At 47.7% G+C, this 255731-nt stretch overlaps 2 protein-coding genes across 5 annotated transcripts; both read left to right on the top strand.

The window, feature by feature from the left end:
- Positions 1-60227: 60227 nt before the first annotated feature.
- Positions 60228-189847, top strand: RASGRF1 (Ras protein specific guanine nucleotide releasing factor 1). Of its 2 annotated transcripts, none has more exons than XM_031668439.1 (27): positions 60228-60940; positions 84888-84994; positions 91322-91469; positions 100182-100274; positions 103087-103340; positions 115158-115237; positions 118007-118200; positions 118824-118933; positions 122477-122595; positions 124847-125007; positions 129891-129954; positions 132082-132218; positions 134588-134670; positions 143793-144050; positions 146019-146392; positions 148376-148501; positions 150143-150313; positions 151205-151311; positions 151822-151934; positions 154233-154293; positions 159195-159298; positions 160735-160819; positions 165615-165812; positions 170052-170131; positions 177265-177382; positions 178740-178808; positions 188518-189847. In XM_031668439.1, exons 1-27 carry the CDS (start codon positions 60665-60667, stop codon positions 188608-188610), a joined length of 3783 nt encoding a protein of 1260 aa, XP_031524299.1. In that variant the 5' UTR covers positions 60228-60664; the 3' UTR covers positions 188611-189847. The 2 variants fall into 2 exon arrangements, with proteins under 2 accessions (XP_031524299.1, XP_021796501.2); XM_021940809.2 differs by having other exon boundaries at positions 60386-60940; positions 143793-144041.
- Positions 189848-209882: 20035 nt separating this feature from the next.
- Positions 209883-231120, top strand: CTSH (cathepsin H). Of its 3 annotated transcripts, none has more exons than XM_021940808.2 (12): positions 209883-210198; positions 214082-214113; positions 215882-215987; positions 217230-217300; positions 217890-217994; positions 220452-220538; positions 221404-221459; positions 223402-223483; positions 225062-225130; positions 227440-227546; positions 229750-229875; positions 230670-231108. In XM_021940808.2, the coding sequence occupies exons 2-12, from the start codon at positions 214105-214107 to the stop codon at positions 230743-230745; spliced, it is 894 nt and encodes a 297-aa protein (XP_021796500.1). In that variant the 5' UTR covers positions 209883-210198; positions 214082-214104; the 3' UTR covers positions 230746-231108. The 3 variants fall into 3 exon arrangements, with proteins under 3 accessions (XP_021796500.1, XP_003901328.1, XP_021796499.1); XM_003901279.4 differs by having other exon boundaries at positions 209885-210085; positions 230670-231120; XM_021940807.2 differs by lacking the exon at positions 230670-231108 and adding an exon at positions 230368-230663 and having other exon boundaries at positions 209885-210085.
- Positions 231121-255731: the final 24611 nt, after the last annotated feature.

Below are 255731 nucleotides of genomic sequence, written 5' to 3' on the forward strand. Positions count from 1 at the left end.
AGAGACTTATTGAATAGTTTTGATCAAAATGCTGATAGTGATATGGACAATGAAGTCCAGGCTGAAGTGGTCTCAGATGGAGATGAGGAACTTATTGGGAACTGGAGCAAAAGTGAATCTTGCTATGTTTTAGCAAAGAGACAGGTGTCATTTTGCCCTGCCCTAGAAATCTGTGGCATTTTGAACTTGAGAGAGATGATTTAGGGTATCTGGCGGAAGAAATTTCTAGGCAGCAAGGCATTCAAGAGGAAGCAGAACATAAGAGTTTGGAAAATTTGCAGCCTAACAATGCAATAGGAAAGAAAATCCCATTTTCTGGGGAGAAATTCAAGCCAGCTGCAGAAATTTGCATAAGTAACAAGGAACTGAATGGTAATGACTAAAACAATGGAGAAAATGTCTCCAGGGTATGCCAGAGATCTCCACAGTAGCCCCTCCCATCACAGGCCCAGAAGCCCAGGAGGGAAAAAAATGGTTTCAGAGGTTAGGTCCAAGCCACCCCCCTCCCCCACCACCCCTCCCCTCCCAGGGCATCCTCAGGACATGGTGCCCTGTGTCCCAGCTGCTTTAGCTCCAGCCATGGCTAAAAGAAGCCAAGGTATAGCTTGGGCTGTTGCTTCAGAGGGTGCAAGCCCCAAGCCTTGATGGCTTACACATGGTGTTGGGCCTGTGGGTGCACAGAAGTCAAGAATTGAAGTTTGGAAACCTCCACCTAGATTTCAGTGGATGTGTGGAAATGCCTGGATGTCCAGGCAGAAGTTTGCTGCAGGGGCGGAGCCCTCGTGGAGAACCTCTGCTAGGGCAGTGTGGGAGGGAAATGTGGGGTTGGAGCCCCCACATAGAGTCCCCACTGGGACACTGCTTGGTAGAGCTGTAAGAAGGGGGCCACCGTACTCCAGACCTCAGAATGGTAAATCCACTGACAGCTTGCACCATGCGCCCGGAAAAGCCACAGGCACTGAATGCCAGTCCATGAAAGCAGCCAGGAGGGAGGCTGTACCCTGCAAAGCCACAGGGGCGGAGCTGCCCAAGGCCATCAAAACCCATCTCTTGCATCAGCATGACCTGGATGTCAGACACGGCATCAAAGGAGATCATTCTGAAACTTTAAGGTTTGATGACTGCCTTATTGGATTTAGGACTTGTGTGAGGCCCGTAGCCCATATGTTTTGGCCAATTTCTCCCATTTGAAATGGGTGTATTTACCCAATGCCTGTATTTCCATTGTATCTAGATAGTAACTAACTTGATTTTGATTTTACAGGCTCATAGACAGAAGAGACTTGCCTTATCTCTGATGAGACTTTGAATATGAACTTTTGGGTTAATGCTGGAATGAATTAAGACTTTGGGGGACGGTTGAAAAGGCATAATTGTGTTTTGAAATGTGAGGACATGATATTTGTGAGAGGCCAGGGGAGAAATGGTATGGTTTGGCTCTGTGTCCCCATTCAAATCTCACCTTGAATTGTAATAATCCCCATGTGTCAATGGCTGGACAAGGTGGAGGTAATTGAATCATGGGGGTGGTATCCCCCATGCTGTTTCCATGATAGTGGATGAGTTCTCGTGAGATCTGATGGTTTTATAAGCATCCAGCATTTCCCCTGCTGGCACTGCATTTCTCTGTCCTACTGCCATGTGAAAAAGTACATGTTTGCTTCTCCTTCTACCATGATTGTAAGTTTCCTGAGGCCTCCCCAACCATGTGGAACTGTCAGTCAATTATACCTCTTTCCATTATAAATTATCCAGTCTTGGTATTTCTTCATAGCAGCATAAGAATTAACTAATACAATTTCCTAAAGTTAAAAAAAAAAATCATATGTTGAAATCCTCACCCCAAGATGATGGTATTAGGAGATTGGGTTTGGGGGAGATGATTAGGTCACAATGGCAGATCTTCTATAAGGGCACTTACAGAAGAGGCCCCAGAGAGATCCCTTACCCTTCCTCCATGTGAAGAAATGAGAAAGCGCTATCTATGAACCAGGAAACAGGACCTTACCAGACACTGAGTCTGTCACTGCCTTGATCTTCAACTTCCCATCCACCAGAACTGTGAGAAATAAATTTCTGCTGTTTAAAAGGTGCCCACAGCAATGGAAATAATCAACAGAGTGAAGAGACAACCTGTATAATTTGAAAACTATTCACACAACAAGGGATTAATATCCAGAATCTACAATAAATTTAAACAACTCAACAACAGCAAAAAAGTAATAACCCACAAATAGTCTTATTAAAAAGTGGGCAAATGATCTGAATAGATATTTCTCAAAAGAAGACATACAAATGACCAACAGGTATATGAAAAAATGTTCAACATCATTAGTCGCCAGGGAATGCAAATCAAAATCACAGTGAGGTATCATCTCACCTCAGTTAGGATGGCTATTATCAAAAAAGAAAAAACAAACACAAATGTTGGCAAGGACGCAGAGAAAACTCGTATACACTGTTGGTGGGAATGTAAATTAGTACAGCCATTATAGAAAACAGTATGGAGGCTTCTCAAAAAACTAAAAATAGAAGTACCATATGATCCAGCAATCCCACTATTGAGTATTTACCCAATGGAAAGGAAATCAGTATATCAAAGAGACACCAGCACCCCAGTGTTTATTACAGCACTATTCACAATAGTCAAGCCATAGAATCAGCCTAAGTGTCCACCAATGGGTAAATTGATGAAGTGTTGAATATACACAATGGAATACTGTTCAGCCATAAATAAGAATGAAATCCTGTTATTCACAGCAACATGGATGTAACTGGAAGTCATTATGTTAAGTAAAATAGCCAGGCACAAAAAGACAAACATCACATGTTCTCCTATATATGGGAGCTAAAAAAGTTGATCTCATGGAGGTAGACAGTAGAATGATAGTTACCAGAGGCTGGAAAGTGAGAAGAGAATGAAGAGAGTTTGGCTGATGGGTCCAAACATACAGTTAGATAGAAAAAAAAATAAGTTTTAGTGTTCAATAGCACAGTAGGGTGACTACAGTTAACAACAATATATTGTATATTTCAAAATAGCTAGAAGAGAAAATTTGAAATGTCTCAACACAAATAAATGACAAATGTTCAAGGTAATGGATATCCTAAATACCCTGATGTGATCATTACACATTCTATGCATGTATCAAAAATCTCACATGTACTCCATAATTTGTATGATTATTATGTATGAATTAACAAATGTTTGTGCTCTCAAGTCTATGGCACTTTGTTCTAGCAGCCTGAATAAACAAAGACAGTAATATAAGAATCTGAGGATAGCTCCAGCTGTAGCCTCTAAATCTGTGCTGTCTAATGCAGTACCCACTAGCCACATGTGCCTATTTAAATTCATTTTAATTCATTTAAATGAGATAAAACTAAAAATTATGTTCCCTATCAAATTAGGCATATTTTAATGATCTTATAGCCATAATAGTGGCTTGTGGCTACTGTATTGGACTACACAGATGTCAAACATTTTATTCTGTTAGACTCCAATGCTACAGAATATCATATATAGTTGTATTCATTCAAGTTTCTATAGTTACAAGCACAAAAACCCAACTGAAACTCAATTAAGTCCTAGAGGGAAACCATGAATTCAATGCCTGCAAATCCGTGGAGTACAGCTGGTTTAAGCATAGCTGGATTTACTGCTTCGTTTCTCTTCATCTTTTGGTTCTGCTTGTACTGGCTTCCTCAAATCATATCACCAGGGTTCTTTCTCCCTCTCCTTGTCTCAGTTATCCTTCTTTCTCTTTGACTTTTCTTTGCTCAGCTTACCAGTGTGTGGCATGGCAGTGAAACCCTTGAGCTACAAAGTCAGACTCTCTGACTATGAATCCTTGTTCCACCATAAATGTCAGCAATTTATTACTTAACCTCTGTATGTTTCAGTGTTCTCATTTGTAAAATTGAGATACAATAAAAACCTTATAGAGTTGTTATACATAGTAAATGAGATAAAGCATATACAACTGGCATATAGTAAGTGTTCAACAAAGACTAGCTGTTATATTAGTAAGGTATGTTCTCTCTATGTGGCAGGCTATTTGGCCACTGGCAGCTACAGTCTCACATTGTCCAAGCCTAGCATTCCCAGTAGAAAAGTGTCAGCCTTCTCCATTAGCTGAAGAATCTGTTAGAACTATAACCCAATGTGGGCCAAATACTCATCTTCAAAACAATCACTGTGGTCCAGATCATTGGTTACTCTTGACTGTCCAGGCCTGGGTCCCATGCCCCACTTCTGTGGTCAAAGTAAGATTAGTCATTGTAATAAACAACTACATCAAAACAGCAAAGTTTCAGACAGATATAGTTTTCCAAAGAAAAAGTGGGTTACTTTTGCCAGAGGAAGGATATGGAAAAGTGTGTTGAGTAGTCAGAAACTACAGCAAACAGTCTATTACATTCCACCCTTTGAATACCCAACATGTGCACACACACTGCTTCCCTGGCATATAATTTCTAAATGCCTGTTAACACAATGCAACTCTCTTACATACAGCAAAAATATGTAAACACTTGCCAACAGAAGACAACTCCAAAGTTACATCCAATTACTGTATCTATCTCCAAGTCCAGAATCCCTGAGTATTGTGTATTCCCAATGATCATGCACCCACCCTGACTAAATGATGCATTTAACCACCCCCAAGCACACCCAATATACAATGGCAAATAGATGATGCTATAAGTGCAAGTGAGTGCACACACACATGCACACACACACACCTTGTTGAGAAAATGGAAAATAAGAAAAGAGTAACTGTGGTCTTAAATCATTAGTGTAAGCCACATCTCACTATGCAAGAATAAAAAGGACTCCATTATCTGGCCATGGGTTGCGTTCCTTGGTCAGTCACTATGTGATATGGTTTTGTGGTATCCCCAGCCAAATCTCATTTTGAATTGTAGCTCCAACAATTCCCACATGTCATAGGAGGGACCTAGTGGGAGGTAATTGAATCATGGGGGTGTTTCTTTCCCATGCTGTTCTCATGATAGTGAATATGTGAAGAGTGATAGTGAAGACAGTGAATCATGAGGTCTGATGGTTTTATAAGGGGGAGTTTCCCCTGCACAAGTTCTCTCTTTCCTGTTGCCATGTAAGACATGCCTTTTGCCTTCCACCATAATTGTGAGGCCTCCCCAGCTACATGGAACTGTTAGCCCATTAAACCTCTCTTCTTTTATAAATTATCCAGTCTCAGATATGTCTTTATCAGAAGAGTGAGAACAGATTAATACAGAAAACTGGTACCGGTAGAGTGGGGTGCTGCTGTTAAGATACCCAAAAATATGGAAGTGAATTTGGAACTGGGTAACAGGAAGAGGTTGGAACAGTTTGGAGGGCTCAGAGAAGACAGGAAAATGTGGGAAAGTTTGGAACTTCCTAGAGACTTATTGAATGGTTTTGACCAAAATGCTGAAAATGATATGGACAATGACATCTAGGCTGAGGTGGTCTCAGATGGAGATGAGGAACTTGTTGGGAACTAAAGCAAAGGTGACTCTTGCTATGCTTTAGCAAACAGACTGGTTTTATCCCTGCCCTAGAGATTTGTAGAACTTTGAACTTGAGGAAGATGATTTAGGTTATCTAGTGGAAGAAATTTCTAGGCAGCAAAGCACTCAAGAGATGGCTTGGGTGCTATTAAAAGCATTCACCTTAAAAAGGGAAACAGATCATAAAGGTTTAGAAAATTTGCAGCCTGACAATGCAATAGAAAAGAAAAACCCATTTTCTGAGGAAACATTCAAGCTGGCTGCAGAAATTTGCATGAGTAATGAGGAGCCAAATGTCAATTGGCAAGATAATGGGGAAAATGTCTTCAGTACCTGTTAAAAACTTTTGTGGTAGTCTCTCTCATCACAGGCTTGGAGGCTGAGGAGGTAAAAATGGTTTCATAGGCTGGGCCTAGGGCTCCCCTGCTGCTTGCAGTCTAGGACTTGGTGCCCTGTGTCCATGGCTAAAATAGGCCAAGGTACAGCTTAGGCTGTGGCTTCAGAGGGTGCAAGCCCCAAGCCTTGGCAGCTTCCACATGGTGCTGAGGCTGTGGGTGCACAGAAGTCAAGAATTGAGGTTTGGAAACCTTCACCTAGATTTCAGATGATATATGGAAATGCCTGAATGTCCAGGCAGAAGTTTGATCCAGGGGTGGGGCCCTCATGGAGAACCTCTGCTAAGGGCAGTGCAGAAGGGAAATGTGGGGTTTAAGCCCCCACACAGAGTCCTCAATGGGGCACTGCCTAGTGGACCTGTGAGAAGAGGGCTACTGTCCTCCAGACCCCAGAATGGTAGATCCATCAATAGCTTGCACCATGCACCTGGAAAAGTTGCAGACACTCAATACCAGCCCATGAAAGCAGCTGGGAGGGAGGCTGTACCCTGCAAAACCACAGGTGTGGAGCTGTCCATGGAATCCTATCTTTTGCATCAGTGTGACCTGGATGTGAGACATGCAGTCAACAAGTCTCATGGAGACATTTTGGAGCTTTAAAATTTGGCAGCCCTGCTAGATTTTGAACTTGCATGAGGCCTTTAGCCCCTTCATTTTGGCCAATTTCTCCCATTTGGAATGGGCGTATTTACCCAATGCCTGTACCCCCATTGTATCTAGAAAGTAACTAACTTGTTTTTTATTTCACAGGTTCATAGGCAGAAGTAACTTGTCTTGTTTCAGATGAGGCTTTGGACTGTGGACTTTTGAGTTAATGCTGAAATGAGTTAAGACTTTGGGGGACTGTTGGGAAGACATGATTGGTTTTGAAATGTGAGGACATGAGATATGGGAGGGGCCAGGGGTGGAATGATATGGTCTGACTCTGTCCCCACCCAAATCTCATCTTGAATTGTAGCTCTCATAATTCCCACATGTTATGGGAGGGACCTGGTGGGAGGTAATTGAATCACTGGGGTGGGTCTTTTTTGTGCCATTCTCATGATAACAAATACATCTCATGAGGTCTGATGGTTTTATAAGGGGGGTTTCCCTGCATAAGTTCTCTCTTCCCTGCAACCACGTAACACATGTCTTTTGCCTTCTGCCATGACTGTGAGGCCTCCTCAGCCATGTGGAATTGTACTTCCATTAAATCTCTTTTCCTTTATAAATTACCCAATCTCAGGTATGTCTTTATCAGCAGCATGAGAACAGACTAATACACTATGGGTGCCCCAAATTCTGCACACTGAGGAAATCTCCCTTGATTAATGTTCTACATGCCCTTATATTAGATAGGTTTGGGGAGGAATTCCCCTTCTAGAGGATACACTGCCCTAGAATTCTATTTCCTGGTGGCATAGCTAAGGAGGTCTGGGGGTTGCCTTTTGGTTTGAGCAATCACAGATCCAATTTGCCAGTTTAGTTATATTAGGCCATCTAACTCCTTTAAAATTCTGGTCTTATACCTGAAAATTGTTTTCTGGTGTCTCCTTTGAGCTGAAATGCCCACAAGAGAAATACTGCTAAGCTATAGTCTTTGAATTTGAACACCTCTTTGTCATTTCTGTCATTCAGAAATAATCTTCTCAGAAAATCTGAACCAAATTGACTTTTGGTAAATAAAATTTTGGTGCATTTTTGTACTGAATCTGAATTTCCTCTAAAATTGTTTAAGAACAACCTGATTTAAGTGCACTTGAAAATAACACAATGAAAACATTTTCTAAGCTATCCAAACCTTAGTTCTGTTATAATCACATGCAGGCAGAAAAAACCCACCCACTCTCCAGAAGTTCAGTGGGGAATAAAGATCGACTTTTTGTATAATATAAGATGACTGACAGGCACAATCATAACTATATTGACAGGCATTTTTGCCACTATAATTCAGAGTCAAAGTTAGCTAGCCAAGTTAGCTTTGTCTGAAAACCAAATGAAATGTTAATCTATCAAACTTTTGGGGTCCTGTCTCTAAAGCTGGAGTTGAAACTCATTCATGTCTGTAGAACAATTTCCCCACTCTTCCTTAATCATATGGCAGTGTCTGTGCAAAATAAAAAAATAAGTTTGTGAGCACACAAATTAACCATCCTTCTTTTGGATGGTTATATTTTCATTTGACAAAGCAGTCTGGGAGTTATCTGATTATTTTTATTAGCACAGATCACTGCATTGATTAGGATTCTGGGCTGCAAGCAACAAAGACCAAGTCTAGCGGATGACACAGAAAATTAGTTCATTAAAGGAGAGTGCATTGCTCTCTAAACTGTTGGAAAAGCTGAGGCTTGAGTCTAAGATTTACAAATCAATGACCAAAACCACACCATAGAACTGTCCTACTGATGAGCCCTCTTTCACTTCTTCTACCACCACTGTCCCCCTGGTTCCACTCCACCTTGCCGATTGACATGATTTGGCTGTATCCCCACCCAAATTTCATATTGAATTGTAGTCTAAATTCTAATCCTCACATGTTGAGGAGGGACCTGGTGGGAGGTGATTGGGTGGTTTCCCCCATGCTATTCTCATGATAGTGAGGGAGTTCTCATGACAGCTGATGGTTTTTAAGTGTGGCACTTCCTTGCTCTCTCTCTCTCTCTCTCTCTCTCTGTCTATCTATCTCTCTCTCTCTCTCTCTCCTGCCACAATGTAAGATGTGCCTTGCCTCCCCTTCACTTTCCACTATGATTGTAATTTTCCTGAGGTCTCTCCCCAGCCATGCAGAACTGTGAATCAATTAAACCTCTTTCCTTTGTAAATTACTGAGTCTCAGGCATTATTTATAGTCGTATGAAAATGGACTAATACACAGACACTCCATCCCTGAAAGCTAGAAACCTCAGCAGCAACCACATTAGCAACATGATTCCACCCAGAGCCTCCTCCTCACGTTACTGTCATTCAAATTAACATCTCAAGTAGGTAAGACTGATTAGTAGAGATGAGGTCATATGCCTACACCCTAGACACCAGGAAAGCTAGGGAAAGTTTTCAAGGTTCTCCCTTAAGGAAGAAGATCTGACTTGTAAGGGTAGATGTTCTCTGAATGTAGCAATGTGGTTAAAAAATTCTAAACATCCATAAAATGTGGTCAATGCCCATTTCAATCGTCAAACTAGATTTTTCAGCCATGAAATCTACATTCAAACATTTGAATTGGATAATTGTCAAAATTCCGTACATTTAGGAGTTGTAAACAGCAACCTCCAGAAGCCTACAGACTATCACATGGAGAAATACAATTGGAACAATGAAATCTTTCTCTACCTTCTTTCCCAAATTCTTATTGAGTTGGCCCTAAATAAACCATTGTTGAGAAAGCTACATAATGAACAAATTTAGCTTACATGGATTCATGCTCTCTAAAAGGTGATAATGAGACATCTCTTCCAGGAAGATAATTATGAAACTTATCTCATCATTCCCCACTACTGGGCCTCCTGTGTATATCTGGCACACCTAGTTGTTTGTCTTCAGTGTTATCAGTCACCTGACTTAGGATCTGCCTCTTCTGGTTAGATGAAGTCTCTTAATGGCTGCCTTCTTTGTGCCTTTTTCCCCTTCTGAATGTCAGAAGCTGCAGCCAAATATCAGTTTTGATTCCCATGCTTGCTTTGATGAACTGACTTTTTTCTTTAGTATCTGGACTGATCTTCTAATGCATTCCCCAAAATGCACCAGGATGGTGGCAGGTGACAGATCAAGACTTTTCTAGGAGTCTCTCTAGGAGTTAGGGTCACCACTAAGGCTGCTGTAAAAGGGAACATTGTCTTCTATCCCATCCCACCCCTGACTACCAGCACACTCCATAGCCCTCCACTGAAAGTACATTAAGTCATGGTTGATAATAGAGAACATTTGTCAATCCTCCTACAGAGATAGGATTCAATATGAAAGAACCATGTTATTTGAAAAAGAGTGGGTCTTCATTTGCATACCATGATCCCTGAAGACTCTCCCGGAACATTTGGATCCACATTTGATATGTAGGTTGAAAAAGAACAGGCTAGATTCTGATTCCTACCTCTCAGTATCACAGACACAAGACAATGATGAACTAAGCGGATTCGATCATGTATACTGGTGGCCTAGACCCCACAAATCGATTTCTTTATTTTTATTTTACATTAATTAATTTTAAAACACCCAGCTAATAAAAACAGTAATCTACTGTCTTTCCTCTTCCCACCTCCATATTTTTAGCTAATACTGCATCTACGTCCCTACCACAAAATAAGAGGTTTCCACCACTACTTCTTGATTTATCAATTTATTGCAAGATTGACTTTTTGCTGTATTGGATGAGAATGTCGCTATCTAAAACTGTTCCCTTCCCTCTAACCTTCCCCAGTGTCCCAATACAATTATAGCACTAGGTAGAGCTCTTTTTTTGGTTACCTTTGTCAACATGAACAATAAACTAACAGTATTTTTTGTTCCATCGGTTTCCCCTTTCCAAAATGAGAAGCTTGTAATCCTGGCTTCCCTTCAGCTATTTCTCCTTCCTTCTATATTTCTATTTCTGTCAGCTGAACTCTTACTTTTGCATTTTTAACACTGATAAAATTTGCATTCTATTCTGTAACGAACATTAAGTTGTCTTTGCTTTGTCTAGAGGTTAAAACTAAATTCTAAAATTCAACAAGCAGCGTGTGCATGACTGTGATTATGAAACAATCATTCACTGCAGAGCCAAGTAGTGTAGGATTACTACTCTTTCTTTCTTGCATAGCTATTTACTTTTCTTGAAGTTTATAATTATATTCTATTTCTATTATCAGCATCTCCATTTTCCCCCCACATTCCACAATATCACCTATTCTCTCAAGTCCCTTTTATCCCCCAGAACCCCTTTCAAGGATTGTTTGGCCTGCACAAAAGTCCCTCTAGTTCTCACTGATTTTCAGAGTTGATTCCTCAGTTTCCTGAATCCCACATCTTCACTTTCCTTGGTTTACTCTTTTACTTTGCAGCACATTTTCAAACAGCTTCCCCAGCAAAGTGAATGTAGGAGGTAACATTTCAGAGTTCCAGCATGTCTGGAAACAAAGTACTCCTTCCTTCTAATTTCAGTTTGGCTGGGTATAGAACTCTAGGTTACTAATTTTTCCCTTGACAACAACAACAAATCACAACAGATTGATGCAGAAGCAGATATGGGACTCCAGCTGTCTTTTCCTAAGCCAAACATTTAAAAGGTTGCCAAAAATGTTATTTATGGCCAGGAATGGTGGCTCACGACTGTAATTTCAGCACTTTGGGAGACCAAGGCGGGAGGGTTGCTTGAGACCAGGAGCTGAAAACCAGGCTGGTCAACACAGGAAGACCCCGTCTCCACAAAATAAAAATTTAAAAATTGGCTGGGTGTGGTGGCATGTATCTGTAGTCCCAGCTACTCAGGAGGCTGAGGTGGAAGGATCACCTGATCCCAGGAGGTCAAGGCTTCAGTGAGCTGTGATCGCACCACTGCACTCTAGCCTGACAATGGAGCAAGACTCTGTCTCTAAAAAAAAAAAAAAAACTAATAAATAAATGTTATTTATGTTAACATGAAATGGGTTTACTATCTTTTAATGGATTCACACTTTTTTTATTTTTTAAGTAATTTTTTTCTTAAAACTTTGAAGACATTGCTCTATTACAATCTAGCATCCAGTTCTGCAGATGAGAAAACCATTGCTAATTGACCTTTGTTCTAGAGATGACCTATGTTATCTCTGGAGTCTTTTAAGCTCTTCCTGGTAACCTGACATTTCACAGCAAAAGGCCAGACGATGGTCTTCTTCATTCCTTATTCTCTGCATTTGGTGTACCCTCTTAATCAAAAGATTTGTGCCTATCAGGAAAATCGCCCTTTTTATATATTTACATAATTTCTTTCCCTCTGTTTTCCCTATTCTAGCTTTCTGGGCTTCCAATTATTTAGATGTTGACCCTCCTTAATGGATTTTCTGTGACTCTTTTTTTTCTCACATCTTTTCCTTTTATTGTATTTTCATTCAACGTCAGAAGATATTTCTTCACATTTGTCTTCCAATTCTTCCTTTGAACTTTCTTTGGCAATGTCATTCTCAATGTCTAAGCACTTTCTTGCCCCTAATTGCTACTTTTTCATGGCATTCTCTTGCTAGTTAATGAATATATCTTCTAGAATTTCTGTGGATACTAATTAGAGGTGCTTTGTGTTGTAAGTTCCCTTTTGTTGCCCCAAATCAATATATTTTAGGGCCTTTTTTCAGTTCCCTTGGTCTCTGTCTTTCATGCTGGAGGATTTCTTCAAATGTTTAGTGATCCTTGATTTCCCTTCATGTGCAAGAGTGAGACAACAAGAGAGCTGAGAGAGAGATTTGTGCATGCAGATGGCCTTGTTTTCTTAGGGTAATAAGCAGGGATCCAGCTGATGGGTCTAGCAGGGTGACTCCCAAATACCCAGGTGGGATGTTCTGGCTCAGGACCATGCTATTTCTTTAGAGAGAGCCCTCCAGTGTATTTCTTTTTCCCTGTAGGACAGACTCTTGGGTGTGTGTCTAGGGGGCTGAGGAATGGAGAGTCCATTACCGCAAATAAAACTGTTTGCCCAGGGAAGCCGAGGCCATCTCTCTCACAGTGCGTTTCCTGCCTTCCTCGGCTCCCTACAAGCTTGGTGTTTGCACCTCCTGCTCCAACAGGAGATTAGACCAGGAGGTGGCGCTCTAACCGGCGGCCATCTTCTCCAAGTAGAATATCTCTGCTCCCCTAAAAACCTAAATCTTCCGCCGGGCATGGCGGCTCACGCCTGTAATTCCAAAACTTTGGGAAGCAGAGGCTGGTGGATTATCTGAGGTCAGGAGTTCAAGACCAACCTGGTCAACATGGTGACACCTTCCCACCACTAAAAATACAAAAAAAATGCACACACACAAAAAATATAGCTGGGTACCGTGGTGGGTGCCTGTAATCCCAGCTACGTGGGAGACCGAGGCAGAAGAATCACTTGAACCTGGGAGACAGAGGTTGCAGTGAACCGAGATTGCGGCACTGCACTCCAGTCCTCCAGCCTGGGCGACAAGAGCAAAACTTCATCTCGAAAACAAAATAAAACAAAACAAACACCTAAGTCTTCGCTTTAAAGTTGCCTGTTATCAGTATAATGACTTATCAAAAGAAAAACTAGATTCTATTCTATTCCATCTGCATGTTATTTTCTTTTCTTTATTCCCTTCCTCCTCCTCTTTGTCCCCGTCATTCCTTTTTCTTTCTTGGGCAAGCCATAAGCTGGACAAGAGCACCTGTTGGCATTTTGCTTCATTCTTTCTTTCTCAGGCCTTCAGAGATTGTTAAAAATATTAAACTCCCAGCTCTTGTTGACTGTGGCACTTTCGTGTTCACAATCCATCAAGTGGCATCATTTAACACTGCAACAGCTTCGTCATGATTACCAAAACCAAGGATTTTATTGTACATTGAGTGTGCTCCTGCCATATGGTTTTGAAAGACACTTCATGTCTCAGAAGAAAGGCTAGTTTAGGAAATGTGAATATTTAAAATTCCCCACAGTATTACAGCTTTGTGAAGTCCTTTTGCTCCCTACTGTGAGTTTCTGACAATGGGCTTCTGCTCAGGGATGAATTTGGAATGTGATCCTTCATGTCCACAACACCTCTATGCCCTCTGCTCAGTCTTTGGGCAGGCAGTTCTGTAACTCGGGCTCTGGGCCCACCTCTGCTATCAGCCCAGGTGCATCATATTTCTGCTGGTATTTATTTTGCACTGAGGAGCTGTCGAATGCCTGTGGCTCTGGCTAGAGTTGTTTTTACATTCACCTTGATCCTGATGCTCACATTAGTGACAGTTAAATTTCAGCAGAATGGAGTCTGACCCCTGCTTCAGGGCCTCTTTGGCTTGAGTGTCTGATTCCCTGCAGAGGTGTGGGCCCTCCAGTGTCACACACATGATCATGCTTCCCAAAGACAGAGGAAAGATGATCCCACCACGAGACACTTGAAAAATGGGAAACTGGGAAACCTGAAACATGAGACTCTATTCTATCAGATTGTTTTTCAGAGATATAACTCAGTTCCTCGTATGTAAAAGACAGGATGGGCCAAAAGCTCATTGTGAAAAGGCTTCATCTGAAATATCTGAGGGGTGTTAAGGTCAGGCAGGAAGCTGTGCTTTGCAAGGTTAGAAACACGAAAGTCTCTTTCAAAACTTCGAGATGATAGCACCAAATCTCAGCCAAGGAATGAACTAAACAAGTGTACTAGCCTCCTCTGTTGAGGGCTGCATCCCAAGCACTTATGCATCTTGCATTCTAATGGGGGAGTTTGAGAAAAGGAAGGAAGGAAGTTAGGAAGTTGGAAGGAAGGAAGGGAGGGAGGGAGGGAGGGGAAGGGGAGAGTAGGGAAGAGAAGGGAAGAATGGATGAAGGGAAAGAGGAAAGGAAAGGAGGGAAGGAAAGAAATGTCAGCTGATGATAAAAAAAATGCGAAGAATTAAAATAGAGGGATTAAGCAGCAAATGGCTGGGAGCTACTTCATTTTGCATGTTCAAGGAAAGCCTCTCTGAGATGCAATTTGAATGACAAGAAGACAGTCATGTAGAAACATCTCTGTTGATCCTATGATATATTTGCTGTCACCAGTTCCTAGATGAACAGACAAGGGTATATAACGTTTAAAAATAACTTATTCATGGTCACCCAGCTACTAAGGAACAAAATCAGCCCAAGGCTCCTTCTGTTTCCATAGCTAGCTCTGATTCTGCAGTAGACATAAAGAAGTAGAAACAATTCTTAGGATATTCAAGAGCCTTCTGTCTGGACTTATCCCCAGATATTTTTCAGGCAGGAGCAGTAGGTGGTTATAGGTAAACTGAACACCAGTTTTCTGAAATAAGTTATTTTGGGGGCACAGAGCTAGGGCCATAATACGCAGAGGCACAGCTAGCACTGCACAACTCTAGGGGTGTCACCCACATAAGCTACAACGTGAATGGCACCCCTGCCCCCTGGGATTGTGACAGACACTGAGGTGTTCCCTAACCTGAGTGATGCACCACTGAATTAGAGCCTCAAGTCTAGCACAGAATTGAGTCTGCAAATATCCAGTGGTTTTTTCTGAAAAGACAAAGACAATTATTCTATGGCATTATCTGGTAAAGAATTACAGCATGTCCCAAGGCTAATGTTGGAGGACCACTTCCAGGGCTTATTCAGAATGAGAGCTCTATCACCTTCTTTGGCGATAGGAAATGGAGGGAAGTTGGATACAGTTTCCTTCTCCTTCTATAATTCCCTGGTGTACTTTCCTCCAGCTTTTTTCCACAAATTCATTATGATAACCTCTGTAAGTGCTGTTTCAAAATATTTGGTTCTGGTGGATGTTAGGGAAATACAATTAAAACAAAATATCCTTGCAACCCAGAAAACCTCTTCACAAAGCTAGAGGAAGAGAAAGAAAACAGTTTTATTACTGAATGAGCATTAAACCAGAATGTCATGCATGTCTTAGGCAATTCACAGAGAGACAGCAAAGACAGAAAGAACTCTCATCCTTTTACTTGGCCAAGCAGATACAGCACACTGCATACATGTTCTCAAGATGAACAATAACTAGTCCTCAAGTAGAAGAACTCAATAGTATAATATGTTGCATGTAATTCATCTCAAGTTCACTTGATAGTTTGGGTGACCACCTATGTTAACGAATTGGCTTTACCCAAAGGGAAAATTAACTTCTCTTTACCTTTTGACAGGGGTAGTTTTGCAACTTGGAGGCTCCTACCTTCCCACAGAAACTGGTAGATAAGGGCCCTATCTTCCTTGATCATTACAATTCAAAGCAATGGTTCTTAAGTCCTTAAAAAAGATGTTCCTGGATCTCTGGGTTGCAAAGCTGGCCATAGGCTTATTTCACTTTTTAAAAGGTTTACATATATATCAAAGAGACGAGAAAAAAACTTATAGTTTCAAGTTTTCTAAAGCAAATGCTCTGAGAAAAAGGGAGGAGGAAGTCTCTTCCCTTATTTTTGACAGGAAGAATTAAGCCTCTTATTTTTAATTTCTATTTGCTTTTTTATGGGCACGAGGAAACCATTGCAAAACTTTAAAATGGTTTTTAAAAATGGTTCTTTTAAAAAATAAATTATGAAATGCTTCTAGGTAGAAAAAAAAGTAAATTTGTAAAGATGAATCTTGAGGGGAAATGAAAGTCACTACTCTTGGTGATGTAAAGCCACCTTATGCAAAATGGTTTGCACATTTTTAAGTAGCTTCCAAAGTCAGTGATTGCACAATGAACAGCAGTTGCTATGGTAGCAAAAGTTAGTGTTATTCTAATCTAGTTGGTGATGAATTGTCTGGAGTTGCTGCTACTGGATGCAGGAAGCCATGTTCTTCATGTGGAGTTTTTAGTTTTTGTGCCATATCATGGGCACAAATAGGCTGAGCTTACTATATGGAAATCAGGGTGTGAAAGTAGGGCACAGACTCAACATGAGGTCTGAGCAGCCATGAGTCAGAAATTAGAGGAACATGGGAAATTAGAGGTCTTGGGTTGCTCCTTTCCAACCAATCCTCATGGGGGATTGGGCTAGGACTGGGATCAAGGAGGGCAACTGAGTGGTCACTGTGCTGCACAAAAATCTAGGGATTTTATATACATGATCCCCTCTAATCCCTCCAATAGCAGCAGGATAGACATCACTGTACCAATTTTACAGATGAGGAAGTGAAGGCTTATAAAAACAAAAGCAACATGTCCGAAGCCATAGAGTTGGTGGCAGTGTCAGGAGCAGAATTTAGGTTTTTCGTCTCAAAGTATGATGAGTTGGCAGTATTGATCTGAGCAGAAATTCAAGGAAATCATTTTCACAGTAAGAGGAAGTGTTTGGTCTCAGGGTTAGAGGAGGGAATGGAATAAGTGTCATCAGTGAATTTAGGTCCAAGTTATCTAGAAAGAGAAAGAGAAAACAAGGAGAGGAAGCTGATGATACAGATTAAAGCTTCACTAGGATGTAAGGCCCAGGAGGGTGAGGATGTTTGTCTATTTCATTTACTGCAGTATCTCCAGACCCAAGAATAGCATTGGGTACACAGAAAGTCCTCAAAAAAAATGTTGAATGATTGTTGAATGAATTCTTGCAATAACACAGGCTGAGGGAAGAACATAGCTCAACCAAGTAGCTTTAGAATTTCAGCAAAGACTAAAATAGTACATATCAATAACTGTGAAGAGCCTGAGGTTTTATCACTTTTACAAGCTGATGAGTTAAGCTGCCAGTTTCATGAATGCTGGCAGAAGACACAAGACTCTTGGGTCAGAGAAAAAGGACTGTGTGACTCACTGTAATAACAACAATCAGAGTATCAGCAGACTTTTTGTCCCACAGGATAATGTAAAGAGGGCCAGATGACACCTGCATATGCAGTGAATTGCATTTCAAGAGAGGAACTCTGAAGTTAGGGAACTTATATATTTTCCAGTGGGCAGTAAGAAAGCCTGCCCTTTGTTCCAGAGGGAGACACTATCTCCATCTTCCATGGCTGTTTGGATATATACACCATTGAAAGAAGTAGTCTGGAACAAAGGCCTCTATTTCTAAGGCATGCAGAAATATGACAGTCCCATGGAGAGTTAGGTCCCAATAAACTAGTACTGTGTTCCCTGGCCAGAGGATCACCCCTCAATAGCAATGCATTGAGAAAACCAAATGCAGATGAAGTAAAGAGTAAAAAGTGATAGATCCTCAAAGCAGACAGCAACAGCCTCCCTGAGGTCTGGGGAGATGTTCAGAAAGATGTTGACTTTTGATATTACAAAGCTTCAGCAATCAGATTTACAGGGAATAAAAGGAAGTGACACTGAAGTGACCTAACAGAAGCTTAATTCCATGAACACATGAGCCTTAAGTACCTTAGTCTAAATTCCCCCCAAAGCTTGCATGAAGTCAGTCTATTCGAAAAGTAATCCCAAGAAGCAGAAGTGAGGAACAGGGGGAGTAAGACACTCAAGAAGGAAAAGGTGATCCAAGGATGTGTTCACAAATTGGCCACCTCTGTGGACAACAGTGCTTCATCCCATGGCTTCTGAGGAACCAAAGGAAATGTATCCAGAACTGCCTTCCCCAGAGATAAAAGAAAAAGCATGTATCTGCTGAGTGCATATTGATCAGCTGGATGTGGAGAAACAGGATTTTTACATTCTTGGGTTACTAACTTGTTTCTAATGAAGAACCAAAGACATTTAAATGCCCCCACAGTGTTAGTAAAGACCCCAGGGTTTGCTGCTGACAAGAAAGAAAAGAAAAGAAAAGAGAAAAGAGAAGAGAAGAGGAAAAGAAAAGAAAAGAAAAGAAAAGAAAAGAAAAGGCATGTATCCATCAGTTCTGTCCCCCACTTCCATCCACTGGTCATAGGATTGAACTTGGCTTGAACATCGAGGCTGCACATGTGTGAGTTGCAAGCAGGTTTCTGGGGTTCTGCGTGCTTGGGGAAGGAAATGAGAGTCACTGGCACAGGCCTGAGAAAAGGAGATATCATGCTGCCCCCGCATGAAGCTGGTCAAAGCCTGTGTGGAACTGGTCACCACAAGGAGAGTGGGATAGAAAGTGAGGCTGAAAGGATATGAAGATACACAATGGGCATTGTATACAGTTCACCCCTTGCGCCACTCAGTTCTACACATGTCCTTCATTACGGTCAGTGCACACAGTGTTCCCTACAAGGTGGTGGTCAAGGTGATGGTCAAGGTGATGGTCAGCCACAATATCTTCAAAGATAGAATGCAGTTGGCCCCGAAGCCATGATTAACCACTATCCTTCTCCTCTACCACTCACCCTAGCTTTGCCTCACCCACAGCCAGTGTAGGAGACAAGGGAAAACTTCCAGTTTATCCTCTGAAGGTTTGCTGAAGAGTCAACTGACAAAAGTCAGATTAATTGGAGAAAAGGCATACAAATGAATTAATGTGCAGACAGAGGAGAAACACAGAGTAATTATTCCAACCCCCCAGTGGAATTCATAAGTTTATATACCATCTTAAGGCTATGGAAAGAATAGGGGCTGGGATCATGGCAAAACAGATTTGGTGGTAAATCAGGTTATAGTGGCAAGACAGGTTATGGGAGAGAAAGAAGAGGCCTGGCTGGCAAATGTAGTCTTGTTATGTAGATGAAATCTCAAAGGTAGCAGCCCTCAGAGAGAATAGATGGTAAATGTTTCTTTAAAGGTGTCAGACTCAGTTCATCTTTCCTAGATCCAGAAAAAGGGAGGCTTCAGAAAACGCCTGGCAGCATCAATGCAGATTTTCTACAGATGCAAATCTCCTCCTACAAAAGACAGCTTCTGTTTGTAGACCCTCTGAACAGCCATCTCAAAATATGCCAAGGCATATTTTGGGACAAAATATTTTGGTTTCCTGATCTCTGTTGCTCACTGGGCAAGGTGACCCAGTTCTTTTACACTGAAGGGTGTGAGCCCTTAATCACCTTGCTGGTTGTGGGATTGTGGTTGCCGAAACAGCCCACTCACCATGATCACCAGGCATGGAAATGCCATAAAACTCCAGTAAATCCTCTGGGCTCCAGACCTGCTCCTTTCTGACCCCATTGTATACCATGGCCCCAGCACCTTGTGGTCATTAGGGTAAATTGTACGCCCCACCCCTCAAGTTAAAGCTGTCAGTGCTCCATTCATATCCCCTTGACAATCACTGTCACACGCACATGAGCTTTGTACCTCAAACTCTAGAGACTCCTTGCTGAAGCCTCCCTCTGGCTGTGGAAACACACTCAGCCTGCCCTCAGAGCTGGTCAGAGGTGCTGAGAAGGGGACACTTTGGGGACAGTCTCAACTAATGATGACTAGGAGTTGGTAGATAAATACCCCAGCTATGTGGCCCCTTTCATGGGACTGGGACAACTCTGAGGCAGTCCACATGATCTTTTGGAGATGCTTAGCAGGACTGAACCCCAGTTACCCAAGGTGGTGACCTGCTCCTTAAGAAAAAGCATGTATCCTTTGACTCTGCCGCCCACTCCCATCCACTGGTCATAGAATTGAACGTGGCTTGAACATCCAGGTTGCACATGTGTGAGTTGAAAGCAGGTCATCAGGCTTTGATTCTGGAATTGAATGTCTCACTGGCCAGGAGGCAAGAAGAATTGAAATTCTGGTGGTAAGTGCAGTGGTCATCACCCCCACCATGCTGCAGCATCACTCATGTACAGTGGGTTGGGAGGGGCATGGGGGAAGGAGATGTATAGGCTTGAACAATAGCTCCGACATCTGGAAAAATCAGGGGATGATGGTGATCATAAGGATTATGGCACTGACTAGCTGTTGTTAATGGCCATAGGAACAATGAAGAAAGAAAATAACAACCATAGGCCAGCCAGATATCAACTCAAGGCACAGTGTAAAAGCCAGAGGGGTCCATGAGGCATTTAAAAAGCCCCTTATCTTGAAAAGTTGGAGGGATGACTGTACTGAAAATCATGCTCCAACACGGAGCCCACCCATATCACTTAAGTATTTGCTGTGGTTGGGCATTCAGCAGCTTCCTGCTGTGAACACCACTGCTCCCTGACTGCGGGCTTTCTCCAGCTTTCAGAGCATGCCCAGCTCCCATTCAGCGCAGGACAGGGTGCCCTGGAGTTGAAGCTTCTGGGAACAGCAGAAATTAGTGTTTAAATACCCATTTCTCTGCCTTTCTGATGAGACAACTCTAAGGCATGTTCCACATTTCTCCCAGATGTTCTCAGCAGAGTCGAGTCCCTGTTTCCTCAACAGCAATCCTATGTTGGCTTCTTTCTTCAATCCGTCTTACTTCTCTACTCCCCTTCTGGTATTTCCTGCAATCATCTTCCAAATAAACTATTTGCACTCAAATCCTGATTCCAGGACCTGCCTCTGGGAGAATCTATTCTAAGAATCCACTATAACTTTCTTTACCTCCTGGACCATAGGCATAAGGAGTCAAAGTGACCAACTAGATGACAGTCATAGCTTCCAGTTGAAAGGAATTCCTGATAGAAGCATTCCCCACTTGGGAAATAGGACCCCTAATACAACAGAATCTAAGGGTTCAGGACAAGGAAATACAGCTTTCCTAAGTGTCACTGGGAGCAATAGTGAAGGGGGCCAAACTTGCTTCCCCTTTTTTTTTTTTTTTTTTTTGCCAGACCTGTGTATTCTAGCTTCTGGTGACACAGTTTGCTCACTAGCTCAGTGTGCATATGGCATCCTGGAGCTCAGCATGCCAACCCTGAAGATTGTTGTCCCAGAGCCAGTCCCTTAGCTAAGCCAACAGGTCGTGTCATTGTTGCATTAGGCTTGCTCCTTCCAGCTGATGGGTATACCAAGGGAACCCTTTGCAGTGTGCCATTGTCAGCCCTCCCTTTTCCATAAAATAGGTCCCTCAAGCTGGGGCCATGTTATTCAGAATACCATGCCAGTTCTGTCTGTCCACAGATAGTAGTGTTGGCAGAAACACTATTGATAGGGAATGCAAACTTATATCTACAGTAGGTAAAAATCTAAAAGAAACAAATTGCTGCCCCATTAGAAGAAGGGTCTGATGTAATTAACCTGTCATCAAGTAGTTGGCAGCCTTCCTTGAGCAATAATGCCTTAACATAGGTCTCAACATCAATCTCAACTTTATGCTTATTGATTGGTAGCAAGTCTTAATAAACTAATTATATTAATAATTTGCTATCTATGCTATATTTTGCCCCATTTTATTTTACCTTTAAGTCTTTATTATGATGGGTTTATAGATATAGAAGTGCCTAGCTTTTGTTTTTAGTGAAATCTACTGACATTCCTGTATGGTTTTTTGCCTCTGTTCCTGTACTTTTAGAAGGCTTTTCTCATTCTCAGGTTGTATATATATTCACCAATATTCTCTAGTATACCGATGACTTCTTTCTCTCATTCTTCTAACATTTAGATGTTTTACCTACCTGGTGTGAGGTAGGGATCTAACTCTTTTTTTCCCCCAATGATTGACCAGTACTCCCAGCATTGTATATTGTATCACACAACCTTTCATCACTGATTTGAGATGCTGTCATCTCCATATGCTGAATCCTTCTAGTTTCTTGGTCTGTGTTGAGATTTTCTCCTCTTTTCCATTTATGTATCAATTCATGTGGCAATCTTAAACTGTATCAGTTATCATAGCTCAAGGCACTTTCACATCTGGTTGGGAAAGCTCCCTTTATTAACCATCCCTAAAAGTTTTCCAGCTGTTGTTGCACATATTTTTTAAAGGAAGCTTCTATATGAATTGGGGATAGCTATTCCAAAGCATAAGAGATGGAAGAAAGGGGGAAATGTTGCAAGGCTTCAGATTTAGTAGGAAGGATATGAGGGGTAAGGCCAGAGAAACTGTGATCCAAGTGTACCCAGATGGTCCTTGTTGTGGTGGGGGCTTAGCCAGCTCTAGGAAAACTCCCTCCATGTGCACATTGAGGTGCAGAGGTTGGCCAAACCGAAGCTCAGATGATTCACTCTCCCAACAATTTGGGAGGGCTCAGGAATCTCTGGAAAAACTCTTTTTTCCTACATCTATAATGGCAAGAGTCAAAATGGAGGTTTACATGTCAAAATGGATACTGGAGAAGGAGTCATTCAAAGAGAGAGATTCAAAATATGAAAGTCTCTTGCCCCACTTGAATCCTTTGAGAGTGCTAGAGCTAAGTCACAAAAGAAATAAAGACCTGGTAAACTTAAGGGGAAAGACTTTGCTGAGACGACCATGGAATGGCCACAGACTCCCAAGCAAACAGGTCTCTAGTTTGAGCTGGGAGCTTAACAGGGAGCTGTCGGATGCAAAAGGCAATATGAACTAAGAATGTCAGATCCTGGAAAAAAAAATAAAAGAATACATCGAAAAATACATCTTTTGAATCTGTTGGACATTTTGACAAGCAAGAGCGATTCACTCCATAAAATTGTAACCTCCCATGGGGAAAGAAGGCAGGTTAAGAGCTACCCTATGTCTATAGTTGTATCTGACTTTTTCAAGTAGGAGCTAAAACTGAAAAGAAAAAGAAGAATGCTGTTGTTTTAGAAGCAGGCTGTGTGAACAGGGACCATATACTAGCAAATATGGGCACATGTGATCCATTTGCTCAGTGGCTTTGCAGCCCCCTCCAACAAATCATAATATTGCTCAACTGGGAAAATGCACTGTAATTGTACAAACCTAAGGAAATGTTTACTGTGAATGCATGTTTGTTTTGAATGAATACAATATATTTAGGTTTTTTTAACATTTTTTTCTCTCGCAGGGTATGTACTGATTAATTCAGAGACAATTTTTTTCTAAAATTATTATCTGCATTTTCGAAGTCACAATGTTAACTCTTTGAGCTGTTTGAACATTTTCATTATGACAATGAAGACAGAATTTAAGAAATCTAAATTCAGCTTTATAAATCAGTGTGTTCACCAGATTTTTTTGGTGCCACATAAAGGCATGTGAACCTACACTATGATCCATGAATAAATGCATGGACATTTATTTTATTGGGTTTGTCAGGGAACCTGAACAAGGATGTTCAGTATAATGTTTCTTAATGTGGCCAGGGTTGAAAGCCATTAGAGTGTCCATCCCTGGCAGAATTAATAGGTGAAATGTGGAGAATGGATTTCCTGGAGTTCCCTATAGCAGTTACAATCAGTAGATTAAATGTTCATATAGTAACATAGATAGATCTTAGAAACACAGTGCAGAATTTTTAAAAAAGGAAGAAACAATGGGATCTGTAACATAGTACTAATAACAACAATTTAAAATACATGCCCACAAAACAACAGTGCACATTTACAGGAAGACATAGAAACAAAATAATACTGATTAAATATATTAGAATGGTCTTCTACAGGGAGGAGAATAATGAGAGTAGGGAATGGAGATAAAAAGAGAATAAAAAAAGAACATTTTATAATACCTTTTCAATTCTTTTATGTGTACTTCATATTTAAATTGTGATTTTTTTTCCCCTTCTAAATCAGGAAAAAAAGCCTCCCACCCACAATATTCTAGGGAGAGAGATGAATATTCACCATCTAACTTTTGAAATTGACATTTATTTTGTGATTCAAGAATAAAAGGTGGTAGGAATAAATAACACAACTAGGGAATCTAATCCATAAAACTGGGAAAACAAATTAGATTTTATTAATAAAATCTGAACTTGGTACAATCATCAGCTTGGGAGATTTACTCACTTGGTGATCTTAATGTGGATGGGGAAAATTTTTAATTAGTAACTTTGCATATTTTTATGGGAATTAAAACTTTTCCTTTGTAGTTTGGGTACACATTCACCACTGGATGCAAAACTCAGTGCTCAGATGTGACATTTTCATTCAGTAATGCTTGTTGTACACAAATAGCAATGGAACTCACTGAGAAACCCTACAGGATGGTTAGTCCCTAATACTGTTTTCGGCTTTTGTTTTTATGTAGCCCTGGGATTTCAGCTATATCTGTGTCTTCTCAGCTGATTTTTAGCAGCCAAGTCAAGATTGTCAGCAGCACCTGGGTCCAACTGAGCCCCCTGATGAGGCAGGTCTTCCAGCTCTGACCAGTTGGTAAAGGGATCTTAAGCTGGCCTATTACTCAGAGTACCTTGTGGCCTTCCTAGGCCATGCCTAGGGTTGAGCATTCAATTCTTGCTTTTGAGTGAGAAGTCAGAACCCCACAGTGAGGCAGAGAACTCACCACACTCCTTGTTGAGAATGTCAGTGGCATTGGTGGGCACCTCTGCTGGGTAGCACCATCAAACACGTGCAATTACCTCTCTACCACTCCCATCTTGCCCAGAACCAAAGAATTCCCTGCTTCCTCAAACTGGGTGTTGTGTATCTTTCAATAAGCACTTTCTCAACCTACAGAGGAAAGAAGTGTGGTGTCAGTAAACTTAGGAAGCAGAAGCTACAAAGATGCATATGGGTAGCAAGGCCTGCAGTTCTGTTTCAGTTATCTATTTCTAGAAAACACAGTGGCCTAAAACAAGAACCATCTTGTTTGCTGGAGATTCTGAAGGTCAGAAATGCAGACAAGACCCAGCTGTGCGATTCTTCTGTATTGCTCTGTATTGTAGTTCATGTATTGTCTCTTCACTGCATTTGACTGGTGACTGGGCTGGGTTGGAAGATACAGATCGCATGTCTGATGGCTCAGGGCTCCTCCCTGTGGCATATGTCTCTCACCATATATTTTCTTCATATGATCTCTCTTTCCAGCAGGATGGCCTGGACTTCCTCACAGAATGGTGGCTGGGGTGCAAGAGGAAAAGGCCCAGTGTGCAAGCACTTATCCAGCCTCTGCCTGCATCACATTTACTAATGTCCCATTGGCTAAAGCAAATCACATGGCCAAGCTCAAGTCTATGTGGAAGGAGACTACACAAGAACATAAATACTGGGAGGCATAATTCTTCAGCAGCTACACAATTTCTAATTCCAGTTCTTGCAGCCAGAAGACACTGTTGGGTTCGTAGAGGCAGGGACAGCCCAGAGATCCAAGCAGAGGAAATACGTTTGGCTCTGGGAGAGTCTTATTAGCAGCTAAAGAGCCTGACTGGGTTGTTGCATGTGACTCCACGGTGCAATACAGGCTCTCCAGCCCAGGGGCCATAAAAGTCAGAAGCCTCCATAACTGGGAGCCAGCGAATGAAGGTATCCTGAACAAGCCTGAAAAGGAGTATCAGCTCAAACAGAAGTTCTATGGGCCTAGGATGGGATCTTGGCCCCAGAGTGGGAAGCAGAAGAATAAACACCCCAGCTTCCTGGCCCCTCAGAGGTGTTCTGGACCACCTCCCAGAATCCCAGCAAGATTGAGGTCCAGGTGCCTACAACATAGCCTTCTCATTGACATCCTTTAATGGTTTCCATCCCTCCATCCCTGTCATAATTCTTCCCTATCAGGGCTTCCTGGGGTCACCATTCAAATAAACCACTTATACTCAAATTGGGCCTCAAGTCCTGCTTCTAAGAAAATTCAGGGCCGGGCGCGGTGGCTCAAGCCTGTAATCCCAGCACTTTGGGAGGCCGAGACGGGCGGATCACGAGGTCAGGAGATCGAGACCATCCTGGCTAACACGGTGAAACCCCATCTCTACTAAAAATTACAAAAAACTAGCCGGGCGAGGTGGCGGGTGCCTGTAGTCCCAGCTACTCGGGAGGCTGAGGCAGGAGAATGGCATGAACCCGGGAGGCGGAGCTTGCAGTGAGCCGAGATCCGGCCACTGCACTCCAGCCTGGGTGACAGAGCAAGACTCCGTCTCAAAAAAAAAAAAAAAAAAGAAAATTCAGGTTAAGACAATGATGGATTTGGACCACTGGATGATCTCAAGTTATTCAGTGGTCCAAATCCAAAGCTTGAGAAGTCCATGATCTGATCAGTGGCGTGGTGGTGTGCAGTTGGCACTAGACAGGCATGGGCTGGAGCCTCAACTTTGCAGCTCACCAGTTTTGTGGCACTTTTGTTTCCAGAGAGGGCCACCAACTATCCTTCTCATTCTTGGTTACACCTGCCACTCCTCTCCTCAAGAGATGGAGTCTATTTCCCTTCTCCTTGATTCTGGCTAGCCTTTGGCTTGCCCAGTCACATGCCTTGCTTTGACCAGAAAACTAAAAGTGATATTTTAGGACTTCTCAGTCCAGGCTTTGAAAAGCTTGCAGCTTCCACTCTTTTGCCCTCTTGGAACCCAGCCACCTTGTAAAAATCCCTGACACCCTGCTGAAGAGATACCATGGGCATAAAGAGTCTCCAGCCAGTCCCCAGTTGTTCTAGCCATCCTGGCTGAGAGGCATGGGCTCTGAGAGCTTTTGAGATGTCCAAGTGAAGATGTCAAGAGGTCAGTTAAATACAAATAATTCCCCTATATGTCTCTGAATAACAACCAGGGCCTTTCCTCTGTTGCTTGGGCAAAGAGCTGCATTGTGCCATCTGAGGAGTTTACCATTGTAAATGGCAAGGCTGCATGTGTAAGAGTATGCAAGTGTGTGGTTTGTGGGCGGAGTGTTTGAAACAGGCTGTGCAGTCTCCTGCCCCTCACAGCCTCCCTCCTACAGACCAAGTCTCAGCCACACCTGTCCCCTCAAGGCCTAGCCCAGGCTGCTAAGTCATCAAGCCCCCAGCATGACTGCAGGACCTCACTCCCAGCCAGCACATAACATAGCACTTGAGGCTGACGGGAAAGCCTTTCTCACACACCTTTGGGACCATCCTAGCATGCTAGCCTCTCCTCTAATGCTTGCCTCCCAGCCTCCCCATCTCACCCATTCGCCCTCTGCAACTTCCCTCCCCACCCTTCCCATCAGCCACCCCCCTAAATCCCTGTGCCCTGACAAACAAACTCCCTCCCTCTCCCCTTCCACCTGAGTGGTGGCTCTGCTGAGGACGTCCTTCCCCTGCACCCCCTGGAGGGGTTCACTGCTCATCCTCATGCACATACTCCCAGCTCAGGGTCTAGAAGTTGGGTCAGGGTCCTCTGCAGCTCAGCATCCTCTCTTCTGCCAGGCCACACCAATTACTATAGGGAAAGGCAGCCCCAGGCCTGGCACCTGACTAGTCTAAGTCAATCATGAGACTCTTAGTAGTAATTGGTGCAAGAGTGAACATGTGACCCAGCTCTGGCCAATGAGATGTCAGGGGAGGTCTGTCAGGGAACTTCTGGGAAAAGATTTCTTGCTCTTAGGAAGGAGACAGCGGAAGGAGTAACTCTTAAACCACTGGACATTGATGGATCTGGGTGTGATTCCTGGAGCAGCTGCCACCATCTTGCAATGAAGCTGAAAATGAAGTCACAAGGCAGGGAGATGGAGAGAACCTCCATGAGATTATTATACTGTTGAGCCCTGTTCGCCTGAAAACTTTCCTACCTCTGAACTTCGTATCAGGTGAGATAACACAAGGCATTACTGTCTGTCATCTGTAGTCAAAGATGCCCTGGTCACGACAGCCCTGTGCTTCTCCCATCTTTTGAGGTATCCTCCCTGGACTCTGCTCTGTGCACTGAGGCACCTGCATGACCCAGAGGGTCACAGGCTTGTGCATCTTACAGCTGGGATCTGCCTTCCAGATTGAATGCCCTGCTACCTTGACATCCTCCACCCCAAACTTTTTATGCCAAGAATCCCTTGCATGGCATTACAAGACCCAGAATTCCTCTCCAGGTTGGCTTCCAAACTGGCTTTGCTACACTCTGCTTCAAGCACACTGATCATTTATTCATATAAGTCATTTTCTATCCCTTGACATGTGACTGGCACTGTGTGAGAAAAGAAGGACACAAAGGTGAGCTTGGGGCTGCCCCAGCCCTCAAGGAGCTCAGGCTCTAGTGAGAGCCCAGAGGAGTAAATGACAATAGTATGCGGTGTCAGGTGCTATGAGGTATGCACCACGGAGACTGAGGGGAAGGGGCCTGGGAGAGCAAAGGAAGGCGTCACAGAAGAGCTAACGTTAGACCTCTTTGGGTGGATAGGAGTTGGGTGTGTGGGCAGAGGACATTCGTGCATCTTGGGCAGCCTTTGTTCCCAGACCTAACCAGACCTCAGAGCTCTGAGCCTTTGTACTTGTTGTTTCTCCTGCCTAGAATGCGTTTTCCTTTACTGATTGGCCTGGGAACTCCTCTAAGGACCCAAGTCATAAAGCATGTCATCTGTCATCTAAGAAGACATACATGACTCCTGAGGCAGGCTGCTCCTCTCTCCATTCCTGTATCTTTTCACTCATTTACTTGTGAGAATTTGTTTCCACTTTATTTGCGTATCTATCCTTTCATCAGACAGTGAGAAAAAGACCAGGTCATACTTACCGCTATATGCCCAGCACTTGGCCTAGTGCTAGACACCTGACAAATGCTGCTCTCTCTCCAACCCCCTTGTCCTCTCCCAGCCATATTTTCCAAAGGGTTGAGCAGACTCTGACATGATTGAGGGAAGTAATGACTGACGATAGGAAGCCCTGTCTGCTGGGCAGCCCCTACAGAGAGGGCTCCAAATACCAAGCCAAGTAGGGTCCTCCCCAGCCTTAGAGACCTTTCCACTCAAGACCACCATGTACAGGGGTTCAGGTTGTTTACTTCACAAAGATATCCAGCCAAGGCAGCAAGGAGGGACCAAAATCCAGCCAACACCCCGTTTCCCAAATCTTTTGCTTTTGCATAGTGCTATAACTACCCATAGGGGCACCTTTTTCTAATTTGCACAAAAGTTTTATGTAGAATAGCTGTGGCCCTTGCCCACTTGTGGCAGAACCCTCACCCATCACAGGGCTCCCCTGGCAGGCCTGAACCCCAAAGGTACCAGGGCCTAGCCAAAGAATTATTGCTAAAGACCGTCCTGATGAAGAGAAAACATTATTGGTCATAGTTCTGTTGCACCTATTTACACTGTTCTGTTTTATGGAAAGTACAAAAAAAATGTCTCTGGCCTGCACTGTACATCACATTTGCTTGAGATCATGAGGGAAAGTGTGATTCTTACCATAAATTATAAGCATCAGTTACATAGGCCAATTAAAACAAGGTCCACTGCGCAAGGAAAGTCAGATAAAAGGTCAGCACTCAGAAATGCCCATCTTAATGACCCAGACAGTTATTAAAGCTGCATTAAAATTTTAACTCTGAATTTCTAGGCAGCCAAAGTTCAAAGGGAATCTTGATCAGTTACATAATTCTTCATTCAATCAATCAAACATCCTGCCAAGGCTGATGGCTGCCTGCTCTTCCAGGCACTGTTAGACCCAGGGAATCAATGGTGACAAAATAGACATAGTCCTGACCTCATGGAGTTTACATTCTGGTGGGGAAAATAGATTTTTAAGTATACAAGTAAACAGAAATAGGTAAAATGATTACAAATTCTAATATGTGTAATGAAAGCAACAAATAAAAGACTAAGAAAGAGAATAAGAGAAATTGGGAGATCTATTTATAATACAGTAGTCAGAAAAGTCTCCTCTGAGGAACAAAAAATAGGCTGAGGCCTGTAGGACAAAAAGGAGCTAGTCTTGCAAAGGGGTGAAAGGGTGGCTAAAAATTGGGAATAACACATGCAAAGGTCCTGTGGCAGGAAAGGAGCTGGATACAAATATACGACAGAACCATGCATACTTTATTGCACTGATTCACCTCATCTCTGTCCTTACCATCAGTAAGTGTCTGCTTCCCCTGCTGCCCACACCTTAAGGCATCCTGCCCTAACAGGTTGTGTACAAGAAGCCTTATGTAGGTCTATTCAGCCCAGTCCCCTACTGCCTAGGTGCTGGACCAATTCAGGTTTGAGGCAAAGGAGTTCCAAGTCGCCAGGAACCCTGCAGGGTGAGGTTAGACATCCAATCACCATTCCCATCAGTCTAACCCGGTATCTAATCTTTAACCCCTGGATTCCCAAGTGACCCACTATTATAAGCCCAGAAGGTTCTTCCCATTATCCTGTAGGATTACTTCATTATCCTATTCTTAGGATAATGAAACATGTATATAAAACATACGATGCCTGAGAGCCCCCTATAAGTTCCCTGCATTCTTGCCCCTTGAGCCATGTATGCTTCAGTCAATAGCACTCAAACCAGCCATGCAAAGAAACTAATAGGAACGGAGAAACCTGACAGAATTTGCTTCTTATTTTTATTCAATCATTAAATCAATCAATCTTTTTTTGTCACCTACTATGTGTCAGGCCTTGCACTTTCCATACTGAGAGGATGTGGACAAAGTAGACGTTCAGCTGGGGCTTTTCTCCCAATCAGGCCTGCCCCTCCATCTGGAGTGGCCAACACCCATCTCTTCTGGACCAAATACTACTCTTCCGCCAAGGGAAAGCTGTCATCATTTGCTTAGCAGCTACTATGTGCCAGGGATCATTTTAAGCTCTGGGGTAAAGCAGAAAGATATGATTGTCTTCAGGGAGCTTAAAGTATAGTGAGGAAGACACTAAACAAATCAGGCCACAAGGGCTTAAGTAATTCCACCTGTGATATGGGCTTCAAAAGAGACGCACACGGGATTATGTGAGAATATAATGAGGGGCCTCAACCCATCTGGGTGGGGCAAGGAAGGCTGTGGAGAGTTTTCAGTAGGAGCCAGCACACTCTGGTCTAATATTCCCATATGGAATCAAAAGTAGAAAATACAACAAATAGAAATAAATCAGAGAGGGGAAACCCAGACCTGAACCATTAGCTTTGCTCCCTACGGCTTGCCTTTAGCAAGACACAGGACTTGTAGTGTGCCTGTGCAGAAATTATCCTGCTGTTGGGATCAGATTCCTGGGTTCCAGTCCAGGCATCACCCTTTCCTCAGTGTATTATTACCCTGGTCTAGTCTATTATCCTCTTGGAGCCTCAGTTTCTCTGCCTGTAGAACGGGGGCAGCATCTCCCCCATGGGATTGTTGGAAGATCAAACAAGAGATGCTTATTAAATGGTACAGTGTACAGAACTGTGGTTAATTCCTCCCACACTGTGACAGCCACATGTTCCTGTCTTGTCATCAACGGTACTCTATTTCTGAAACTCCCAGAGCTTCTCAGCCCGATCATCCCATGGACATGCTGATACACATCGGGTTTTTTTAATATGCCCCTCACAAAGGTATGAGATTCTTGCCTAAGCTGGAATCTCCTGTCCTTTCTGTCCAATTCCAATTTGACAGCATGTTGCAAGTATCTGTTTGACACTGTCGACAACCAAAATAGAAATCCCATCTCCAGCTACCCTGGATACAGCTTGTCACTGTCTTTAGAAGATAAATTTGGTGATGGGCTCACTTAGAATTCTTTCTAGTAAAGGAAGGAGCCACAGAAGCTAGACATCAAGTCCATTCATCCAGATGTGTGGCAGAAGGTGGCATTTTAATAAACTGAGGGGCAGGTGGAACATCCCTTTTCACTGCGCTAGAAAGCTGTTCCCTATTCATGCCTGTACTACACTCTAGCTGACTTTTGTTCAGATTGGCAGAAGCTATTATTTATTAAAGTCTACCATGAGCCAGGCCCTGTGGTGGGACTCCATATACAAACACCATTAATGCTCACAACCACTTTTCAAAGCAAAGGTTTTTTTAGTCCATTTTATTGATGAGAAAACTGAGACTTCAGAGAGGGTAACTGGTTCCCAGTCACCCAGCTGGACAGTGCTAGGGCCAAGCTTTAAGCTCAGGTGCCCCACCGCAAGCTCTGTCCAGGGCGCTACAATGTCTCTGCCTCACTCATGGACATTTTCCATCTCTGCCTCTTGCTCTTGGCCTCTGCCTTCCTCGGCTCCTCTTAGCTGGTGGGTTCACAGCATTCCTCATCTGTGGGCCCCCAAGCTGGGATCTGGGTTCCTGGTAGACACAGCTGGTGCCTGACGCCTTTACCCATTGTTGTTAAAGAGACCCAGGAAAGGCTGTGCCAGTGTCCCCAGACCCCTGTGTTCCACCCGCTATGCCTCTGCTTGATGCCTACTTGTGAGTCTGACCTTCGCCCTGATGAACAATCTAAAAGAGGCTGGAAACCACAAGCGGGAGTCTCCCCTAGGCCCCCTGCTGATCTCTGTATGCCAATCACCACTTCCTAGGCCTTCCAATCGGCCTACACTTCCTACAGCCTTGCCCACCAGAATGGTCTCCAGCATTGGCCCAACTCTGCCTTTTGGGCAGTGGAGCGCAGGTCACCCTTCTGTCCTGATAAAAATCCTGGACATTTTACCTGAGGTCCCCTCATTAGAATATCCTTCCTTTACTGATATTTCTCTCTGCTCATACCAGCCTCCCAAGTACAAAGGCAGGAAGCATCACCCATAGAGCATTCTGCAAGAAGCAAACTCACCTGGACTACTGGTGCAGGAAGGGCCTTCATACCCATCTTGCTGATCCCCACAGTGCACAGGGGAGACTGAAACCCCAAGAAAGGAAGAGGCACGGGGACTCACTGGCAGAGCAAAGTCTAGAGCTCAAATCAGGTGGCTGCTGTTGATGATCAGGCTATCCATTTGTGATTAGGATTTTGAATGGTTTACAGGAGATAATGCTATAAAAATCTAGGGCTAGTGTTCTTTGGACAGTCCAGAAATCCCCCATACAGGTTTTTTACCACTAGAAAAATGTGCCCCTTCCTCAGGGGGTCCCAACTCCACACCAGGGCAAAGTCTCAGCCAGCAGGGCAAGGGCTAGATTTCTAGCATGCCCCTTCCACCTGCCTCTTCAGCAGAGCACCCTTGTGCAGTAGAGCACCTGAACAACTGCACATGGTAGCCCTGCACATGTAACAGTGAAATTCTTGGCTTAAGTGTGTCTGCTTCTTCCACCAGACTTTGGGCTCTTTGTGAGTGGGCAGCCTGTTTCATTAATTCTTGTGTCTGTCCCCCATACACAAGGCATGCTGGCAAAGAGCTGAATCAATGTGTGTATAAATGAAAGAGTATCTCTTTGCAACCTCACTACTTCCCTTGGCATACATTCACTTAAACAACCTTTACCTATATTTAATTTTTGTAATTTTCCTGCACCTCAGTGTACCCATCTGCAACAGGAAAACACTAACATCTGCTTGTTATCTTCCTCCCAGGAGTGTTGAGAAGGTGGATGGAAGCAACAATAGTTTTCTTATCTCCTTGGAGAAAGATACAAGCCATTACCAAGGTTTTATAGATGAGATCCCCACTGTTCTCCCTAAATTCATGTGTCTGAGATCCTGTCTCCCTGGTTATGCATTGCTGGCTGGCTGGAGTTATTCTGGGCATTTCTTCAAGTGTCATTGGTAACTTAGAACTCACCAGTGATAAGCTGGCAAATTCACTTACAGAATGCAGCTCCTGAAAACTACTAATGATGCCGTGAGAAGACAGGAGACAAGAACCAGCAGTATTTGGTCTTCAGTTGAAGGCAAAAATATCTGAAAATGAGAAATTCCTTGGAGCCAGCCTCCCAGATGGAACATTTAGTGCTCAGTTACATAAAGAGCTACAGAAGCCAGGAGGTCAGGGCAGAGCTACAGCAAGGCCTGGCAATGGGCCAGGGCGGCAGGCGTGGGGGGCAGTAAGAGTGTGTTTGGGAGAGGGGAGCATTGAGAGTATCACCCAGTTCACAGGGAGTGGTGAATGTCCAGCTTCCCTTTATCCATCTATCCAACTGTTCTACTGAAATAAGAGCATAATGCCAGACGCTGCCGGGAGGAATTTGAATGTGGCAGGATTGCCCAATGGGCAAACTGATTGTGCTTTATGATATTATAGACTCATTTGAAAGAGAAAGTTTCAGAAAACAGAATTAAAGGAACCTCATCTTTCTCCTCTGAAGAGAAACAGGAGATCTCTGTGTCCTGAGATCTGTTCCACAGGAGAAATGAAAGGCTTTTATTTTCTGAAGTCTAGGCACTGGGCACAAAGAGCTGGCTTGTCTTGGATGAGCAGGGTCTCTGGGATGGGCAGGAAGAGGCTGAACCCACGGGGAGACCCAGGTTTTCCAGAGACAGGAAGCAAAGCCATGGTGGGATATATGTTGGTGTACTGGTGAAAGCTAACACGTGTTCTCAGGGTGGTGGGCTGGAGGGCATGGGCTCCTGATTTATAGTGTTTACCAGTTTCTGTGGTGTAAATATTTCCACCATGGTCAATTTCAAGCTACCAACTTTATGTCATTGAGCAGGAAGTTGGGAAGAGACACACACAGTCGGCTCTCCTGAGTCAGTACAAGCCTGCTCCAGCACACCACTGACATGGAAACGCGCACCCAGCTAAATGCAGCACCTCAGGAGGTGGCAGGACCTTTGATGGGGAGGCCCTTGGGTGCCAGGGACTGACAGTCAAGCTCTAAGACCTTGTGAGCTGCTGAAAAAGATCTCAGAGCCTGGCTTGGCATGGAGAGAGAAGAGCCACCCTTCTTTGGAATGAACCATTTGGACTCGAGCATGAGGCTCCAGCAGTGACCATATGGGGCTGAAGAACACAAGCTTTGCTGAAGTTTCTGGACTATGTAAACCATCCTTGCCCACCCTAAGGAGGGGGTGCTCCAGGCAATGACTCAACTATGGTGACTGGGAGCTCACAGCCAGATTTAATTTGGTTTACAAAAATAAAATACTGCCATGGTTCTTGCATGTGACTGTTGGGATGCAAATTCATACCTGCTGCAGAGATTGCTGGGTTCCTCTGATTTATGGGGACATATGTTTCTCAGTCTAGGAGAGGAAAATGAAACAGGCATTCAAATAACCATTATGCCCAACAGAATGTGGTATGGACCATAAGAAGGTTTACCAATATAGTAAAAAAAAAAAAAAAAAAAAGGCTGTCACCCATTTATATGTTACCACATTTGCAAGGAGCTTTCATGTACAAGATCTCCTGCCAGGCCAGGCGCGGTGGCTCACACTTGTAATCCCCGCACTCTGGGAAGCTGAGGTGGGTGGATCACCTGAGGTCAGGATTTCAAGACCAGTCTGGCCAACATGGCGAAGCCCCATCTCTACTAAAAATACAAAAATTAGTCGGGCATGGTGGTGCTTGCCTGTAATCCTAGCTAATCGGGAGGCTGAGGCAGGAGAATTGCTTGAACCCAGGAGGCAGAGCCAAGATCGTGCCACTGCACTCTATCCTGGGTGACAGAGCAAGACTCCATCTCAAAAATAAAAAATAAAAGGATCTCCTGCCATCTTCCTCACAACCCTGAAAAGCTGATAATAGTACCATTTCACAGATTTGGATGCTGAGAGTCAGGGAGGCCCAAAACTATATATGGTCCATTGGTGCAGCATCAGCACTCTCCTTCCTGTCTTCTGACTGCCACGCTCAGTGTTCTGACCCCTGTGAAGTTACCAACTCATCCTGGCTTGCCCAGAACCTTCCCAGTTTGGGCACTGAAAGTCCTGTATCCTGGAAAACCCCTCAGTCCCAAGCAAACCAGGATGATTTGTCCAGAACAGGTTTCAATACAAAAGTCCTTTGTCCCTTGAACCTCTTCAACTTGAGCAAACAGGAACAGTTAGTCACTCTAATCCCTCATCCTACTATGGAACTCAGAGGAGAAAAAGGAGGAACTTTTGGCTGGGCAGTTGAAATCAAGGAATTCTGGAGGAAGTTTCCATTGGCTAGGTCTCTAAGGCTGAATTTGAACATATGGGAAGGCGGAGGATGTGCTAGGGTGAGGAGATGAACACTTTTCAGGCAGAAATAAAAATGACATAAACACAGAGAGGGGGTCTCCAAGGGCATGAGGGCATTGGCAGTTGTGGTTCTGCCCGGGGCATCAGGAAAACCGAAGTGCCACCTCACCTGTGCTTTCTGGAAGGAACAAGGTCTCAGCAGTTAGAGTAGTTAAGAGTACAGAACATGGTCACAGAGACTGCTAGTCCCTTACCAGTATTCATTCTCCCTTTCTCCCTTGTTAACAGAAACCCACTCTGGCCAGCAATATCTCCAGCTAAAAGAATATATTTCCAGCCTCCCTTGCACAATGGCCAATAAGATACAAGTAGAAGTTGTTGGATAAACGTCCAGAAAGGCTCCTTAAGAGAAATCAGCCAGCCAGAGAATGCCCCTTTGCCTCTTCCTATTTTTCTTCTTGCCTGGAACCTGAGTGTGATGACTAGAATGCCAGCAGCCATCTTGTGCCCTTGAAGATGAAAACAACATGCTAATGAAGTTGGAGCAAAAAGGTAGAAAGAGGTTGTGTCCCTCATGACCATGGAGCCACCAAACCACCCAGGACCACCTACTTCTAGACTTCCTTTACATGAGAGCATGAACCCGCATATATTTAGACCACTGGAATGAATTCTCTGTTGATGGCAGCTAATTATAATTCCAGCTAGGGCACAGCTCAAGCAAAGGCACTGAAGCAAGAATGCACACAGCTTTGGGGGATGCTTGATTACTCCCTAGGGTGGGATAATCCCTTGGTGTGGTTTCTCTGGATTTTAATTTTCATTAGGATCTCTTTCCCTACTCTCACCCATGGGCCTCTTCCTGGCAACTCATAGTAGTGTGTAATGGATTCCTGGGACCCAGGATCACATCTTCCTTTGTCCCTTGGTACCTCCAACGACTCGCCAGCTTTTCACCTAGTCAGCCAATGGCATTAATGACCTCAGGGAATGAGTGTGCACGGAAAAAAGCAGGAAATAAAAGAGCTAATGCTTGGCTTTTGAGTTACAAAATCGACTGTTGGAACTCACAGCAAAGACGTTAGTTTGAGAAAGGTTTTTCTAATTTCAAAAGCCTGGATACTGTACATCTCTGTGAAATTTCAAAATACCAGCAACAAAAGACCCCACAAGCTTCCAGGGAGTAAAAACAGATGACATACAAGAAGGAAGAAGAACCAGAATGGCTTCTGAGTTCTCAGCAGCCAGTTGCTGGAAAACAGGGAGCAGTACCTTCAAATTTTCAAGAGAAAATCATTTTCAACCTAAAAGCCTATTCCCAGCCAAAGTATCAATCAAGAGGGATAACAGATCCAAGAGACTCTCAGACATCCAAAGACTCAAATATTCTGTCTCCCACACACCCTTTCTTTAGGTAGCAAATGTAAAACAAGAAAGAGAAAGACACAGCTTCCAAGAAGCCACGGTTCCAACACAGGACCGCCCTGAAGGGGAATCTCAGGAAAATGTATACAGTTGGCCTAAAGAGTAACCAGGAAGGGAGCATATGGGAAAACGTGTAGCCACACGTGCAGAGAAAAGCAGAAAAATGAAAGGCAAGGCAGCTATGAACTCCAGGACAAAGAGTTAAACAGCGTAGAGACATTGTAAGAGTGGACTCTTCATTTATCACGAAGCAATATTTGAACACATATAATACTGTATATGCCAGCTAATAAAATGACCAAAATGTGAGAAAATTATGGTAGATAGGAGTTAGCAAAGGGAAAGTTGTGGGAGAGTTAAGTTCATATCTACCATGACAAAATATAAACCAATAATATCAATTGTTGATGAATAAAACGATATCCATATAAATATATCGTTTAGGGGCATAGTAAATACAGGGAAGAAAATTCAGAGGAATTGAGGGTAGTTGCCTCTAGTGAATGGATTTCAGGACATAGGAAGAGGTGGGATACCAACTTTTTAAACTATGTACATTTATTATATCACTAAATATAAATAATAGCTTTGAAAACTATCATTTCAAAATAATGAAGTTTTTTCATACCTGTATCGCAATATCTCACGTACCCCATTAAATATATACAGCTACTATGTACCCATGAAAATTAAAACGTTTCAAACTAAATAAATAAATAAAAATAAAACAACTTTTTAAAATTTATAAAATAAAAATTTAATCATCTTTTAAAGCCAAGGCCCTAAAGGCACAAACAGTAGATTACAAAACATTTGTGATAGATCAGAATAGTTTTTTGTAATACACATGTATATTTTTAACTTTTTATTTTAAAATAATTATAGATTCACAGGAAGTTGCAATAAGAGTATAAAGGGGTCAGTATATCCTTCATCCAACTTCCCCCAAGGGTCTCATTTACATGACTGCAGTACAATAACAAAACCAGGAAACTGGCCGGGCGGGCGCGGTGGCTCACGTCTGTAATCCCAGCACAGGAGGTCGAGGCAGGCGGATCATGACAAGAGCTCGAAACCAGCCTGGCCAACACGGTGAAACCCCGTCTCTACTAAAAATAAAAAATAAAAATAAAAAAATTACAGCGTGGTGGTGGGTGCCTGTAATCCCAGCTACTCGGGAGGCTGAGGCAGGAGAACCACTTGAACCCGGAAGGCGGAGGTTGCAGTGAGCCGAGATCACTCCACTGTACTCCAGCCTGGGCGACAGAGCAAGATTCCATCTCAAAAACAAAAAACAAACAAACAAACAAAAAAACCCAGGAAACTGGCCTTGGTACAATGTGTGTGTACAATTCTATACCCTCCTGGCATGTGTGTACATTCGTGTGATCCCCTCTGCAATCAACTGTTTCATCACTACAAAGATTTCTATCCTGCTGTTCCCCCAGTTTCTAAACCCTGACAATCACTAATCTGTTTTTCACCTCTAAATTTTGTAATGTTTAGAGTGTTATGTAAATGGAATCATATCTACAAGATTGGCTTTTGAGACTGGCTTCTTTCACTCAGCATAGTACCCGTGAAGTCTATGCAGGGTGCCATGTGTCTCAGTAGTCCATTCCTATTGATTGCCAACTATGATTCCATAGTATGGCTGTATCACAGTTAGTTTAGCCACTCACCTATTGAAGGACATCCTGGTTGTTTCTGCTTATTGGCTGCTGCAATAAAGCTGCTGTAAGCATTTCTGTACAGGTTTTTGTGTGGACGTACATTTTTATTTTTCTGGGATAAATGTCCAGGAGTGGGATTTCTGGATTGTATGGCAAGTTCATGTTTAGTTTTGTAAGAAACTGCCAATCTCTTTTCCAGGGTGGTCATCCCTTTTTACATTTCACTAGCAATGCATGAGAGACCCAGGTTCTCCATATCCTCACCAGCATTTGGTGTTGTGACTGTTTTTTATTTTAGCTCTTCTAGTAGGTGTGAAGTGATAGCTATCATGGTCTTAATTTGCATTTCCCTAACACCTCATGACTCTGAACATCTTTTCATGTACATATTTGCCATCCATGTGTCCTCTTCAGTAAATTGTCTCCTCGTGGTTTTTTGCTCATTTTCTAATTGTATTGTTTGTTGTTTTGCTGTTGAGTTTTGAGAGTTTTAAAATATATTCTACATATGAATCTTTTGTCAAATATTTGTAGTTTGCAAATATTTTCTCCCAGTTTGTAGCTTACCCCCTTTTTATCCTCTTGGCAGGGTAATTTTAAATCTTTTTGGTTACTTTATTTTATTTTCTTGTAAACTGACAATTTATAATTGTACATATTTATGGGGTACGAATTGATGTTATGATTTATGAATACACTAGGGAATAATTACATCAAGCTAATTAACATATCCATCACCCAAAATACTTATCATTTTTTATGGTGAGAACATTTGAAATTTACTGTCTTAGCAGTTTTGAAATGTTCAAAACTCTATTATTAACTACACGCACCATGCTATGCTATGCAATAGATATTTAAAAAAAAAAACCTTACTCCTCCCATCTAAAATGTTGTACTCTTTGACCAGTATCTCTCCACTCCCCACAACCCCTGGCCTCTGTAAACACCATTCCACTCTCTGCTTCTGTGAGTTTAGTTGTCTTACGTTCCACATACAGAGGAGAATGTGCAGTATTTGTCTTTCTATGCCTGGCTTATTTCACTTATCATGATGTTCTCCAGTTTCATCCATATGGTTGCTAATGACAGAATTGTCTTCTTTTTTAAGACTGAATTGTATTTCATTGTGTGTATATACCACATTTTCCTTATCCATTCATCTGGTTGATTGACATGTAGGTTGATCCTGGAGCTTGGCTATTGTAAATAGTGCTACAATGAACATGGGAATGCAGACATCTCTTTGACTAACCAGGTTTAAATCTTTTGGGTAAACGCCCAGAAATGGGGTTGCTGGATCTCATTTCTAATTTTGATTAGGTCAAATTTATGATATTTTTCTTTAATAAATCATCTTTGTTGTTATATCAAATTAATCTCACCAACTCCTATGTCCTGATGATTTTTTTCTATATTTTCTTCTAAAAGTTTTATAGTTTATGTGTTATATTTATATTTATGATCCATTCTGAGTTAAATTTTTTTTTTGTATACAGTGTAAGGCTTAAGTTGAGGCCCACAGTTTTGCCTATGGATATCTGATTATTCCAGCACCTTTCTTGAAGAATTATTCTTCTTCCATTGAATTGCTTTTGCACCTTTGTCAAAAATCAGTTGGTCATAATTGTTTGGGTCTATTTCTGGATCTTTTCTTCAGTTCCATTGATCTATGTGGCTACCCCTCTGCCAATACCACACAGTTATATAATATCTTGAAATCAGATAAACTGATTCTTCCCACTTTCTTCTACTTCTTGATTATTGTTTTAGTTATTTTAGGTTCTTCATATTTCTATATAAATTTTAGAATTATCCTGCCTATACTACAAAAAAAATGTTGCTTGAACTTTGATAGGAGTTGCATGAAGTCGGCATATCAATTTGGGGAGAATTGGCATTTTAGCTATGTTGAAACTTCCAATCCATGAATATCATATATCTCCATTTATTTAGATATTTTTTATTTCTTTCATCAGCTTCTTCAGTTTTAAGTATACAAGTCCTACACATATTTTGTTACAATTATACCTAAGAATTTCTTTTTTAGCAGTGATGAATGGCATTGTATTTTTAGTTTTGGTTTCTGTGTGATTATTGCTATCATATAGAAATACAATTTATTTTCATGTGTTGCTCCTATATCTCACAATCTTGCTGAACTCACTTATAGTTCTAGGACTTTTTTTCTTTGTTGATTCTTTGGAATTTTCTATATAGACTATCATGTCATCCGAAAATAGATAGTTTCATTCTTTCCTTTCTGATTGGTATGCTTTTTATTTCCTTTTCTTGCCTTATTGAGCTATCTAGGACTTCCAGCACTATATTGAATTGTTTAAAGAAGAATTAACACTACTTGTACATAATCTCTCTCAGAAAATATTAATAGAATAAAGAACACTTCCCAATTCATTTTATGAAATCAATATTACCCTGATAGCAAAATCAGATAAACACACTTCAAAATGTGAAAACTACAGACCATATCCTACATGAATACAGATACAAAAATTCCTTAATAAAATCTTAGCAAATAGAATTCAGCAATATATAAAAGGGTCCAGGACCTTTTACACACCAGGACCAAATGGAGTTTCTTCCAGCAATACAAGGTTGGTTCAATATTTAAAAGTCAATCAACCATATTAACAATCTACCATATTAAAAAGCTAAGAAAAAATCACATCTTAATATCAACTGATGCAGAAAAAGCATTTGACAAAATTCAACACTTTATCACTTCATGATAAAACCTCTTGGAAAACCTCAAATAGAGAATAACTTCCTCAGTTTGATAAAGAACATCTATATTTAAAAACCTGAAGCTAACGTACTTAAAAGTGAAAACTTAAATGCTTTCTCCCTAAGATAAGAATAAGGCAAGAACAAGTACTCTTGCCACTATTATTCAAGTGACTATATATTTTTTGATTTTTTTCCTATTATATAATCCCTGCACTGGAAGATGGAAAAAAGTCAGATGGCAATGAAGAGAGTTGAAAGATAGAGTGGGTCCCCAAGAAGGGGCCCTGTACCACCACTCCTGGATTCAGCCCTATGGAAATGGAACAGCAGAAACCCTCTCTCTATGTAGGGATCACACAGCAGAAAAGCCCTGTGCATCATCTCCCAGTTTCACTCACACCCAGCTTGGTGCTAGGGCAGTAGAGCAGAGCTGGCTTCTTAGGGTGTCTGGGCAATGGCCCAAGTTAGCTTCAGAGTCTCCACTCCTCAGTGAACAGGATGGGGGAACCAAACGTTCCTTGCCCCAAGGTGCTACTGAAACAGCTGAGAAAGGGTGGTACCTAGAAAATTCTGCAAGTCAGGGATGAGGCATAGCAGTGACCTTATGTATTGTGTGTGACCAAGGTCCAAATAGAATAAAGAGCATCTCCGTAGATGCTCCAGTGGCCCCTGTCAGTGATCACACACACACCCCAAAAGCTCACCACTCCTGGGTGTTTGCTCTTCTACAGTCTACTGCCACCCCGAATTTAGACAGAACACCAAAGAAAAGGGAAGTGAATCCCTGACTAAATGGAAAATGTGAACCGACTGGATTTACTGTCTGCCTCCTATCAGAATCAGGCACAAAATAGAAATGAATCTCAATTATAGAAAAATATATGACTTGCACATATAAGTTTATGGCCCGAGTGGCTGCTGCACTCATTTGAATGCAGATTTGCCATTATCACTTGGCAACCTGATGTAAAATGACCAATAAAAGAAAACCTAGAGAGCTCAATTTTGAAACATTGGAATCCTCTGGCCCACTTAGGTGCCCCTGGGGGTGGGTGGAAGGAGGACAGAAGGGTAGACCCTGTGGCTGAAAGAAGGATCATAATGGTGGAAAGAGCTTTACATTCCATTTTAACAAAATACGTACAACTTGAATCACAGGGTTCCATAATGCTTGGAAGAAAGTGTTGGTCCCTAAAGGAAATGCAACACTCCCATCTGGCCACCCTTTCCTCACTCAGCACTCAGAAATGCTGGAATTCAGTCCTCTGAAAGAGAAAGTCCATGCTTTCACTGAAAAGGCCATGCACCAAAATTCTTACCAGGAAACCTCAACAGGATTGAAAGCAAAAGCCTCTCATTTCCTACACCAGCCTGTGACTGATGGCATAACTAGCTAAAGATCAGGAGGTCCCCAGGCATCAGCTCACCTCTGTTAATAAAAATTCCCTGGCAGATTCAAACTTCCTCCATGACAGATAGCAGATAGCAACAAGTGACCCAGAAAAAATACAGAGATGGCCAAAGCTTAGACTTTGTTTAACACAACTCTAGGTTCCACACACAGGTTTCTACACACCATGACCCCTCACATACCTCTGTCATCTCTGTCATCAAACAGCAGAACAAAGCACCACTTTGAAACTGTGAAATCCCTCCCCAGGGACCAACAGCATTTTTCCCCACGAGATGCCACACCCACCAGAGGTGGAGAAGGACTTCAGCAGGACAGCCATCAGCATCTGGCACAGATGCTGTGTGGACATCCTGAAGCTGCCGTGTTTGGACATGACCTGCCACAGAGTGGCACGTGGGCCACTCCAGTGGGACATTTTCCCCTTCCTGAGCCTCCATTTCTTTACCTGTCAAGTGAGGTTGTTCTCAGGGAGAGGGCCCTCCAAAGGAGCTTACAACCTCAGCGCTTGGTGGCTCCAGTTTGAACACACACAGCAAATTCAGAAGGCAAAGTCATTCAGTTCATTTCCCTTTTAGCTGTACTAGCAAGGATTCTGTAGGATGCAAATGATAGAAAACCCAACTGGCTTAGGCAGAAAAGGGGAATGCACTGACTAATTTAACTGAAAAGTAGATTCAGGCACAGCTGGATTCAGTTAAACAAAACCATCAAGAACCAGTCTCCTTCATTCATTATCTCTGCTTTTCTCATGCTGGCTTCAGTCTCACTGATACTGGCAAGACTGGCTGCCAACAGCTCTAGGCTCATATCATATTCTTTTCAGCATCCCCAGCAAAAGAGAAAATGCATATTCCCTGAGAGCTTCAGAATGCCCCTAGAATTTAATTTCTTTGGCTCTGATTGGCCTGGCTTGGGTCACATGACCATCCCTAAGCCATTCACCAAAGTCAGGAGGTGTCATGAAGATTGGTCAGGCCTGGAGCTGCAGGTAGAGTCACTTTTCATCTCAGCCATATGGCTGAGAAGTGGGAAAGAGGAGCCCCAGAGGAAACCAGGGTACTGTTACCAGAAGAGGGAATGAATGTTGAGCAGCAAAAAAAAAAAAAAGACATGTCCACTTCATTGGTTCTTGCTCTTCTATGAGATGCAGTCCCCATTCTAGAATTCTAGCACCTGAAATTTTTGTAGCCCTGTGGGCAACACTGTATTTAGCCTGCCCTGGAGGTGTCCATTCCAGGGTGTGAAGTTCAAGGCAGAGAAGATGAGGTGGTAAGTCCTGCTGTCCCTATCTATAAAGAGGACGCAAGTGTCTGGTGATGCCTCCCCATCAGATAGCTGGCAAGTACCCACCTGTCTCCCTGCCTACCACAGCAGCCCCAAGGCAAGGCCACAAGAGGTGATGATCCACAGAGTGAACACAAAGCAGCATCAGAGAGTCCAGAATCTCAGCACCCTTTTGAGCCCCTCTGCAAATCAGGATGCCTACACCTGGCAGTTTTATCCCTGAGCTCTGGCCAGAGGGACATCACCACTGTGCACCTCAAACTCCATTCCACTGGGTGCATGGCTTCCCCTGGGCTCCAAAACCAAACCCACACAGAGCCTGAGCTCCCTGTGCAGTAGGGGTCTCACCAGCAAGATTTGTTTCCAATGGGTCTGCTTATGGATGATGCTGGATCTCTTCCAGATCCACCTCTCCTGATTCACTCTCCACCTTGATCCATGTCCTAAGAAGCTTATCTTTATGAGACTTCATTGACAGGCTCTTTGGCCCTCTGCCTTCTGGTTAGGTTTGTTCAATGGGAAGCATCCATAGGAGATCCAGGGCAGGGAAAAGTTGGAATATCGATTCCTTCCAGGTCACCATAGGTTGTCTCTATCCCTTAATGAAGGTCATGGCTCCTGTTGCATGATCCTCCCTACATGGCTCTCCCTTTGGGACTAGCGACTACCCCTTCAAGTCTGGTTTAGTGACAGCTCCCCATTGTTACTGGCCCTGGGCTACTGCACCGTCCGTTGTGGTTTTCATAAACCCTGACACACCATTTCAAATAATTCTGCTAATAACTGTCCTCTTACTCAGAGTGTGTCATCTGATTCCTGCCAACTCCCTGTCTAATCCATGGCCCATTCCATGTGACCCTTTGGCTTTCCCAAGGCAGAGCCCAGTTCTTTTCCAGAGCATCAAAACTGAAAGGAACCTGCTCTTGTGGCTTTAGAGCTTGCAGCGGAGGAGCATCAGCTTAGGTGGCAACCCTTACAATGAGGCTTTGTCATAAGAAAGTAGAGGTGGTAATAGTACAGATGAGAATCAAAGAGAGATTAAGCGAACTGCAGGTGGAAGACTTTACATTGACTGCTAAGAGGGAAGAGTATTGCAGGCCAAGAGAAGAAGGAACGGCATGTGCAAACACCAGAGGCATGAAGCAGCCTGGGAGGACTAGGGAACCTCATGCAACTCATCATGACGTCAGCAGAGGATGCAGGGCAGAAAAAGGGAAGCCTTGAATGGCATGCTGGTGAGCTTACATTTTACTCTAACAGTAACAGAGAGCAAATCATGGGCTTTAAGCAGGGGCTTCTTATTCTCAGATCTAGAGAGCAGACTGCAGGGAGGGAGGCCAGTGAAGAGTCTGTTTGGGATTGAGAATCTGGCAGTAGGGATGGAGAAAAAAGGAGAAAGAGAGAACTCAAGAGATTGTATATCTGAGACTTGGTAACCATCTGGCAGTGGATGAAGGAGGCATTTTACTGAGACACAGAGAAGTGGAGCAACTTGCCCAAGGCCATCTAGAAAATCAGCAGTCTTGTGGTTCGCCGAACCAAGGTCTTTTGACCCCAGTCAGGACTAAATGCATTTCTCAGCAACTTGTAAATTAAAGTTGATCTGATGTTCGATGTAATCAATTTTGCAGACTCAGTTCCTGCTTGCTGAACTGCCCACCTAAGGACCTCAAAATCCATAACTCCCTTGCCTTCACATACGCAAGATGATTTGGAACATACTTCCTTATCTCCCGTGTGTACACACTCCTCCTCAGCACAAAGACTGGATTTAAGCAGTTGGTCCCCTTGGATAAGAAGAAAGCTGCCTGTTCCTCACCCTAGAAATAAGGCAACGTCTTTGGCACACACCGCCCTGGATTCCTCTGACATCTTAGGTATCAGGAGCTTTTCAGAGGAAAATTCTGCAATGAGACAAGGGCAGGACCCAAAACAGTTTTTGAAGCGGCAAAACATCACAGAAAGGGGCTAAATAAATTGGCCTTCCAGTTGTGCTGTGCCTCTAGCTAACCTGTTAACCTCAGGTTTTCTTCCTTCCTACAGGTTGGGATGAATGAAGGGCATGTAGAGTGGTTAGACTAAGTGATTTCCATAGTCCCTTTCAAATATAACTCCCTGTGCTACTGTGAACAATTCCAGGATTAAGAGACTCGGTTTCAAGTCTTGGTTGTGTCACTGGGGAAATCACTTAACATTTTGAGCCATCTTTTCCTCACCAGTAAAAATAGGAGCGATGACAACAATCTCATTGTATTGTTCATGCCTATCTCAAAAGGCTATTGCATCTCAGAGCTCAACAGGCACTAACTCACAGCAGATTAAAGGCAAACAGGTTAGAATCAGGCCAGGTGACCTGCAGAAGGGTAACATAGGTCACAGAGATCTCCACATTCTCAGCACCAGAGTTCCCCAGGAGGTGATGGAGTCCCCATCATGGGATCCAGCCAGAGACAAGGAATCTGGAAAGAAAGATATTCCCTGGTTCCAGTCCTAGGAGAAGGAGCTTGTTATCCTCAAGGGTACAGAGTACAGTTCAAGGCTGTACTGTGAGCCTCCAAAGGTATCAAAGTCCTAGGCATTCTTCGAGGAGAGGAACTTGGAACTGGGATCAAGATGGGGGCACCTAGGCAGGGGTTGCAAGGAGGACACAAGCTCAGAATCCGGGGGGAAAGCCCTGTCACAGGATCAGAACTGTTAGTGGGTAAAGCAGGCAGTCACTTGAGGAACTGTGCAAGGGACCAAATTAGGCTAAATGAGAAGCAGGCTCAACACCCGTTTCCTTAGAGTCAGAACCTAACATGTTTGGGAATCACTCAGGAACTAGAGAAGAGCAACACCTGAAGGTGGCGCATCTGTGTGCCCAGCTACGGAGAGCTGGGGATGGTAGAGACCAGGAAGGTGAAGCGGAAGAGAAGAGAAGTTAACAGCTATGAGAAGCAGCTGAAATGGTGACTTCGAAGACACTTTGAAAACTATAAAACACTCTGCAGACAGAAGGCCGCAGTCTTCTCCCTTTTGGTTATCTGGGTTCTTGGGAGGCAGTGTGACATTGTGAAAAGTGCGTGGGATGTGAATCCCATAAATTAAACCCTGCCACATACGAGTTTTGTGACTCTGGGCGGTTTCTTTAATCTCTCTGAGATTTCGTTTCCATCCAAACCTGTTATCCCCTTCCTCCCAGGCACATGGCTAGTCTACATTTCCCAACTTCCTTTGCAGTTAATGAGTGGCCAAATGACTAGTTTTCACCAATGGAATGTGAACGGAAGTGAGATATGCCACTTCTGAGATGGAGCTTTAAGAAAGAGGCTGTGCCTCTACCCCACTATTTTCCCCTCCCACGATTAGAATCTGGCTAAGTAACATGCTGACTAGAACAAGGCCCTAGGGAGTAGCAGAACCACAAGATGAAAGAAGCCTGGATCCCTGAATTGCCATGTGGAGAGACACTCACCCAAATACCCTGCACTATTAATAAATCAGAGGAATAAACTTCCACTGGGTTTAAGCCATAAACTTTTGGATTCATTTGTAAAGTCTAGCCTGTGTCAGCTAAGACCCAGAAACAGACCTGGGAGTTCATTTACAGTGTATTTAGGCTATGAAAAAAAGGGCCTTCCTTCTTCCCCATGTGTCTCAAGGAGTTGTGCAAAGTATAAGAGCTCGAAAGGTGGGATATTGCTATGGTTTGAGTGTCCCCACCAAAACTCATGATGAAATGTAATTGCCAGCCAGATGCAGTGGCTCACGCCTGTAATCCCAGCACTTTGGGAGGCTGAGGCAGGAGGATCACTTGAGGTCAGGAGTTCGAGACCAGCCTGGCCAACATGGCGAAACCCTGTCTATACTAAAAATACAAAAATTAGCCAGGTGCAATGGTGCACACCTGAGGTCCCAGCTACTCGGGAGGCTGAGGCATGATAATCGTTTGAACCTGGGAGGCAGAGGTTGCAGTGAGCCTAGATTACACCACTGCACTCCAGCCTGGGTGATCAAGCGAGACTCCATTTCAAAAAAAAAAAAAAGAAAGAAAAAATAAAGAGAAAAAGATTAACTGCCAATGTAATGGTGTTGGGAGGTGATGCCTTTAAAAAGTGATTAAAAGTTTGTTATGATAGATTGTCTTAGTTCTCACAGGAATGGCTTAGTTCTCATGGGACTGGATTAATCCCTGTGAGCATGAGTTGTTATAATGTGAGGACACTCTTGTGTTTTCTCCCTTCACATGTGTTTGATCCCCCTTGACCTTCCACCACGTTATGATACAGCATGCAAGCCCTTGCCGGAACCAAGCAGATGCCAGTAACAGGCTCTAGGACCTTCCAGCAACAGAATCATAAACTACCTAACCTCCTCTCATTACAAATTATCCAGCCTCGGGTATTCTGTTACAGCAACACAAAATAAGCTAAGACATGAAAAGTTATTCATGAAGTGATTCTCCATTTTGGGCACCTCAGTTGCAACAAGAAACCCCTCATTGATTTTTTCTTTTTTTTCTACTTGAAATATTGAAATAATCCCAATGATAATATATTTTTTAAACTCTCTGAATTCCATTTTTTAAAAATCCTCTCCTATTTTGGACTCTGCAACAAACCTACTCCAAAGAATCCGTATGGGACTTTGGACCAACGATTCCTCATTTAGTAAGGCAGTAAAAATCTCTTCTCCAGAACACTCTAGAAACTCTCCAGAACTGTACCATGTGGATAGATGAACACTCTAAATAGCTGAAGATTTGCCTACTCTCTTAAGCACCAGAAGTTTTTGACTGAAAACATTTCTTAAAGTGTTTTATTTCTTTACTATCGTAACTTTTTATTACAAAAAGTAGAAAATATAGATCAGAGACAAAAGAATATTGAATCTAAATGAGAAACTGAGCACATATGCCTACCTCCCCTCCCACTCCCCTAAAATGATTCAAAAGATCAGATTAGCGAGGCCTGATTCCAATGAAGGGGGTGGTAAATCTTTGACTTATTTTTCATATTCTTCTGTGTTTATAAGTCAATTCTAGCTCTCTGTATTTAACAAAATTGAATTGAAAGACAGAATGCTGGAGAGGCAAGAATAGCAAACTAAGACCCCAGGGTCCAGAATTCTAGTTCTAGCCATAAACTTGTGACCTTTAGCATGGCTTTTTCCCAATCAAAAGATGAGGAACTTGGGCTGAATTATTCCTAAGTTTCCTACCAACTGTGTATCATTTAGGGTCCAGCAGGAAACAGATGAAACATTCAGATTGGGTAATTTGAGAGGTGGGTGTAATAAAGGGACTATCTGCAAAGGTTTGAGCTGGGAGTAGGGAAACCACAGGAGCCGGTGCACTGCCCTGGAGTAAATACCATCCCTAGTCCTGAAGCAGTAAAGGCAGGGAGCAGTTACAGGAACCTAGGGACAGGGCTGGTAGGAGAGATGCAACACCAACCTCATTCTCCTCTCTCCCTCCAGGAAAACAATTCTCTTGGTCCAAACCACACCAGAAGCCCTTGATGCAGTTAAGACCCAGAACTAATAACAGCCTCCTGGGACACAGCAGGGTGGAGAAGAGTGGAGAGCAGGTCTGGAGTGGCAAATGGGAGCTGTCCAGCACAAACTTGTACTAGTGATTGCACTAGTGCATGATACTCTATCCTCTGGGCTCATTGAAGACTTACATATGTTTCTCTTCACTTACTGTCAACCACATGTTTGGCTCACTCATCTAGGAGTTTTCCATGCCCAGTCCTCAAAGTGCTAGGAAGCCACATCACCAGGTTCACTAAAAGGCATTATTGTATAATATAAATGCAGAGGCGATGAGCTATGACCTAGGGGGCTTAACTCTGGTAACATTGGAGCTTGGGAGTACATGGACACTAGTGGTGTTCCTTTTGGCTACTCAGGGCCCCTTTATGTTGGTTTTCTGGCCTGCTGCTGAGTTCTAGACTTTAGCAAATCCTTGAGCCTCAGGGACACTGGACACTGTTAGAAGCGAAAAATATCAGTTTTCTCCAGCCCTGGTGCTCTTAACAGTATAAACATCTGCAACTTCTGTGCACAGCTGCACCTACTCTAAACAGAGACCAGTATCAGAGATTTGTTCCTGAATAATATAATTTATTAAACTGATATGTGCCTAGATATGTGTCCAACTCTATGCTCTGTGAAAAGAGTATGTGTTTCCTTTCCCAAAGTCCATGGAACAATCACAAAATTGACCATACAGGACAAAAAAAAAAACTGCAATAAATTTTGAACTGTAGAAATAACACAGACCATTTTTCTGAGCACAATGCAATATAGCTAGAAATAAGTAAAAGCAAGCAAAAAAATCTACTTGGAAATTCAGAAAGTACTCAGTTAAACTTTGATAAATATCTACCTAAAGAATAAATTAGTTTCATACTATTTTAATATAGTGGTAATCAGAAATTTATATAGCAATCCTGGTGGATCTGGAAGAAATCTGCAATTACAAGAAAAGGCGTAGTCTTAAATGCTATTATTATTAAGCAAGAAATAATAAAAATAAACTAAGCATTCAAGAAGTTGGGGGGGTAACAAAACAAATCTAAAGAAAGCAGGACAAATAATTTAATAAATAAACATACAGGTACATATTAATGAGCTAGAAGAACAATAGAATTGACAAATAAATTGGAAGTCTTAATAATATAATTTAAACTCTTGTAAGAAAAGACAAGTAGTATAAAAACACAAAATCAGCGCTTTAAAAGGGGAAGTAACACGTGGAGAAAATTAGAAAAACTGTAAGATAATACTTGGTAAGGTTATTTAATAAATTGGGAAATGTAAATAAATTATCTTGGAAATTATAAATTACCAAGATTGACTCAAAAAGAGACAGGAAAAACTAAATAAATCAATGATCATGTAAAAATTATCCATGGCTAAGTGGGGTTTATCTATGAAATACAAGCATGCCTAAATATTGGAAAATATATTAACGTACTTCAGTTGTCTAACTGGCAAATCCAAACAGATGAATTAAAATTTTAGAAACAAGAATGATCCAGGACAATAACAGCTTAAAAATAAATATATGAATAGCAATCGTTTTCTTATGTACTAAGACTGCCCCGTTTTTAAAAAAATAGGAAAGAGATCATATTTCCAACAGTAACTGCAAAACATATATAGAAATAAATTAGACATGAAATATGCAAGACATGTATAAAGAAAAGTGTAAAATTCCACCAAAAGATTTTTAAAAACAAAGAATTGGCATGATACCTTTTTTTCTGAGTAAGAAGACAAAACATTTATGAAAGTATTCATTCTTCCTAAACTAATAAATATTTTCAATGTAATTCCAGTTGAAACCTCAATGAGACTTTTTTGAAACTAGACAAACTGAGTATGAATTAATCTTGAAAAGTAAATACAAAAGAATATTCAGGAACAGTATAAAAAGGAAAAGTGATGAAGATGTATCTGTACTTGCAGCTTTCAAAATGAATAATAAAGCAATAAGAAATAAAATCATTTGTCACTGGCATAAGAACAGAGGGACACAACAATGGGACAAAAAGTAAAATCTGAAAATAGTCCCAAGTATAGACAAGAATTTGGTATATGATAAAAACGCTACTTCTTATCAGTAGTAGAGTTTGGATTATTCAAACAAGTGGTGGTAGACAACTTGCCAGCCATTTGAGGAAATTAATAATAAAGCCAGACTCTAACCTTAATCCTTTCTCAAAAATAAATCCAAATGAATTAAATGATAAATGCAAAAAATAAAACTACAAAAGAAAATACAGCAAATATGTTTCAATCTTGAGCTAGCACGGTAGGGGGGCAATCTAAAATCAGAAACTATTAAAAAAAAGATCTGTCAACATTCAAATTTAAAATTTGTTACAATATACACAACATATAGATATGGATATACAGGATTAAAATACCAACAACAAAGTAAAATAAGCCAGTCCCAAAAAGACAAATACTGTTGTATGATTCAGTTACCAGAAAAAGGGATCTCACTCCAGACCCCAAGGGAGCATTCTTGGATCTGAGGTGGGAAAGAATTCAAGGTGGGTCACAGAGTATAGTGAGAAGAGATAGTTTATTGAAAGCAATTGCATTACAGAGTGGGGCGTCCTCGGAAAGCAAGCAGAGAAATGCACCATCTTTAAGATTTTGTTTTATAGGGTCTTATCTATGCAAAGACTAAACTAAGTTGTGCCTACATGCGGGTGAACAGGCAGCATGACAAAATTTATTATTCTATTGATTTAAAGAAAACTAACCTTGACATTTTAGTGTGAGAGTACACGGAAGCCTAACTATTATTATCTTGAAAGCACATGTTGTTATGGGTATTAAGACATCTGGGCCTTCTGCTGTTGTAGGTGTGCGTCCTTGTGGGTTTTCCTCAACTATAAACATCTCTGGACCCTGGGTTGCAACTGGCAAGGAGCGTGCCTTGCTAGTTCTAAGATGGAGCTGAACTTAAAATGGCTTTACTCTGGCTGTCCTAGGCTTCTGCTTCCCTAACAATTCCACTTATGTGGTACTTAGAATAGCTAAATTCATAGAGATGTAAAGTGAAACGGTGGTTGCCAGGGACTGGGGAGAAGGGGGAATGGGGAGTTGTTGTTTAATGGGTAGAGTGTTGCAGTTTTACAAGATAAAAAGAGTTCTGGAGATGGATGGTGGTGGTGGTCACACAACACGGTGAGTGTATTTAATACCACTGAACTGTATGCCTAAAAATGACTAACATGTAAACATTATGTGTATTTTACCACAATGAGAAAAAGACAGCACTATTTCCAGCATGTATGATAGCCAGTAGTTAATATCCCTAATATATAAAACACTGTGATAAATCTACGAGAAAAATATAAACACATCTGCCAAAATAAAGATATAAAACAAAAATTCAAAAAGAAGAAATCGAATGACTGTAAACATGTTAAAATGTCTAACCTCACAATTTTAAAAAGAAATTAAAATTAATGTGAGAAGGAATATAATTTTTTTTGCCCTTTCAAAATGGGCAAATATTTACGAGATTGACAATATTAATATCCAGGATTGACAAGTGGATGAAGAAATGGACTGTTTCATCCACTGCTGGTAGCCATGTAAGGAGTAAAAGCTTTCTGGAAATCAAGTAATACAAACCAATGTTGTAAATGTACATCATTTTAACCCTGAAGTGCCACTTTCAGAAATTCAGCCTAAGAGAGGGAAGTGTATATATAAAGATACCAATTGCATTATTTCCAAAAACTGTGAGTTGAAAACAACTTAAATCCCCAATCAGAAAGAATCCATTAATTAAATGTGTAGTAATATTTAAAGTGTCCCCACATACTGTGACGTAAAGAGACAACAAGAGATTGAGATCATAAAATAGCATAGCATAGTGGCTGTATTCCAGAAACACACTTTGGTAAATATATTTACTTAGGAAAAGAGGATTGTATAGAAAAAAAAGATCATTGGAGAAATTATCTATTTATTTTCTATATTATCTTAACTTTTTACAAAGAGCCTGCAGTAATTTTAATCAAATGGAATACTATGGCTATTTCCATTGGCTAGAAAGTAAAAGCGTAAATCGCCGTTGTCTACGGTTGCATGTCTGGGCAAAGCTGACCAACTGAGCCCAAAGTTGGAGTAGTAAACTCCCATGGGCAAAGCCTCCATTGCCAAGTCACTTCTGACCCCTTGTGCTTAAGTCTTCATTTCTTTAAATGACATGGAAACTACATTTTTCTTTTGGAATATGTTGCCAAAGGAGCAAAGGTTCTCTAGATATTCCATCCACACACACGCCGCATGCCCCACACACATACACAACATACCACTCAGAACCTTCCACACATGCAATAGACAACACACATCACACACACACACGCGCACACACACAGACACTAGAAATCCTCACTAGCGGGCACCTCCCATCCAGTCAGACCCACAGAACACCCACCTCAACAAATGCCTAAGTTGAGCTCCAGTCCAAAGTCTAATTGAAGTCCCACGTGAAGACTTAGCAGGATTTCGAACTGGGCAATGTCCCTGTCATTAGCTAGCCATTTCTAAATACAGAGATCAAACCCACCAAAATATTCATTATTTCTCCTTCTTGATTCCTTATCTACAGAGACCTCAGTCCACAGGGCTGGGAGGTGGGAAATCCAATAAGACAGTTCTGGGATGAGACCTGGATGAGCAGTCAGAACACCTCATCCCAGCTCCTCCCTGTAAGACTCTGTGCATGTTGTTTCCACTATCTGGGCCTCAGTTTTTCCATCTGTGAAATGGGGTTATTAACCCTTATGCAAACCCTTCTTGGGAGAATGGAACGAAGCATGGCAAAGCCCAGGTGCACCTACAGTGCTCCTGCAGACATCCTCTCCACCTTTGAGGCAGGGTTGGCCTTAAGCCTAGTGGACAGCACACATGAGAGCTAGGTGTGCCCACTTCCACCAGCTATGGCAGGGAATGCCTACCCCCTTCTTGGCATTCTCCACCCCCGCCCAAGCTGGGGCCAGCCTGGTAAACGGTGTCTTCTTAGCCAGCTACCTTAAGCACCTTCCAGGGGCTCTGCACTCTGACTAGCATTGAGGCAAACGACCACAGAGGGGCCAATCAGGAGCTCTTCTTTGGTTTCCGCCTGTGGAGACTGGAGATAAATTAATATGCACACAGCTCAGATGGGAGTCATCAAAGCGCCAGGGCTGATGCCACCCCCCTCTTTCTCACACAGAGGTTTTAAGCCAAGCCCAGCCCTCCAACATGGACTGGCCCACCAGGAATTCCTGTAACTCCAAGACCAGCAAAAGGAGGTGGCTCAGACTCCCCAATGCCAGCAAGGGGAAGGAGGGAGTTGAGAGCAGATTTTCTTGGCCCAGGCTTTAGACCAGTGTTTCTCAACCCCAGCTGTGCATTGGAATCACCTGGGGAGGTTTTAAAAGCACAGATGCCCAGGGCCCACCCTCAAAGGTTCTGACTTAATTGGCCTGGGGTGCAGCCTGAGCACAGAGATTTTTAAAACCTCTCCAGGTGGTTCCAAAGTGCACCAGGACTGAGATCCACTGAAGTGGGTTAATTTTTTTTTTTTTTTTTTTTTGAGACAGAGTCTCGCTCTGTCACCCAGGCTGGAGTGTAGTGGTGCGATCTCAGCTCACTGCAACCCCTGCCTTCCAGGTTCAAGCAATTCTCCTGCCTCAGCCTCCTGAGTACCTGGGACTACAGGTGCGTGCCACCACGCCTGACTAATTTTTTTGTATTTTAGTAGAGGCAGGGTTTTACTGTGTTGCCCAGGCTGGTCTCGAACTCCTGAGCTCAGGCAATCCGCCTGCCACCTCTGATAGGAATCTTTCCCCCAGATCCAGGGGAAGATGGTTTTCTTCCTGCTACACTAAGGGTCAGGCAGAGAAGGCATGCCTGGGCATCCCTTGCAAGACAGGGACTGTATTTTGTTTATCACTGTATCCCCAGTGGCCCACCCATGCCTGGCACAGATGAAGGGCTAAATGAACACTAGTGGAATGAAATGTGTGTGAATGAATGAATGAATGAATGAATGAATGAATCCCATCACCTCCCACCTCTCAAGTGCCCTAGATCTTTCTGTGGTCTGCAAACCAGCAGCTTTTCATTACCAGGGAACTTGTTAGAAATCCAGATTATCAGGTCCTGTCCCAGATCCACTGAAAGAGAATCTGCATTTTCACAAGATCCCCAGGTGATTCATGTGCACATGACCATATCATTAGTTCTCCCGTATATGAGTGGTTCTCCACCTTCACTGCACATTACAATTAACCATGAAAGTATAGCTAGCCCACCCATGATCTCTGGGAAGTGCTTGTTAAGTGCTCCCAGGTGATTCTGATGTGCAGCCCAGGTTCAGAACCTATGTTCCTAAGTCTCTCTGCCACAGCAGCCTCTGTGCAGGCTCAGCCTTGGCTCCAGCCTACCTGGGAGACCCTCTCTTGACCGTCCTACCCTCTCTTGGGATAAAAGCCAACCTCCCTGCAACCCAGGGACCACCCACTTAGCTCTACAAAGACCTCTGGGACAGACTGCCCAGTTCAAATCCAACCTCCACTACCTCCTAGCTGAGCAGCCCTGAGCAAGTCATTCAACTCTCCCATGCCTCAGTTTCCCCCGTCTGTACAATGGAGCTCACTGGGGAAAAAAATAAACCTACTACATTGGGTTGCATGAAGATTCAATGGCTTCATTGATCTAAAGCACTTAGAACAGTGCCCCTTCCCTGAAGTTTTCTTGGCTTCTGTAACAGACTTCTGAATAAAAGAGTTTAGATAAAGAAAAGCCAGATTAAGACCCTCAATTCTGCAAACTCTGCTTCCATGAAGAGAGCAAATGAAAAGAAGAGATGCTCACAGTGCAGGGAAAATTAAGACGGAATGAAAAGCCTTAGCCATCTAGTCTATTTGCATTATTTGTGAAGAAAAATCAGCACCACTGAGTCCTTGGGGTCCCTAGGACTGGAGCGATGGCACTAAAGGGAGGACTAAGGTTAACAAGGCCAGTCCCTCCCCCAAAATGCTCCCACTCCAGGAACACAGGCCTGCCTCATTGTGCTCAGGACAGGGGCAGCTCCGTTCCTCCACAGCAGAGCTTCTCCGTCGATTCTTCCGTGACCTACACAGGGCTGCCTGGTTTCCAAGCCCTTCCCTAGGGCTCCAAACTAGGGTGTGTGTGTGTTGTGTGTGTGGTGTGTGTGTGGTGTGCTGCATGTGTTGTGTGTGGGGTGTGTGTGTGTGCAGCCCAGGTTTGGTGTGTGGGGTGTGTGTGTGTTTGGGGTGTGTGTGTGTAGTGTGGTGTGTGTGGTGTGGAGGTGTGTGTGTGGTATGTGTGGTGTGTGGTCTGGTGTGTGGTGTATGTGCTGTGGTGTACATTGTGGGTGAGGTGTGAATTAGGTGTAGTGTGTGATGTGTGTGGTATGTGGTGGTGTGTGTGTGTGGTGTGTGTGTGGTGTGTGGGAGTGTGGGGGTGGAGTGTATGAGTAGTATTGGTATTCGTATAAGTGGAGTGTGATGTGTGGCGTCAATATGGTATGTGGGTATGGCAATGTGGCATGTGTCTGGTGTGTCAATATGAGTGTGTGCCTTGGCTGTGTGGTGTGTGATGTGTGGTGTGTGTATGGTGTATGTGTATGTGTGGTGTGTAAGTGTGCTAGAAGAGTGTAATGAAATTGTTATGTATGAAAAATTGTTTGCATGATGTATGCGATGTGGGGTATGTGGTGTGTGTGTGTGGTGTGTGGTGTGGGGAGTGTAGGGGGTGGTGTGTGTGTAGTGTGTGTGGTATTTGTATGGTGTGTTGATGTGTGGGGTGTGTGTGTGTGAATTGTGTAGTGTAGTATGGTGTATGAGTGTATGTGTATGTGTGGTGTGTGGTGTGGGGAGTGTGGGGGTGGTGTGTAAGTGTGTGGGTATTTGCTGATGTGATGTAGTAGGTGTGTGTGATGTGTGTGGTGTGTGTGTGGTGCTGTAGTGTGTGTGGTGTGGGGAGTGTGGGGGGTGGGTGTGTGTGTAGTGTGTGTGGTGTTTGTATGGTGTGTGTGATGTGGTGTGTGTGATGTGTGTGGTGTGTGTGTGGTATGTATGTGTGGTGTGTGGTGTGGGGAGTGTGGGGGGTGGTGTGTGTAGTGTGTGTGGTGTTTATGGTGTGTGTGATGTGTGGGGTGTGTGTGTGGGTGTGTGTGACATGGTGTGTGTGTGGTGTATGTGTATGTGTGTTTGAAAGGTGTGTGGTGTGGGGAGTATGGGGGGTGGTGTATGTGTAGTGTGTGTAGTGTTTGTATGGTGTGTGTGATGTGTGGGGTGTGTGTGTGGGGTGTGGTGTGTGTGAGTGCAGAGTGTAGGGGATGTAGGAGTCTTGAGATGTGGTGTATGGTGTGTGTGAGTGTGGGTGTGGTGCGTGTAGTGTTTGTGATGTGTGTGTGTGGTGTGTGTGGTATGTGTGGTGTGTGAGTGTGGGGGGTGGTGTGTGTAGTGTATGTGGTGTTTAATATGGTGTATGTGACAAGTTAATAATGTCTGAACATGTGGTATGTGTGTGTGGTATATGTATGTGGCAGATTAATGTGGTGTGAGGAGCCAGAGTGGTGTGTAGTGTGTGTGATATTTGTATGAATTATTATTGTGACATGGGGTGTATGTAGGTGTGTGTATGTGTGGTGGGGGTGTGGGGGGTGTGTGGGGGAGTGTGAGGGATGTGTGTGGTGTATGGTGTGTGTGGTGTGGCATGTGTGTGGTGTGTGGTGTGTGGCATGTGTATGGTAATGTAAATTATTAATGTGAATTAATGTATGGTGTGGTGGTGTGGCAGTGTGGTATGTAGTGTGGAGTGTATGAGTGTGTAGTGAGTGAGGGGTGTGGGGGTGTGGCAGGGAGTAAGTGTATTAATAAGAGCTGTGCTGTTATTAATGTGGTGTATGGGCATGTGATGTAATGTGTGGAGTGTGTCAGTTAATGTAGTCATATAGGTAGTAGTAATAATAGTGTTTGTAATATCTGGTATATTATGACATTAATGAAGTCGTATGTAATGAGAGACATGTGGCCTTGTTGTGAGTGTGTGGTGTATAGTGTGTGTGGTGTTTGTATGTGAGTCTATGCAGCGTGTGTAGTGTGTATCATGTGCATTGTGTGTACATGGGTATCATGCTGTATGTAAGATATGGGTAGTAATATGTGTGTGTGTGTGTGTGTGTGTCGGGGGAGGGGCGTCCGCAGTTTCCGTGCCGAAAGATGGTGTCTTGCCTTCGGAGGGCTAAGCGGGCACCCATCCCCGTTGCAAAGCGCCCGGGCCAGGCGCGGCTTGCTTTGGGTCGGGGCGAGCCCGCTGCCCTCTGCGGCAGACGGCGATGCGCGCTCCCCGCTCCAGCTCCCGGCTCGCCCCGCAGCCCGCGCGCCCTCCCGGTTGCAGCATGCGGGCGCTGTGACGTTCTCGGATAAATGCCGTGTAACTGTGTAGGCGAATGAGAGCTAAAAATAAGAACGGAAAATCTATCATTAAGGTATCATTGCGCCAGCGCAGCTATTTGAAGGCTCCCATGGTCCCCGGCGCCTGCGTTTGAAGCCCGCCTTCAGGCTTTGGGGGGTATTTGCAGAAAACTCCCAGCAGCGGCTCGCCAACCAGACCTCAGGGTGCAGGGCGGGTGGCGCCAGTAATTATGGCAACTCTCAAAATAAAATAATACAAAATAAAGTAACCAACGTTCACCAACCACCACCCCATCTCACCCCCTGTACTGTCCTCAGGTAGCTGGGGAAGCCGCAGGGAGTGCGGCCGGATGCTGGAATTCAGTGTGACCCGGCTGACTATGCAAAGACTAGGACTGGACGCTTTTGCAGCTCTATTTCACCACCCACCTTCTTCCTTCCACCTTGTATTAGAAATAAAGCAGGGGATGGGGGAGCCTTTGGAGGAGAAAATGACAACTGGCACTTAACCCCAGGTCTACAGTGAGCCGCGGTGGGGCGCAAAGACGCAAACTCCCTGGTTGGCTAGCCTCCGGGGTCTCATTGGGTTAAACGAAAATTGATCTATTTGCTTTTTAACATCCGAAGGAGAGAAGGGGAGATGAGGGGAGGGAGGACAGGGTTTGTGTGTGTGCGTGTGCGCGTGTGTGTCTGGGGAGGGGGAGGACGCGCCAAGGTGCAGCCTGCGCGCGGCTCTGCGCCTTGGCGGGGCTGCGTGCGTGTGTCTCTGTCCGCGCTGCTGAAACGGGCTCTTCGAGGGATCGGCGTCACATGACTCCGCCTGCCCCTCGCCAGCGCGCAGATCGCCAGTCCCTCAGTTTGCCCGGCGCCGGAGGAGGGTCGGGCGGGATCTTCCGGGCACTGGGGCTGTGCGGAGCGGAGAAGAGGTTCCAGCGGGGAATAGTATATCTGGTTCAAGAAGCCGTGGCTCAGCGCCAGATCCTGGAGTGTAGATATTTGGGGGGAGGGGAGAGCGAGGGAGCGAGCGAGCGAGCGCCAGAGAGAGGCAGCGCGCAGCGCGCACGGACGGGGAGCTGCTGCGCGGAGAAGATGTAAGCGCGTGGGGTCTCGCTGGCCTCTGAGCACCATGCAGAAGGGGATCCGGCTGAACGATGGCCACGTCGCGTCCCTGGGACTGCTGGCGCGCAAAGACGGCACGCGCAAAGGCTACCTGAGTAAGCGGAGTTCAGACAACACAAAATGGCAAACCAAGTGGTTCGCGCTGCTGCAGAACCTGCTCTTCTACTTCGAGAGCGACTCGAGCTCGCGGCCCTCGGGGCTTTACCTGCTGGAGGGCTGCGTCTGCGACCGCGCGCCCTCCCCCAAGCCGGCGCTGTCGGCCAAGGAGCCTCTGGAGAAACAGGTGAGGCGAGCGTCGCGTCCTGACCTCCCCGCGTCCCGGCTGCGGCCCTGGGGACTCAGGGCCTTCAGCTGGCTGATGGCGCTCGAACTTTGGTCCCTCTACTCTTGGCACCCTAGGCGCTCTCTGCACCCTCAGCGAGAGGGGAGGCTTGCTCCTAGCCGGGCGAGTGACTGCGGCGGGCAGAGGGGGCAGGGACTGAGGGCGGGGAGTAGATGTGGGCTGCGGCTGCCCTTCGCCGGACGAGCCCCGTGGGAGGCAGGTACAGAGGGGCCGACACCTGGAGATGCAGAGGAAGATGAGGTCCTAAGGACCAGACAGAGACGCTGAATCTGGACACACGTCCACCAAAAATGGTGCTCCCAACCCCCACTCCCACCACCCAGCCCTAATAGCCCCGATCGTCTGCTTCACATCGGGAACGTGTAATTCCCCGCGCTTAGGCATGGGAAGGGCAAGACGGAGGCGTCCAAGCGCTGCCAGCCCTTGCCTCGCCGCAGCTGAGGGCGAAGAGCAGCCTGCGCTAGCTCCGCGGAGTTGGGCGGGGGTTGTGGGGCTACTCGGGTTGGTTCGGTACCATCGAACGGTGGTGGGCTACCAGCTGGCGGCCGCTGGAGCAACAAGCCCAAAGATTCCCAAGGACAGCTCTGATGCGCCGGGGCTAGGGCCAGGGCTGCTGCGGAGGCAGCGGGACAAGTGGGAGCTTCTCTCCTCCCCCCGCCCCCTGTGCCGCCGCCGCCGCCGCCGCCGCAGTAGCGGCTATAGCGCTGCGCTCCAGTTTCCTGAGCTGCAAGGCTAAAGAGCCAGGCCTGGATCTGACAGGGAGCCCGGGCCGGGTGGGGGTGAGCCTCTGGCCTGAAGGGAGGAGGGGCACCTGCAGAGAGAGCCACCTTTAAGCTTGGTGCGCTTTCCAAAAGCATCTGGTTCAGCCCCTTGCCTCTAGGAAGATAAAGCAGATGATAGTGTATCCCAAAATGCCGCTGCCGGCAGGAACCTGACATCCATAGGGCCCAACGGCTGGTGATTACCTAGATGGGGACATTGAGGCCCAGAGAGAGAAATTCACTTGCCAAACGTCATGCAAGTAGTTGAGGCCGTCCCAATGTTCTGAAAAGACAACCGAGATCTCAAAAACCACTGCTGCATGAAGACGCAGACTGGTGGTGATTGAATTGAATTGGTTGAAATAAAAGCATCGCTTGAAGTCTTCCTCCCAATCGTCAGGACAGAGATCTGAGCTCAGTCTCTCTAGCACATCTCTTCCTTCCCTGCCCTCAGCCAGTGAGTGTTAGGAGATGGTTTCTGAAGACTGGAAAGTGTGGACAGGAATTTTTGAGGGTGGGTCCCTGGAGATGACAAGCCATGTGGTGAGCAGGGACTCCCAGATGGAAAGAAGAGCAAAGGGCAGGCCGCTCCTTAAGCTTAAAGCTCACATGGAGCCTGGGGAACTCATGTGGAGGAGCCAGACCCAGGCCAGGCTAGAGACTTTGCTCTCAGCCCTTCAGAACTTGCCCCTCTCCAGCCAGTGTCCACCGATACCTACTGGGGGACTGCAGGCCAAGCCCCAGCCCCAGCCAGAACCCCCCTCCATCCCTCAACCCACTACACTAGACCCTAGAGCTGAGCTCCTGGGTAGGCAGGAAGGGATGGGTGGGGGAAGCCAAGTTGGTATGGGCTCATATTATCTGTTCTCAGCCCCCTGGACCTGAAGACAGACAGGCCTGAGACTGAATCTCAGTTCTACGACTTCCTGGCTGTGTGACTTCAGTTAACTTACTGAACTTCTCTGAGTTTCCATTTTGTAATCTACAAAATGAAGATAATAACACCTACCTTTCTGGGGTTTTGAGAGCCCTACATTAAATAATGTATTTGAAAGTATGCTCCCAATACGTTTTAGTTAGATCTAGACGAATCATAGTTGAATGTGAATTATACCCACCTGGACAGAGCTATTTAGGTCACCAGATGTTAAACTTGAACAGGATCTCAGAGATACAGCCTTCCCATTTTACAGACCAAGAAACTGAGAGGCAAAGAAAGGGAGTTACCCAACAACGGAGTAAATCAGTGGCAGAATCAGACCTAGAATTCATCCAGTGCCTAAGAATTCCTGAAAATGAGACCCCACATTGATTTCAAATCATGCAACTCTTGGCCCAGGTATTGAATTATCCTAGCAGTAGATCATGGGACGAACATCAGTGCAAAACTAATTAATGAGATGCACTCATGCTCAGAGCCGTTTCCCCGGAACACTATTAGTCAGAGATCCTCAGGTGTGTTCACAAGAGCAGCCCTCCTGACACGAGAGAACAGAACATGATTAAAAGTAGCAGATGATGGTTTGGCGCAAATTTTTGTTAGAGACTCATACTTTAATCACATATGTTTGTATAGGTTCCATTTGCCTCTAGAACAACTTTGGCTCCTGTGGAAAACTAGATCCTGCTCCTTCGGGCTACACATGTGTACAAAAATTCATCACTGTTTCTTTTCTCAATCTTGGAGTAAAATTGATGGTGCCAGCAGCTGCTCCATGTTTCTCTTTGACTGGGTGCCCCATGGCATAAGCCACAGAGCCTAGCGTGATAGGCCTAACTCCAGGCCATTCTGTGACCAGGTTTGAGCCTACGAGAAGCTTTGGCTCAGTCTGCTGGGCATGTACAGAATGCCTGAGTTGAGAGGCCTCTACGAAGCCATCTGTTTAACTAGACTAGCTGGTATCTAATGAAGAATTGGTTTCAGCACGAAGCCATTTTACCAATGTCTAAGCAGACAGCTTCCTCTCTGAAGGGTCAAGGATGTTTTTTTAAGGAATAGAAACCAACTCTTGGCTGGGAACCCCTAAGTGGCTGGGACAGAGTCAGGGACCGTGCACATAGTAGATGCACAGGAAATGCACATTGAGCTGGACTTGTTAGCCTATCATATGTTAATTCCATATTTTATGTCCTCAGCCTAGAAGCTGATTGTCACAGGCCGTGAGCCCCTGAGGAAGACAGACATAGATAAGGGTGAGCTCCTCACCCTGTGAAGATGCTCTAATAGTGGGATATGCAAGGTGCTCTGGGAGCCCTGGCACCGAGCCTCAGGCCCATCCTAACATTGTGCAGTCTCGTCTGACTGTATCCAGACCAGTCTGACTGCCTCTGGTGCAGCCCCAGTGTCCAGGAGCTCTATCCTGGGATCTTAAGGCCTCATGAAGACAGACTGGCACATCCATGCCCCCCATTCCATCTGGCAGCTGCAAGCCGCGTCCCTGGCCTGGACCCTTTGCTCAGCCCTGACCTCCTCTGCTCCCAGCCCTGTAGCCCACACACTGAAAGCCCAGGTGCTGTTGACTTAGCACTTGGGTTCAGCTTCCCTAGAAGTTGGCCCTTGTTGTTCCATACCCTTCTTTGGCATGGAGTCCCCCGATCCTGGCTTTTCCCACTCTCATTCCAAACTCCCTGAAATAGAATGTCCAACCCCAGCTTCTCAGTAGGGTGCCCAGCCAAACCACCTCCAGCACTCCTTTCACCCTTCCCAACCAGGAAGGGTCAAAATGTGGGCACCAGGCTCTTCCTGATTCTCTTAGGACAGAAGAGACTCAGACAAATCCTTGCAGCCAGAACCTCAGAACGTGATGTTGGTGGAGGTCCCAGAAGCAGCTCTTAGTACCTATTATGTACCCACTTTGTGCCCTTCCCTAGAGACAAGACAAAGCCCCACTCCTGGTCCTCATGCACAGGACATATTACTGGTTGGCCTGGCAGATTCAGATCAACAACAGCCCTGAGGTTGATGGGTACACTTATTTTACAGATGAGGAAACAATTTCATCTGTGGCCGCCCAGCAAGGCAATGGCAGAAATGAGACACGTTCTCTGGCTTTCTCACTCTGTAGCTATTCTGTTGTCACCACAAAGCACACCCTCCTTGGAATTATAGCACATTCAACCTCTCAGCCAATCAGAAAAATGAAAAGCTGAATGTAGAAAAATAAGGTTGCTCTAAAAGCAGCAGCCCTTAGACACAGAACCCTGGGACGCTCCGAAAGCATCAGTGGCTCCCATTGCCTTTAGAAAAATATTCAAACTCCCGACCATGACCTGGAGTACCCAGTGAGATCCACCCTTTGCTGGCCCCTCTAACCCAGAGCCACCCATCCCACTCCCCTCCTTCCTCATCCTAATCAGGCCACCACTTTTCAGAGCTGCGTATGCCTCCCTTTCCTATCTCAAGGCTGTGGCAGAAGCCGTTCCCTCCACCTGGAATGATCTCCCACCAACCATGCCCTTAGAATGAACAGCTGCTTCTTCTCCTGCAGGTCTTAGCCTAAACGTCGCCTCCATCATCACGTGCATTTACAGCACTGGACTCTTCATTCATACAGTTGATCACAGTCTGTGATTACTTCATGTATTTGGCCAGTTGCAAACCATCCTTCTTCCCACTAGAACATAAGCACCAGGAGCGCAGGAGGCAGGCAGAGGCAGGAGACTAATCAGGGGCTGCTGAAACCCAGAGTCCAGGTGAGAGAGGTGGAAACCCTGAGAGGATGAAGGAACAGGGTCTTTACGATTAAAAAGAAAAAAAAAACTTTACCGAGAGAGACTCAGGTGGAAAATTAGCAAGACCTGCCATCCCATTAGTTGTAACAGAAAAGAAGACAGGATCAAACATGATGTCCATGGTTCTGCCTGAGGCCACCAGGCAGATGCATGTCACCTGTAGAGAGGGGAGAGCTGAAGACAAGCAGGTTTATGGGCAATGGAAGATGATGAGTAGCAGTGATCTCATCACATTTAATCTCAGGGAGGTCACATTTGAGATGCCCAATGGCAGAAAAGGGCTTTAGTGGCCCCCACTCTCCAGTATGGTAAGGACACTTATTCAGAAACCAGTGGAGCCCCATAAGGAGGACAGTGGGTGGTGTGTGCTGAGGGTGGTGGACCGAACAAAAGGGCACGTGCAGAGGCTCAGCAGGTGGCAGCCCTGTTGTCCAGAGCCCAGGGAATGAAGTGATGTGGCTGCCACGTGCACCGCAGGGGATGTGCAGGCTGGCTGAGGATAGTGGCAGCTGGGCAGAGCTTCATGAGGTCACTTTGGGGTATGGCTGCACTCAACGCTTTCACAGCCCGGCCTGGCTGGTCAGCCTTTTCTTGCACTTCTTCAAGGGCAACTAGCCAGCAGTGGGAAGTTGAATTTGGTGGCTTGTCCACACTAGGATTTCAGTTTTCAACACTGCCAGGCAGGTGCCATCACTCCTCCTTCATAGGATTTGCCAAAGCTGCACAGAAGAAGTAGGGTTTGAACCTTCTCTCCCACTGGGTCACTGTGGACAAATCCTCAACTTCCCTTCATCGATGCCTTTCTGCCTCATTCTGAGGAGCCCTGGAGGCCACACTCCCACATCAATCAGAGCAGTCCAATTTTTAACTGTTTTATATATTAGGTTTCCACATGAGATTTTATCTTTCCCAATGCTTTAAAAAGCTTGCCCTTCACCATGAGTTATTACTAAATGCCCTTCAACTCTGCCATGCTATGAATGCAGATTTAAATGTACATAATTTTGTAGCAGGATGTTTCAAAACCCCAGATTGAAAATACTGAATGACAATAAATACCATTTATTGAGCATCTGCTGTGTGCCAGGCACCAGAGTGCATGTTTTACATATAGCTCTTCCCTTAATTATTCCAACAGCCCTGTGAGGTTCTCACTATTTGCCCATTTTCTAGATGACAAAACTGAGGCTCAGAGATGTTAAGTAAGTTGTTCAAAGTTACAGAGCAAGTACATGCAGAAGCTGGCCCATGAACCCAGAAGGTCTTCCTGATTCTAAAACCTGAGCTCTTCATCCACAAACAGCATGAAGACTGGCTGGGGACTGTTATTCCTTGCTGTCTATTACCAAAATACATGGAGAAAGAAAGAGAATTAACAGCAGGTGAAAATATGTCACAGTCGCGCCAGTGATTTTTGTGAAGGCGGCTTTTGTTTCTGCTTGGGTGGGAACTTTGCAACTCTGAATCCCCTGAGCATTGATGGGAAGCGCACCAAGGCAGGCATCCACGCCCCACAATCCGGTTTCCCTGGAATCTGTGGGAGCGTGGAGCCAGTGCCCGTGTGCGTGCAGCCAAGAACAGAACTCAGCCCCCTGATGTTTATGCAGGAGCACTAGTGACGCGTGGACTTGAGAGAGGTCCAGAACACTGCCAACGCCCAAACACTTCCGTGAGGGCGACTGTCGTGCAGGGAGCAGCTGGGAGGTGTGGGCACCCCCACTCTCTGTCCCCGACTCAGAGAGGAGAATACAGCCCCTCACACACACAGCCTTCATTTCCAGCCTCCAGTCTCCTTCACTGAGGAGTGATTTTGCCCCTGATAGTGAGGCAGCATAGAGAATTTCCAGCCATTGAGACCCAACGTTAGATCCTGGCTCTAAATCTCGGCTCTGCCACCTCCTAGCTTGGGAAGGCTTTTAAGTTCTCTGAGTCTCAGTTTCTCCATCTCTGTGTTAAACTACATGCTGTTTGGAAAGCCCTAGCACAGAACAGTAGGTGTTATCAGTAAATTGTAGCAGCTGGGGCTTCGGCTTCCACCTTTATGGCAAGACTGTTCCTCACTATAGCAGTGACCTAGGTCCCTGGGGTCTCTCGCAAGCTGGAAGCAAGTCAACACTGAGCCCTGACCCTGCATATGAAAATAAGATGGAAATCTTAGCTCAAAGAACCTGCGAGTTCCTGAAAAGGTCTGAGCAAGCAAGCCCCTACCAAAGGACAGGTGATTGCTGTGGGAGCTTCCTTTATCCCTGTGGACAAACTATCACCAAGCCCTGTTAGTTTTTCCTCCTGGGTATGTCTCTCAGAGCTGTGCCATCTGTCCCTCTCTTCCTCCACCACTCTGGTCCAGATTGGGATCACCTCTCACTTGGACTCATCTTACGCAGTGGCCTCCTGACTGGTATGTTGGTCAGGGTAGGTTGGGTTGTGCTATAATACCAACCAACCCCCAGATCTCCATCAGCACAACTAAGACTCATCTCTTGCTTGTGCTTTACGTCCCATGCAGCTGGCAGGAGGCCACTGCTCATGATGATCACTCAGGGACCTGGACTGGTAGAGACTTGGTCCTGATGCCAGCCTCCATGGTCCCCTCCACTGAGGAGAGGGAGTGTGACAGATCTCTCATTGGCTTTTCCCAGAAGGGATCCACTCTGAGCGCAGTTTACTAGACAGGGTGAGCCACCTGGCTTCATTTCAGAAGAGGTGCAGAAGTGCAGACCTACTGTGTTCCTGGACACAGAGCGCCAGAGAGGATATGGTGCTAATGGTATCCACTGTCCCCGCACATGCGCTGTGCCCGCTCCCCCAGTCCACTGGCCTCTCTGCAGCCAGAACCACCTTTCTAAAATGCAAATCTGATCATCAGGAACACACACAGTAGCTGAAGAGAGGTTTTATGGTGGTTTCATGAGGACACGGATAGTGTGTGGTGTGAGTGTAAGCTCGGAGCTTACAGGGGCAGGATCCTTGCCTGGCCTCCCCTCCTTTCATTAAGCTCAGTGACTCTGTCATTCTTGACCAAGCGTCACAGAAGCATTTTGGCCACAAGGCTTCCCTAGAATTAACAAGGGAGAGGATTTTAAAGGTTAAAGTGTCCTCCTGAGATGTTAACACTCCATTGACAGCCTTCACTCAACAGAGATCTACCAGTACCTCCAAGGAGCCAGGCCTATGCCTCCTTGGCGCTGGGAGGATGGGACAAACAGCAGGGACCCTCCCTGGAGGGGCTTGCCATTCAGTGAGGGGACAGTCTGTGAACAGACAGTGACAATGCAGTGTGATCCTTGCTGGCACACCAGAGAGCCAAGGAGGGGTGGCAGCTATGGGACTCCAGTGAGGGCACTTCCCCCAGCCCCAGGGTGTGGGGGGGTGATTAGGGACATATAGGCTGCAGGGGACACCAAAGCGGCCCTAAAAGCCTGTGTGCTATGTCACAAAGCTCAGGTCTTCCCAGGCCCAGTGTGGAGCCAGTGCAGGGCTCTGAGTGAGAAAGGGGCGGCTCTGATCTGTGTGTTAGGAAGATACTGCAGAGTGAGAATGAACAGGAGAAAACCCATCTGGAGGCAGGAAGCCAGTTCAGAGGGAGCTGCAGAACTGAGCAGTAGCAAAGGCCTGAATTTGGGAAGTGCCATGAGCACTAAAGATCTCCCCTCCACTCCCATCCCAGCCTGTGACTCAGCCACTGAAGCCTGTGCTGTAGTAGTGGGCCACTAAAACCATCCAGAGCTCAAGAACCTGAGACTCCGCAGCCCCATGCCCTCTGCCCCATGCCCTCTGGGGCTTCCCACATACTGGGTTTGGGGCGGCAGTGGGAATGTCAAATTCTCATCCCATGAAAACTTCAAGTGTTGTCTCCACACCTTCCAAGCCAGCCACCCACTCAGATAAAGCACCTTTTCAGATTACAGAGTCTTTTTCATGATTAGCATTTCATTTAACCACCATAGTAACCCTGCAGTTACTGTGGTTCTACATAAGAGAGGCACATCCTCATTTGACAGAGGAGGCTTGAATAGACAGAGTTCATTCTCTTCACAAATACCTATTGAGTGTCTATTTTGTGCCAGGCACTGAGCTCTCACTACTAAATGTCAGAATCTTCACCAGGCCTCCCGGTTCTAGGTCAATAAGGTCAGTGGACATGAGGCCGGTTGTTAAATGAGGTAATTTATACCCTAAAGACTAGATTTTACTAATCCATCAAGGCTAATGCAATTTCTTTCCCCTGAAACATGAGATAATTATTTTCCAAAAGATACTTCCTAGTGGAGCTTTTTTTTTCGAACTGGAAAATCCAACTCAGATCTTAAAATAAAGTCCTTTCAAAATCAGTTTTAGAAGAATGAATGAATTCTTGGTAACCTTAGCTGGTGTTCCAAAACTCCATATAGAAATTTAGGGAAACTTGATCAAGATGAACTTTTCTTGCTAGACTATATGAGTGAAATATAATCAACTTTGTTTAGATGCCTCTTGGGCTTTTAGCCAAACTCAAGAAATTAGTGAAATCATTTGGAAGAACCTGTTCACATGTAGTTCTCAGCCTGCCCAGTTTCCCTGTGCCCTAAGCCTGCTGCTGCCCTCCCACCCCCTTTCCTCCTCAATGGGCCTTCCTGCCCCCTCACTGCACTAGTAGCCACCCCAGCTCCCTTCACTTCTGGTCACATCTGCAGGCAGCAAGGAATTGGGGTTAGGGGGAAGGGCTGGTGTTTCAGAAGGAAAGCCAATATTGGGTGGGCATCAGTGAGGAGAAGCAAGTAATTACATCTTAGTTTCCTGGTAGCCTGAGCAAGGAGGGAAACAGGCTGGTTATGAGATAGTCATTGCCACATGGAAAGACAAAGTCCAGTTGCTCAGACAAGAGTACTTGTGTCCCCGGAGCTTGCATATGGGGGACCAGCAGGGAAATGATGATGACCTTAAGGGTAGAGGCACTGCCAGTATAGGGCCTGCCCCCATGAGCAGCATCTGCTGTCTCTTAGGGGTGGCTGAGCATGCTCAGTGAAGACCACACTACAGGAAGCTTAAATGGTGGGGTCCCAGGGAGGAGTGTCCTGGTGTCCAGATAAGACAGTGTGCAGCTTGGAGAAGCCTGGGGAATGGATGGGCAATTTGAGCCTCTTAAATAGCCATTGCCTTCTTTTATTTTAAATTTTAGGATTGGTAATGCATTTCAATAGCTCAACATTCAAAGAGACAAAAAAGTATACAGTGACAATGCTCCTTTAATGACTCTGTTCACTTCCCTAGTGGCCATTATACCAGTTTCTCATACATTCTCCCGGAGGGATTATATATACATACACACACACACGCACATATATATGCAAACATATGTCTGTCTATATGCATGTGTGTATAATTATATAAATTGTAACACAGTCTGCACCATGTTTTTCTATTTTGTGGAGAGGATTCTCTGTGAGTACATTGATCACCATTCTTTTTTATGGCTCTATAGTATTCCATAGTGTGGATATGCTATCATTTTTTTGACCAGTCTCTTCTTGAGGGATATTTAGGTAATTTAAAGTCTTTTGCTTATTAAAGTAAATATCCCTGCACATGGGCCATTTCCAACCAAGTTTTTGACAGAAGCTGAAGGGCAGATACATCCATACTGAAGTTCGTACCTTCATTCAGCAACTATGAGAAAGGGGGCTGTTGAAAAGGGGAGGGCAGGCTGGCTAAGGCATCATCACAGATTGAAAGATGTTTGTGCAGGACCAGCCAAGTGTAACAGCCACCAGGACCCTGTTTCATCTGTAGCCATGGCGCCCAGGTCCTGAAGCAATTTACATTAAAACAGAGACCCTTCCGCAGGCAGAGACCCTACACTGACATGGGCCCCCAGGCCTTGGGTCAGGCACAGCCTCGTCCAAGGTTGATTCTGAAAGAGGGGGGCTTTCACGGGCTTCTAAGCCCTGAGGCTGCAGTCACTTCCTGAATCTCCTCCCACTTACTTCCTCTCAACTCCCAGTGAGGCCACGCAGGGAGGATGAGTGAACACGTTGCATGGCACCCAGGAGGTCAGTCTCTGGCCGCAGGCCTCTTCCTGGGCTGGTTTGGGGCCCAGAATGACGTATGGCTCAGGCCCTAAAGACTGGGAACCTAGACAAAGACCTGAGACAGGCACTGAGAACAGGGACAAAGCAGAGGTTCTAGTGCAGCCACCAGGGCCCAGGAAGACTCAGACTTGAGAACTCAGAGTCAGAGTTTGGGCAGAAAGAAGCCAGTTGGAGCTAGGAAGGAGGTCACGAAGTGGGGTCCTGACCCTGTGTAAAACCACAGCTCTGGTTAGCTGGCCCTAACCGGAGCAGCAGAGTGGGACCTGGTAAGGGTCCAAGAGTAGTGGCATCTATCCCCGAGCCCCCCCCCCCCACCCCTTCTCTCAGAGGAGGCAACAAGCAGAGGCCCAGGCAGCAGGTCTGAACTCCCGAAAGCAGGATGAATTGGAGGGGCAAGGAGATCAGAGGGGACTGTTTGATGGTCCAGGTGGGTAATGATGAACCCCTGAAGCAGGCATGGCAGTGAGGATGGGGGAAGGCACAGATTCCAGAAATACTAGAGAGGAAAAACAGATACGACTGGCAGCCAGTGACACAGCGGGAATAGGAGACAAGCAGGAACTGAAGATGATGTGCAGGATGCCACAAACGCCGACTCCCTATAACCCACTGATCTTGCATGGCTGTGGCCGTTCTGGTTATGAGCCCCTCCCCACCACGTCCTCAGGATGGCCGCTGGATCCTACATTGTGTGTGTGTGTGCAGGCATATGAATGCTCATGCATGTGTGTTTTCTAGTAATGTGCCACTGCTAGGTTGATTACACCCATCATTTGACCTTGTAAATGAATCCAGTGGTTTACAAAACACTATTTCAGCCTTTTCATGAATGAGGAGCTCCCACAATGTTGTCCTAAACAACCCCGTGAGGTGGGCAATATTGTCCCCATTTTGTGAAAGAGGAAACTGTCCACAGAAGTGAAGAGGTGTGTTGAAGACCCCAAGGCTAAATGATAAATAATAAATTTGAACCCAGGTCTGATGACTCCAAACCCTGGCAGACCCCACAACCCCAGGGCCCCCAAGTGGACTCCCTGGAACACTGGTTGTATGGAATATTGATAGCTCTTCCCAAAAAATGAAAACAAAAATATTCCATGGGGGTTCCAGAAAAGGCTCCTTATGGAAGGACTGCTCTGTGCCCTGTCAGCTCTCCCTGAAGAGGCACAGATGACTTTGATGAAAAACAAGTCCCCCCAACCCCTTCCAGCCAGCTCCATTGCCCATGCCTGAGGGGTATATTCAACACCACCCACTTTGTGGCTTTTGCTATTAACCAATTAATAAGCTGGGCTCCTGGGCAGTAGTGACAAATGCATTCAGTCACCCATTCAGTCAACCAGGGCTACCCTGTGCCCTGGCCAAGGCATGGTGCCAGGCTCCAGGGAGAGTTCTTGGTCAGGAATCATTTCTTTGAAAGGAACAGGAGTCTTTTGCTCAAAGCAGCTTAAGCAAGAGAGGACCATCCTGGAAGAAACACAGCGGTAATTGATGGAACCCAGGGAGAAAATAAATGTCTGGGTCTCCATGGCCTGAACACCTCCACCTGGCCTTGCCCGCACCACTTGAGTTCCATCACCTCCTCTTGCCACTTTCTCTGAGACCCTTCTGCTTCCTTCTTGGTTTCTTACTTGCACTTAGAGCTCAGCACACGCAGCTCATCAGCCTGGTCTCTCTGTGCCACTATGCCACATTCCCAGGAGCCCCAGATGGGTGACCCCTGGTACACGTCCACTGCTGCTCCAGGCAGTTGCATCCAGGACCACGGGCCTCTGAGAGGGCATGAGGGGCAGGGGAGAAGTCCTGCATTTCTAGTATGACAACAACTACGTTGCTCCTCCCTCAGGGATTCCAAGCTCTGGGTGATTATAACCAGCTGGGGGGTTTTCAAAAAGACCAATGCCTGCAACCTCCCCTCCCCTCCCCACCCAGCACTCTGTTTTAATGGATCTGAGAAGAGACTTGAGCGACGGTACTTCTTTAAGTTCCCAGACATCACTAATGTGTAGCCTGGATTGAGACTATGGGCTGTAGCTGGAAAGATAATCAGAACATCATTATGAGTTGAGAATGGCCTTGATGGCGCAGGATGGGGTGCTATCTGAGAGCCCCTGGCAGCTCGCCCATTAGGAAGAACCACCATGCCTTTCTGAAAGCACGTATACAGCTGGCATGCGTGTTGTCATTGATGGCTGCAAAGTGGAGGCTAAATGTCTGGCTTCTAGTGGAGGCTAAATACTGGTTGAATTAATGAACAAGAAATGACTTGGAGAGTTTGGCATGGGAAATTTTCACTCTAATACCACGTGTATAGAATTGACCAAGGCAAGTGTTGTTGGGCCTGTTTGTCAGAAAGGAACCAGGGCTTGGAGAGATGAAAAGGCTGCCTAGAGTGCCCAGCTCTAAGCAGCACTGCCAGACCCAGACTCAGCTATGGAGGCTTCCACCTGCTCCTCTGGCTGTAGGGGAACCAAACATCCCAGTTTGCTCAGGACTGTCTTGGTTTTAGTACTGAAAGTGCCATGCCCCCGGGAATCTCCTTAGTGTCAGGCAAACCCAGGACAGTTGGTCACCCTACTGTCAGTGGTTGTCCAATGTTCCATGTTCAGTGCAGGGGCTGCAGGGGCTGCTGGTGAGTTGGGAGAGGCAGGAGGCAAAAGAGAGGCTAAGTAGATGGGGCTTCAAACCCCCAGCCCCAGCTTCCAGAGGGGAATTAGATCCAGCTCCAGACTGACCTCGGGTAGCAGGGGCCATTTTGCAACTTGGTTTGGGCAGGAGAGGCATACTGGGGCCAGGAAGCACATACTGGACAGGAAGGGCATACTTGGGCCAGGTATGAGCTGGAGCTCATGCACCTCCAGGCCAGCTGAGGCCACAGGTGTGGTTCCAGAACATTTCCTCCAGCAAAGACAAGGGCCCGCAAGTGAGTCTAGTCGTGGCACAACCCCAGATGTGATTTCTGGGTACATCACAGGTATAGTTTGTGGATCAATCCCTTTTTTCCTACTAAGGCCCCAGGCGAAAGTCTAGACTAGCGAGTAGTTCTCAACCTTGACTGCGCATTGGAATCAGCCGGGGATGCTATGTAAAACTCCAATGTGCAGCCATGGTTGAGACTCGCAGGTCTAGGGATACTCAGCAACCCAGGTCAAGCCTCAGGAGGTCCAGGCTCCATCCCTGCACCTGGGAAGGCCTTGGAATCATTGTGGATCTGTTACAGTGATTTTGATACCACCAGTATTTCTCGCTCAATCTTAGGACTCCTGGTGGAATCCCAAATCAGGTTATCCATCTCTTACTTCAGGTCTAGGGAAGCTCTAGGTCCATCTTTGATTTTTGTGGAGGCCCCAGGTGGAACTCTGGGCCCATCTCTGCAGCCCTGCAGGAGCCTTAGAAGTGGTTCACCAAGTCTTACCTCTTCTCTAGCAAAATCGGGTGTGGCCCATTGGTGGTTTCTTCCTCTGTTGCATTTCTGGGGAATCCCTGAATGAGGCTGTGTTCTGTTCATACAACTGCGGTTGGACCCCAGCGATGGTTCTGTGAATCCCTGGATGCATTATGAGGCCTGGGTGTGGCTCTGAGTTGGCCCCTGCAGGCTAGTGAGGCTCATGATAAGGGTCTTTCTATACAGCCCATGGCACCTTCCAGGTGTGGTAGTGGACCTGGGCCTCCCGCCCAGGTGAAGCTCCACATAGGATACTGGCCCTGCCCTCACAACCTGGTGAGTGCTCTGGTAATGCTGAGGCTGTCCTTGCAGTCCTAGGCTAAGCCAGCTTCAGATGTATCTCCGGACTATAAGACTCCCTATCACTGACCCTCACATCAGCTGCCTACCCCACCCTAACCTGGCTCCAGTCCAGTTCAGGGAAGAGCCTCAGCCCAATTTCCCCACAGGTGCCAGCTTCCCTTAGAAGGAGCCATGGGCTTATCAGTTCTCCTTCAAGCATGAGCATGTAAGGAATCACCTAGGGTGCTCTTCAAAATAAATCCCAGTCGTACCCCTAGGGATCCTGATTCAGAAGGCCTGCTAGTACTTGGAGATCTACATTTTTAGCAAGCGCCCCAAGGGATATGGAGTGGGCAACTGGGATACTAAAGTAGGAGAAATGCATTTTTACATCTGCTTACCTCTGAGGCAACTGTAGATCCGAGCCTGATCCTGGAAAACTGGTGACACCCAGCAAGACTGAAGACAGTCCTGGCCCCGCATGTAGTTTTATCTCAAGTGATGGTGGCTTGTCTTAAGCAATGCTTCTCATACCTCAGGGTGCAGCAGGATCACCTGGGGGGCTTGTTTCAAAACAGAGGTCTGGGGTGGAGCCCAAGAACTTACATTCCTAACAAATTTTGAGGTGATTTGGGTGCTGCTGCTGCTCCAGTGACTTTAAGGATTCTCATGGCAATAAGGGTGGTGGGACATTCTTGGAAGAAAAAGAACCACAGTACAGGCAGCATTCCCAGCACACATAACTGAGAAGAGGTGGAGTCCAGGTGTTCCAGGGCAGCCAGTCTTGTCCCCATGCCACCCCCAACCACCTGCAGCCAGAGCCTGAGATGCCACCTCTAGCTTTCCACCCTCAGTGCAACTCAGCGGCACCCCATGTCTGCTCGTGCCATCCTCCGTGCTCTGCCATCTCTGCTTGGCCTCACACCTCCTGCTCACCTGCCCTTCATGGCTTCTGCTTGTTCATAGCCCTTCTTGTCTCTCACAACCCCAACTCCTAGTGGTCTCCTTGCAGCTTCTGATGATACTGCCAACCAACTGCCTCTCCTCCTATTTCCTAAGGCAAACTCCCAGCCTCACTTCCCTGTTGGGGCAGTTTGGAGAGCCCTTGCTCTACCTGGTCCCAGTCCAGCTTCCCCACAGGAACCAGCTGCCCTTAGAAAGAGCCATGGGCTTATCAGGCATCATGACTCCCCTGTCCGGGCAGTCTGGTGAAGGGCTGCGGGGGATGCTGGATCTGCTCCAGCAACTCTAGTGGGCCTGTGAAGATCTGTTATTGAAACTTGGATGCGGGTCCTATATCTGAATGTATCCTATATCCTTGATCACATATAGTGAGTCTTGATCACATCCAGGGCCCGGGGAAGGTGGGCATGAGGCTCTCTGTTGCATTGGAGAGTCCTAGGGTGTCCCTGGGACTGACTCCAGAACAATGCTGTTGTTCTGCAGAGGAATCCAACTGGGATCCAGGCAAGCCTATGTGGTCACATTGGTGTGTCAGGTGTGACTCGGGTCCTATCCTGTGGTCACACTGAGGCTCTCGTGTTGTGACTCTGAGAAGCTTTGGGTAGCTCTGGTTGGTCTCAGCATCATTCTGGGGATGTCCAAGTTGTGATTCTGGCCTCATTACAGCAGCTCCAGTGTTGCCCCCAGTGAGAGTCTGGTTTTCACTCTGCAGCTTTGGAGGGATCCGTCTCTGGCCTCTGCCCAATCTTATAACTCTGAGGAAGGCCAGGTGGGAGTTCAGCTTTCAAAGGTGACTCGGGTCAGCCTGAGCTCTGAACCGATACCAGCTGAGGTTATGAGACTGTCTCAAGAGCTCTGGTGCTATGCAGGGTCATTGTTTTTCCATGGAAGAAATTGATATTAAGATGATTTATCAAGAACTGCCAGAAACCCCCTAACTGCTCCAGACCACCACCCTCATGAGGTCCTCAGGCAGTTGCTGGCAATATAATGCTCTTCAGTTCTCTGCAGCTATCTCAGAGCTCCAGGGAGCTGGGCTGGCCTGACTGAGGCTTTGGAGCTTGGGCCTTGAACCAAAGCAGGCCAGTGGCTCCTCCTTCCTCCCTAAGCTCATTTCCCAATAGCAGATGGTACTGCTCCAGAATCCAGAAAGCCTCTCCCAAAATACACCCAAACCAGCCAGAAAAGATCATAGGGACAGGAGAGTGAGTCTTAGGGCCAGAAGATATGTGTTCAGACTTCTAGGACAGGGGGAAGGAGTGGGAGCCCCTGCCCCTGGTACACTCAGTCACAGCCTGGAGAAGAGGAAGGAGCCAAGAAAGGGGAAACTAGGGGGCCCCAATATGGGGTGCCGCTTTGCAGCTGGTACCACCCTGACCAGTTAACTTCACCTGCCATGTGGAAAGAAGCTGGGAAGAGTGGGGAGGGAAGACTTGGAAAGGGGACACAGAGAAGAAAGGCAGGAACAGAAACACAAAGAAAGGAGGAGACAGCTGCAGAGGGCCAGGCGCAGTGGCTCACAACTATGATCCCAGCAATTTGGGAGGTCAAGGCGGATGGATCACTTGAAGGCAGGTGTTCAAGACCAGCCTGGCCAACACGGCGAAACCCCATCTCTACTAAAAATACAAAAAAAAAAAAAAAAAATTAGCCAGGCATGGTGGCACACACCTGTAGTCCCAGCAACTTGGGAGGCTGAGGCAGGAGAATCACTGGAACCCAGAAGGTGGAGGTTGCAGTAAGCAGAGATTGTGCCACTGTACTCCAGCCTGGGCAACAGAGTGAGACTCTGACTCAAAAAGAAAGAAAGAGAGAAAGAGAGAAAGAAAGAATATAAAAGCTTCAGAGAATGCAAAGGAGAGAGACAGAGAGAGATGGAAAGAACAGAGAGGAAAGGAAATGATCCCTTTCCAGGCTCAAAGATCCAAGAGGTAGGGTTTTCCTAGAACTTTGGTCTATCCATGCCAGAGGCAGCCCTGCTCCTTGTTGAAAGTGCAGTAATGGGAGATAGCCTTGCAGTGGGTCCTGAGACCCACCATGAAAACAAGGCTTCAGGCTCAGGCATGTCCAAACCACCATCCATCTCCCTTGCATATTTGCTCCTTGGGAACACAGCAAGAGCATCGGCAGCCCAGCCTGAGGGTGCAGCTGCTCTCCCGGGGCTGGAGACCAGCAGAGGATAAGAGGTCCGAGTGTCCCTTGGGGAAGGTTGCCCTGAGCCTTGACATGCTCCTGTACAGCCACCAGTCACGCACAAGATGGGCAATTCAGATCCTCAACAACTTTGTGTCTATTTCCCTGAAGTTGCCCTTAACTTCTAAAATGGAATGGGGCCTAGAAGATCATCATATTTTTACCCCAAGCCCATACCAGCCAAGAAATCACCTGTGCTTTAAAGTGGCACCCAAGCTTGCCAAGGAGAAAGTTATAAAAATATTAATAAAATAAGAAGCATAGTGAACATGCATTGGATGCTTGCTTGCAGGCACCAGAATTATCACACTTGACTCTCACAACAACCATGCAAGGAAGGAACTCTTCTTATGCCCATTTTGTAGATGAAGAAACTGAGGTGAGAGCCATCCAGTGACTGGCCCCAGGTTACACACCTAGCAAATAGTACCAACAATAGCATTTCCCAGATAACACAATGCCACCTACACCTGTCATTTGTTGTCATCTGAAACATGAAGGAATATTAACCTCCACCTGCTTAGTCCGCCTCCAATTATTAAGGCCACTTCTTTATCTGAAAAGGAAATCAAGTTTCCCAAATAGAGTCTCCCTTTTTTAAAAAACCCCAGACAGAAACTAAGGCTGAACGGAAGCATTTGTCTCCCTTTTTCCCCAGTTATATGCTCTGTCCCAGTCAGGGGAGCTGCCCAGATAGGGGCTGGGTGGAGAGTGGGCTCCTTGACCCAAACTGGACCACAAAGCTGGACTATTGCAACCCTGAGACTCCCATGTGCTCTCCATCTCCAAAGTCCCAGAAGATCAGTGGGACACACAAGCATATCCCAGACCCAACCTCACACCTGTGGAACCAAATGCGTCCTGAGCAGAATGCTAGCACCTGAGCATTTCCCAGGCAGAAGCAAGGCACCCCGAACATTACTCCCCAGCCCCTGCTGCCACCATCCATGGACCTCGTGGGGACATCCGGGGTTGGGGGCTTCCACTGTCTTCAGGTGTCTGTGTCAGCTCATGGCAGGGAATCTTCCATTTGGGTGAATGGCGCATAAGAGCCTCATAAGGGCCAGGGTTTTCTGCAAGTGCCGTAAAGTGTAATGGTGAAAGCTAGGTGGTGGGATATGAGTTTTTACTGTAAAATAATTGTAATGTCTGGGAATGTTTAAAATTTTCATAATAAAACGTTGGCAGTGGGTGAGGAAGGTAGACAAAGATCAAGGCCTTTTCAGCCCAGGCACCTCAAGGACCCAATAAAAAGCAATAGGAAGTCCCTTCTTCCACCCATTTCCCCCAAATCTTTGCCTTCCCTTACTTAAGAAACACCAGCATTGATAGTCTTTACTTTTCTGATGCCATCACCAAAAAATCTCTTTCTGTCCAACTGCTGCAGCAAGACCTGCTTCCCCTGGAGAAGTCTGCCCAGTCCCTCTATCCTGGCTGGAAAGCAAGATAAAGATGGGAAATTGGTTGGCACAGAGAAAATTCTATCACTTATATTCCTCACTCCCAGGGCTCCGCTTATTTGGGGTGAGCCTACATTGGGACAAAAACAGTGGTTACAGATCCTCACTAACCAAAGACAGCAAACAGGGTCTTGTCATCCCCATATGGGCCTGTGTCCCTGAGAGATGCCGCAGTGTGGCTGGGATGTCACAAGTGCCCAGAAAGGTTGCTTGCAAAATCATTAACAAGTGCAAGAGGGGTGAGGACCATCATGAGGTCCTGGGTGCCTCATCAGGACATCATCAGAACCCCAAGGTGAAGTATTCATGTGTCTGTTCATTCATTCATTCTTCAGCTATTCATCAGCATCCACTCAGTACTAGGCTCTGTCCAGGGTTCTAGAGTTTCCAAATAAGCAGGTACAAGCCCTGGCCCTGAGCAGTCCAAGACCAAAGGGTCAGCCAGGCTGTGAGGCTCCAAGGAAGGAGGGGCCTCAGGGCCCTCCCCACCCTTGTAGGTGAGGGGAAGGATGGAGTGCAGACACCCCCCCGTCCCCAGCCTAAGCCTGGCCAGGCCTGAAGTCCAGGAAAACTCCTTTCCGAGACCTGAATCTCTGGCCTGTGTGTTCCCTGGGGCCCAGGGAGGGGTCCTTGCCTGGCCTCTGCTGGGGTTCAGCCTGCCAGGCTGACCCCAGGACACAGTGCCATGCCTAGACCCTCAGACCACACTTAGGCCACACACCTGACCTGACAGAGAAGAGGGATGGGCCAGAAACATACACAGCCTCTGAGAGTTACAGGAGAGATTGGGAACAACCCAAGGCCTATTCAGAAGTGCAGGGAAAGACCCAAAACACATCCACACACATCCACGCATGCACACTCTCATTCACGTTCTCCAGACAGATATATTCATAGATGGATAGATATAAAAGCATGTGTATGTATGTATGTGTGTGTAGATATATATACACACAGATCTATATATTAATATATATTTTTATATTTATATATGTGTGTCTCTGTGTGTGTGTGTGTGTGTATATATATATATTTATATATATGAGCTCAAAAAGACCTTGAGCCCAGCTCATCTAACTCCCCATTTCATAGATGAGGAAGCTAAGAATGACAAGGAGGAAGAGACTTAGTTGCCCCCGAGCCACACTGTCTCAACTGTAGAACTGACACCAGATAAGACCCCCTTTCCAGTGCTCTTTCTGCACCCAGAAAGCCACTTGCCCCCTATTAAGTTTCGTCCATTACAGTGAAGAGAACAAACAGGGTGAACAGAAGGGCCCTGGGCTAAGAGTCAAGCCATTGTCGCCCTAGACAGCAATCCCAGAGACACCTCACACCCACCTCCAAGCCTCAGCCCCCTCTGTGAAGTGGGGTCATGCCACCTACCTCCACCGTGGTTGGGCTCCCTCAGGAACACAGTGACAGTACCTGCAGGGTGACAGGCACACAGCAGAGCCTCACAAAAACAGTCACCTTCCCTTTTTTTCCCCACACCACTGGTTGTGTTTTAGGTTTTCCTGCACATAGCTTTGGAGATCTGCATTCTCACTGAGTCCCTTTCAACTCTCTAAGCTCCCATTTTCATAGCATCTTCCAGGAGCCTAGAGCTCATCGTCTCTCTCTGGATGTGGTCTTTGGTCTTTCCCAGTGGATTATACTCTGTCTCTGTAGGCTTCTCCCTCTCCCACCGCCCCCCCGCCACCCATCTATCTCTATCATATCTGTCTCTGTCTCTATCTCTGTCCCTACCAGTTCCCACGTAGAGCAAAGTCTCATTTACTTGCTACCCAAAGTCCGGATTTGTGCTGATTCAGAAACTCTGGGTGGAAGCTGACTTTCCCTTAGCAAACAATTTCTACAAGTCAGTCGGGCAATGTGGTTGCATAAAACAGATGTCAGGGGGCAGGTTTACAAGCACAAAGGGAACAAACTGCTCTCAATTCATTCGAGGCACTTATATTCCAGCTCAGGCCTCCTGCAGCAGCAAAAGCACCATTGGGCAAAGGCAGCCCAGGGTTCTGGCTTCAGTGATGCTGTTTCTAGCCTGGTGACCTTGGACAAATCAATGTGTCTTGCCTCAAAACATCCCCAACTAAATGGGAATAACAGACTTAATTTCTAGGGCAGTTGTATCTCTAGTCAGCTGATGTGTGCAAAGAACCTAGTACTATGCCTGAGGTGTGGTAGGGCCTCCAGTTTCCCTTCTCCTTAAGGTGGAGGTCCTCACAGCTGCCTGAACTGCAGTTCCTCTGGCCAGGAGCCTGAAGTGGCTCTGGACTCTCCCAGAGCTCACCCTGGACCCTGGAGCCTGTTTGTTATGCCTCACAGGGAAGCTTCTGGGTCACACCTGTCCTGAAAGCCATCCCTCCATAAACTGGCCACTACACTTGAACTCCAGGCTCGTCAGTCACTCAGGGTCTAGGCAGTATCTCCCATCCCAGGAGGACAGCAGATGCAGGATGCTTGTTAGGAGACTGTGGCAGTAGCCCTGGAGAAAGGTGGTGGGGCCTAAGCTAGGGCAGCAGTGATGGGGTCAGAGCGAGGTCACACAGATGGAGTAGACAGGCAGATGAACTAGCAACTATTGGAGTGACAGGAAGGGAGTGGGGAAAGCCTCTGGGTAGCCTGCGGCCAGCTTTCTGAAGCCTCCAGGAGCCCCGTGCCTGGTCTGCAGGACAGAGTTGGGCATCATCACCTGTCAGAAGCTCAGGGTCTCTGATGACTGGGTTCAGGCCTGGAGGGTCTTCCTGGCATCCTTCCTCACAGTTAGGTTTCCAGCAGGGGTGAAGCTGCAGGGGATTCCAGTACACACGGGTAGCAGGGAGCCATCTGCTTCCCCACTCAGGAGGGCCAATTGGGAAGACTCTGCGAGGAGTGAAAGCCCTCAGCCAAGCCCATCACGCCATGCAGCTCTGAGTCCCCTGGTGACCCAGTGGGGAAGGAGAACACTCCTGCTCTGCTCCCAGCAATGGGCCCCTATAGCTCTGGGACATTCCCCTTGGGGCTCTAAGGAGACCCAGCAACCCCACCGTGCCTATATGTAGCTGAGTGCCTTGTTTCTGATTTGGGACTCTGAGTCTCACCTGCCTACAGGCTCCTCGAGGTGGGGACTTTGCCTTTTTGTCTTTACATCCCAGGGCCAAGCCCAGGGCCTAAGCAGGCGGCAGTTGCCCCGTGCAGGTGTGTCATCCTGGCTCCTCTGCTTTCCCGCTATTTGACCTTAGGCAAGCAGCTCAAGTTCTCTGAGCTTCAGGTTCATCAGCTGTAACACAGAGAATACCTGTTCCGCTTGGTGACTGTGGAAATAATGAGATCATGGGAGACAAGCATTTGTGTGTTCATCATCTCTCGAGAGATGGCGAAAGTGCTAGGTAGCCGCCTGCCACTATGTGTCACCTGCTTCCTCCTCGAGGGGGGCGGGTTGCCCACTGGAGCCTTTCAGATTCAGTTATTTGAGGCTATAGCTGACATTTCATTCTATAGCCCCAGTTATCTGTTTCCTAGGAAACAAGAGACAGACATTGACTCTGTAACAACTCTCTCTCTCTCTCCCTCCCTCCCTCTCCCTCTCTCTCCCCCCCACCGCACTCATTTCCCCCGCCCCCTGCTTCACATACACCCGGCTGCCACCTAGACTGACAATTAACAAAAATACATAAATGTCAGCAGAAGCTAAAATTAGTTTACACACTGCACCTTGTGCTGCTGCTCCCTGCCACCTAGACACCGAGGGATGGAGGGACGGGCACCCTCTCTGGCTCAGTACCACACCATGGCTGGCCCGTGGTGCATCCTCTGAATGGCAGACCTAAGGACCCCTCTCTGCACCTCACCCCCTGCCTCTCTCCTCCCCGTTTCACCAGGACTAGGCCCAGGCTGGTCCCCCAGCACTTCGTTTGTCTGTCTGCTCTCTTCAACGAATCCCTCTGCATGCGGAACTGGCCCCTCAGAGCCCCTGCCCCTTCCTCCTGCCAATGTCCCAGCCCAGTCTGACTCTCCCAACATGCCCAGTTGCTCAAACCAGAAACCTGGGCTTTGTTCCTGCTGCCCTCTCCTCCCACGGCTCCTCCTCTCAGCTGCACCCCAGCCCCTGCCCACCTGCCCACTGGCATCCCTGTACAGCCCCCTCCCCCTCCCAAATATGCTGTGAGCTCTGGACACCAAGCTGTCCCCATGCTCTTCCATTCAGCTGAAATAAAACCAGAACCAATGTCCCATCCTCTGGGAAGCCCTCCTGATCTCCCTGGGATAAGTCAGTGGGTGACTTGCTCTGTGCCTCCACAGCCCTTTGTTCTTACCTCCATGACAGTAGTGATTGCACCACATTAATTATAGCAATTACAGTGCTTACTAGGTGCCAAGCATTCTTCTAGGAGCTTTACATGTATTTAACTCATATAACAGTATTGCAGATGGGTGTCTATAGTCTGACTCTTCTGCTTCCCTGAGTCCTTAAGGGGCAGGGCCCATGGTTGACATGGTTCTAAGTTAGTCACCTACACCCAACACAGAGGTGGCTTCCAGTGGGCTCTAATAGGGACCGTGTCTGTTTACTCATCGCTCTAACCCCAGGACCTAGAAGGGCACTTAGTCCATTTTTGTGCTGTGAGTTAAATACATGCTGCATTGAATTAGTACCCAGTTCCCAAAAGGATGTTCTAATGGTGTGCTTTCCCTGCCTTCCCATCAGCGTGCCTGATGGTTTCAAACTGGCTTTTTTGCAATTTGTTGTCGCACAGGGCTTTGTGTGTTTTGTTTCCTTCTTACAATATCCTAAGCATAGGTTCTGTTACATGGTACAAAAGCCCTTTTAATCGAGAATTGGAAACTGCTAAACAGAATGGCATTCTGATTATCACAAACAAGGAATCTGTGCCTAGCTGATGTGGCAGCAGGCACTTTGCAAAACAGCTAGATTGATTGCAGGAGTCTCTGTTGGTCCCATGGACACTGGTAATTGGAGATGTCTTCTTCTTGGTACAGCATTACTTCACGGTGAACTTCAGCCATGAGAACCAGAAAGCCTTGGAGCTGAGGACAGAGGACGCAAAAGATTGTGATGAATGGGTGGCAGCCATTGCACATGCCAGGTATGTCTCCTTGCCCAGGGCAGGAAGCCCCCACCCCATCATCCAGGCAGAAGAGACCAGACTCAAGGGCCCTTGAACAAAGCCAAGCCCCATGAAGAGGAGGGCAGGGGAAAGGAGGAGAAGAAGCATCTCTTGGCAGGGTCCACACCCTTACAGCCTGCACCTCTGAGATGAGCCTCTCAGTGCCACAGGGAATGAGAGGCCATGAGTATTGTAGCTCCTACCCTGTTCCCACACTAGTTACCACTTTTATATTAGTGGAACCAAGTATTTGGTTTGGTTAAAGGATTTTTTGGTTCCTGAAGCCTAAGTCCTCCAACATTCTGACCCAAATGCAGCCATTCATTCGCTGCATGACCATGAACCAGTCCTCTCTGCTCTCTGGACCTTGCTTTTCTCATCCAGAGACTGACATTCTAAACCTCTCTGAACTTTGACACTCAGGGATTCTAGGCCTGCTCCTTGCCTCTGCTCCAGCAGTAAGTGCCCCCTGGAGGGAGACTCCCTGGGCCAGGAGAGGGGAAAGACAAAGGACAATAGGTACCACAGAGACAACAGGGGCTCCAAGCTGAACAGAGTCCCTTTTGGGTCCTAGGGAAATGATGGGTTTGTGAGCCAGGATGTGATTCCAGAGCTGACAATCGCCTGGCAGAGCTGAGCATGGTTAGGGGCAGCAGCACCCAGACTTTCCCTTCTGGGCAGTGGATCTTTCTACCTTAGTGAGTAATGGTGTTTCTGTATCTGCTGCCTAAAAAAATGGAAGCTCCTGAGGGCAGGGATCAGATGTGATTCTTTGCATTACCGAGGCCTGATAAATGCATAGACAGAGTGCCCAGTAAATATGGGTTAGAGGAATGCAAGAATGGATGAATGGTTGGAGGATAGATGCAAAACTGGTTGTTGACTTTATATATGGAAGATGAATGGTGAATTAATGGAGGATACATGGATGATGCATGGACGAGTTGAAAGTATGTGTGGATGATGGATGTATGCTTGGATAGATGGATCCTAGGGCCCCTCCTTGAGCCTTGGGTCAGACTAGTTAACCAGAAGCCCTTATTATGACTATAGCAATGACCTTGGCCCTGAGATAAGGCCATCTCTAGTTCTTTCCTCAAGGGGTATCCATTCTAGCTACAGAGACCAGGTTGTCACATATGAACCAGTAGTCAGGCCCAGTGCGCAGTGCTGGGAGACAGATGGATGCAACATAAGTATTCCCTCAGGTAGACATTAGATGTATGCACAGATAGCTCTGGTGCATGAGGCTGGGTTAAATACAAAACAACATGAGAGAGAGACATTACTTCCATCTGCAGGGAAATGGGAGAATATGGGGAAGCTGGAAATAGGGTAAGATTTGGCCTGAGTAAGGGGATTGGGAGTCAGACTTACTGGGTTAGATTGGTAGCATTGAATGCTCATTTCTCCCCACCCCCCACAAAAAAAGCTTTAAATAAAGGCACTGATACAGGAAAGATAATTCCAAGAATAATGAAGAGGCAAAGTCTGGGTGTCATAAAGTGATGAGGTTGGCCAGGTGCAGTGGTTCACACCTGTAATCCCAGCACTTCAGGAGACCAAAGTGGGCAAATCACTTGAGGTCAGGAGTTTGAGATCAGCCTGGCCAACATGGTGAAGCCGCATCTCTACTAAAAATACAAAAATTAGCTGGGCATAGCGGGGGATGGTAGGGGAGCCTGTAGTCCCAACTACTCAGGAGGCTCAGACAGGAGAATTGCTTGAACCGAGGAGGCAGAAGTTGCTTGAACCGAGGAGGCGGAAGTTGCAGTGAGCCGAGATCGCGCCATTGCACTCCAGCCTGGGCAACGGAACAAGGCTTGGTCTCAAAAAGAAAAAAAAAAAAAAAAAAGAGAGAGAGAAAGTAGATGAGGTTGGACCGTGGACCGTGGGCTGGAACCAGACCATAACTGGATCTTGAATACTGCTGAGATGTTTGACCTTTCCCCTGTGAACAGTGGGAAGCCATCGAGGGTGTTATACAAGGGGAGTAGCATGATCAGAACTATGATCTGAATTGGAAATTGCTCATGATGTGGAGGATAAAACTGAGTGAGGAAGAACCCAGATGCAGGGGGAGCAATTGGACCTCAGTCTCCTAAGCACTAAAGTAGAACCAAGAGCACAGTTATTTTAAGGAGCAAATGAAATTATTTATGTGAAGGGGCTTTGTAAATGTAGAAGTATTATAGAATTCTAACTTTTACATGCTGATAACCAGGATTACATTGATTTAGAATCTCAATCAATACAAAAAGTTTCTAAAGGCAATGAAATACCAATACTTATATAGTAGAGTGGCTAAAATTGTTAAGACAGAAAATATTGAATGTTGAAGATGAGTGGAACAAACATGACTCTCATCTAGTGCTGGCAGGAGGATAAAATGGCACAACCACTTTGGAAAATTGCAAGGCTGTTGCTTAAAAAGTTAAACATACATCTGCTCTGTGACCCAGCAGTTCCACTTCTTGGTACTTATCCAAGAGAAATGAAAAAATGTCCATAAGAAGTCGTATGCAAATATCCCTTAGCAGCTTTATGCATGATAGTCCAAAACTAAGAATAGCCAATGTGTCCATCAACAGGCAAATGTCTAAAGTCACCTTGGTACATGCATGCAATGGGATGCTGCTCAGCAGTAAAAGGAACCAGTTACAAATGCGTGCAACCTGGTGGATGAATCTCAAAATCAATTTGCTGAGTGAAGAGTCAGACACAAAATAATACATGATATTTGGTTCCAGTTACATGAAATTCTAAAATAGGCAAAATGAGCCTGTGGTGATAGAAATCAGAACAGTAGTTGCTTCTGGTATAGGGATTGACAGGGAAGGGCATGAGGGAACTTCCTGGGGTGATGGAAATTTCATCTGGATTTGAGTGCATTCATTTATCAAAACTGATCAAACTGCACTTAAGACCTGTGCTTTCTACAATATGTATGTTAAACCTCAAATTTTAAAAATGAATGATATATATATTTTTTAATTTTAAAGAGAGTGTTTTAATTTTCTATTGCTGCATGAGAAATTACCACCAACTCAGCAGCATGAAACAACACCCATTATTTTACCTCCCTGTTCTTTGGGTCAGAAGTCCATACTTGACTGAGGTCTCTCTCTGCCCAGAGTCTCATAGGCTAAAATCAAAGAGTCATAATCCCAGCACTTCAGGAGGCTGAGGCAGGCAGATCACGAGGTCAGGAGATTGAGACCATCCTGGCTAACACGGTGAAACCACATCTCTACTAAAAATACAAAAAATTAGCCAGGCGTGGTGGCGGGTGCCTGTAGTCCCAGCTACTCGAGAGGCTGCGGCAGGAGAATGGCTTGAACCCGGGAGGCAGAGCTTGCAGTGAGCAGAGATTGCACCACTGCACTCAGCCTGGGAGACAGAACAAGACACTGTCTCAAACACAACAACAACAAAAAAAGAGTCAGTGGGCTGGGCTCCTCTCTGAAGGCTCTGAGAAATCATCGCTTCCAGGCTCGTTCTTGTTGTTGGCAGAATTCAGCTCCTTGTAGCCATGGGACTGAAGTCCCTGTTTCCTTGCTGGCAGCTGAGAAGGGGAGTAGGGGGCACTTCCTAGAGGCTGCATACTCCTTGCCACGTGGCCTCCTCCATCCTCAAGCTAGTAACTCTCCAGCCTCAGATTTCTCACTGTCCCTTCTACAACCAGCAGAGAAAACGCCCCGCTTTTATTTTATTTTATTTTATTTTATATTTTTTTTTTTTTTTTTTTTGAGACGGAGTCTCGCTCTGTAGCCCAGGCTGGAGTGCAGTGGCCGGATCTCAGCTCACTGCAAGCTCCGCCTCCCAGGTTCCCGCCATTTCCTGCCTCAGCCTCCCGAGTAGCTGGGACTACAGGCGCCCGCCACCTCGCCCGGCTAGTTTTTTATGTATTTTTAGTAGAGACGGGGTTTCATCGTGTTCGCCAGGATGGTCTCGATCTCCTGACCTTGTGATCCGCCCGTCTCGGCCTCCCAAAGTGCTGGGATTACAGGCTTGAGCCACCGCGCCCAGCCTAACGCCCCGCTTTTAAAGGCTCATGCAATTGGATCACAGCCACCTAGACAATCTCCCTGCTTTAAGGTCAACTGAGCCACATTGACACAAGCTGGTGACAGGAGAAGAAGCCCTGCGGGGCAACTGTGCAACGGTGCATGCCACGCAGGCAAAGCACTCCTCTCCTGCCTACCATGGACAGGATAATTTTTCAAGCAATTCACTAAATTAAAGACTGGCTCTAAGAAGCCAATAAAATAATAATAATCCAATTGACATCAATGCTGCCAAGCCTGTCTGGGCCTCCAGAGCCTGACAGAATGTTCTGCATCTGAGAGTGTCTGTCTGCTCTGCAGTCTGTCCAGCTCTCACAGTTCATCATGTGCTTACGATAACCCAGGGAGGGGTCCCTTCAGCCCATTTGACAGACGTATGACCCAATGTCACACAGGACATGGGTGCCTAAGTGAGGGTTGTAGAGTCCCAGATCCTGGCTCCCAGTAAGCTGGGAGCTCTGCAACTGCCAGGTAATGCAGATTCAACACAAACTAGAAGCCTTCCTCCCCAGTAAAGGAGCCGCTGGTGATGGAGACCACAGACCTGTGAACAAAAACCTCTCCATATGCATCATCCTTTTGGAAGCCAGGGGCACATGTCAATGGGACAGTGATGGAATGATGGGACAGGTTGATTGTTTGCCTTCTTCCTTTGTCAAGCCCTGGGGCCAGCCCACTGGCCTCCCAGGAATGTCTCCCATTCAAAATGGGGGCCAGGGGAGTGACATGGTGATGGTCGCAGAAAGGGAAATCGAGGCACCTTCCTTAGAATAGTCACCATCAACATCAGCCATCCTGGCTGAGCTGAGGCTCGTTGAGCAGTGCCTGGGACAATAGGAGCTATCGTGCTCTTATCTATGGAGTTGGCCATAAGACCAGAGGGGGACACTGTAACTGTAAGCATCACTGAACCCTCAGACACTGTGTGTGTGTGTGTATGTGTGTGTGTGTATCAAGGGAGACACTGGCTGTCTTCCACAACCATATTAAGTATTTTTACATATTCCCAACTTAGTTTTTATTTACATATATATAATAGATACTTCCTATGTACGAAAAAAGGCACTGGAGTATATTAATATCATGTAGAGACACAATGTTCTCTCGCGCTGTATGTATAATATTCTGGTATTATGGGATGCCTCTGTGGGGGGTGTGTGTTTATGTACAGCAAGGTACAAAATGCAACATCAAGTGCATTTTACAGTGTATGTTTCAGTGGAGAGAACTGTATGCCAAACCAGAAGATGAAACCACTAAAGGAGGCACAAATGCACTGTCAGGGGCTGGAGCCCAACTCTAGCTCCAGCTTTGACACTCATGGACTGTGATTTGGACCTCAGTTTCTTCATTTATGAAATGAGACAGCTGGTCTTTTGTGATCCCCAAGTTCCCTTCTCTGAGAGTCTGTGAGTCTGTAAAGATCACGCCTGCACAAGGGAGGATAGAAGGATTAGAAGGATAGGAAGGAGTGGAAGGATAGGAAAGATAGGAAGGAAAGGAAGGATAGGAAGGAAGGGAGGGAGGGAAGGAAGGAAGGGAGGGAAGGATAGGAAAGGGAAGGATAGGAAAGGAAAGGGAAGGGAGGAAGGAGAGGAAAGGAGAGAAGGATGGAGGGAGGGTTGGAACGAGGGACAAAAGGAGGGAGGGAGGCTAGCAGAGCAGCCTGCAGATGAGGTGGACGCCTGTTTTACAGCACTCTGACGGGGTCCATTAGTAAGAACAGACTAATGAGGCAGCTGAATTTTCACACCCGTGGGGTGAGGGGAGGTGTGGTGGTACAAAACAGACTCCTTCAGGCTCTCAGCTGAATTTCCTTTGCAAGGAAAAACAATTAAGTCTCTTGAGAAGTTGGAAAAACTTAAAAACGTGATATTCATTTTCATAACAGAAGCACAAAATCTTATTACACTTTAATAGGACAGCATTACAAACTAAAGGATTCTCTCTTCTAACCCTGTTATTTATCTTTAAAAGTGGGTGGGAACAAGAACGCAGATGTGCTTTCTAGAGCAGACTCGCACTCGGGCCCACCGCCCCACCTTTCTCCAGCTGTCTCCCTGCCTGGACTGCCCCCAGCTCCACCCTGCCAAGCCCTCTCACTCTGCAGGGTGCTGGGAGTCAGGGCCTTCTGCTAAGTGCAGGTGGGTGGGTGAGCCCCTCTCCCGGTCAGTGCCCTGCTTGGTTCGCCAGAGGACAAGAAGTCAGCATCTTACCTGCCATGTCCATCTGTCCACAGCTACAGGACCCTGGCCACAGAGCATGAGGCATTAATGCAGAAGTACCTGCACCTGCTGCAGATCGTGGAGACGGAAAAGACCGTAGCCAAGCAGCTTCGGCAGCAGATCGAGGATGGGGAGATCGAGATCGAGCGGCTGAAGGCAGAGGTGACTGCGGGCTGGCGGGTGGAGAAGGCTGGCCAGGGGCCCAGGCCCTAGGCACAACATCTTAAATCCTGGGCTCCTGCAGGATTGGGGAGCCACATGACGGGCAGGGGAATCAGCTCCCAGATGCAGTTCTTCCAGGCTCCAAACTTAAGATGTGGTAGTACTGGCAGAATGAGAAGGTCCTGTGGTCAGACTGGGTTTAACTCTCACCTCTGCCACTTACTGACTGCAACCTGGAACAAGTCCCTCAACGTGCCTGTGCCTCAGTTTCTGCAGCTGTAAAACAGGGCTTTCTATAAACACCTGACAAGGTTGTGAGGCTTGAGTGAGATTACCTATGGGTAAGCTCCTAGTTACTGCGTCAGCAACTGTATTGACTGAGCATTCTGCGTTAATAGCCCAAGACTCTGGAGGGCGCAGGGTCACTGGTAGGTCACTAGAGTGTGGGCTTCTGCTCAACTCCAAGGCAGCCCCTTCCCTCCACCCATCTTGATGAAAGCTCCTGCAGGGGCCCACCAGCCAGCATTCTGGAGGCGGCATTGTTGCCAGACTAAGCTTCTTGGCACCTGGCTTCCCCAAGTGCGGGCCATGAAGCAGCAGCATTGGTTTCACCTGGAACAGAATCTCAGGCCAGGCCCCAGATCTTCTAAATTAGAATCTACATTTTCACAACAGCCCAGGTGATTCCATTTACATTAAACCTTGGGAAGCACCAGCTCTTAGTCCCTTAGATGCCCCTCACTAGCTATCAACCCCGACACAGAATGATCTAATCATCTCTTCCCCCATCACCTCACCAGCATGCTCAGAACCATCTGGCCATATCACACAAGGACCATGGACTCTGCACTGAGGAGGGGAAAATGAAAACACAGACCCCTGAAGTCAGCTGGGTATCCAATTTGCAGGGTCTGATGCAAGGTGAAAATGCAAGGCCCAGGCCAGGGAAGTCATTCTCCTGTCCCACAGCCTCCTGACCTAACTTATGGCAGACAGGCAGCACCCAACCTCAACCTCCAGCCTGCCCTGCCCCGACTGCCAGGATGTGCTCAGTAGCTGGACTTGGGTGGGCAAGGAGCTCCCTCTGAGTCACCCATCTAATGCACCCTAGCACTGCCAGCCTGTAGCACCGTGGGGCGCACACTGGCCCCCAGCCTGCACCTATGCCCAGTCACCTGCTGAGGGCCAGGGGCGATGGTAGACTGTGAGTCTCCTCAGCTGACTCAACCAGTTGCTCCCTGAGCAGATGGTAGCAGAGGTCTTGGGGCCTGGGATGCCAGAGTGTGAGGAATAAGCAGTCAATAACCCATCCAAGTTGCTGAGAAAGCAGTGGGAGGTAGGAACATGCATGAGCCAAGGCTCCAAGACCCTGTGGTGTGCTCATGGTCCCATCAGAGTTCACTCACTGAACACAATTCAAAGAGAAAACTATTTTAAGAATTTCAACAAAAGAGCTTGAAGTCCCAAGTGCAGGGCCTTCTGAACATAGGACCCCATCACACCTGCTAATCCAGCTCTGCCTGGAATGTTCAAAGATCTAAAGCCAACAATTCCACCTTGTTCCGCAGCAGCCAAGCCCAAAGTAACATCAACTTGCAACCTCAAGGTCAACAAAAATTCCAGATTCTACACACCTCTGCTAGCCTGATAACAGGCACCTTCAAGACATACTTTCTTTCATTCCCCACAACCGTCCTGATAGGATCAGTCACCTACATTTCACAGGAGGAACCAGACTCAAAAAGCCCAAGTCACTTGCCCAAGCTCACACAGCTGGGAAGTGGCAGAGGGCTGGAACCCAGGTCTCCTGTCTGCTTGCCAATCTTTCCACTCTATTCTGGTAGCCTCTTCCCACAGGGCTACCAGAGCTCAATTCAGGGATGTCCCCTCTCCAGCCCACCCAGTTCATTGTGGGATCAATCCTTGCCCAACACAGATTCCTAAATCCAAACTGAACTCCTATATGTGATCAGGGAAGGAGCCCAGCCCCAGTACCAGATTATTAGCTTCATGATCAAGGGTGTCCAGGTGTCATTCATTCATTCACTTACTCACTGAAGATCACCTACCACTGACCTCATCCTTGTCCTCAAGCACTCACCTCTTCACTGTGGGCACCAGTGCACTACCCGTCTCCTGGCCTTTGCACATGCTGGTGCTTCTGTTTGAAATGCCCTTTCATCCCCAAGCGTCCTACCTGGTGACATCCTACCAAACTCAAATGCCTCACCCTGGGGGACCCCTGGACCGGAGGGTGCTCCCTGCTGTCTGCTCCCATGGCTTTCCCACACTCAGCTCACCATGTGAGAGCAGGCTCCATGCGTGCCTGTCGCCCCAACAGGCCCGGCAGGAACTCTATAAGGACAGGGCTGTGTCGCTTATCACTCCTTCTTTTGGCCTGGCACATAGTAGGTACTCAATAAGGGCTTGATGAATGAATGGTTGTCAGACTTTGTGGGAAGCATTAGAGATATGAAAGTTTCTGCCTTTGGATCTGATTTTGGTAGAGTGTCATCAGTACCGTAGCAGGGTTTGCGGTGTGAACCCAAGTCAGGAAGTCAGTTGTTTTACAGCCCGGGAGGTGTGGGTTCATGTTGCACATGGCCTTAAAAGGTGTCAGGGCACTTTAGGTCAGAGAAGGGGTGTAGGTGCAAAGGGCAGAGCCCCCTGTGGTGTTGGGGAGCAGAAAGCAGGTCAGTCATGACTGAGTGAGAGAGTGTGTGTGTGTGTGTGTGTGTGTCTCAAAGTGGCAGTAGAGACCCACTTGATGGGAATTTTCGGAGCGATGCTTCCAACTGAGTGTATTACCCTTCAGGGCAAAAGATTTTTTAAAGAAGACTTTGAAAGAAGGACCATCTTAGGAAAGCTTTCTGGCCATAGTATCTCTCTTGGTCTCTCTCTCTCTCTCTGTCCCCCTGATATATACAAACACGCATACACATATGCAAAAATATGTCCTGCAGGTCAGAGGGTACCTGCTGGCTCTGAGTGGGCTCTAGGAGAGTGGAAACAGAGCTCATTCCTGAGGAGTGGCCATCAGGTGGGCAGGACAGAGTGACACCAGTGAGGAAGGCCCGGGGTCTTAGACTGTCGGAGCCAGGAGGACTCTGAAGACACCAAGTCCATGGGGAGGAAGCAACTTACCCAAAGTCTCTCGCCTCCACCACTGGATCTCCTGGCTGAAATCCTTGGCCTGAGCCTGCCCCACCACAGCCTTCCCTCCCTGCTGAGGAGAGGGCCTTGATAACAAAGTACGTATTCAGGAATGACAGTGTTGCCTGGATGGCCCCACACTCTCATGGTCCACCTCTCTTCTGATGGCCAAATAAACTTCCTCAGGCCCCATCCCACATATTCCTGAGGATTCCCAGGGGCTTACATTCCCCTGGCCACCTCTTGCTTTCAAACTCCACTCTCCTGACCTGTCACTGCACTTCTCATGGCAGCTGCCTCCACTCAGTCTTCACTGCTTCTTTCCCCTTGAGTAGTCACTACCTGTGTCTGTCAGAATGGGCTAGATTATGCTGCAGTAACAACCTCCAAATCCGAATGTCTTAAAACAACAGAGGTTGATTACTGACTCTTGTGTGTCCATTGAGAGTTCTGCTGAAGACTCTGCTCCCCAAAACCCTCCAGTGATCGAGAGACAAGCCAAGGAGGCTTCTGCCATCAAGAAATTCACCAGTCATGTGGCTGGGCTGGGGAAAGGCACATGGCACAGTGCTCACGTCACATTGGACAGAGCAAGTCACGTGACTGTACCCAACTTCAGAGGATCTGGGAAATACAACGCACCATTTCCAAGAAGAGAGAGAACCAGAGTATCTGCAAAAGTCCCAACAACGACTCAGAGGAGGCTCCTCCTTCAGTCCCTAAACCCGTAACACAGGCTGTTGTATGTAACAGAATGGAGGGGCACTCCACTATTAAAACAGAAAACAGCTCAAAAATGAATAGAAAACACCTCTGCCCTCATGTCACCCAGCCTTTCCTGCCACAACCATCCTTCACCAACCTCCCCTTTACACACTGACTTCTCTCCTCACACTCCCACGTGCCACTTTTGTTGTTGTCCATAACCTCTTTCCCTAACAAGATCTTCCCCCTGCATCCAGTGATGTGCCAGAGCCTGCTTCTACCATTGGCCATTGGCCATCCACACAACACTCTATAACACCAGCTTGCAAGAGCCAACTGTTAGATTTTCAAGAATTTCGCTAGCTGCGTATTTGACCTTTGGTAGCTTGAAATAGGCTGAGCTAGAAATGGGCTGACATCATGGGAACTGGCAAATGCTACAAGTCAGTTTTCCTTTCAGAGAGCTTTACCATTTATAATTTACCATTATATTATTGTCTGTAACTTTTTTCATGACCAGCTCTGTAATTTGCAGGGCTCAGCATGAAAGAAAATGTGGGGCCCTTAAAAACTTCAAGACAGCAACTGCAGAAGCTTAAACCAACCATTGGGCCCTTGTAAGCCTGGGGCTCTGTGCAAATGCACAGGCCACACATCCATGAAGCCAGCCTGTCTCTTCTCCCTTTGTACCCTCCATCCTGTGGCACCCACCCCAGCCATCTCTGTAACAGGAGATCATGCTGACACACCTGTAACGTTACTAAGTTAAACAATCAATCCCCTGCTGACTTAGTCTCTTCTCTCCCTTCTAAACAATCCTATCAGGACTTCTCTTTCATTACCAGAAAACCCCATCAAGGAACCATCTAAATAAGGGAACATCTGCCTCTGAGAAGACTCCTCCCCTCCTCTAGAATGCTCAGTTTGGCATGATTTCATTTTCTTAATAGCTATTTCTCTCCCATTTGCAATTGGAAGTAAATTTGGAGAGCTAAGACAGGCCCTAAAGGGCAGCATAGGAGTTTGCAGATGGCTGTAATATTTTATTGGCATGGGAACACACATATCCCAGAAGGCTGACAGTGGAGGGAACTGCAGAGATCTTTACCCTAAGGTTCAAAATGAAGACTTAGCCTTGGAATCAGTTTTAGGTTTTTTTATTTTTTTATTTTTGGAGATGGAGTTTCAATCTTGTCGCCCAGGTTGAAATACAATGGCACGATCTTGGGTCACTGCAAACTCCACCTCCCAGGTTCAAGCAATTCTCCTGCCTCAGCCTCCCAAGTAGCTCGTGTTACAGGCACCACACCCAGCTAATTTTTGTATTATTAGTAGAGATGGGGTTTCACCATGTTGGCCAGGCTGGTCTTGAACTCCTGACCTCAGGTGATCACCTGCCTCAGCCTCCCAAAGTGCTGGGATTATAGGTGTGAGCCATTGCAACTGGCCTAGAATCAGTTTTGCAAACACACTTTGATGTGGAACCCCAATATATAAAATAGGTAGAAGACTGCTCTGGGGAAAGGAGGAGAGGGTGGCCTTGGTCCTTCCCCACCAGCACCCCCTCTCCATGGCCACTCTCCCTGCTGTGGCCCTGCTGCCCATCTCCTGCCATCCCCCATTCCCAAGACTTGCTGCCCTGGCACACAACACTCTATCACACCCATGCCTTTGTTCATATCATTCCCTCTATTTGAATTCTCTCCCCTACATATACCAACTGTTGGACTCCTGTTTGCCCTTCAAAACCTTTCCTGGGGAGCCTTGCCACTTCCTGGCTGAGGCCCTCCCATGGCAGTGGGTACACAGCTCTGTTCTGGCCTGGCCTTGTTGGATGGCAAGTCATCTCTATGAATGCCTGACCTCCTTCTTAGGCTGGGAGCTCCTCCAGGGAAGGGGCACTTGGCACGGTGCCCAAACAGACACCATCAGAACATGCTGATAAGGTTGGCACAAAGGGAAACAGAGATGGGGGCACCTGTTGGGCTTGGATGGGGGCAGAGGGAGGCAGGGAGGCAGGAGAGACAGCTGAGTTGTGTGGCACCTGCTTGAAAAGCAAGCAATGCAGCAATCTTTAGTAAACCCTTGGCTGCTAACAAAGAGCAAAAGACCTGGATTAATTCCATCACCCGTTACTGCACTGACTAAACACATTCCGGGTTAAAGAAAGTGTCTCCAGAGAGGGGAGTAGGGTGGAGCAGGAGCCAATGCACCATGCCCAAAGCAGGTGTAGCAAGTAAGAGTTTGCCTCTAGGGGCAAAGAAAGCCAGTCTGAGGGTGGTGGGTGGGCAGGAGCCAGCCAAGACACCAGGCATGGAGCCAGGTGTGGAGTCAGCCAGTCAGAGACAGGGCGTGACTCAGAGGTCCACTTCCCCATGGCTGTAATTCACCAGGGTCAACTAAGTAGGGGCAGGATGTAACCAAACAAAGCAGGGTGCAAAGCAAAATCTACTTCCAGGAGGCACCTGCCAGTGTCAGGGAAAGGCTGCCTCCATGAGCCCTCCATGAGCCCTTTAGGCCTGGGGCTCCCACCACCATCCCGATATTGGCTCCTAGTTGCAATCGGCCAAGACTAGACATAGTTCAAGGCTCTTGCAGGGTCCCCAGGCTTGCAACCCTCCAGAGCTTTGCCCACTTAGCCTGATCCTTAAATAAAGACTCCAAAGCTGCCATTGTTGCCTGTGCATGTAGCATGGTGCCTGACCTAATTGCATCTGTTTTCTGCCCTGGTCCCTGTTGAGTAGATGTCCCGGCATGCCTCTCTCTGAGAAGAGCACCATCAGTTTTAAACACAGACCACTTCCCCCACCCCAGCACACATACACACACATATCACCATCCTAAAGTGAAAAGAGTTGCTATGTGCAAATCCCAAAACTGGCAAAGAAAGCATCCTGGCACAGAGGTGAGAAGCTGAAGGTTAAGGTGTTGACTGAGCAGGCTCCAAAGGCGTGTGTGTGTGTTTGTGTGTACACACACTTGTGTGTTTCTTAGCCCTTTAGAGTCTAGATCAAAGAATCAGTCATCATTTCAATGTGCAAATGTTCTCAAAGGATCAAAAAGGGGGAGGGGGAGGGGGAGGGGAGAAAAGCCCATCTCCATGCTGACTATTTCTCAGTTAGATATTTTCGGCCACTCTTCAATCACAGGGGTAATTTTAGCAACCAAGGAGTGGAGAGCGGGTAACTGTTCCATTTTGCTTTCAAAGTGCTTGATTTGCTCAATTATGAGCACCCATTCATCCTGTGGTTCAGCAAGTGGCCTTGAGGGGACAAAAGCCATGTGTTCCCAAGAGAGAGCAGCACCGGGCTTTGTGGCTGTGTTCATAGAATCCCCCAAGCTACTATCTTTAGACATGCGGGGCTTCATTACTGCAGTGTTTTCCCTTGGTTAATGTTTTTGTTGCTGCTGTTGCTCTGAATTTTTTTTTAATTCACTTATTTGTATAGACAACAAGAATGTGCTGAGTGCCCAATGTCGCGCTAGGCACCAGGAGCACAATGAATGAAACAGCTGCAATCCCTTCTCCCTTAGAGCTCACAGCAAAGATAGAAGAGTAGACAGGCAATTCCAGCATTTTCACAGGAAAGTCCATGGTGCAGTGGGAACCCTGCTACAGGACACAAAACAAGGACTTACAGAACTGGAGTGGTTGGGTGAGCCCTGCGCAGGAGGATACACCACTGGCCTGTCTATGGGATGAGTCCCAGAGGCCCCTGGCCACAGTGCAGCTTAAGGTGCACCTTCTTCTAGGCACCATGCCTTGGTTTTGTTCTTGCAGCTATGTCGACATCTGTGATCCCCAAATTATGCAAATGGAGATGTTTAGAGCAGCTAGATATTCGAAGAGCTATTCCACTTTTCTAGGCCAGCAGTTTCCAGGTTATGATTAAAATAGGCCTCTGATTCTAAGAGGTGCTTTGGGGCTGCCCAGGAAGGAAAGTGCCAAGCCAGCAGGGCTTCACCCGGAGCCACCTGCTCTATCTGATTTATATCCAGATACAATTTTGTTTGAAAAATAAAGGGATTACCTAGATGCCCATCAAAGGGGGAATGGATAAATAAAATGTGGTCTACACACACGAGGGAATATTGCTCAGGCCTTGAAAGGGAAGGAGACTCTGACCCATGCTGCAACATGGGAAGAAACTTGAGGACATTATGCACCATGAAATAAGCCAGTCACAGAAAGACAAATAGCGCATGATTCTACTTAGATGAGCTATCTAGAGGAGTCCAATTCAGAGGCACAGAAGGTGGAATGTGGTTGCCAGGGACTGGGAGGCAGGGGAATGGAAAGTTATTGTTTGATGAGTACAGAGTTTCAGTTTTACAAAATGAAGAGTTCTGGAGGTAGATGGTGGTGATGGTTGCACAACACTGTGAATGTCCTTAATACTACTGAACCATACCCTTAAAAATGGTAAAAATGGTAAATATTATGTTACATGTGTTCTATCACAGCAAAAATTATAAAATAAAGGGACTAGTGGTTTGGGGAGTACGGAGGAGAATCACAGATTTAGGTCAAATTCTGAGATTACAAATGAGGTGGCTACAGCCCCGAGAGCAGAAGGGCTTCATCCAAGGTCACTCTGGTTGGGCAGCCCAGCTGGCCTGGAACCCAGGTGTCTACCCATCCTCCATGCAGCGCTTGCTTCTCACAGATGTCTGGGGCCTGTCTGGTTCCATGACCTGGATGCACAGAGTCAGAATCACAAGCTGTGGCATCATGGTTCTTGGGGAAGAAGAGGCAGGGCCGGCTGCCACCCTGTGCCTGCCACCCACCGCCCAAAGACCTGGGGCCTCCATGAACCAGTGCCCCTTGCAGGCTGACCTGTGTTTCTGTTGCAGATCGCATCCCTGCTCAAGGACAATGAGCGCATCCAGTCCACCCAGACTGTTGCTCCCAACGATGAAGACAGCGACATCAAGAAAATTAAGAAGGTCTGTACTATCCCTCTGGGTGGCCCTCTTTGGAGCTCTCTCTTTAGAGAGCCAGGCCAGGGTTGGCAGTATCCACCCACAGTCCCACTGTCCTCAGGGAGTGCCCCCATCCCCCAACCTCAGCTTCAAAGACAGAGCCCACAACCCCTTATCTCTGACGGGTACCTTGTCATATCTTCTGGTTATCCCTGTGGGGTAGAGTGCTTCAGCCCCATTTTATAGATAAGAAAACTGAGGGCCGGGCGCGATAGCTCACACCTGTAATCCCAGCACTTTGGGAGGCCGAGGCAGGTGGATCACGAGGTCAGGAGATCGAGACCATCCTGGCTAACATGGTGAAACCCCGTCTCTACTAAAAATACAAAGAATTAGCCAGGCGTGGTGGCGGGTGCCGGTAGTCCCAGCTACTCGGGAGGCTGAGGAAGGAGAGTGGTGTGAACCCGGGAGGTGGAGCTTGCAGTGAGCCAAGATCATGCCACTGCACTCCAGCCTGGGTGACAGTGAGACTCCGTCTCAAAAAAAAAGAAAACCAAGGTTCCACAAGAGGAAGGAGTGGGGAAAGCCAGGACAGAAGCCCAGGCCTGGGACTCTCAGCTGACCGCTTTCCTCACATTGTCATTCACCTTGCCAAGACCCCCAGGGCCACCTCTCTGCTGCCACTCCCTGGCATGCGACCCCCACTGCCATGTACACGCCACCTCTCACAAGTACCTCCTGAGTCCCCAGCAGACCCAGCACAGTAGTCCAGCCTTTTTCGGACCTCACTGCTTTTACCCTATGAGAGTTCAGGAAGAACAGACATCTCAGAAGCTACCAGGGATCTGCCCAGTGGCCAGGTAGTGACATACCATGGGCCACCCTGTGGTGGTGTGGCAGAGGGAAGGGGCATGGGCTGTGCTTGTAGCTTGCCAGACTCAAGGCAAGGGAGCCTGACTCACCCTAAGAAAAACAGGTGAAACCACAGAATCCTATTTGTTGAGTGTATAAAAGGACCCCAATGCCATCCCTAGAAACTGCAAACTGGCATCCCATGGGCCAAGTTCAGCTTACCAGTGTGTTTGAGATTTTGAGATTTTCATCCCACTGGGCTTTTTTTTGGTTTACATTTTTAAAAATTTGTTGCCAGTGCTTTAAAAGCTAAACACATCACACAAAAAATCTGGATTTCTGGTTTCTTAAGACTAGAAATAGCTAACATTAATTAACTACTTTCTATGTGCCAGACATTATTTTAAGAGCTTTATGCAGATTAATTCTATCCTCACTAAAATCCTCTGAGGTTTATTTATTATTTTCATTTTACATATGGGGAAGCTGAGACACAGAGAGGCAAAGGAACTTGCCCAAGGTCACACAGCTAAGTATATACAGAGTAACATTCAAACCCTGGCGGCCAAGCTCCAGAGGCTATGCTGCTGGGACACGACATCTCCTTAAAAAGCAGAAAGTCCAGCAGCCCCAGGCCACCTCCTGCACATGACAGCAGCTGGCCCAGGCAAGAGGTGCCACCTTATGATATACCCCCCTGCCCCACCCAGCCAGCTTCACGTACCTCTAGGAACTGCCAGGGCCCCACAGACACTGGGACTTGCCACCCGGGTCTGAGTCAAGTCCCATCTGGGCAGAGATGCCCTGACCCATGTTCTCTGCTACAGTCCCAGTGAGCTTCCCAGTCCACCCCTGTATTTGGAGCATTCTGGTTGGAACATTTTGTTAAAGGCTAGCTGAAATCCACCTCCCATCGCTCTATTTTCACCCTCCTGGAACCTCAGAGTAAGCCCCTCCCTCTTTGAGAAAGCCCTTCCTATCTTCAGAGAGAGCTCCTGGGGCTTAGGCAGGCCTCTTCTCTCCACAGCACCCATCTCTAGCCAGCAGGTCTGCCCCTGGACAACTGTACCTGCTGTTTGGAGACAGTGGTCCTTTCAGTGGAGAATATTGTATGAGCACCTCTGCCTGGTCCCCAGTGGCTCATCCCAGCACCCTTCCTCCCAGTGTGGACTGTGAGCTTGCACAGTCCTTGTGCAAGAAGCCCTTGATTGGAAGCCTGTACAGCTTAAGACAACTCTCTGTGTGTATGTCAATCAAGGCCCTTTCCCGAGTTCTTGCCAACACAAGGCCACTCCAAGCAGCCCAGCACCAAGGCAACTGAGTTAAGTGTCTCTGTTCATTTCCCTACTGAGTCAGGAGGAGAAGCTCCAGGCAGGCCCCAGCACTCAGAAGCCGCTGATGAGGGCTGAGTATGAGTTAACTAATTTTCCATGTTCTGTTCAATTTGATAATCACCCTTCTATCCAGAAGAGCTTTAATTGAAACTTCTGGGCTTTCAGGCAAGTCATTAGACAAGGCAAGGTATGACCCATGCCCAGCACAGCCCTGCAACCCTTTATCCTCAGGCGACCTCCCATTATGGAGACATGGAGCCACATTTGCCCTCCTCCAGCGAGTGCTTCCAAAGCAACCCAAGGGGTCTTGTTAAACTGCAGAGGTCTGGGGTGGGGCTTGAGAATCTGCATTTCCAATAAGCTCTTCAGAGATGCTAGTCCAATTTGTGGACCAGACTTTCAGTCTAGCCATCATCTCTTTAGCCCCATTTTACAGATGGGAAAATTGGCTCAGAGCAACCAAACAACTTGCCCTGCATCATGTGGGCAACAGAGCCAGGCCTGATCTACATCTGAGCTCTTTTTGCTACATGGCCGGCATAGGAATAACAAAGCCTTGGTCCCTGCCCTTGGGGAGCTCACAGCCTCGAAGGACAGCAGTGGTCCAGACTCCCTGACAGGAGCCTCTCCCCACTGGTCTTGCTGCCCAGGTGCAGAGCTTCCTGCGGGGCTGGCTGTGCCGGCGGAAGTGGAAGACCATCATCCAGGACTACATCCGGTCACCCCATGCCGACAGCATGCGCAAGAGGAACCAGGTGGTGTTCAGCATGCTGGAGGCTGAGGCTGAGTACGTGCAGCAGCTGCACATCCTTGTCAACAATTTCCTGCGCCCACTGCGGATGGCCGCCAGCTCCAAGAAGCCTCCCATCACACATGACGATGTCAGCAGCATCTTCCTGAACAGGTGAGCACCCCTAAAGGTTGACCAAGGCAGGAAGGAGACTAGTGAGCATTGGCCGCAGCTAAGCTTTGATACACTCTCTCATGTGTTTCCCACCAAGTGCAGATGAGGCCCAGAGAGGATGGAAGTGCCCAAGATCACGTGGCTAGAAACCACCAACCCCAACAATTGTGGGATCTGGGGCAGGGGCACAAATGTAGGCTCACAAAGTATAGGTCTAAACCAGTGGGCCTCAACTGGGGCAGTTTTGCTCCCCAGGGAACACTTAGGAATGTTTGGAAACATTGTTGATTGTCACCACTTGAGGGAGGTTGCTGTTGGCATCTAATGATCTAACAGTCAGAGGTGCTGTTAAATATCCTACAATATGCAGAACAGTCCCCCACCAACAAAGAATTAGTCCAACTAAAATGTCAGTAGCGCCACAGTTAAGGAACCCTGGTTTAAATGTTTAAGAGTTATAAATCAAGCTACAAAAGTAAAATAAAATATTCTTCGACCTTGATGCCATCATAATGACCTGGAGGCCAGGTTGAAGCTTACAATTCTCAGGTGCCTTAGCGTTCTGCTGTGGACCACGCTACCCACATGCCTTACAAAGAAGTCACTTCTCCCAGATGGTGACCCTGGCATTAGTATGAGGCTTATGGTTCTTCAGAAGGCTGTGCTGATGGCTGCTCTTCTGCTGTCAACTTCTTTTTAAAAGGAAATGGTTTAAATGAGCTTTCTGGTGGGTGATAAAATTGTATAAACTAGATAAAAGCAACAAAAATGAAGACATACAAACAGCGTGCTATTTACAATGGAATGTCATCTACTAATTAAAGTAAATCATTATGTTCCCCTAGATGTTCATTCAACTACATTTCTTTTCAAATATTCAGCATTCAGTCCTTTCACTAATCTCAACCAGCCTTTTCTTCAAGCCCTCTGCATGATTATTTGGGACCCAGGGCCACCTTCCCTGTGTCCTCCTCTTCCCCTTTCCCTAACAGTGTGATGTGCCGAGTTTGAGGGGACTGTGGAACACCCCAGGGTGGGGGTGTATGAGGTTGTGAGTCAGACATGAGTCTGAGGCTCAGTTGAGAGATTGGGCTGAAGAAACTGAAAGTCATTGGAGTGGGACAGGTAACACCACAGATGTGGACAAGGCATCAGAATATGGGGGACAGAGAGAGAAGCAGGCAGGAGGAGGAAAATAGCTTTTGGCCTCATGAGACCTTTTCCAGACTGAATCACAGGGCCCCACAAGGTTGCTTTTTAATAGACATGTTGATCACAGTTCTTAGACATTCAATAAATGCTTTTTATGCATTGACTAAAACAACAACAAAAAAAGAATTATGTGTGTGTGAAAACAGGTAACATTTAACCCAGAAACTCCAAGTGGGTTGTTTAGATTCAGTGACCTGGAATTTGAATGAAAAATGTGAAGAACATGTTCCTTGCTGAGCAAACCCTTGATAACTCAGCTGACTTCACAGATTCTCAAACACAAGCCCATCTGTAGGTCTGGGTGGAGCCCAGGGGACTGCATTTCCAACAGACTTGCAGGTGCTGCTGATGCTACTGGTCCCAGATGGCACCAAAATGGGAGGCTTGAGATAAACAGATGTGGCTGCCTGTGTTTATCTCCACCATGACTCCTTATTTGAGGTTTACTTCAGGAGGCAGTGGTGTAGTTCTATGTCGTTTGTACTTTGTTCACATATTAGGCCACCAATGCAAACTTTTGGTGACGATTTATCATCATCGCTAAGAGGCGTCCTTTTGTGTTTGTTACCTTTTCATAATTTTATTATACTTCATTGATTCATCTGAAATAGAATTCTTTTGACCTGGAATCTTTGATAGAGAATATTCATGCCAGCTCACAGCATTTGTTCAAAAGTTGTTCGGAAAAAAAAAGAAATCACAACATGGTTTTATATTTTTATCTTCAAAGAACTGAATGGATCAGGTCAGATACCTTTAATGGAGAACAAATAAGAACGAGGAAAGGGGGGGATTTTGCCTTCTCATGAAGCTGATATTTTCAACAATGACCTTAAAAGGAAACATGATAGACTTCAAGATAGACCCAGAAACAAAACAGGGCAAGTGCCCTTCAGCAGGGCAAGTGGAAAGGTTTACCCAAATCTGTTTTTCCCTTTCTCTTGTCAATACAAGGCAGTCCATAGGATGGGGCCCCAGCAATGATTAGGGATGGAAGGAATGGGTTGGTAGCCAGCAGCCCCACCAAAGGCAAGGACACTCATCCACTCGCTCATTCAACAAACAAGCAACACAGAGTGCCTGGCTGCATGCTGGCTTCACATATATAGAGTGAGCCATGTAAACCCCACCATCAAGTCAAATGATCCAGCAGATGTTTACCATGAAATGTGAGAACCACCAGAGTCTTCCTGGAGGAGGTGGTGTCTGAGCTTAGTCTTTAAGGACATGAGAAAGTTTACAGGAGAAGGAGGAGGAAAGAACTTTCCAGGTAGAGAAAACAGCATGTGCGAAGGCCCAAAGGTGAGAGTGGGACTTGATTCTGGAGGCAGGAAGGAGCCATCAGACATTTCAGGCAGAGAATGTCATGGTCAGGTCTGTTGCAGGAAGCTCAGCCCCTCTGCCATGTGGGGGGGCACTCCTTGGGGAGAGTGGAAGATGGGAGGCTGGTAGAGAGGCTAAGTGAGCATGGAGGGACTCCAGGGCCTGAGCAGGCATGACTGCCCAGCACATGTTTGCATCCTGCCAGCAGAGGCAAATGTGCATCTGAGCACACTTCCCTGGTGCCTTGTAGGGGGCTGGATAACTGAAGGCTGGTGGACCCAGAGGCAAAAGTTTGGAAGAGTAATGAGCTCCCCATCACAGTAAGAATCCAGAAGAGTAACCTTTTGTCAGAAACATCAAATAGGTTTAGAAGTTTAATTAGATGCCCTTTACGATCCTCCAGCTCTGAATAGTGACACTATGAATGTGATGCTTTCAGGGCCTCCTGGGCAGTGTGCATGCCTGCCTAGAACAAAGACAAGTGGCATCCTCCACAGGCTTCAGACTGAGAAGCTCCTTTACCCATCCCCATCTCCCCAGGTAGCCGCTTCTTCATCACAAGGATGCTGCCCATTTCACTTTCTTTACGATGGGCCCAAGGCCAACTGTTGCCTACCTTAGCAATTTTATTGATCTCAGGAAAAATAGCAGCAGCCTGATCAATTCTCAAGACCTCTAGAATATGGACTCTAGAGGTCATCAGAAAAGGCTGCCCCAGGAATGGTACCTGTCTCTTACAGGCACTAAAGGATCAAAGAAGAGACTTGGTGTAAAGTGTTTAGCACAGAGCCCATCATAGCCCAGGTGCTCCATAATAATGCACCGTGCAAGAAATCAAAATCAAATATAACATGGAAGGAACACTTCTGACTCATTTTACAAGTCAGCATTACCCTCATATCACAACCAAATACATCACAAGAAAACTACAGCCCAATATCCCTCATGTGCATATATACAAAATAGCAAAGTGAATCTAGCAATATATAAAAAGAGTAATACATCCTGACCAAGTGGGATCCATCCCAGAAATGCAAGGCTGGTTCAACATTGAAAATCAGTCAATGTAATTTACTCTATTGTCTTCCTAGATTAAGTGAGAAGACCTGGTGGTTATATCAATAGCTGCAAGTCTGAGGCTGGTTCCTCTCCTCTACCCTGGTCCCTGTTCTCAAACATGTGCAAGCCAGAAATCTTTCCTTCCCCAGGGGTCAGGGTGGGAAGGAAGAGCTGGAACATGATGGTCTCCAGATCATCCTTGCCTTATACATGGTCACTTGGGCACAGCACAAGCTTCACTATCTTAAACTCTATGATTTTTTGCAAATGTAAGGAACAGCTGGAATTATTATTTTTTTGTGACCTTAAAACAGCCCCCACTCAGCGCTTTGCAGGATTGAAGTTTCTGGACTGCACTTCCCATACTACGGCAGTGCTTTATAGGACCTGCACTGTGCTGGGCTCTCTGCCAGCACTTGACCTGCATGCTTTCTGATCCTCAGAGGCACCCATGAGGCTGGAGCCAGGATCAGAGAGGTGGCAGGAGATGCTCAATAGCACACAGCGAGTGGGGCAGGCTGGGATTGTAACCTAGATCTGTTTAATGGTAAGGCCCCAGCTTCCCGCTGCTGCCTTGTTAAATAATGGGCTGGAATCCTCTCCAGGAATCCATTTTCCTTGCCCCCACTGCTAATGAGTGTGGGTCATTACAGCACAGGTCTGGGCATGCACCCTCTGTTGGAGAACTCCCCCTTGTGTGTGAGACCCACCTTTTCACTTGCTGTCCACGCTGTGGGGGCCGATCCAGGACGTGAACCTTGCTGCTCTCCTTGCCTCAGACCACGGCACAAAGGTCTGTGTGTCATAAGCCACAGTGGAGCTGCCAGCTCACTTGCTGCAAAGCTTTTCCATATGTAGCTCTCTCCTAGATTTGCTTTTAGGCTGAAATATACAGCCACATTAGAAACCTGATGCTAATTTGGTGATTTACTGAAGCTCATTTTAAAAGGTCCTTGGGAAGACAGAAGCCTCTCTCCAGCTTGGCAGATTCATCGAGGATGTTGCAGAGCTGGGGAGGGTGTTAACTGTGTACTTCTCAAATAGGGGGGAAAACATCTTTGAACTAAACATTTGCAGCAGGCTTTGTTCAGTCAAGACAATAAGCTTAGAGACTGGCTATTTCCCTTTAATAAAAACCATGCCCAGCGCCGTATGCTGGGAACCACAGGTGTTGCCCATGACAAGAGGCATCCTGTCCTGGTGGCAGATGGTTTATATCTTGCTTCCTGTGCTGACTGATTGGCAGTGGCTGCCTGGAGCCCTGAGTTGAGGGAATGATGAGGCTCAGCAGGAGAGCATGCCACAATCAATTCATCCTGTCTGCATGGGCTGGAGGGTGACGAGGGGCAGGCCCGGAACCCATGATGAGTGACTGGTGCAATGCAACAGGCAGGGTGTGGGGGCAAGAGTGATTTTGTCCTGCTCCTGCCCAGCCCTATCTGCCTTGGACTGGCCTTGGGTACGTCATGCCCCTTTCTGGGCTCAGGAAGTGAACCAGGCAAAATGAACATGTCCTGCAGTTAGGCCACTTCTCTTGCTGGAACGTTCTTCCCACCCTACTCTCCTTCTGACAGCAATCCTACTCTTTCTTCATGTCTTTCCTTGGTTGCCATGTCCCTGACCACCCCCATGCCCCTTGCCACCATTGGTTTATGTGCTTTGGTCGTGCTGTCCCAGAGCCCCTATGCTTCTCTTTGTTGCATGCATCACACTTAAATAAAGATTTCTTTTTGTGTTTAGGTCTCTCACTATATTAACTGTTCAATGTGAATGGGGACAGGGCCATAGGTTACAGCTGCACCAGCTGTGCACTGAACAGTTCTGGGGGCACCATTCACGTTGCATAGGGGTGGGTGGACTTTCTTCTGTAAAGAGTCAGTTAGCAAATGTTTTAGACTTTGTGAGACATACCATTTCTGTTACAACTAAGCAGTCACAGATAATCCAAAACAAATGAGTGTGGCTATATTACAGTAAAACTTTTCTTTTGTTTTCAACCATTTAAAAATGTAAAAATTATTCTGAGCTCTCAGGCCATACAGAAACAGCAGCTATGCTAGATTTGGCCCATGGGCTATAGTTTGCCAACCCCTGACATACACTAGGCTGTGAATAGTGCCCATTAGAACTGTGCATCCAGCAGCCTTGATGGGGACTATTTCTGTTTTTATGATTGCTGAAGTTAGACACAGGGAGACCATTGTCTGAGCAAGTGCCTGACACCTAGTAGGTACTCAATAACTATATATTGAATGAGTGAATGAAACACTAGTTCTGCAAGATGTTATTAGGTATTCCACCATCAAGGGGTCATGTAGATTTGAGAAAAATGCATGGTATAATCCCCTTAGAGAGTCACAATGAACTTGACATTTTAAAAGAATCAATCATTTTTATTTAAACTGTTATAGAACATTGGATAAAAGTAGAAAACTTCCCAATTTTTTTTTACCAAAACTTAGTCTTAAAAATAGTACATTTATGTGTGTACAGACTCTCTCTCTCTTTCTCTCGCTCGCTCGCTCTCGCTCTGATAAATAGAAGCCTATGCCAACAAAGGGGGTGGTGAGAGCAAAGGGAATGGCCTGTGCAAAGGCCTTAAGGCAGAAGAAAGCAAATCCAGGGAACAGAAGGCCAGAGTGGTGAGAGGGCATAGGGAAGAGGGAGTAGCCCATGGACAGACAGAGGCAGTTCCTACAGGGAGCTGAAGGCCAAGTTAAGGCCACTCCCCCGATTGGATTCAATTTTTAAGAGATGAATCCACTGTGTGGAGAATGGGTGGACCAGGAGCAAGAGTGGAAGCAAAAGACCAGTTAGGGGCCCACTGACAATGGTCTAGGCAGAGGTGACAGGAGTGGCAGATGCAACAGACAGGAGACAGCAGAATCAGCAACTTTGATGGAGTAGATATAGGGGTGAAGGGGAAAGAGGTGATAGGTGATTCCTAGGTTCTGTCTGAGAGCCTGGTGGGAAGGGCTGCTATTTAATGAGAAGAGAAGGAGGAGAAGCAGCTCTGTGGGGCAGACCCAAGGTCAGGGTCAATGGGAAAAAAAAAAAAAAAAAAAAAAAAAAACCTCCTAAAAACTATTAGGAGTTCATGTTGTTAAAATATAAGCAAAATCAGGCTGGACACAGTGCCTCGTGCCTCTAATCCCAGCACTTTCGAGGCAGAAGGATTGCTTTAACCAGGAATTCAAGACCAGCCCAGGCAACATAGGGAGATCTCATCTCTACAGAAAACTTAAAATTAGAAGGTCATGGTGGCACACACCTGTAGTCCCAGCTTCTCAGGAAGCTAAGATGGGAAGATCGCTTGAGCCCAGGACACCGAGGCTACAGTGAGCTGAGATCACACCACCATACCCTAGTCTGGGGGCAGAGCAAGACCCTGTCTCAAAAAAAAAGAAAAATCAGTAACTTTTCCCTATATCTACAGAAACCACTTAGAAAATATACTATGAGAAATAGCAACAAGAACATAAAATGTCTAGGAATAAACACAGTATCTATGTGATGAGGCATCAACAAAGACATAGTAAAGTAGAGAGACACACCAGCATCCTGGACAAAAAGATGTGTGTCGTGCCAGGCGCAGTGGCTCACGCCTGTAATCCCAACACTTTGGGAGGCTGAGGTGGGTGGATCACGAGGTCAGGAGATCGAGACTATCCTGGCTAACATGGTGAAACCACATTTCTACTAAAAAATACAAAAATTAGCCAGGCGTGGTGGTACGTGCCTGTAGTTCCAGCTACTAGGGAGACTGAGGCAGGAGAATGGCGTGAACCTGGGAGGTGGAGCTTGTAGTGAGCCGAGATCACACCAGTGCACTCCAGCCTGGGCAACAGAGTGAGACTCTGTCTCGAAAAAAAAAGAAAGGATGTGTGTCACAAAGATGTCATTTCACCCAGAATATTCTGTAAATTTAATGTGATGCCAATCAAAGTGCAGCCTAGCAAAATGATTTTAACATTCAGTTGGAGGAATAAATGCATACAGACAGATAATATTCTTAAAAAACAATGAAAGAATTTCCTACCTGTAATTAAAATATATTATAAAGGCTTATAAATATATTAAGTAATAAAAACAACCTAAGACTAATACAAGATCAAGAAAATAAAATAGAAAGTCCAGAAAGAGACTTACGCATATATTAGAATTTTTTTTTTTTTTTTTTTTTGAGAAGGGTCTCACTCTGTTGCCCAGGCTGGAGTGCAGTGATATGATCTTGGCTCACTGCCAACCTCTGCCTCCTGGGCTCAAGCCATCCTCTCAACCTCCTGAGTAGCCAGGACCACCAGTGTGCACCACCATGCCTGGCTAAGTTTTTTATTTTTTGTAGAGATGGGGTCTCCCTATAGTGCCCAGACTCAAGAGATCCACCTGCCTCAGCCTCCCAAAGTGCTGAGATTACAGGCGTGAGCCACCTCACCTGGCAAGAATCTGGTAACTATGAAAAACCAGCCTAGTAAATAGCTGGTATATTTGATTAACAGAATTGACAATTGGCTAACCAAATTGAGGGAAAGGCTATGTCTATCTCCCTTATTCATATCATACACCAAAGCAAACAATAATTAAGTATTTACCTGTAAAAATGAAACAATAAAATAATATATACCATGAGTATGTAAGCAGTCTGGGAGTGGGGAAAGATATGATTCCCCAAGCCAACCAGAAAGAAAATGGTCCACCTTACAAGGAAAAATGGAAAAACTTCAGAATAACACCAGACACAAAATTAACAGGCAAATAGCTGAGCAAAGATGTCTACAACATAGATGTCAGACTATACACTTAATATAGTTATTTAAAATTAATAAGAGAGAAAAGATTAATAAGAGAAAAAATAGCAATGACCATGACTAGGCAATTTTTTTAAAAAGAAATACAAATGGCCAATATATAAGAAAAACGTTCAAACAACCCATTAATAATTTGATTTTTTTAAGCAAATCAAGTCAAAATGAGATAATATTTTTAGTTGGCTGGGCAATGATAGTAATTTCTGAGTGGTAGGATTACAAGTTAAATTCTTTAAATTTAACCTTAGAAATGGAGGCTTCATTAACTGTATTTTTATAATTCTAGCTTATGATGTTCCTGATATGCTGCTGCACAGGCATGTGCAGTATTGGGATATAAGAAGGTTCATTTTCTCCCTGGTCCATCCTGAACAGTTGTCTGCTGTGCTGAAGCTGTCTGAGAATGGCAATCCTAAGTCTTGCCATGGCAGTACTCAGGGTTATCTGAAAGGATCTAGACATATGTCAAGATCCTATATATCAGGGGTCCCCAACCCCCAGGCCACAGACTAACACTGGTCTGTAGCCTGTTAGAATCTGGACCCCACAGCAGGAGGTGAACAGTGGGTGAGCGAGCAAAGATTCATCTGTATTTATAGCCACTCCCCATTGCTCACATTACCACCTGAGCTCCACGTCCTGTCAGATCAGTGGCAGCATTAGATTCTCATAGGAGCACAAACCCTATCATGAACTGCACATGTGAGGGATCTAGGTTGCATGCTCCTTATGACAATCTAATGCCTGATGATCTGTCACTGTCTCCCATTACCCCCAGATGGGACCGTCTAGTTGCAGGAAAACAAACTCAGGGCTCCCATTGATTCTACATTATGGTGACTTGCATAATTATTTCATTATATATTACAATGTAATAATAAAAGAAATAAGCCAGGCATGGTGGCTCACGCCTGTAATCCCAGCACATTGGGAGGCCAAGGCAGGTGGATCACCTGAGGTCAGGAGTTTGAGACCAGCCTGGCCAATATGGTGAAACCCCATCTCTACTAAAAATACAAAAATTAACCCAGCGTGTTGGTGCGCACCTGTAATCCCAGCCACTCGGGAGACTGAGACAGGAGAATCACTTGAACCCGGAAGGAGGAGATTGCAGTGAGCCGAGATCACGCCATTGCACTGCAGCCTGGGCAATAGAGCAAGACTCTGCCTCAAAAATATAATAATAATAATAATAGAAATAAAGTGCACAATAAATGTAATGCACTTGAATCACCCTGAAACCATCCCTCCACCACACTGCCCCCACCCCACCATCTGTCTGTGAAAAGATTGTCTTCCACAAAACCAGTCCCTGGTACCAAAAAGATTGGGGATGGCTGCCAAATATGGCTCCCTCGAGAACCCCTGAAAGTCCCCTGACCTGACCTCCTTGCCTCCCACCTCAAGTCAGACATTCTTCCCTCTCTGCACTCTCATGCAACCCTAGGTCGGTCTCTTGCTATTGGCCATTTTCACATGTGGACTCCCAAAGTTCTTAAAATTGGAACATTTATCCATTCAACAAACTCATTTGAGGGTCAGAGCCAGACAGAAACCAGGCTTACCAAGGATCATAAGATGTCGCCATACCTGGAGGGACCCTTTCTCTGGGAACTTGAGGGAGATGACAGACAATTTACAATACTTAGTGGGATCCACACTCAGAAGTGAGAGCTCAAAGTCTTCTCTGCTTGGATTTTTAAGTTCGCATTGGTTTCAGTCTTGCTCAGTTTTCCTTTCCTTCTACATATTCTGTGGAATGCAGTTGCTAGTTTCACCCTTTAGCCTGGAGGTGTTGTGTTCTGTTCTGTTCTCTCTCCCTGCCTTTCTTCCTCTCTCCCTCTCTTATCTCCCTCACCCCTTCCTCTCTCTTGCTATCTCTCTCACATCCTCTTTCTCCCCACCCTACCTGTTTATCTGCAAAGCAGGCATGCGCAGGACATTTCACATCCCTCTGGGGTCCTGAGCCTCTAACCTCTGAGCCCCCTCCATCCACTGGCCCCTGTGCCCTGCCCCACACCGCCTCGAAGCTGGAGCATCTCTGTGCTCACCAGATGTCTTCCACCCTCTGCTCTCATTGTTCTAAGACAGTGAGATGGAGGAGGGCTGCCTCAGAGCACAAACCGCTGGGAGAAGGGCCAGCATCCCAAGGTGGGAAACACCAGGTACCTCAAACAGCCAAACAAAGCCCTGGAGAAACAGAGGCGGGAGGGAGCCCAGAGCACACTGTGGAGAATGCTGCCAAAGACAGACAGGAGAACATTCCAGGGAGAGAGGGGGGCCTGCCCAAAGGCTCAGGGCTCTCCCTGACTCCTGAGGTACTCACTTTCTCTCTCTGGGCCTCAGTTTTCCTATCCATAAATGGAGTGTACCGCAAAGAGCCTAGAGGGAATCTGGGGGAAACCCCCAGGTCTCCAAGGTGGTAGGAGCTAAGGAGTAGGGGAGAAATGGTTGGGCAGAAAGGAATGGGGGTACCTTCAGGAAGCAGCAGAAGCCGCCTCTCTCTGGTGTTCTCTCAGTCCTCACAGCTTGTCCTGGGAGAGGAGACGCCCGGACTGTGTTCTGGGACCAGCTGCTTTGGGAGCAGTGGGTGGAAAACGGGTTGCGCGGAAGGCCCAGCAAATGTGGCTATCTGTATCGAGCCCGCTAAGCCGCCAATGAGAATACGAGTTCAGCACGTTATGTGGCAACAAAACAGAGGCTTTGCAAGCAGCAAGACTCTGGGTCTTTTGGCTTCTCTGACTTTGATTCCAAAAAGCGGGGGCGGTTACTGGGTGTTGGGGACCTAGCGTTTGCTGAGCGTCTCCTGTGCACTGGGCACTCAAATTGTCCCATGGCTTCCAGGAGCTTCCTCATTTCACCTTCGTATTTTACACAGAAAGACTCAAGGCTGGGAGACCTTAGGTAACTTATTCATGGTCTCACAGCTGGGAAGGGACATTGGGCAGATTTCAGCCCCTCTCTGTGCTAATCTCAAACTCTAGCTCTTCTGTTGATCCGTGGCTTTTACCTGTGTTTGCCAGAGCCCTGGTTTCCTCCAAGATACCTTGGGGGAGGGGGTGTGGAGCCCAGCAGGCCAGGACTTGAGGAGACAGAGGCCACTGGCCAGAGCAGCTCCCTGCCCTCTGCTGGCCCATGGATATGCCACTCCATGCATAGATGAGCCTGGCCTTGATTTAATGCTCTGCTGTCACCATCTGGAAATGCTTAGTAATTCTTTAACCAGGGGCCTGCATTCTCATTTAGCACCAGGCCCCCCAGATTATATCATCCATCCTGCCGATGCAGTTTTCACGTAAGGTCTCACATGAGAAAAGGGTTTGCTGCTGAAGTCGCGCAGGAGGTTTGAGGACAGTCACCTCTGGAGGAGCAGGAAGTCCCTGGGGCAGAGGTGACCCTGTGCTTTCTCTTTCAGTGAAACCATCATGTTTTTACATCAGATCTTTTACCAAGGCCTGAAGGCCCGCATCTCCAGCTGGCCCACGCTAGTCCTGGGTGAGTAGTCAACCCTCACTGAGGCCCCCAGAGAAATCTCCCTCCAGGGGCCACCCCAAAAGGCTGCAGCAGTTTTGTCCTTCTAGAGCATAATAGAGTGTCACTTTTTAAAACCCACAGAATCCCTCAGAGGGGGCAGAAGAGAAAAGACAAGTTGGCAAATCCTGTATTTCTAAGAGGAAATGATATATTTTTAGTTTCCTATCCACTTTCCCCTTTTATAAAGAATGTATACACATCCATTTCAGAAAAATTGAGAACCCATAAAAGTAGAAAATGTTTAAAAATATCAAGCATAGTTCTGCTTCCCAAAGATAACCACTATAAACACTTTGGTGTGTTTTCTTCCAATTTTTTTCTATGCATAGATCTTGGGTTTTTTTCCGCTTTACATAATTGCAAACATACTGAATATAGAATTTGTATCTTGCTGTGTGTTGTTTTTTTTTCTTTTACTTAGCATTATCCCATAAGCATTTTCTCATGCCCAAAGCATGCTTTTTGATCACTGTGTAATACTCCAGTACCCATGAAGGCACTGTCATTTATCAAACTGTCTGCTATGGCTGGCTCTTAGAGTTGTTCCAATTTTTTGTTATTAGAAATAATCATCTCTTCATAAGAAATTTTCTCCATATTAGAGATCATTTCCTTGGGATAGGTTTCCAATTAGCAGAATTGCTAAAACAAAGAACCCAAAAATGTGAAAGGCTCTTGCTTCATACATATTGTCCCATTGTTCTCCAAGATGGCAGCACTGCCCTAAGTTCCACAAGCAACAGACAGAAGAACCTCCTGCATCTCACCCTCAACCTGCACCAAGTGTCTTTCTTTTTTTTCACTTTCTTAATGTGGTAGATAAAGGTGAGTGTTGGTGTCACCTCCACGATGGAGGCAAAGAAAATGGCTTAGGGAAGTAAAGGGATAGCAAAGGCTGCATAGGTGGAGGGCACAGAGCAGGCCCAGGCCTGGCTCTCCAGAGCTCCTCTGCCCTCAGCTTCCCAGGGGGAAGTAGACACTATTATTTTTCTCAAGTCAAAGACCCGTGCTTTTCTCTAAGGTCAAAATAAGAAGTGTCCTTAGAAAGATGGGGTCCTTATCTTCTGCAATTGCATTGTTGAAGATATTGTCCATCAGGTGGTCGGGCACCCATCACATGAGCTACCATTTAGAGTTGATTACAAGGAAACCATGTTTCCTTTCTTAAATGGGACTTATAAGGAGATGTTTTGGCCAGGTGTGGTGACTCATGCCTTTAATCCCAGCACTGTGGGAGGCTGAGGCAGGCAGATCGCCTGAGGTCAGGAGGTGAAGACCAGCCTGGCCAATATGGTGAAACCCTGTCTCTACTAGCATTACAAAAATTAGCCAGGTATGGTGGCGTACACCTGTAGTCCCAGCTACGTGGGAGGCTGAGGCAGGAAAATTGCTTGAACCCAGGAGGCAGAGGTTACGGTGAGCCAAGATCTCACCATGGCACTCCACTCCAGCCTGGGCGACAGAACGAGACTCTTATCTCAAAAAAATGAAGAGGAAGAAGAAGATGTTTCAAGGCCAGGCGCAGTGGCTCACGCCTGTAATCTCACCACTTTGGGAGGCCAGGGCAGGCAGATCACTTGAGTTCAGGAGTTCAAGACTATCCTGGTCAATGTGATAAAAATTCTATCTCTACAAAAAACACAAAAATTCAAAAATTATCTGGGCATGGTGGTGCACACCAGTAGTCCCAGCTACTTGGGAGGCTGAGGTGGGAGAATCACTTGAACATGGGAGGCAGAGATTACAGTGAACCGAGACTGCACCACTGCACTCCAGCCTGGGCAACAGAGCAAGATTCCATCAAATAAATAAATAAATAAATAAATAAATAGAAGATGTTTCACATGACTCCATCCCAGTCTATCAAATGTTGAAGGACAGATTTGGGGAAATTGGTTGGGACTTAGGGGCACTGAAAGGAAAGTTATATACCCAGGAAGCTGGAGACAGAACTATAGCCAGAAAGGGCCCCACCTGGTGAACTAGATAGTGCCAAGCCTGGAAGGCCTGCTGGGACAATGACAGATGAACGAAGGAGCAGGGACTCATGTGTCATATGGTAGGAAAACCCCTGGAAACAGGGGGTCAGGAGACCCAGCTCCAGGCCGGCTGCTGACTTGCCCTGTGACCTCAGATAGGCCACTTCTGTCCCAGGACGGAGACTCCAGGAGGGAGGGAAGCCTCTTGGGGAGTGTCCTAGGCCATAGCACCATAGGGCATGGGAGCAGGCAGAGGGAGGATCTGGGCAGCATTCCAGCTACAACAGAACCTCAGCCAACCCCACAGGAAGCTATGGAGAAGGGTGACCTCACACTAATGTCCTGAATTGAAGCGGGAGGACAGACCAGGCAAGGCAGCTTCCTCCAGCTGAGAGCAATGCCTGGAGAGGGACCCAGCTGAGAGTCATTGGCCACCAGCACTGCTGGCAGCTGGGGGGGATCCAGGTGGCACCCCAAAGTGCCCACTCTACCTCCTCTCTCTGACACTCCCATCACAAGTGTCTCTAAGAGTCTGTGATTCTAATGTGGTCCCAATGACGGAGGCCCACCTACTGGCAACTGGACAGGGCAGTGGTCCTGGAGTCATCCCCAAGAGCAGAGATGTCTCTGGGGTGAGGAACTTGAACCTGGCCCCTGGCCTCTCTGGGTGTAGCTGGGGGAGCCAAGGGCCTAGGGGATTCTGTCCCCACCAAGCTGCCCTGGCCACCCACTGACTGCCTCATCCTTCCAGCTGACCTGTTTGACATCCTGCTGCCCATGCTCAACATCTACCAAGAGTTTGTCCGCAACCACCAGTATAGCCTGCAGATCCTGGCCCACTGCAAGCAGAACCGTGACTTTGACAAGCTGCTGAAGCACTACGAGGCCAAGCCTGACTGCGAGGAGAGGACGCTGGAGACCTTCCTCACCTACCCCATGTTCCAGGTGGCGTCTGGCCCTGCCTGGGTGGGGGAGAGTCAGGGAGGCAGGCATGGGGGAGGGACCATGGCAGGCAGAGGGGCTCAGTGTTTAACGTGCCCCAGCTCTGGGTTGCCAGAGGGGGTGGGGGAGGTGGTTAGGGCCAGCAGCAGACAATGCTGGGTGCAGGGCAAGCTGACTGTGGGCCTGTCCACCCCACCTTTCTCTCCTGGCTCCTGAGCACCCCACACCACCCTCAACCAGAGCAGAGCCCTAGACAAGACCCTGGAAGAGCCTCCAAGTTAGAGTCTGTGACCAAAGGGCAGCCTATCTCCTTCCTCAGTTCTGCTCATGGAAGTAGTCCTCTGGGCTAAAAACCATTCTCTCTCTCTCCCACCACCCCCCTTCATGCTCTCTCTCTCTCCCCGCACCTGTACCCTATGCTCATGTGCTCTCTCTCTCTCTCCCTCTCTCCCCCGCCCTCGCCACCTCTTTCCCTCTCTCCCTCTCCCTCTCCCTCTTTCTTTTTCTCTCTTGCTCACTCCCTGTCTGACCCTGCCTTGCTCCCTGGCCCTACTTCCCTGGCCCTACTTCCCCGGCCCTACTTCCCTGACTCTTTCTCCACCCTCACCTCTCCCACCTGCCCGCAGATCCCCAGGTACATATTGACCCTCCACGAGCTCCTGGCCCACACACCTCATGAGCACGTTGAGCGCAACAGCCTGGATTACGCCAAGTCCAAACTGGAGGAGCTGTCCAGGTGAGGCCTGGCTCTTCGTGCACCAGACTGGCAGATGGGGCAGGGCTGAGAACGCCCCTCACCAGGAGTTCGCTGAACCCCTGACAAAGCTCGAGTTCAGATGGGGATTGTAAGGGAGGGGCACAGCTTGCCACAGCTCAAAGCAGAGTCCCCTGGAGTGGTCCTGAGGGGGTTACAACTCAAGCCCTGGTGGGCAGGAATAGCGGGTGCCATGCTATCCCTGGCACAGATGGGGCCCGAGGAAGGCCCCTGAGCACTCAACATCTCCCAGGAGAGGGAGCTGTCCGGGACTCCCAGGCACTCTCTGCCTGTTTCCTCTGTTCTCCAGTGTCAATGTGTCAAAACCTGTGGCCATAAGAGGCCCAGAGGGGGTCCTGGGTGACAGGCCCTCATGCGCCCAAGGCTCTAGTCAACCAGAGGCAGGTAGTGGCAGTGGGTGGATAAGCACATGGCTTGTCCAATCTAGTGCCCCAGTCCTCTGGTCAAGGCCCCTCACCTGGCCCTCTTTCAGCCCCTGAAGCCCAGAGGGAAGCTTCCTCTGCAAGAGCAGACATGGGGGAGCACGGAGGGGCTCTTGCAGCACCCCAGGCAGCAGACGACTGTGGTCATCCAGGAAGAGGTTCAGATCCTGGATGCAATGGGATTTTCTGATGGATTTGATGTGGAAAGAGAAAGAGTAGAGTCAAGGGTGATTGCAGGATGTGGGGCTGAGCCACAAGAGGGCAGAGGTGCCGTCAACCGAGCTGGAGAAAACTGCAGGAGGGACAAGTCTGGAGGGGAGTTCAGGAGCTTTCTTGGGAGCATGTTGAACCTGAAATGCCAATTCAATGTCCAAGTGGAGATGACAAGAAGGGACTAGGGAATTTGAGTCTGGAGCGGAGGGGAGAGAGAAATCCGGTAATCATCAGCTTGCAGATGGTGTTTAAAGCGACAGCACTGGTGAGATTGCCAAGGGAATTAGCTTGGGCAGGAAAAAGATGAGAACCAGAGGCTGAGCCCGGGGTTATCTACCCTGTGAAGACCAAGAGATGAGGAAGGGCCTTGTGGTCAGAACTGGGCTGCCAAGGGCTACAAAGAAGGATCAGTCTTCAGGGTCTGGGATCCAGCCCCGGCCCCTACCCAGGGCACTGCCAAACACTCAGTGCGCTAAAAGTCTTCCTGAGGCTGGCAAGGGGCAGCCAACCAGGCCACAGCTCCCAGCTGGGTGGAGGGAGGACCAGGCTGGACCAGCACAAGGTATAGGGTGCCCCCTGATCCTTCCACGACCCAGCCAAGTTGCACACCTGAGTGGAGAATCAGGGCAAGGATGCCATCAGGGTGTGATTGCAGAGTTGCAGAGTAACGAAACCACCGATCACGAGGGTGGAGGGACTCCAGTCCTCCCATGCCCAGGGATCCAAATCCTGTACACTCTTCCCCAAGGAAAAAGGTTTGGGACTCCTGTAAGGCAGCAGGGCTCCTCCTTGCTGAGGGATATCCTACCCTGTTGCAAACAGAGCTGCAGGTGGCACATGGTGCCGAGGTATTTGACGTAAGACCCTGATCCCTTATCCCCGGGATCCTCGGTATGTGGCCTACTCTTCCTTCCTCCCACCCAACTACCTGTACCTGGCCCTGAACCCAGCTCCAGTGGCACAAAAGGTTTTCCTATCATCATGACAGTATCCCTTTCATTCTCCTCTCACGTTCCCCCAGGGAGGAAGCCATTAGATAGCCAAACTTCTCCTAGGCTGCGCTCAGAAACACTCCCCACCTCCAGGGACTGGGCCTTCATCCCACCTTTTTATCCTGACCCTTATATTCTCTGCTCACTGATAACCCAAGTCATCATTTCCAGGGCTCCCAGGAGCCTGGCAGCCTGGAAACTCCCACCGCCTTCCCAGAGCTCCCACATGTGTGCATGTGGGTCCCGAACACAAATCCCACTTGGGGCTGGAACTTAGAATGTGTAAACTGCAGCTGCTCAGGAAAACTAGTTTTGCTACCTTGGAATTACCCCCCTTGTGTTTTACCAAACACAGGCTTCCCCCACAAAATCCCACCCTCATCAAGAGAAGTGGTTTTAATTACCATTGGCTACTTCCACAATGAATCCATCTCTAGGGAACTAGCATGTGCCCAGAGGTGCCTCCCTCTCAAACATCAAGCAGGGGCCTGGGCTTCCAAGAAGAGCATTGCTGGGGAAGAAAGGGGGAAACTGAGGCTCCCAAAGAAGAGACTCCAGCTAAGGGCCCCGGTCCATTTATTAAAGTGCTAGTCTAGTGACTTTAAGCCTAAAATGCATGTCCTTAACCAGGAAAGATAATAACAACTCTTTTGCAACCAATGATAATATCATCAACAATGACTACTACCCTTTATTTAAGCAGCTGTCATGTGCCAGGCATGGCATGGCATGGGCGAGTACCTGAAATCCCTTTTATTCCACCTTCACCCCAGCATTCTGTAGATGAGGAAACTAAGGATCAGAGGGATTGAGGAATCTGCTCAATGTCATGCTGATTCAGTTAAGCACAGATCCAGCTCCGGAAGAAGCAGTGTCATCTTTATTTTGGGGTTTAAATTGGATAATGTCTATGAGAGAAGTTTGTAAGCCACACATATTAACCAGCCCTTTTGTTGGTCTTAGCTATAGAAATTCAGGCATCAGCAGCAGATAAAAGGTTTTGTACTTTGCTTGGAGTAGGTGGGGTACTTTTGCCAGAAGCCCCCCTTCCCCACTCCCCAGACCCTGCCCCTGCCAAATTCCTCACTACCTTCCCAAGACTCCTGGAAACCCACCAAGGCAAAATTGGCGGCTCACACCCACCTTTTCCCACCAACGCCATTTTTTAAAAGCTATTGGATGGCGCCACCTCTCGGAGAGGAGGGGTATTACAGCAGTCGGAGAGCAATAAATAGGGCAGTTGTCTATATTCAGGCTAAGGTCAGCCAGAGCTTACAGAAGTAGGCTAAGGTCAGTCATCCCCTGAGCCAGTGGGATTGCCAGGTGCTCCAAAAGGTAAGCCATTTCAGAACCCAAGCAATATTAAGGACACAACTATGCAAATATTTGGAGAAAGAGCATTCAAGAAGAGGAGACAGCGAGTGCAAAGGCCCTGAGGGAGCAATGAGCTTTGTTCTTGGGATGGGAATAAGGCTGGTAGAAGGATGAGGGTCAGGGTCATGAACACAGGATGTCTCCTGTACTCCCATATCCTTCCCAGTGCTGAGCTGCCCCTGCTGTCTGTTCTACATAGTTCGGACTCTAAAATCTGACAGAGCTGCTTCGTAGATGCTGACTTCTGTTTTCTTTTTTCTGAAATAAGAACAGTTGCCTCCTTGAGCTGTCAGAAGGATAAAATGAGGTCGTGCCAATGAAGTGCCCAGCATGCAACAGGCACTCAGTAAATACACACTCCCATCCCCTCCATGACCACAGACCCCACCTGAGAATCCGCGTACCAGGCTTTCTTCCTAGGTCTGGCCAGAAGCCTGGCATTCTCACCGCCCTGGGAAGTGGGGGCAGCCTGTCTCTGACTGTGCAGCTTCCCATCCCCACAGGATAATGCACGATGAAGTAAGTGAGACAGAGAACATCCGGAAAAACCTGGCCATCGAGCGCATGATCATCGAAGGCTGTGAGATCCTCCTGGACACCAGCCAGACCTTTGTGAGACAAGGTATGGCCTCTCCACCCTGTCTCCCCCAGGTGGGCCCCAGCAGCAGGAGGGAGGCGGCACTCGGGGACGCCACCAGTTGGTTTGGCTGCCACATGCCAAGACCTGCCAATGTGATTGCAGAATATTCCCAGGCTGCTGGCGGAATGCAACAGCTATATGTAGATGTCAGTATCTATACATATAGATGCAGATATTATTGGTTTTCACAGTTTCCTTCTCTCCAGATGTAAACAGAATTCTACCCAGATGGCCTTGGTTTGTCTATTGTGTGTCATAGTAAACATCGACATGTCCTTTTTGGGGAGAAAGTATGGGGCGGGGGATGAGGACAGCTAACAGTTGTCTCTGTGAATCAGAAGCATTTTCAGTGTCTGGGAGGAGGTCAGTGTTGGGTCCATTCCCCTGTCCTTTCCTCATCATCCTCTGCTGCTTTAGAGAGACCATTTTCACAGTGATTCTCATGGGTAAAAGGTCTTTCCCACACTTTAGCCTTGCTTCCCTTGAGAGCAGTGATTAAGAGGCACAGCCCGGTTGAGAGAGGCGGGTGAAGGCTCTCTGTGGCTCAGGGGACTGACATCAGAACTGCAATGCATTTGAAATTCATCACATTCAACTTCCATGTTTTGTGGGAGACTAAGCTCCTGCTGGCATGCCTCACAAGTGACCTCTACCTCAAACGGACCTCCAGAGTCTCTTCTCTGTAGCGCTGGGATGCTCTGCCTAATGAAATACTTGCCAGCGCCTCCCGCTGGCCTATGCAGCTGCCTTGGACAAGGGTATCACCTTTTCAGAGTTTTGTCCCAGCCCCTGTGTGTGGTGGCCCCTATGTCCTTCCGCAGGCCCACCCTGTGACCTGCTGAGCTCAGAGCCAGCCCTGCCTGTTTCTCAGCTCCCCTCGGGCTGTGTTGGGCGTTCTCTATGCCAGAAGTATTCTCACATAGTATTTTAGGCCCCCTCTGAAGGAACCCCAAGTGGACCTGGCTTGGAAGTAGCCCAAGAAATGACCCCTCCTGGGGTGGCCAGTATCCCCACAGACCAGAAATCTGCTCCATCACCCTGAGCCAAGGCATTTTCTCCCTCTCCAGCTGGGCTGGACCTGAAGACAAAATGAGTGGATTCTGCAAGGTGTTTCTCACTTGTCAGTCATGCAGCCAACACTGATACCTGCCCTGCTCATGCCAGACCTACAGCGCGTTCTGGGGACACTCAGAGAATAGCCCCGGCCCTGCCCTCCAGAAGCCTATTGTACAGAGGGAGAGAGTCATGAGGGGACAAATGCAGGAACGTGTGCCAGGTGGATCTCCCTGATGCAGGAGGCAGAGCAGTGGCCTGGAGCAGGACCAAGAGAGTCACGAGGGCTTTCCCAAGGATAAGCAGGAATTCACAGGGAAGACAGAGTGAAGGAAGGGCTTTTCAGAACTAAGAGTGACACTCAGGCTAACTTGACCCGGAACTACATGTGAGGCAGAAGAAGGGGACAATTGTAAGAGGGCAGGCTGGGAGGTGTGCCCAAACCAGACCGGTGGGAGGCCTCGAGTGCCTGAATCCTGGGGACAGTGAGTAGCTGTGGATGTCAGTGGGGAGGGTCCCATGGGGTATGTATTAGGGTGGGGAGACCAGAGTAGGGCAGCAATGGCTTTCATGACAGGCACCTACTCTGCTCAGTAATGGCTTCCTAGAGTGCTGTGCTGAGGACTGAGAGGCTCTGTCTGAGCTCTGCAGTATGGTGCAGTGATTGATTGGTGATGTCTACCATGGCTGTGGACAACAGGAGTGCAATGTATCTTTTTTTTTTTTTTTTAAATCTTAGTAGCTATCTTTTTTACAAATAGGATGGGAGGCAGGTTTTGCCCTAAGCAGTTCCCAGGAGTGCAATGTATCTTGTTAACCCCTCGGGGCCTGCAGCCGGTTCCCCACTTATTCAGCCCCCTGCCATCCCCAGACCTCAGCCCAGCCCTTCATTCTCACCACATGGGCCACGCCCTTTGGGGTTTCCTTTACTTGCTGAGTCCCTAGCCCCTGGCTGGGACATCAGTGGGCACTGCATGGAGCTTCTGTGGTCACCTCTCATCCCCCAACCATCTGACCCTGCAGAGAGGCCTAAAGGAGCATCCCAGGAACACATTTGCCACTGGGAACCAGAATGGACTTGTCCCACTGCTGCTGCCCCAGTATCTCAACCTTCAAAGCTGGGTCAGAGGCAAAGGTCACCCCAGAAAATGGGCTCAGGGTCTCTCTCCTCCACCCACAGGTTCCCTCATCCAGGTGCCCATGTCTGAAAAGGGCAAGATCACCAGAGGGCGCCTGGGTTCTCTCTCCCTAAAGAAAGAGGGTGAGCGACAGTGCTTCCTGTTTTCTAAGCATCTGATTATCTGTACCAGAGGCTCTGGAGGGAAGCTTCACCTGACCAAGGTAAGGGCTGCGGAAGAGGGGCTCGGGGGCTGCCCAGTGAGGGTCACACAGGTGCTGTCCTGGCCATAGGGTCTATGGGCCCAGGTGGTGGGCAGGGGTGTTGGAGACATATGCATGCACACACGCACAGATATACACACACCCCGTAGTTTGGCCAGTTGGAGCGAGCAGAACTTGACCAATTTTCCACTAGCGAAATCCTGGGAGATGGGAAGGTGAGAACCGAGGGCCTCAGATTCCCCACGCTGGGCACCTGGGCAGAGGAACCAGAGGGCCTGGACAAACCCCTAAAAGGCATGTGTGTGTGCATGTGTGTGTGTCTGTGTGTGTTTGTGTGTATGTATGTGTGGTGTTTTTGTGTCTGTGTGTTTGTATATGTGGTGTGTGTGTGTATGTGTATATGCATGTGTGTGTATGTGTGCGTGGTGTGTATGTACGTGTGCGTCTGTATGTGTTTATATCTCTCTGTGTGTATTAGTCCACTTTCTTACTGCTATGAAAAAATACCTGAGACTGGGTAATTTACAAAGAAAGAGAGGTTTAATGGATTCACAGTTCCACATGGCTGAGGAGGCCTCACAGTCGTGGTGGAAGGCGAAGGAGGAGCAAAGGCACGTCTTTCATGGCAGCAGGCAAGAGAGCATGTGCAGGGGAACTGCCCTTTATAAAACCAGCAGATCTTGTGATACTTATTCACTATCACAAGAATAGCTTGGGAAAAACCTACCCCCATGATTCGATCCCCTCCCACTGGGTCCCTCCCATGACAGGTGGGGATTGTGGGAGCTACAATTCAAGATGAGATTTGGGTGGGGACACAGCCAAACCATATCAGTATGGATATATGTGTATATGTCTTTGTGTCTGTGTGTGTGGTGTGTGTATGTATGTATGTGTATATATGTGTGTCTGTATTTGTGTATATGATATGTGTATTTGTGTGTAGTGTGTGTAGGTGTTTGTATGTGTGTTGTGTCTCTGTGCATTTGTGTGTGTTCAGTGTGTGTGTGTGTGTCTACAGTATATGGCATATGTATGTGTGTATATGTGTTGTCTTTCTGTGTACAGGTGTGGTGGGTATGTGTGTGGTATATGTCTGTGTACCTATGTGTATATCTGTGTATGTTTATATGTATGTATGTTGTGGGTGGGTGTGGTATATGTGTATATGTGTGTGTGTCTGTGTGTGGTGTGTGCATGTTTCTGTGTACATGTGTGTATGTATGTGTGATGTGTGTGTGGTGTGTATATGTGTGTGTGTTTGTATGTGTGATATGTGTATGTGTGTATCTGTGTGTGTCTATGTGTGAGATATGTGTTGTGTGTGTGGGGTATGTGTTTTTGTGTCTGTGTGTGGTGTGTGTGTGTGTGTGTGTCTGTGTGTGGTGTGTGTGAGGGGCAGGGTGGAGGGCCTCCACTGGCTGAGGGCCAAAGCATCACTCAGAGCCTTTCTTTCATCTCCACCCCAAGGGAGCTCTGACAGAGCCCCTCCCAGTGACCTTCTCAAGCATTCCCTCCCCAGCACAGGAGCCCTGGAGGCTGCTGAGCTTCTCCACACGGAGCTTCTAGACCTTGCAGCCCTGTGTGAGGCCCCCAATGCTCAGCTAACCAGCTCATCCCTCAAGGTGGAGGGAATGAGCATCTCAGACCTGCTCCTGCCTCCTCATAGGCCCAGGGCCTTTTCTCATGCTGTCTGTTCAGCCACACAGCCTCCTCTCCCCTGGCAGACCACCTTCACATCCCTCAAGGCCTGTTCAAGTGCCACCTCTGCTGTAAAGCCTGTGACCTGGGCAGGATCTCCTATCCCCCGACACAGCCCACTGCTTATCTCATTGCTCTGAGCTCCACATCAGTCACAGCTCCATCCCTTACACACATGTGACCCTGGAAAAGACCCCTGCCCCTGTCCACACTTCTTCTATCAAATAGAGACATTGGCCCTCACAGAGACATTGCACAGATAAGTTAGCGCTGAGCTCACAGTGGGTGTGGATTTGCTGTCAATTAGAAAGCACTTGCCTCTGTGAGCTACAGTCCCCGCAGCCCTGCATTCATCACCTTGGAAGCCTGAACACATTGTGGCCTGGAAAGGGCCAGAGGGTGCTCTTAATTAAGCCACAGCATCAGAGAAGCCATTCTTCCAGACCCTGGATGCCTGGCCCGTAACCTCCTGCAGAGCTAACAGACCCAACAATGGCTTCAGGGAATATACTGCTTATGTTCACATAGCCACAAATTAGCTGGCTGGCTGCACAAGGGGAAATTAATTTACAAATATTGAATACTTCTGTTTTAACCAAATTATGTATCAAGGAAAGCTTTCATTATTTATTAGCTCTGGAGTTTCTACTGAGAAGATCTGTGTCTAGGCTGGGGGTGTGGCAGGGGTCAGTGGGGACAGGTTAAACTGAAGACACGAAGGTTCTGAAAATCCAAAAGCATGTTTTTATGTTTGTTTTATTTTATCTGGAGTTTTTTGTTTGTTTGCTTGTTTGTGTTTAGTTTTTTGGGGGGGTTTTGGGGGATTTTTGTTTGTTTTTGAGATAGAGTTTCGTTCTTGTTGCCTAGGCTGGAGTGCAATGGTGCAATCTCTTCTCACTGCAATCTCCGCCTCCCAGGTTCAAGAAATTCTCCTGCCTCAGCCTCCCAAGTAGCTGGGATTATAGGCACCTGCTACCATGCCTGGCTAATTTTTGTATTTTTAGTGGAGACAGGGTTTCACCATATTGGCCAGGCTGGTCTCGAACTCCTGACCGCAGGTGATCCACCAGCCTCGGCCTCCCAAAGTGCTGGGATTACAGGCATGAGCCACCGTACCCAGCTGTTTTTAGTTTTAAAAGTCTGTTAGCACATTGATGAAGAACATGGACTCAGAAATCAGCTCAAATCCCAGCACTGCCATTTACCAGTAGGTGACCTCAGACAAGTCACAAGGCCTCATCAGGCTTCAGTTTCCTTATCTGCATAAAGAGTGTAGAAATACCTTCTTCATAGGAGTGCTGTGAGGAGTAAGTGAGGGAGTTCTCATGTCAGGTACACACTGCATGCTCACTGGATAACAGACATTGTCACTCTTAATTATGTAATAATGAACTTGTATTTCTAATATCAAGCCCTTACATAATGCTTACTATGGGGCAAGAACTCACTCAAATACGTTATGTATATTTAATTCCCAGAACAGCCCACTGAGATGGATACTATCATTTTCCCCATTTTATATAGATAAGGGAAGCAAGACAGAAGAAGCCAGCACATGGCAGGGCTGGGATTTGAACTGAGCCAGTCTGGCTCCAGAGTCTGTGTTCTTAATCACTGTGCTCTACTCTCCAATAGCCGTAAGCTAAAATTCAAATCACTTCTCTTGAAATATCACAAGTGGCAATAGAATGCCTTAAGTCCTTTCTGAAGGGGGCAGACTACAGATCTGCAAGATTTAAAACGACTGTAAGAATTTTTGAGACCCTGAAGTAAGAGAATGTCAGAGCTAGATGGGGCTTTCCGTATGATGAAGCCCAGTGATGTCACTGGGCAGGCTTGAGGCCCAGTGGGTTAGTCCTGGGGGCTAACCCAAGGCCACCAAAGAGCAAAGCAAGAAGTCAAATCCATGGTTTGGCAGTCCACTTTGCCTCCCAAGGGGCAGCCTGCTCTGCAAGCGTTTTCATATATAAATTAGTCACATGGCCAGGTCTCCTTATCATTCATTGCTATTTCACTTCAGTCTGTTGCTATATAATAAATTACCCCCAAATGTAGTAGCTTAAAACAAACATTTATTACCTCACAGTTTCCCTGTGGGTCAGGAAATCAGGAGCGACTTATCTGGGTGGTCTTGGCTCAGGGCATCTCAGGGGTTTGCAGTCAAGATGTCAGTTGGGGCTGCAGTGTTCTGAAGGCTCAACTGGGGCCGGAGTATCCTATCCTTTTCCAAGATGGCACACCTCCATGGCTATTGGCTGGAGGCCTCAGTTCCTCATTCATAGACCTCTCCCCACAACATGCCAGTTGGTGTCCCCCAGAACAGGTGATGCAAGAGACAGCAAGAGAGCAAGCAGGAGGCTGTGGTCTCCAAAGTGGCACACCATTACTTCTGATTTATTCTTTTAATTAGATGTAAGCCACTAAGTCAAGCCCACACTCAAGAAGAAGGGAATTAGGCTTTGCTTTTTGAAAAGAAAAATGTGAAAGAATTTGTGAGCATGTCTTACAACCACTACAGCTGTGGCCACTCTTATTTCTCACTACAATATCAAAGGACCTCCTACCCAAGAGATGCTCACACACTCATGGATGGGAGGCATTTTTCCAGGTATTCCTAATAATTAAAAATAAGTAACTGACCAGGACTAGGATCAGGCCCTTGAGGCTCTCTCCAGACTCACTGCTAACTTGCCAGGGGACCTTGAACAAGGCATGCAACTTCTCTGTCTTCATTTCTTCACCTGTAAAATGAGAATTACAATACCCATAAGATCAGCCTCTGTCTTCCTGTGGGTAACCTGATAGCTTTGGCCCAAAATGGGGGATTTCAAACCTCTGCAAACTTAGGGCTGTGAAGCGATGCCCTGGAACTGCTGTGGAAGCAAGAAAGGGTCGAGCAGGCCAGGTTCTGGCCGCTCCACCCGTGACCTGAACTCAAGCTTGGTTTGGGGAAGGCCTCTCTGAGACAATCCCCTTTGACTCACTTCACTGAGCTTCTTATATGAAGATAAAGTTCTTCCACTGAAAAAGCAAAATATCCACTTGGCATATAATATATCCATACATCTGTGTGTGCACATGGATGCTCCTTGTTAAAGTCCCTTCCAGCCCTATCATCCAGGGACTCCTAAACCAGCACATCTACCCCTCGATCCAAAGTAGCCCCTGCTGCTCTTTTTCAGAACGGAGTCATATCCCTCATTGACTGCACTTTATTGGAGGAGCCAGAAAGCACGGAGGAGGAAGGTGAGTGTGAAGGCTGCATGGGCGCATGTGTGTGCTTGCACAGACACACACATGCTCACTCCTAAAGGTTGGGCCAGGCATTGGTTTCTTTAGGAGGAAGGGAGGATGCTGAAGTGCAGAGGGGAGGTCCACACATGCCCTCATGCACGCACTCTATTCAGTCCCTGCTACAGCTGGGCTCTGCTCCCCTCGTACTTCCAATAAGGTGTGGAGAGACCAGAGCCTGAGGCTTTAAAGAAAGAGCTCCCAGCCCAGCAGGTGATGACCCTGATCCACCTTCCTGGTTCCTTCCAAGCTCCTTGGGCTGCTGGGCCAGTTGGCACTGTTAGGTTTTGGGGTCATGGCATCTCGGTGAGCACGCCTCATTCATGCACCTGCATGTGACATGCACAAGGACTCTCAGGGCCACATGCTGGGAGCCAGGGAGACACCCAGCCCTATCTCTGTCCTGCAGTGGAAAAGGAAAGAATGTGCAGGGGGCACTGACAGAGGGATTGCAGGGCTGAGGGTCCTAAGAGAGGGAACTATCCCCTAGCAGGGACCAGGAGGGGAGGCAAGACCTCAGTGAGAAGGGACTGAACAACTCAAATGGAGCTGAATGGGGAAGTGCACGGAGGGCAGAGTCCTTGGTGCTGTGATGTTTGATGGGATTTACCTCCCAAGGCATCAGAATTGGAGGTGGGGTCATTATTCAGATTAGGGGGAGTGATCACTACTGTTGGGCTAAAGTTGGCACTCATCTCCCTTCTTCACTGACCCCAAGCCAAGACCCTCAGAGATGCCTCTGGATGCCCTGCTCTGTGGGGACACCAGCAGGACCCGTGCTCTTTTCCCTCCTCAGACTGGGCCTCCTGGGGTGGGCTGTGTCTGAAGCACCTCAGCCTCACAGGCCCAGCATGGCATGGGGATGGGCATGGGCCTGGGGGTTGCCACACACACACTTGGCAAACACAAACACACACACACATGCCCTCATGCATGCACCCTGTTCAGCCCCTGCTACCACTGGGTTCTGCTCCCCTCATGCCCTTCCAATAAGGGCCAAACCAAGTGGTTCCCCAAGGGAAGAATAAACGAGGAGGCAGCTGACCTGGAGCCTTCCTACCAGTGCAGCCTTCTTTCATCTTGGCCACAGCAGGTCCGCAGGAAAGCCCAGACTCAAGTGGCACTGTCAGGCCCCAAGGCTCTTTACCCTCCCAGGCCCAGGGAGGTGGGAGCATGGCCACAAGCGTCCCCCACCTGAAACACACTCACACACAGGCACCCACTTCTCAGAGACTCCAGCACAGTCCCAGGACAATGGGCTCCCCCCTGCCCAGCAAGGACTCCTAAAATTCTCAGGTGTCAGAACTGGAAGGGACAGGAACCTCAGAAATCAAGTCCCACTCCTGTTGTACAGGAGGACATCTGAAGCCCAGAGGGGGAAGGAAACCACCTCAACATCACACAGCCATAGAGCTTCAGAGCAAAGCAGAGCCAAAGCACGCCCTTGACACCATTAACCCATTCAGTGCATCCCCAATTAATGTGAGTGCATTGAAAAGAATCTTGAAGCCGTGGTCTTAGTTTTTCCAAATAAACAGCTTTCAAGACTTCAAGGAATTTTCAGGTTAAGAGCAGTAATAAAAATACCTTGGATTCACTTTTGCTTTGGGGAGCTCTAAACTGAACTAAATGTCCAGTCCAATCCATAAAAGTTTAAGATCTTGAAGTTCCTCATTTGGCCCCAGAACCACCTTGGGGGTAGCAGGAGGGCCTGGCTGTGAGGCCCATTCTAGCCCTGCCCTGGCTTGGCCACCACCCTGCTGGGAGCCTTGGACAAGTCCTCGCCTGGGACCTCACCTCCATTGGTGTAAGGAGGGCAGAGGGCAGACTGATTCCTAAAGGCGCTCCTGCTCTGAATCCGGAACTGCCCCTGAGTGATCGCAAGCTACGTCTTACTTTTTCCATCTTTGAAATGGAGATTCCCCACTTAGAAAAATAATATTCTGAAAGTAGCAGCAATTGGCCTGGTGCCTTACCAATGCAGAGCCTCCACCGGTACTTATGACAGGGACCAATAAAACATTTTCCAACTGAAAAAGTGTCCACATTCATGCTGCTAACTTTATGTTTTACAACTGGAAGCCAAAGGATCCAGCCAAGACATAGATCACTTGGATTTTAAAATCGGGGTGGAGCCAAAGGATTCCCCGCCCTTTACGGTCATCCTAGTGGCCTCGTCCAGACAGGAGAAGGCGGCGTGGACCAGTGACATCAGCCAGGTGAGTAGCGTCACCTGTTCCTGAAAGTGAACAGTGGTCCCTTCATGCTTAACCAGGTCAGGGGCTTGGCTGGTGGGGGGATGGGGAGGGGCGGTGGAGTAGCTGCACTGTTCTGCAGAGAAAGATGCAAGAATCTTCCAAGTCCACAGCCCTACCCAAAGCTGAGCTCAGCTAGTCCATCCCATTTACAGTCCCCTGGGTCACCTTGAAAGTGTGGTCTGGAAACCCCTCTTGCATCTGTACCACCTAGCAAGGTGATTTTAAAAACTTCAGTTTCCTGGACCCTTCTCCCCTTTCCCCACTACCCTGCCGACCTACAAATCTAAATTGTTGGCATATGACCTGCAAATCCACATTTTAGTACATGCCCGAGGTAATTGATATGCACAGAAAAGTCTGAGCATATTAGATGTAATAATGTCCACAGTGAGAGAACGGTCTCCCTGAAAGCCGAGGGTAGCTTCTTCAGTGAGTCGGGGCAGCCACCTAAGATCAAGCCTAGCCTCAACTATGCACATGGAAGATTGAGTTTTGCTTTGGCCTGCTGCAAGCATTAGGGTCATTCGCCCTATTTGGAGCATTAACCAGGAAGCACAGACTTTCCCAGGTACCAGTGAGCAGACCCAGAGTGCCCATGGGTACCTAAAGTACAAGGGGTGAGACTTGAGTCCAAAAAGAGGTTGTCAGCAGCACCGGGGTTCAAGCCCCAGGACAAGCCCCTCCCTGAGCCCAGCAGGGGCCTGTGATGGATCAGGGATGTGCCATCCCAGCAGCTGGGAGCCTTGGTCATCCTCTCTGTGGGGTAGGGTGTAGGAGAGTAGCCAACAGCAGGAGAAGGGGAGGGAGGTTGGTGCCCCCCCCCGCCCCCCATGGTCCAGAGGGTTGCAGGAGGCCTGTGCCTGTAGGAACTGAAAGGGCAGGGCAGCATCTTCATGGGATCTAGGACGGCTGCCCTTGCTCGCTCCCCACCTTCTTGGTTTTGTGCCCCTTCCAGGCTCCCGTGACTGCCTCTCCCAGCCTTCCTTCTGGCCCACCTGCCCATCTCGCAGTCCCAGAGGAGTAAGGCGGGTGGGATGATGCATAGCACATGCCTGTTCTGAGTCTTCCCACATGTCTTCAAAACACCCAGGAAGCCCTGGAGAAAACTGCAGACCCTGAGCTTGGCCCTTTCACATCCCCAGTGAGCTGCAGCCGTCAAAGGCCCAGGGCTACTTGCCCGGAGGGTGCCCACTAGTCCTCTGCCCTCCTTGCAGCTGTTGTGGATGCCAGTGAATGGGTCAAGGTGGGAGTCCTCTGGCCCCTACACCAAGCCCTCCTGCCTCCATAACACTCTGAGCCCCTGGCCAAGTCTTTGTTCTGCAGTCGCTGGTAGAACCAAAGCTAGAGAGATTGTCAGGTGGGTGAGAGAAGTGGGACTGAGAAACGCAAATGACAGAAGCCTCCCTCATTGGGGTCCTGGCCCTGCCCAGAAGTCTGGGCCTGGGAGCTCCACCACCCACTGTGCCAGCTCTCAGTTGCTACTTCCCAATGACTTTGACACCCTCCTCCCTGCAACACACACATTCTCAAAACCAGAAGCTTCTGTAATGTGCCACCAAGGCTTCCCCATCGCTATGCCAAGAAGAAACCCTCTCATGGCAGAAATGTGAAGACCCAGGGCAGGGGACAGTGCAGGGGAAAAGAGGCAGCCCCCCCAAGAGATGCAGCTTTTATTTTTGTTTGGGCGGGTACTTTTTATTCTAAGCAAAATTTGCATTTTGAATATTTTTGGAGGTCAAGTGAAATGTACAATCATCTGTGGCCCTCCTGCCAGTAGCCTTGCCTTCCCCAGGACCCCACACCCATGCATTCTTCATATAGAAAACCATCCACAGCATCCAAGTGTTGGCACTGTGATGGTCAGAGCACAGAGAGAACAGTTCAACACCCCCGTGCAGGGGGGCAGAGGCCCTGCTGGGCTGGCCTCCCAGGAGAGAGATCCCACATCATCTTGGACCTGATCTTGTCCTTGACACTGGACCCCAGAGATCAGCAACAGAATGGTCAGTGGCAGATGCATTCATTTTGCATCCCAGTGGTTGTTTGCAGTCAACCCAGTGAGGTAGAAGTCATTATCCCCACTTTGCGTATAAGGAAACCAAGACTTGAGATCAAGTAAGTTCCCCAAGGTCACTCAACTGAGACTTGACTTCTGGCCAAAGTCTAAAGGATGCTCCACACTGACCCTGCCTTTGCCAGGACAATGCCCTTGAAGCTTGAGGACCCTGTGTCAAGCCAAGGCATGTGAACTTTACAGTTGGCAGAGCTCCTGATGGGCCTGGGTCCAGCAATGGAGAGCTCTCACGCTGGGGTCCTCTCTCTGATTCCAGTGTGTGGATAACATCCGATGCAATGGGCTCATGATGAACGCGTTTGAAGAAAATTCCAAGGTCACTGTGCCACAGATGATCAAGTAAGTGCCCTAAACCCCTTTTGACCAGGCAGCATTCCAGAGACTGAGTACCACAAGGCGACAGCCAGGACACTGGGATGAGCCAGCTACTGGGGTTCAGAGATGCTGGGCTTTGTCTTCGGGGGTGTTTTGGATGTTTTCTTGTTTGTTTGTTTTGAGTTGGGTGATTGCTATTTGGATGATTGCTTTGGCTTAGTTTTTTTTTTTTTTTTTTCTTTGTTTGTTTTAATTTTTTATTTCCATAGGTTTTGGGAGAACAGGTGGTATTTGGTTATATGAGTAAGTTCTTTAGTCGTGGTTTGTGAGATTTTGGTGCAGCCATCTCCCCAGCAGTATACACTAAACCCAATCTGTAGTCTTTATTTTTATTTTTTTATTTTTATTTTTATTTTTATTTTTTTTTTTGAGACGGAGTCTCCCTGTGTCACCCAGGCTGGAGTGCAGTGGCGCGATCTCGGCTCACGGAAACCTCCGCCTCCCGGGTTCAAGTCATTCTTCTGCCTCAGCCTCCTGAGTAGCTGGGACTACAGGCGCCTGCCACCACGCCCGGCTAATGTTTTGTATTTATAGTAGAGACAGGGTTTCACTGTGTTAGCCAGGATGGTCTCCATCTCCTAACCATCTCGTGATCCGCCCACCTCAGCCTCCCAAAGTGCTGGGATTACAGGCGTGAGCCATTGCCCCTGGCCCCAATTTGTAGTCTTTTATCCCTCACCCTCTTCCTACCCTTTCGCCCTGAGTCCCCAAAGTCCATTGTGTCATTCTTATGTCTTTGCATCCTCATAGCTTAGCTCCCACTTATGAGTGAGAACATATAATGTTTGGTTTTCCATTCCTGAGTTATTTCACTTAGAATAATAGTCTCCAGTCCTATCCAGGTTTCTGTGAATGCCATTAATTCCTTCATTTTTTTGGCTAAGTAGTATTCCATCTTTTATATATATATATATATATATATATATATACACACATATATATGTATATATATATATATATATATATATATATGTATACCACAATTTCTTTATCCACTCATTGATTGATGGACATTTGGGTTGGTTCCACATTTTTGCGAATTGTGCTGTTATAAACATGCTTGAGCAAGGATCTTTTTTGTGTAATGACTTCTTTTACTCTGGGCAGATACCCAGTAGTGGGATTGCTAGATCAAATGGTGGTTCCACTTTTTGTTCTTTAAAGAATCTCCACACTGATTTCCATTGTGGCTGTACTAGTTTTCATTCCCACCAGCAGTGAAGAAGTGTTACCTTTTCACCACACCCACGCCAACATCTCTTTTTTTTTTTTTAGTTTTCTATTATGGTGCTTTGACTTAGTTTTGTTATGGTTCATCTGTTTTGTACATGTGGATTATTTTTGTATTTGGCTCTTTAAAATATAACATTAGGAATGAAACTTTATCTACTCTTTTTTAACAACTGTTTTTCTTTTCCTAATTAAAAATTAATACATAGAACATTTCAAAAACCAGAAAAACCAAAACACAGGCTCCAGGACCACTGTGTTTGTTTGAACAATCCCCAGAGACAAGAGGGATTTAGCAGGTGTCCTACTAAATGCAGCTCTCCAAGCCCTGGGTAATGCAGCCCCCCTCACCTGCACCAGGCACAATTATCTTGCAGTCACCTGCGTGCCTAACCCCCCCACCATACCCTCCTTCTGCCCCAACCCTGGAGCCCAGCGGCTCTCTGACCTCAATTCCCATCTCTGAGTTCTGAGTCTGCCTTGCGCACCTGGTGCATGCTAGGACTCTGTTCCCACCTGGGCCATGTTGCTGTTGCCAGAACAATCATCTGGGTAACCCAGGCCTCTTTGCTACTTCACATACATGCTCTGGGGAACCGAAGAGTTAATGCATTTAATGCAGAACATGATTTAATGTGTGAAATCCTTTGTTTCCACTCGCCACCAATCTGAAGTCAAGTGTGATGAAGCGAGCCCTTTATGAACCTACTGTGTGCCAGGAGCTAGCCGAGGCAGTTTCAGGTCCACCAGGCCTTTAAGCCTCTGCACAAGTTGATAAGGAATTATTCCCCTCATGACTACATCGCTGAACAGGTGGTGGGGTACAGCAGGAAAGTCTGGCCTCGAAAGCAACAGCCCTGGTCACCAGCCCTAGCTTTGTGTGTGACTATAGACAAGTCGCTTAACCTTTCTGAGCTTGGGTTTCTCACATTGTAAATGGGGGACATGATAGTACCTACCTACTTCCTAGATCTGTTTCAATAATCCAATAAAACTCACAGCTGGAATTACCATTATATGTTTAGCGAGTACCCACTCAATTACCATTATATGTTTAGCGAGTACCCACTCATGCTCTGGAAAGGGTGCACATTGAGACAGCCAAAGGAGCAGATGAACTTTGGGAGGCCGAGGCAGGTGGATCACTTCAGGTCAGGAGTCCAAGACCAGCCTGAGCAACATGGTGAAACCCCATCTCTACTAAAAATACAAAAATTAGTCAGGCCTGGTGGCACATGCCTGTAATCCCAGCTACTCAGAAGGCTGAGATGGGAGAGTCACTTGAACCTAGGAGGCAGAGGTGGCATTGAGTCGAGACCTCACCACATGTATATATGTGTATATGTTTTATATATATGTATATTACATATTTGTATATATAATATATTATAATAAAACATATTAATATAAAATATATATTAACATATAATATATAATTTTATATAAAATTTATTAAAATGTTATTAATTTTAATAAAATTAAAATCACCTACGAAAGAAAAAATAACAAAATTTTGAACTATGATAGTGATAAAGTGAATGGAATGTCCAGATTAAAATGACAACTTTAAGGACCCATCTGCTACCAATCTAAAGCCTGGCTTCCTTCACAGGAGGACCAGTGAGGGGACCAGGGAAGCAGAAATGAGCAGGTGGGGTCTCTGTCCTCGGGAAATTCATCGTTTAGTGAGAGAGAGACACATAGAGAGATTATTAGAAAGCAGTGTAGCGCATGCTGCAGAATGGAATCTGTGTAATCCAGGTGAGGTCCAGAGGATGAGTGACAGATCTACCTGGCACAGTTAAGGATGGTTTCTTATGGAACGGGACATCAGAGCTGGCCTCGAAGGATCAGTTGGACTTTGCTAAATGACTGAGGGGGAAGGGCATTCTGGGAAGAGGGCACAGCATGAACATAGGTTCAGAGGCAAAAAAGTGCATGGTGTTTGGGGAGAGTGCAGGGTTGGGGAGAGTGACATGTCATGAAGGCAATGACCTTGATGCAGTTGTGGTCTCCAAGTACACTACCAGACAAACTATTCTAGAGGCTTTGGAACAGATTCATAGGCTAAGTTAAGATGCTTCATTTTGGGGCCTAGAGTATTGATTTTGTTTTTGAGACAGGGTCTCACTCTGTCACCCAGGCTGGAGTGCAGTGGTGTGATCTCGGCTCACTGCAGCCTCAACCTCCTGGGCTCAAGTGTTCCTCCCACCTCAGCCTCCCAATAGCTAGGACTACCGGTGTGCACCACCACACCTGGCTAATGGTGTATCAATTACAAACACATAGCAAGACACCAGGGAAAGGAAATGGGATAGCTGCTGATGGAGTGAAGTTTGAACCAAGGAGCCCATGCGATGGAAAACACTTGGGCCAGTGGCACAGACTTGCCCTCTCCCCGGTGTAGGGGCAAGTGCCTGGCCACAGCTGCAGCCATCAGTTCACCTGGAGAACAGCTACACCTTTCTCTGCATTTCTTGGGCAGGGGACACAGAGGGTCAGAATAGCCATCACCAATAGGTAGCTGACTTAAGACCTAATAAATATTGAATGTCCCATATGCCTCATGAATATTAAGCATAGCATCAATATTTGGCACCTTGTGGCTATTTAGTGCCTTTGGTCCCTCTGTCCCTTCCTATGTTCAGCATGCAGGTGCTCTCCTTGGTATACTATGTCTAGTGTAAGTCTTCTGTACTTAGCTTCGTCTGTCTTCCTTATTTATTTCTCTTACTTTTATGGCCCAATTTGACTTTCTTAAATAATATAGCGATCCATACGACGTAGTGAAAGATGGGGCTGGAGCAGTGGGCAAGGGTCAGATCACAGTAATGTGACAGGCGAGGAGTGGGGCTTTGTTCTGTAGGTGATAGAGGCAAACCAGGGGAGTGGCAGGCTCCCCGCTGCTGGCCACTCTGATGGGGAGAGTAGGGAGTGGAGAGCCTAGCTGGAGAAAGGTGTAGGGATGATAGGCGGGGAGTTGGGGGTATTCCTCCCATATGTCTCCCAAAACATGCTGAGTTTCTAGCACAGTTCCCTGCTCTCAGACTGTGAGTCAAGAGCATCCTGATTTTGGGTTTGCAAGACAAAGGCATACACCGCACGTGTCCCAAGTACTCCCACTAGCCCCTAACATGATGCATCCAGGCCTTACCACAGCAGCTCTGTGGGTGGATGTAGTGGTCAGGGTCTCAGGTCAGCCACCAGCAACCCAAAACTGAAAAGTCTCCTTCCACCTGCCAGGCTCCTGGGGCTGAGGCCCTGCCCCAACATGTGACCTCAAGGGCAGGTAGACTCAAGGTGGGGGCACTGTCCCTGGGAAAAAAAAGAAAGAGAAAGTCCTTTTCCCTTCAGTCAAGGCCTGTCATTGATGCCTGGGAGACAGGAATACCACTTGGAGCATTCATCAAGAAGTGTTGGAAGATCAGAGAGAAGCAGATCTGAATTTCCAATGAGAAAATGTTCACATTCTAAGGCACTGAATACACTTTCTAGCAGGGATAGCAAGTATCTGGCACTCAAGCCAGTCATCTCCCATCCAAAGCCCCTGGCAGACATTGCTAATGGATCACAGCACTCTCTTGTGTTGAGTCTGAAAGCATAGCCCTGGGCCACTGCCACCAGTCTGCCTACTTTAATGCACCCTCCCATTTTACAGACAGGGAAGCTGAAGTCCAGGATAGTTCTACAGAATATTGGGGATATTGCCGGGTGTGGTGACTCTTGCCTGTAATCCTGGCACTTTGGGAGGCTGAGGCAGGCAGATCAATTGAGGTCAGGAGGTCGAGACCAGCCTGGCCAACACAGTGAAACCCCATCTCTACTAAAAATACAAAAAATTAGACAGTCATTGTGGTGCATGCCTGTAATCCCAGCTACTCAGGAGTCTGAGGCAGGAGAGTCGCTTGAGCCCCAGAGGTGGAGGTTGCAATGAGCCGAGATTACACCACTGCCCTCCAACCTGGGCGACAGAGTGAGTGAGACTCTGTCTCAAAAAAACAAAAAAGAGGCCGGGTGCGGTGGCTCACTCTGTAATCCCAGCACTTTGGGCGGCTAAGGTGCGCAGATCACAAGGTCAGGAGTTCCAGACCAGCCTGGGCAACACAGTGAAACCCTGTCTCCACTAAAATACAAAAAATTAGCTGGGTGTGGTGGTGGGCGCCTGTAATCCCAGCTACTCAGGAGGCTGAGGCAGGAGAATCACTTGAACCCAGGAGGCAGAGGTTGCAGTGAGCCAAGGTTGCACCACTGCACTCCGGCCTGGGCGACAGAGCAGGGATCCACCTCAATTTAAAAAAAAAAAAAAAGAGTATTGGAGTTACCAGAGGCACTGGAACCAACAGTGATTGTGAGGTTTAAAACAGAAAAGGGGCTGGGCATGGTGGCTCACGCCTGTAATCCCAGCACTTTGGGAGCCCGAGGCGGGTGGATCACGAGGTCAGAAGATGGAGACCATCCTGGCTAACACATGGTGAAACCCCATCTCTACTAAAAATACAAAAAAAAAAAAAAAAATTAGCCGGGCATGGTGGCGCGCGCCTGTAGTCCTAGCTACTCAGGAGGCTGAGGCAGGAGAATGGCGTGAACCCGGGAGGCAGCAGAGCTTGCAGTGAGCAGAGATGGCGCCACTGCACTCCAGCCTGAGTGACAGAGTGACAGAGAGAGACTCCGTCTTAAAAAAAAAAGGAGTAAAGAATGCGGGGGCTTTTCTTCACTTTCTCTTCCCCCTCCAGTAGCAGGAGCCCACAGAAAAGGTGCTAGAAGCAAACCCTTGCCAGAGGGGTCAGATGATCCCTATTTGGATGCCAGGCCTGGGCTGGATGCTTTGGGATCGTGATGTGGGAGTGGCTGTCCTCTCCCTCTGAAACATGCAGCCCAGTGGGAATGACTTGGCTTCATCTGAGAGACAGTTCCTGAACCCCTTCAGCCTCCAGGGCTGGACGTCGCCCTTACTCGATGTTGCTGTCCCAGGCACTTCCTCCAGCCCAGTATTTCTTTTATTAGTGCTTCTTCACAGTTTCTCGCCTTCCTTTTGAGACTTTTAGTGTTGACTAAAGGAAAAATGATCAAGCTTTTAAAGAACTCAGGTTTATTTTCTTTAGAAGCCTTCCTGAGGACTGTCGACGGAGGCCGGCAGCCTGGGAGCCGCCCTTCAGGGAGGTCCTATCAAATCCCAGCACAGTGTTTCAGCCAGCTTAAATGCAGGTGGGGGGTTCAGCACCTGCAGAATCACATCAGACTTGCTGAGAAGAGACATTGAAGCAGAATCACATAAAGGTTTGGGCATGAGAATACATCTGGTTAGAGATGACAGAGGCGTCCTCACTAACCCCATCAGACGTCATCTTATGTTTGGGAAAGGCAAGGACAAGGGTCATTTATCTTGTAGGGAGAATAGAGACTCAGGCAAGAGACCTGGGAGGCCATATGCTCTGGCCTGCTTTGTCCTCAAAGCATCTTTCCAGAGAGCTGCACATCATCACAGAGTCGGGGGCCTTGTGGAGTTATGCCGTCGAGCAGAAATGAGCAGGCGTGGCTTCTCTCGTTTGCTACTTTGTCTCACAGTAGTGAGAGGTCCTCTGTCCACTCTGTGTTGCTTCCATTTTCTCTCATTTCAACCTCTTTGTCCTTCTCTGATTTCTAGGGCACTTCCACAAATGTGTTTAATAGACCACTCTGATTTTCTGATTGTCCGATCTGCCATTTCCTGAATTCATCCCAGCCTTCAATTCAGCACTCTTGTTTTTCACATCCAGGAAATCCTTCTGACATCGGATTACTCCCTCTTCATGGTTGCTTCTCGAGGTCCCATAGATGCAGTGTATATTTTCCTGAATCTTGGTGGAAACCAAATCAGGAGTTTTCTAAAACGTTTTGTGTCTTGCAGCAAAGCTAACTTAGAAGGCAGCATTTCCTCGGTTTCTTTGGAATGGTCTCTTTTTGAACTGCAGTATCCTTTCAGGCCCTGTGCTTTTCCCATATTGTTCTCATCCTAAAAAGAAATCCCCCCACCCTGCTCATTGAAGGTGCTCAATAAAAGTTGTTTGTTTATTTCAAATCCCAAGAATGCTTCCAAAGAAAAGCATTTAAGAAAGACAGTGTGAAAGGGAGGCTATGTCCATTTGCTCGCTTCCTCTGAGCACTATCTACACTCCTAGGTAGAAGATACCCTCGAAAGAACAGGTGAGCCAGGTGCAGTGGCTCACGCCTGTAATCCCGGCACTTTAGGAGGCCGAGGCAGGTGGATCAAGAGGTCAAGAGTTTGAGACCAGCCTGGCCAAGATGGTGAAACCCCGTCTCTACGAAGAATACAAAAATTAGCCAGGCATGGTGGTGCGTGCCTGTAATCCCAGCTACTTGGGAGACTGAGGCAGGAGAATCACTTGAATCGTGGAGGCAGAGGCACTCCAGCCTGGGTGACAGGGCAAGGCTCCATTTCCAAAAAAAAAGAAAAGAAAAAACTAGATAGTCTGGGCACAGTGGCTCACACCTGACATCTCAACACTTTGGGAGGCCAAGATGGGAGGATCACTTGAGCCCAGGAATTCAAGACCAACCTGGGCAACATGGTGAAACCATGTCTCTACCAAAAAATACAAAAATTAGCCAGGCATAGTGGCATGCACCTGTAATCCCAGCTACTGGGAAGGGTAAGGCAGGAGGATCGCTTGAGCCCAGGAGGGCAAGGCTGCAGTGAGCCACGATTGCACCACCGCACTGCACTCCAGCCTGGGCAAATGAGACCTTGCCTCATTAAAAAAAAAAAAAAAACTAGATACAGCCATCAGTATGTAATAAGGACAAACAAAAAATAAAGAAGTAAATAAAAAGAAATGAGCACTATATTTGATTCTAAGATTCTTGGTAGTCAAAACAAAAAGTAAAACATGATGACAAAGACTCACAATGTCCAAAAAAATGAAAACCCACAGTTGCTGAAGAGTCCTGATAGCTCCCGTTGGATGACCAATAAAACACGAGTCCAGTGGTTTAACCACCAGAGGGCGCTGTGTGGTACAGCAACCTTCAGGGCCACTGGTTCCCACTATGCCCTGTAAAGGCTGCTGACCTCAACTTAAGTTCACAAGCAGCTGAAACAAGACCCCTGCAAGTTCACACCCATCTCAGACCCTTTGTCCTCACATCTTGGCAGCTGCTAGCAGATCCAGATCGAATAGACCACATTTTGTTTTTCCACATATCAGCTGATGGACACCTGGGTGGTTCCCACTTTGGGGCTATTATGAATAATGCTGCTAAGAACATTCATGCACACATTTTTTTTTGAGGCAGAGTCTTGCTGTGTCACCCAGGCTGGAGGGCAGTGTCACAGTCTCAGCTCACTGCAACCTCCATCTCCCGGGTTCAAGCGATTCTTGTGCCTCAGCCTCCTGAGTAACTGGTATTACAGGCATGCGCCACCACACCCAGCTAACTTTTGTATTTTTACCAGACAGGGTTTTGCCATGTTGACCAGGCTGGTCTCGAACTCCTGACCTCAAGTGATCCTCCCACCTCAACCTCCCAAAGTGCTGGGATTACAGGCGTGAGCCACTGCACCCCATCCATGTACACGTTTGTGTGAACAGAGTTCCTTGTATCTTGTGAACTCAACAACACGTTTTTAAGTTTGTAATATTTCTCCTGTACTTCTAGGGGTTTTATAATGGAGGGTTTTTAGGATATTGGGAAAACGAAGTTGTACCCTCCTTCAATGTCATCCTTCCCAAGCTTGTTCTCTTAATAAGACCATCCTGGGCTGTCAGTGTGTGGGGGAAGCAGTGATGAGTAGGCCTGGTGGGTACCATTCAGATGCCTTTAGACCCACGTCACCTGCATCCTTCCTCCCCTCTCAGGTCTGACGCCTCCTTATATTGTGATGATGTTGACATTCGCTTCAGCAAAACCATGAACTCCTGCAAAGTGCTTCAGATCCGCTACGCCAGCGTGGAGCGGCTGCTGGAGAGGCTGACAGACCTGCGCTTCCTGAGCATCGACTTCCTCAACACCTTCCTGCACTCCTACCGGGTCTTCACCACCGCCGTCGTGGTCCTGGACAAGCTCATTACCATCTACAAGAAGCCCATCAGTGCCATCCCTGCCAGGTGGCTGAGGTGCCCTATCCTCCTATGCCCACAGAGCTTCCAAGTCTTGGAGGAAAACTGAGCATGCACGGGGTCGGGGGGGTGACCCGGAAGGTCCCTGGGGGAGCAGCAGTAACACGTGCTGGGGAGCTGTGTGACGCTCATCACCACTGCCCCCTCTCCCCTGGAACCAAGCTTCCTTCTGCAGAGAGGTAGGGATAGCTCACCTGTCTGGTGCTACTGCTCGGTCTCAGCTTCTTCCATCTCCACCTGCAGGGATCCTGGGGTGTGGAGGGTGCTCTCACCTCCTAGCCCCACTCCTGGAAGCATAGGGTCCCACCCTCATCAAAGGACAGTGCTTCCTTTGGTGAAAAAAGAGAAAGGAAATGAGGGGAGGGAGGACAGAAGGAGAGAGGGAGAGGGAGAAAGAAAAATAAAGGGAGAGAGGGAGGAAGGAAGAAAGGAAGAGAGAAAGGAATCTTACCTCTGCTCTGCTTGGACCACCTCCTACTCTGAGAAACGATGGAGCCCTTTTTGGCCTAATTGGGGTGAGTCAACATAAGGAATGCAGGCCACCTTAGCCCTGGCTTCCCAAGAGACATGGAGCAATGAAGGACTTGGTCAAGGCTGCCGAGCAGTAGGTCAAGTTCAGGGATTGGTTCAGGCCCCTGATGGGCCTCACTGCTCCAGGAGGAGCCCGTCCAGGAATGGTAGGTGGTTATCTTTTCCGAGAGGCCACTTACCCAGATTCCAGTTGTGGACAGCCCATCCCAGCCCTCAGAGGCTCAGAGGCTCTCTGAGTGCCCCAGCCCAAAACACCCTAGGCAAGACATGAGGCCAGAGCCTCAGCTCTAGGGCTGCCTGGAGCAGAGCTCCTGAATCATACTGGCTCCCCAGGGCTCCCCAGGAACCTCACCATTCATCCCCCAACCCACACCTCTGCTGCCAGAGCAATGCAACGACCCAGAATACACCCATTCACCCTTCTGTTCCCTCCTCCTGCCCCCACCTCAGGACTCACTGGGGCAGGGCACATCTTGCCTCTCTGCCCTGAACTTCTGAAACCTCAATGATCCGCTTCCCAGGGCTCTGAGAAAGCAGAAGAAAACATCCTATGCAGGATGGATTTACCCCCTAAAAGTCACTGAGATCATTCCCAGGGGCCCAGCAGCAGTGCCCTGCAGAACAGAGAGGCTGGTTCAGAGACTGCTCTCAGCCCTGTGGCCTTGGCTGAGTCCCTTAACCTCTCTGAGCCTCAGTTTCCTGCCTATGACATTCCTACAGTTATCCTGTAGACTAAAAGTGCCTACGTTCTGAGGCAACAGTGAGGGTTAAGAGAGAAATCCTGTCTTGTGCGCAACGTGGAGCAGACAGCCTTGATGAAACAAGCTATGGTTGTTCTGGATGTGTAACCTGTTTCCAGCCTGGCCTGAGGTGGGACCCTGTCATGAAGATAGCAGGGGACACTTTCAGCTTCCCATCCCCCTAAGTTTGCATATAGGGCCACTCAAGCCTCATGGCAGCTGGAAAGGACCCTGAGTTTAGAGTAGGAGGCATCAGATGAGTCATTTCCTGTCTCTGAGCCTCAGCTTCCTCATTCCACAAACCACGCCTGAGGACCTCTCTAAAGATGAAGCCAGAGCGTGTAGGCGGGAGCAGGCCCTGTGTGGGACGGAGGGGGGTTTGACACAGCCTGCAGGTCAGGGGACCCTTAGCACTTCAGGTCAGATGCTGCAGCTGCTGCCCTGAGGGGGTGGGGGGCGGAGCATAGAAGCCCCATATCCTCTGACCAAACCATCCAAAGCAGGACCCTTGGCCCCAGGCCATTTAATCACATTGTCCCTGCTCAGAAGATCAGCTCAGGCTTGGGTTTCAGGGATTATGAGAATGATGGAGCCATTGCTGCCACTCTGAACCCCGCTGGAGATGGCCCCCAGGCCTAGGAGGGCAGGCAGGCCTACACTGTCATTTTCACCCCCACCCCCGCCCTCCCAACAGGTCGCTGGAGCTTCTGTTTGCCAGTGGCCAGAACAACAAGCTTCTGTACGGTGACCCCCCCAAGTCCCCGCGCGCCACCCGCAAGTTCTCCTCGCCACCACCTCTGTCCATCACCAAGACATCTTCGCCAAGCCGCCGGCGGAAGCTCTCCCTGAACATCCCCATTATCACCGGCGGCAAGGCCCTGGACCTGGCTGCCCTCAGCTGCAACTCCAATGGCTACACCAGCATGTACTCGGCCATGTCGCCCTTCAGCAAGGCCACACTGGACACCAGCAAGCTCTATGTGTCCAGCAGCTTCACCAACAAGATTCCAGATGAGGGCGATACGACCCCGGAGAAGCCCGAAGACCCTTCGGTGCTCAGCAAGCAGAGTGAGTGGCCATGCCGTCGGAGCTGCCCCCCAGCCTCCCAGCCCCACTGAGGCTCAGCCTGGCCCAGCAAGGCCTCGGGGCTGCTCTTCCTGCTCCCATGGGGAAGGAAGGCAGAGGCTGGGGGTCCCACCAGGCAGACTGTGGAGGCAGCACAGAGTCTGGGCGGTGCAGAGAGGTAGCCGTATGTGGGAGCCTAGGCTGCGGGGGGAGGCAGGCAGAAATTCCCAGGGCATCACCACACTTTAGATGAGTGTCAGTTCCCATCATGAGCAATTTAGGCATCCCTCTGCCCTGACCACAGCATCCTGCGGCATCCCTGTGTTTGTCCATGTCTGCAGAGGACGGGGCCTGGGCCAGGACCATTCAGGGCCCGGGAGAGAAGAGGTTGTCAGCAGCTCCTGCCCCCTGGGATTCAGTCTGGCTGAGGACTCAGACCAGACACTGAAGTGTGGACACCTGATATGAATGGCGTGTGTTAGGGGGATGCTCGAGGGACACAGAGGTTGGGGTGGGAACACCATTGGGGGTGTCATAGAAGGCTTCCTGGAAGAACTGTTCAATCTTGATTTTTACCAAGAGGAAAGAACATTCTAGACCGTGGGAACAGGATGGGAATGACTGAGGAGCAAGAAAAGAAAGGCCTTGTGTGTTTCGGGGACAGCTGAACGCCAGGCAGACCTGAAATGCTGGGTATGAGACAGAGGCTGGAGATAATTCCAGGACAGGCTGGAGCCTCCCTACTCTCACGGTTTTTCCTGACCATTCTAAAAGTGTCAGGCCTGATTCTGTTTTAGATCTGATCAGGCCACATCTTGGGTGCCACCAGCGTTGTCTTGGTTAGCACATGAGAGCATGTGCACACACCCACGTGCAAACCAGGGCTGGTCAGATGCCCCAGGCTTTGAGGAGAAGGCCTTTGAAGAGGGAAGGATTTCTCTCCTCTCAGCTGTCAAGAGGGAAGGCAGAGGGCACCCCTAGCAGAGGGCACAGCTGGGGTGAGATAAATCCTCCACCATGCTCCTTACCAAGTAACATTCACTGTGGCACATGTAGTTAATGGGTGATGCGTGCAACTGAAAGTCAGTAACCAAGGAAATGGCCTACCAGAAATTTTATAATTTCACATTCTGAAATGTAACGCAAGACAGTCCTGAGAAATTATCTTGTACCAGGCTTCTTGATTGGTGATCCAGGAGCCCATGAACCTAATTGTGTGCCAAACTGTGTGTGTGTGTGTGTGTGTGTGTATATGTGTATTTGTGTATGTATAAATATGTGTGTGCATGTGTGTGTGCATGTGGACATTATTGTCTAAAGAGAAGACCTGTGGCTTTTTTGGGGTTCTCAAGGTCAGATGCAACTACATCCACTCTCTATGTGGGAAAACTGAGGCCCAGAGCAGTTAAGAGTTTCTGACCAAGACGTCACTGTGCCAGACCTACGCTTTTAATATAATTCATCAGCTTCCCCAGGGTGTGTGGACCATGAGTGTCCCAAGATTAGGAAGCCTCTATAATTAATTGTCCGAGACAGGACATTTTTTAAGAGTGACCAGGGGCATGGGGCAATAGGTAAAAAGCAGAGGAAAACTGCAGCAGTTGGTGACCTTAACTAAGAAGCTTCGCCAAAAAAAAAAAAGAGGCCATCACCTGGAACTTGTTAGAAATGCAGACCCTCAGGCCCCACCTGAGACCCCTGATCTTGTCAGAATTTGCATTCTGACAAGATCCCCTGGTGTGTCTGGTAAGGTTGGAGAAGCCCTGGTAGAGCAAAAGCCATCTTGGAGATTGACAGTGCTCATTAGCAAGAGAAAGGTTCTGATAAGTCCTGTGGGAAACAAAGCTGTGAAACTTTCTTCAGCAGCTGTATCGCAAGCTTACTCTGTTTTGCCTCAGTAAATTATAGACATAATTTTAAAAACAGATATTTAAATTTTAAAATTAAAATTGAGAAAAGTAAAATTATTTATTTCTTTTCTCCCAGGCTCAGAAGTCTCCGTGAGAGAGGAGTCAGATACTGATCAAAACCAGAGTGATGATGGTGATACTGAAACATCACCAACTAAATCTCCAACAACACCCAAATCAGTCAAAAGCAAAAATTCTTCAGGTACAATGCACCGATTCAAAACCACAAATAGATTTCCAGTTTGGGAGAGGGCAGCAGGTCAAGTCGAGTCCAGGCAAGTGGGTGTCATCCCTTATGCTTTATGAGTGGCTCCTAAGAGCAGTAACTTTTCTGATGTCTCATGACCCACCCGCCCCGCCCTGGGGGAAGGGGCTGTGGGCACTGGAACATTGGCTGGGTAGATCCTGCTCTTCAACTCAACCAAGTCACTCTCCCAACTTCAAACAAGACTGCCTTGAGCCCACCCAGCACAGGTGGGCAGGGAAGCTCAGCATCTAGGGCTCATGCATGGAAGATCCTGATTCAGAAGGTGCTTCCTGAACTGCGTGTCAGGCTCTGCGCAGGCCCCTTTCATCATCTTGACAACCTTGCAGAAAGGCCAGGTTTTTCAAATAAGGGGAAAGACTCCAAGAGGCGGTGACATTGCTCACCCGCAGTCTCAGACTCCTGATCCTGAAGGGTCCTTGAGAAGCAGTCTTGGTCTCTGGTTTTCATAAAGCCCTTTCCCCTATACAAGGGGGCTGTGAGATACCCAATGGTGAGAGAGAGCTCCCAGGGGACCCACCTCCCAGGCAGCCCCTCCTCACACAGCTTTCTCCAATGCCCCTGCTCTCACATGCAAAGGGCAGCCTGCAGCCTGAACTCCCCACTATCCAGGCCTTCAAAAGAAACCCAATAGGTAACAGGGTCATCGAACTTGAGAGAGAAACTGCCCAAACGCACTGCAGCCCTGCCACAGCTACTCAGACACACAGAACAGAGCTTAGGAGAGCCAAATTTCAGAAATAAGCTGTGAGTCCTTAAAATAAATCATCTGTGCCTCACAGCATAAATACTGCTATTTTGTCTTAGTCTGGATTGCTTTCCAGAGACAAGATGAAACCAAAGGTTTCAGGAGTAGGCTTCTCCTGTCATTACTACTAAAAATTATTATTGTTATTACTAATAGCAATGATATTCCATAGCATTTATATAGCTTTTCACCTAATACAAAGTACTTTCATCTATGTTATCGCCTTTAATCTTTATATCCACCTTTTGAAGCTTTATCCCTGTTATTCAAAGGAGATTGCTGAAACCCAGAGAGGTTACATAACTTACCCAAGGTCACACAGCTAGTAGGGAATAAGGGAGAATTTCAACTTAGGTGACTGGACTCCAGGAGCCATCCTCTCTCCATCCCACTGTGCCCACGAGCCCATCAGTATGAATTGTTATGGATGTCAGACATTGAACAGGTTATGTGTTAATCCCAAGTAGACTGAGAGAGTAAGAAAACTCATGACGCTGCCCTCAGGCAGGCCCGTGCCCAGCTGGACCTGAGAAGTGAAGGGGTTGAGAGCTGCAGAAAGATGGAAGGGGTGACTGGAGACCTTCTTCCGAAGCAGGAGGGTGCTCCCCATCCTGGGGCAGCCCTAAGGGTGTTGTGGTGTGACTCTCCCCAGAGATTCTAACACAGAGAGACCCACACACATAAACCAGCACCACCCGACATGCCCTTGTACCCTGAAGACACAGCCTGCTGGCTCTTGACGCTGGTCTAGCCTCGGGACCCCTGGTTTTCTAACAGCCTGAGGAGTTGGGACTGGGGACAGCTGAGGGTTGGTTCCCTCCTCTCTGCAGAGTTCCCGCTCTTTTCCTATAACAACGGAGTCGTCATGACCTCCTGTCGCGAACTGGACAATAACCGCAGTGCCTTGTCGGCTGCCTCCGCCTTTGCCATAGCAACCGCGGGGGCCAACGAGGGCACCCCAAACAAGGAGAAGTACCGGAGGATGTCCTTAGCCAGTGCAGGTATGTGGGGTGGTCTCCGCTCACAGGGTCCTCCCCACGGTCAACCCCAGTGGCAGGTGATAACTGGCATGGTCCTGGGGACTTGTTCTACTGTGGGTGTTTAAGGTGTGCTGCTGAAGGCACAAGTGGGTCCTGTTAAATTGCTTCAATTGATTTCACTCACTCACTGGACACGAAGCTTCCTGAATCATTATTTTGACTTGGGCACCGCCTTCCACTTATGGAGGTGTGGGGTCACAATCCCCACCTCTCTGCACTGGTTGGGGCTCTGCACACACCCAGGGCCTGAACCCCACACCTAGAGCCAGGGCCACTGCACATCTAGGGCACAGGCTGCCCTGCACCCTCCTCTTCCAGCGCCCAACTGAATGCCATCCATCCCACCCCCGAACTTCCACCCTGCAGGCATTTGCTAGTGCTGACCCTCCTGCCTGGAGGCCCCTTCCTTCCCACCTGTCGCCCTTTGCTACTTGGCCAACTTCTACTCAACATAAAGCCCATTGCCCATGGGAACCTCTGTTCCCCCATGCTCCCACCTCCCACTTCTGCAGCCTTGGTCCTGCAGCAGAGACTGGAATAGGGGCCCCCGTGAGCTCTGGTCCCTGGGGAGGGCCTGCATGGCTCTGTCTTGGGAGGCTGCCTGAACCTTCCAGCAGCTCTTGAAAGATGGAGAGGTCTAGAAGAGGCTGGGCATGCATGGACCACGTCCACTGAGAAGCCATGACATCTGTGCTATTGGTCAGACACTAGTTGTTAAATATGTTATTATCCCTCTGCCCATGAGCCTCTCAGCCCAGCTCAGCCAGATCCCAGAGGCAAATCCAGGCTAGTGTCAAGCTCTGTTTCTTGTCCTCACCTGTCCTCTCTCCCCTCTGCCACGCATGCTGCCAGGGTTTCCCCCAGACCAGAGGAATGGAGACAAGGAGTTTGTGATCCGCAGAGCAGCCACCAATCGTGTCTTGAACGTGCTCCGCCACTGGGTGTCCAAGCACTCTCAGGTGGGTGGGAGCCCTCCCTGGGCAGGCTGCTGGGGACCACCAGGCAATGGCCCCAGGAACCAGCTGCCTTCCAAAAGCAACTGCGGGCAGAATGAGCTGATGGCTGGCAGTGGGGCAGCAGGAGGGAGGGAGATCAAGTGTGCCACCCTGATGTTCCCAGAGGACTGCTCAGATTCCCTAGGAGGGAACCAAGGACAAGGAAGGGACAATGGGCCTCTGTCTATCCACCCTGCCTGTAGCAGGGGTACAGGTAGGTTTGTGCCTCCCTGGCCCACGGGTGCAGCCAGCTGAAGGATGGGCTTTGGTCTGGCCCCAGTGCTTTTATCTAAGATTCTCTAGGCCTGGAGAGCCTCTCATGCCCTGCCAGGAAGCCAGCAGAAAGGAAATGAGGCAGGTCAGCCTGCCCTGGGCAGAATAGAAACTGGAGCTCCCTCCTCTGGCCTGGGCCCAAACCACTTCAGGGCAGCTCAAAAACAGTAACCAGAGCCACCCATCACGCCTTCCCGGCAGGACTTTGAAACCAATGATGAGCTCAAATGCAAGGTGATCGGCTTCCTGGAAGAAGTCATGCACGACCCGGAGCTCCTGACCCAGGAGCGGAAGGCTGCAGCCAACATCATCAGGTAAAGGCAGTACCTGGTTCCTGGCTCAGGACTGCCTGCTGGGACAGGAGCCCTGCCTTCTGCCTCTATGTGGGCTGGTCAGAGGCCAGGGAGGTGAAGAGCGCCCTTGTCAAGGATAGCCCCAAGTAGGAGTGCTGGGGTAGAGGTGAGCTCTTGGGGACAGGCTCGAGCCTGGGTAGTCCATTTGTCCTTCCTTCCTCTCTCCCCACCCTGTGCCAGACCTTGATGTCTTCGAAGCAAGAACCCAGCACACTTCTGCATGTGTGTCCACAGCTGCTACCCCCTGTCTAGCCTGTGCCATCCAATATGGTAGGCGCTAGCTACACAAGGCTATTTAACTCTTTTTTTTTTTTTTTTTTTTTTTTTTCCAGGCTGGAATGCAGTGGCGCGATCTTGGCTCACTGCAACCTCCACCTCCCAGGTTCAAGCAATTCTCCTGCCTCAGCCTCCCCAGTAGCTGGGATTATAGGCACCTGTCATCACGCCCAGCTAATTTTATTATTATTATTTTTAGTAGAGACGGGGTTTTACCATGTTGGCCAGGCTGGTCTCGATCTCCCGACCTCAGGCAATCCGTCCGCCTCGGCCTCCCAAAGTGCTGGGATTACAGGCATGAGCCACCGTGCCCAGCTTTGGCTATTTAAATCTTAATGAAAGTTAAATAAAATTTAAAGTTCAGCTCCTCAGTGACATGAGCCCAGCAGCCTCAGTTTCACCCCTGACATGTGGCTAGCAGCCCCTACATTGGACAGTACAGGGTGTAGATCGCTGCCATCACTGCAGAGATTTATTAAACAGTGCTGGCAAGGCCTGATTTGTAGGTGCTCAGGGAGTGCCTGTTGAATTGAATTCAGTTAAGTTGTTTATCCTCAGACCCGTGCTTGTCCTTTCCTGGCGGAGGTCAGGGTCAGGCAGCCCCATGTCTGAGCTGGCTCAGCCAGTGACTTATGTGAACTGGGCAAGGCCCCTCTCTGAGCCTCATCCATAAAATGGGTGAATAACACCCACTTCAAGGCTGGGGTGAGATCACAGGTGTCACTTCTACAAGCTGTTCAGTGGGTGGCGGGCACCTACCGACTCAGCCTGTCTGCTCCCGGCCCAGCCCAGGTGTGAGGGCTTGGGCCCTGGCCTTTCCTCCTCACCTCTTGCCTGGCCCCAGCTTCCCCAGACTTTCCACCAAGTCCTGCCTGTGACCAGAGTGCCCAGTCTTCCTCCCCAGCCAGGCCGTTGAGGCCCCATGCTGGGGCCCATTCTTCCCTCAGGCTCACAGTCCTAAAGTCTCTTTCAGACCTCCCCATCTTCAGTACAGAGGCCAGAGTGTGTGCACACATACACACACACACACACACACACACACACACGCGCGCGTGCATGCACACAACCACCGCTCACATCCTCCCAGGAGGCCTTAGGAGTGTGTGGAGCCCCCCACCGAGCATATTGATCAAAGCCACCCTCGGAGGGGAGCCTGTTCCCTGGGTGCGATGAAAGAGCAAGCTCTGGAGTTGGCTGCCCTGGTTGGGAGCATGGGCCCACCGTGCTCCAGCTGCGGGACCCCAGGTGAGGCAGTTCCCTGAGGGGCCATTTCCTCAGCTGTAAGATATACACGACAATGCCTTCTGCCAGGCTGATCCAGAGAGCTACTCCCTGCAGCTCCGGCAGGCCTGCAGACCTGACTGTCCCCATGCAGCCCAGACCTGGTTCTCCAGTGTCCGCAGCCTCCGTTGGCACTCACCAGCTGTGACTCTGAGCCCATCACCGGGAGCGTGAGGCACTTTGGCCTGACTTTGAGGCTGCACCCTCATTCCCCACCATGGGTATCACTCTCCTCTGCAATCCCAACTCCATCCTTGCAGTCCTTCCTCTGGGCCTGTGGCTGCCGTACTGCCTCCCTGCTCCCTATGCTTCCTTCCTCTCATGCATCCCGTCATCCATGTGCTCGCAGGAGCGCCTGCTGAATGTCCAGTCCTATGCTGGCACCAGAGCTATGGGGCTGAATCAGACACAGTCCCTCCCTCAAGGGCTCCCTACCTGAGGTGGCAGAAAGGTCATTCCCACCCAATCAGATGCAGGAAGCCCAGGGACTGAGAGGGCCCCAGAAGGGGACCTCCCACAGCCAGGAGGGTCAGAACCATCAGGAAGAAGAGAGTGAAGGACGAAGAGGAAAGGGTGCTCCTGGCAATGGGGATGGCGAGGACAGAGGGGCGTAAGAGCAGAGGCCATGTGGGGCTGCCCGAGCTGGGGAGGGGCTGCAGAGGAGTGAAGTGGGGCTCACTATGCCTTCTCGTTCCTGCCTAGGACTCTGACCCAGGAGGACCCAGGTGACAACCAGATCACGCTGGAGGAGATCACGCAGATGGTGAGCCGGGCCCACCCTCTTGCTTTCCAAGGCTTTCCTCCCCGTCCTCCTACCCAGGACCCCTGACCCAGTATAGGCATCACCCGTATTCATTTTCTGTGGCTGTTGTGAAAAAATACCACAAACTGGGTGGCTTAAAAAAACAGGAATGGGCTGAGCACGGTGGCTCACACCTGTAATCCTGGCACTTTGGGAGGCCAAGGTGGGCAGATCACCTGAGGTCAGGAGGTGGAGACCAGCCTGGCCAACATGGTGAAACCCCATTAATACTAAAAATACAAAAATTAGCCAGGTGTGGTGGCAGGTGCCTGTAACCCCAGCTACTCAGGAGACTGAGGCGGGAGAATCGCTTAAACCCAGGAGGCGGAGGTTGCAGTGAGCCGAGATCACCCACTGCACACTCCAGCCTAGGGAACAGAGGGAGACTCTGTCTCATTTAAAAAAAAAAAAAAAAAATTATTCTCTCGTAGTTCTGGAGTCTGAAATTAAGATGTGAGAGGGAGGCCAGGCGCGGTGGCTCATACCTGTAATCCTAGCACTTTGGGAGGCCGAGGTGGGCAGATCACTTAAGGTCAGGAGTTCAAGATCAGCCTGGGCAACATGGTGAAACCCCATCTCTACCAAAAATACAAAAAATTACCCAGGCATGGTGGCGCATACCTGTGATCCCAGCTACTTGGGAGGTTGAAGTGGGAAGACTGCTTGAGCGTAGAAGGCAGAGGTTGCAGTGAACTGAGATCGAGCCACTGCACTCCAGCCTGGGTGACAGAGTGAGACCCCCATCTAAAAAAAAAAAAAAAAAAAAAAGGTGTTGGAAGGGTCATGCTCCCTCTGAAGGCTCAAGGGGAGGCCCTAGTGGCAGTGTAAGAGCTGGTCTTCACCCCAGGTCTGGCTGACTCCAGAGTGACAACTCTCCCTCATTCCATCTACCACACTGCCTCATCCTCAGAAGTCGGGCTGCAGCTCACCACCTGCCCAGAAATGATGGGACCCCAGAGAGAGAGCTGTGCTTACCACAAACAAAGCCAAGCTCATCGTGGCATTCCACAAGGAGTAAGGGAATGATGGTCTTGTGCACTTCCAGTGTCCTGCTACAGCCCACTTTTTTCCAAGTCAGTGCTATGCACCCCAGAATACCATCACAAGCCACCCCAGAGCCCTTGGCCCCTGCATCACAGCAGCCAGGGATGCTCAAGACAGACTCACTCTGACCACACCACCCCCACCAGAGGCAGAGATTGCGCCATGCTGGCTCAGCCCCTTGCTGGCTGAGTGACCTTCAGTCTGTTGGAAGTAGCCAGCGTGAGGACCTGGGACTCTAGGCTCTGGGCCCCTGCTGCCCCCACTCCTCCCATGTTGCCCTCCTGGTTCCTGGAAGTGGTGAGGGCACCTATGAAGCTGTAAGCACTCTGCCCACACTCTGCCCCCAGAGCAGCGCTGCAGGGCTGGGCCCCCAGGAACCCACACGTGCTCCTTAGGCAGGGAGGTTGACGGTGCCCAGACCCTACTTCCTCCAGACTGACCCTTTGGGGCCAGAATGCTGGGTAAACCCCAGGACAGAAGTGCTCCTCTTAGCAGCTGAAGGGAAGCTGACTGCACTCTGCTCCTGTTTCCCAGAAGAGGCCCACCTGGAATGTTTACCCCTCAAGAGCATGAGGGCCCCTTGTTCCTTCGTGAACAGCCTGAGGTTCTTCCAGAACAAACAGCCGCTGAGCTGCCCGCTCTTGTCCCCAGAGCGCGTGTGGGGCAGATCTGGGTTGAGAGGACCCCGCGGCCTCACTAGAGACAGCGAGGATTTTCAAAAGCCTATAAAAGGTGGAGGAAGTTGTCAGTTTTGACCTCTGCTTCCAGGGTCACCCTCTTTCCCAGGCCACCCCAGGGAAAGGAGCCAACTACCCCACCTTGGCCAGAACGCGTCTTCTGGCCACTGGTTCTGGTGCAGGCCTCTGGGCCCCACAGTGCCTGGGCCTCTGGGCCATAAGCCACCCAGCTCCTTGAGCTTACCCTTGGCCCTGTCAGTTCAGCCCAACCCCAGGGCACCAGATGGGAAGGTACCCTCAGATGGGAAAGTGGCTGGGCTGCCCACCTGTATTCACTCAGCTGCTTCAGAAGCTGAGGGTCCCTTCCCTGTAAGCACACAGGGGATCCCCTGCCTGGGTCCTCTCACTACAACCAGGCATCCCAGTGGCCCTGCCACTCTCCTCTCCACATCCCCAAAGGCTTCATGTCCTCCAACATCCATACTCCTGCACCTTGGTTTCTGTACACACCCCTCCCTGCCCAGGGCAGCTCTGCCAGGAAAAACTCACCGACAGCCACCACACACACACACACCACACACAAGCACACACCACACACACCAAACACACACCACACACACCCAGCAAACACACATACCACACACACCACACATACACTACACACACCACACCACCACACACACACACTACACACACCACACACACCCAGCAAACACACATACCACACACACCACACACATACACTACACACACCAAACACACACCACACACACACTACACACACCACACACACCCAGCAAAACACACCAATAATTGACACCACACATACACTACCACACACCAAACACACACCACACACACACCACACACACCACACACACCCAGCAAACACACATACCACACACACCACACATACACTACACACACCAAACACACACACACACTCACACACACCACACACACCAGCAAACACACATACCACTACTACACACCACACATTCACTACTCACACACACCAAACACACACCACACACACTACACACACCACACACACCCAGCAAACACACATACCACACCACACACAACCAGCAAACACACATACCACACCACACACAACCAGCAAACACACATACCACACCACACACACAACACACTACACACACAACACACATCACACCACACACACACACATACTACACACACTTCACGAACACAGTGCTCACACACCACATACATACACACATACCACACACACCACACATACACCACACCACATACACACCACAGATACCACACCACATACCACACATACACACACACACATCACCCACACAGGTGCACACCACACACAACCACATACACACACATACCACAGATACCACACACACCACAGATACCATGCACACACACACCACATATACCACATACATCACTCACAGGCACACACCACACACACACACACCACACCACACGCCACACCACACACTCCACGCACACAACACTCACATACCACATACACACATACCACACCACACATATGCATACACATACACACACACACACCACATGCACATCGCATTATACCACACACACCACTTACACACACATCAACACAGGCGCACAACACACACACACATACAATAAACACAGATACCACACACCCACACCACACACACACCACATATACACACCACAGATACCACACCACACACACATCACACACACACATACCACATACACACCACACCACACACCACATACACACATCACCCACAGGCACACCACACACACACACACATACACATACACATACACATACCCACACCACAAACACCCCATACACACCACACACACACACATACACATACACATACACATACACATACCCACACCACAAACACCCCATACACACCACACACACAGCACCCACACGGCACACACAGAGGCTATTTTCCTCCACGGTCCTCGCTCCGTTCACATGACTTGGAACCACTTAGGCTGGAGCTCCCTGAGGTCAGGGCCCGTGTTTCCTGCCTTTCTGTCTCGGCATGTGGCAGACCTCAGTGCTCATCTGAGGAGGAAATGGGAGGAAGGGAGACACTTAGTTTAGGAGGGATGGCCCCACTTCCTTTGGGACCCAGCAGATGGGCTGCTTGTGGGTGCTCAGCCCAGCCCACTAGGATTTCTGAACAGAGTGAAGTGAGCATGAGAAAGCGAAGGCATGAGGCACACGAGACAGTCATCTGTTGGAGCACCTGCTGCCCGAGGAGTTGACCCCTCTCCTCTCCTCCTGTGTGGCCCAGTTGGTCCTGAGGTGGTGATGGGGGAGGATTCTTGTTCCTAACAGGCTCCTCCCAAGACCAACATAGTTGTCCCTTTACCCATCGCCTTCCAGCACCCCTCACTCAGATCCAGCAGACCTTCCACGAGGCCTTTGTGCCCAATACACTGGCCTCCCCATGTCCACCTCTCATCCATCTCCTGCCGTGGGCACCACTGTCCCCTGGCTAATGTCTCCCTGAAGATCTCTGATCATAGGGCCCAAGTAGTGGACACCCTTAATGACAGTATCCAAGGGCGGCCCCTGGGGACCAGAGACATTGACTAAGGCCCAGGACTAAGGTGGGTCAGCTGTCTTCTAAGCACAGGACCATCCCAGGAGCTAATCACGCCTGGGAGTCCACACCTGCTAGTTTCAAAAGGAAATTGTATAGAGCCAGTTGTTGGCTCAGGCGGACCCTAAAGGGAGTGGCCAGGCACAGCCTGGAGTCAGATGACCTGGGCTCCAGTCCTAGTCAGCCCACTTCCAGCTTAGCAACTTGGGCCAGTGGTTCACATCTGGAAACCTCGGTTGTCTCATGCATGTGCTGGGAGCTCCCTGGCAGGGTGGGTGAGGGCGGTCCGAGCACTGGGCTGCACACACCGGCACAACAGGGCGGGGCCCATCTCCCTCCATTCCCTTCCCTCCACCTTCCCTCATCATACTCCATCCACCCGCCCACCAGATTTGAGGTGGCATCATACCCCATCCACCTGCGCACCAAATTCGAGGGGGAGAAACCCCCAGAGAGGCAGCTGAGAATCCAGGAGGTGTTCGTCGTGGGCCTAACTCAAAACCTTGCTCCCCTAACTCAAAACCAGGCTGAAGGCGTGAAGGCTGAGCCCTTTGAAAACCACTCGGCCCTAGAAATTGCGGAGCAGCTGACCCTGCTAGACCACCTCGTCTTCAAGAAGATTCCTTATGAGTAAGTGTTGCAGGCAGCACCTGCCTCCCCCCGCTTCCTCAGGCACTGTCTTGGACAGCACCCCAGAAGCATATGCAGTGAACTTCCAGAGCTGTGCGGACCCTCCACAGCTTAAAACAATAGTGCCTGGGTCCGCAGAATGACGGAGAAGCCTGTTTCTGTTCCTGCCCACCAAGTTCTCTCCTTACCTGTCGGCTGCACATACACACTTTTCTGGAATCATCTCTAACTCAGAGCTCCTAGAAAGACAGTATCTAGAAAAGAGCATGTGTTCATGTGTGTGTGCACACGTACCTGTGAGAAACTGTGCACACAGGTATGAGCGTGGGTGCGTGTGTGGGTCCAGTGACCTCCAGGAGCTGATTTAGGGGACAGATGTGGACTTTGAAGAAGCCCCAAGGCCTGCTGTTACCTGCTGTGGCCTCAGTCATCCCTGGTGTTCATTGCAGTTATTCTACTTTTATAATTTTGTATCCTTCTTCCTTCCTCTGACACTATGCCAAAATGGCATTTGTAAACATTATTTTTAATGAGTACACAGCATTCTCTAACAGTGTGTTACTAAACCACGAGGGTGTTTTCAGTCTCCACTTTTATATTTATCGCTGCAGTAAGCATCCTTGTAACAAATATGTCTCAGTTCCTAACAATGGTCCCAGAATGGTTTCCCAAAATTGAGCTTGCCGGATTTGAATGATTGAGGGGCTTTTGGCCTCAGCTCCACCTGGCACTCTCGCAGCCCTCCCCAGCGCGGGTGCTGCCTCGTGTAAATAGAGAGCGTCGGCACTTTGGAAACCTGTCACATCTCCTGGACATAGAAGCAGCTGATATTCCTGATATGTCCCTGTAGGAGGAGAAGCGGGATATGTTTTCAAACACAGATCACCTCCCCTGGCCCCTTCTGCCCATAGGGCTCTGCCAAGGTCCCCTCTTCCTGTCACTTTATGATGTCAGGAGCCTGTGGCTTGGCTTGCAGGCATTTTAAGCCTTTTATCTGCCCCCTTTTAGGGTCTTCTATTCCGTCATCCTACAGACCAGCTGCTGCAATGACTAAAATGTGAATTCTCCCTGTCAGAAAACAAGATTCATAACAAATTATTTCCACTGTACCTCACAATAAGGTGTGTGCCTTCCCACACCTTATTTCAGCCTCCCAGTAACCCTGTGAGGAAAGGATCATCTTTATTCCCATTTTACAGATGAGGAAATTGAAGCCCTGCTCTATAAAGGGTTTGTCTGAGGCCACACAGCTGCGACAAGGCAGAGCTGGACTTCAGCCCAGGGTTCCTTCCTTCCAGGGTTCTGCAGAAAGTCATTCCCCCAAAATGACAGCCTCAAAAAGCCAAAAAATAAAAATAAAATAAAAAGCATGGAGCAATGAAATCAGCAAGGCAAACCTCACCTCCTCCACCTGGGTCTCCCCTTACTTCCCACAGGGAGTTCTTCGGACAAGGATGGATGAAACTGGAAAAGAATGAAAGGACCCCTTATATCATGAAAACCACCAAGCACTTCAATGATGTGAGTATGGATGGGACCGCTTCTCTCGCTGAGGTTTTTCTTTGGCAAGATGCTCAAGAGGCTGGGTAGAGAATGGGCTATACACCTGGCTGGAACCAGACTGCTGGGTCCTCTCCAGCCCTGCCACCCCTTGCCATGTGGCCTTGGGCTGGTTGCCTCACCTCGGTCTCGGTCTCTTTTCCTATTAAGTGGGGCTGACCATAGAATGGTCGTAGGATGATTAACTGGGCAGTCATCTAAAGACATTCAGCCCAGCATTGGCTCACCACGAGCCCTCACCCAGGACTTGTGATTCCTAAGAGGGGTCACTCCTCGGAGCAGGGTGTTTGGGGAGTCTGCGGCAAAGAGAACAGAAAGGAATGAAGGATTAGAAGGAAAGCAATGAAGACCTTGCTATGCTTCCTATTTTTTAACCTCATCAAATGACAGACAGCTTCCCTCTAATTCATACATTATCCAGAACCCTCAGAATCTCCTAATGTTTTGGCTGTTTCGGCTACCCTGAAGGTGAATGTTTAATTCTCTTTAATGTTAGGAGGCCACAGTGCTGAGCGAGACTAAGGCTCCTGAATGTCCCCAGCTAGGATCAAGATGATCCAATATCCAGCTCCTCCAGCTCCCTCCTCTAGACCTCCCAGCCCCAGCTTTCCAGGGGAAGAACTGTTGAGATGGGACCAAGCACTGGGCCTGCAAACTGGCCTGGCATAAGCGACTCAAAGCGTCTGGACTGACTGATTAGCACACTAAGTTCAGATGGGTGCATCACACACCCCCAGCTCCCAGAATCCCTTCTGAGAGAAACATGGGAGCGGCAGAGAACTGGGGGCCAGACAGGTCCCAGAGCCTTCTGAGGCTCAATTCATGTCCACAGGGAGCATTTGCAATGTTCTTTAATAAGAATATCCACTGCCCCCTAACCGGGTGCCTACCTCATGCCTAGCACTGAGCATTTTGTGCATAGTAATCTCATTGAAAGCTCACATCAACTAAAAGATGGGGGCTGTCCTCACATTTTTAGATACAAAGAAACCAAGGCTCTGGAGGGGCAAATGCTGAGGTCTCCTAACTGGTGCATGGTGGCTCATGACTTTCATTGCTGCACAGTGCAAATCAGCTGTGTGAGAAAAAAAAAAGAAAGAAAAAAATCCCTCCCAGCAACTTCCCCACATTTGCGCAAGTTCCAGCCCCTGAACCACAGAGATGGGTCACTCCCAGCCTCGTAACAGCCCTGAGAACAGTTGCACTCAGCATCCTCATTCTTCTGAGTTTAATCATCAACACGAGGAAAGAGCCTTTGAGGGCCGGTGGTGGGAGCACATGATTCCACTTGCCCTGGCCACCTTGGCCAGGGCCACATCCCACCAGCCCCAGCCCCCAGCACACCATATCCTGGGAGGATCCTCAGCAGCCTGGAAGAAACCAGAAAGACCCAGGGATTGCAGCTCAAGGGAGAAGCCCTCTGGGGCCTCCTAGGCCCGGGCACCCAGTGGCTCCTGCAGTAGGCACAGCAGCAGAAAGGAGACTTGTGTGCCTCTCAGGAGAGAAAGAGGGACAGAGACCAAGCCTCAGGAAACATCCTGACAGAGGCCTGATCTGACCACACCTTACAGCACCAGGCAACAAATCACCATCCCCTCCCTTCCCCTGTCCCACTGTGTGCCCAGGAGTCAAGCAAGTGAAAGACAAGAATATGAAGTGAGCATTCATTGAGTGTTCAGCGCATGCTAGACGCTGTGCTTCAAAAGCATCATCTCATTTAATCCTGCCATTCCCACTTTGCGGATGAAGAAACTGAGGCTCGAGGAGGGGAAATTTCATCCCCAACATTACACAGCAGAGTACAATTTTGAACGCACACGGTCTACCTGAGAAGCTGCCCTTGTAACGACCTGGCATTTGGCCATCTCTCTTCAAATCCACCATTTGGTTCTGACACACAGGACATGTGCTGGCACAATAGCGATTTACCTCGTCTCTCCCTGGCACAGTTCTGTTTGCTGTTTTCTGGTCCTTTTGCCTTTAATGTCTTTGTCCTCTTAGCTGGTACTGGCCAGGATCTTCAGGACCATGGCCAAGCTGGGGTACTAGGGTAAGACAAGCAAGGTCCCCAGAGAGCAAAATCTAAGGCGCTACTTACCCTTCTGCACTTGTACCCCATACCTCGCCTGCCTCACCCAAGTCCCGTCTCTCTCCAGGACAGCGTGGAATGGACATGGTGATCATGTGTCTCCTTCTTGGGTTTTTTGTGGGGTTTTTTGGGTTTTTTTTTTTTGTTTGGTTTTTTTTTGGGTTTTTTTGACAGAGTCTCACTCTGCTGCCCAGGCTGGAGTGCAGTGGTATAATCTCGGCTCACTGCAACCTCCACCTCCCAGGTTCAAGCGATTATCATGCCTCAGCCTCCCGAGTAGCTGGGATTACAGGTGCACGCCACTGCACCCAGGTAATCTTTGTATTTTTAGTAGAGACAGGGTTTCACCATGTTGCACAGGCTGGTCTTGAACTGACCTCAGGTGATCCACCCACCTCGGCCTCCCAAAGTGCTGGGATTACAGGAGTGAGCCACTGCACTTGGCCACCTTCTTGGTTTTAAAGGAGATGCTTCTAATATTTCCCTATGTGGAATGATGTTTGTTTCTTTACCAGGTTTTTTTTTAAATTAGCTTTTGTTCCTTGGGTGCTAATGGATTTAACCATGAACAAATACAGAATTTTATCAAATATTTCTTTCTGCATCCGTGGAGATGGTCATATGGTTTTCCTCCCTTAATCTGTTGATATAGTAAATGACAATTATACTTTTTTTCTAATATTCAATCATCCTTGCATTCCAGGGATAAACCCAATGTGGTCATGGTATATTAAACAAAAGGGTGTGTAGCTTTCCTTTCTTTTGTTATCCATTTCTGGTCTCAGTATCAAGGTAATACTGGCTTCATAGAATGAACTGGCAGATACTCCTTTTATCCTTCTTCTCTGGAAGATTTGACTGATCTATTTATTTCAAAAATTAGTATCACTTTTATATAAAACTGTTTTTAAGTTCCATGTTCTCTCGATGGAAAAACATTTAACTACAACTTCAATTTAATTAAGAAATATAATACATGTACTACTGTGCGTTATTATCCTTCCTGATAATAAGTAGTAGTTCTTAAGTAGTAGTTCCATTCTTAAGTAGTTTTACAATTCATTCTTCTTGATGAGCATCCTTTAGAAATTATTTTTGAGGTTTCTTAGCAATAAAGCCCTATAATATTTAATTCATCTGTAAATGTCCTTTTATTGCCTTTTTTTAAAGTAGTAGTCTTTTTTTAAATTTTTTATTTTAAAATAATTAAACAGTCACAAAGGCCAGGTGCAGTGGCTCACACCTGTAATCCCAACACTTTGGGAGGCCGAGGTGGGCAGATCACTTGAGGTCAGGAGTTCGAAACCAGACTGGCCAACATAGTAAAACCCCATCTCTACTAAAAATACAAAAATTAGTCAGGCATGGTGGTGTGTGCCTGTAATCCCAGCTACTTGGGAGGTTGTGGTAGGAGAGTCACTTGAACCCAGGAAGCGGAGGTTGAAGTGAGCCGAGATGACACCACTGCACTCAACCTGGGCGACAGAACAAGACTCTGTCTCAAAAAACAAAACAAAACAAAAAAAGTCTTAGGAAGTGACAAAAGAATGTACCAGAAAGCCCACTGCTTCCTGCTGTTCCAGCTTCTTGCAATTCTAATTCCCTGATGTTCTAGCCCCAGCTTCCCACCCCCGCCCCCAGCTGCTCCAGGTCCAACCTGCCCTTGATTGGTTCATGTGCATGTCATGTTTGGAGATGGAGTCCTAGAAGATATCTTCTACTGTGTATGTGAGACCAGCAGTGCTTCAAAGTGTGTCCTGTCCAAGCTCTAGTTGTGTGATGGGGGATTCCCTCAGAATTTGGCCCCTTCTAACTATTTGTTCTTCCAGATGAACTTTAGAATTACTTTGTCTATAATTACTTTTCTAGAGAAAGCTCTCATTGGTATTTGGTTTTTTGTTTGTTTTCAGGGTTGTTGTTTTGTTTTGTTTTTTGTTTTTCTTTTTGAGATGGAGTCTCGCTCTGTCACCCAGGCTGGAGTGCAGTGGCGTGATCTCAGCTCACTAAAACATCCACCTCCTGGGTTCGAGTAATTCTCCTGCCCCAGCTTTTTGAGTAGCTGGGATTATAGACATGCACCATCACACCCATCTAATTTGTGTGTGTGTGTGTGTGTTTTGTAGAGACAGGGTCTCACCATGTTTGTCAGGCTGGTCTCGATCTCCTAACCTCAAATGATTCGCCCGCCTCGGCCTCCCAAAGTGCTGGGATTACAGGTGTGAGCCACTGCACCAGGCCTGAGTGTTTTATTGGATTACATTAAACACATGTATCAGCTTTCAGAAAAATGACATATTTACATTCCCATTTGGGAATTTGATCTCTTTCTCTGTTATTCAAGCCTTTTATATCCTTTGGTGACCTGTTTTTCCCATCCTACATAGTTCTCATTAAGTTCCTAGGTATTTACAAATTCCCATTGTTATTTGGAAGGTTGTATTTTTGTTGCATTTTCTAATTGATTATTGCTAATGTATATATAAACTTTTCATTTTTCTATATTGAACCTTTAGCCAGCAACCCTAGCAAGCTCTGTTCATTGTTCTCACAGTTGTCCAATTCCTTCTTGTATTTTCAAACGGGCAATTATATCTGCAAATAGTGATTATTTATCATCTTTGCAATACTTACTCCTCTTTTTCCCTGTCTTATTGCATTGGCTTAAAGATCAGTAACTTGATTGCTTCAGAAATCATCCGCAATGAGGACATCAATGCCAGGGTGAGCGCCATCGAGAAGTGGGTGGCCGTGGCTGACATCTGCCGCTGCCTCCACAACTACAATGCTGTGCTGGAGATCACCTCATCTATGAACCGCAGTGCAATCTTCCGGCTCAAAAAGACATGGCTCAAAGTCTCTAAGCAGGTGCGGGCAGGAGGCTGGCACCACTGCCTCCCTGGGGCTGGATTGGGGATGGGGCAGGAAGACCCGTGGGCTGGCCACTGGGCATCTACAAGTGGGCAAAGGACTGGGCTGAGGTCTAACACTCCCAGGTAAAACAGAGAATCACTTCCCGTATATCACCTGGGACCAGATAGCAGGCCCACAGATGTGGCAGTGAGACTGTGGGACTGTAATTCCCACTTGAGTAATTAAAACCTCAAAGTGGAAAGAATATGTTGGTGATTATTGGTCCCAACACTTTTCTTCTGGAGTTGGGGCGAGAGTGGTGGCTTTATGGGGATCTGCAGGGCAGCTGAGACCGTGGTCAGGTGAGCCTTCCATCAGAGGACCCTTCCGTCAGATGATCCTGCAAGCCCTTCCCAGGATTCTGATTTCACCTGCCCTTCTGGCCACAGAGAATTAGCTGCTCCCTGGAGCCTGTCAGCTAGTTGATCACCTTAAATGTGGGCTCGATCCCTCTTCACTCAGAACATGAATCTGAAAAGTCATAAACATAAAACATGAACATAAAACCATAAGATAGATTCTTCCTCAGGAATAAAGTTGCAGGCATTGGGGTCAGGAGGGACCAGTGCTCCTTATAGGAGAGCACAATGAGGCACTTGGACCACTTCCTTAGTGCACTTGGTGGATGCCCCCACCCCAGCCTGCATGTGTGCAGGAGGCCAGACAAGCACCCCCAGTAGACAGGGCAAGCCCCCAAGCACGATCCCTTGGCAGCAGTGTCTGTCATCCTACCGCTGGGTGGGCTGTGTGGGATCCAGTGGCTCCAAGGGCCCTGTCTCATCTGGGCCACTCTGGACTTGCATACTGTGTCACCCTCATTGTTCTCTTTATCACCTGCTCCTCACTACCCTCCTCATGTCAATGGCAGGTCTTGATTCCACCCACCAAGCAGGCGGCATGTCCATAATCCTCCCTACTTAGCAGCCAAACTCAGGAAAGTCTTGGGACATCTCTGCTACCCTTCCCCCACCTTCTGGTCACTCCAGCCCCTGATGACAGCAGGACTACAGAACATGCAGGGACACCCCATTACAATCCAGTGGGATTGGGCCTTTTGCTTCTTGGCACACAGAGATGCCAGGCTTGGGGTCAAGGACCGTAAAAGATGCTACTCTTGTTTGCGGGCTCCAGGAAAGAGCAGAGCTCAGGAGCACAGGAGCTCAGAGCTGCAGGCACATCCAGCCAAACATGGTACATACTGTCATGAACTCCTAGAGGCAGGTGTTGAGCAAGGCTCTGCGGAACCTCCAAGTCACCCAACCTCATTTGGCTTGTCAAGGTTCAGGCAGGGCCCTTGCCACAATCTGGGGGCCCATCCCAGGTAAATCTCTCTCTCCTTCTCCCCTGTACTATGGGAATGACATCATCTTTTCCAGAGGCCCTGGAGACCAGGCTTCAGTTTCCCACCCCACTTAGGCTTCCTGGAACCCACACTCCTTGCATTTCTTGGTCTCGATCTCCAGCATCACCTTCCTCATGGATTTGGGAGGGAATGAGCTTGGCCATCCTGAAATCTTCTGTTCTCTGCAGAGAGTGCAAATCAAGGACACTCAGTGGTCAGGGCATGTGATTCAGCCTGTGTTCTAGGATGTCTTTCTGGACTTAGGGTCAGCTGGCCTGGTTCAAAAATCAAAAGTGCCTTTGGCACCGCATGAGGTCTCCACCCTCTATGGCAGTCTGGACCCAGCTGTCTTCTGCAGCCCCCAGCCGTGTAAGGGTTGTGTGTCTGCACAGCACCTGGCCCCAGGAGCTTCTGGGAGTTCCTGGTCATGGCCTGCTCAGCATCTGCCAGGGGCAGTTCATTATCTCTCTACAGGCGTCCCATGGACATTGGAGACCCTCCGAAATGGCCACGTTTCTTAGATGGCCTGAACTGTAACCTCAGCAGCCAGTTCTTATTGCTCGCTTAAATGTGCTCACCATAGCAGAAAAGCATTATGTCCAAGTCTGGTTCAGCCCCTGGCAAGAGTCAGGCAGCTGGGTTTCATTTGGGACTTTTCATTTCCCCTTTCTTCTTTTAACCCCTCTCCCCATCCTCTTTGAAAAAACAAACAACAAAAAAAACCCCTCAAGACAGGATCTGATGATGCTGCTCTTCCATAGGACAGTACAATGACTAACATGGATTTGTGTGTCGCCTCTCCTGGAGACAAAAGCCTCGCCTTGGCTAACAGTAGATTTTGGCCTCTCTGGGAGGGAACATTCTTGGCCAGCCAGAAGTCTTCCGCTTGGTGAACAGGAAGTGATGGAATTTTGGAGACCACAAAATCATCTTTCTTCCTGACATTGACTCCAAGGCTCCTTGCTTGGTCCCTGCTCTCAATCACATATTCCAAGGGCCCCTCATTTCTACCTGCTGGTGTCCACACTCTAACAGAGACACCCAAGATCCCAGAGGCTTGGTATCCCATGGAGCATCAAAGGATAGAAGCTCCTGGCCCAGCTAGAAGATAGATACTTGAACTGCTTCAACTTGGAACATACTTTTTAAGCAGCAGCTGAGAAAATTCTGTGGCTTCCCAGGCCATAGAGCTCCTTCCTGGAGAGAGCATGACAACCCAAAGAGGAGCAGCCATACACAGCAAGCATGGGGATGTGGAGGAAGTTAAAAATGTGACCAGTTCAGAGCCACAAATTGGTCCCGGAATATCTTCTGCACATTTTCACGGCCTCAGAGCACGGTGACACTTCATCTAGAGCTACATGGCCACCGGGACCTCCTGATCAAGCTTCTGTGTCTCCCACAATTCTAGAATATCTGAGCTAGTATTGCCCTAGGGAATACCTGGATTTACCCTCCCATTTTCCATATGGGGACCCTGAGGGCCAGACAGGCAAGAGGAGTGGTGATTTGCCAGTCGGCATGCCAAGGGTAGGTGACAGAGGCTGGGGAGGCCCTAGGTTTCCTGACTCAGCCCCCGCCTCTGACCTCAAGCCATATCAGATCATTCCTCTGCAGGTGGATGGAGAGGAAGAGGAAGGAGGGTGCAGCTCTGGAAAGGGGCAAGTGCAGGAGGGAAGCTGAGATCTAGAACAGAGGTGGGCCAGGGCATCCAGCCTTCGCCAGTCATTGGAGAGCAGACATCTCAAGTGAAAGCAGAATCATCTGCCTTGACTCTGTGTGCTGTGTGCTATTCTGTTGCGTGTCAGATCCGGAACACAGTTGTGCTCTGAACAGGATTAGTCCACACCAGGTGGCTAGGCTTTTTCTGCTCGTTGATAAGGCACGGAACTGAATGGTACGTTCAGCCCTTCTTTCCCCTTGAAGAGCACACACAGATCTCCTCCTGTCAGAATGGAGACTTAGATTGTCCTTTTCAGTAGACAAGTTTCTCAGCAGAAATCTGACCCCAAGATTGGGCGTGTGCTTGGCCTCCAGGGCCTGTCTCCCCTTCAGGCTGACTAGGGCTCTGGCTGTGCTCCGGTGGTTTCTCAGCCACATTCTGAATCTTGAGGAACAGAGCTGCAAAGGAAGTCTCTAACCTATCTCACCATTTTATCAGTGAGGGAGCTGAGGACCCCTGAGGGAAAGGACCTTCCCTCAGGCTCCACAGTGCACAAAGCCAGGCTTGACCCAGGGCGCTCCGTGGGTCAGACAGACTCCAGCCACTGAAACTCGGCTGCAGCCTGATGTGTGTGCTGGGCCTGGCGGGGTCGCTTGGCAAAGCCCTTTGCTCTGGGGCTTCCTCTCTCCAGCCAGGCCTTTTCTTTTCTGATGATCAGTTCGTCTCCCATCTTTTTTCTTGATCCTTAAATTTGGGTGGTGTTTCTGATGTGAAAAAGGGAACATGTGAGATGAGGGTCACATCCTTTGGGTGTAGTTCATGAGAAAGATCAGGAAAATCAAAAATCTGCCATTTCCTGCTCTCAGCGTAGGCTCCTGGGAGTCACCCAGCAAGTCCTAAACTGCCCAGGTGTCGGGCTCCTGCAACATTTCCCAGGGCCAAATCCACACTCAGGTCCCTCACATCCACTTCCTTGCTTCTGAGAGATGTGTGAGCACAGGCACACTCAACAAGGACCCATGCCCAACTCCTGAGGAGTTCAGGAGCAAGGTGCCCAAACACGGGAGGCCCCCAGATCCCAAGGGAATGCAATTCTGGAACCCTGGCGGGCAGCATGCTGGAGTGTGGGCCTGAGGTCCCGGGCCTTGGTGTGTGCTGTGTGTTAGTAAATGCTTCTGATTCCTTCTAGACTAAAGCTTTGATTGATAAGCTCCAAAAGCTTGTGTCATCTGAGGGCAGATTTAAGAATCTCAGAGAAGCTCTGAAAAAGTAAGTGTCTGTCGTTTTGTCACTGTTATTTGTAAAATCATAGACCCGCATTGCAGAGGCATTCACGTGCCACCCCCAGCCAGAGCAGGAGGTCGGTCTGTCTGTCTGTTCATCTGTCTACCCACAAGACCCCTACATTTCCTGGACCCCAATGGTGGAGTCCTCCATGGTCTGCCAGAGAAACTCCAGAGTTTGCTGGCATTTCCTGGGAGAAGCACAGGAATCATGCTGGGATCCCTGAAAGCATAGTAGCTGTGATGATAATAACAGTGGTGCCAAATGTCTCGATTCTAAAATGTACGTTTTCTTTTTACATTTTAATAATTCTGACATCAGGAGATGTCTTAAAGTCAGTGTTGTTTATTTAACATGATTGTGTTTCCTTTTTCACTTGAGAATTCATCATCAAAATATGTTTTCATTTTATAGACAGTGGCATCTTGGAATCAAAAAAATACTGTTTTACAATAATCATACTTAAAGTTTGTAAAGGACTTGCCTAGACATTGTGTGTTTAACGCCATCAACATTGCCCATAAGGCGGGGTCCTCAGCCTCAGCACCCTTGCTATTTTGACTACCATGATCCTCTGTTGAGGGGGACTGTCTTGTGCACTGTGGAATCTTTAGCAGCATCTCTGGCCTCTACCTGTGAGATGCTAATGGCACCCCCTTCAGTTGTGACGACCAAAACTGTCTCCAGACATTACCAAATGTCCACTAGGGGGCAAAATCCTCCCCCCTTGAGAACCACCAGGATAAGGCTGCTTCCCACATCCTGTTCTTGCAGACAAAGAAACTGAAGCGCTAGTGACTGGTCCAAGGCCATGTGGCCATGGCCTAGCACCAGGACTGGCCCAGGCTGGCCTCCAGGGCTTGGCAAGGTTTGCCCTGGGCTCCAGACAAGCTCTCCCAGGGAAGCACTGATTCAGCCCATCTGCACACACTGTGGCCGCACACTCACATGAAATGGGGGGTTTGCTTCTGTCACTCTCATTAGGTGCTTACTCAGGCTTCTGCACTAGTCTCAACCCTCCTTTCATTGAGTGAGTGTCCGTTCCTCTCCTTGCCTGACTGGCTACTTGCCACACTTTGGAGAGACCCGGCGAGACCCCTGGGGTCCCGGTTCCCTGTATAGCTTAGGAAGCCTCTCCTCCCTTCCTGGTGTTCCCATGATCATGGCTGATGCAGGGACCACCAGAGTTTACTACCCCCAGACCCTGAGGATGGGGCCAGCCAAAACCTCCAGCCCTTCACAGTGGCTTTGACGGACTACTCACCCCCTCTGCCAGCCTCGTCTGCCTCCTCGTTTTCTTCCTGCCATACTTGGTCTGTCCTTCGCCAGCTCTGTGTGCCATCGCCTTGACCATCTCCACTTTATTTGTGTTCTCAGACAGATGTTGCACCCATCTGTGCTGTCCGGCCGTCTCTCTTCTGCCTGGGCTCCCCAGAGCCCCTGTGGACTGTGCTTGTGGGGAGCTGCCCCTCCGTGCATTCACCAACTTGTCCGTCCGCCCCCGGGGCACCACTCCATCCACCTCCTCACATGGCTGGCTTCCTGGTCTGCTGCCGCCACCACCGCTGCCTCCACTGCCTCTGGGGCCCCCCTTTCTGTCTGAGTCCCCATCCTGACCGTCTTCCCTCTTTCAGGTGGCCTGCGGGCCCGTGTAAGTGTCTCTCCCACATTCTCCTAGTCCCTGCAGCACAGGGCAGAGGTGGCCTGCGGGCCTCTGGGAGCTAAGAGCTTTATGCAAACCAGGTTCTGGACTTACAGAGACATAGGCAAAGCACGCAGAGGAGGGAGGGACTGGGGAAACCTGGGGAAAATGCTTCCCGCACCCCCTCTCCTGAGGCTCTAAGGTTTTCACAAAGAGCGATGTTGCATGAATACTGAGCGTCTGTTTCACTAGGCGGGGGATGGGGGCAAGAGTAGCAAGGTGGTAGTCCATGGGCATAGCCAATGACCTCCCCAGACAAGCAGCCATGCTATAGGCCTCACCATGTTGGTCTGCAGCCCATTCACATGTCCCAGGCATCTTTTTCAGCTTTTCATTAAAATATCCAATATCAGGCTAGGCACAGTGGCTCACGCCTGTAATCCCAGCACTTTAGGAGGCTGAGGCGGGCAGATCACTTAAGGTCAGGAGCTAGAAACCAACCTGGTCAACATGGCAAAACGCTGTCTCTACTAAAAATACAAAAATTAGCCAGGCGTGGTGGTGCATGCCTATAATCCCAGCTACTTGGGAGGCTGAGGCAGAGAATCGCTTGAGCCCGGGAGGCATAAGTTGCAGTGAGCCGAGATCGCGCCACTGCACTCCAGCCTGGGTGACACAGCAAGACTCTGTCTCAAAAAGAAAGAAAAAGGAAAAAAGAAAAAATACCCAATTTCTACCAGCATCCAGGCTGGAAAATGGCCTTATTGCCTTTCCCAGCCAAGACTTCACCACCAAACCCTAAATCAACACCCCGCCAGCCATTCTCTTAAATGTCCCTTGCCCCACCTACAACAGCCCTAACTGTGTGTGCCCCTTCAGTCCCTGCCGGGTGCCCTGAGAGTGGCCTCATCTCCCCTTTTCATTCCCCAAGCCTACATCCTGGCGAAGTCCCATGACTGTTCCCTCCTCCCAACCTCCCAGCAGTCAGAACCTTTCCACAGCTCCAGGCAACAAGAATTTGGTTGAGAACTGAATTTAGCAGTAAAATGTGGTCACCAGCTCTTTTGGGGCCGATTCCAGTTTTGACTACCCTGTCTAATCTCAACCGAGCACACACTTTCATATCTGCACATTTTGTGTTTAATTTGAATAGGAAGTCCTTGAGTTAGAGGAACATGTGGGACACACTGTTACTGTAGGCTGCTGCAGTGAAAGCTTTTCCCCTTTGTTCCCCTGAATTAAGGATGGGAACAGCCATGGAGGAGTGTGTCGGCTAGCTGACTGCCAGGCCATCCCCTATACCCTTTAATCAGGGTGAGAATCAATTTATCTGTATGGATATGATGAGCCCAAAGGCTGAGCTCTAGAATTTCAGGGGTTCCAGCAAAGCCAAATATCTATCTCTATCTTTATTTTCTGCCTGTGACCACAGAGCAGAGTAGCAACCCAGTGGTAAAATGGGACTTTCCACCCCCACCCCATCGCAGTGTTTTTTTCAAAGACTACCTACCTAATCACCCTGTACCTTGTGCCAGAACCTTGGACCCTGGCCCCAGGGGATTCAGCCCACACAGCCCAGCCTCAAGGGCCCTCACGCCCTCCCTGAATGCCCATCCCAGGCCTCAAGATAGAAGAGAAGAGATCCCCAACTACAGTCGGCAGAAACTTGTAAGAGAGAGTGGCCCATCCCACAGCCAGGGCAGTACAGGGAAGAGAAAAGTCGGAGAGGAGGAGGAAGGAGAGATGGACTCAGTGCTTGTCACGGGTCGGTTTCCTGGAGTTTGGTGTAGAGCGTGGGCAGCTGCCTCATGTCAGCAGTAGCTTGTCCCCCATAATTTCCCTTATTCCATTTAACATCATCAGGAGCATCTTGGTGGAAAGAAACATCCAGTCTGGGGGCTCCAAACAACCACAGGCAAGGTCAGGTGTCACCAGGCATGGGAGTGCCACAACAAGGCCTTGCCCAGAAACCAGAAACAGCTTTCAGGCTAGGGGTGGGACACTTTCCCCTCTGCTCCCTAAAATGCTAGCTGCAGACCTGTGAGGGCTCTGCCAGCAGAGGAAGCCACCCCTGTATCAGCTCTGCTCAATAGGCAAGAGCTGGACCTCACCCGAGAGAGGCCAAAAGGCCCATATGGAAGGTTCAGGACTGGCCTGTTGTTGGGTATCTTGCCTACAGGAAGCCCCAACATGCTTCCCTGTTCATTCAGAGGCTCGGTGTGGCTCAGTCCCCATGCCATGTCTCCCTGCGGGGCCCTCCAGCAGTCCTCTGTCCCACTCTGGCAACTCCATACATTTGCCCACACGGCTGTGAATTTCAGATGGCGGTGTGTGTGTGTGTGTGTGTGTGATTCAGTGTGCTCTCATCCCCTCTTTCATGGCCCCTCACTACAGAGCAAGCCTGTCCAACCTGTGGCCCAAGGGCCGCCTGTGGTCCAGGATGGTTTTAAATGTAGCCCAACACAAATTGGTAAACTTCCTTAAAACATTAAGAGATTTTTTTGTGATTTTTTTTTTTCAGCTCATTAGCTATCGTTAGTGTGTTAGTGTATTTTATATGTGGCCCAAGACAATTCTTCCAGTGTGGCCCAGGGAAGCGAAAAGATTGGACATCCCTGCCATAGAGGTAGTAAATAGGGACAGAGGTTAGTACTGGGGCTGGGCATGCTACTTGCAAGTGATTCGATTGCAAATCCACCACCTTCCCACAACTGGACCATGACTCCCCATAAGTACCAGGGGAAGTCGACCCTCAGTGATCAGAGGACCTCGGATCCTTTTCACTGGTCTGGGTGTTCAGAAACCCCCGAAAGCCTTGAGAAACACTCTGAGTCCTTTGATCATTTGCTGTCAGCTCGCAGTCACCAGGCCTCCCATTCTCCCTTCTATCCTTAGAGCACTCCATGGCTACCTGGCTACTGTCACACGTGCAGGTGGCAGGGTGAAGGGGGAGAGCACCTCTCAGAACCCACTAGTCTACACTGCCACAGCCTTACAACCCCAGAGTTACTTCTCCGATCTTTGGATTATTTCTCCATCAGACTCATAATCCTGGGCTTCAGACTTGGAGAATGATGGAAAGGAAATGAAGAGCTGGCTGGGCACAGTGGCTCACATCTATAATCTGAGCACTTTGGGAGGCTGAGGCGGGCAGATCACTTGAGCTCAGGAGTTCCAGACCAGCCTGGCAACATGGCAAAACCCTGTCCCTACCAAAAATACAAAAATTAGCTGGGTATGGTGGTGCGTGCATGTAGTCCAGCTACTTAGGAGGCTAAGGCAGGAGTACCATTGGAGCCCAAGAAGTCAAGGCAGCAGTGAGCTGTGATTGTGCCACTGCACTCCGGTCTAGGTAACAGTGAGACCCTGACAAAAAAAAAAAAAAAAGAAAGGAAATGAAGACCTGAGCATGTAATAATCATGGACTAGAAGGAATGGAAGGATGCAGAGCAGCCCCTCCAGTGGCTGGATGATCCTTGCTCTTTTTTAATCACAAACCACAGTAAATATATATATTTGAAATTACAAGTCTGTATACAAATGCATATATGCATTACAGGAGAAAAAATTCCACAAAACAATATATACCTTTGTTCCATTTGATGAAGTCAGATATTTTCTTTTTCACTTGTTATTTTTATTTGTTTTCAATTAAATAGAGATGGGGTCTCACTATGTTGCTTAGGCTGGTCTTGAACTCTTGGATGCAAGTGATCCTCCCAACTCAACCTCTCAAATCCCACTCCCTGGGATTACAGGAGTGAGCCACCACACCCGGCCCTTTTTCACTTTTTAAAAATTCTAGTCTACACCCTCTAAATTGATTTCAACACCCATGACAGGGTCAGCCCTACATTTGGAAAAACACTTTTGCCTGCTGTGTCCCTAACGCCAGGCATCTGCCTCCTTCACGACTTTGCCATACTGTGCCAACTGTACTTGTGTTTACCTAACAGCCTCTTTACATTAATTCACTTTTTCCCAAAAATAAATAAGCAGGAAATTTTTATATCATGACAAATGGAAAACCAGCATACTTGCTGTAAATACGAGAATGCCATTAAAAAATATATGGTAAAAACAAAATAATGTTATTGAATTCTGGCCAAACACTGATGCTTGCCAACACTCTGATTCTGACACCTGTCACTATTTGTTTAAAAAGATAAAATGTGAAAGGAGAATGGCAAGTGTCAAAAGTGTCAAAGTCACACTATCACCAAATGAGGCACTCTCCCTGAGCAGAAGGGGGAAAAGTAAAAATCCAATGTTTCTTACCATGTGAATTCATGTTATTTAATATTGTGCCTGTAAGTCACCTAAAATCAGCTGTCAGACCACCTAAAATTGTCTTAGCTGGCATCATTGCTTTATACATGAGGAGCCTGAGGACCAGAGAGGGAAAGGCCTGGCACGGGGTCACACAGTAGGCAGGTGAGGGACAAGGCCCAGGTTTCTACTCTTGCTCTATCATCCTCCCGGCCTCCCCTTCCTCCAGGTTAGCAGGGTTGCCAGGCGGCCATAAGGAGACAAAGGTGAGATGGGCTGGGAATGAGGGTCACTGCACTGTGCTCGATGATGCCACCGCATCTGTGTGCTGAGCTGAGAGGAGGTGGCAGAGCACTGGGGAGGAGGCCCCAGAAGGAGCTAAAGGGAGCCCTGCCGGCACATAACAGCTGCCAGGCTCCATCACAGCCTCCATCAACCCTTACCCAGCATCCAGCCAGGGGCACCAGAACATGCTGGGAAGGAGCAGTAACAGGAGCCCCTGCTTTGGACCAAAAATCAGAGAGGCATGGTCCATCACTCCAGGGGCCCCGCTCCCAAAGATGCAGTCCCCCAAGAGTCACCAACTATGGAAACTATCACCCAACCTCCTGCCCCGAAGCTACGATCACTTTCAGGAAAGTGATCTCAGAGAGCAAGGGTTCCCTGCCCTGGCACCCAAGCCCAGTGCTTAGGTGGGCGGGAGATGCCAGCGGAGACAGAGGTCTCAGGGAGCAGAGACAAGGGAGTCAGATAGGGTACTGGCAGGAGTGGGGTGGCTGGGGCTGCAGAGCCCTCCGGGAGGTGATTCATGGGGCAGATCTGGATGGGAGAGGCCCAAGGAGAGACAGGAAAGGTGAGTCTAGAGGGGCTGGTGACAGAGCCCAAGGACTGACTGGGACAGAAGGCAGAGAGGTAGGGGAGAACCTTCTGGCTCGGGAAGGAAAGAGACAATTTGAGATGCCCCAGTGGGTATAAGAGGCCCCAGTCAGTACCATGTCACCCTCACCACCCCAGAGGACTGGCCCTGAGACCCAGCTGACAGTCCTAGGCTTGTAGAATAGTCAGTCCTAGAGTATAGTGTGATTCTTGGTGACTGCAAGTCCCTTTGCCTCTAGCAAAGCAAAAGGTGTATGCGGGATGTTCTGTTCTTGGTAGACGTTACCTTTTTTTAAATGAAAAACTTTTGTTAATTCCGTTTGCTTCCAAGTTGTGACCCACCCTGTGTCCCTTACCTGGGGATGTACCTCACCGACCTGGCCTTCATCGAGGAGGGGACGCCCAATTACACGGAAGACGGCCTGGTCAACTTCTCCAAGATGAGGATGGTGCGTTCCCCCCAACCAGGCAGGGGAAGGGGGGTGTCGAAGCCCAGATGACTCAACCTGGGGCCCACCCACATTCTGCCCTCCAAGGCTCAACCCGCTGCATAGGGTGCCGCCATTTGGGAGCCTGGGTCCAGCTTCCCAATGAGAGCCATCACTATCATTGATGAGCAGTTAGAATCTGGCAGGCCCTGAACCATGCTTTCACAGGCATTTCCTCCTCTAGTCCTGACAGTCTGAGAGGTAGCTGCTCTTATTCTGCACCATTCAGATGAGCAGACTGAGCCTGGGTGAGGTCAAGTGAGCAGCCCAAGGTCACCCCACAAGTAAAAGGCAGAGCTAGGTCTGGAGCCCAGGTCCAGGTGACTCCAGAGCCCCACACTGTTATTCACACCCATCTGTATTGTTCATACTGACGCTTGATGTGGACAAAGTAAAACCACTTACACAGCACCTCCTAAAAGAATAAGTTTCCAATTTTCCCAGAAAAATCAAGAACCTGGGATAAGGGATGAGGAGACTTCTGCCATCAGAAACAGGATTCTAACCGTCCCCTTCTGCCCTCTCACTTCAACTGGAAAGCCTCTACTTGCACCAGTTTTATATAATGGGCCTCTACATTCAATTTTGGTTGGATGGAAAGGGTTTCTTCAGACACCATCCTGAAGAGCGAAAGCCCCTTTTCATCATGTCTTGTGCACAGCAGGCACTAAGGAAGTGGCAGATGCCTTTAACTTTTGCTGGAGTCGTAGGGTTTTGTTTTAGTGATGTTAGGTAGCTTATGCCACTAATTAAAGGAGATTTTTTTCTTCTCTCAGTCACATAGTGTAATTCACCTACAGAATCTTGACAAGTCTTGGAAGCAGATTTCTGATTTAAGAAAAAAGAAAAAAACATGAGGCTGGGTGTGGTCACTCACACCTATAATCCCAGCACTTTGGGAGCTGAGGCGGGTGGATCACTTGAGGTCAGGAGTTCGAGACCAGCCTGGCCAATATGGTGAAACCCCATCTCTACTAAAAATACAAAAATTAGCTGGGTGTGGTGGCATGCACCTGTAATCCCAGCTACTCAGGAGGGTGAGGCAGGAGGATCGCTTGAACCCAGGAGACAGAGGTTGCACTGAGGCGAGATCATGCCACGGCACTCCAGCCTGGGTGACAGAGCAAGACTCCATCTCAAAAAATAAAACTAAAAACAAACACACATGATGCCTCCGTGGGACCTTCCAGGAGGCAACACGTATGGAATGAAGAGGCTGACTTCAGATTTTGCTGTTGATGCCCCTTTAGTTCTGCAACGTGGGGGGGTAGAACTAGGAGAGCAAACTGTGTTCTGAAACTCTCCTTCCTTCCCACAGATATCCCATATTATCCGAGAGATTCGCCAGTTTCAACAAACTGCCTACAAAATAGAGCACCAAGCAAAGGTAAGCTGGTGCCTTTTCCTGGTCACTTGCATGCTTTCACAGTGGCTCTGTCTAGGCCACCTTCCACCCTATCCCCTCCATACCCATCCACTTTCCCTTCCAGAATTCTCCTGGGCCCAGCTCAAACACTATCCCTGTAAGGAAGCCTTCCCAAGTCCCTATTTCTTCAAATTGGGCCTGTGTTCATCTTGTGACTCTTGTCTGGTTTTACCTACCATAGGATGGTTTGTTTTCATGTCTAATCTCCCCCAGGGCAAGAGAGGCAGAGTTGATAACCTCTGTTTCTGAAAGGTACTATGCTCACAAGTTACAAAATCCACAGATACAAGGAGTGCACAGTGAAATGTTCCCCAGCCACCTAGTTCCCCTTCCAAAGGCAACATTTCCACCCATTTCTTGTGTCTAGGTCCACAGGCAGTCCATAAACACAAGCAGACTTTGCATACTATTCTCCAGCATACTATATACTGCTCAGTATCATTCTTTTTTCTCCTTCATAATATATCTTGGAGATCATTCTCTATTAAAACAGAAGCATCCTCATTCTTGCTTACAGCTGCAGAGGAATTTATTTATTTAGCCAATCCTCTGTATTGATGGTCGTTTAGGTTGTTTTGATATTTTGCTGCTACAGACAAGGCACAAAGAAATACTTTGTACATCCAGAAACAGGCAGGGAGGGCCATAGGGTATGGATCCCAGGGTCTGTGCTGCTCTGAGGGCCTAGAGAGCCTTACTGGAGGAGGAGAATCTTGGAAGAGTTTTCCTGGTTGGGGTGGACATGTCTTTCTTGCAGAGAGACAAGCTTGTGTAAGGCTAAGTACAGTGACCCACCACCACCACCAAATGGCTGGCTGCAGAGAGCAGCATCAGACCTGGGACTTTGTCCTTAGGACCATAGGAATCCCTGAAAGGAGGTTATATAATTGGACTAGTTTGCATTTTTAAAAGATTGCAAGGCCATGTAAGAGAATGGTTGGTCTGGGGAAAAAAAAAAAAAAAAAAGTCTCAGCTCACCAAAAAGAAAAAAAATTGTTTAATAAAAAAGAATGGTTGTCATTTTAGTCTCATTTTATTATTCAAAGCCTGTGCTGTTAGCCCCATTTTACAGATAAAATAACTGAGATTTGCTAACCCAGACTCTTGGGCTATGACTTTTCTTTTCTTTTATTATTATTATTATTATTATTGTTAGTTTGTTTGTTTGTTTGTTTGTTTTGAGACAGAGTCTCACTCTGTTGCCAGGCTGGAGTGCAGTGGTACAATCTTGGCTCACTGCAGCCTCCACCTCCCGGGTTCAAGCAATTCTTCTGTCTCAGCCTCCCAAGTAGCTGGGATTTGGGACTTTGTCCTTAGGACCACGGGAAGCCCTGAGAGGAGGTTGTATAATTGGACTAGTTTGCATTTTTTAAAGATTGCAAGGCCATGTAAGAGAATGACTGGTCTGGCACGCCACTATGCCCCAGTAATTTTTGTGTTTTTAGTAGAGACGGAGTTTCACCATATTGATCAGGCTGGTCTCAAACTCCTGACCTCAGGTGATTCACTCACCTCAGCCTCCCAAAGTGTTGGAATTACAGGCATGAGCCTCCGCACCCAGCCTCCAATCCTATGACCTTTCTTCTCTGCCCAGAGATATAGCATCTTAACCTCCTAGTGTGCAGTTCACAAAAACATCCAACTCCAGACACACCCTCAAGCACACCAGAAAATCAAGCTTTTATTGTTTTTCCCTTCTAATGTCCTTTGTGATTGATGTGTTGTTTGAGAATGTGTCTATTTTTTGCCATGTTCTGAGAACTCATGATCTGCTTTATAACCGATAACCATATCGAAGGAGAAAAATCGGTGGAGCAACTACAATTAGTTAAACTGGCCACTTTTGCTTTGCTTTCCATTCATTCTCTCACTCTACAAATATTCACTGAGCAAGTCCTACATGCCAAGCACTCTAGTAGGCTCTTGGCTTAGCGGTGAACAAAACAGATAAACTCTTGGCCGTCATGAGCTTGCGTTCTAGAGGGAGATAGACTAAGAGGCAAAAAATATAATATGACAGATGATTATTACAACCATGGAAGAAATGAAGCAGGGGAGAGGAATGGGAGGTTGGGAAAGGAATAGGGGGCTGTGGGGTCCTAGAATTTTCTTTTCTTTTCTTTCTTTCTTTATTTTATTTAATTTTATTTTATTTTTTATTTTTTTTTTGAGACGGAGGTCTTGCTCTGTCACCCAGGCTGGAGTGCCGTGGCGTGATCCCAGCTAGTTTTTGTACTTTTAGTAGAGACAGGCTTTCACCATGTTGGTTAGTCTGGTCTCGAACTCCTGACCTCATGATCCACCCGCCTCAGCCTCCCAAAGTGCTGGGATTACAGGCGTGACCTAGGATTTTCAGTGTTGGACAAAACAGAAATAAAGGGCATCATGAGCCACAACATCACCTATGTTATGCAACAAAGTGCTTGAATCTAATCAGGAGGAACCAACAGACAATTTCAGAATATGGGACATTCTGTGAGACAACTGGTCTGTAACTCAGTGGTATGCTAGTAAATGTTAAACTGGTTTTGGGGGTGGGGGATTGAGTCCTGATGTGTAGCATTTGCTGTTGAAGAGAAAAACAATTGGAATACTTGTTAAAAATGGTAAAATTGGAACACTTGTTTAAAATAGTAGGTTTGTTCAAACCTAATGCAATAGAGGCCAAGACTGTTTCTTGGGGGAGAGAGATTGAACTCAGCTGCAAATACAACAGGGACAGGTGGGGATTTGTAGTCAATGGGTCAAGGAAGGGGGTCAGTGGATGGAAAATTACTAAGAGGAGATATCAAGAGTAGGGGAATTCTTGCTAAACTGGCCTAACGAGGTTTATATTAAAGTCAGGCCAAGGACTTCGGATATCAGGGTTGGAGAATGAAGAATTTGATCAGATATCAAGGTGGGGGAATTCTTGCTAAAGGCAAGCCAAATTTGAAGCCTACGTATGAAGAGGTCTCAGAGGAGCCTGGTAGGTGATGCTGGCAGGGCCACTTTCAAACCACCACCTGGACATCAGTGAAGCAGAGTTGGGAACAGAGGCTAACAATTGGCACGTGCAGGCTGGCATGAGCCAGCTCCAACACACTACTGCATATACTCTTCAAAAATATCAATGTCTTTTAGCAATAAAATATTTTCAATTAAAAATATATATATCGGCTGGGAGTAGTAGCTCACACCTATAATCCCAGCACTTCAGGAGACTGAGGCAGGAGGATCACTTGAGCCTAGGAGTTTGAAGCGAGCCTGGGCAACATAGGGAGATCAGAGATCCTGTCTCTAGCAAAAATCATAGTCATAATTAGCTGGGCATGGTGGTGCGCGCCTGTAGTCCCATCTACTCAGGAGTCTGAGGCAGGAGGATCACTTGAGCCCAGGAGTTCAAGGCTGTAGTAAGCTATAATTGCACCACTGCACACTAGCCTGGGCAACAGCGTGAGACTTTGTGTCTAAAAACCAAACACACACACACGCACACACACACACACATATCAATGTCATGAAAAATAAAATAAAAAAGACTAAAACACACAGGCTGGGCTCATGGTGAGCTTTCAATCCTAGCGCTGTGAGAGGCAGAGGCAGGAGGTACTTGAGTTCAGGAGTTCAAGATCAGCAACATAGTGAGACCCTGTCTCTATAATGAAAAAAAATTTTTTTTCAAAAAAAAAAAATACTAAATCATATGACATCCAAATGCAATGTGTGAATGTTGATTGGATCTGGGATTTAAAAAAAAAAAAAACAAAACAGCTGTAAAGATTATTTTATTCATTAAAACTTGAAGAAATTTGAATATGATCTGTGCATCAGCTAATTTTATTTTATTGATGTTAAATGTCCTAGGTGTAATGATGTTACGGTTATGTAAGAGAATGTCCGTGTTCTTAGGAGATGCATGACTGAAGTATTTAGTGGGGGAAGCATTACACTATTTACCTTCAAATGGTTCAGCCCTCAGAAAAAGGATTATACATATATGTTGTATGCATAGTTTTTATATTTTTTAAATAAAAAGTTGGCAGGAAAACAGACAACAGTAAAAGCATTTACCATGGAAAAACAGATATAAATACTGGAACTAGAAATATAATGTAAGCTACATATGTAACTTTAAGTATCCTACAGGGCCACATTTTTTAAACTTTATTTATTTATTTATTTATTTATTTATTTTAATTTTTTGAGACGGGATCTCACCCTGTCACCCAGGCTTGAGTGCTGTGGTGTGATCTTGGCTCACTGTAGCCTCGACCTCTCCTGACTAGCTGGGACTGCAGGCATTCACCATTACACCCAACTAATTCTTTCATATTTTTTGTAGAAACAGGGTTTTTCCGTGTTGTCCAGGCTGGTCTCCAACTCCTGCCTCAAGTGATCTGCCTGCCTCGGCCTCCCAAAGTGCTGGGATTACAGATACGAGCCACTGCACCTGGCCTGTTTTTTGTTTGTTTGTTTGAGACAGGGTCTCACTCTGTCACCCAGGCTGGAATGCAGTGACACAATCATAGCTCACTGCAACCTTGACTTCCCCAGCTTAAGGTATGACCACACCCAGCTAATTTTTTATTTTTTTATAGACAGGGTCTGCCAATGTTGAACTCCTGGGCTCAAGTGATCCTCTCGTCTTGGCCTCCCAAAGAGCTGGGATTACAGGTGTGAGCCACCATTCCCAGCTTCATTTTTTTTTAAAGCAAAAAGAAATAGGTAAAATTAACAATAATATATTTTATTTAATACAATATATCCAAAAAATTGTCAGTTCAGCATGTAATCAATATAAAAATTGACTGAAATATTTTACTTTATTTTATTCATACTAAATTTTCAAAAATCCAGTGTGTATTTTACACGTCACATCTTAATTCAGATGAGCCCTGTTTCAAGTGCTCAGTAGCTACATGTGGCTAATGGCTGCTGCACTGGATTTAGGGGCTAAGAACTGAAAATGGCTATCTCTAGAGAGCCAGGCCTGGCGGCTGAGAAGGGGCAACAGAGAATTGCTAGTTTTCGTTATGAACTGTTTAATGCTACTTGGCTTTTTTAATTACATAAAATAAGATATAAATCAACTTTAAAATAAAAAGAAATAAAAATACAATTTAAAATAAATAGTCCCGGGCCTGGCATGGTAGCTCCCAACCAAAATCCCACACTTTGGGAGGCCAAGGCAGGAGAATTGCTTGACGCCAAGAGTTTGAGACCAGCCTAGGCAACACAGTAAAGGCTCCCAACTCTACAAAAACAAAAAAACCTTAGCCAGGCATGGTGTCTCATGCCTGTAGTCCCAGCTACTCAGGAGGCTAAGGCAGAAAGATCACTTGAGCCCAGGAGGTCGAGGCTACAGTAAGCCGTGATCGTGCCACTGCACTGCAGCCTGGGCAACAGAGTGAGAGCCTGACTCTATTTAAAAAAATAAATAAATAAGTGCTCATGGTCTGGTAGGGAAGCTTTGAGTTTGGGGGCATGGCTCTTAGATGATAAAAACACGGTGATTTGAATAACAAGATCAAACATTGAATCCATCAGCTTAAAGCACTAAGGGAATCAGGCCCAAGCCGCCAGGGTTCAGAATGGCTCTTCCGCCAATTAACAGCAGCAAGCCAGAGCCTGCTCAGCATCTCCAAGGCTCCTCCCTCTGCCTTATTCAACACCAACCAGCCCCCACCCACATCCCATGAGCTTCTCTCAGTCGACCAGGGAACACCTGGGTTCAAATCCTGGCAAAGCCACTCACCAGCTGTGTTACCTTCTGCCTCAACTGTAACATGAGATCCTTTTATTTTTGAGACAGAGTTTCACTCTGTCACCCAGGCTGGAGTGCAGTGGCACGATCTCGGCTCACTGCAACTTCTGCCTCCCGGGTTCAAGTGATTCTCCTGCCTCATCCTCCCAACTAGCTGTGATTACAGGTGCCCGCCACCATGCCTGACTAATTTTTGTATTTTTAGTAGAGACGGAGTTTCACCACATTGGCCAGGCTGGTCTCAAACTCCTGACCTCAAGTGATCCACCTGCTTTGGCCTCCCAAAGTGCTGGGATTATAGAGCCACTACACCTGGTAACATGAGATTCTTATACCAGCCTGGGATGGGTTGTTTTTGATGATTAAATATGACAACCTTTGTGAAAGGACTTTATAAAAAGCATTGCTGTCTGATGCAAGAACTCGTGCATACATGAGTAACAGTTGGTTTCTGGTCTCCGTGGATGGGTGAGGGGATTTTGAGGGCCTGGTGAGGGGATCTAATGTGGCTAAAGAGGGAGGTTGTTGGCAACTGCATGGCTAGAGCCCCTGCTTTGGAGGCAAGAACTTCAGGGAAAGAGCAGAGGTGTTTAAAGGCAGTGGGTCTCCAGTGTCCATGTGCATCCAAATCACACCCACCAAAAAGAGTGAGTTGTACTGTATGTACCTTTTTTAAAGTAAAACAATACTCAATGCTTGACAAGCCTACTCTGCTGACAGTGTTGGCCATTGATAAACACTGTCTTGAAAGAAATATGAAAAAATGCAGTAAGGAACCCATGATCCTTCTCCTAGGGATTTACACTTTAAAAACTTAGTTAAGGCAAAAGGCTATATTCTAGAAGATCTTCATTGCAACATTTATTTTATATATAAAATAGCAAAAAAGCCTGAAAACAACTGGTCAGGAGTTCTCGACCAGCCTGGCCAACCTGGTGAAACCTGTCTCTACTAAAAATGCCAGGCGTGGTGGTGCACACCTGTAATCCCAGTTATTTGGGAGGCTGAGGTGGGAGAATTGCATGAACCCAAGACACAGAGGTTGCAGTGAGCCGAGGTCGCGCCACTGCACTCCAGCTTAGGTGACAGAGCGAGACCTCGTCTCAAAAAAAAAAAAAAAACCTGAAAACATATCCAACATATCTTACATACCCAATAGTAGGGAAAGAGGTTAGTAAATATAGTGCAAGATGATGCAGTCTTACAGCCACTAAAAAGTGTAACTTTGGAGATTTTGTTATGGAAACATGGACATTTTTCCTAATAGTATAAGTGAAAGCATACCAAGTGCTATCCATTCCGTAGGTACAACTATGGAAAAGTACTTTTGTATTTTAAGAACTAGACGATCACACACACAAAAAATGAAAACAGTTATTTTAGAGTGGTGAGATTACGGGCTTCTGTTTTTCTCCAAAAATGTATTTTATATTGTTACATCCTTTCTTCTACAATAAAAAATATTAAGACAAAAGTATCAACATAACTCAGCAGTATTTGAGGGTCTGTGTTTGTGTGTTCATCCAGCCTGGGAACCACAGAGTTGCCATGTGGATCACACAGGGCTTATCCAGAAGGTACCATGGTTACAGTGGGCCCTGGAAAAGTCTCAGAAGTTACCAAAAAAATTTCAGGGTTTTCTTCCATCTCCTGCTTTTGTCTCCTTAAACTTTCCCTCAAGCTCTGATGTGCAATACAAATAGATATTACTGACCAGGGCCAGTGGCTCACGCCTGTGATCCCAGCGCTTTGGGAGGCCAAAGCAAGCAGACCACGTGAGGTCAGGAGTTCGAGACCAGCCTTGCCAACATGGTGGAACCCTGTCTCTACTAATAATACAAAAATTAGCCAGGCATGGTGACACATGCCTGTAATCCCAGCTACTTGGGAGGCTGAGGCAGAAAAATCGCTTGAACTCTGGAGGCGGAGGTTGCAATGAGCCAACATCACATTGCGCCACTGTACTCCAGCCTGTGTGACAAGAGTGAAACTCCCCCTCAAAAAATAAATAAATAAATATTACTGCTCTTCAGTCTTCTTTCATTAACAGCTTTGCAATGGTGGTATATGCTGCCAGTCTCCCTCGAAAGTACAATGTCTTAGGAAAATTAGCCTGACTTAGCCAAGTCAGGTCAAGAGTTCGACACCAGCCTGGCCAACATGACAAAACCCTGTCTCTACTAAAATTGATCCTGCACATGCTCACTATGGAGGAAACTGATCAGTTTGCTGATCCCCAGGGGGCTTGGGAGGTAGAGATTCATGCGTTCTAGAAAGGACTGTTCACATGACGCTACTATCTAGACATAAAAGACTATTTCACACAGTCATAAAATCACCATGTCTTTATCAGTGGGTGTAGGTTAAACCAGACTGTGATATCTAAAGTCATCTTCCTAGAAGTGCTGGGTATGAGCTGCTAATCGGACATAGTAATCACTTTATCTGCTATCAGCATAGCAGACAGCTGGTTCCATCCTTTATAGTAGCAGAGTCAATTAGCCAAGACAAAAGCAGCAGACTTTATTTTTCTCAAGCAGCTATCAAAAGATTCCCAAACATATAATAAGAAAATTTGGCTAGGCACGGTGGCTCGCACCTGTAATCCCAGCACTTCGGGAAGCCGAGGCAGGTGAATCACTTGAGGTCAGGAATTCAAGACCAGCCTGGCCAACATGGCAAAACCCTGTCTCAACTAAAAATACAAAAATTAGCCAGGCATGGTGGTGCATGCCTGGGATCCCAGCTACCCAGGAGACTGAGACAGGAGAATCGCTTGAACCCGGGAGGCAGAAGTTGCCATGAGCGCAGACTGTACCACTGCACTCCAGACTGCGCGACAGAGCAAGATGCTGTCTCAAAAAACATTTTTTTTTTTTCTTTCTGCTCTGGATTTATGTAGGGGTGAGAAATGTGCCTTTAGTTCCAAACAACTGACAAATAAATAAGTCTTGGAAAGACACTTTATGGAGCAGGGGGCTGCCTGTGAGGTTAGAGCTCAGATCTCTCATTGCACATTTAATGCACAGGCATTCAGCAAAATGCTTCAGAGCAGGAGTGGGGTGGGGAGAGAGGGGAAGACAGGATAACCTAACTCATATGATGCATCTTTCTGATTTTCCACTCTTAAGATTTCTCCCCAGGGTAAGAAAAAGGGAGGCTCTTCTCTCACACAGCCTCCATTTCTACTTGCCTCTCTTGGAGTGAATCTCTCACAGTACCATGTAATCCTAGTGCTTAAATATATTTTATCCCAACATTTTATTATAAAACATTTTATTTTATTTTAAGACAAGGTCTGTACCCGAACTGGGGTACAGTGGTGTGAACACAGCTCACTGCTGCCTTGACCTCCTGGGCTCAAGTGATCCTGCTGCCTCAGCCTCCCATGTAACTGGAACCACAGATGCACACCACAATACCCAGCTACTTTTTTGATTTTGCGTAGAAACAGGGTCTCACTTTGTTGCCCAAGCTGGTTTCAAACTCCTGGGTTCAAGTGATCCTCCTGCCTCAGCCTCCCAAAGTGCTGGGATTAGAGGCATGAGCCACCATGCCCAGCCTTATGAAACTTTTCAAACATACGGAAACACTGACAGAATTGTGACAGACAGATCAAACATAAACACTGACAGAATTGTGAACACATATATCCGCCACCTAGTTTCTACAATTGACTTTTTTTTTACTTTTGTACCAACCTTAATATTATGACAATATTAAATAATAATCCTAAGACAATACTTACGTCAACTACTGAAAACTTATGTCAAGATGGAACACTACTGAATGCATTTTTGCCTCATGTGCCAACCTGACTCTCCCCAGGAAGAGACTTGGGCCCTAGGAGATAAAGGGCATCCACAATCAGTACTATGGAGGTCCCACAACCCTCCCATTCCCTTTTCTCTTTTCTTTTCTCAGGTAACGCAATATTTACTGGACCAATCTTTTGTAATGGATGAAGAAAGCCTCTACGAGTCTTCTCTCCGAATAGAACCAAAACTCCCCACCTGAAGCTGTGCCCAGCCCAGACCCAGCTGTTCCCGGGGACACGTGCTAGATAATACTGTACATATTCGTTTGGTTTCACTGGATTTTCTTCTTCAGTATGTGCTTCTCCAAGAATACAAATCGTCCTTGTTCTTAGATTCCTGTAGAACCGGAATATGAGTTTCTGCACCGTTTCAGACTTTGCCCACCCGTCCCTCCCCTCGTCTCCTGCAGTGCCTGTTTCTTTTAAACAGCTGTACTCTTGGTCCCTCTTCCCTAGACTCCTCACTCTTCTCAGAGGGGAAACAGCACCCTTGCATACAAGAACCTCAGACTCCAGTCCTGCTTCCGTCCCTCCCCAGCCCAGGCTCCTGGGTTGAGGTGGCCACCCAGGCATCCTCCCAGCATGTTCCATGTAGTTGTTATAACTGGGTGGGGGGTGGGGGGCGGCGGGAGGGGGAACCATACCCTGAAGTCCAGTCATTGACAAATCTTCCCGCTGATGGTGATGTCAATTTCCAAAGCAGCTTCTCCAGCCAAAATCGCAGGTCTCAAAACTCCCCATCTGTCTCCCAGTAACCTGGACGGAAGGGAGTCCTCTCTGCTCAGAACCACACCCCTCGTACAAATGCTGCCATCTCGTTCAGGCCCCATGTTGCTCCTTGCTCTAGGATTAACACCAGATAGCATGAATAGCAGTCTCAATACAACTGGATAAGGCCCTAGACTTCCCGAGGAAACAGAGTCACAAACACCAAGCCACGTCGACTCTTGCCGACCACCGGCCCAGCATTCACTGAAAGTCGGGAACACAAAAATATCACTTTTCCTCTTTAAGCCGCCTAACGGTCACTACAAGCTTACATTGAGATGCTCTAAGTCTGTATACCTTGTGATAATTAGTACCACACTGTAGAATTAGGAAATCAATAACCAAGTGTTTTTATTGCATATACTGTAGTCCTGTCTAAATGCCTTCTAGCAGGAATATAGTAATGTAGTGCTTATTCTGTGAATATTACCATGTATTTTTTACATTGTACAGTATAGAAAACACAGGTTAACTCCGAAGTGGCAGGCATGCTCCACTACAACAGACAGACAACTTTTGCTGTAAGCAATACCTAGTGGTATGAGAATTCTATTTCAAGTCCTAAAATATTTCAACTTACAGCTCGTTTGGAAAAAAATTTCCATTTTTGTAAAAATATATGTTTCCTGATTACCTCTTGCTAATAAATCTATTCTATCTCAGGGTGAACAGCGAGTTTTGATGGGTTTCATTTGTTCAGTCAAAGAATATTTGATGAGCACTTGCTCCTTACCCAGCCCAGGCTGGGACCAGAGATCCAGAGTGTCAAGGACACTATCCCTGCTTTTTAGGCACCAACAGTTTGATGGGGAAGACTGTTTCAGTTGCCTACTGCACCAAGAACAACCCACTCCAAAACATAATGGCTTAAAACCATTTTTTGTTACCTTTCACAGTTCTGTGGGTTGACTGGGTCCAGCTGTCAGTTCTTATTTGGAGTCTCTCATGAAGTTTCAGTCACACAGCAACTGGGGCTGGAGTCATCTGAAGGCTCAACTGGACCAGGCGGTGCTCTAGTTGGTGCACCAAGATGGCGCTGTCACATGGCTGGGTGTTGATGTCTGCTGGGCTGCACTAGGGCTGCTCATGGGAGCATCCACACATGGCCTCTCTATGTGGCTTGGGCTCCTCACAGTCTGGCACCTGGGTTCCAAGAGCGAAGCTGCAAGGCTGAAGCTGCAAGGCTGCCCAGATGGCATCCTGCCCAGCTGTGTCCTCACTGTCACCCAGGAAGGGAAGCCCCGGAACACCACCCTCAGTCACAGGCATGGGGCCCACTGTAAGGCACAACCCCTTCCAGAGCTCCCAAGGCCGCCTCCCCTGGGACCTGCAGCCACCTGGCTCCATAACCGCTTTTCCGTTTCCTCCAGACATTTCCATCCCCTACTTTGTGCTCGGATCTGAGGGGGATAGCAAGTGGAGAAAGAGGGGATCTAGAGGGAGAAGGTTCTAGATCCTTCTTTTGACTGCCAGCTGGTTTTGACTGCCAGCATTACCTGCTTCATGAGCTCAGCCAAGTCACTTAACCTGTCAGAGCTTCAGTGTTCTCATTTGAAAAATGGGGAGGAAAATGATGTCTCATGACAGAGTAAAATTAAATGAATTATTATAATTAATGGTATTAAATACCATTAAACAGTTAGTGGTAGAGAAGAAAGAGTGTGTTTTGAGGTGCCAGTGAAGTAGTATAATACAAGCTGCTTTGTTAAGCAAGACATCAGCTGTTACTCTTTTTTTTTTTTTTTTTTTTTGAAACGGAGTCTTGCTCTGTCGCCCAGGCTGGAGTGCAGTGGCCGGATCTTGGCTCACTGCAAGCTCCGCCTCCCGGGTTTACGCCATTCTCCTGCCTCAGCCTCCCGAGTAGCTGGGACTACAGACGCCCGCCACCTCGCCCGGCTCTTTTTTTGTATTTTTTACTAGAGACGGGGTTTCACCGGGTTAGCCAGGATGGTCTTGATCTCCTGACCTCGTGATCCGCCCGTCTCGGCCTCCCAAAGTGCTGGGATTACAGGCTTGAGCCACCGCGCCCGGCCAGCTGTTACTCTTGACACCAAAAGCCATCCTGGGGTTCCATGGGTCAATGGCCTTGATACCAAAACAAACTTGGGTCCACCTGCCCGGCACAGCAAAGCCAAGCACTGACACTGGGATTGCAGCGAGAGAAAGTGAGGCGTTTATTGCAAGGACACCAAGCAAGATGAATCACGCCACTCATGCTTAACACCTGAACTTAAGTCTTTACCCTACCTGATGGCTTACAGGTAAGAGTTTTTAAAGTTGGGATGGCAGGGGTGACAGGCAAGGTCATAAATCAACACACAGAGGCTATATATTGGTTAACGTATAAAGGCGGTTGCATCTTGAGGCAAGTGCTGTGCACCAGTCATAGGTGGAGTCAAAAATTTTCTGGGCCAGGCGCAGTGGCTCACACCTATAATGCCAGCACTTTGGGAGGCTGAGGCGGGAGGATTGCCTGAGCTCAGGAGTTCAAGACCAGCCTGGGAAACATAATAAAACCCTGTCTCTACTGAAAATACAAAAAATTGGCCAGTCTCAGTGGCTCACGCCTGTAATCCCAGCACTTTGAGAGGCCGAGGCAGGCAGATCACGAGGTCAGGAGATGGAAATCATCCTGGCCAACGTAGTGAAACCCTGTCTCTAATAAAAATACAAAAAATTAGCTGGATATGGTGGTGCGCGCCTGTAATCCCAGCTACTCGGGAGGCTGAGGCAGGAGAATCGCTTGAACCCAGAAGGCAGAGACTGCAGTGAGCCAAGATCGCAACACTACACTCCAGCCTGGTGACAGAGTGAGACTCCATTTCAAAAAAAAATTAGCTGGGCGTGGTGGTGCACACCTGTAATTCCAGCTACTCAGGAGGCTGAGGCAAAAGAATTGCTTGAACCCAGGAGGCAGAGGTTGCAGTGAGCCGAGATAGCACAACTGTCTTCCAGCCTGGGCGACAGTGCAAGACTCTGCCTCAAAATAAATAAATAAATAAATAATAATAAATTTTTTAAAGATTTTCTGATCTGTAATTGGTTAAGGAAGAGAAGCTTTGTCTAAAAATTTGGGATCAGCAGAAAAAAAATGTTAGCTCTGACTTGTGGACATGACCTCCTCCAGGCCCCTCAGGAAGAAATTTAGAACAAAACTGCAGCCAGAGTTCAGTTCTATGTGCCAGTGGGTCCATTCGGTGGGGTCCCTTCCTCTTCACTGAAGGTGAAAAGCACAGTTGGGCAGTTTGGCCTTCCAGCCTCAGGAGGGAGGCTTCTGCCTCCATCCCCACAAGCAGACACTGGGGCAATGGATGCATCAGATTGGAACCCAAGCGTTTCTTCATTTATTCAAAATAGGAAGGCAGTGTGGTGGAGTGATTACAAATTCTAGAGCAGGCCAGGTGTGGTGGCTCACGCCTGTGATCCCAGCTGAGGCGGGAGGACCACTTGAGGTCAGGAGTTCAAGACCAGCCTGGCCAACATGGTGAAACCCTGTCTCTACTAAAAATACAAAAATTAGCTGGGCGTTGTGAGGTGCTTGTAATCCCAGCTGCTCCAGAGGCTGAGGCTGGAGAATCGCTTGAACCCCAGAGGTGGCGGTTTCAGTGAGCCAGGATCACACCACTGCACTCCAGCCTGGGCAACAGAGCAAGACTGTCTTAAAACAAAAACAAGCTCTAGAGCAGCGGTTACCAACGGGGCGATTTTACTCCTCACCTCAGAGTCTGGAGACATTTTTGGTGGTCACAGTTGGGGAGGCCAGGTGATACGTCTACTAGGTAGAGACGAGAGATGCTGCTAAATAGCCTACAATGCACAGGACAGCCCCTACCACAAAGAATTATGCAGCCCAAAATGTCAATCATGCTGAGTTTGAGAATCCGTGCTCTAGAGCCAGACTGCTCAGGTTCAAATCTCGGCTTCACTGCTTACTAACCATATGACCTTGGGCAAGTTACAAGACCACTCTATGCCTCAGTTTTCCCACCTGTACAATGGAGACAAGAATAGTACCTGCCTTGCCAGGTTGTTGTGAGTATTAAATGAGCTGCTACAGGTGAGGTGATCAGCACGTGGCAAGTGCTTGAGAACCATCAGCTGTTGTTCATTCATGAAATATTTCCAGAGCACTTACTTTGTATCAGGCCCCATTCCAGGCATTGCTGACCTAGTGAACAAAGCAAACAAGATCCCTGCCCACACAAGGCCTATGTTCTAGTGGGCAGTGGGGAGTGAGCAATTTTTAAAAATACCCAAAGGAGGCTGGGCGCGGTGGCTCACGCCAGTAATCCCAGCACTTTGGGAGGCCAGAGGTGGGTGGATCACCTGAGGTCAGGAGTTCGAGACCAGCGTGATCGATATGGAGAAACCCCGTCTCTACTAAAAATACAAAATTAGCTGGGCATGGTGGCGTGTGCCTGTAATCCCAGCTACTTGGGAGGCTGAGGCAGGAGAATTGCTTGAACCCAGGAGGTGGAGGTTGTGGTGAGCCAAGATCACACCATTGCACTCCAGCCTGGGCAACAAAGGCAAAACTCCGTCTCAAAAAAATTAAATAAATAAATAAATACATACATACATACATAAAATGAAATACCCAAGGTAGGGTGATAAAGACCACGAAGACAATCAACAGGGGAACACTGAGGCTGGGCCGTCTAGCCTGAAACTTGGATAATGCAAAGCCAGATACCTATCGTTAAGGAAGCTGTGAGGTCATCACTCACTCACTAACCTTGAGAGTGAGTCCGGGACTCCTCTTATAGGCCTGCTGGGCACCCCCCAGGGATGAAAATAAAGGAAAATCTTGAGTTCCTTCAGGAGAAATTCCAGGCACCTCCTCTCCCGGAGAAGCAAATGAGAAACTTGATAAGCAGGAAGGTAACAGTAGCCTGAAACAATAGCCAAGGAAGTTAGAGTGATGGGATGTTCCCTACGAAAACCAAAGATAACCTCTTAATATATATTATTTTTCAGAAATGCAGATGACCCTAGCACATAGCAGGTAAGGGGTAACTGGAACTAACCTCTGTCCATCACTCTTTGCTCTTCCTGAGGGACCTGGAGGAGGTCATGCCCACGAGCCAGAGCTATCATTTTTCTCTGCTGATCTCAAATGTTTAGACCGAGCTTCTCTTCTTTAACCAATTACAAATCAGAAAATCTTCGAATCCACCTATGACCCATGCCCTCCTCCCCAAGATGTCCAGACTTTTTAGGTCCAACCAATACATAGCCTCCACGTTATGGGGGTTTGTTGCTGTTGTTTGTGGTGGTGGTGGTGTTTATTTGAGACAGGGTCTCACTCTGTTGCCCAGGCTGGAGTGCAGTGGCATGATAATAGCTCATTGCAGCCTCAACCTGCTAGGCTCAGGTGATCCTCTCACCTCCGCCTCTCGAAGAGCTGGGCCCACAGGTGTGTGCCACCTTGCCCATCCTGCCTCCATGTATTGATTTATGACATTGCCTGTAACCTCTGCCTCTCCACCTTCAAAAGCCCTTGCTGTAAGCCATGAGGGAATTCAGGTCTTAAGCATGAGCTGCCCGATTCTCCTTGCTGGGTGCCCTGCAATCATTGCCTCCCTTTCTCTCACTGCAATCCCAATGCTAGTGTTTGGCTTTGCTGTACCAGGTGGGCAGACCCAAGTTCTGTTTGGTAACAACCTGCTGCAGATGGTCAGTGTTCTGATCTGGCAGGAGGCACTGGGCGATTCTCAGGGGCTTTTCCAGGACCTACACTAGGATGAGGCAAGAGAAGCACCCACTCAGGTATAACGTTTAAGGGGCTGCCAAAAAAAAAAAAAAAAAAAAAACAGTATTATTATTGAAATGAATAACATTTTACGGCAATATTTTAAAAAGTCAAAATTTACAATAAAATCCACAATGACCAAGACACCAAACTAATCAAAGACAGGATCAATATTTCTGGTGTTCTTCTTTTGCCTCAGGCTTCAAAATGTTAGACACTGGGCTTCTTGGCCCTTGGTCAATGAGTCATAAAATACTTCTAGTTCACAGAAGGAAATAGCACTCTAGGCTCTAGGCTAGTTCCTGGGGAGAGAGGCAGTGGGTTTGGTTAGCTTCTCTGTTTACTGGTGGATGTATGTGGTTGGTTGGTTTTTCAGGATCTTCCCTCCCAACTCTATGAAGGAGTTTTTTAAGGTCAGCACAGACAAAAGTTTGCACCTGGCCTATTAGCATTCTTTGGTGTAAGTGGGTTTCACAATGGCAGATGGTGCCACCTGTTGATGTATGACTGCCCCTCAGCAGGCTTCATGCTCTTGCCTGGTATTTAAAGATTATAGTCTCTTTCCAAACAGTGGCCCTGTGGAGGCTTCCCTGGCTGCCACGCCAATAACAAGCTGAAGAGGCAGGTTGTTATTGTCAGGGGAGTATGAAGGTGCCACCCAGAACCACCCACCCTTTAAGCATTCATGAAGTGCCTGTGTGTGTATACCTAGGTAACAAGTATGTAACCAGCTCCTGACCTCCCCGAGCCCATGACCCAGCTGGAGAGTGGAAAACCACAGGTCAAATAACATGTGTCTAGCTCCCAGCCCACACATCGCTCCAGACTCCAGATCCTTATAGCCAACCACCTAGAAGCCGTCTCAATTTGAGGGCCCTATTTCCACCTCCAACTCACCTGGTCCAAACTGATCTCATCTTCTCCATCACATCTCAGCTCCCTCAACTCCCCACTCAGTTGTGCAAGCCAGAAACCCAGAGGTCACCCCTAACCCCTCATCTTTCTCTTCCTTCCCACAAAGGGTCACCACATCCAGTCAATATTAACCTCCTAATTATCTTTCTAATAGAGGCAGGAGGCAGAGAAATTCTAGGCAGACAAGGGCAGGTTCCCAGCAAAACCCCACCTTCCAGCTGAAAACCCTGTAACCCACAGTCCAAAGTGAGAACTTATGTCCCTGTTTGCCCTCTCCCAGTTGATTCTTTCTGAATATTATTATTATTTTTTTTTAACCAATCAAATGTTGCCTTTTCCAAAACTACCTATGGCCCACCCCACCCTGTATCCTGTGCCTATAAAGACCCCAGATTCAGTTGGTAGAGGGGAAGCAGCGGCTTGACTGGAGAGAGGCAACTTGACTTCAGAGGAATGACTGGACTTCAAAGGAGAGACCACTTAACTTCAGAGAAGAGCTGGCTGGGGATAGCTGGACTTCAGGGAAGATTACCTGCCTGTCCCACCCCCTCTCCAGCTCCCCTCTCTGCTGAGAGCCATTTCCACCACTAAATAAAATTATCTGCCTCCACCATTCTTCAAGTGTCTGTGTGACCTCATTCTTCTTGGACACTGGACAAGGGCTTGGGACCCACCAGTGTGGGTACCCAAAAAAGGCTATCACACTGGCCCTTTGCCCTTGCTGGTGGAGGGCAAACCCCCACACGATGAGGCAAGGGACTCACTGAGCTGATAACACACCACTGTCCATGGACAGTGGAGCTAAGAGAGCATTGTAACACGCCCTCTGCGGTTTCAGGGGTCACAAGCACCCCCACCTGGGTGCCGCTGCAGCGCCTGCACAGAGCCTGCTCCTGCTAGTGCTCAAAGTAGCCAACCAGATCTCACGCTTGTTCACCCATGCCTGATCTGTCCATGGGGCCTGCATGGAGTCATTATGCTAAGTGAAATAAGCCAGTCACAAAAGAACAAATTCGTATGACACCCACTCATATGAAGTACCTAAAGTAGTCAAATTCATAGAGACAGAAAGTAAAATCGTGGCTGGCAGGGGCAGAAGGAAGTTATTGTTTTATAAATATAGAGTTTCAGTTTTGCAAGGTGAAAAGAATTCTGGAGATGGACAGTAGTGGCAGCTGCACAATAATGTAAAATTCCCTAATGCTACTGAAACATACATTTAAAAGTGGTTAAGGCCCGGCACAGTGACTTATGCCTGTAATCCCAGCACTTTGGGAGGCCAAGGTGGGTCGATCACTTGAGGTCAGGAGTTCGAAACCAACCTGGCCATCATGGCGAAACCCCGTTTCTACTAAAAATACAAAAATTGGTTAGGCGCAGCGGCTCACGCCTATAATCCCAGCACTTTGAGAGGCTGAGGCAGGAGGATCATGAGGTCAGGAGTTCAAGACCAGCCTGGCTAACATGGTGAAACCGCATCTCTACTAAAAATACAAAAACTAGCCAAGTGTGGTGGCATGCATCTGTAGTCCCAGCTACTCAGGAGATTTGAGGCAGAAGAATTGCTTGAACCCAGGAGGCGGAGGTTGCAGTGAATGGATATCATGCCAGTGCATTCCAGCCTGGGCGACAGAGCAAGACTCTGTCTCAGAAAAAATAAGGGTAAGATGGTATATTTTATGTTATATGTATTTTGCCACAATAAAAAATTTTAAATAACAACAAACCCATAATGCATAATGCATTATGCATTAACTTTTCAAAATAAAAAATAACCATTTTCCAAAACAGTTTAGTGAGAAGACTGGCATCATTTTACATTTTTGCAAATTTCTTTAATATGTGGCTTAACAGAAGCAGCTGCTTCTGAATTCAATCAGCTATGATATCACAGGCCACGCAGACTTTGGAAAACTACTGTATGGTCATGAGAGAATAAGAAGGAAAAGGATAATATCTTAATATTGGTGTAGAAATTGTCTCTACCTCACAAACGCCTTTTGAAAGCCACCACTCTGAACCAAGCCTTGACTGGACTTTTTTTCTTTTTTTTTTTTTTTTTGGAGACAGAGTCTCACTCTATCCCCCAGGCTAGAGTGCAGTGGCGCCATCTCAGCTCACTGCAACCTCCGCCTCCTGGGCTGAAGCGATTCTCCTGCCTCAGCTTCCCGTTCTCCTGCCTCAGCTTCCCAAGTAGCTGAGAGTACAGGCGCACACCACTGTGTCCGGCTATTTTTTTTTTTATTTTTAGTAGAGACCAAGTTTCACCACGTTGGCTAGGCTGGCCTCAAACTCCGGACCTCAGGTGATCCATCCGCCTTGGCTTCCCAAAGTGCTGGGATTACAGGCGGGAGCCACCATGCCCACTAGACCTGTATAATCTTGCCCTCTCAAACTCCTAGGCTTTCTATGTCCTTTCTCAGGCATTAATTTTCCTTCCAATCTTTTTTTCAGCTACAGTCGAAGTGATCTTTCCAAACACCAATCTGATCATATTACTCTTCTTTAAATTCTCTAAGGCCATCCCATTCCTCTCAAGATAAAGTTCAAAATCCTTAATGTGGTCTCCAACGAGGAGACCTATGGTTTTCTTGTCTACCTCCTCTCTCCTTGCTTCCTGGGCTCCAGCCACACAAGCCTTCACTCTGTGTTTCCAACCAAACTTCTTTCCAACTCCAAGCCTTTGCACATCCTATTCCCGCTTTTCCTCAATATTTATCAGATGGTCTTTCAAGACACCATACCTCTGTCATACATTCTCATGCCTCCTATTTATTTTCCTTACCTAATTTGTTACTTAATTCCTGTCTTCCTCACTAAAGCATAAACTCCACAAGAGCAAAAACATGGCTGCTTTATTCATCACTGCCTGGTATATTGTGAAATTCTACAGTGAAGGTTTATTGAACAAATGAACCAGGTCTTTTCTATTCAAAATGTGACTCCTAAACCAGCAACATCTGGACAGCCTAGGAATTTATTAGAAATGCAGAATCTCAGGTCACAACTAGACTTCCTGAATCAGAATCTGCATTTTTTTCTTTTTCCTTTTTTGCTTTTTTTTCCAGACAGAGTCTCACTTTGTCGCTCAGGCTAGAGTGCAGTGGCGTGATCTCGGCTCACTGCAACCTCCACCTCCCTGGTTCAAGCAATTCCCCTGCCTCAGCCTCCTGAGTAGCTGGGATTACAGGCACATGCCATTGCCACCATGCCCAGCTAATTTTTTCATATTTTTATTAGAGACAGGGTGCATGCACCATGTTGGCCAGACTGGTCACGAACTCCTGACCTCAGGCAATCTGCTCACCTCGGCATCCCAAAGTACTGGGATTACAGGCGTGAGCCACTGCGACCGGCCCAGAATCTGCATTTTAACAACATCCCCAGGTGATTTGTATACACTTGACCATTTTAGAAGCACTAGTATAATATTGTAAAACAGCGATACTCTGTCTCAAAAAAAGAAAAAGGAAAACCCTCCTATGCATGGCCCGACGTAACCCTTCCCTATAGAAAGACCCTACAAAACTAACCCACACACTACCCTTGAGGAGCAGCTGTTCCTTTTCCTTTCTTGGTTCTGGTTCCCTTGTTCACAAGCTAAAATAAACTTTCTTTGCTATCGTGTCTGGTGATCTCTCTTGATTTCTATCCTGAGAGATTATAAGAACCCAGGTTGCCACTAACAAAAGCACCTACCACATCTGACTGTTCATATCACTCTCAGCATGGTGGGCACCATCATCCCCATTTTGCAGATGAGGAAACTGAGACTGTTGCACAGCAAGTGTCCAGCCCAAAGTTAATAATAAATGTCAGAGCAAGGGTCTCCTGTCCCTTCCCACTTCCCTGCCTTCGTCAAAGCTGTTGCCTCCACCCTGAGCACCATTTTTGCTCTGTCTTTTCTGCCTTTCCAAATCCCATCCTTCTTCAAATGTCCTTCCCTCCAGGAAGCCTTTCCTGATTTTCTCCCAGGCAAGGGCTTCATCTGTACCCATCTCAGGTCAATAGGCTCTGCCTGATGGCACAGACCTATGTCACTTCCCTCACATGAGATTCCACATGGGCCAGGGAAGTCTGACTTGGCTGGTGTCTCATGCAGCTCCCTGATCCATGTCTGACCCATGGGAGATGCTCAGGAATCAGGTCTGATTCAAAGCGGGTTTCCATGAAAAAGGAGATAAAGTGGACTTCATCAAAATTATAACTTCTGTGCATCAAAGGACATCATTAAGAAAATGAAAGGACAACCTATAGAGTGGCAGAAAATATTTGCAAATCAAGTATCTCACAATGCTTTAGTATTCAGAATACACAGAGAACCCCTATAACTCAACAACAAAAACCAGACAACCCAATTACAAATCAATTAGCCAGGCGTGGTGGAGGGCACCTGTAATCCCAGATACTCGGGAAGCTGAGGCAGGAGAATTGCTTGAACCCAGGGGATGGAGGATTCAGTGAGCCAATATCGGGCCATTGCACTCCGGCCTGGGCAATAGAGCAAAAACTTCGTCTAAAAAAAAATAGACAAAAGATTTGAATAGATATTTCTCCAGAGAAAATGCACAAATAGCCAACAAGCACATGAAAAGATGTTCAATACCACTCGTCATTAGGGAAATACACATCAAAACCACAATGAGATACCACTTCATGCCCACTAGAAGAGTTATGATCTAAAAAAAAAACAGGAAAATAATAAGTGTCAGTGAGAATATGGAAAAATAAGAACGCTCATAGATTGCGGTGGAAATGTTAAATGGTTTGGCTGCTGTGAAAAAATAGTCTGACAGTTGCTCAAAAACTAAACAGAGTCACCATATGACCCAGCAATTCCACTCCTAGGTTTATATCCAAGAGAAATGAAAATGTGTCTACACAGAAGCTTGTACCCAAATGTTCATAGAAGCATTATTCATAATAGCCAAAAGGTGAAAACAGGCCAAATGTCCACCAACAGATGAGTGGATTTAAAAAACATAGTATAGGCCAGGTGTGAGTGGTTCACACCTGCAATCCTAGTACTTTGGGAGGCTGAGGCTGAGGACGAATTGCTTGAGCTCAGAGTTCCAGACCAGCCTGGGCAACACAGTGAAATATTTTCTTTACAAAAAAAAAAAAAAAAATACAAAAATTAGCTGGGCATGGTGGGGAGTGCCTGTGGTCCCAGCTACTCAGGTGACTGAGGTGGGAGGATGGCCTGAGCCTGGGAGATAGAGGGTTCAGTGAGCTATCATCACACCACTGCACTCCAGCCTGAGCAACAGAGGCAGACCCTGTCTCAAAACCCTGTCTCAGATACAAAACCAGGCCCCGTCTCTACTAAAAAGACAAAAATTAGCTGGACGTGGGGGCATGCACCTGTAATCCCAGCTACTCGGGGTGGCTGAGGCAGGAGAATCACTTGAACCCAGAGGCAGAGGTTGCAGTGAACTGAGATTGCACCACTGCACTCCAGCCTGGGTGACACAGCAAGACTCCATCTCAAAACACACACACACACACACACACACACACACACACACACAAAATGTAGTGTAGCCATACAACAAAATATTACTCAGCTTTAAAAAGAAATAAGTACTGGCCGGGCACGGTGGCTCAAGCCTGTAATCCCAGCACTTTGGGAGGCAAAGACGGACGGATCACGAGGTCAGGAGATCGAGACCATCCTGCCTAACACGGTGAAACTCTGTCTCTACTAAAAAAAAAATACAAAAAACTAGCCGGGCGAGGTGGTGAGCGCCTGTAGTCCCGGCTACTCGGGAGGCTGAGGCAGGAGAATGGCGTAAACCCGGGAGGCGGAGCTTGCAGTGAGCCGAGATCTGGCCACTGCACTCCAACCTGGGTGACAGAGCAAGACTCCGTCTCAGAAAAAAAAGAAAGAAAGAAAGAAAAAAGAAATAGGTACTAATGCATGCTATAACTTGGAAAAACCTAGAAAACATTACGCTAAGTGAAAGAAGAGAGACACAAAAGGTCTCTCATCATATGATTCCTCTTACGTGAAGTGTCCAGAATAGGCGAATCCATAGAGACAGAAAGCAGATTAGTGGGTGCCAGGGGACTGGGGTGGGGAGAGGGGAATGAGGAATAATTAGTTCATGGGTATGGGGTGTTCTTTGCAGGTGACAAAAAAGTTCGGAAACTAGAGAGAGGTGATTGTTGCACAACATTATAAATGCACTAAACACCACTGAATTATACACTTTAAAATGGCAATTTCATGTTGTGTGAATTCTGCCTCAACAAAACAAGAGGAAAACTGGCTGTGACTGCTCATTCACAAAGCACTTCAGATGTGATCAGATTATTTAGATTGATGGAATAACTGAATTACATACCTTAAAATGGTTGAGTATGCTATATGAATTTCACTTTAATTTTTTTTAAGTTTAAAAAAAAGAAAAAGAAAGAAAAAGGGATTGGCAAGGGAGAGCTTCTCAGAGGAAGGGTCTTAAACTTGTTCTTGAAGGAATAGAAGAAACCCAGGGTTTCTGGAGAGAAGAGGGGCTGGGGTGACCCAGATAAGGTAGACTCTAAGTGATGGGTTGAGTTGCAATAGGGTGAGGAGTCCAGGGAGAGTGGGGCCCCTGTAGCCGGTGGGGAGGTAGAGGCAAGTGGCGGGTGGTTGGGCCTGGGTATGGGGCTGGGTGGGTGGCTGATCCCAGAAGTGTGGAGAGGCACCACAATAGGGTTTGGTGGTGAAATCTTGTAGGCTCTCTTCTTACCTGGCCTGATTCCATTTTCATTCAGTCAAGACCTTATCGGCCCTTGTTTGCTTGTTTACTATGCAATTATTATCCAAATCAGACCGAGTGACTCATGACCCAGAAATAGCCAAGGCCCTTCTCATGGCCAGGAAGGGGAGTTAGGAATGTTCTGCTCATGTCGGGCAGGTCCAGGCAAACTTGCAATCCTCTCTGGTCACCGCCTTTTCTGGGTCTCTCCATGGTCCCAACTGTGCCTTTGTATTTCTTTGTTCCCTCTAAATCTTGCACCCACCTGCAAATACCATCCACCCATTTTCGCTTCTCTCGAGAGACTTATCAAGGCACTCACAAGCCTATTCAGGAGGTGAGTACAGCACCTCCAAACGTCTCTATTCCAGGACCCTAAGCCCTTCAAACATCACCTTCAATGCCACAAGACTTTTACCATCTGAACTCAGAATAAACAATAACAATTACTGTTACTGCTACTGCTACCATTTGTGTTGTGTCTGCAGATAGCCAGGCTCTGTGTTTGAGCACTAACGCATGAGTGTGTTCCATTTCACTGAAGACACAGGAAACCAGGGGAGTGATTTTCAAAATATGTAACCACCAGTGTGGCGTGGGTACTGAACTACTCAGACTAACGGCCAAACAGGTGCACACTGGCTAAAGATCAGTCAGCTGCAGGACACCCTGAAAGTCATGAAGGATTAAACATGAGTGTGTGGTGCAGATCATTAATTCAGGAGCTCAGGAAGAGGAAGTTTCCATAGAGGAGCAATTCAACTGGGGTGAAATTTAGAATAGGTTGAGGAGGGTTGTCACATGTGTCCGTGTGAAGAGACCGCCAAACAGGCTTTGTGTGATCAACAAGGCTGTTTATTTCACCTGGGTGCAGGTGGGCTGAGTCCGAAAAGAGAGTCAGCAAAGGGTGGTGGGATTATCATTAGTTCTTAAAGGTTTGGGATAAGTGTACGAAGTACATTCTTAAGGGCGGGGGAGAATATATCGTATCAGTTACACGAGCAGGAACAAATCACAATGGTGGAATATCATCAGTCAAGGCTACTTTCACTTCTTTTGTGGATCTTCAGTTGCTTCAGGCCATCTGGATGTATACATGCAGGTCACAGGGGATATATGATGGCTTAGCTGGGCTCAGAGGCCTGACAAGGGTGTGGCTGAGATGGAGGAGAGGTGGGGAGAAGGATTGAGATGGGTCTGTGTCCAGGACAGGAAGCAGATCTGTGAACTGATACTGAGTGCAGAGGTGGTGGGCATTACAAGCAGGATAAGGATATATCACAGAGGGTCTTAAGTGCAAAGCAAAGGAGTATAGGCTGTGAAAATTTGTGAACAAAGAGAGACTGAAGGAGGCCCTGGAGAAGAAACAACTGGAGGCTGTAACTGTGTGATTCAGAACTTCTGCCTCTGAACTCCTACCTCCCCCAGAGGCAGGAATTATGCCAACTAAGCTGGGATAAGCTCACACTGCACAGGAGTTTGCAGCTTGCAGAAGAGTCCAGAAACGAGTACTCTATCACAGGGCCAAGACTAGGGTGAGAGCAGCGAGGCATATTATCGAGGTGCAAAATGTAAAGGGGTGCCCAAAAATGCAGTAATCAAGATAAATAATGGTTGAATGCAGTATGTTTTAAAATGAAAAGTTAATGCAAAAAAAACACATGGTGAGCAAAATGTCACATTTTAAAATAAATATGGGATCAGGCCAGGCACAGTCGCTCATGCCTATAATACCAGCACTTTGGGAGGTCGAGGTGGGCAGATCACCTGAAGTCAGGAGTTCAAGACCAGCCTGGCCAACATGGTGAAACCCCATCTCTACTAAAAATGCAAAAATTAGCCAGGTGTGGTGGCATGTGCCTGTAATCCCAGCTAATCAGGAGGCTGAGGCGGGAGAATTGCTTGAACTGGGAGGCAGAGGTTGCAGTGAGCCGAGATCATGCCATTGTACTACAGCCTGGGCAACAAGAGTGAAACTCCATCTCAAAAATAAATAAATAAATAAATGATCGACCTTTGCACTTGCACAGCATAACCTCGCTGCTTCACCCTGATCCTGGCTGTGATGAAATACCAGCTTCTGAACTTTTCTGCAGGTCTTCACACTTTTCTCGGCTGTGGGTGCAGCATCTCCAGTGTTTGGCCAAAGAGGTGGCGTTCTCCATGTTCTCTGACTTTCCACGGGACAAACAGTGCCTTCTCATTCAGTCAATGGACATTTTTCAGGCTGGACTTCTCTGACCCATAGCCAAGGGAAGTAACCAAGGTGGCTAGGCAGGATGTCTCCTGGCCAACAGAACTAACAAGAAGTTCAAATTCACATTACAACCCAACTGAAGCTGCTTTGGTGACTGAATTTCCTTGATGCAGACTTACACCCCTACTGTATTCGTTACCTTTTCCACTCTACAAACTTTGGTCACCCCATCCATCCAACAATAAAGCGGTTTGTCCATCTTGCCATGGACAGAGCTGTCTATCCAGCCATCCCTTCTTCTACCCATTCATCCATACATGCATCCAAACACACAGCCAGGCACCCAACCACTGAGCCAATGCTCCACCCACCTACCATATAAAATCAGCCTGTGGATGTGGAAGGAGTCCCACCTCTTACCAGCAGGCCTACTTAACTTCTCCAAGTCTCAATCTCTTCATCTGAAAATTGAGTATGTGTATGCTCATAAGGACCTTCACAGGGTTGATATGAACAGTAAATAACAAAACCCATGTGAATGGTGGCTATTATATTGCTATTGTACAAAAATGAACATGGCTAACGGCCCAACTTGTCTGCCACGATGTTGGCTGTAACAGGTAATCTGGAAAACCAGTCAAATCTGTAGTTAACAGTTGCAGTGGTGGGGGAGGGGAGTGATAAAGTTGTGTTATCCTTTTTGTTATCCCCAGATTCAGCTTAAGAAAAAGAATAAATGGATGCGGGGCAGGTAACAATGACTAGAACATTCATGCAGGAGGCATTCTGCATGCAGGCATTGATTGCAGATTCCAGGACCTGTGGTTAGTGGACTCCTACTGATGCTTCTGGGAATTCTAGACCTGGAAGTTCAGGAAGGTAGGCAAGCCTCAGGACTCACTGTCATCACTTGTTCCCATGGGGCAAATGCTTTAGTGGAGTAGAACTCTGGACTCAGGTAGCCAGGAATTCAAATCCTACTCTTACTTACTTGTATGGCCTTAGACAATGTACGTAAGTGCCTCAATTACCTCATCCATACAATGGGGATTTAAAAAGTGAAGATTCTGCTGGGTGAGGTTGTGGTGGCTCAGGCCTGAAATCCTAGCACTTTGGGAGGCCTTGACAGGTGGGTTGCCTGAGCTCAGGAGTTCAAGATCTGCCTGGGCAACATGGAGAAAATCTGTTTCTACTAAAATACAAAAAATTAGCTGGGCGTGGTGCCAGGCACCTGTAATCCCAGCTACTCAGGAGGCTGAAGCAGGAGAATTGCTTGAACTGGGGAGGCGGACGTTGCAGTGAGCCGAGATCGCGCCATCGCACTCCAGCCTGGGTGACAGAGCGAGACGCTGTCTCCAAAAAACTAAATAAATAAAAATAAAATAAAAAGTGAAGATTCACAAAGTTGTTGTTGTTTTTTTTTTCCTTTTTTGAGACAGAGTCTCGCTCTGTCGCCCAGGCTGCAGTGCAGTGGCACAATCTCGGCTCACTGCAAGCTCTGCCTCCCAGGTTCACGCCATTCTCCTGCCTCAGCCTCCCAAGTAGCTGGGACTACAGGTGCTAGCCACCACACCCAGCTAATTTTTTGCATTTTTTAGTAGAGACAGGGTTTCACTGTGTTAGCCAGGATGGTCTTGATCTCCTGACCTGGTGATCTGCCCACCTCGGCCTCCCAAAGTGCTGGGATTACAGGTGTGAGCTACCGCGCCCGGCTGATTCACAAAGTTTATTTGTGTGAAGCACTTGGAGCAGGGTCCAACACATCCCCACAAGAGGTCATGACTCTGACCATGGATAGGCCTGCTCTCTGCCCTTGGCCTCCCAGCCTCCATATGCACCAGACCTTCAGACCAATGAGGCACCTGCCAGCTTGGGCGTTTCATCTGGTATATTGGTTTCCTCCTATTGTTGTATGCTAATCACCACAAACTTAGAGGCTTACAACAGCACAAATGTAATCTATGGAAGTTCTTTAAGTCAGAAGTCCATGTGAATTTGGTTGGCTCCCTGGAGGGTCTTGGGGAGAATCTGCTTCCAAGCTCATTCAGAGTGCTGGCAGCGCAGCTCCATGCTGGTGAAGGGCTGAGGTCCTGGTTTCCTTGCTGGCTGTCACTAGGGTTATTTCCAGCTTCTAGAGGTTGCCTGTGTACCTTGGTTTTTGGCCCCCTTCAAAGCCAGCAGTGGCAGATAGAGTCCTTCTCATGATTCAGAGCTCTCTGACCCCACCTGCCTCATCCCTCCTTTAACTTCTCCGACCTCTCCTTCTGTCCCATCTGACTCTTCTCCTATGCTTTTCTGCTTCTAAAGGCCCATGTGATTCCATAGGGCCCCTCGGATAACCCAGGATAATCCTATTTAAAGTCAGCTGATTCAAATGTTAATTCTATCTGCAAAGTCCTCCACGGCAGTCACTAGATTGTGCTTGAGTGAATAACCAGGGAACAGGAAGCTTTCGAGTTCTGCCTACCAGCCCTGTCCAGCCAAGACGGTGCCAGAAGCTCCAGTCCTCAGCCTCATTTCTGTAGAGGTGCAGAGAACTGGAACCACGGAGAAGCCCTCACAGAGGTGACAGCCAGTTGGAGACAGAAGGTCAGACAAACTCACTATGAAAGTGTGTGCAGGTAGCAAAGGACAAAAAGCACACAACAGAGCATCAGAAAAGCCCATGCATGGCAGGGAGTCACTATTCTGGTGCCATGCTCAGGGCCAGGCATTTTGCCTATAACTATATTTAAACTGCATGACTGTATCTAACTACCCTGGAGAGCAGGGACACTTGCTCCGTTTTACAGATGAGGAAACTGAGGCCCAGGGGGAGTGGGGGAACCACTTGCTTAGGTCACACAGTCAATCTGTAGTATGGCTAGAACCAAACATCGGTTTCCAATTAACCAGGTCGGTGCCCTCCACATCTCAGCACCCAGGGGCCCTGTCCTGCTGGAATGATCCACAAAGGAGGGTCACCAGGGACCTAGCGCAGTGGGCAGCTCTGGGGTCTGAGGTCTAGTATGCAGAGCTTTTAATTCTGACATTCTCCAAGTGGCTGGGATGGGCAGAGGGGTGAAGCATTCCAGGCACACTTGAAGGGCAGGACATCTGCCTAGGGAGGACACCTTTATCCCAAGGCCAGCGACTCACGTTCCAAAGAGTAATCCAGCAGGGTCTTTTCTGAGACATTTGCCTCAAAGCACAGAGAGGTTGGTCTCACCCATAGGGGCATCCAGACAGGGAGGGAGTCACAACCTAATGAAGATCTGCTTTATCTGAAAAAAAGTGCCTGCTGGAGCTGACCCCTGGTCCCATGGAGATTCCACGTCCACGTGCCACACCGGCTGCAGGAGAGGAGACAGAGCGTGGGGGAGGCTCTTTAAATGCAGATTTCTGAGCCCTACCGAGACCCAGTAGGTCAAATCCCAGGAAAGAAGTCCAGGAATCTGCTTCCCCAGGTGCCTGAGAGGCAGAGTCTGGCTAGAACATCAGGGGATAAAACACCAGTAGGAGGGAGGCCGTGAGAGAGCTCAGATCTGGCTCCACTCACAGGTTGGAAAGACACATTTTTAAAAAGAGAGGGCAGGGCACAGAGGCTCACACCTCTAATCCCAGCACACTGGGAGGCTGAGGCAGGAGGATCACTTGAGCCCAGGAGTTTGAGACCCCATCTCTACTAAAAATACAAAAAAATTAGCTGGGCGTGAGCCTGTGGTCCTAGCTACTCAAAAGGCTGAAGTGGGAGGAGCTCCTGAGCCTGGGAGGCCAAGGCTGCAGTGAGCTGTGATGATGCCACTGCACTCCAACCTGGGTGGCAAGAAAGCCAGGCCCTGTCTCAAAATAAATAAATAAAAATTTAAAAATGAAGAGACAGAGAAAGAGCAAGCCCAGAGCAGAGAACACTGCAGTAGGTCAAGGCTGGGTTCAGATACTCTCTGCATGTGAACTGGGAAAGTTACAATCTACTCTTGGGGCCTCAGTTTCCTCTTCTGTAAAATGGGGGGTCAACAACATGCCACTTTGCAAGATGATGATGTAAGTGAAGAACAGGGTGCCACTGGGCACTCGAGGCTACGGCACAGGCGGTTCTAAATCACCCTCTCCTCACCCAAAGCAGTGACAGCGCCAGCCTTCTCAGCCTGGAATGCACGTTCTTCTGTCTGTCTCACACCCACACCCTTACATACCATCTTCTTCAGCTTTGCAAGCTTCAGAGAATGGCCCTACAGTTCTTAACGTAACTTCCTCAGCAGAAAGACTAAAATGTTTACTGAGGGGCAAAGCAATTCACAAGGAGCTTGTCTAGCTTCTCCAGTTGTAAGTCCACTTCAAGCAAAAGGGAAGCCAGGGGAATGTGGTTAACCAGGGCAGGGAGACGTGGGGAGTGTGGGGGAAAGTCCGAGGTGGAGACACACAGGGACATGAGGGGGTGTGAGGTGGGCCAGGCACGAAGATGGGAGGTGCAAGGCTGGGACAGGAAGGGACATAGTGGTGTGAGGTGGGGAGATGCAGAGAGATTGGGTGGGGGTGCGAGGTGGGGAGGCAGGGATATAGGGGGTGCGAGGTGGGGTCAGGCAGGGAGATGGGGGGGTGCGAGGTGGGGACAGGCAGGGACACATGGGGTGCGAGGTGGGGACAGGCAGGGAGATAGAGGGTTCAAGGTGAAGACAGGAAGGGACATGGAGGGTGTAAGGTGGGGAAAGGTGGGGACAGGCAGGGACATGGGGGGTGCGAGTTGGGGATAAGCAGGGAGATGGGGGGGTGCGAGGTGGGGACATGCAGGGAGATGGGGGACGTGGGGATGGCGACACGCTGGGAGAGGGAGAGGCCAGGCTGAGACCTCCCCGCTCTGTGCCAGCCAGTCCAGGCAGATCAAGGACTCAGCCAGGTCTGATAGCCAGACAAGCCCTTCCTCCCAGAGGAGATAAGGGAGAGAGGCGGCCGGGTGATAAGTGAACTACAGCGGGAGGGTTAGCCGGCGCCGCCCACTCCCGCAAGCCTGGCCCCGGGGAGTCCCGCTCGCTCCGCCCCGTGCCTGCCTCGCCCCGCCTGCTCCGCCCCGCGCTCAGCCTGCCTCGCGCTCGCTCCGCCTCCGCGCCTGCCCGCCCCCGCGCCTGCCCGCCCCTGCGGCTGTGTGCAAGCCCCGCCGCACTCGCAGTCGCAGTTCTGGGCTGCCACCTCCGTGGACCCTGAGCGCCAGAGCCCAGCCGCCACCGCCGCGATGTGGGTCACGCTGCCGCTGCTCTGCGCGGGAGCCTGGCTCCTGGGAGCCCCCGTCTGCGGCGCCGCGGAACTGTCCGTGAACTCCTTAGGTACGCAGAGGGGGCGCTGCCCGAGAGGGTGCTGGCAGGTCCTACAGTGGACGCCGGGAGAACTTGGCCGGGGACGCACTGGGCTCCGGAGGAACGGGGCAGAGCTTTCCCCGGTGAGAGGCCAGGGACTCTGCGTGCTGGCACGGGGAGGGGTGAACTGCATTATAGGTGGGGGCGGGGGGGGGCGTCTCGGAGGGTAGGCGGCTTGTGGGACCAGAGGAGCAGATGGGCTGAGTGTCCAGGGTCCCGCTTAGCCAGGCGGCTCTCCAGCCTAGAATACCAAAGGATCCCGCAGCTCCTTCCGCCTTCCCCAACTGGGGACACAGAGTGTCACACAGAGGACTTTGATCTGTCCCTGCCAGAGGCGAGCAAGGACTTTCCAGCCTTCTGTAGCAGCTTCCCCCGGGACTTGGCACACAAGGGATCCCCATAGTGTCCTGGGTGTCCCATCTGTAGAGTAAGTTGGACGGGCTGTTTGAGAGTGTGCAACGGCAGCAGGGAAAGCACTCAGACCAGCAGCGCTTTTAACCGCACCCCAGGGCCCATGGTGTCAGGTGGAGCCCCAGGACTCCTCTTGTTGGCCAGGCTGTGACTGGTCCAGCTTCGTGCACCCTTGCACCCTGTCTACTGCCCGGGCTCAGGCACCGCCCTGGCTGAAGGCAAGGAGCCTGCTCTTCCCTACTGCCTCTTTCCTTTCCTACTGCCACTGGTCCCAGCCTCAGCCCACAGGCTCTGAACTTAAAGACCACCTGCCCCCTTCACAGAGAAAAGTAGCCAAGAAACAACCCGACGAGCCAGGAAGGGGGGTGCTCTGAGCTCTGGAGGAACGGGACAGGGCTTTCCCCCAGCTAGAGGCTCAGGGGATGGGACAAAGATCACCGAGGCTGAATCTGGGCCGAAGGGTTGCCTCATTCCTTCCCACCTATTTATTTAAAAAAAAAAAAACCCAGTCTTGCAGACCTCAGTGGGTGGCCAGCTCCAGGTCAGTTCCCGACTAAGGAAAACGCAGCTGCCCCAAGCCAGGGCTGCTTGGAGGAGGCTGGCACTGAGGGACTGTCTGAATTACAGAGCAGGGCTTGGCAAACTTTTTCTGTAAAAGACCAAATGGTAAATAACTTAGGCTTTATGGTGGTCTCTGTAGCAACTCTAACTCTGCCATGGTAGTGTGATAGCAACCATAGATTGTATGTAAGTGGGTGAGTGTGACTGGGTTCTAATAAATGATTTTTATGGCCACTGAAATTTCAGTTTCAAATGATTTTCAGATGCTATAAAATACTGTATTTCTTCTAACCACAAAAGTGTAAGAAGCTGTTTGTAGCTCAGGAGCTGTACAAAAACAGGGGCCAAGGACCGGGCGCGGTGGCTCACACCTGTAATCTCAGCACTTTGGGAGACCAGGGCAGTGGCATCACTTTAGGTCAGGAGTTCGAGACCAGCTTGGCCAATATGGTGAAACCCTGTCTCTACAGAAAATACGAAAATTAGCTGGGTGTGGTAACCAGGCGCCTGTAATCCCAGCTACTCAGGAGGCTGGGGCAGGAGACTCACTTGAAACCGAGAGGTGGCGATTACTCCAGCCTGGGTGACAGAGTAAGACTCCATCTATACAGACAAACAAACAAACAAACAAACAAACAGGGGAATACTGTAGTTTCCTGAAACCTGCTCTAAATCCAGGCAAGGCAGCACACATTATGGCACTTTTAAAAGTCCTGACTAGATTGGAATGGATCTATTTGAGGGTAGAGTATGGTTCACCAGCAGATTATTCTGGCCCCAGAATAATCTCCCCAGAGGCAAACTGGTAGTCAATTGTCCTAAACTCAAACCCTGCCTCCAACTTTTGTCCTGAGTTGAGGTCAGTCTTCCTCTAAAGCCCTCAGCTGCAGCAGGGCACTTAATCAAGATTTGGAATCCCCTGAAACTCTAAAGGGACCCATGTTGGGGAAATGTGCATTTTCCCCCAGGGAAAATGGCCATAGATTGGTCTCTGGAACAGGTTCGAGACCCAAAAACAGAGATCTGAATGCTGTGTGGTAGTGATCTTCACACTGGAGGTATGAATCCTTGGGGGGATACAAAGATATTCCAAGTGATGCCGGCAGAGTGTTCTGGAAATCCATTTACAGACCTTTTATTTCCAAATGTCCTCTTTGCTAAAACTGGGAGAGAGCCCCTGAAGGCAAGGGGGTGCCTCTTTCCTCTCATTCAATCTGAACCTGAACCCATGGGTATAAAAACAACAGGGACGGCAAACAAAAAGACAAAACGGTAATAAATCCTTCATATCTGGCATTCTCCATTCCTCAAGGAAACTGAATTGAAGAGGAGAGGACCTCATGGGGATATCAACTGATGGGGTCTTAAAGATAATGTTGAGTGAGGCCAGGCGTGGGGACTGATGCCTGTAATCCCAACACTTTGGGAGGCCAAGGTGGGTGGATCACCTGAGGTCAGAAGTTTCAGACCAGATTGGCTAACATGGTGAAACCCCATCTCTACTAACAATATAAAAATTAGCTGGGTGTGGTGGTGGGCACCTGTAATCCCAGCTACTTGGGAGGCTGAGATAGGAGAATTGCTTGAACTGGGGAGGTGGAGGTTGCAGTGAGCGGATATCATGCCACTGCCCTCCAGCCTGGGCAACAGAGCCAGACTCTGTCTCAAAAAAAAAAAGAAAAGGAAAGAAGGAAGGAAGCGAGGAAGGGAGGAAGGGAGTGAGGAAGGGAGGAAGGGAGGAATGGAGGGAGGGAGGAAGGGGAAAAGAAAAGAAAAGGAAGAAAGGAAAGAAAGGAAAAGAAGAAAAAGAAAGGGAAGGAAGGAAGGAAGGAAAGAAAGAGAGAGAAAGAGAAAGAAAGAAAAAGAAAGAAAGAAAGTTAGTTGAGTGATAGGAGTACCATGGGATTGGATGCACAGAAAGGAGTGGAAAGATTTAAATGGCATTGCTCTTAAAAACTGCCTGCATTCCCAGCTGCTTATTTGAGCAGGGTTTCCCAGTCCTTTGACCTATAAGAAACAAAAATAAGACCAGAATTAATGCTGAACCTTTTCTCAATCAAACAATATTCACTCATGAAAATATAAATCCATTGTGGGGGATGGGTAGTAGAGTCCTGTTTATTTCATTAAGAGATGCATTTCTGATACAATTTTACTTTTGATGTTTAACAATTACTTTTCATAATGCATAATACATTTGAAATGTTTTAATCATTTGGGACACTAATAATAATTATGATTACTCAATCCAGAATAATTTTTTTTTTTTTTTTTTTTTTTTGAGATGGAGTCTTGCTCTGTCACCCAGACTGGAGTGCAACGGCACGATCACAGCTCACTGCAAGCTCCGCCTCCCAGGTTCAAGCGATTCCCCTGCCTCAGCCTCCTGAGTAGCTGGGATTACAGGCACACACCACTATACCCAGCTAATTTTTGTATTTTTGTGGAGACGGAGTTTCACCATGTTGGCCAAGCTGGTCTTGAACTCCTGAACTCAAGCAATCCACCCACCTTGGCCTCCCAAAGTGTTGGGATTCCAGGCATGAGCCACCGCACCCAGCTGGAGTAGATAGATTTTTAAATTAACTTCTTACTGAAATATAACATCATACAGAAAGGGGCACAATTCATTAAGTATGCATTTCCACACATTTTCGCCATCTATACACACTCAGGTAACCAGTGCTCAGATGAAGAAACAGGACATAAGCAGCACCCCAGAAGCGCTTTCTGTGCCCCCACCCAGTAGGCATAGCGACTCTCTGGACTTTTAACGCCATTGATTAACAGTACATACTTTGTCACGTTAATTTGGGGTACAAAACCAGGAAGAGGCAGTTTCTTTTTGCATTCTGCATTATATCACACCATTTTTGATGTTTCAAATTTAGCCCAGTTTTCTAAAATGCAAATCAGTTCTAAAGTGCCCTACTTTACTATAGACTCAACAGTACTGTGATGTGCCCAGACCTAATTTTTTTTTTCTTTTTACAGAGAAGTTTCACTTCAAGTCATGGATGTCTAAGGTCAGTGCCCAACTTCTTCTTTCTGAAGTTTTTCATTTCACAGTTTCCTGTTATCAAACCAAACTGTCCCAGATTTGAGACAATGAAAGAGGGAATTTCCAACTTTGCCTAATGGGGTCTTTCCAGACGTCGAATTGGCCAAACACTGGGAAAGATGCAGTTAAGTAAATTCCTTCCAAGTAGTGGTCCCAAGTGATGAACTTGGCTGACAACCTTCCAAGCCCTGGGATTCGTTTCTGTATTTTGTATTCAAAGCATATTGTGGAGAATGTAAATTAGTACACCCATTGTAAAAAAACAAAACAAAACAAACAAACAAACAAACAAAAAAAAAACAGTATGGGGGTTCCACCAAAAACTCAAAACAAAACTACCATATGACCCAGCAAGCCTACTACTAAGTATATATCCAAAAGAAAGGAAAATAGTATAATGGGGAGATAACCGCACCCTCATGTTTATTGCAGAACTAGTCACAATAGCCAAGATACGGAATCAACCTAAGTGCCTATCAACGGGGAAAGCAAACATGGTATATATACACAATGGGATATTATTCAGCCGTACAAATATGAGATTCTGTCATCTGCAGCAACATGGATGGAACTGGAGGCCAGTATGTTGAGTGAAATAAGCCAGGCATGGAAAGGCAAATATTGCATGTTCTCACTCATATGTGAGAGATAAAAAGGTGGATCTCATGAGGAAAGACAGTAGAATGGTGACTACCAGAGGCTAGGAAGGGTAGGGAAGCAGGGATGAAGATAAATTGATTCATGAATACAAAGAAATTTTTTTTTTTTTTGAGACAGAGTCTCACTTTGTCACCCAGGCTGGAGTGCAGTGATGCACTCTTGGCTCACTGCAACCTCCACCTCCTGGGTTCAAGCGATTCTCATGCCTCAACCTCCTGAGTAGCTGCGATTACAGGTGCCTGCCACCACGCCCAACTAATTTTTGTATTTTTAGTAGAGATGGGGTTTCACCATGTTGGCCAGGTGGGTCTTGAACTCCCGACCTCAGGTGATCCACCCGCCTCAGCCTCCCAAAGTGCTGGGATTACAGGTGTAAGCCACCACACCTGGCCCAAAAATAATTAGATAGAAGAAATGAAACCAAGTGTTTAGCAAATAAGTAGATTGGACTGTAGTAAGCAATAATTTATTGTGTATTTCCAAATAGCTATAAGAGAATAAGTTGAATGTTCCCAGCATAAAGAAATGTTTAAAGTAATGGATATCCCAGTTACCTTGATTTGATTATTACAGATGATATGACTATATCGAAATATTACATGTATCAAAAAAAGTACATCAGCTATATATCAATAAAAAATTCTACACATTTGTTTTTAGAAAACCAAAGCACACCGTGTACTGGTTGCAAAATCAGTTGAGGAACACCAGTGCTTGTGCTTTTGAAAAATGGTGATTTTTGCCATAAACTTGACCCAGCACCAGCAGCGGCGTCCAGGAGTGCCCCGCATGTGGCGGGTGTGTCCACCAGTGCCTCTTGGACCGCAAGCTGACTTTCAAGCAGCTGCATGGTTTTCATTCTGGCCACAGGACCCTGAAGATGGGGTTGTTTTGTAACTTCCCAAATTTCTCAGCAGAGACTAAGGGCAGTGCCCCGCCCATAAACACAGATTTGGCCTGTGAATGATAGCGGAAAGAAAACCTTCGTCTTTCCTCTTATGAAAACAAAAACGTCTCCCTCTGGGGAGCTGTATCCTGTTTTCATGACTTGCTGCTGGCGTGTTTTGTTTTAGCACCATAAGACATACAGCACGGAGGAGTACCACCACAGGATGCAGACGTTTGCCAGCAACTGGAGGAAGATAAATGCCCACAACAATGGGAACCACACATTTAAAAGTATGTGGACACCTTCCTTCCTGGAAAGAAGTCAGTTAGTGAACCAGCCCATGAAAGGGCCCACTGGGTGCTGGTGGGTGGAGGGAGCAGGAGCCCGGGCTCTGAAGTTGTGTTTGGCTGACCTCAGATTGTGGCTCCGCTGTTACTCTCTGTGTCATGTGGGATCGTAAATTTGGGACAAAGCCGGTACCCCTCTGGGTGGTTGTGAAGTTTACAAGAGACTGTAGAAGCCCCTGCCCCATTCCTGCCATCTGAGGGTCCAGCCGAGAAGCCAAGCTCTGTCTTTGGATTGTTGTCGGGGGTAGGGGTTGCTCATGGGCTCAGAGCAGCCCCTGGGAACATCTGCCTTCACTCCAGATTAATTTCACTAGAAACTCACACACACGTCCGGCATATTTGCTAAGGACTCTGAGAAATATTGGTAGTTGACTAAATTGGTAATAAAGGCATCAAGCATGAACTGGAAGGAAACTTGGGCTTGAAACTCATTTCTGCCCAGTCCTAGCCTGTGACCTTCAGGGATGCTAACATGGGCAGTAAAGAGGAAATGAGGCCAGGTGTGGTGGCCCACGCCTGTAATCCCTGAAGACGAGGTCAGGAATTCGAGACCAGCCTGGCCAACATGGCGAAACCCCATCTCTACTAAAAATACAAAAATTAGCCAGGCATGGTGGCAGGCGCCTGTAGTCCCAGCGACTAGGGAAGCTGAGGCAGGAGAATCGCTTGAACCTGGGAGGCGGAGCTTGTAGTGAGCCGAGATTGCGCCACTGCCTCCAGCCTGGGCAACAGAGCGAGACTCCGTCTCAAAAAAAGAGAAAAAAGAAAAAGCGGAAATGATCACGCATCCCTCCTGGGGCTGTGTAGAGACCAAATGAGGCAGCAGGTGGGAAGGCCGCTGGCACCAGTGGAGTGGCTCTTTACCTAGCCATCCATCAGATTCACGAGGGGAGTATCTAAAAACGTAAGTGCCCAGGCTCCACCCCAGACCAACTGCATTAGCATCTCTGGAGTGTGGCCCGGATATCTATACCATCGAAAAAGCTCCCCAGGTATTTTGGCAGCACTGTAAGGGCTGACCTTAGTATACTGAATTATATTAAATACAGAAACTTAAAGGAGATGAGTTGCAGTGGTTCTAAACAGGATACAGGTAAACAGGAGGTTTTATCATTTTTTCTTGTCTCTTCATTAATGATTCACTAGTCACCTGTTTTATTTTGGTTTTTTCCTTCCTCTTTGTAGTGGCACTGAACCAATTTTCAGACATGAGCTTTGCTGAAATAAAGCACAAGTATCTTTGGTCAGAGCCTCAGGTAGGTATAATTCATTGCAACCAAATCTGAATCCTTTTAGTGAAACCTTTGGAATAAATTTGGAGCCTGCTCTGCTTCTAGGCGGATTCAGTCCCATCCCCAGATGCAGCTGAGGGTGTCCCCAGATTCTCTTGGGGAACCAGAGTAGTCAGCTCTCAGCAGTCCAGGCCCATGGCCTTAGCAATGTGGACCCTTAACTTCAGGCTCCCAGATTAAAATATAGACGCTCAGTTAAAAATGAATTTCAGATCAACAACAAGTAATTCTTTAGCATAAGTATATTCTAAATATTGCACAGGATATACTTACACTACAAAGTTATTTGTTGTTTACCTGAAATTCAAATTTAACTAGGTGAGCTGTATTTTTATTTGCTACATCTGTCTACACTATCCTAACGCTCTGGACTCTCAAGGGGACATGTCATTTAGCATCTGGGACCAGTAGACAGGAGAGGGAAGTTTCTGACAGCTGCAGTCTTTCTCATTCTCTCTTGGTGCTTCCATTTTTATACATTTCTTCTTCTTCTTGTCAGAAAGGTTTTTGGTTTTGTTTATTTTCCTGAAAATAATGTGTTTGGTTGTTCCAGAATTGCTCAGCCACCAAAAGTAACTACCTTCGAGGTACTGGTCCCTACCCACCTTCCATGGACTGGCGGAAAAAAGGAAATTTTGTCTCACCTGTGAAAAATCAGGTATGCTTGGCAATCTCCATCCTCTCCCTGCAAAACAGCCACACTCCCAGACAATACACTAGGAAGAACAACTCAAAAGGTCCACAAAACCACCTTAAGCACATCCCTGCCTCTGTTTCCTCTCAGCATCTCTCCAGCCCTCTTCCTTTGAGGGGCCAGGGAGGTCAGCACTTCTCTAGGCTGCTCTGGAGGATGCAAAAGTTCCTCTTTATTGGGCTAAAGTTCACTGCCTTCCTTCGCCACGCCCCACATTTTCCCATTGGTGCCAGGTCTCTCCTATAGAGCCATCTGAAACACTATGTTCCCTGTGCCCATCTGGACACCAGAACCCCATGCATCTCCTCTTCCCCACTCCTTCCTCTCTGAGCCACCAGGGTCCAGCCCCTGCCCTGGCTGGCCGCATCCCTCTGGTTAGTCCGTGTGTCATGCATCAGCAAGCTTCTCATGGCAGGGGCTGGCCTCCGTGGCCCTCGTTGTGGGGCACAGAGGGCTTGGCAAGGTGAGAGGCCCCGCCTTCCTCCATGGGGGAGCAGTGGGGGGCTCTCAACACAGGCCCTGTCCCAGAGAGTCTGGACCCTGCGCCCACTGTTCTCCCGGCCTGCTGTGGCCCCTCCCCTAGCAGTGAACCTGCTGTGGCCTTCTTCAGAAAGACGCTGACCACTGGTCTCTAGGAAATATGAAGTGAAGGTTTCCTTCCTGGAAACTCCTGGCTTTCCATCAAAATTCTCCGTGAGAAATGTTTTTTCACTTTCCAAAAAGCCATGCAGCACAGCTTTAAATCCTCCCGGGCTCTCAGTGTTCATGGAGCCTGCCAAGTGTTGGATGTTTAACTAGCACCCAGGAGCCAAAACAAACCTCTCCTTGCTGCAGGGAGTGGAGTAGAAGCCTACCTTTGCCCCTGTGACCTTTTTAGACCCTCTGAGAACCACATGACAATTCAGGGCAACACGTAGTAAGTGTGGAAACCTAAACCTGCTCACCACTTGGACAGGTAGGAAAGGGAGGCCCACCAAGAATTTTCCAAGTCCTCCTGTTAACTGATCCCGGGCTATCAGGCAGAACGCAGCCAGCTGGGCTAAGGGAGCAGAATGAGGTGCTTCCTGTCATAGATGTGTGCTGTCTCTTACTGTGGCCGCTGTGTGGGAATAGAGATGGACAGCAGCCCCAGCGTCCATCAGCTCAGCACCCCCTTTGAGAGTTTCTCGCTTTACCGGGGGGAGCCTGAGAGGGAGGGTGGTTTGCCTGAGGTCCAAGGTAAGTAAGTGACTGAGGGGACTCAAAACCAGGCCCCTGCCCCAAGTCTAGCACCCAAGGCTCAGCCCAGCTCTGCCTCCTTCAGCAGTGAGCATAGTCTCCCCCGAAGTGGCCACGCCTGCCTCATTGACCGTCTCAGGGACTCTCTCACCAGGCCGTCCCTCCCTCCCCGAGCTGAGAGAGATATGTAAAGGGAAGAGATTGGGGGAGGCCAGTGTGAACCTGGGATGATGACATGGAAGGCAGGAAGGGGACTTAGAGACATTTCAGAAGCCGAAGACAAAAGACTGAACCAGTGAGGCAAAGAAACAGGGATGAGCCCGAGAGAAATCCTTACGGCAGCCACCAGCATTGTGCCCATGGGGTCGACTGCCTGACCAGCAGGATCTGACCTAACCCTGCTAGTGCCCTGCAAGCAGGAACCCTCGCCATTCCCACTTTACAAGCAATGAAACCAACGCTTCGAGAGGGGAAGTGACTTGCCCAGGTCACCCACCTGGTGTGTGGCAGAGCTGGGATGTGAACCAGGCAGGCAGGCTGCAGCCCCCCACACCTAACCCTCATGTTATTCTGGAGGTGTTGTGAATAAGGGGGCCAGGCAGCGGCAATGAACTGTCAGAAGGTGGGGAGATGGGTGGATGGGGCGGGTCCCCCAGAGTCTGGGGTGTCAGGGGTATCTGGGTGGGGTTGGCTGGCAGTTAGTTGGATGTCTGAGCCTGAGTAGAGGTCAGCACTGGGCTAGGGTTTGGGGAGCTGTTAGTTTAACAGGACTGTGGGCAGAATGAGACTGGAGGTGGAAAGGTGAGAGAAGGTTCTAAAAACAGAACTTTGGGGCATCCTTCTGTGGGGTACCAGTGGCGAAAAGAGGAGCCAGCTGAAGATTGAGAAGGAAGAGAGCCAGAAGACTGTAGAATGGGGTGGGGGACTCCAGGCCCTGGCAGGATGGTGGAGATTGGCCACCAAGAGGTGGGGATTGGGAGTCCACACGTGCTGGTCAGAGGCCACCTGCTGCTCCTGCTCCTTTGCAAGCCTCTCAGGACTTGTGAGGCTCAGAATGAATGGATCTGGAATAGGGCGCTGTAAACTGTCAAGACACTTGAAGACTCGGGAGCTCTGGCAGGGTCAGCAGAGGAAGGCAGAAGGCAGGGCTGTCTCACGGTGTCCCCATCACTGATGTCCTCTGCCCTCCCCTGGCCTTTCCAGGGTGCCTGCGGCAGTTGCTGGACTTTCTCCACCACAGGGGCCCTGGAGTCTGCGATTGCCATCGCAACCGGGAAGATGCTGTCCTTGGTAAGAAATCAGCCACAGGCCACCCCCTGCAGAAGACACCCCAGCCTGATGTGGGCCAGGCCTGAGCCTTTGGTCTCCCTGGAGCACTGGCTAAGGGTGCTGTTTCTGGTGGACCCAGATGCCCCAGCCTTGTGGACATCTAGCATGAGAATCTTAACTGATGCTTTTCGTGGGAAGGATCTGAGTTTATTAAGGAACTGGCCCAAGGGCTCATTCCCAGGTGGATCTGGGTGGTCCTTAGCTTGACAGCCTGGAGCCTTCCCTGCGGAGGGGTTCAGAAAGGCGGAGCCTGCCCGGTGGGTAGCCAGCTAGGAGCTACGCCCTTCCCAGCAGCCTCAGTTGTCTTCATGAGGGAAGAGCTGGGACCTATGCATCCATCCCCTCGCCCACAAGAGAGGGATGATGCCCCTGCAGGAACTGTCCTAGCCCCTGCCTCTGTGTGGGAAGGAGGGAGTGTGCACAGCAGGCCTGGTGAGGCCATGAGGGCCCTAGGTTGAAGACAGATGGGGGTTGGGTTTCTGGCTAGGCCTGTTTCCCCCATCCTATACACCGCTGTGGGACCCCATGCTCTGCATCGTATGGGCACACCTACAGGGCAAGAGCTTGGACCCAGCAGCCCTCGCCCCCTCTCACCTTCCCTGGCTGCCTCTGCTTACTGAGTCCCTCCTGACATATGCCAGCTGCTGAGCTGGCACTGCAGGACATACAGCAACTGTTCCTGCCCTTGGGGAGTTTATAATTTGATCACCTGGACACAGCACTGATGGGGCCCCAGATGTGGCTCAGCCAGGGAGGCGCAGCGCCTCGTGCCAAACCTTTGATGGCTTCTCAGCTCGCAGCTTACTGGGTTGTGTCCTTCTTCCAGGCTGAACAGCAGCTGGTGGACTGCGCCCAGGACTTCAACAATCACGGCTGCCAAGGGTATGTCCCTGACCAGGAGGGGCTCAAAACCTCCTCATTTCCCACTGACCGCTTCAACAGGATCCAGTGTGTGCTGGCTGTGCTACAGATATAATCCCACCACTGCCCTGGGTGATGGCTAAATGGTCTCTGTCATACAAGGGCGGTCACCTCACATGGCCATGTCTCATAGCCAGGACAGGGCAGAGCTGGAATCCGAGCCCAGGCCTCTGTCCTCTCTCCACTGTATCACCTGGCTCTCCACAGCACGGTTGACCCCACCCGCCACCAAGGCCTCTGGGAGTGTGGCTAAAAGAATTTAATAGAGTGAGCAACACACCATTACACATCATCCTCCAAACCCGAGATCCACACACAGATACAGGGTTGGCCTTTAGATGAACTTGCTAAAGTCCCAGCCTCCCAAGCTCGTTGCACCCTGTGAGGGTGAGGTGGCCGTGCGTAAGGGCTGTACCTTGCCTGGACCTGCTTTCCTGGCCCACTCTAAAGCAGGTTGCCAGGAATTTGCTGACATTTCTACAGTGACTGTAGCCCTCCCTTCATGCAGTGCTCTGAGACATTTCGGTGGTCTTTGCTCACCTGGCACATGGTGTGCATAAAGCCAGGCCCTTGGGGTGCCCTGCCTCAGCTCCCCTCCACCTCCCTGCGGCACATCCCTCTCCCAGGCCCCAGCCCCTCTGAGCTGGCTCTTCCTCCTGCAGGGAGGCGTGCTGCGGCTGAGTCCTGGGGACCCAGGGGTGAAGTCACAACCTGCTCTCAGACCCACCATCCTGCTCAGTGTCCCCTCACTTCTGGTCTGTTTCCGTTCCACAGCTTAGAAATCCGACCCATAACAAGAGTCTGACATTTGGGCACTCTGGGGTCCCACTGTTTTTATTTTTATTTCATTTTTTATTTATTATTATTTTTTTTTGAGACAGAGTCTCGCTTTTGTCGCCCAGGCTGGAGTGCAGTGACGCAGTCTCGGCTCGCTGCAACCTCCGCTGCCTGTGTTCAAGCGATTCTCTTGCCTCAGCCTCCTGGCGGTGGTCCACGGCATTACAGGTGTGTACCACCACACCTAGCTAATTTTTGTATTTTTAGTAGAGACGGGGTTTCACCATGTTGGCCAGGCTAGTCTCGTACCCCTGACTTCAGGTGATCTGCCTGCCTTGGCCTCCCAAAGTACTGGAATTACAGGCGTGAGCCACCACATCCAGCCTGTTTTTCAAAGGAGTCTGTTTGCTTTGGTTCGGGATGATACTTCCTTTTCTCATTCATACAACAAATATCACAGAGCACCCACTGTGTGTAGGCCCTGGGGATACAGCGCTCAGCAGAACTGGAGGAGCGGGCATTCTGACAGGCTCAGACAGACCACGGTCAAGGCTAGACTAGGTCAGGTGGTGCGGAATGCTATGGAGAGAAACAGAAGGGATGGGGATTGCTGGGCAGCTGCTGAGTTTGTGTTTATTCTGGGAGGCCATGTGATGTAGAAAAAGACCCACTTCTGAACCACTTCCCAGCTTTAGCTGTGTGGCCCTGGCCAGGTTATTCAGCCTCTTTGCCTCAGCAAATTACAGCATCTACCACACAGGGTCGACACGAGGGGTCAGGGAGTCGTGCCTGGGAAGCACCTGCTCAGGGGCACGGCCGTGCTGATGACTGCTCTGGGCTGATGCTGTTGACCGTGGTGTGGGGCTGTGCGCTCCTGACAGGGCGGCTGGCCTTGAGGGGTCTTTGTCCCACTGAGGCATGTTTGGACTGGTCCTTGGACTCCGGTGGCCTCACCTGAGTTTGCTGAGTCTTATCTCAAGGCCTCTCAGAGACCTCCTCTGCCACTGGGACACGCCCAACCAAGTCCCCAGCCTGCCAGGCCAGACATCTTGCTGCGCCAGCCCCCGAGGGTCCCGCCTCTATCAGGACGGCCCCAGGTGGGCTCACCTGTGTGTACTTCTTGCAGGGGTCTCCCCAGCCAGGCTTTCGAGTACATCCTGTACAACAAGGGGATCATGGGTGAAGACACCTACCCCTACCAGGGCAAGGTAACTCCAGCAGCCTCCGCTCTGTCTCCTTGGTGTACAGCACGCCTAGTTTCACCCCCTCCCCAGCCTGGAAGACATCCCTTCTCCCCCCACCTCCCTCCCACTGGAATTCTCACAATCATCTGTGCTCTCCAAATTCTTCCTTCCCCTCCTCCACCCACCTGAGCCCACTGCTCTCACTAGTCCAGGGGCCTCTTATTCTCACCCCATACCCACTCTGCAGTACCATATCTCTCCTTCCTGAGCCAGCCTTCTCAGGACCCCTCCTTCCCCCCACCTGCCCCATCTTCCGGGCTCCTCTCCCTCCTGCCACGAGCGCCATCCTCTCGCCTCTAGCCTCTGTCCATGCAGTCGGCCTCTTGTGCCAAGGACCCTTTGGGGGCCCACCCCCAGCCCCACGCTCTCAAGGCTGCTGGTTCTCCCCACCATCACCTCCACCCAGCCTGGCCACAGCCAAGTGACTTGTCTTTCCCTGAGACCTGTTGCTCCTCCTGTATTTCCCCTCGCGGTGACGAGCAGCACTGGCCTCCCTCAGAATTTCCTGGGTGTCCATAGTCCTGTCAGGCCGGTCCCCCTCCCTACCCTGCCCTGCCGCCAGCCTGCTGACCACACAGAACTCCCTTTGCCCATCTGTGTCGCTGACCGCTCAGACTGGGGCTTCCATCCAGACCCCTGAGGGTGGCCTCCCCCAGGCCTCTCAGACCCAGCTCAGACCCCACGCCTGCCTGAATCAGAAAGCCGCAGAGGCTCCATGAGGCCTTCAGGAGAAAGCCCAGACTCCAGCTCAGTCTCCCTGTCCCTGTCTCTTTTATTCGCCCTTCATTTTTTTTTTTTTTTTTTGAGATGGAGTCTTGCTTTGTTGCCCAGGCTGGAGTGCAGTGGCGCAATCTCCACTCACTGCAACCTCCGCCTCCCGAGTTCAAGGAATTATCTGCCTCAGCCTCCTGAGTAGCTGGGATTACAGACACCCGCCCCCATGCCCAGCTAGTTTTTTGTATTTTTAGTAGAGACAGGGTTTCACCATCTTGGCCAGACTGGTATTGAACTCCTGGCCTCATGATCTACCTGCCTCGGCCTCCCAAAGTGCTGCGATTACAGGCGTGAGCCACTGCAACTGGCCGACTCTCCCTTCTTAACCTCACGCCCACGCCCAGCCCCATGCTGGTTCCTAAATGCCAGGTCCTGCCCTCCCTCCAGGCCTGTCGGTTGTCCTGCTGCCTTCTCCTGCCTTGAAAGGGCTGTGCTTCCCTCCTTGTGACTTTACCCCTGCACCTGCCTCTTGGGGCTGAGACTGTCCCCACTCCCCTGCCACACAGGCTCTGACTCAGCCTCCACTTCTCAGCGAGTTTCCTCAGGCCGGGTCAGGCCCCTCCCCAGGCTCCCACCACACACCATGTGTGCCCACCTCTGCCAAAGCCAGGACAGGAGCATCTGCTACCATACCCTAAGCTCCTTGAAGACAAGGATACCAGGCCCTGGCACATCTTTATTTTGTTTAGTAAATGTTATTGAACTGCATGGGGAGGCTGAGACTTCAGGTCCCTAACCTGTATTTCATGCCCTTTGCATCCTCAACAGGATGGTGATTGCAAGTTCCGGCCTGGAAAGGCCATCGGCTTTGTCAAGGATGTAGCCAACATCACAATCGTGAGTGCCGATCCCCCCTGGGATGGGGAATGTGTCCTGATGAGGAGACCTCTCTCACGCTGTCCGATAGCCAATGGGCCCAGCAGGGCAGCCTTTCTGGCAGCACATCCCTTTGATGAGTTCAGATTATCATTGGGTCTCAGTTGCTGTGACAGTGGCGAGGTGGGAGATGGGAGGGAAAGTGCGAACTGGCAGGCAGGCTCTTTGGTTCTGAACTCCAGATCCACCCATGCCTTCATTCTTGTGGTTCTCTTTTCTTGCCTGTAAAATGCAAGCAATTGTCCACATCCCACAGAAGCGGGTATGGGCATGTGCTTGACACAGCGTGTGTGAGACTGAGGAGGGTGACTGTGTGTCACTCAGGATGAGCCAGGTTCTGTTGTAATAACAACTGTGCCCAATCTGCATGGCTGACAACAGTCAAAGGGTGTGCGGCACCCCTGCGCCCATGCACAGCTTAGGGAGGGTGGTGTGTGCTCGGTGTCATTGGCCGCATGCCAGGACTAGAGGGAAAGAGGGTGGTAAATGATGCCCTAGCTCTAAAGCCAAAGCAAGTCGCCCAGTCACAGTTGACCTCAAGTGAATAGGGAAGTGTGGTCTTACCCTGCTTCTCCCAGAGAGAACTGGAACGTGAGTGAATGCCCTCATGACTCCAGTGTGCATGCGTACAAGCGTGGGAGGGTATGTGTGAGGAGTGGAGGAATATCCCTCAGGTTGTGTGTGTGCCCACGAATATATGTACAGTTCACAAACGTGATGTCTGTGCAATGACAGCAGCTGCCATTTAGTTGAAGCATGTGCCAAGCTCTCAGCAGTAACATCCTTAACTTGATGGAGTACTTCTAGGCGATGTACCAACCCTCCACACACACTATCCCCTCTAGACCCGAACTGGCCCTAGGAGATGAGTATCCTTATTACCTCATGTGACAGATGAGGAAACGAGCTCCAAGTGGTTAAGTAACATGCCCAAGGCCACAGAGCTAGGAAATGGATGCTGGATTTGAACTAAGAATATGTCATTCCAGAACCAGGGCTCATTGCCTTGACAGCGTACAGTCCACACCCTGTACTCAGGATATCACCCTCTTCAGAATGTTGCTGCTGTCACTCAAGCTGGCTGCTCTGGGCCGTGATATCCCACAGACAGGTGAATTGGGGCCTCAAAGGTATCCTGTGCGTGGTCCCCAGAAGAGCCTCATTGGTGACACCTGCAGGGCCCTGACGACCAGGCCAGAACTGGCATTCAGCCCTCTTGGGCAGGCCCATGGGGTGGAAATGGTGCCACCCACAGAAGTCATCACCCCTGTGCTGGGCCGGCCTCTGTGCCCTCCATGTCTCAGATATGCCCCGACTTGTCGAGCTCACAGGGCCTCGTCCACATACCAGGAAGGAAGGCAGTCCCTCGCCAGGCAGCTGTTTGCTTTTCACCGCTGGGTCTCTGTCCACCCCTCCAGGGAGGCAGGACGGAGGGAGGCTGGGCGCCCCGTCCCTCCTGCACTTGCTTCCCTTCAGCAGGGCCCTGGCGTCAGCGCAGGTAACTTTCACCCCCATTTCAACTCCCAGAGGTCTCTTCGTTAGCGCACTTGAACCCAGCCACCCCCAACCCAGAAGCTCCAAAAAGTGCTGATGCCTGGGCCCCACCCTGCAGATACTGCTGTAGTTGGTCTGGGGCACAGCCTGGACTTGGGGTTTTTTTAAAGTTCCACATGAGGTTCTACCTGCTGCTGTCACCTGGTCTCTGCAGCTCTGTTCCAAAGCTGCAGCCTCCAGGAAGCCACCCTGACTTCCCCCACCTGCCTTCCCCCTTGGAGGGGACAGATTCTACTCAGAAGGCACACAGCCCTCAGCTGGGTCATCTCTTGTTTCCACCGCCATCTGGGACCTACCCGTCCATGGTTTATAATCCCTGTGTTCTAGCAGCAAATCTTTGTGGACTGGGTTTATGGGTGTAGGGCGTCCTGGGGTAGTGGGACATCATACCCATCTCTGCAGCCCTGAGAGCTGCTGGCCCAGGAGAGGACCTCAGGGAATGGGTGTGAATGACTGAATGAGTGGGTCCACGCTGTCCCCCGAGGTCCCTATCCCAGAGGGTGTAGGGTTTCCTAGGAGCAGAGTTGGGGAGAGGAACGAGAGATGGCCAGACAGACTCAGCCAGAGACGGGAAGGGAGAGAGGCCACAGGGGAGCTAGTTCTGGCCATGATGCTGCTCTGGGCCTCTAGCCCCTAGCTTGAGGCAAAAGGCTGTACTGTGAAAGGAGTAGGGAGGTGACAGGCCGTGTGTGTCTGTCTCGGTCCTGTTTCTACAGTATGATGAGGAAGCGATGGTAGAGGCTGTGGCCCTCTACAACCCTGTGAGCTTTGCCTTCGAGGTGACTCAGGACTTCATGATGTATAAAACGGGCATCTACTCCAGGTGAGTCGGGGTCCCAGGAACCAGGAGGGACAGTGGGGAGGGCCTTGGTGGGCCTCCTCACACCCCACTCATGGGACTTGGGCTCACAGCCCAGACTCCTTCCTCTGTGTCAGACCCTTCATGACACCTGCCAGGTGCTGGGCGTTTTACACATCCCTCAGGTAATCCTCACACAGCCCCAAGGGCTAGGAGCCATGGCCTCTTCTCACAGCAAAGGAGACAAGGTCAGAAAGGATATAGCAGACACAGGCCACCTGGCTAGTGAGAGCTAGGGCCAAAATGTGAGAGCTCTGTGTTCCTTAACAGAAGAGCTGCCTCCAGTTTGAAAAACCCATGTTCAGGCCAGGCGTGGTGGCTCACGCCTGTACTCCCAGCACTTTGGGAGGCCAAGGTGGGCGGATCACTTGAGGCCAGGAGTTAGAGACCAGCCTGGCCAACATGGCGAAACCCCGTCTCTACTAAAAATACAAAAATGAAAAAAGAGCCAGGCATGGTGGTGCATGCCTGTAATCCCAGCTACTCGGGAGGCTGAAACACAAGAATTGCTTGAACCCGGCAGGTAGAGGTAGCATTGAGCCAAGATTGTGCCACTGCACTCCAACCTTGGTGACAGAGCGAAGCTCTGTCTCAGATAAAGAAAACCCATGTTTAAAAATTCAAAGACATAAAATAGGGAGGAGAGAGTAGCTGCCCTCACACACCAGGATCCTGCACTGGAGGAGTCACCCAGGCTTCTTCAGAAAAACCAAGCTTTAGCCTCTTTACTACGGGGTTTCTCTCACCAGCACCTCTTTGCCTGCCTGGTTTGCAGCCTCATTTCCCTCCCTTCATCAGCTGCTGCCCTTTAACGTCACTCACCACTCACGTCTGTGCTCTCCTGTCTCTCCCTGAGGCTCTGCCCCGGCCCTCATTGTCCTTGGACCCCCTAACCCCCCACACACTGTTCCAGCCTCCACTGGGAGCTCTCTGCCTTCTGAAACACTCCTCTTGACACACCAACCTTTGAATACACCAGTGTCCCTGCTTTCCCAGGGTCCTACCCTCGGGGGGACCCTCATGATCTGGTCCTCCCTCTTTTTCTACACTCATCTGCCATCAAACCCCTGTCTCCTCTGTTCCACCCTGCAGCCCCCACCCCAGCCACACAGAAGGGTTCATAGTTCCATGGGCATTCCCCGCCTCCTCAGGGAGCCTTCCCTGACCCACCCTGCCCACCCCCGCCCCGGTGGGTTGGATCCCCCTCCTGCGGGCTCTGTCACCCTCCCACTGTCACAGCCCTCAGGCCTCTGTAAAGAAGCAGCTTCTTTGCCAACCTGCTCCCTGCCAAACAGGGCTTCCAAGGGACCGTTATGCATGCTGCCTGGATCCCCGCACCTGGCCCCGGGCCTGGCGCGAGCCCATGGCCCACTTGCACATCAGCTGAATTCACACCTGACCACTGCAGTTTGTTCTCTTGAATTTCTTGGAATTTCCTTATGGAAGCTAGTTCACTTTTGTTAACAGAAGAAGTTGTATTTTTGCCATAGGTGTAAAGTAATATTTAATAAATGCAGTGGCAACGAGGCAAAGCCGTGTTAAATTCTGCCAGACGCTATTGCCTGGAGAAGGTGCAGCGGGAAGGCGGCTCTCTCCTTGCTAGGAAAGAGGGAGTAGAAAGTGTCAGGGGTGAGACATGGGCCAGCACCATATGGGGAGTCTCCCAACAGGAGCAGAAGAACCAAAAGAACTGAAAGGGCCGGGTGTGGTGGCTCACACCTGTAATCCCAGCACTTTGGGAGGCCTTGGTGGGTGGATCACCCAAGGTCAGGAGCTTGAGACCAACCTAGCCAACATGATGAAACCCCGTCTCTACCCAAAATACAAAAATTAGCCAGGTGTGGTGGCGCACACCTGTAATCCCAGCTACTCAGGAGTCCGAGGCAGGAGAATTGTTTGAACCCTGGAGGTAGAGGTTGCAGTGAGCAGAGATAGCACCATGGCACTCCAGCCTGGGCAACAGAGTGAGACTCCAGCTCAAAAATAAAAAGAACTGAAAGGAGTTCTCTCGCGGTGACTGAATGTGATTAAATCACCACCTTACATGCCTCCCTGGTCCCCTGTGGGGAACATTGGTCTAAAGCACTCAAAGAGGCATTGTTAGATGGGACTGTCATTGCTTTTATCCTTCCCATATGATCACCTCTTTTTAAATTTTGTTTTCCAGTACTTCCTGCCATAAAACTCCAGATAAAGTAAACCATGCAGTACTGGCTGTTGGGTATGGAGAAGAAAATGGGATCCCTTATTGGATCGTGAAAAACTCTTGGGGTCCCCAGTGGGGAATGAACGGGTAAGCAGCTCCCAGGTCCCACTGCTGGGAGGGGGCTGTTGCTCAGGCCTGGAGGCCCTGGGGACATCGCTTCCACCTCAGAGTTACGGCTTCCGCAAATGAGCTGGGCAGCCAAGCCCTAGCCCAGGCCAGGGGGAAAGGGAGCATGAGAATGTAGCCTCCACATCTCCAAGCCCCCATTTGCAGCCCTCACAGGGCCCCAGGTCTTCAGGATGCTGCAGGGAGAGCAGGAGGCCAGCTGGCTCAGAAGGACTGCTAGGAAAACAGCTCAGAACTCGGAACTCTGCTGGCACGAAATCAGTGTCTGGGAGGGTCCGTCTCTGAGAAATCAAGGCAACAAATGTACCCCTGATCACTGACAGCCCCTCCTTTGGGGAGAAAAGGCTGGCATGGGGCGGCCTGGGTGTACATGCTGCTATGCCTTTGTTCTGTCCTCCTCCCAGACTCTATGTCTTCGTCTGAAAAGGAGAGCTTTCGTGTTTGTTCCCTCAGGGTCCTGTTGATTAAATAGCTGTGTGAGGGCCTGGCCAGGGCTAAGAGGGGGCCCTCGGTAAATTTTCGGGAGAAGTGGGATATGGAATGTTCATTTGGCAGCCAAGGAGAAGGAAGAATGAATTCTTTATAAAGTCAGGTCAGTGATTTGCTGGTGATCAAATAAGCTGAATGCTACTGTTTTATGAATAAATTCAGAGGGTCTCATCCCTAAAGTCAGCTCTTGGTGAGCAGCAAAACATTCTAGAAAGGCCTGTGGTCAGGAGACCGCCGGCTGGGCCTCAGCTCCTCTCTTTGCCCAGGTACTTCCTCATCGAGCGCGGAAAGAACATGTGTGGCCTGGCTGCCTGCGCCTCCTACCCCATCCCTCTGGTGTGAGCCATGGCTGCCGCAGTGCAGACTGGCGGAGAAGGAGAGAAACGAGCAGCCTGGGCCTGGGTGGAAATCCTGCCCTGGAGGAAGTTGTGGGGAGATCCACTGGGACCCCCAGCGTTCTGCCCTCACCTCTGTGCCCAGCCTAGAAACCTACAGAGAAGGAGGAGTTCCACCACGAGCTCACCTACGTCTGTGACGCAAAGATCACCAGCCATGTGCCTTAGTGTCCTTCTTAACAGACTCAAACCACGTGGACCACGAACATTCTTTCTGTCCAGAAGGGCTACTTTCCACACATAGAGCTCCAGGGACTCTCTTTTCTGTATTCGTTGTTCAATAAACATTGAGTGAGCATCTCCCTGGATGGAGCATGCTGGTCATCAGTTGCCCATCTCTACTGAAAATACAAAAATTAGCCAGGCGTGGTGGTGTGTGCCTGTAGTCCCAGCTACTCAAGAGACCGAGGCAGGAGAATTGTTTGAACCCGGGATTGGGAGGTTGCAGTGAGCTGAGATGGCGCCACAGAACTCCAGCCTAGGTGACAGCGAGACTCTGTCTCAAAAGAATAAAATAAAAAATAAAAGGGGCAGCCAGGCGCAGTGGCTCATGCCTGTAATCCCAGCACTTTGGGAGGCCAAGGTGGGTGAATCACAAGGTCAAGAGATAGAGACCATCCTGGCCAACATGGTGAAACCCTGTATATACTAAAAATACAAAAAATTACCTTAGCATGGTGGCACACGCCTGTAGTCCCAGCTACTTGGGAGGCTGAGGCAGGAAAATCGCTTGAACCCGGGAGGCAGAGGTTGCAGTGAGCCAAGATCGCGCCACTACACTCCAGCCTGGCAAGAGAGCAAGATTCCATCTAAAAAAAAAAGTAGGGGGGAAAGGAGCAGGGGGGGCTGCAGGGGCCAATTCCCTCCTTTTCAGCCATTTATCAAACACCTACAGAGTGTCCAGTGTATGCAGTCCTCTCCTGTACCAGGCACCGGAGAGCACACAAGGATGTTTATAGCATCCAGTGTTGGCAGGACTGTTGTGAAATAAGCAGAATGGCCTGTGCCTTGGTGCTGTTTGGAGTTAAAGAGATCGGCAGACATGGCTACTTCCAACTGGGATAAACAAATTTCAAATGCACTTGAACCCTGAGGATGCGACAGAGCCTGGTAAAGAGCAGGTGCTGCCTAATTGGTCTCAGTCATCACCCCTGCCCCTACTCCATGACAGGCCCTGTGCGGACCTCTAGGAATCTCAGGCCCATGGACTATGTCTTTGACACTAAGGTGCTCCCCCACTTAGGGGAAAGATAGCAGAGTTTTTAAAAAATGAAAAACAGTTAAAGTCCAAAGGTTAAAAACGAAGACATCACAAGAAAAGAAAACTACAGAGCAATGTTCCTTATCAATACAGATGCCAAAATCCTCAATAAAATACTAGCAGACCAAATCCAGCAACATAGAAAAAGAATTATACACCATCTCTACTAAAAATACAAAAATTAGCCAGGCGTGGTGGTGTGCACCCGTAATCCCAGCTGCTCCAGAGGCTGAGGCAGGAGAATTGCTTGAACCCAGGAGGTGGAGGCTGCAGTGAGCCAAGATTGTGCCACTGCACTCCAGCCTGGGTGACAGAGCGAGAGACTGTCTCAAAATGAAAAAAAAAAAAAAAAAAAAAAAAAAAAAAAAAGCATTACTATATGACCCAGCAATTCCACTTCTAAGAGAAGTGAAAACATGTACACACAGAAACTTGTACATGAATATTCCTAACAACATTATACATAATGGCCAAAATGTGGAAACAACCCAGACGTCTGTCAACTGACAGATAAAATACGATACATCTATAAAAAGAAATGTCCAGCATAAGAAGCGGTGCTGACACAGGCTACACCATGGATGAACGTTGGAAACCCCAGGCCAAGTGAAAGAAGTCAGACACAAAAGACTACACGTTATATAATTCTTTGAGCCAGGCACACGCCTGGCTCAGGCCTGTAATCACAGCACTTTTGGAGGCCAAGACAGGAGAATTTGTTGAGGCCAGGAGTTGAAGACCAGCCTGGGCAACATGGCGAAACTCCATCTCTACAAAAAAAATACCAAACAAACAAAAAATTAGCCAGGCATGGTGGAAGAGCCTGTAGTCCCAGCTACTCAGGAAGGCTGAGAGGTGGGATGATCACTTGAGCCCAGGAGGTCAAGGCTGCAGTGAGGCATGATTGTGTCACTGCACTTCATCCTGAGTAAAGAGCAATACTGTCTCAAAGAAAAAAAAAGAGAAGAAGAAGGAGAAGGAGGAGAAGAAGGAGAAAGAAGAAGAAGAAAAGGAGAAGGAGGAGGAGGAGGAGGAAGGAGGAAGGAGAAGGAGGAAGGAGAAGGAGGAAGAAGGAGGAAGAAGAAGGAGAAGGAAAGGAAGAAGAAGAAGAAAACAAAGCAGAAGCCTGTGTACTCAAGACTTCAAAATTTCAAGACACATTAATTGTAGAAGATCAGGGCATGTGCCTGCCATGGTCATTATTAGTGTGAGTGAACTAAGCATCTCCTCCCAAAACCATAGCGTCCATGACAGGAAGCCCAGCTCCTGCCAGAATATCCAGTGGAAAGAATGTTAATGGAACACAATTTTTTGGAAGCAGACACACCTGGATTCCAATCTCAGTTCTCCCTTGAATTTTCTGTGTGACCTAGGCAGTGGGGGGGTGTTAGTTACCCTCTCTGAGCCTCCATTTCATTGTCTATAAATTGATATAATCATATTTTCTTCATGATTTTTAAAAGTTTTTTAATTTTTTTTTTTTTTTTTTTGAGATGGAGTCTTGCTCTGTCGCCCAGGCTGGAGTGCAGTGGCCGGATCTCAGCTCACTGCAAGCTCTGCCTCCCGGGTTTACGCCATTCTCCTGCCTCGGCCTCCCAAGTAGCTGGGACTACAGGCGCCCGCCACCTCGCCCGGCTAGTTTTTTTGTATTTTTTAGTAGAGACGGGGTTTCACCGTGTTCGCCAGGATGGTCTCCATCTCCTGACCTCGTGATCCGCCCGTCTCGGCCTCCCAAAGTGCTGGGATTACAGGCTTGAGCCACCACGCCCGGCCAAGTTTTTTAATTTTTGTAGAGATGGAGTTTCACTATGTTGCCCAGGCTGGTCTCAAGCTCCTGGACTCAAGTGATCATACCGCCTCAGCCTCCCAAAGTGCTGGGATCACAGGCATGAGCCACCGCGCCCGGCCTTCTTCACGATTTTGTGGACAGAACTGAGATGATTTATGGAACTGCTCAGTGCCACATCTGGCTCTTAGAAAGCACTCATAAAAGAGAGTTATCTTTCACTCATTTGTCCAACATTCGTGTATTAAACCCCGACACATGCCCAGCCCTGCCCTAGGAGGCAGAGGAGGCACACAGCGGGGGCAAGTCAGGTCTACTAGCTGCACCTACAAACTCATGAGCTTCCTCACCAAAGTGAGTCTTTTCACTTTGCCCTGGAGACAGCCAAGAGCCATCCTGCCAGCCAGGTTTAATGTGGGACTGTTGTAAAAGTTCCATCTGCGTAGATCAAGCTCATATTCATTAAGCACCTAGTGCAGGCCAGGCACTGTCCTGGCACTCCAGTCATCTGACTTCCTTTAGTCCTCCCTCTGGCCTATGAGGCAAGATAGTCCCATTTATAGAAGAGGAAGCTGAGGCTCAGTGAGGTGACGTGGCTTGCCCATGGTTACAAGCCATAGGAGAGGAACCTGGGGTGGCCTGAGCCCTAGCCAACATGCTCCACCCAACCAGACGCCTGTGAGAAGGGCTGGATTTATCAGTATGGGAATCTTCTCTTTGGTACAATTGCTCCTGGCCTCTGGGAGTGATTCAGGGGCGTGTGCAAAAATGTCCACTCCTGCAGAGCTGGGTGTGAATTGATTCGCCCCCTTTTGTGAATTCAGCCACCACTGGAGGGCACAGAAGCTACCCTGCTGGGGACCAGGCTGAAGACCTTCAGCAGTCCTAAGATCTGGGATGATTAAGCCCCTTCTCCTACTCAGATATATGTGTGTGTGAATAAAATGTAGAATAAATGTATATCGCTTGAAATGTCACAAATGGGCCGGGCATGGTGGCTCGTGCCTGTAATCCCAGCCCTTTGGGAGGCTGAGGCGGGTGGATCACCTGAGTTCGGGAGTTCAAGACCAGCCTGAGCAACATGGAAAAACCCCGTTTCTACTAAACATACAAAATTAGCCTGGCACGATGGCGCATGCCTGTAGTCCCAGCTACTTGGGAGGCTGAGGCTGGAGAATTGCTTGAACCCGGGAGGTGGAGTTTGCAGTGAGTCAAGATCTCGCCGTTGCACTCCAGCTTGGGCAACAAGAGCAAACCTAGTCTCAAGAAAAGAAAAAAAAGAAAAAAAAAAAAAAGAAATGTCACAAATGTGCATGCATGCAAAAATTAATAGCTTCCTTCTAGGTTGTCAAATTCTAGCTAAGGTCACTGAAGAAGAATTTAGGCTGGGAGTAGCCTTGTTTTGGGTGTGTGGTGACCAACCAGCCTGATTTGCCTGGGACTGAGGGTACTTCTGGGACCTGGAACTTTTAGTGCTATTAAAACTGCAAAAAGTCTCAGGAAAATGGCCAGGCAGGGCTTGCTCCAAGGGCGTGTGACCACTGAAGTCATACAGGGCTGGGGTTTTAATGTGTGTGTGTGAATCTGCTGTCATCATCTTAACATGCATAATTATTTTCTCTTTGAATATGTGTTTTGTAAGTGAAGTCCAAGGGGACAACTGGAGCACATGCCAGGGGGCGTGGAGCCTCAGCTGAGACATATTACCACTTCCCACCACCTTCCTGCCTCTCCTGGCCAGTTTCTGAGCCACTCACTTCTCTAACACATGGCAGAGGCCTGAATGAGAGATCAGGAGGATTTAAGAGCCAGGCACACACGCTTCATAGCAGCTCAGGATGGGGGATGGCGGTGGCTACCCCTGACCCAGGCTGGCAGCTCTGTGGCACACCAGGCAGGCAGTTCAGTGGGGGTGAGCCTCTCACCCGCCCCTGATCCAGATATAAAACATGTTCCAGCACAGAGGCTGCAATCCCTGTGGGCCACCTGTCTGCATGGTTAGGAGCAGCATGTCCATGGAAGGGGGAGACTGACTTCCTGCCCCCGCTGGGTCCAGGCATTTGCTCAGAGGCTGATGGGCCATGTGTGCATGGAGTCGCACAGCAGGACCCCAGATGCCTATGACAGCCTGTACATGCCAGGCAATTCTCCCTATGCCCAAGGGAGCGCAACATTAAATAACACATGGAGAACACTATGAGAGGTCAAGAGAGAGGCCACAGGAGAAAACATTTTGTATTTTCTCATACCTTTAATGGCACTGGTTTCCTGCTTTGTTGGTTTTTGTTGTTGTTTTTTGTTTTTTGAGCCAGAGTCTTGCTCTGTTGCCCAAGCTGCAGTGCAGTAGCATGATCTCAGCTCACTGCAACCTCCACCTCCCAGGTTCAAGTGATTCTTATGCCTCAGCCTCCCCAGTAGCGGGGATTACAGGTGCACACCATCATGCCTGGCTAATTTTTGTATTTTTAGTAGAGACGGAGTTTTGCCACATTGGCCAGGCCGTTCTCAAACTCCTGGCCTCATGTGATCCACCCACCTCGGCCTCCCAAAGTGCTGGGATTACAGGCATGAGCCACTGTGCCCGGCCTGGTTTCCTGCTTTTTGAACAAAGGGCCCTGCATTTTCACTTTGATGCAGCCAGCTGTACCAAGAGAAAGTGGTCACCCTATTTGGGTCCACCTGCCTTGTAAGTGCTCTGGTGTACATAAAGCCTTCATCTGCTCTTGGGGTTACTGGCCCTGCTCTTGGTGGCCACCTGTGCCAGACCTCTCATCCAGAACATGTGCCAGGTGGAGGCCCAGAAACCCATGCAGGAATCCTCACTGGCTTCCAGGAGCAGAAAGCATTCACAGTTCCAGCAGGAGCCATGCCATCATTCATGGGAATTAATCATCACCCGAACACAAAGAAGGTACAACATGGTGGTGGCCTCTGGTTGCCTGGGCTCAAATTCCAGCTCAGCCATTCACTTTATCACCTTGAGCAAAAATCAATAAAAACCTACTCCAGTGTCGTTGCTGTATTATGCTGGACTATGCTATTTCACATTTATTACTTCCAGTCCTTACAATGACTTGTAAGGTAGGATTTATTAATATCGTCATTTTACAGGTGGGAGAATGAGTCACTTTCCCAAGGCCCTACAGCTAATGCAAGAGCTGGAATTCAAACCCAGGTCTGTCTAACTCCTAAAATCTTTACTGCTCTTCTTTCCTACTTCCCAACCCCTGCTCTGAGCCTCAAAAATGGAAGCGAGACTAACACCTTCCTCACAGGACTACAGCATCTACTTGACATAATGGACGTATGACCTGAAAACTTATGGTCAAAGTATTTTTTAGAGATGTAGCATTGTTCTAAGGCTCCAAATAAACAGATCATTACGTTTCCCATGGTAGAGTGACATTAGGATAAAACCCCAGCCCACCGGCACCACTACAATGAACCAGGAAGACCCCACAGTCAGCGATAAACCCAGTCCCCATTACATGTAATTACACAAAAAACCAAGAGGCCAAATTCCATTCATTCCTTATCAGATGCTTTTTTCTTTACAGATAATAAAGTAAATATGCATATTGACTCTTATGGGTACACATATATTCTTCATTACAGAAACTCACTGAACTAATGAATGAAATCAGCAATCTTACTCTTAATTTCCCATTACAACAAAACTCCTGAGGTTTTTCCCCTAGCCACATCAAGAAATGCCAAGCTCATCTCAAAAGTTAAGCTGAATGGAAGGTTTACCTGGTTCCCACCAGCAGTCACTTCAGTTACAGGTTTTGAACTCAGGATGAAATACAAACTTTTTTAAACTGACAAAGAATCATTATATATGTTCATAGGGTACAATGTGATGTTTTGATACATGTATGCATTGCAGAAAGATTAATCAAACTTACATATCCAACACCTCACCTATGTACCCTTTTTTGCAGTGAAAATGTTTAAAATCTAGTCTTCTGGCTATTTTGAAATATATGGTCACCATGCTATGCAACAGATCTCTAAAACGTCTAACTGAAACCAACATCTTTGACCAACATCTCCCTTTCCCTATGTCTCCCCCTCCGGGCCTCTGCTAATCAACATTCTACTCTCTGCTTCTATGAGTTCAACTTTTTAAGATTCTACATATAAGTGAAGATCGTGTGGTACTTGTTTTTCTGTGTCTGGCTTATTTCACTTAGCATAAAATCCTTCAGGTTCATCCATGTTATCATGATGGCAGGATTTCCTTTTTAAAGATTGTATAGTATTCCACTGTGTATATATACATTTTCTTTAGTAATTGTTCTTAGCATCCAAACAGCACTCAGAGTTTAAGTAAACACAAGAATTTCAGCATGAAGCTGTGTTAGCCTGGACTGACTTGGAGAGCGGGGCCAGAGGCAACTTGCATGAAGGACCACAGGGCCTCCTGGGAAACAGCCACCGTGGGGGACAGAGGAGGAAGCATCCCACCAGCTGGTTAAGAATACTGAATCAGGGCTGCAGCCCTTGTGGTGACCTTGCCCAAGGGCACTCCTGACCTGTCAAGTCAAAGCCCCTGCACCAGAAACCTAAGGAGAAGATGGTAAAACTGACAGAGTAGGCTGGGTGCGGTGACTCACACCTGTAATCCCAACACTGTGGGAGGCCGAGGTGGGCGGATCATGAGGTCAGTTCAAGACCAGCCTGGCCAACATGGTGAAACCCTATCTCTACAGAAATACAAAAATTAGCCAGGCATGATGACGGGTACCTGTAATCCCAGCTACTCAGGAGGCTGAGACGAGAGAATCGCTTGAACCTGGGAGGTGGAGGTTGCAGTGAGCCGAAATTGCGCCATTGCACTCCAGCCTGGGTGATAGAGTGAGATTCCATCTCAAAAAAGAAAACTGACAGAGTAATTTCCCCTATGCTCCTGAGGGGCTCTGAGAGCCTACGGACATGCTGGTCTTTTGACCTCTATCAAAGGGCAAGAGAGAAGCCCTTCCTTCTTGCAAGTGAAGCAGGTTAATCAGCTCAGCTCAAACACTGGTGTTTTCTTGGTTTCATTTAACAGACACTTTATTTGCCAGGCACTGCACTAAGAAATACACAGCACACTCACTCCCCACAGCAACACTGTGAGGTAGATACTATCATGATTCCCACTTTCACATGAGGAAGCCAAGGCACAGATTGGTTAAGCAACTTGCCCCAAACCACAAAATCGGTTAGTGGCAGAATCAGGGTTTATACCCGAGCCCTCCAACCTCAGTCTCTGTTCTCAGCCTCCCTCTCTGCTTCCTCTCCAAAGAGGATGCAGAGTCCTTAGGATTCTTAAAAAGTCTGAAAGTGATTCAAAATGACTATGCTCAGAGGAGAACTGGCCCTGCCCGCCAGGCCCGGGATGATAGCTGAGGTCCATCTGCATAACTCCATCTACGGCACTGCTCCATCTAAGGCCTGGTGGGTTCCCTCCTCCTGTCCACCTTGATAAACAAGTCCTTTATCAAGCTCTCCTCACAGTACCCAGTAGACTGTGCTCTTTCTCAGGGAGCCTAGCTGATACAAGGGAGTAGCTGAAAGGTAATATTATGGGATGCTTTTTAAAAAAATAGTTCTTGGCATTTTTTAAAACATTTTAAAGGAATTATGCAAATGTAGAGCGATAGAGTAAGTCTAGGCTAGAGACAGAGAACAGATTTTCATTATTATGGGAAAAATCATTTGACCAACTTCCTGTGGTTATGTGAATGTAAAGTCAGTGTGTGTTGTTCTAGGGGAAGGCTATACACAAGATCTCTGGTTTGCTGTGTGTAGTTCAGCAAAGACGATCTCTCCTGGAATTCCAGGGTGCAAGGTGGACCAATTTGCACAGGAACCCAGAGATGAAGTTGGGGACAGCCATTTGGGTGGTCTGGGATGCGCTGAAGCAGGCTCATGGCAGGAAAAGATCTTAAGGGGACTCCCTCAGAAGGGAGGGGAAGAGAGGGGGCTGGCCCCAGTTCAGGATCTAAAATTTCACAGAGGCCAGGTTCCCACAGTGGGTAGGGCTGAGTGAAGATACTGCGGGCTTGGAAACTCTGGTGGGTGCCCTACTCTGAGGGATGATGGCGGAACATGAGGTGGCCGAGAAAGGAGCAGCTCTAGGGCACGAGTAGGATGCTACCTCGGCCCTGTGCAGGTGGGCAGTGCAGGTGGGCAGAATGGCTGAGCCCATGGATTGTGGGGAAACCCTTACAACAGCGACACCTTATGGCCACTATGGTAACATAGTGCACACATCTAATTTTCTGGTCTCCCAGTATGGCTTTGGAAAGACTGGAATTCTTGGATAATGAAGGGAAGGGTGATCAAGGGGGAAGAATGAGATTCTCTGCCTATGGAAGTAAAGGCTTGCACAATACTCTGGAAAAGTAAAAGTGCAAGAATGTGTCCCAAGTTGACACAGGTTGTACCAGGAACCTCCAGGGTCCCAGATCGGTCCACCTACAGTGAGTATCCTTGTGTCTCCGGCTCTGGGATCAGAAAGGGCAGGCTGACTTAGTTCCTGAAGGAAACCATGTAGCCCTCACATATGTCACAAGCATAGAGGAAACGTGCTACCTTTATTGCTCAGGTTCACCAGGGGGCTTTGCAATGCTGAGACCATTCCTAGGCCCAGGACAATCTGCCATTAGTTCTGCCCATGGTAACTTTATGCCAGAGAGCACCAGGTCAAGGACATACCAAACTTCCCTCTTCACACACACACACACACGCACACACTCAAAGGTTTGTCTAAACTTAATCACCTCTAGACACACCACCAGCAACCACCCAAACCCCTCCCCAGGACTGGAAGTATATCCTAGGCTCAGCTGCCCTTCTCTCTCTCCCCTAAGTCTGTATCACAAACACACATGCTTCTGTTCTTCTGAAACCAACCATTCATCTCACATTTCTTCTTCGTCATTTCCTAATTGTTTCCAATATTCTAAATGCCAAGAAATAAATAAGTGTAAAGACTACTTTCCTGATGGGCATGGTGACTTGCACCTGTAGTGCCAGCTGCTCGGGAGGATCATGTAAGCCCAGGAATTTGAGGCTGCAGTGAGCTATGACCATGCAACTGCACTCCAGCCTGGTTGAATAGACCCTGCAAGACCTGGTTGAATAGACAGAGCAAGACCCTGTCTTCAAAAAAATATATTTTTTAAAATTTAGAAAATAAAGACTACTGGCCAGGCATGGTGGCTCATACCTGTAAACCCAGCACTGTGGGAGGCCAGGGTCGGGGGATCGCCTGAGGTCAGGAGTTTGAGAGATCAGCCTGGCCAACATGGTGAAACCCTGTCTCTACTAAAATTCCAAAAATTAGCCAGGCGTGGTGGTGGGTGCCTGTAATCCCAGCTACTTGGGAGGCTGAGGCACAAGAATCACTTGAACCAGGGAGGCAGAGGTTGCGGTGAGCCAAGATTGCGCCATTGCACTCCAGCCTGGGAAACAAAAGCATGACTCCTTCTCAAAAAAAAAAAAAAAAAAAACACTACTTTCCCTTTGATTTCATTTTCATAGCTTCCCCTAACCAGATTCTCCCCAGAGGGCATGGGGACCACCCAGCCCAGCAAACCCAAGGGCAGAGAGTTCCACCCCACTGTGTGACTATTGGTTTTATCAATTGCGAGGACAGCTGAATGTTTCCATCATTCCTAGCGATTGTTGTCCTCCCTCCTCTGAGTCCCCCAGGGCTGGGTTTCTCACCTCTGCCCTGGCCCTACTAAAATTCAGCTGTTGGTCACAGGGGAAAGTCTGGAAGGATCTACACCACATTTTTAAACAGTATTTAACCAAGAATAAGTGTGAGGAAGAAGAATCAATAGATTTCTGGATAATTTTACTTTCTTTCAACAAAGCACATATATTGTTTGTAATTAAGAGGTCTAGGCCAGGCGCGGTGCTCATGCCTGTAATCCCAGCACTTCGGGAGGCTGAAGCAGATCACCTGAGGTCAGGAGTTCCAGACCAGCCTGGCCAACATGGTGAAACCCCATCTCTACTAAAAATAAAAAAATTAGCCAGGTGCAGTGGCGGGCGCCTATAATCCTAGCTACTTGGGAGGCTGAGGCAGGAGAATTGCTTGAACCCAGGAGGCAGAGGTTGCAGTAAGCTGAGATCGCACCACTGCACTCCAGCCTGGGCAACAGGGCAAAAACTCTGTCTCTAAAACACAAAATCAAAAAAAGAGGTCTGGAGCTGTTAATCATACCCCTTTCCCTTATAAGTGCTAAGCCAATTAAGAAGCAAGCATGGAGCCACTGGGAACTAAAATATACTATCTGCTTTATTGCTGGATCTGAGAAGCTGCTCCAAACACACCGGACTCCAGTCCTTCTTATGTTCCGCGCCCCTTCCTGCCATGAGGTCTGTGCAGGCTGTGCCCTCTGCCCGGTGAACTCTTCTCCATGTATCACATCTCAACTTCAGCATCACCTCCTGAGGGAAGCTTTCCCTGAGGAACGCAAGTCCCCTCTCTAGGCTATCACAGAACTTCACACAGCTGTGATTTCATATTTTCAGTGGAGGGGGCATTTTCCTGAGTTCTGTGAGTTATTCTAGCAGTTTATTGAATCTGGGGGAGTCACGGGAACCTCTAAATTTATAGCCAGTTGGTCCAAAGTGCAGGTGGCCTCAGGACTCTGAAGTTGCAGCTGTAATTTAAAATAAGGGCTCCCTTGGTGGGGACTGTGCCCTTTAACTTGTGAGGTCTGCACTAAATCCAAGCGGTCAGTGCCAGAATTGAATTGAGATACAGCCAGTTGGAATGGAAAAAGAAAAGCCTTTGGAGAGAAGGGCCATGTCTTCCTTCTTTCATTCCCACTTCGATGTTTGTGATGCAGACCCTATGACAGACAGAAGGTTCAGCAGCCACCTCGAACCAAAAGGTGGCCTTGGGAACAGAAACCATGGACGGAGCAAGAAGAGGTGCCTGGGTCCTTGGCCCCACAGTATCACACTGAACTTCCTGTCTCCAGACTTCAGAATGCAAGAGAAAGAAGTAAACTTTTACCTTGTTTAAGCTGCTGTTCATTTGAGGCTTTACACTCTTCACAACCTGACCAAATCCCAACTAGTATAGAGAGTCAGTGGATACTTGGATTTTTTTTTTAAGATATTACCAGATTGCATTCCACAAAAGGCTCTAATAATCCACATTTCTACCAGCCATAATGAGTACCCTTTCTCTACATCCCTACAAGAAACGGTAGCATTACTTTTTAACTTTTAGCAACCTGGTAAGTCTCTATCCAAATTTTCTCCGTTGAATAATGCAGTTTTCACCATAAGAAAAAAGAGTAAATTTTAAATGTAAGCAATGACCAAAAAATAATAACATCATGCCTAGCGCATAGAAATGATAGATTCTTTCCTTGGACTTTACACCAGGCAATATCATGATTTATGAAATCTGGCTCTGTTACTAGGTAAGCTGAAATCATACCAACCATAGGTTAAAACTATTCTGGAAAACTATACAATAAAAATAAATTTCAGCAGAGCACGGACTCTTAAAAAAAGTCAACCGGCCAGGCGCGGTGGCTCACGCCTGTAATCCCAGCACTTTGGGAGGCCGAGACGGGCGGATCACAAGGTCAGGAGATCGCGACCATCCTGGCTAACACGGTGAAACCCCGTCTCTACTAAAAAATACAACAAAAATTAGCCGGGCGTGGTGGCGGGCGCCTGTAGTCCCAGCTACTCGGGAGGCTGAGGCAGAAGAATGGCGTAAACCCGGGAGGCGGAGCTTGCAGTGAGCTGAGATCCGGCCACTGCACCCCAGCCTGGGCGACAGAGCGAGACTCCGTCTCAAAAAAAAAAAAAACAAAAGTAAACCAAGAAACTAAAGACCAAAATGACCCTGTACTTGCAAAGGACTGAATTTGAAACCTGGAATATTCAAAGATGTTCCCTCATATGGTGTTTAAAAATTACTCCAGATTTTTTTTTTTTTCCATTTCTGAGTTCTCCTTTAAGATGCTTTAAGAAATATTTTAGTATATCTAATCAATATTTTCCTGAAGTACCCTACTATTCCTCCCAGGAAAGAACAGATCATTTCAGTGAGAAAATAGTCCACTCCACCCTAGAATGTTTCATTGGTTACAGCTGTAATCCCAGTGTTTCGAGCGGACCTCTAATTCTGTGACATTTCTCCCACTGACAGGTAGAGTCTGTGTTCCCTGCACCTGAATCTGAAAAAGCTCTATGACTCCTCTCACCAATAAAAATAGCACTTTCAAGCACAGCCCTTAACTATCCTGGCAGCTTCCATTTCTTATCTCTTTGAACCCTCGCTCCTGGAGTTCTGAGATACCATGTAGTTAGTCCAGCCAGCCTCAGGCTGGCAAGTCACAGTATGAGATGTACAAACCATGCAGAGAAGACCTCAGTGGTTGAGATGCTGTGTGGAGGAAAGAGGGGCCAAGGAACACAGAGGTACGAGATATGTAAGTGAAGAAACCATGTTGGAAGCAGATCCTCCAATTTCAGCCATGGCAGCTGATGCCAAATGGATCAAAGATGAACTGCCCAACCAAGCCTATCCTGAATTCATGATTCAGAAAGGTATGAGCAAAACAAAATGGTTGTTTTAAGCTATAAAGTTCTGGGATAGTTTGTTAGTGCAGCAAAAGATAGCCAGAATACAAACCTCATATAAAGCTTTTTAAAAATATCAGAATGATATAACCACAATTGTGTTTTAAAATCAAATGGTAATCCCAACACTGGGAGGCCAAGGCGAGTGGATCACTTGAGGCCAGGAGTTCAAGACCAGCCTGGTCAACATGGTGAAACTCCGTCTCTACTAAAAATACAAAAAATTAGCTGGGTATGGTGGCACACACCTGTAATCCCAGCTACTTGGGAGGCTGAGACAAGAGAATTGCTTGAACCCGAGAGGTGGAGGTTGTGGTGAGCCAAGATTGCACTGCACTCCAGCCTGGGCAAAAAAGCGAGTCTGTCTCAAAAAAAAAAAAAATGTTTTTAAATAAAAACAAATAAATAAAATGGTGCTTTTGCCTGGTCCTTTGGAAAACCCTGTCCCAGTAAAACAAGGCTTGGCCATTTGCCTTTTTGTAATCCTTTCTCCATCTGGAAGAAATATAGAGATGTAGTAACTGTAACAAGGAGATACTGCTACCTCTCAGCTTGGGCAATTCCACCCCCAAGAGGTGATTTATATGTGTTACAAGGAGCAAAGGAGGAGAAGGCAAAACTGTTCTGGGTGCTGGAACCTCTGAAGCCACTTCTGAGCATCCCCGCTCTACCCCCAAAATAGAGACTGGACCCAACAGCTTTTGTCAGGCGACTGACAGAACAGCAAGCTACCAGGAAGGAGGAAGAACCTTCCCCCGCACCCGCCACCCGCCACCCGCCTCGCCCTGACCCTTGCCTTCCAGTTTCCCTCTAACGCCCTCTACTGGCAGAACCTAACAAGAAGCCAGCTGACAAATAATTTAGGGTCTGAGCCACAGGATCACAGAGCAGGATTTAGAGCTGAGATCCAGTAACTTCATTACCAACTCAGTCCTCTCCTTAGGATGCTAAGCATCCATCTATACCCTTCCACACATATTTTCATCACCATATACCACCACTACTTCATGCTGTAGCCTAGTAAGACACAATATCCTTCATACAAAGGAAGACACTCTCATCCTCTCCACCAGTGTCAAGTCTGTATCCCTCACTGTGCAATGTTAATTACTCTTCTAATTCAAATGTAATCCCATGTGGATATTCTACCACATGAAAAAAGGCACAAAGTTGTTATAGTCCTTGTCTTCATCTTATCTTCATAATTGGTTGTAAGACCCTATCTAGTTGATATTTCTTCTGCCTGCCTGTTCCATGTTTCCTTTGCTCTCGGCCAGCACCTCAGCTGTTTTTGGTTTTGGTCTGATTTTGTCACCAGATAGGGTGACTTCAAAACTCATTCCTAAAGAATCTGAAACCTCAGTGGTCTTGTGTTTTTAAATTTATGTACTTTTCTATTAAACTTTACCTAGGAACATAGAAGTACTAAGACATATCCCAGAGAATCCTCTGGGTTCCAGACAAGGTCCTTTCTCCCCTCATTGTATAGCAGCACCCAAATTTCTTCTTGGTAATCAGAGTCGATCATCTCAGCCAGTGCAGTACTTCTCTTCTTTGCCTGTTGGCTTGGTGGTATGAGGAAACCAAAATAGCTGTCTAACTTCCAATCCAATGGAACTATCATGTTGCCTGGATGACAGAATTTCTCCTTGGGAACCAAAACCTCTATACCAACTGAACCCAAAGTTACAGGAATGGGAAGCACACATTCTGTAATTGGTTTGTCATAGTGAGAAGCCAGTCCTATTAATTTCCAAACCTATGCATTCCATGAGAGATCACCATATATGGGCCATTCATTCAGAGCACATACTGCATCCTTTAATTAAGAACCTCAACTTTTCAGGTCTCCCAACTGGCATCACAACTGACTCCTCAACAGCTCATTCTACCATTTTCTCAGGCTGATAGGGTACATTAGAAGCAATGTTACACTGACTACCATGAATAAAGGTTTCTGGGTCCACGGATGATGGTGTTAGCGAAAGCATTAGACAGGGAAGGTATTCATATTTGTAATATTAATAAATCCATATATCCAGAATGCATGTCTATTCCAGTGAGGAAAAATTGGCATCCCTTTAATGATGGATGGGGTCCAAAGTAATTAACCTGTCACCAGGTGGCTGGCTTGTAACCTCAGGAAATGGTGCCATATCAGGGGATGGCAGATTTGGCAATCGCAATGGCAAGTAGCCAAGTGCTCAGGTCACCCTCTGCTACATAACAAACCACTCCAAAACTTAGTAGCTTGGAACATTATTTATCTGACTCACAAGTCTGCCATTTGGGTAGGAGCTGAAGGGGACAGCTTATCTCTGTCCCATTCTGCATCAACTGGGAGGGCTCAAAGACTGGGGGCTATAATCATCAGAAAGCTTACTCACGTCTGGCAATGATGAGACCCTAGCTGGGGACATGGTTAAAACACCAATAAGTCTTCTTATGCGAGATGACATATGGGAGCCTTGTCTATCATGAATGCCCTTCGGTGAACTTTCATACAAGACACTAATATCTTCACTCTGGATCTAAAGAGGCCCATCTATATAACTCCTCCTCAGAAATCCTTGCATCAACCTTCCATATTGTATAAGGCATGTCAATATTTGAAAAATTTGCGTAACTCAGTATTTTCCAAATGACCAATGCAAAGTCTTACAAAACCATGCATGAGCAAAATATCCATGCAAAGACTAAATGATTCTAATGTAACAAGAATTTTTAAAATTGTGATACGCTTTCACAGTCCACCTTGCAATGAACATTTAAGAAACTGACTGTAATCCCGGCACTTTGAGAGGCCGAGGAGGGCAGATCACGAGGTCAGGAGATTGAGACCATCCTAGCTAACACGGTGAAACCCCATCTCTACTAAAAAATACAAAAAATTAGCCGGGTGTGGTGGCGGGCGCCTGTAGTCTCAGCTACTGGGGAGGCTGAGGCAGGAGAATGGTGTGACGGAGTTTGCAGTGAGCCGAGATCGTGCCACTGCACTCCAGCCTGGGTGAAGAGCAATTCTCCGTCTCAAAAAAAAAACAACAAAAAAAAAACTAACAATATACACCTATTTTGTTCTGGTGGTCTCAAAGAATATCCACAATTACCTGAAATGGCTATTTTAAAATGCTCCCTTTTCTGTGTGAGGCTCGATTTTCTCCACATACCTCCACTGAAAAAAATGTACTGCAAGAGACTGAATGCTAAAATAGAATGAGTTGTCAATTTGCGAAAACATAACACAATGCCACTTTTCTCACTAAATTTTCTTTTGAGGGTAACCATTTTAATTAAAACATATGCTATTCAAAAAAAAAAATATATGCTATTCATGGTGATAAAATACAATGGGTTTTGGGGGCTTCATTCTGCTTTTCTGCCACAATTGTTCCCCATTTAGCCTTAGTTCACCCTTTGTGAACTGTTTCTTCGACTGTTTGTTCCAAAATCTAGGCCCGTCTTCAGGTGAACGTGGCACACAAGACTGCACTACTTTTTCAAGGTCTTTAGTCTTTGGCCACTCTGGAGTTATTCTCACACTCCTCTTCCTGCTCACTCATCTCATTCTGACCACCTTCATCAAAGTCCTCTTCATCTGTTTCTTGCAGAATTGTTTTAGTGGATTTTTTGGAGCTTACTTAGTCTTAGGAAAATGGAAAAACATATTCTGGAGACATTAAAAGCCCTGGGAGTCTCCATGAGAAAATATGGCAAAGTCAAAGCATTTAAGCTGGTACTAGAAAAATACAAGTATCAGGACCGGGCACAGTGGCTCACGCCTGTACCTCAGCACTTTGGGAGACTGAGACGGGTGGACTACTTGATCTCAGGAGTCCAAGACCAGCCTGGACAACACGGTGAAACCCCATCTCTACAAAAAATACAAAAATTAGCCAGGCGTGGTGGCACATGCTTGTGGTCCCTGCTGAGGTGAGATCACTTGAGCCCAGAAGGTCAAGGCTGCAGTGAGCTATGATCATGCCACTGCACTCCAGCCTGGGCGACAGAGCAAGACATTATCCCCCACAAAAAAAAAAGAAAAAATATCTAAGTATCAATTCCAGGAAGCACAGAGCAGTTTATGAATTTTTTTTCCATTTAACCTCTAATATGAAAAGTATCAATATGCATAATCCACACAGACAAAAGTTCATGACTCAAAATGTTCTGAAAACAAAATGAGAATCACTGCTTAGGCCTTACTCAAAATTGGGTCTTTTAGGTTACTCAGTAAACACACGAGAGCAGTAAACTCAAATGTGCTCTACAAGGTATCAAAATTCAAAGAAGTCTACTACATGACGTGCCTCCTTTCTTAGTGGTTGCTTATGCAAGATTAGAAGCAAGATGGCAGTCACCTAGATGGGAACGTACCAACAGGCTCCAGATGAATGGATACCCCACCCTCCTAGAAACCACCACCCAGTGGCAAGTGCCTGAATTTTCATGATTTATCTCCCCTATCTGGCTCATAAGTGATCCCTGGCAAGTCCAGCGGAACTGCCCGGCTGAGCCCAGCAAACCTGTAGAATCATGAGAAATAATAAATCATTATTTTAAGCAAACTAAGTTTCAGGGTAGTTACACCAGCAACAGATAACCGAGACAAACTTTGTATTTATCTCCCATCCTTCTTTCAATCTTATATTTTAAACGTGTCCCTTGTAAATAGCATACAGTTCGGTTTTGTTGTTTTAACCAGTTTGACAATCTTTTATAATGAAGCATTTAACCATTTACATTTAATTACTAATATATTTAGGTTAGGTTAGAACCTATCATCTCACTATTTGTTCTACCTCTCCTATGTTCCTCTTCTCTGTTTAAAACAAACAAAAAAAATTAATGTGCATTAATCCAAGCAAACTAATAAGCATTTGCTTGGAAGCTACTCTTAGCAGTCTTCCAATGGTTACCCTAGACTGCAAAACATGTTTTCTTGATTATTACCACCTTCTTGGACAATGAAAGATCTTTTATGTCATGATCATCATGGGATTATAAAGACAGCACCATGGGTTTATACAGTCAACATTAACGTACCCACAAATCTGTCATTTGCACTGAGCTTTCTTTGCTTCTTCACGGATCTCTGACCTTCTATTACAAAATATTTTTTCTCGGCCGGGCGCGGTGGTTCACGCCTGTAATCCCAGCACTTTGGGAGGCTGAGGCGGGCGGCTCACGAGGTCAGGAGATCGAGACCATCCTGGCTAACATGGTGAAACCCCGTCTCTACTAAAAATATAAAAACTTAGCCGGGTGTGATGGCGTGTGCCTGTAGTCTCGCTAATTGGGAGGCTGAGGCAGGAGAACTGCTTGAACCCAGGAGGCGGAGGTTGCAGTGAGCCGAGATTGCACCACTGCACTCCAGCCTGGGTGACAGCGAGACTCCATCTCAAAAAACAAAAAACAAAGTATTTTTTTCTCCAGTTTGGGTTTGCTGGTAAATTTTCTAACATTTTTCCAGTTTTGTATGAAAATGTTTTCTTGAAGGGTTTTTACTGAGTTTAGAATTTTTAAATTGCAGTTTTCTTTCCGTTTTCTAAACATACTCCATTGTCTTCTGGCTTCCATTATTTGCATTGTCAAGTCTTTTTAATCAGGATGCCTTTAAAATTGTCTTTAGGTTTTAATTATATATGCCTTTTTTTTTTTTTTTTTTTTTTTTTTTTTTTTTTTTTAAAGACGTCTTGGTTCTGTTACCCATGCTGGAGTACAGCCTTGAAGTCCTGGGCTCAAGCAATCCTCCCACCTCTGCCTCCCAAAGTGCTAGGATTACACTAATTAAGCTGCAATGCCTAGTCTTAGTATCTTTAACTGGCTTTTATTTTTGTCATGCTTAAAGTTAACACTTTATTAACAGTTCTGCAAAGTCATCAATCTCAATTATTGCCCCATTCGCTCCTGCAATAATTGTATTTTCAATTAGGTTTACCACTGCATTATCTATCCTTAATGTCTCTGTCCCTCAATATGCCTATTTGTTTCCTGACCTATCTTCCCACTCTTTAATCTGTTAAACCTATTCATTGAGTTCCTATTTTAGCTACTGCGTTTTACATCTGGAATTCTGATATGCTTTTTAAAGTTTGCTGTTTAAGTTCTTTTATCTCATCTAAATATAGTAAGCATAGTTTTTTAAATGTCTTACATTGCCAGTGTCTGACTTTGCTTACTTAAGGAATGATGTAGGGCACTTTGTTTTGTTTTTGAGACAGTGCCTTACTCTGTTGTCCAGGTTGGAGTGCAGCGGTGCAATTTCAGCTCACTGCAACCCCAACCTCCTGAGCTCAAGTGAATCTCCCAACTCTGCCTCCAGAGTAGCTGGGGCCACAGGTGTGTGCCACCATGCCCAGTTCATTTTTGCGGTTTTTGTAGATGAGGTTTTGCCATGTAGCCCAGGCTGATCACCAACTCCTAGGCTCAAGTGATCTTCCTGCCTCAGCCTCCCAAAGTGCTAAGATCACAGACAGGAGCCATCATACTCAGCCAGCACTTGTTATTTCTAAAGTAAATTGGATCAGACAGCCTATATCCTGTCTCTGTTTCTCAAATGAGTTTCTTGATGTTTTCTCCTAACATCAAGAAAAAGGGTTTCTATTTTTGAGACAGGGTTTCTCTGTTGCTCAGGCCGGAGTGCAGTGAGGCAATCAGCTCACTGCAGCCTTCCTGGGCTCAAGCAATCTTCCCACATCAGCCTCCCAAGTAGCTGGGACTACACACACACACACCTGACTTCGTGTAGTTTTGTCTCATGCAAAACTAGCTATTTGCTGCATATATTTGTAAAATTGTAAAATGCATTTGAAGAAATAGTTAAATCTGGTTCATCTTTATTCCTGGGGTATCCTTTTGGGGTCCTAATTTCTTGCCAGGTATCAGACTCCAAATCATGTCCAAGTGAGACTATCAAAAGAACCAGACTATAAGCCTCTCTGACCTTGGCAAACAACTGCAAAATAAAAGCCACACTGAACATGGACTTCCAGCCCTGAAACTCAATTCTCCACCAAATGCTGGCCCATCACCATTTTCTTAGGTCTCCAATGCCTTCGAGCAGATGTTTTCTCTCTCTGCTTATTTTCTAGTCTTCAGTGGAAGATTGCTCTGAATTATTTACAAAGTATGCCATTACTTTATACTGGTCTTGGTTAAGTCTATTTTGTTTGCTTTTCTCACGTTTTCAATTCTTTTTATGTATTTTAAATACTTTGTATGCAGTATTTCTCTATTACCGAGATTGAAGGCAGGTAAAATTTGGGGGTTTTCAGTTTTAGTCTCTTCCCTTTTTTTGCTCATTTATGCATTTAAGAGGAAATTGTATTTGGCCAGGTGCAGTGGCTCACACCTGTAATCCCAGCACTTTGGAAGGCCGAGGTGGGCGGATTACCTGAGGTCAGGAGTTCGAGACCAGCCTGCCCAATATGGCAAACCCCATCTCTACCAAAAACACAAAAAATTAGCCAGGCATGATGGTGGGTGCCTGTAATACCAGCTACTCGGGAGGCTGAGGCAGGAGAATTGCTTGAACCTGGGAGACGGAGGTTGCAGTGAGCCGAGATTGCGCCACTGCACTCCAGCCTAGGAGACAAGAGCAAAACTCCGTCTCAGAAAAATAAATAAATAAATTACCCATGAGTGGTGGCACACGCCTGAGAGGCTGAGGCATGAGAATCACTTGATCCTGGGAGGTGAAGGCTGCAGTGAACTGAGACAGCTGAGATGATGGCACTGCACTTCAGCCTGGGTGAGAATGCGACATCGTCTCAAAAAAAAAAAAAGTTGTATTTTATCTTACATTTCTAGGTATTCTGTAGTCTAGCTCCCCATGACAAATCTCCAGACCTTAAAAAAACCAACCAACCCAGCTGGGCACAGTGGCTCAGGTCTGTAATCCCAGCACTTTGCGAAGCCGAGGCAGGCAGATTACAAGGTCAGAAGTTGGAGACCAGCCTAGCCAATATGGTGAAACTCCATCTCTACAAAAAATACAAAAATTACCCAGGCATGGTGGCGAGCGCCTTTAGTCCCAGCTACTCAGGAGGCTGAGGCAGGAGAATCCCTTCAACCCAGGAGGCGGAGGTTGCAGTGAGCCGAGATCATGCCACTGCACAGCCTGGGTGACAGAGACTCCATCTCAAAAAAACAAAACAAAACAAAAAACACACCCACATATGTATATACCCTAGGAAATACGGTATTTTTTCATATACTGTATTACTGTTCTCCAACTTGCTTTTTCCATTCAACAGCATGTGAAAGCAAGCTTAGAAGCAAAAAACAAAAGAGAACTGACTGAAACACCGCATGGTGATGTGAAGACTGGGGAAGCTTGTGGGCGAAGGATTACTCAGGCGCCGAGGCAAGAGACTCAAGGCACAAACTGTTTCAGTATAATAAAGAAAATACTTAGAATAGTTATAATACAAATTGGATATAGAGATGATCATGGACATTATCAGTCATTAGGATAAACATTATCATTGGCTTTTAATAGTACTCTTTGTTGCATTACTAATATAACCTAGGAATAACCATAGGGTATAGGGTCAGGTGCTGAAGGGACATTGTGAGAAGTGACCAAGAAGGCAAGAAGTGAGCCCTCTGTCACACCCGCATAACGGCCGCTTGAGGACTCCTTGGTCAAGCGGTAATGCCAGTGTCTGGGAAGGCACCCATTACTTAGCAGACCACGAAAGGGAGTCTCCTTTCCTTGGCGGAGTCAGGAAACACTCTGCTCCACCAGTTTCTTGTGGGAGGCTGGATATTATCCAGGCCTGCCTGCAGTCATCTGGAGGCCTAAACCCCTCCCTGTGGTGCTGTGCTTCAATGGTCACACTCCTTGTCCACTTTGATGTTCCTCCCATACTCCTGGTTCCTCTTTGAAGTTCTTAGAAAATAGCCGTAGAAGAAATAGCGAGTCTTAAAGTCTTTGATCTTTCTTGTAAGTGAATAGAGAAAACGCTGACGTATGCTGCCTTCCCTCTCTCAGGCTACCTAAAAGGTAAGAGCCCCCTGTCCCATGATCACATGACTTGCTTGACCTTATCAATCACTTGGACGACTCACCTTCCTTACCCTGCCCCCTTGTCTTGTATGCAATAAATATCAGCACGTCCAGCCATTCGGGGCCACTACCGGTCTCCGCATCTTGGTTGTAGTGGTCCCCTGGGCCCAGCTGTTTTACCTCTTTGTCTTGTGTTTTTATTTCTTACAATCTCTCGTGTCCGCACACGGGGAGAACACCCGCTAAGCCCCACAGGGCTGGACCCTACAGAAGCTGTGTTTAGCAGAGTTTGTACCTTAACCTAACTTGGCCTTTACTCCCATGACTCAAAACACTATCATACAGGAAACCGTTTGTTTTAATGGAGAAAGGAGCATGATTATTTTAATCCAGAAAACTATTAAAATACACTCTCCACTGTAGACATTTAAGAGGCAGATAGGACAGACAAAAGTATTTGGTAATTCATAAGACTCAGGCATTAAATGTTTAAGGGTGTGACTGGGAAACAGGGTGGTGTTTAACTCAGCTCTATCACTCCTTAGCTAAATGACCAGACCATAGGCAAGGGTTACCAAACCTCTGTAACTAACTTTGTTTGAAATATACACTACAAAAATGACAGCAGATACTACTACAACAAATGCCCATAAGACATGGCAGTTAGGATGCCCAAGAAAGGAGAATCAAGGGCCAATTATCTCGATTTTGAGGAAATAATTTCAAAACTTAGAAAATATCACAACTGATCAATGGGAGTGCCTGGCTTGTGCTCATTGGAAATTAACAAAATTTTTAAAAAAGAAAGAAACCAGCCAGGCATGGTGGCTCATGCCTGTAATCCCAGCACTTTGGAAGGCCGAGGTGGGCAGACCACAAGGTCAGGAGACCATCCTGGCTAACACGGTGAAACCCTGTCTCTACTAAAAATACAAAAAATTAGCCGGGTGTGGTGGCGGGCACCTGTAGTCCCAGCTACTCGGGAGGCTGAGGCAGGAGAATGGCGTGAACTCGGGAGACAGAGCTTGCAGTGAGTCGAGATCACGCCACTGCACTACAGCCTGGGTGACAGAGCGAGACTCTGTCTCAAAAAAAAAAAAAAAAAAAGAAAGAAAATAAATAAATAAAAAACCAAAGTGCCTAATACGCAAACAAGGTACCACTACGTCAATGCTGTCAGATGACATAAAATATGGCAAAAAAGCTGATGTCTTTCACAAGTATATCCTACTCCTAATGACACAACCACAGCCTACAATTTTACAAATCTATTTCTCCATGAACATGTATATCAATTTCTAACATTGTACCTATTACATATCATTTGCCATTTTACAAGTGATTTGAAAATAGTTAATATAACGCTTTAGAAACAAAGACTACGATTGAAGGAAGTGACCTTTTGGCCGGGTGCGGTGGCTCACACCTGTAATCCTAGCACTTTGGGAGGCCAAGATGGGCAGATCACTTAAGGTCAGGAGTTCGTGACCAGCCTGGCCAACATGGTGAAACTCGTCTCTACTAAAAATACAAAAATTAGCCGGTGTGGTGGCACGCACCTGTAAGCCCAGCTACTCAGGAGGCTGAGGCAGGAGAATCGCTTGAACCCAGGAGGGGGAGGTTGCAGCGAGCAGAGATCACGCCACTGTACTCCATCCTGGGCAACAGAGCAAGACTTCATCTCAAAAAAAAAAAGTGAACTTTTAAAAACTATGTATTGAGGCCAGCTATGGCGGCTCAAGCCTGTAATCCCAGCACTTTCAGAGGCCAAGGTGGGCAGATCATCTGAGGTCGGAAGTTGGAGACCAGCCTGACCAAGATGGAGAAACCCTGTCTCTACTAAAAATACAAAATTAGCCGGGCGTGGTGGCGCATGCTTGTAATCCCAGCTACTCGGGAGGCTGAGGCAGGAGAATAGATTAAACCCGGGAGGCAGAGGTTGCAGTGAGCCAAGATTGCACCACTGCACTCAGGCCTGGGCAAAAAGTGCGAAACTCTGTCTCAAAACAAACAAATAAACAAAACTATGTGTTGGCCGGACGCGGCAGCTCACGCCTATAATCCCAGCACTTTGAGAGGACAAGGCAGCAGATCACTTGAGGTCAGGAGTTCAAAACCAGCCTGGCCAACATGGTGAAAACCCTCTCTACTAAAAATACAAAAAATTAGCAGGCCGTGGCAAGGGGTGCCTGTAATCCCAGCTACTCAGGAGGCTGAGGCAGGAGAAGCACTTATACCAGGGAGGTGGAGGTTACAATGACC

This window comes from Papio anubis, chromosome 7 (assembly GCF_008728515.1).
Source record: "Papio anubis isolate 15944 chromosome 7, Panubis1.0, whole genome shotgun sequence".
NCBI classification, from domain to species: domain Eukaryota; kingdom Metazoa; phylum Chordata; class Mammalia; order Primates; family Cercopithecidae; genus Papio; species Papio anubis.

Bases quoted from the DNA above. Each gene is read 5' to 3' on its own strand.
- CTSH (XM_003901279.4), top strand. From the start codon at position 209,995: ATGTGGGTCACGCTGCCGCTGCTCTGCGCGGGAGCCTGGCTCCTGGGA. The intron at 210,086-214,081 runs GTACGCAGAGGG...TTCTTTTTACAG, and splicing joins ACTGTCCGTGAACTCCTTAG to AGAAGTTTCACTTCAAGTCA. The intron at 215,988-217,229 runs GTATGTGGACAC...TCCTCTTTGTAG, and splicing joins TGGGAACCACACATTTAAAA to TGGCACTGAACCAATTTTCA.
- RASGRF1 (XM_031668439.1), top strand. From the start codon at position 60,665: ATGCAGAAGGGGATCCGGCTGAACGATGGCCACGTCGCGTCCCTGGGA. The intron at 159,299-160,734 runs GTAAGTGTTGCA...TACTTCCCACAG, and splicing joins TTCAAGAAGATTCCTTATGA to GGAGTTCTTCGGACAAGGAT. The intron at 178,809-188,517 runs GTAAGCTGGTGC...TTCTTTTCTCAG, and splicing joins AAATAGAGCACCAAGCAAAG to GTAACGCAATATTTACTGGA.